This window comes from Astatotilapia calliptera, chromosome 16 (assembly GCF_964374335.1).
Source record: "Astatotilapia calliptera chromosome 16, fAstCal68.1, whole genome shotgun sequence".
Classification (NCBI taxonomy): domain Eukaryota; kingdom Metazoa; phylum Chordata; class Actinopteri; order Cichliformes; family Cichlidae; genus Astatotilapia; species Astatotilapia calliptera.
The window spans coordinates 2,009,065-2,253,964 of NC_137437.1; the positions used below are offsets into that span (position 1 = coordinate 2,009,065).

General features: G+C 42.9%; 3 protein-coding genes and 1 long non-coding RNA gene across 4 annotated transcripts; 2 read left to right on the top strand and 2 right to left on the bottom strand.

The window, feature by feature from the left end:
- Positions 1 to 1,635: 1,635 nt before the first annotated feature.
- Positions 1,636 to 2,575, top strand: LOC145421028 (uncharacterized). Its single transcript, XR_013902293.1, has 2 exons — positions 1,636 to 1,773; positions 2,329 to 2,575. It is a non-coding gene; the product is annotated as an uncharacterized LOC145421028 (long non-coding RNA).
- Positions 2,576 to 11,611: 9,036 nt separating this feature from the next.
- ttn.2 (titin, tandem duplicate 2) lies at positions 11,612 to 239,758 on the bottom strand. The gene is made up of 248 exons (XM_080290745.1): positions 239,519 to 239,758; positions 233,786 to 233,889; positions 233,510 to 233,713; positions 232,262 to 232,549; positions 232,012 to 232,091; positions 231,553 to 231,764; positions 231,393 to 231,468; positions 218,087 to 218,242; positions 215,235 to 215,294; positions 214,244 to 214,502; positions 213,947 to 214,013; positions 213,656 to 213,853; positions 212,861 to 213,000; positions 212,607 to 212,755; positions 212,297 to 212,524; positions 211,770 to 212,011; positions 211,244 to 211,476; positions 210,981 to 211,145; positions 210,727 to 210,895; positions 208,944 to 210,640; positions 208,572 to 208,853; positions 208,222 to 208,488; positions 207,794 to 208,066; positions 207,435 to 207,698; positions 205,609 to 205,869; positions 204,224 to 204,484; positions 202,089 to 202,352; positions 201,728 to 201,988; positions 201,208 to 201,468; positions 200,696 to 200,956; positions 200,471 to 200,615; positions 200,174 to 200,342; positions 199,217 to 199,448; positions 197,766 to 198,050; positions 196,966 to 197,091; positions 196,428 to 196,616; positions 194,479 to 194,529; positions 178,002 to 178,280; positions 177,154 to 177,717; positions 176,637 to 176,918; positions 176,267 to 176,545; positions 175,903 to 176,184; positions 175,530 to 175,808; positions 175,022 to 175,309; positions 174,640 to 174,918; positions 174,242 to 174,523; positions 173,875 to 174,153; positions 173,427 to 173,705; positions 171,539 to 171,817; positions 171,165 to 171,452; positions 170,788 to 171,066; positions 170,216 to 170,497; positions 169,702 to 169,980; positions 169,339 to 169,617; positions 168,980 to 169,258; positions 168,605 to 168,892; positions 168,237 to 168,515; positions 167,638 to 167,919; positions 165,650 to 165,928; positions 165,253 to 165,534; positions 164,873 to 165,151; positions 164,358 to 164,645; positions 160,577 to 160,855; positions 160,011 to 160,292; positions 159,139 to 159,417; positions 158,758 to 159,045; positions 158,094 to 158,381; positions 157,669 to 157,959; positions 157,018 to 157,305; positions 156,765 to 156,875; positions 156,390 to 156,675; positions 156,087 to 156,270; positions 155,925 to 156,008; positions 152,841 to 153,108; positions 152,339 to 152,599; positions 151,765 to 151,974; positions 151,574 to 151,651; positions 151,442 to 151,468; positions 148,082 to 148,138; positions 147,873 to 147,911; positions 146,309 to 146,383; positions 146,092 to 146,139; positions 145,849 to 145,926; positions 145,684 to 145,755; positions 145,199 to 145,450; positions 144,770 to 145,042; positions 144,362 to 144,487; positions 144,019 to 144,117; positions 143,198 to 143,674; positions 142,558 to 142,635; positions 141,138 to 142,370; positions 140,801 to 140,887; positions 139,046 to 139,117; positions 138,699 to 138,806; positions 138,520 to 138,615; positions 138,054 to 138,098; positions 134,655 to 136,298; positions 134,107 to 134,157; positions 132,205 to 132,600; positions 131,828 to 132,106; positions 131,222 to 131,491; positions 130,960 to 131,099; positions 130,736 to 130,862; positions 129,521 to 129,787; positions 129,125 to 129,391; positions 128,606 to 128,869; positions 127,917 to 128,056; positions 127,629 to 127,755; positions 127,265 to 127,531; positions 126,863 to 127,129; positions 126,377 to 126,643; positions 125,766 to 125,905; positions 125,526 to 125,652; positions 123,488 to 123,630; positions 121,272 to 121,395; positions 119,461 to 119,727; positions 118,500 to 118,597; positions 118,226 to 118,394; positions 117,442 to 117,711; positions 116,784 to 117,050; positions 116,081 to 116,359; positions 115,328 to 115,736; positions 113,782 to 113,906; positions 113,413 to 113,679; positions 112,970 to 113,239; positions 112,032 to 112,331; positions 111,057 to 111,359; positions 110,612 to 110,799; positions 109,794 to 110,304; positions 109,542 to 109,693; positions 109,036 to 109,183; positions 108,555 to 108,854; positions 108,061 to 108,348; positions 107,684 to 107,980; positions 106,862 to 107,048; positions 104,986 to 105,101; positions 104,605 to 104,904; positions 103,357 to 103,656; positions 103,143 to 103,248; positions 102,711 to 102,907; positions 102,159 to 102,464; positions 101,921 to 102,074; positions 100,401 to 100,525; positions 100,187 to 100,305; positions 99,903 to 100,083; positions 95,197 to 95,499; positions 94,571 to 95,095; positions 94,159 to 94,461; positions 93,734 to 93,890; positions 93,465 to 93,607; positions 92,089 to 92,207; positions 91,799 to 91,976; positions 91,349 to 91,633; positions 90,971 to 91,264; positions 90,563 to 90,862; positions 90,096 to 90,404; positions 89,733 to 89,959; positions 89,318 to 89,632; positions 89,090 to 89,204; positions 88,647 to 88,955; positions 88,376 to 88,557; positions 88,056 to 88,185; positions 87,794 to 87,945; positions 87,404 to 87,551; positions 87,089 to 87,309; positions 85,525 to 85,621; positions 85,021 to 85,317; positions 84,237 to 84,536; positions 83,557 to 83,871; positions 83,096 to 83,319; positions 80,819 to 80,969; positions 80,450 to 80,731; positions 80,009 to 80,311; positions 79,218 to 79,523; positions 77,962 to 78,243; positions 76,362 to 76,549; positions 76,030 to 76,141; positions 75,785 to 75,923; positions 74,821 to 74,984; positions 74,583 to 74,734; positions 74,265 to 74,421; positions 73,870 to 74,151; positions 73,335 to 73,634; positions 72,780 to 73,073; positions 70,462 to 72,466; positions 69,641 to 70,328; positions 69,251 to 69,515; positions 68,742 to 69,068; positions 68,345 to 68,629; positions 67,921 to 68,220; positions 67,539 to 67,841; positions 67,123 to 67,398; positions 66,720 to 67,019; positions 66,333 to 66,635; positions 65,084 to 65,383; positions 64,711 to 64,998; positions 64,309 to 64,611; positions 63,724 to 64,026; positions 63,337 to 63,642; positions 61,793 to 62,080; positions 61,052 to 61,342; positions 60,627 to 60,914; positions 59,955 to 60,542; positions 59,525 to 59,629; positions 59,239 to 59,436; positions 58,799 to 59,095; positions 58,008 to 58,595; positions 57,322 to 57,624; positions 40,068 to 57,161; positions 39,678 to 39,974; positions 38,986 to 39,573; positions 38,564 to 38,866; positions 38,173 to 38,469; positions 37,755 to 38,042; positions 37,366 to 37,665; positions 37,032 to 37,183; positions 36,780 to 36,930; positions 36,392 to 36,691; positions 34,511 to 36,277; positions 34,069 to 34,362; positions 33,668 to 33,955; positions 33,236 to 33,535; positions 32,745 to 33,079; positions 30,863 to 32,594; positions 30,428 to 30,730; positions 29,728 to 30,039; positions 29,170 to 29,460; positions 28,786 to 29,085; positions 28,503 to 28,644; positions 28,237 to 28,400; positions 26,827 to 27,129; positions 26,451 to 26,732; positions 25,729 to 26,322; positions 25,341 to 25,631; positions 24,889 to 25,188; positions 24,262 to 24,564; positions 23,851 to 24,153; positions 23,461 to 23,729; positions 23,024 to 23,339; positions 22,569 to 22,874; positions 21,787 to 22,086; positions 20,918 to 21,493; positions 20,450 to 20,755; positions 19,840 to 20,222; positions 19,502 to 19,712; positions 13,597 to 19,374; positions 13,181 to 13,471; positions 11,612 to 12,940 (listed from the first exon to the last, which is right to left on the bottom strand). Exons 2-248 carry the CDS (start codon positions 233,874 to 233,876, stop codon positions 12,648 to 12,650), a joined length of 90,966 nt encoding a protein of 30,321 aa, XP_080146871.1. The 5' UTR covers positions 233,877 to 233,889; positions 239,519 to 239,758; the 3' UTR covers positions 11,612 to 12,647.
- On the bottom strand, positions 185,212 to 194,279 carry LOC145421157 (uncharacterized). Its single transcript, XM_080291011.1, has 2 exons — positions 194,255 to 194,279; positions 185,212 to 193,327 (listed from the first exon to the last, which is right to left on the bottom strand). The coding sequence occupies exons 1-2, from the start codon at positions 194,277 to 194,279 to the stop codon at positions 185,241 to 185,243; spliced, it is 8,112 nt and encodes a 2,703-aa protein (XP_080147137.1). The 3' UTR covers positions 185,212 to 185,240.
- Positions 226,857 to 229,084, top strand: LOC145421029 (uncharacterized). Its single transcript, XM_080290744.1, has 2 exons — positions 226,857 to 227,980; positions 228,437 to 229,084. The coding sequence occupies exons 1-2, from the start codon at positions 226,990 to 226,992 to the stop codon at positions 228,949 to 228,951; spliced, it is 1,506 nt and encodes a 501-aa protein (XP_080146870.1). The 5' UTR covers positions 226,857 to 226,989; the 3' UTR covers positions 228,952 to 229,084.
- Positions 239,759 to 244,900: the final 5,142 nt, after the last annotated feature.

Sequence of the window (244,900 nt, forward strand, 5' to 3'; positions counted from 1 at the left end):
AACGCGCTCCATTGGGGCTCCTACCCGGACAGTTCCCATCGGAGCTTGCGGTGTCTTCTGGGGTCGGGCCCTGGATGCACAGCTGGTACAAGTACGGCACCAAAGAGCGACGTCTTCCCTCATGTGATACCAATAGAATCGGGTTCGTAGTCTGGCCATAGTCCGCTCGACACCAAAATGTCCACCCACTGGCCCTTCATGCATCTGGCCCATCACTTCTGGTTGTAGCTTGCGTGGCAGTACGATTTGGGGATAGAACTGGGTCTCGTCAAGGCAGTAGAAGCGACGGACCAGAACTCCATCTCTGAGGTAGAGCCGTTTCCATTGAGCCCAGTATGTCTTAGTGGCTGGGCTGCATGGTGAAACGATAGTCCATGGGGGGCGCTCACTGCTGGCCTCCATCCAGGCGCGTATGGGTGCAATGTCTGCATCAGCGTCCTGGGCTTGGCTCAGCTTCCCCATGGTCCAGCCATGAAACAGAGAAGCAGTATCTTATCTTATCTTATCTTATCTTATCTTATCTTATCATATTATATACATTTGTACTTATGTAAATATGTATATTTTTTATAGTTTTTTCCTTTCTCTTAGTTTAGGTAAAAGTTTTTCTAGTATGTTTCTCACAGTCGGGGGGAGTATTTTTTAGCCAGGAAAAACATTTCACTGTATGTTGTACTAGCTATAACTACATGTGACAAATAAATAAAGAATGAATGAATGAATCTTCAGTATCAAGGGTTTTAGCCACATATACTTTCTCGGTCAGCTTTACAGTGTGTGTATTAGTGGACATGTTCTGGTGTGATATGTCTGTTCTAGTGTGAATTGTCTGTTCTGAGATGTCTGTGTTGATAGGAGTGTTTTGACATGAAATGTCTGACTTTGTAAGAGCAGTTTGGTCTAAAGTCTTTTTTTCTGGTGTGGTGGTGTTATGACTTACCCCCACTAGACACACCGCTGTAGTAGCCGGTTGTCCCTCCACCCTCACCGGACTCAGCAACAGGGAGCTGGTGTCAGAGTCCAACTCGCATTGAACTGCCTGATGACTGGTCCCCCCAAGATGCTTGGGGGGGTCCTGCACTCTGCATGGACAGGACTGGCGACAGGGTCTTCTGGAGAGGCTATCAGCATTGGTGTGCACTCGACCTGGACGGTGGATGATCTCAAAGTTGTACTCGGCAAGCTTCTCGAGCCATCGAGCTAATTGTCCCTCTGGCTTTTGTTAGCCACCGTAGACTGCTGTGGTCTGTGCGCACTTTGAAAGGCCGTCCAAGGAGGTACTGGCGAAAATGTATGGGCAGAAATCTGTGCCATCAGAAACTGAATTTGAATAAGTTAAATGTTAATTTGAATTGCTTAGATTGAATCTGAATTGTAACTTGAATAAATGCTTTTGAAAACTGAATTTGAATTAGTCTAATTTGAAATTGAATTTATGGTTTGAAAATGATCATCACTAAATTGAAATTGAATTTTATATTTTGAAAATGAATTGATTTGCTTTGAAACTGCATTTTATCCTTTAAAAATTCAGCTCTCGAATAATTTCAGTTTCACTTTTCACCATTCAATTTCAGTTCTACAATTCAATTTCAGTTCCAAAATTCAGTTTTTTTGGAACTTACATCCGGTTCCGGTTCAAGCGCAGATTAATAGAACTACGTTTTACTAGCTGACCGAAAGTGTTACTGACGGGAATCTACAGCGTCTTGAGCTGAATTAAGACTTCAGAAGTCATTCGTCATGTCGAATGACCAGCGGATAAACTCTCAGGTTGGTAATAAATGTATTACATGTATAAGAACAAGCGTCATGTTAACAAATGATAGCCGTAAGGTAACTTTTATGCTTATTGTAGCTGTTAGCTAAAAACGCTAATTTAGCATAGTTTGCCCTGGATTCAGCTTTGACAACAAATATGATCGACTGTTTCTAGTAGATTTCCTAAGTTGTCATCTTAGACCCTCTCAGAGTACCCCCTCTGTATGCTTGCAGAGACCCCTACAGTAGGGAAACATGCAAAACGGTGTCCAAACTTTTGTGTTTTAGCTTTATTTATGTCTTACAAAGCATCCCAACTCTTTAGCTAACTTAATAACTTTAGCTAAAGTGAATAGTTAGTCTAATTCATTAGTGCAGCATTACTGGGTCACCTCTGTTTGAAGTGATATAATATGATATACAACTATCAGTGTTTAACTACCATAATAATTCTTAGGGTACTGAGTGCATGCTTAATTAGATTTTTTTTTAAAGCATACTGCTCCATTACTATGTTTGACAGGCTGAAGTTGTCGGGTCACCTCCTAAATCGACCATCTTTTACAGGTGTTTTGTGCCAGAAATGGAGTGTCCACTGAAGACTGAAGATACTGAATCTCTACGCCTTGCCATTGATCCCTCTTGTGCCTTCATCTAGACAAGAGACATTAACTTAACCACTCTCATATGCTCTGTACCTACATCACCTTCCCTGACAGTCGTAGCTTGGCTCATCTGAGGGTGAAATTATAAGAATGTGTTATTTTGCAAAGTGCTCTCTAGGGTTCCTAAATAAAATATGGCATTGAGGTCATTTCTTTTTAATTAATCCCTTCTTCTGAAATATAAGAACCTCTCCTGGTTTTAATGGCACTTTGGATTTCCTTACTTTCTGTTCCACTTCCAAACCCAAATAGATGCTGACAAGCTGACACAGTAACATGGAAGAGGGAAAGAAGTTGGAAAGGACTAGTACAAATAAACCCAATGCCTAACAATGAAAAATGTAAAATAAGAACAATAATAATAATAAAGATAAAAGATGAAGTAACAAGTTTTTAGTTTTGTTTATTCCAAATGATCATCCAGATGTCTGTGACATGTGATGACAAACACCGTAATGGAAGGCCTTAGTCATCACATGCACTCATCATATATTTTTGCATATGCTGAACAGGCAGTCAGACATGCTGTAACTGTGGGGTGGAAAACAGCATGAACACCATACGGCAGGTGTCTCAAACTCCAGTCCTCGAGGGCATGGAAAAGTTGCATGACACTTTGACCCTTGAGGACTGGAGTTTGAGACCCCTGTCATATGGAATATGACAGGTGTGGTTGAACTGCATGAAGACTCTGAAGTTTCTCTTCTCTTCTGGCAGGACAGGAATGTGGCCTTGTCCTGTGAGCCACTGTAAGGATGTACTTAGAGTAGAACTGGACTGTCACCGGCCTCAGGCTCTTCACCCTTTTCAAAGACAAAGCAGTCATTTAGATAAAATATTAGATATTGTTTACCTGTAAATGCACAAAGAGAATTTAGAAATGTAATTATTGTCAAGAGTGAACAAGTACTGATAGTGTAATCTACAGCTGTGGCCAAACGTTTAGAGAATGAGAAGTGTTGTTTGCTTATTTACAAAGTTTGCTGTTTCAGTGATATTTGTATATCACATTATACCACTTCAAACAGAGGTGATCCAGTAATGCTGCACTAATGAATTAGACTAACTATTCACTTTAGCTAAAGTTATTAAGTTAGCTAAAGAGTTGGGATGCTGTGTAAGACATAAATAAAGCTAAAACACAAAGGTTTGGACACCGTTTTGCATGTTTCCCTACTGTAGGGGTCTCTGCAAGCATACAGAGGGGCACTCTGAGAGGGTCTAAGATGACAACTTAGGAATGCTACTAGAAACAGTCGATCATATTTGTTGTCAAAGCTGAATCCAGGGCAAACTATGCTAAATTAGCGTTTTTAGCTAACAGCTAAAATAAGCATAAAAGTTACCTTACGGCTATCATTTGTTAACATGACGCTTGTTCTTATACATGTAATACATTTATTACCAACCTGAGAGTTTATCCGCTGGTCATTCGACATGACGAATGACTTCTGAAGTCTTAATTCAGCTCAAGACGCTGTAGATTCCCGTCGGTAACACTTTCGGTCAGCTAGTAAAACGTAGTTCTATTAATCTGCGCTTGAACCGGAACCGGATGTAAGTTCCAAAAAACTGAATTTTGGAACTGAAATTGAATGGTGAGAAGTGAAACCGAAATTATTCGAGAGCTGAATTTTTAAAGGACAAAATGCAGTTTCAAAGCAAATCAATTCATTTTCAAAATATAAAATTCAATTTCAATTTAGTGATGATCATTTTCAAACCATAAATTCAATTTCAAATTAGACTAATTCAAATTCAGTTTTCAAAAGCATTTATTCAAGTTACAATTCAGATTCAATCTAAGCAATTCAATTTCAAATTTAACTTATTCAAATTCAGTTTCTGATGGCACAGACTTCTGCCCATAAAAATGGGACGTGAAATCCACGACGGCTAGTAGTTCACGTCGTGTGGTGCAGTAGTTTTGTTCAGTTCTTGATAGCTTACGACTGCCATATCCCAGCACACGTTCCACGCCCTGTTGCACCTGTGACAGCACCGCGCCGATGCCAGTGTCGCTGGCATCAGTGTCTAGTGTCATTTCTCCATGGTCAAGTGGATAGCCAAGAACAGGGGCAGAGGTGAGTCGACACTTCAGCTTGTCGAAAGCTGCTTGGTGCTCAGCATGCCACTGAAAATGTGCATTCTTCTTGGTCAGGTTGTGCAGGGGTTCGGCTATAGAGGCAAAATCTTTCACAAACCGGCGGTAATATGAGGCCAGGCCGATGAAGTGTCTGACCTCCTGGATGGACGTAGGTGTGGGCCACATCTGAACCTTTTGAACTTTGCTGGGGTCGGTAGCCACACCATGCTCCGATACCACATGGCCAAGATAAGCAACTTCGCGGCGAAAGAGGCAGCATTTGGCAGGTTTCAGTTTCAAGTTAGCTTGTCGAAGTCTATAGAATACCTGGCCAAGCCGTTGCAGCATCCCCGACACGTCCTTAGCCAGCACGATGATGTCGTCTAAGTAGACCAGGCAGGTCTCCCACTGCATACCAGCCGCTGGAACGTTGCCGGGGCATTGCATAGTCCAAATGGCATGACGTTCCACTCAAAGAGGCCTGTCCTAGTGCAGAAAGTGGCGGCCCTGCGTGCTCTAGGCGTCAGCTCAACCTGCCAGTAGCCAGATGCGAGGTCTAATGTGCTGAACCATCTGGCAGTTGAGAGTGTGTCCAGCGTGTCCTGGATGCGGGGCAGCGGGTAGGCGTCTGTTATGGTGCGGTCGTTGAGAGCCCTGTAGTCAATGCAGAGACGGTATGTCCCATCTTTCTTACGCACCATAACGATGGGCAAGGCCCAGCTGCTGCAGCTGCGTTGGGCGAGACCGCTCTGTAGACTGTTGTAGATCTGCTGATCAGCATTTTGCTGCTTTTCCCCTGCCATTCTTCGCGGATTTTGTTTGACTGGGGCACCAGGACGGGTTATGATGTCATGCTGCACCAGGCTGGTTCGGCCCAGGTCAGCAGGCCCTGTAGAAAACACATGTCCATAAGTGCAAAGCAAGCGTTTCAGTTGGAGCTGTTCATAGTCATTGAGGTCTGTGGAGCTCTGGGCATAGAGCTCCTGCAGGTGCAGAGGAACCACAGGAGGGCTGGTCAGAGAGTCTGCAGCTGGAGAGACCATGGAGGGTTCCACGGCGTCAGCTGGCTGGAGGAGCCCGGCAATGGATCCCGCCTTAATTGTTACTGCTTTATTGCCAAGGTTAAAAAGGCGAAGTGGGACAGCTTTAGAAGGCTGTGCGTTGACTAGGACTCTGGCGATAAGTACTTTGTGCTTCTCAACAAAACCTTTGGTGGGACTAAGCATCATGTCACCTCGAGCTGCTGCACCAGGATGCACGTTTCCTTTCACCATATACTCTTGCCCCGGTTCCACCACCACAGTTCTAGCTATTCTCACTGCGTGTGACTTTGTACTGGCTTCGGTTTGGTAGTAGAGCACCTCTTCACTGAAAAGGATGATGCGGCATTTGCCGAAATCAAGACGTGCTTCAGCTTGAGTGAGGAAGGGATGCCCAAGCAGCACCTCATTTCCTGCTATATCTGCCACCAAGAAATCAACATCCACCTGTCGATTGTTGATATTGACAGGTATCTGGGCTTCACCGACACCGGCACGTCCCCAGGTCCCACACCAAGCAAGGTCTCAACAACTGAGGGCTGTAGTGGTGGTCTCACGTCTGGGTGGATGGAGTTGTAGTAGGGCAGCGGCAGCACGCTCCTCCGGGCTCCACTGTCCAAAACAGCACATACCTCCACTTCGTAGATCCGCATGGGGATACTCATTTCTTGGCTTTGGCACTTAAGGTGGAGTACAGTGGATTTTGGGCTGTCCCAAGGGCTACTGTTCAGTGTTAAGGCCTTGGTGGTTTTGTGAGGGGAAGGGCACTGCTTTTGGACATGGCCCCAACCTTGACAGTTATGGCAGCGAACCCCACTCCTTTTAAAGTTTCTGTGATTGTTCGGTGTTGTCGAGGGTGTGTGTGGGGCAAAACGATTCGGTGAGGGGCTAGCTGCAGGTGCATGCTCATGCTCAGCAACAGTCTCATCTTTGTCTTTTTCTCTGACGACGGCAGCTCGGGGCCGGCGTTCAGCTGCGTTACGGGCTCCTTGCTGCATGGCACTGGTTACATAAGATGCAGCCCTTTTAGTGGTTTCGTGTCGGTGGGCTATTTCGTATGCACAGGCGAGTGTGGCTGGGTGCCTCTCTAGCAACTTCTGTACTATTTCTGCATCACCCAGCCCATTGGTGAAAACTTCAACAGCTATAGAGTCTTGTTCAATCTTTGCTCTATTACCATATGCAACAGCCACTTTCCCATAAATGTCATCTCTGAAAACATGCAGGGCCTCACCAGGTTTACGCACTCGCTGCCTCAGTTCTACAGCAACAGCAGCTGCATGGTCAGAAGAAGCGCCATATGCAGTTTCCAGTTCGTCCACCAGGCGGCGGTAATCCCATTTGGATGAGCGGGGATTTCTGTGGCTAATGGCCCCTGCTGCTCCAACTAGGCAGAATTTAAGCTGAGTTGTCATTGTTTTTTCTGACCAATAGTTAGCTTCAGCGCAGCTCTCAAACCTGTGCAGAAATTCCTTCCACGGTGTGGTGCCGTCATATTGGCCCGGACGTAGGGTGGGGACTCTCTCTCTAGGATCACTGTCCTCTTCACTGTCAGATGGGGGCTGACGGGGCACACAGCGGGTCTTGCCTGGTTTCGAGCGGGGTTTATGCTGTGCAGTGGTTTGCCCATAGCTAATGGCTTCATTAAGGCTACTGGAAGGCATACATTGCATGGGTGTATTTAACATTGCGTTAAATTGAGCCGGTGTGCTGTGTACAAAACTGTCCATGTGAGCGGAGGAAAATGGGTTTGAGTCTGGAAAGTGGATTTTCATTTGGGGAGTAGGGACTGGATAATAGTTCATGCTGCTGCCAGTGTTTCTCTCACGGCCGTAGCTGCGGCATTCAGCATCAACGAAGGGATTAGTACGGGAAAACTGCGGCTGGGCAGGACCATCGGGCGGCGCGAATACACCCTCTCCATTAGCATGCGTGTTAGCACAACTTTCGGCACACAGGAATGGGTTCATATATTCACATTTAGTCACAGCTCTGTCTCTGTTAGCTTCCCTAATGCTCGCGGCACCCTCGGAGACACTGGTCAGCGACATGAACGGGTTGGAGTAATTGGTCTCAAGTCCGAATGGCGAGCAGCGGCCATCGCGAATTAGCTTAGCTGCGGGCTAATACACTTGTAATTACAGTCACTCGGCTTTATCGTTAGTCGCTTTAGCCTGTCGGTTTTTCTCTGTGCTCACCACTTCTTTAACAACGTGAGAGGGTCCCTTCGTGGTCGCCAGTGTTAACCATTCCTCGCCGTCACTCCCCTGACTGTGGTCGGGAGACACGAGGGGAGATGCTTCCTCCAGGGCCGAAGTTTGTCCTCCTTCGGGGTTAACTCCCTTCACTTTTGTGGAGTAGTGAGGCAGACAGAAATCAGCCGAGGCACCGGAGAGTACTGAAGAGATGAGGCTTTAATAACAGTACTGCACAGTTCGGAAACACACTGCATAGCCTGTAGCCCGTTAGAACGCTGCTCCCGGTCGCCCTCTACCCATGACACACTCTCTCACTCTCTTTTCCCTCTTTCGCTCCCCGCGTTTCCTTCACGCGCATGCTCACACACACATTACATACACTCCTTACTGCACCCAGTCACACACAAGACAGCAATTCCCGCAACACATAGTTTAAAAAGGTTCAAGTTAATCCCACTAAATGGGACAATAGCACCACCTACTGTCACAAATGTCACCCTACATTGACTAAGAAGGGCAAAGAATTGTGGGTAATCCTCAGAGTAGTGGAGGATTCATGCTGGTTGTCCACGAAAATTAACCATTCTATGTTGTTGCCTTATAAAAGGGGTTGTTGGTACAAAAGAAATTTAAAAACTGGATTATAGATCGCAGACAGTTGGTGTCATAAGCCCCGCCCTCTGTTCAAAGATGGTCGCCCACAGTGGACATAGATGCTTCTTTCACTCCTCTTTCAAACCATCTGTCCTCTCTGTCCAAAATGTGAACATTGGATTGGCATCCTCGAAAGAGTGTCCTTTATCCTTAAGATGCAGATGGACTGCTGAGTCTTGTCCTGTGGAGGTGGCTCTTCTGTGTTGTGCCATGCGCTTGTGAAGTGGCTGTTTGGTCTCTCCAATGTAGAGGTCTGAGCATTCCTCGCTGCACTGTACAGCAAACACCACATTGTTAAGTTTGTGTTTTGGAGTTTTGTCTTTGGGATGAACCAGGTTGTGTCTGAGCGTGTTGCTGGGTCTGAAGTAAACTGGGATGTCGTGCTTGGAGAAAACTCTCCTGAGTTTTTCTGAACACCGGCTACATAGGGGATGACAATGTTGTTGCGTTTGTCTTTCTTTTCCTCCCTCGCTGGTGTCTGATCTTCTTTTCTGTGCCTCTTTGCTGACTTGATGAAAGCCCAATTAAGATAACCGTTAAGATAAGCGTTTCCTTTACATGTGTGTGTTCCTTCTTTTTTCCTTCAGGCTTAGAGGGAACATTTTCTGCCCAGTGATGCAAGGTGGTGGGAGTAAAAGAGGTGGTACTGGTCCATGTGTGTGGGCTTCTGGTAAACTTCAGTGTTGACGTTTCCATTCTCCTCAATGTGCACAGCACAGTCCAGGAATAGCAAACAGTTATCCTTTGTGTCTTCCGTGGTGAACTTTGTTTTTATCCACAGCATTGATGTGAGCAGTGAGGGATTCCACTTCTTGTGTCTTGATTTTGACCCAGGTGTCGTCTACATATCTGTACCAGTAGCTGGGTACTCTCCCTTTGAAAGAGCCAAGAGCCATTCTTTCCACTTCCTCCAATGGCATGTCCTTTCTTGGCCTTGTTGGTGATAGAATGAGGAGTGTTCCCCACAAGGGGCGCTAGGATGGTGGCAAGGTGTTTGGAAATGTTGTAGGTGGCTGAGTTTATACTGCTATCAATGGGTCTGAGTGGGACTGTGGATCTTTGGAAGATTTTACAAAATACAGCGTATAGATGATGGTATGTTGAGCAGTCAATGACTTTATCCTTTTTAAGTTCTTGTAGGCAACTGATAACTTTCTTTTTGTTGATATGGTGATGTTATAGTCTTTGCTCAGGGATGTAACGGCCTTCTTTTCTTGTATTGTGATGTTAGACGGGGGAACTTCAAGAAACTTAAAGAAGTCCAGATGCTTTTCTTTCCAAGCTCAGACTACAATGACCTGGATGACTGAGAACCTTCACAGATGCTGAAGAGTTACCTCAACAGTATGTTGGCCTAATAGTCACAGTTTTGGTTCGGCTTTCAAAATTCTAGGACTAGAAATTTTTTTTAAATGCCACCCGATGATTGTACAGTGTTAAAATATTTGTTGGGAGGTTCCATTTGGTTGTTAGGACATTAGGATTAATCTTTTATCACAAAAGTGCTTCTGCTCCTAAGAAAATAGGTGGATGGGTGGACAGATGGGTATTAAAATATAGGCAAAAAAATCATAGGTAAGTCGTGAGGACTAAGGGACATGGTTAACTGTCAACAGGGGGATTAAAAATATTAATGAAAAATGAATACATGATATATTAGCAAAACAGCTGGTTGAACTTTGCACATTTGGTCAGATTTCAAAGAGAAGTGGTAGTGGTTGAGCCTGCAACTGATCCACATGTATTTATTTAAAGATTGGATTTGACATTCCTCTACATCATCAATGCTTTCTGTGTCAAAGGTGTTATTGAAAACTCTTCCACACTGCAGGAGAAAACTTATCTGTTATAATGACACAGGCATGTCTGTTTTGCCCTGTTTCCACATAAAGTGCATCTCCTAACTGATTAGTTAAAAGCATAACCAGTGTTAGCTTATCCAGCTAATCTCCCATCATTCTCTCATCAAAAGAGTGGAGGTTTATCCACATTCCACAGGCTGGAAGCTTTATGACAGAACACTGTTTGATATGAAAAGAGAGATCACTTTCACTTTGGTACAGTTTAAATTAGATATGAAAAGTAGACACCTATTAATGCTAATTTACACCATGGAGCCCCACTGTAAAACAAAACTGTCATAGATTTAACACTTATGAAGCTGGATTTAAGAAGTGTTTAAAGTTTTTAGACACAACTTTGTTCCAGTACAGAATGTGGAACTCTCTAGACTGGCTGGTTGGTGGTTGCAGTTAATAGACTTACATTAGTCTATGTTAGCCAGCTAGTGACGGAACTAGTAACTCAGTGAATATGGAAACTAAAACTAAAGAGCAGAACATTTTAAAATACCTTAAATGATACCATGAAAGATCAAATGGCAACCTGTGATGAACCTAAAAGCTTGGAGGAAATTATAACTTTGGCCATTTTGGCCAATACATAGGGAAAGACACTACAAGTCCCGACCAACTTCCAGTTATAGCCCCATTTCTGCTTCCAGTGGTTGATTCTTCTCATCTTTTTGTTGTTGTTGTTTTTTTACAGTCCCCCAGCTGCTAACACTGAAGAGCCAAAGCAGTTGGGGAGAGCTAACTTAAAATCAGAGGAACTGATTATATTTGCGTATATTGTGGTTAGCCACCAGCCTGCATCCCAATAATTAAAGATGGGGAAACTGGCAGGCAGGGTCAAAACTTCCCCACATTCAACATTCTGTCAACATAGGGCATGATAATTTGAGGCCTGAACAAAACTGTCTGGACAAACAACTAATTCACCAGCTTAGAATTGCCCTCGAACCTCTGGATTTACCCATGGTTGTCACAGCACATAATGGTCAATATTTTACCACCAGAACTCACCAGAGAGTGCCAGCTCAGCTGATTCCTTCACCTAACCACTATAAAGTGATCAGATTCTTTGTGTTCTTTGTTCTACCCACAATCCCAATTTTCTGTGGCTCTCATGGTTAGAAAAATCCTCACATAAACTGAGCAAAAAGTCACAATTACAGATGGAGTCACTTCTGTTTCTCACATTGCGTGCAGCCTACCTCGCCACCTACTCAGTGTGCTGTTGAGCCACATGTCATATAACTCAGACACTTGCCCCTGAATAACAGGTTAATTCCTGAAAATAGAAATCTAAATGTGTTAAACGATGTGTTTTAATGTGACGAATAACCACAGCAGAAACATACTGTAGTGCTGATAATCATGCTTTATTAAAGAAATAACTGGAGGAAAGACTCAAGGAGGGTGCGAAAATAGTCAAAACTACAACTCAAACTTCAATCAAACCCTTAAACTGCAGGGCGACATGTGGGACTTGTTGTTGAACGCAGCAGTAGGTGGTTTCATACATCTGCTTTGCCGCACCCACCTTGACTGACAGGTGAACTTCTAAAAACTAGCACACAAACACACTGCATACCTCCGAGAGACAGCTCTGTTTCTGCAAACAAGCACAGGAGGGACTCTTATTTAAAGTGATTGGCCAGGTTGGTGGTACAAGTGAAAAGTCTCATCAGTGGTTGTTTGCCAGATGCAGAGCACAAAATATAAAAGAAACACTTGTGCTCAGGGAGTGCAGGCCGCTTGCACTCTGAGCACGTCAGTGAAATAGCAGTACGACAGAATCAGTCGGAGTGCGAGGTCCAGTCATCCTGCTTACATGAGGGTAAATGCAAACAGCATTCAGGATCTCACACTGCTTTCACAATGCTAATGCACTGCTCTCTAAAGCAGTGTATTCATAGTTTTGTCTCTGATTGAGTTAACATCAACAGGGAGCCTCTCTACCTGTTGAGGCAATCTTAAGACTTCAACTTATCGTTGAGGCACAAAGTTTAGTTTCTTAGTTTAACAGAGTATTCGTTCCTGTTGGAACTTTCTCCTGTTAAACCATATACAGTTTCATTTTGTTTTAGTTAATATTATTGTCATAAATAACAATGCATACACTTCCCATAACCGGTAAATTCGGCTATATACATTATGTACATGTCACAGAATAATGGATCAAAAATCCTAAGTCACAGTTATCCAATATGGTACATTTTATAACACCTTTAGACTTTAGTCTAGTTTGGCAAAAATTAATGTCAAGATAGTTACAAAAATAGTTCATATTTACAAGAACAGAAATCCAGATCTTTATCAAGTAGATTCTTTTGCTTGATTAAATAAAAACGCATGAGAAAAGGAAAAAGGGGAAGTTTTGAAGAGTTGTTTTTTTTTCCTTACACCGATCGAATACTAATGTGAACAGTTGCTGTATCAGATCCCAGCTCATTTGACAGTTTGAGGGTGTAGCTTCCAGCATCCTCCTTCTTCACCCCAGTGATAATGAGCGTGGTCAAGTCCTCAGTGGTCTCAATATGGAAGCGTCCGGCAGCAGTCAACTCAATCCTTTTGCCGTCGTGCGACCACTCAATGTGTCTGGCATCACCAGAGAAGGCACAGGCGACTGTCAGGACTTTGCCAGGCTCAATGCTGATGTCCTCTGGCAGAGCTTCAATCCTTGGAGCAGAACCTGGAACCCATGATATATGCACAGAACAAGAACCTTTTTTTCATTTAGAGTAAGGCAGGCACACAATTTCACAACAGACACAAACAAAAAAATGTTATGACAAAAAAGCATGTTTTGCTAATTGAGCTTAATTCAGCATCTTTATGAGGTTTCATTTCAAAAGAAGGATAATTGTGTTGCTGGTGGATGCAAGGAAGCTAAGTACAGTTTTACAGATTACCAAGAGTCTTATGATCTTACCAAGAGCTCTAAGTGATCCCTCCATGTGGGAGGCCATCTCCATGAGGCTACTGGAGCTCATGGCATATGCCTCAGATGACACGGAGGACATGCTGGACATGGACATGGTCTCAAACTTCATTTCAGCTGCCATGCTGCTGAAGGAGCGGGAATCCGTCATGGATGACATCACTGCCTGCTGGGAAGTAGAAGAAAAGGCAGACGACTCCTCCATTGTATGGATTTCTTTCTTCATCATCACCGATGAACTCAAGGATGACGATGACTCCTTTTGACTCATCAATACTGATTCTGGCAGAAGAAACGATAACACACATGTCATTGTTAAGAATGACTTCAATGTTAGGGCTCTGTTATAATTTCTTTAAAGCATTAAACTGGATCAGATTTTCTGGATGGTGATAGAAAAAGCCTACCTTGAAGTCCCAGCTGCTGTTCACAATAAGCTGTAATCTTCTTGCGAATTGACTGAAACACTTGTCCAGTGAAGTTGAAAGAAGACTTGGATACTCCTCCTTCTGATTTCATCTCACAGATGTACTCTCCCTGATCACTGTCTGTTAAATTATGGATCAAAAGGCTGCAAGAACCCTCAGAATAGTGCATCTCTAGGCGACTGCTTTGTGAAAGCCTCCTCCCATTCACATACCATACCACCTCTCTGACGGAGCTCTCACAAACACAGGACATCCTCACTGACCCCTCACAGGCTTCTGCTGTTAGCTGACTCATGACCTTGGGGGGTTTTGGGATTGGGGATTTTACGGTGGGTGGAGATACAACTCTCTTGGGGGACATGGTGGGAGGAGGAGACTTCATTCTAGGAGGTGATTTGATCCCTTCAGGTTCAGGGGACTTCAGTGCCCTTGGTGATTTGATGCCTGCTGGTTCTGGGGACTTGATGCCTTTTGGTGTTTTGAGTCCAGGAGGTTCTGGGGACTTGACACCTCTTGGCATTTTGATTCCTGTAGGTTCTGGAGATTTGATACCCCGGGGTGATTTTACTTCCTCAGATTCCAGTGACTTTCCAGTCCCCAGGGTCTTAGTTGGCGGTGGTGACTTGAGTCGTGGCTCAGGAGATTTTAGACCTCGTGGTGACTTAGGTCCCTCAGGCTCAGGAGATTTGACACCTGGAGTCGGTGATTTTAAGCTCGGTGCAGGAGAAGGTGCAGTTGGTTCAGGAGACTTTATGGTCTTAGGAGACTTAATCCCCTCGGGTTCAGGAGACTTCACACTTGGTGTTGGGGACTTCACACTTGGAGCAGGAGATGTTGCACTTGGTTCAGGAGATTTTATACTTGAAGCTGGTGATGTAACTGAAGGCTCGATGGATTTGGTGCTAGGTTCTGGTGACTTCACACTGGGAACAGCAGAGGTTGTGGAGGGAATAGGGGATGTGGCTGAAGGTGCAGGTGACTTTACACTGGGAGTGGGTGACTTCACGGATGGCTCAGGGGGTTTGACTATTTTAACTTCCTGCTTGGGGGTTGCTCTATGGATGGTTAAAGTAAAATGAGCTTCCTGTCTGCCTTCTGAATTCTCTACCACTACTGTGTAACTGCCCTCATGGGAGGCTGTCACAGAGGAGATTTCCAAACTGGATTTATACTGAGTTGTGGTGACCTGAATGTGGTGGGATGAGACAATGGTTCTGCTCTCATGTATCCATGTCACAGTGGGTGCAGGCTCACCATCAATATCACAGGTAAATCTGACAGTCTCTCCCTCCTCAACTGTCACAGACTGAGGCTTAGTGAGGATTCTAGCTGGAAGAGAAAGTTTTGCCTTCTGGACAGAAACTTCCTCATCACCAGCAGTGGTAGAGGATTTCAGTTTAGCTTCAGATATGGTGTGTTTCCCACTCAGAGAAAATTTGTCAGATGAATAAGAGGAACTAGATGACAGGTATTCAGCAGAAGCATACTTGATAGATGAGTCATACCTCTCAGCAGAGGAGTACCTTTCAGAGGAGGCGCCATATCTCTCATGTGTGAATACCTCATGTGTTTCGGTTAACTTAGATTTGGTTTCTTCTACCTCAAAGTGGGTCTGTGAAGCATAGCCAGCTTTGAAGTGGGAGATGTGGTAGTGGTCTGTTCGAGTGACTTCAGGGACATATGCTTTGGGAGCTTCCTCATCCTTGCGGCGAGAAGAGAAAGTTGTGTAGCTACCACCTGACACCTCCAGGGTAGCATAGTCTGAAGCCTCTCCCTTAGAGTTGGAACATACACAGCGATACGTGCCACTATCCTCTTCCTGACAGTCCAGAATAGTGATGGTCAAGACACCAGTCATGTTGGTAAAGATGAATTTCTCACTGGATTCAGAGATCGCAGTTCCATTGTGGAACCACGTGACCTCAGCCTCTGGTTTAGCTTGTACATTTAGGGTGAATTTTGTATCTTGACCAACTGGGATACGATGAGAACGCATCCTAACAGTGACACGCGGGGCATGGTCCAAACTGAAAGGTGTCTGACTGACCAACTGATACTTCCTTTCAGATTTCAGAGCAGCCTTTCTGGCCTCGTAACGGGACATGATATCAAAACGGGCAGACCGCTCAAACCTCGAGGAGGAGCGTGAAGACCTTTCAACTGACTTGATGGGGCTGGGGGAACGTGGTCGGGTCCTCTCTGGGGTAGGGGACCTCCTCCCCACAATCTCTCCCTCTACTTCCACAGGATGCCTAGCATGTGGTTGTCTTATCAGTTCTGAAACTGGACGCATTAGCTCAATGTAAGTGGGTGACAGTGACCTTCTCCTCCTCATATACTGAGAGATGGTACGTTTCTTCTTTGTCTCAGCAACCTCAACGGTTTCATGTCTACCTTCCTGCCTTCTTTCCTCATGCTCCATGGCACGTCGCTCAATGCGTACAGGGCTGCCAGCAGGTGAGGCAGAAAAGCCAAGCTCCAGTTCATCCTCCAACATCATTCCTTCTTCTTCCTCTGTTCTCATCAGCTCCTCATCGCTAAGGTCTCCCAGAGATCTCCTCCTAGATCTGAACAACGCCTCTGACACAGGACTGGGAGAGCGGCGTGCAGGTCTGACAGTCTCCAGATCATCTAGAGTGAGTTTTGGAATACGCCATCTTGGCCTATACTGGTCAGTGATTCTAGGAAGGGGCATGACGTAGAACTGTTCCCATCTGGACAAACGAATACGTTTCTGTCTCTTCTGCACAATCCTCTCCATCCTCTCTGAAATCTCATATTGATCTTTTAGCTTTCTGTACCACTTCATATCTGACAGAGGTACAAACAGTTTGATACCTTTGTTCTCATCAAGAACTCTGGGATCATGAACCACAGGCTCAGGAATTTCATAGGGCATGAAGATCCTCCTCTCCTCCTCCAACTTCTTGGTCTCTGACTTCTCCTCTTTGATGTCAAACTCACCCTCGACATTCTTCGTGCTCACTGCTGGCTTGTAAATCTCTGCAGCATATTTGAGAGCTTCTTGAGCAGTGGGATTAAGCGGTACAAGCTCCTCAGTAGCAACGATTTTCTGAGCCATCTTGTTGGTCTTTTCAATTTGTTTCTGTATGTGCATGTATTTCTCTTCCTCACTCCTATATTCTCTCCTTGTATAGGTAAGGCGGTCCACCTTCAATGTTGCCTGACAGCTGGCGGTGCCAGCAGAGTTGGTTGCAGTAACTTTGTAAACACCAGAGTCCTCAAGTAGAGTCTCTCTAATGTGAAGGACATGAGAGTCAACGTCCTCCTGTATGACAACCACCTTGGGACCAAACTGTAGTGGATGACCATCCTTTTGCCATTTAAGAGTAGGAGGTGGTACACCTGAGACTCTGAGCTCAAAATGGACACTCTGTCCCTCCATGCACTCAACATTAGCCAGCAGGCGTTTGAACATGGGCTTCATAGTTTCTTCTGTCACAGGATGTGGTGCCACAGTGAGACGGGCCTTGCAGCTGTCTTCTCCAAACTTGTTGTGGGCCATAACGGTGTATTCAGCATCATCAGTCATGTCCAGGTTATGGATCATGAGCTGGTATAGACCCTTATCACTGGTGAACGTGTACTTGCTGTCATTATCACCTGGCTTGATTTTTTCACCATTCTTAAGCCAAATTATGCAAGGCTCTGGATGCACAGTAACAGTAACACCAAAACGCACATCTTCGCCAATGAAAGCGGTGCGGTTGTAGAGAGGCAAAGTGAACTCTGGTGGTCTCTGCAGAAGCTTAGTCTTGTCAACTCTCCTCCTTAATTTCTTGATGGAGCGGCTAAGATAGTACTCTTTGATACTCCTCACTGTCTCGACAAAAAGCTCTCCATAAGCACTGTCTTCTCCATCATCACTCAGCACTTTGCATCTGTACACACCATCATCACTTTCTTCAATGTCCTTTACGTAGATACTGGCAAAGCCATTACTATAAGTAATCTCATACTTGTGGCTTGTGTGTAGCTGGCAGTTACCAAAGTACCATGACACCTGTGTACTCTTGTCATGCTTGGCAATGCTGCAAGTGAATCTTGCATAACCACCTTCTTCAGCTGAGGCATGCATGACTGGGCCAGCACGGAAGCCATGGCACTCAGTTCCAATCTTCACTTTACCAACAGCCAATCCCCTCTGGTTCTTGAAAGCACCACCATAGGCCACACGAGCTGCTGATACAATAGTATCAACCCTCTTTACCAGAGTCTGATAGTACCTTCTGTGTCTCAGTGTCCTGATAGCCTTGTTGCTAATATGCTCTATTTTCATCTTGAGCCATGGGTGCTCCAGAGCCTCATGGGCTGTCATACGAAGCTTCCTGTCCTTGACAAGAAGTCTGTCAACAAAGTCCATAGCCTCCAGGCTGATATCCTTAAATGCTTCACTGTCGAAGACATACTCACAGTTGGTGATAGTCTCAATCATCTTTGTGGTAGACTCTGCTGCAAATGGATTAAGGCCACTGAGTAGAACATAGGCCATAACACCAACAGACCACATATCTGTGGCCGTTGTGACCAAATCATGGCGGTGGACCTCTGGGGCGCAGTACTCCGGTGCTGAAAAGAGCATTCTGATGTTTTCTCCCGGCACCAGAAGCCTAGCCTGGCCCATCTCAATGATCTTTATGTTGGTACTTTTCCTTGTAGTGTACACAATGTTGTCTGGGCGGATATCAAAGTGGCCAAAGTTGTGGGAATGCAGGAACTTGAGAGCAGAGCAGACTTGTCTAAGGTACTTGACAATCTCCTGCTCTGTAAGCTCAAAGTTGCTGGTGCCAAGCCGCTCAAAGATGTCAACTCCAGAAATGAATTCAAAGATAAGGATGATCTCCTCCATGCTTTCAAAGTATTCATGCAAGTAGATGATATTCTTATGCCTTCCCACATTAAGAGCTTCAATTTCCCTCAAAACCAACTCACGATCAGTTCCTTTGACTTTGATAAACTTGGCCATGTAGGTTTTCTTTGTGGCAATCTCAATACAACGGTGAACCACACCAAACTGGCAGTGAGCAAGCTCCTCAGAGATAATGTACTTTGAGGACAGCTCCTTCACCTTGTAGAAAAGAGCCTCCTCTTTAGTAATTTCTCTTGTTTCGTCCACTTCCTCATCATAGTTCCTAATTACAGACTTGTCTTCCTTTGTGGTGATAGGCTCAGTTGGTTCAGATGGTGGGCTCAGACCAAACTGGTTCTCTGCAATAACACGGAACTGGTATTTGGCCTTTCCAAATATGTTGATGATAGTGATACTACAGTCAGTCGTTTGTCCAGCACGAATCCACCTATCACTGGTGGTGGGGCACTTCTCCACAATGTAGTTAATAATGTTGCTTCCACCATCACTGACAGGGGGCTCCCAGACAAGAGTGATAGAATCCCTTGCAATTTCACTAACCACAAGGCCTTTTGGAGCTTCAGGAATGTCGGCCACATTCACCTCGATGGTTTGCTTGTCCATTCCAAACCTGTTCTTTGCAGTAATAATGTAGTAGCCAGTATCTTTCCTCTGGACTCCCTTCTGGAATACCAGGGATGTGAAAGACCTTGTGGTGATGACTTGGTGATAAGGAGAGTTGGAGAGGATCTCCTGACCTTTCTGCCAAGTGATTGTTGGCTCAGGTTTGCCAGAGATGGGGATCTTGATGGTGATGTGATCACCACGGACAGCATGGACTGCGCCCATTCCTTGGAGCTCTTGAGGCAGATAGATCTTAGCAGGAACTACAATAAAAATGACCAAAATCATGACTTATTCTCATGAATGTGGGCTTTTTTAAAATCAGGAATTGGAAAGAAGATATCATGCATTTAGTGCATTCTAGAAAATATTTGGAAATTATGATATTACCTTCCACCTCCAAGTTGGCTGTGGTAGAGATGGATCCTGAGGAATTAGTTGCTCTGACTTGGTAAACTGTGGCATCATTCTCATCAGCAGAAGTGATGACAAGCTGATAGTAGCCTCCCTTGAACTCCAGCGCTTTGATCTTAGTTCCATCTGCCAGGATCTCCTTTCCACTACGGTACCATTTCACAACAGGCTTTGGATAGCCCAACACCTTGTTGGAGGAAAAAGAGACAAAATAAATAACTGGTGTCCACTGAACAATGATGTTATGATTGTATTTTTGACTTAAAAACTGAGAGATTTTAAAGGAATAAGCAATGTAGTTTTAAAAAAGGTACCTTAGTGACAAATGTTGCACTGGCATGGTATTTGACAGTCATGTCTCTGATCTCCTCCCTGAATGTGGGAGTGCGAGGAGGCTGGTCAGACTTGGGGATGATGGGTTCAGAAATCTCACTCCATTCGCTCTCACCGCCCATGTTCTCACATTTGACACGGAACTCATACTCGAAGCCTTCAATCAAGCCTGTGACCTCATAGTTGGTCTCTGCAATCTTCTTGGTAGTTACTGACATCCACTTGTTCTGTTTCTTCTCACGTTTCTCCAGGTAGTAGTTTGTGATTTTAGCTCCACCATCGCTGCTTGGAGGCTTCCAACAGACAACACAAGAGTCCTTTGTGGAGCTGATAATGAAAGGCTGCTGTGGGATGCCAGGTTTTTCTGAAAAACAAATAGGAAAGTTACTATAGTGCAGAAGTCCCATATTCTATGCAGTGGCAGATCTTGAAAACTAAATACGCTCCTTACAAAATGAACACATTTAAGTTTCTAGATGGTACTCTATAACTTATGCAAATAGGAGACGGTCGAGTAGAAGCTGTGGTTGATTTGAGACAGAATAAGCCATCTGTGAAGAGGACACCAAAATAAAATATAAATAAACTTACCAAATGGACTCTTGATTATAACCACTGATGGGATCTCTAGAGGCTCGCTGACTCCATATTGATTCTGAGCTGAAACCCTGAAGTAGTAGCCAGCATTCTCCGTCAGATTGAGGACACGGCAGGTGGTTCCAGACAAAGAGGAGGACACCAGGTACCACTGTTCCCCTTCTTTGGCCTCCCGTTTCTCCACAATGTAGTTGGTAATCATTGATCCTCCATCATCCTTGGGAGCCTTCCAGCTGATGACAACTGAGCTCTTAAGCAGGGCTTCAACAATTAGGGGCCCCTCAGGCATGCATGGCTTGTCTAGAAACACACACACACGCGCATATATATATGAAAGATTTGTAGACTGAAACTGAAAACTCATGCAAAGGGCTTTCATTTGTAACTTTGATTTTAAATTTATGGATAGATGGATGGATGGATGTGGAGCCCTTAAGCAATTTGTTTATAGTTTGATCTCACCTTGGATTTCTACACGAAGCACAGTGTCAATAGTTCCAAAGAAATTGCTGAGCTGCACCTTATAGCGACCAGCGTTGGTCTTTCTCTGAACATTCCTCACCACGAGGTGGGTGTAGCTCTCTGTGTTTTCAATGATCACATTTTCAGATGGATTCAGAGGCTTCTTGCCATAGAACCACATGATCTGTGGGATGGGACGGCCAATGTATACGACATGAAGGCGGAGACTGGTGCCAGCCCCAGCAAAGTATTTTTCCTTCAGGGGAAAGCCAGGGTGAAACTGGGGAGCTGCCTGTAAACGCAGTTTACCACTGCTCTCGATCTCTCCAGCCTCATTGATTGCCCTGCAGGTGTACAGGCCCTCATCTTCCTGTTCATCTGTTAGAATGCTGAGGGAGTGGTTTCGACCATCTGAGCTCATTTTGTACTTGCGGCTCTGGATCAGTTCCTTGCCAAAGCGGTACCACTTAATCTCAGGCAGAGGTCTGCCAATAATGCCACAGGTCAGAGTGCCAGACTCGCCAAGTTTAGTTGTTACATCTTGGATGTCTTCTGTCAAAGCTGGAGCCTCACCAACTGCAGAAAGACAGCAATGTTTAATCACACTAAATGTATTTAATTTTTACTTTTTGTTGTAAATTGAAAGGAATTACAAATAAATTGGTTGTCTTTCCCTTTAAACATTAGATTTTACACGATTTTGACTTTAACATTAAATCTTGGTCAAAATTTGGTTCTAAGATATATTTTTCTGTTGTCAGTTAAACAACATTTGTATTGAACTTGCCAGATATGTTATACATTGAATGTCAAATTCTACTGCAACGAGGTCATTTGTTTTGATAGACCTCAATCCTGCAACAGCTTACCACTCAATTTGGTCTTGATGCCCATAGGTGTGCGACGAGGTCGGCTGAGTCCAGTCTCGTTCTCAGCAAAGACTCTAAACTCATACTCAGTGGCTTCCATTAAGCCACCCATGGTGAACTGACGATCCTTCGAGCGCTCCTTATTGCATTTTTTCCAGGCACTCTCTCCAGCCTGCCTGAACTCAATCCAGTAACCTAGGATCTCCTTGCCACCATCATGCTCAGGCCTGAGCCAGTGGATGGTGATACAGTCTTTAGTGACAGAGACAATGTCAATCTCTCCTGGTTGGTTAGGTTTGTCTACAGGAAAACAGAAAGGAAAAGGGTCAATAATCTTGGATAAATTCATTCTAACATCAATACATTCTAAAAGTATTTTAGAATGTATTGATCTCATACGTTTCCCTTATCAGCACAGACTGATTTAGATTGATTGCAATGAGTTGGCAATCTGTCTGCATTTATAAATTAGATAGCAGTTATTTGCAAAATTTCATCAGTATCTCTTAAAGTAATTGCAGTCACTCTGAGTTGGACTGTGACTGTTTGGAGGTGGTGTCACCTCCTGCCAGGCGACCTGTGCAATCACCTTGCAGTCAAAAGTGGTGACACAGAGGTTGAGGGTGTTACACGTTCAATCTCTGGGTGACTAGTAACCGTTACTACATGCAAATGGTTGACAAATGCCAGTAACTTAAAAATTAACAGTCACTAAGTAAAGGAAGAGTTGCAAGGAGGTTGTTGCCCTATTTGTACTCTAGTGTGACTGAGCCATAACTCACCAAATGGATCTTTGCAGACTACAGATTCAGAAGCAGGACCAGGTTCGCTCTGTCCAATGTCATTTTGTGCGACAACTCTGAACATGTACTCTGCATCAGGGATGAGACCAGTGGCATTGAACATGGTGGTGGTGATGTGGGTCTTGTTGTGGCGGACCCACTTCTCTGTTGAAACCTCCCTTCTCTCAACATAATATCCAGTGACACGAGAGCCTCCATCGTCGCGGGGCCTGGCCCAGGAGAGAGAAACTGTGGACTTGGTAACATCCATGATCTCTGGTGGGTTGCTGGGAGGTTCAGGTGGGCCTGTGATAAAGGATGGTTTTACAAATTAAATTATCAGAGTTACAGTATGTTCAGAGTGTATGATTATCACAACAATAGGTTTATTAAATACAAAATTTTCCCAGTTCGACTGAGAAAGTTGGACTAATAACAAATATATCACTACTCACAAAGTGGAGTCTTTGGTGTGACAGACTCTTCAGATTTTAAAGCTCTGCTGACACCAAACTGATTCTCAGCAGCAACCCTGAAGTGGTACTCCACATTCTCCTTTAGGCCCTTCACCACTAGAGAGTTCCCAATTACTCGAGCATCCACTGTATACCAGGCAGCCTTGGGTACCTCCCGCCTTTCCACTATGTATCCCAGGATGTCTGCTCCACCGTCATCTGATGGTGGCCTCCAACTGACTCTTACTGATCGGGCCTGAATGTCGTCAAATTCCAGAGGCCCTTCTGGGACATCTGGGCGACCAATCACTTTCACCTACAGAGAGGAGGTACAGAGAGTTCGTTTTTAAGGCTGCAAATATTATTAGATTTTATACAATATATGTTTTCATTTCATTAGCCATTCTTTAATAAAGTCTTTCAGACACGCTCCCCACCTTGATATAAACAGCCTTCCTGCCACATTTGTTTTCCAGCACCAAGTCGTAGGTACCAGTGTCATCTTTATGCGCCTCTTTGATGACCAGCTCAGTGATGTCATCATGCGTAGCAATCATGGCCCGATGGGAGATGTCACGACCATCCTTGGTCCACTTGCATGTAGGGATGGGTTTACCCTTAATGGGTACAGACAGGTGGATGACACCACCTTGTCTGACCACATAGCCCTCTTCATATTTAGGATCCAGCTCATAGTCAGGATAATCTGAAGAAGACAGAGGTTTGATTTTTTTTTTAACTAAAGCTAAAAATGCCAGGATGCTATATGCCATGCCACCAAAAAACTGAAGTAAAGGATTTATAAATATTTCAAATTCTTTCTTTACCAAGCATCTCCTGGACTTTAACCACTCCAGGAATCTCAGCAGCTTCTCCACAACCACCAGCATTGCAGGCGATGATCCTAAATTTGTATTCAGCCCCCTGTGGCATGTGGGTGATGATGTACTCGCACATCTTCGTGGGAGTTGTGTTACACAGTGTCCATTCCAGCTGGTCTACCTTCTGCATTTCAATAAAGTAGCCAGTAATGACAGAACCACCCTCCTCTTCTGGTGGAAGCCAAGCTAGAGAAACAGAAGTCCTGGTAGTGTCTGTGACTCTGGCCTGAACTGGAGGACCTGGAGGTTCTGTTTAATAACATAGAGAATAGGTAAAGATAGTGACCCCACAGTGGTATGGCTAATTTAAAACAGAAAAGCAGTACAACTGTTACAGTGATCTTTTGCGGGACATACCAATGGGGTCTAAAGCGATGGTAATGACAGAACTCTCGCTGGGTTTCCCAGCCCCTCTAGAGTTAATGGCTGTGATACGGTGTTCATACTCCAGGCCCTCAATCAGTCCGGAGGAACGGTACCTGGTCATAGTAACAGGGTTTTTGTTGATCCTCAACCACCTGTCAGAATGGGCCTCTTTCCGTTCTATGATATAGCCCGCAATAGTGGAGCCACCATTGTCCTCAGGTGGTTTCCAGGTCAGGGTCATGCCCTCATGGGTGACATCAAGCACTTCTGGTCTGCTTGGGGGTCCGGGGATGGCTACATAGAAAAGAAAAACAATCAGAGATGAATAACAAACAAGACATAGTACCATATAGTTCAGTGAGAATAAACAATCCACAGTTTAATAGGATTTTTAAGTTTATATATCAAATCAGAACCTGTCTACTTGTAATTGTATACAGTGACCACCAATAACAGTGTGAAACTGAAACTGTAAAAAAATGCTTCAGAAAGAAGTTGGACTTGTGGGCTTGAAAAGAACAAGAAGAAGGTTTTCAAAGCAACAGTGCAAGTTATCAAAGGCAGCACAATTCTCATTGAAGGTGCATATGAAGAACATCTTATGGAAAGAGAACTTACTCTTGGCGCTCTTGCATTCCACCACATCAGACTGCAGGAAGCCACCAATGCCAAAACGATTCATGGCTGCAACACGGAACACGTACTCAGTTCCTTCAGAGAGCCTAGTGAATTTAAAGCAAGGCCTTGTCACAGACTCGGAGATGGTGGTCCAGCCAGGCCGGTGGGCATCACGCTGCTCAACAACATATCCGCTGACATTGGCACCACCATCATTCTCTGGAGGTAGCCAACTAACTGTCACTGAAACACCGTCGACTTCCTCGATCTTTACTGGACCCATAGGAATACTCGGTTTGTCTGAACAGAAACAACAAGGCAGCTATTTAGGAAGACAGTTTTTGTCTTTTTTATTTCTTTGTCTTTTGATTTTTCTCTGAAGGAAAAATACACCTTACTAAATAAAAACTGAAAATATAAAACATTCAGTTTAGTAAAGAATGTCTGCTTACCCAGGATGATAACCTTGATAACTTCAGTTGCCATGCCTATGGTATTCTTCACCTCTAGTGTGTAGTCTCCTGTGTCAGAGATGGTCGTCTCACGGATGACGAGATGGGTATATTTGCTGGTGCTGTCAATCTTGATGCGGTCCAGGGTGTCCTTCAGCTTCACACCACCAAAGTACCACGAGCAGACTGGCTGTGGTCTGCCCCTTATTGGGATGTTGAGGTCAATGGGTTTGCCGCAATTCACATGAACTATCTTCTGAGGGATACTTGTCATGTCAATCTTGGGCATAACTGCAGTAAACACAAAATTTTTCATATGACTTATGAAAGCTTTTCACAGCTTAGTAAAAACAGAAATGATGTGATGATTTGTGTTTTGATATCTTACCCTTGATCTCTTGGATGATCACTGGAGTGACAATGTCAGTGGATTCACTGGCTCCCCTGCTGTTCGTGGCGCGGATTCTGAACAGATACTGGTCATTTTCTGTCAGAGACTGGATGGTGTGCTGGGATACTGAGGCCTTAACTGTCGCCACAGCACTCCATCTGTCGGAGCCTACTTTGCAGGCCTCAATAATGTAGCCTGTCAATCTGCTGCCACCATCATGCAAAGGCTTCTCCCAGTGCAGGGTGACAGAAGATTTGGAAACATCAACAATCTCAAGCTTCACAGGCACTGAGGGCACTTCACACACCAGCACAGCCTCCGCTGTCTCACAGGGCTCACCGACACCATAGATATTCTCTGGCAGGACTCTGAAAAAGTAGTACACACCCTCCTCCAGTCCACTGATTCTGTACAGTGTTTTCCTACACTCAGTGGTAACAGTCTTATAGGACTTCATGTTGGCCTCACGCTTCTCTATAATATAGTTGCTGACATGAGCACCACCATCAATGCTTGGGACATCCCAGGTGATCACAACAGATTCCTTGGTGTAGTCCTTCACTTTCACTGAACCTGGAGGACCAGGAGTGTCTGACAAAGAGAGGCAAGTAAAAAGATCATATTTCGAAACTATATTACTTTACTAACTGTATGGTGACTGTACATATTTGATATCCAAAATCTTTTAACAAACTCTGTGGAAACTTTGGTTGACATACCATAGACTTTAACAAGGATGATGACAGTCTTTTTTCCAGATGGGTTCTCTGCCTCTACAATGTATTTTCCAGAGTCGTAGCGATCAACCTTCTCTACTACCAGTGATGTGTACTTGTCAGTAGTCTCAATATAACCACGGCTCTGTAGTTCCACCCCCGTCTTCCTCCAGGCCACTACTGGCGTCGGACGACCAGTGACAGACACAAATAGGCGCAGAGTACCTCCAGCGCGGAGGCACACTGTTTTCTTTAGGTCATCAGCCAGCTCCAAATCGGGTATTTCTGAGTGGATGGAGCATAGTTTACATAGAACATTAAAAAGTTCAGATGTAGTTCAAATATTGATTTTTTTCAACAGAAATCTACACCTACTTACCAATTTTCTCAAGTGGTTCGATTTCAGCACTTGGTTCACTGAACTCTCCAGTCCCATTGCTGTTAATGGCAGCAACCCTGAATCTGTACTTCTTATTGGCAGCCAAACCAGCAGCCACATACTCATTAGTCTTGAGGGCTTTGGCAGTGGCACGGTACCACTGCTCAGAACCCTCCTCTAGGATCTCCACAATGTAGCCGGTGACATCTGATCCACCATCATACATGGGCCTGGTCCAAGTCATGGTGATGCTGTGTTTCGTTGTGTCTGTGATGCGAGGCACTGATGGAGGAGCTGGGGTGTCTGTAGATGAAATGGAATTTTTGAAAATGTATTTTATCTAAACAAATATGTTGTAAAATATGTTTGGGGTGGTGCTTTCAGCATTGGTATCACTTCCTCATCCTGTTGCAAAGCACAGTGTGTGCCACTTGATTAACAACAAACATAGTGACTTCATCTGTTCACCTGTTAAATCCAGAATTCAAAATTCTGCTCCTCACATACAAGGTCTTAAATAATCAGGCCCATCTTATCTTAATACACTCTAAAGCCAGGATTTAGAGTGTATCACAATATAAATATATCACTAGTGAAGGTTACAGATGATCAAATGGCCTCTGTCAGTACTTATCTTGCTGTGCAACTACACCACAATGTGGGGTTCAATAGCACTGTGCTATGTGCATGTAAATGGGGAGTTTTCTTCGCACAAAAAGGTTAATTATGAAGTTCCACAACTAGTTAAACCAAAGGCATGTCTTAAAGACACGAGACCTGAAATACCTCTAATTTACTACTTTGTTCATTTACTAATTTCAGAGAAAACAGGGCTTGATGTACTCAGGCCTAAAACAACATGGTGGAGACATCGAAACATGGTGTCTAACCAGATACTTACCTTGGCCTCCAATAACACTGAAGAATCTTGGAGTCTTTTTTAATCAGCATATGTCCACATTAACACTGTATGTTGGACAGCCTTCATTGCCTACTGTATTAAATCTTTAGTAAATATTAAACTCTGCCTATCCTTTAGTTTGCCTTTTTCCGGTATCTTTCTCCTCTCTTTCCCCTTACTCCCAGCTGATCGTGGGGATTGCTGCTCTTCCCCTGAACCTGGTTCTGATGGAGGTTTCTTCCTGTTAAAAGTTTCCTTCCCATTGTTGCCAAGTGCTTGCTATTAGTGGTTAGTATGATTGTTGTGTTTCTTTCCATCATTTTAGCATTTTTACCTTACAATATAAAACACCTTATGGTGACTTCTGCTGTGAATTGGTGCTATATAAATAAAAGTGAACTGAATGGAACTGAAAAATATTAAATAATATCACTTTTCTCTTGGCATTAAAAGGACAATGTCTACAGTTTTCTTTCTTTCTTTCTTTTTTTTAAGTAAAAATGTCTTACATGTGGGGTCTTTACAGAGGATGTATACTGAGGTGTCACTTGGCTGGCTGTATCCAGCAGAGTTGACTGCTGTAACTCTGAACTGGTACTCGCTTCCCTCCAGTAGGCCTGTGATCTTCAGGCGGGTGTCATAGATGGTGTAGGTCTTATTCACTCGAGTCCACCTGGTCCAAACAACAAAACAACATCATGAAAGAGAAGGATAAGTATCTTTATTTAAGAAATGATGTCTCAACATCTTCAGTGAATCCAGAATTTGTTCTGACCTGCTACTGTTCTTCTCTCGTTTTTCAACGATGTAGTTTTTGAGCTCGCTTCCTCCATCACTCTCAGGCTTCAGCCACTCGATGATAACGTGCTCCTTACCCACTGCAGTCGCCTCTGGTGTGCCTGGCTGGGAGGGGATTGCTGTGGAAGAGTGGGAACAGGTCAGAGTCACGCAAACACATCTACATTACGTTTTCCCTTTCATAAGATGTAATATAATCCATAACACCTAAATCCAAAATTGAAATTGTAAGTAAGACTTGGAAAAATGCTGCAGCTTACTGTAAGCGTTTCTGGCGATGATGGGATCAGATTCCAAAGGAACTCCAGCCCCATACTTATTGACACCTCTAACCCTAAAGATGTACTCATTGTTCTTGATCAACCTAGTGCTGACACATGACAGGGTCTTGCACTCAGTCTCCATGATGACCCAGTTGAGGCGGCTGGTCTCACGACGTTCCACAATGTAATGGGTGACAGAGTCTCCACCATCCTCCAGAGGTATCTTCCAAGACACTGTACATTTTTCCTCTGTGACTCTGCTGATTACAATCCTATCAGCTGGAGCTCCAGGAGTGTCTAACAGACAGAAAGCAACATTTCAATCAGAAAGTTCAAACTATTACGACACACTAATTAATTAGTGTCCTTTTGGCTGCTCACCTAGAACTTTAACGCTGACAGCTGCCGTCTTAATTCCACTGGCATTCTTGACAGTTAGAATGTATCTACCTGTGTCGTATCTGTCACAGCTCTTGATGACAGCCATGGCTCTAGTGGCAGTGTAGGTCAGTGAATATTTTTCTCCAAGTTCTAAAATCTTGTCACCCTTTGACCAGTACACTGTAGGCTCTGGTTTACCACCCACAGCACCGTCCAAGACAAGGTCAGAACCAGCAGTAACAGTGACAGTCTCACCTATCAGTTTGCTGTCAAGTTCAGCTTTGGGAGGAGCTGCAAAAAGTAAGGGATGATTAGTGTTACATTAAAAAATAACAACATATACCAGTATAATGAACTGAACCCTGAAAACAATCTTTGTTTTAGTCATTTTTATTGATATTCTGCCTGGTACACCAAGCAGGGGAGCTTTTTTTTCTTTAAAGTTACATTCATTCATAGTTATTTATTGTTTCTAAAATAACAGGAAATGTAGATTAACTTATTTAAATACTATCAAGGTAAAAAAAAAAAAAACCCAAACAAAACCCTTGAACTTACAATATTCATCCTTGCATGTGACTGGTCCAGTGGTCTCTGAAGGGACACTTTGAACACCTGCAGCATTCTTGGCAACGACACGGTATTCATAGGTCTCTCCTTCACCTAGGTTTGTGATGGTGAAGTAGTTCTCTGTGATTGTGGTATAGTTGCACTTGAGCCAGCGGTTGTCATCCCACTCATCTGTGCTGTAGACTTTTCTCTCCACCACATAACCAATGATCTTACTGCCACCATCATTGAAGGGCACTGTCCAGCACAATGACACAGAAGAGCGGGTGATGTCTGTCACCTCGGGTTTGCCAGGAGGATCTGGAGGGTAGAAATGATCATAAAAAATTTATATAAGTTTATTCACACAACGTCAGATATTGTTAAAATTTGTGTAGGTTCTCAGTCATTCAGGTCAGAGTAGTCCTAAGGGCTTGAGTTGAAAAGAAGTTCTTGAAGATGTTTTATCTATCATCCAAAAGTGTTCTCTAGCTTCAGAAGTTCAGAAAAAAGAAGTACAATTGACTTCAACTCAAACACTTCCGACTATGCTCTTAAAGTCTCCATTATGCATTTTAGTTGGGCAATATCAACAGTAATAACAATAGATCTGTTTTTAGGACCTTAAGCAAAATTGAGTATTGACCATCTGTCATTTCATAATACATCTTCATAGTTAGGATGAATGTGAATGTGAATATTTTCTTACCAACAGGATTGAGTGCCACTACAGGTCTGGAGGCTTCGCTGGCTTTGCTGAGCCCAGCAAGGTTCATGGCATACACCCTGAACTGATACTCTAGCCCCTCAATCAGGTTCGAGACCTTGTATTGGCAATCCAGGCAGGGTAGCTTGTTCTCCCTCACCCACAGGATCGTGTTCCTCTCCTTTTTCTCAATCCAGTAGCCTGTCACCTTGCTGCCACCATCAGCATATGGAACATCCCATTTGATGCTAATGGCATTGGCAGATATAGATATCACATCTGGGCGAGTTGGAGGACTTGGTGGAACTATGAAAATCAAGTGGAGATGAGAATATGGTTTGTTTAGAAGAAATCCAAAGCATTAAAAAACAAAACCAATGTTGGCACACACATATATAAAATCAGGATCAGATATTTAAACTGTTGGACAGCACCTACCAAATGGATGCTCAATGACAACAGGGGCAGACTCAACGGACTTGCTGACTCCAAACTTGTTCTCAGCACAGACTCTAAATGTGTACTCCATGTATTTGGTGAGATGTGTGACTTTGATGGTGGTTCTCTTCACACTGGAGTTCACCACTTGCCAAGAAGCAGAGCCAGATTCCCGTTTTTCTACAATGTAGTTGCTGATGTCAGTACCACCATCATCAGCTGGCTCAGACCAAGAAAGGGTGCAGGACTCTGAAGAGATTCCAGAAATTTCTACTGGTCCTGTGGGTGGACTTGGTCTGCCAACTATGACCACAGTCACTGTGAATGTCTTCACACCAGCAGCATTCTCCAGTGTCAGGTAGTACTTGCCACTGTCGCTTCTCTTGCTGTCTTTCACTACCAAAATGGTTCTTTCCTTTGAGGTCTTAATGGAGACTCTGTCAGTCTCCTTCAGCTTCATCTCTTCCAGTTTCCAGGTAACTTTAGGTGCAGGTCTGCCACTGATAGGGACATCAATTGTGAAGGTGTTGGAAGTCTTGCAAGTGATGAGCTGGTTGGTGATGCTGCTGAGATCAGCAGTTGGTTCTATGCAAGGCTCCTTTATGACCACAGAGCTAAAGGTGCCCTGAGGTTCGCTAATTCCAGCATCATTCTTGGCTTTAACTCTAAAGTCATATTCTGTGTTCTCAATCAGACCCTCTACCAACATCTTCTGAGACTTAGTCTCTCCACTAACAACCCAGTGGTCAGTGCCCTTAGCCCTGAATTCAACAATATAGCCTCTAATGCGGCTGCCTCCATCATGCTCGGGTTTTAGCCATACCAGTGAGGCTGTGGAATTGGTTGTGTCAACAACATCCAATCTCTTGGGTGGCGCAGGTTCTTCTGTGGCAATTATAGGCTCAGTCATCTCTTTTGGTTCTCCCTGGCCATAATGGTTAACGGCAATCACTCTGAACAAATACGGTACACCAATTTCCAGACCAGTTACTCTGATCATCTGCCGTGAGCACTTGGTGCTGACTTCTTGCCAGGCAAGGCGGCTTGCTTCACGCTTATCCACAATGTAGTGGTGGATTCGGGATCCACCGTCAGTGGCAGGAGCGTCCCACATCACTGTCAAGGCTCCGCGAGTAATATCTTTGAAGGTTATGGCTCCTGGAGGTCCAGGAGTATCCAGTACTTTAACAGTGAATGTGATGGATTTGCGCCCACTGTTGTTCTCCAGGGACAGGGTGTATTTGCCTGCCTCATACCTGGTGCAGTTCTCTATGGTCAGAGTGGAAAATGAATCTGTGGTGTTGATATCAGCCATTATCGGAAGCTCACTGTCTAATTTAGACCACGTGGCTAGAGGAGCTGGCTTTCCTCGGAAAGCAATATGTAGGGTTATAGTGCCTCCATTCTTCACAATATGAGTTTGCTTGAAGTCAGGACCAAGATCAATTTCAGGAGATGTAAGTCTGTCCAAAGACTGAACAGGGTTTGGCATCACTGATGCTTCGCCCTCTCCTGATCCATTTACAGCACTGACTCTGAACTTGTAGAGTTCTCCAGGTACTAGACCTGTGACAGTATACCTGGTGTGAATACAAATCTGTCTGTTGACTCTGTGCCACTCCTCCAGACTGGCCTTACACATATCTATATTGTAGCCAATTATTTCCATGCCACCATCAAAGACTGGCTTGGTCCATTCCAGGGTGACAGAGGACTTAGTGGAGTCAATGACCTGATGAACAAAAAGCATAGTTACAATTTTTTTAATGCGTTTTGTTTCTACAATCTAATATTGAGTTGAACACCTGTTTTGTATCCAAATTGCCTCTTGTGTATGAATATGAAACATGTATAATTCAATGTGTGTTACCACAAGATCTACCTTGATTACAGTGGGAGCACTGGGAGCACTTGTTGGTTCTCTGCATCTGAAGAGCCTGGAGGTGCTGCTGGCTGGTCCAACACCAGCACCATTTTCAGCCATAACACGGAACTCATACTCATTGCCCTCAGTAAGTTTGGTCACACGGTGCCTTAACTCTGTAATGGGCCTCTTGGAGGAGACCTTAACCCAGCGCAAGCTCTTCTTCTCTCTCCTCTCTAGGATGTAGCATTTAATCTCATTGCCTCCGTCTGACCGTGGCCTGGTCCAACACAGCGTTATGCTGTCTCCAGTAACATGGGTGGCATCTGGTGTACCAGGGGCATCAGGAACAGCTGAGTAACAGAACAAAAATATAATTTTTTTAAAGTAATATCTTTGAATGGTGGAAAGCATTTCTTCCATTAGTGCTTATGTTCAATAGAAAATTCAGATTACTTTTAAGAGTTTCCCAACAAGTCAGACAGACAGCACTGAGTAACTTTACTTACTGTATTGCATCTTCGCAATTATAGGATCAGAGTCCAGTGGTTTTCCGACACCAAACTTGTTGACAGCAGAGATTCTGAACTGGTACTCATTGCCTTTGATGAGGTTGGTGGCATTATAAGAGCAAGCTTCACACTTGGAGGTGACCAAGGCCCAAGTGATCCTGGATGTCTCCCTTTTCTCCACCACATAGTGAGAAATGGCAGCACAGCCATCGTTCTCTGGTGGGCTCCACCACACAGTGCACTTCTCAGCTGTGATGCCTGTGAAACGGATTGGGCCCTCGACGGGTCCAGGGGTATCTGCAAGGAAACAGTTGATTGAGGAGACTTGTTACGGTAAAAACATTTGTATCACTTGTGTCAACAGAAACAGATTTGTCTAAAACAGTGTTTTTTAACAGATATTATAACAAATTGCACACATTTACAAACCTTGGACTCTAACGTTAATGTCAGCTTTCCTGGTTCCAGAGCTATTTTTGGCCTCTACAGTGTAAATTCCACGGTGGTTCCTGTTAGAATCGCGAATAAACAGACTACTGGTGCCAATGCCAGTAGTAATCTCAATGTCAATCATAGTCCTCTTGTCGATCTCTTTACCCTCCTTGTACCAAAGAACCTGTGGGACTGGACGTCCGGTGATTTTGCAGCTGAGACTGACGTTATCTCCAGCCCTCAGGGTGAGCACCTGGTCTGGAGACCACTCAATCTCAGGAGCAACTGGAGATGCAGACAAAAAAAATTATGAATCAGCATCAAGTAAGATGTGATTAATTAAAAAACAATCAACGATTTGCGTTCTTCTAACATGTTTTTATATTAAAAATACTTACTGCTCTCATCCTTGGTCATTATGTATCCAGAGGAGTTGGATGGTGGGCTGACTGTGCCAACAGCATTCCTGGCAATCACTCTGAACTCAATTCTTTCTCCAGGTGAGAGACCAGTTACAGTGAACTGGGTCTCACTGATATCAGTGAAGTTGCACCGTAGCCATTTGCCTCTGCCTTGACGCCTCTCCACACTATAGGCTACAATTTTGCTTCCACCATCCCTCTTGGGAATGTCCCATTGGAGGGTGACTGAGTCTCTGGTTACATCAATGCAGACTGGGGTACCAGGTGGATCTAATTGAGGGAAGAAAGCAATTAATCCATAATAATTTAGATGTAAAGAGTAACTAAATAGGACAAAATGAAAGAATCATAATGTCTAAACAGTAAATACAAAACAACTCCTAAATATAGACCGATGTACTGAGCAACGTCTACTTACCAACAGGGGAGATAGCGAGTGCATGTTTGCTCTGCTCACTGCAAGGGCTGAGTCCGGCATTGTTCTCTGCATAGACTCTAAAGGAGTACTCCAGACCCTCCACAAGACCAATTATCCTGTACTCTCTGTTAGAGATGGTTGTGGAATTCACTTTCTGCCATAAGAGGCTGTTCCTGTCCTTCTTCTCGACATGATAACCTAAGACTGGGGAACCCCCGTCAAAATCTGGGGCATCCCATTTTATTGACATACCATCACTGGTGATGTTGTAGGCAACTGGTTTTCCTGGAGGACCTGGAGGTTTGTACTGGTGCTGGGCAACAACATCTGAAGAGATGAGTGGCTCACTGACCCCATACTTATTTTCTGCACGGACTCTGAACTGGTACTGAGTTCCTTTGACCAGGTTAGGAATCTTAAAGGTAGTCCTGACAACACTGGAGCAGACCATCTTCCAGTTGGCCTGGGAGGTTTCACGTTTCTCCACACTGTAGCAGGTGATCTCGCCACCTCCATCTTCCTTCGGCTCATCCCAGGAGATAATAATACTCTGAGCTTTTATCTCGTCAAAACGGATGGAGCCAGTAGGGACTGAAGGGGGTCCCAGAGTGATCACATTGATGTCAAAGTAGTTCTTAATGACTCTGTTATCCAGAACCAAGGTGTATTGTCCAGCATGTTCTTTCTTAACCCCTCTGACTGTAACTGAAGTCTTGTTGTCAGTGGTCCTAAAGCGAATCTTCTCACTTTCCTTTAGTGGGAAATTATCCTTTAGCCAGCTGATTGTAGGTCTTGGTTTTCCCTTGAATGGTAACTCAATATGGATGTTTTGACCTATACGAACAGCAAGCTCTCCATTGGGATAATCATTCAGTTTGGCTTCAGGTGGAATGATGAGGTCCATCACTGTGATTGGACCAATTTGGGAGAAGTCACTGTTGCCTTTCTCATTCTTTGCAAACACTCTGAAATCCAGGATAGCATTTTCCTTGAGTCCCGTCACTTCACAGCTGCACCGCTTGCATTTAGCAGCTAAAGTCCATTTGACTTCATCCTGGGCTCTCTTCTCAATGATGTAGTCAGTGATGTGGCTGCCACCATCGTGGTCAGGTCTGCTCCACTGAAGGGTGACAGAGTTCTTTGTGGAGTCCACCATTATTAGGTCTTTAACAGCTCCTGGAGTTTCAGTTGCTCGGACAGCATCAGTGGTTTCACAAGGGTCACCCACACCAAACTCATTTTGAGCAGACACACGGAAGAAGTAAGCTATATCTTCCTCCAGCCCTGACACCTTGTAACTTGTATTTAAACACTCATCAGTAATCACTTGATAAGCTTTCATAGTGGAGGCCTTCTTTTCGACAATGTAATTAGTCACAGGGGAGCCACCATCTATGAGCGGAGGCTCCCAGCTTAGTGTCAGCTTTCCTCTTGTGACATTCTTTATCATCAGTTTCTGGCAGGTGGATGGACTGTCCAGAACCTTGAGGGAAACAGTAACTATCTTAGGTTCTCCAACACCATTCTCAATTTCCAGCACATACTTTCCACAGTCATCACGGGTGACCTTGGGGATGAGGAGTGTGGTAGCTCTTTCAGTGCTTGTGACTGTGTAGCGGTTATCACCAGCCATGTTACGGTCACCACGGCGCCAGGTGACATTTGGTGTAGGACGACCCTTCAGGGGGATAAAGACTTCCACATCACGGCCAGCCTTTGCTGTGTATTGAGTTGTCATAGCAACATCCAAGTCCAGATCAGCCTCCTCTGTTGGACACAAATGTCATACAAAGATGGAAAAGAATATTAATTTTGATTTTATTATTGATTCGTCTCAAGACTAATATCTTGTACTATAAAGGGAACTATATCAATACTAACCTAAAATATCTTTGGCTTGCACAGGCTGGTACATTTTGATGTCTTCTCCTTTGCCTTTACAGTTGACAGCAGATACTCTGAAGAAGTAGTAGATGCCAGGTTTGAGGTGGGACACGACATACTCACATGTCTTGACTTGTGGGTTGGTAATCACCCATTCTTTGTCCTCTGTATTCATCTGCTCTAAAATATAGTGTGTAATTTCGCTGCCACCATCATAGACGGGCTTCTCCCATCCAAGTGTGATAGATGTCTTTGTAGAGTCAACCACACGCAGCTTAGTGGGTTCACCTGGTAGATCTGGAGAAGAAAAAAGGAAAATGTAAACAATAAAGGAATTCCTCAAATGCTGACGAGATGAGGATAACTGCAAATTAAAGTCATATACCTATTGGGTCATAGGCTTTATAGAGCTCAGAAGGTTCAGAGTAGTTCCCTGCTCCAGCCTTGTTGACAGCACACACTCTGTACTGGTACTCATTGTTCTCCACCAGGTTAGCCACTTTCTGCCTGGTGTCTCTGATAGTGCCCTTCACCACCTTGATAAAAAAAAAAATGGATGTATTAAAGCTAACATCTCCTATTCATTGGTAGATTTTCTTTATGCTTGAACTTTTTAGATTTGGGGCAGCAAACAAACCTTGAACCATTGCAGACTCCTCTTCTCCCTTTTCTCTAGATAGTAGCCATCAATATCACTGCCTCCGTCCAACGCTGGTCTTTCCCAGATCACTGTCATGGTAGACTTAGTGATCATAGTAACTTTAGGCTTAGATGGCTCGCTGGGAGGTACTGTGCAAAATAAAAACGATAAGGTTAAAGCTTTTAAGTTTACCATTGTAATTTACCACTGTCTATAATGAAAGTTGATATATTTTCAAACATGAGAGCAAGAGAGAGAGAGAGAGGGAGAGATACACCTCATCAGTCACATATGGGGTGACTGATGAGGTGACTTTATTCTATTTGCTTACCAAATGCATTCTTGGCAATAATGGGCTCAGACTCCAGTGGCTCTCCAATGCCATACTTGTTGACTCCACGGACTCTAAAGATGTACTCATTGCCCATTATGAGTCTGGGCACATTCACAATGCAGTCAACCAGTTTCTCTGAGACAATCGACCACATTACCCTGCTGGTCTCCCGCTTTTCTACAATGTAATGTGTCACCATGGCACCACCTTCATCAGCAGGTGGTGACCACATGATGGTGATGTTGTCAGCTGTCACCTTCTTAAACTGAATCTCTCCAGCAGGTGGGCCTGGCTTATCTGATTAGACAAGGAAAACATTTGACTCAGGGTGTATACTGCATATATGATACATGTTATACAATGAAAAATAAATATTAAATAAATACCTTGAATGAGCAGCCTGACAATGGCACATGAAGATCCGAGGGAGTTCTTCACCTTGACTTCATAGGTTCCAGAGTTAAGACGAGTTGTTTCCTTCACGAACACACTTGTGGACTCGAAAGTGTGTTTAAAAGAGAGCTGAGAAGTAGGCTTAAGCTCTCTGCCATCTTTAAACCACTCAATACTGGGAGCAGGTTTGGCTCTTATATTAAATTTGAGTTCCACATTAGAGCCAGCCTTGTGCTTGACCTCATTAAGATACTCCTGAGGTATTTCAATCTCTGGGGCACCTGGACCAGAGATGGTAAAACAAGTCAGGATGTAGAATATGTAGGGTGTGGAATAAATATCTTAGAATACAAGACAATGCATAATTGCAGAAAAAAATACACAAATATAACCCAACATGAAAAGACCTACCATAAGTGTCCACACATGTGGCTGGCCCCACAGTGATAGACGGATTGCTCACTGAACCAACTGCATTCTTTGCCATGACTCGGAACTCATATGTTTCATCCTGGGTGAGGCCAGTAACAATGAAGCGGGTGTCTGTGATATTGGTGAGGTTAGCTTTAGACCATTTGGGGCTAACACCCTCTCTCTTCTCAATGATGTAACCAGTTATTGGGGATCCACCATCATAGTCAGGCTTCTGCCAGGCCAGACTAATGGAGTTCTTAGTGATGTCAGTTATACGCAAGTATAGGGGTGGCTCTATAGGAAGATACAGTGAGGATGATTTTAATAAATATTGCAGAAAATCTTAAGTCAAAGAATTTTTCATGCATTTTATCGACTATAAACTCACCGCAGGCATCAATAGCCAATACAGCATCAGAAATCTTGCTGAAGGCACTAATTCCAGCAGAGTTTTCTGCTGCTACCTTGAACTCATAAATAAGTCCAGCATTTATGTTGGTGACTTTAAAGTGTGTGGCACGGATCACTGTTTTGTTGACTCGCTGCCAAAGGATGCTGTTTTTGTCTTTCATTTGGAGATGGTAACCAAACACATGGCTGCCTCCATCTGACTTTGGCTCCTTCCATGCAACGGTAATGCTTTCCCTGGTTACAGCAGTAATTTCTGGAGTTGATGGCACATCTGGTATAGCTGGAGGACAAGAGGCAGAGTTTGAGAATTTTGGCATGCTCACATAGTGAAGGTGTAAAGAATGAGTAGCAAAATTATTATGTTTATGTATAATAATAAGAAAAGCAAAAACTTCTTACTGTAAGGAAGACTGACAGCGACAGCTGGGGAGTCAATATGTTCACTGATTCCATATCTGTTCTCTGCCCTAATTCTGAATTGGTACTCCAGGCCAGTGGTCAGCTTCATAATTTTCATGGTGCAACGGGCCACAGCTGAAGACACGTCCATCCAGTTGGCTGTAGTTGTCTCTCGCTTCTGGATGATGTAGTTGGTGATGGGACTGCCACCATCATATGCTGGTGGGAGCCACTTTAAGCTTACACTGTCTTCTGTGACATCATACAGCTCCACTGGTCCAAGTGGGACACTGGGGCGGTCAAGAACCACAATATTTACAAAGGACTTGGTGGTTCCACTGGAGTTGGAGGCAATAATATCATAGCGGCCTGAGTCTCCTGCAATGCTCTCACGCACACTAATCTTGATACTGTCAGGAGTGACTTCTGAGTTAAACCTCATTGTTGATTTGAGCAGCACATTATCCTTGGACAGAGTCACTTTAGGTAAAGGCCGGCCTGTCAATGGAATCTCACATTTTAGGGTAGATCCAGCTCTAACATATACTGTATTGTGGGGGAAGTCCTTCATGTTGATCTCAGGAGATTCTAGAACAGAAAAGTACCAAAAAGAGTTACAACAGGAGAAATTAGGTGTAGTCTCTACTAATTGCATGGCATGTTCTGATTATTATAACAAGCTTGTAGTTTACCAAGCTGGTCTTTGACCACTACAGGAGTAATCATTTCCTTAGCATCACTGAATCCAGCATAGTTCTCAGCTCTGATTCTGAAGAAGTACTCCGCATTCTCCCTCAGACCAGACACTGTGAAGTGGATGGACTTTGTTGTACCACATTTAACCCACTTCTCTTGTCCATTCTCCAGTGCTTCTACTAGGTAGCTAGTAATTCTGCTGCCTCCATCATGTTCTGGCTTGGCCCATGCCAAGGACACACTTTCCTTGGTCACATCCGTTACACCCAGTTTTGGTGGTGGACTTGGTTTTTCTGGAGAAAGAAAATATGTCTTTCAATTAAAACAAATTTTGATATATATTTTCTGTAAAAATTAAAAAAAAATACCAACTCGGGATTTAATACCTGTGATCTTGGTCCCCTCTTTGGTCTCAGCAGGAACACCAATACCATATTCATTCTCGCCTGTCACTCTGAAGTAGTAGACTTCTCCCTCCTGCAGGTCTGCCACCTTGTATGTCAGTCTGTGGCATGTGTCAGTCAATCTAGTCCAGCCTTTCTTGCTAGCCTCACGGTAATCAATAAGGTAATTCTTGACTGGTCCTCCTCCCTCAATCTCAGGAGTATCCCAGGTTATAGTAGCAGAGGTCTTTGTGACTTCCTTGACCTCTATATGACTAGGAGGCCCAGGTGAGTCCAAAACACGGACAGTGAGCGTCAAGGAGGAGGTACCAGCTACATTGGATAGAGTGACAGTGTATTTTCCAGAGTCATTTCGAGTTGCTTTTTCTAAGGTGATGGAAGTAAAGGTATCTGTGGTGTCAATTACAGCACGAACTCTAAGGTCTACATCAGGCTTAGCCCAAGTAACACTAGGGATGGGTTTGCCTTTGAAAGGAACTTTCATTGTGAAAGAGCTTCCATCCTTTACAATAAGAGTCTTTCTCATTTCATTGCTAACATCAAAGGTTGGCTCCTCCTCTCTTTCTTTGGCAACTTGTTTGTCTGACTCAGGACTGGGCTCACTCACTCCAATCTTGTTAATGGATTTGACAACAAACACATATTCAGTTCCAGGTGATAATCCCACCACTGTAAATTCTGTGTTTTTGGTGTTCTGTACTCCAACAATCCATTCATCATCTAATGTCTTCCTGTATTCTACTCTGTAACCAGTCACAGGTGCTCCACCATCAAAAAGTGGCTTATTCCATGACAGGGTGACTGTAGTCTTTGTGGAGTCAATTATCCTAGGCTTAGCTGGAGGTGAGGGTAAAAACTGTGGGTCTTCTGCCCTGGTGAGTGGGCAAGGAGTGCTAGGAGCACTGAGGCCAGCAGTATTCTCTGCAAAAACTCTATATTCGTACTCACAGCCCTCGCGAAGGTGTGAAGCTTTCACTCTAAGGTCATAAACAGGTTTCTTGTTGACACGGCACCAGCGGAGGCCAGTCTTCTCTCGCTTCTCAATTACATAGCCAGCAATACTGCTGCCACCATCAGAAACAGGTCTTTCCCAGCAAATGGTCATTGCCTCACTTGTAACAGAGGTGACCTGGACATTAGTGGGAGCTGAAGGGACAGTGAATGGATCAGTGGCCTTTGTTGGCTCACTCTCCAGGCTTTCACCATCTCCATATTTGTTGACTCCCCTAACTCGGAAGATGTACTCATTTCCTTTGAGCAGTTTAGTCACTTTGCAGGTAGTTGCCTTCATGTCACCATAGACAAGAGTCCAGGCAAGACGACTGGTCTCACGTTTCTCAACAATGTAGTGCATAATTTCAGCACCACCATTTTCCTGAGGTGGTCCCCATGACAGGGTGCATTTCTCTGCTGTGAGACCAGAAACTGTTAAAGGTCCTGATGCAGGTCCAGGTCTGTCCAGAACCTTACAGTTGATAGCCACAGATCTGGTTCCAGCTACATTGTGCAGAGTAAGAACATACTGTCCAGAGTCCCTTCTGATAGCATCTTTGACAATGAGCGTGGTTGTGAAGTTAGTGGATGTGATTTCACATCTAGCCTTGGCCTCAATCTCCTTACCATCCTTAGACCATGAAACAACTGGGAGTGGACGCCCAGTAATTTCGGCATCAATTCTAATGATTTCTCCAGCCTTAATGACAACCAACTGTCTGAATTTATCTTCCAGTATAATGGTGGGAGGATCTACATCATCTTTGACAGTGACGGGTCCAGTGCTTTCTGAAGGAGCACTCAATTGCTCTGCAGAATTTTTAGCAATAACACGGAAATCATACCGGACATCTTCTGTGAGACCAGTGACATCGAAGTAAGTGTCTTGAACATTGGTGAAGTTGCATTTCAGCCAGCGACCATTGGGAAGCTCTTGACGCTCAACAATGTAGCCAGTAATTTTTGCACTACCATCATATTCAGGTCTTTCCCAAAAAAGAGAAACTGAATTTCTAGTGATGTTTGTGACTCTAAGGTTATGTGGAGATTCACATGGATCCCTGGCTGCCACAGGGTCACTTGCCCTAGTGCATGGACCAATTCCAGCAATATTCTCAGCATACACTCTGAACTGATACAACAGACCTTCTTCCATTCCTGTCATCTTAAACTGGTTCTCAGTCACCAGACCTCTGTTGACCTTGGTCCACAAGATGCTGCTTTGGTCTTTGCTTTCAATGTGATAACCAATAACAGGACTTCCACCATCACTTGCAGGTCTGCCCCATACCACGAGCATCCCAGTTTTGGTGGCATGGACAACATGAAGTTGGGTTGGAGGGCCAGGAGGCTCAAATGGATACTGAGCAACAACAGGAGCAGAATCTATGGCAGGACTCTTCCCATAACGGTTCTCAGCTGCAATGCGGAACTGGTACTCTGTCCCCTGAGTAAGTCGAGAAACCTTTATTGATGTTCTGGCCACTGTGGCTGACACGATTTGCCATGTTGTAGTAGTAGTGTCTCTCTTCTCAACTACATAGTTGTTAATCTGACAACCACCATCATAGGTTGGAGGATCCCAAGACAGAGAAATAAAGTCAGCGCTCACCTCATCAACCTTAATGTTACTAGGTGGTCCAGGTTTATCCAGGATTATAACAGAGATTTCAGCTGACTTGGTACCAACTGAGTTAGTCAGGGTAATCACATACTTCCCTACATCCTCCTTCGTGGCATCCTTGATGACAATCTTAGATGAGGTTTTTGAATTGAGAACATTTACCCTGGTTGTCTGCTTAAGCACTTGGCCATCCTTCTTCCAGCACACCTCAGGCTGTGGTCTGCTTTTGAAGGGAACGTCAATCTTCAAATCATCTCCTGCTTTTACACTGTATGTGGTGAATAACAGGTTGATGATGGGCTCCATCGTGATGTCCCTTACCACCACAGGAGTAGCCAGAGGCTTAGCATCGCTTCTACCCTTATCATTCACAGCAGTTACCCTGAAGGAGTATTCCTCTCCAGTTGTGAGTCCATCAATGGTAGCTTCAAGTGCTTTGACTTCACTGCACACCGTCCATTTGTCATCTCCCTTGGGCTGCATCTCCACAATATAGTTTGTAATCTTACTGCCTCCATCATGATCAGGTTTCTCCCAAGAGAGTGTAACAGCATGACGAGTAATGTCAACAACCACAATCTTACCAGGAGGCAGAGGAGGCTCAGACACCTTAACTTGATCTGTGGATGCAGGCAGACCTACTCCGAGTTCATTCACAGCTAACACACGGAAATAGTATCGGCCTCCTTCCTGCAGGTCTGAAATAATGTAGGAGTTTCTGACGCAGTTAGTGCAAACACTGGTGAAAGCCATTCTCTTCTGTTCTCTCTTCTCCACTATATAATGTGATATCTTAGCCCCACCATCAATTAGAGGAGGCTCCCAGGAGAGAGAGACAGAATTTCTTTTAACATCCTTAACTCCGAGGTTAGTAGGAGCACTAGGAGAATCCAGAACTCTGACGTTGATAAAGGCTGATTTAGAGCCACTGAGGTTTTCAAGGGTCAGCACATATTTGCCAGTGTCAAATCTGTCAACATTCTCAATCACCAGCATTGTGTAAGAGCTTGTGACTTCTATCTGGGCACGTTCATTTAGAGTGCCATCAGCCTTTGACCATCTGACTTCAGGCTCAGGCTTCCCTCTGGTTGTCACAAACAGACGCAAGGTAGCAGAGGCACGGACGTTGACCATCTTTCTTAGGTCACAATCTAGTTCAATTTCAGGAGCCTCCAGCTTCTCTGCAGCAATCACAGAACAAGGCAAATCTACATGTTCTCCTACTCCCTCACAATTAACAGCACTTATGCGGAAGTTGTATTCCGCATTCTCCTTAAGTTTCTTTACTGTGTAGTTAGTGGCTTGGACGCCAGTGTGTGGTGTGCTAATGATCCATTCATCATCTGTTGCCTCTTTCATTTCAATAATATACCCAGTGATCTGTGCACCACCATCATATATAGGCCTGGACCATGAAAGGGAAACTGTGGTACTTGAATGGTCAGTGACCTTTGGATTATTTGGGGGTCCAGGTGGATAAGTGGCATCACAGGCCTTGATGTACGGAGTTGGTGCACTAGGCTTTCCTACACCAGCAGCATTTTCAGCCGAAACCCTGAATTCATATGAGTGGCCCTCTGTGAGACCAGTGCATCTGAATCGCAGGTCATTCAGCCTCTTCTTGTTGCATTTACTCCATCTGATACCATCTTTATCACGTTTTTCAAGGACATATCCCTCAATCTCTGCACCTCCATTATCATTGGGCCTCTCCCAGGAAAGCACCATGGAGTCCCTAGTGATGGCACCGACCTCAAGGTTTGAGGGGGCACTGGGAGTGGTGAAAGGGTTACGAGCAACAACAGCTTCTGATTCTAAAGGCTCGCCAACACCATATTTATTTACAGCAGTAACTCGAAAGATATATTCATTGCCAGGCAATAGTTTTGTGATTTTGTGGCTGATTGCCTGAATCTTGGGCTCAACCATAGTCCATGACAAACGACTAGTCTCTCTCTTCTCAATGATATAGTGAGAGATGCCAGCTCCTCCGTCATGTGAGGGATGATTCCAATGCAGATAACATTTCTCAGCTGTGACCCCTTTGACTTCTAGAGGTCCATCTGGAGGCCCAGGTCTATCCAGAACTTTGACATTAACTGGGATCATCTTGACTCCTCCCACATTAATAAGCTTGAGGACAAAGTGGCCACCATCCACTCTGATGCAATCCTTGACTGTCAGGATGGTACGTGTAAGGGTAGTCTTGATTTCCATTCTTGGTGTGGCTTTGTCAATCTCTTTTCCATCCTTTAACCAAATGACCTCAGGCAAAGGTTTTCCAGTATAGTCAGCATCAATGACAAATGTCTCACCTGCGTGAACAATAGTCATATCCTTGAATTTCGAATCCATGGTGGCTGCTGGAGCCTCAATTTCATCTTTGGCAGTAATTTCCCCTGTGCTCTGAGAGGGTTGGCTCAAAATCCCAGCACCATTTCTGGCAATGACCCTGAACTCATACACACAGTCTTCAGTCAGACCAGTAAGTGTAAATTGTGTATCAATGATGTTAGTGAAGCTGGCCTTCATCCAGCGGGTGTCTGGGTGCTTCCTTCTCTCAATCACATAGCCAGTAATTGCACTCCCTCCATCATACTGGGGCTTGGTCCACTGGAGTGTCACATGGTTTCTGGTGATTTCAATAGGCTCAGGAGTTCCTGGTGAGTCACAAGGGTCCCTTGCTACTGTGCTCTCAGACAGCTTGCTAGCTGGGCTGAGACCAGCAACGTTTTCAGCATAAACCCTGAATTCATACTCAATACCTTCTTCAAGTTCTGTAGTTCTGAAACGTGTGTCTGGGATTAGAAGCTTGTTTAATTTAGTCCACAAGAGGCTATTCTTTTCTTTTCTCTCAAGGTGATAGCCAAGAATTGGACTGCCCCCATTGTTGGTAGGAGGTTTCCACTCAACGACCATGCTATCCTTGGTTACAGAAGAAATGACTGGTGTTCCTGGGGCCACAGGCTCACTAAATGGATACTGAGCAATAACAGCAGGAGAGACAATTGCAGAACTCTTCCCGTATCTATTTTCAGCTGACACTCTGAATTGATATTCAACACCAGTCTTCAACTTGGTGACTTTGATGGTTGTCCTGGCAATAGTAGCAGAAACAATCTGCCATGCTGTGGTGGTAGTATCTCTCTTCTCCACGATGTAATTATTGATGGGACAGCCTCCGGTATACTCTGGTGGCTCCCAAGAGAGAGTGACATAATTAGAGCTCACCTCTTCTATCTTTACAGGGCCCGTGGGTGGCCCAGGCTTATCAAGAATAATAACAGTAATCTCCTCTGTAGCTGTTCCAATGCTACTGGTGGCTGTGACAGTGTATTTGCCAGAGTCGTCCTTATTTGCATCTTTGATGTACAGCTTAGTGCATGACAATGTGCTGGAAACATTAATTCTTGTTGTCTCTTTAAGAGCTTGTCCATCCTTCTTCCATTCAACCTTGGGAACAGGTCGTCCAATCACTGGAATCTCAATCTTCAAATCCTCACCGTGCTGTAAACTATAAGTGTTAAATTGAATCTTGAATTTGGGTTCAATGGTTATATCTTTAGCAGTGACTGGCGCAGCCAAAGGTCTAGGGTCACTCTTGCCCTTCTCATTGAAGGCTAAGATTCGAAATAGGTACTCATGTCCTGCACTGAGGCCTGTGACAGTGCCTTCACAAGTTTTGCATGTGGCAGCTACCACCCATTCCTCTGAGCCAACAGGCTGCATCTCAATGTAGTAACCAATTATTCTGCTACCTCCATCATGATCTGGCTTCTCCCAGGAGAGTGAAGCAGTTGTTTTTGTCACTTCGGTCAATGTGACCTTACCCACAGGCAGGGGGGGCTCAGATGTTTTTACTGATTCTTCTGTCTCAGCTGGCTGTCCCACACCAAACTCATTCTCTGCTAAGACTCTGAAATAATATATAGTTCCCTCTGTCAGGCCAGTTATACGATAGCTTGTCTTTGTGCACTTGTTGTCCACATTAGAGTAAACCTTCCTTGTGGACTCCCTCTTTTCAACAAGGTAATTCTTGATTCTTGCACCACCATCAATAAGAGGAGGCTCCCAGGTCAGAGTCACACTTTCCCTCTTGATGTCTGTTACTGTTAGGTTTAAAGGAGCCCCTGGAGTGTCTAGCACCTTAACGGAAACAAAAGCTGATTTGGTGCCAGCACTGTTTTCTAAATTGAGCACGTACTTTCCAGCATCATATTTGTCACAGATTTCAATTGAGAGCTGTGTGTAATCTTCACCAGTCTCAACCTGAACTTTACTGGGTAACTCTCCATCCTCTTTGGCCCAGTTTATCTCAGGAGTAGGACGGCCTTTGAATGGAATGCAGACTCTCATCGAGCCTCCTGCACGGACAACTATTCCCTTCCTGAGCTCTGAATCCAGAATCACTTCTGGAGGGTCAATTTTATCCATAGGTTTGACGACTCCCTGAATCTCAGTGGGCTCACCAACACCCACCTTGTTGATGGCACAAATGCGGACTTTGTATTCTTGGTGTTCAATCAACTTTTTGATAGTAAACTTGGTAGCATTGACTCCACAAGGTGGGGTGCATATGGCCCATTCCTCCTCATCAGCCTTGGTTATTTCCACAGCGTAGCCTTGAATCTCACAGCCACCATCATAGATAGGTCTGTGCCAAGCCAGACAAATGGAGTCTCTAGTAGTGTCTACCACATGGACATTGGTGGGACAGCCTGGCTCGAAGGTGGGGTCACATGCTTTAAGATAGGTTGTCGATGGACTTGGCTGGCCCACTCCAGCTGCATTCTCAGCAGATATCCTGAATTCATATTCATGGTCCTCAGTCAGTCCTGTTACTCTGAAACGCAAGTCTGTCACTCTGCGTTTGTTGCACTTGGTCCACCTCACTCCTGCTCTGTCTCTCTTCTCAACAATGTAGCCAACAATGTCACTGCCTCCTGTTGTCTCAGGACGGTTCCAACATACAGTCATAGAATCCCTGGTGATATTTGTGATCTCAAGATCCTGAGGTGCTCCAGGTGGAACAAATGGATTTCTCATGATAACTGGTGCTGATTCAAGCGGCTCACCTGTGCCATATTTGTTGACAGCCATGACTCTGAAGATGTACTCATTTCCCTTCAGTAGTTTTGTAACTTTAAACATGGTAGCTTTACAATCACTGCAGACCACAGTCCATGCCAAGCGGCTAGTTTCTCTTTTCTGAATGATGTAGTGAGAAATGCTGGCGCCTCCGTCATGCCTGGGTGGCAGCCACGACAGTGAGCATTTTTCCTCAGTAACATTGCTGATAGTAAGAGGTCCTTCTGAAGGCCCTGGTCTGTCCAGAACCTTCACACTGAAGGGGATAGTCTTACTTCCTGCCACATTTGTGAGAACCAGAGTATACTGTCCACCATCAACTCTGATAGCATCCTTTACAACAAGCAAAGCTTTAAAATCTGTGTTTCTGATCTCCGCTCTTGCTGAGTTTTCAACTTCAAGATTCCCCTTGAACCACTGAGCAGTTGGAATAGGCTTTCCTTCCACACTGGCCTCAAGATTGAATGTCTCTCCTGCATTTATAACAATGGTCTGGTTGTACATAGGATCTGTCTCACTCTTAGGTGGTACAACTTCATCCTTAGCAGTTATGGATCCTGTGCTCTCAGAGGGCTTGCTAACGGCACCTGCAGCATTCTTTGCAATTACTCTGAAGTCATATTTGCTATCTTCTGTGAGGCCAGTAACTGTGAATTCGTGTTCAATGATGTTTGTGAAGCTAGCCTTCATCCATTTTCCTTCAGGAAGATCACGTTTCTCTACTAGATAACCTGTAACTAAACTCCCACCATCGTACGCCGGGGGGTTCCACTTGAGTTTCACTGAGTGCCTGGTCACAATCACAGCCTCAGGACGGCTAGGAGGATCACATGGATCACGGGCAACATAAACCTCAGACACTTTGCTACATTCACCAATGCCAACAATGTTCTCTGCATAGACTCTATACTCATACTCAATGCCTTCCTCGAGTGGAGTAGATTTGAATCTACAATCTTGGATGAGCATTTTGTTTATCTTTGTCCAGAGGATACTGTTCCTTTCTTTTCTTTCCAGATGGTAGCCCAAGATGGCACTGCCACCATCACTTGGGGGTTTATGCCACTCAACTACCATGTAGTCTTTAGTGTATGAAGAAACAAATGGTGTTCCTGGTGGTCCTGGCTCCTGGAATGGATACTGTGCCACAACAGGCTGTGAATCAATTGCATAGCTCTTTCCATATCTATTTTCAGCATAGATTCTGAACTGGTACTCAGTGCCTGTCTTCAGATTGCTGACTTTTAGAGTGGTTCTAGCCACAGTGGCAGACACAACCGACCAGTTTGTTGTGGTTGTGTCTTTCTTCTCCACCACATAGTTTGAGATTGGACAACCACCTGTGTATGTAGGAGGTTCCCAGCTGAGGGTGATGCTCTCAGCACTGATATCCTCCAACTTTACAGGGCCTGTGGGTGGGCCTGGTTTGTCCAAGGTGATCACCTCTACAGTGGCATCCTTTGAACCAAGGTCATTGGAGACACCGATAGTGTACATACCTCCATCTTCTCTGGTAGCATCCTTTATGGTAAGAGTGGTAGTTTGTCCTGAGTCGGTGACATTGACTCTGGTAGTCTGCTTAAGGGCTACGCCATCTTTGGTCCAGGTGATAATTGGTTTAGGGTGACCAGCGACCGGGACCTCTAACTTGAGGTCATACCCCACCTGGACACTGTAAGAACTTGCCTTGGGTCTAACAGCAGGTTCAATAACAAGGTCCTTTGCTACAACAGAATGAGCCAACTGTCGTGGGTCACTTTTGCCCTTGTCATTTACAGCAACAACTCTGAACTGGTACTCCTCTCCCTTGAGAAGGTTTGTCACTAATGTTTCCAGTGCTTTCACACTAGCACATATAGACCAAGCTTCACTGTCCTTGGGAGCTAGTTCAACTTCATAGTGGGTGATTCTACTACCACCGTCATGCAGAGGCTTTTCCCAAGTTAAAGTTACAGTGCTGTGAGTAACATCAACAACACTGACCTTGCCAGGTGGCTGAGGTTTCTCAGATATCTTAACTGGTTCTATAGTTTTAGCAGGGAGACCCACACCATATTCATTCTCAGCCAATACTCTAAAGAAAAAGATTCCACCCTCTGGAAGAGGTTCAACTTTCCATGACATCTTGTTGCATGTCGTGATGGGAGAGTACACTTTCCTGGTGCTCTCACGCTTTTCAACAATATAGTGCTTAATCTTTGAGCCACCATCCAGATGTGGAGGCTCCCATGTGAGAGTGACAGAATTCTTGGTAATCTCTTTCACCACGAAGTTAGTTGGTGGACTAGGGGAGTCCAGCACTCTGACACTTATGAAGACTGATTTTACTCCACTAGCATTCTCAGCAGTCAGGGTGTACTTGCCACTATCAAATCTGTCAACATTCTCAATGACAAGTGATGCATAGTTGCCTGTATTGTCAATCTGAGCAGTCTCCTTAATCTCACCATCAGCCTTGCCCCATTTCACCTCTGGAGCTGGACGACCCCTTACAGGAACAAACAATCTGAGCGTACTTGCTGCTCTGATGTTGATCATCTTTCTCATATCTGCATCAAGATCAAGATCAGGTGCTTCAAGTTTCTCCTCCAAAAGAATTTTTCCAGGAACATCAGCATGCTCACCAACACCAACCTTGTTGATTGCACACACTCTAAATTGGTACTCATGCTTTTCCAGAAGTTTTTTCACAGTATATTTTGTGTCCATGATTCCAGTTGGTGGAGTACACATAAACCACTCATCAGATGCACCATTACATGCCTCTACAATGTAAGACTGAACCTCGCAGCCACCGTCATAGATGGGTTTGCCCCATGTTAGAGAAACAGTGGATCTAGATGTGTCTACCACCTTGGGGTTGTTTGGTGGGCCTGGTTTGAAGACAGGATCCAGTGCTTTGTAGTACACTGTTGGTGCACTAGGCATGCCAACACCTGCAGCATTCTCAGCAGCAACTCTGAATTCATAGCTATGGTTTTCAAGAAGCCCGGTAACTCTAAAGCGCAGCTCACTAATATTGCGCTTGTTGCATCTAGTCCATCGCACACCATCCTTGTCACGTTTCTCAACAATGTATCCCTGGATTGGGCTGCCACCATCATTAGTTGGTCTCTCCCAGGTCACCACCATAGAGTCTTTGGTGATTGTGGAAACTTCCACATTTGTTGGTGGGTTGGGAGTGACAAATGGATTCCTGGCAACCATTGGCTCAGATTCCAGTGGCTCTCCAACTCCATATTTGTTAACAGGAATCACTCTGAAAATATATTCATTACCAGGAAGTAATTTGGTGATCTTCAAGTTCAGTGTCTGAACTTTTGGTTCAACTACAGTCCAAACCAATCTGCTGGTTTCCCTCCTCTCAACAATATAATGGGAAACATCACTTCCTCCGTCTTGCAAGGGAGGTTTCCAGGAAATTGAGCATTTTTCATTAGTGACACCATAAATGGATATAGGGCCTTCGGGTGCACCAGGTCTATCTAAAACCTTAACATTAATGTTAACAGATTTCTCTCCTCCAACATTCTTTACTAGAAGTATGTACTGACCTCCATCAACACGGATGGCTTCTTTAACAACAAGACAAGCTGTAAAATCTGTGTTCTTAAGCTCTAAGCGAGCTGCTTCGGTGATCTCCTGGCCCTCTTTCAGCCAATGAATTGTGGGTACAGGTTTACCGTAAACAGCAGCCTCAAGTTTAAATGTCTCTCCAGCATTAACTACCACAGTTTGGGAGTATTTAACTTCCAAGTCAATTTTGGGTGGATCCACCTCATCCTTGGCAGTGATGGCTCCAGTAGAATCAGATGGCTGGCTAAAAACACCTGCTGCATTTTTGGCAATGACACGGAATTCATAAGTCTGATTCTCAATAAGTCCTGTGACAACAAATTCTGTTTCAGTGATGTTAGTGAAACTGGCCTTCATCCAGCGACCAGCTCCCTCCTTCTTCTCAATAACATAACCTGTGATCTTGATTCCACCATCATATTGGGGTTTTGTCCATCTTAGTGTCACTTGGTTCCGTGTTACAATGACAGCTTCTGGTTTTCCTGGTCTGTCACAAGGATCTCGGGCAACTTGTATTTCACTCACTTTGCTGGCTTTGCTGAGGCCAACAATGTTCTCAGCATAAACTCTGAACTCATATTCAATACCCTCCTCCAGGCCAATAACCTTGAATCTAGTTTCTGGGACAAGTTGTTTGTTCTGTTTCACCCACAATATATTGTTTCTCTCTTTTAGCTCTAAATGGTATCCCAAAATCTTGCTTCCACCATCATTGCTGGGTTTTTCCCATACAACCACCATACTTTCCTTGGTGGTTGACTGAACGGTAACAGAACGTGGTGAACTAGGAACCTCAAAAGGATACTGAGCAACAATAGTATCAGATAACAGGGCTGAAGATTTGCCATATCTGTTCTCTGCAGCAATCCTGAATTGGTACTCAGATCCAGTTTTCAGACGTGCTGCCTTGATAGTGGTTCTGGCTACTGTAGCTGACACAATCTGCCAGTTAGTGGTAGATGTGTCTCTCTTCTCAACGATGTAATTATTGATGGCACAACCGCCATCATACTGAGGTGGATCCCAGGACAGGATCACGCTATCAGCAGTGACCTCATCTAGCTTAATTGGGCCAGTTGGAGGGCCAGGCTTATCTAAAACAATAACACTGATATCTGTAGATGCCTCTCCAGCTGTGTTAGTAAGTTTGACAGTATATGTTCCCACATCATCTCTGCAAGCCTCCTTAATAACCAGGAGAAGATTTTTGTCTGTGGCATCTGCATTCACTCTTGTCGTCTCTTTGAGAGCAACACCATCTTTGAGCCAAGTTGCTGTAGCCTTGGGATGGGCAGCATATGGTACATCTATTTTCAGATCATCCCCTGCTAGCACACTAAATGTGCTGAAAAGAAGTTTGAAGGTTGGTGAGATGACCAGATCCTTGGCAACCACAGGCACATTGAGAGGGCGGGGGTCACTGACTCCCTTTTCATTAATGGATGAAATACGGAATGTATACTCCTCTCCCTGTGTAAGGCCAGTAACATGAGCTTCATTGCTTTTTACAACCATAACCTGGGTCCACTTCTCACTGCCTTTTCCCTGCATCTCAACTATATAGCCAGTGATTCTGCTTCCACCGTCATGGTCAGGCTTTTCCCAACTTAATGTGACACTTTTGCTGGTAACTTCACGGAGAGACACTTTGCCTGGGGGAAGAGGCCTCTCTGATGCTTTAATTGGTTCAAGAGTCTCTACTGGGAGGCCAATGCCATATTCATTCTCAGCCAAAATTCTAAAGAAGTACATCTTTCCCTCCTCTAGGTCTCCAACTTTCCAACTTGACTTATGGCAGCTGGCACACACAGTTGAATAAGCCTTTCTGGTTGATTCACGCTTCTCCACGATGTAATTGCGGACTCTGGAACCACCATCAATGACAGGAGCATCCCAAGCAAGAGAAACTGAATCTCTAGTGACCTCCCTGACAATCAGATTCTGAGGTGCTCCAGGACTGTCTAGCACTCTGACATTAACAAAGGCTGTCTTACTTCCTGAGGCATTCTCTACAGTCACAATGTATTTACCCCCATCAAATCTGTCAACATTCTCTACCTGAAGAGTGGTGAATGATGAGGTGATTTCAATGTTAGCTTTATCTAGAGATTCCCCATGCTCTCTAGACCATTTTATTTCAGGTGCTGGTCTTCCCTTGATAGGGACAAAAAGTCTGAGTGTGCTGCAGGCTCTGATGCAGACCACCTTACGTAGTTCTGCTCCAAGTTCAATTTCTGGAGGAACTAGTCTGTCTTCAGACTTGGGTGTTCCAGGAACAGCTGCAGGCTCTCCCACTCCTTCACAATTAGTTGCAGAAATATTGATTTTATACTCTTGGTTTTCCCTCAAATTGGTGATGGTGAAAGAAGTGGCAGTCCAACCATTCTTGGGAGTGTGAATTGTCCATTCATCCTCCTCAGGCAGGCAGGTCTCCACTATGTAACCAGTGATTTCTGAACCACCATCATAGACAGGCTTGTTCCATGCAAGTGTGATAGAAGACTTGGTTGTGTCCAGCACTCTGGGGTTCCCTGGGGGTCCAGGTTGGAAGATGGTGTCAATGGCTTTGTAGAATGGACTGGAAGGACTGGGCTGACTTAGCCCAGCATTATTCTCAGCAAGAACTCTGAATTCATATTCATGCCCTGGTGTGAGGCCTGAGACTTTGAATCGCAAGTCAGTTACAGTCCTCTTGTTGCACTTCACCCAGCGCAGGCCAGTTTTGTCCCGTCTTTCAATTATGTATGTGTTTATTCTACTGCCACCATCATGTTCAGGGCGATCCCAGCAGACAACCATAGAGTCCTTGGTGATTATGGTGACTTCAGGTTGCTGTGGTGGGTCACTGGGTACATAGGGGTTGGCACAGATGACAGGTTCCGACTCCACAGGTTCACCCACACCATACTTGTTAACAGCCATAACTCTGAAAATGTATTCATTGCCCTTTAGAAGCTTGGTGACCTTGAACCTATTAGCTTGAAGGTCTGTGGCCACATTTGTCCAAGCCAACCTGCTGGTCTCTCGTCTCTGAATGATAAAGTACTCAATCTTGGCACCACCATCATGTGTTGGATGGAGCCAATTAAGGACACATTTCTCAGCAGTGACATCTGTTACAGTGAGGGAGTTGGGAGGTCCTGGTCTATCTAACACCTTGACATTGTATATGAACTTAGCAAAACCACCAGGATTGCTGGCAATCAAAGTGAAAGCACCACCATCCCTCCTGAGCGAATCTTTGTTTGTTAAAGTTGTGTGGAACTCGGATGTTTTTATCTCAATTTTGGCTGTATCCTCAAGCTCCTTTCCTTCTTTGGTCCATACCAGAGATGGGATTGGCCTTCCAGTTACACTGGCTTCCAGCTTGAATACCTCTCCTGCCATGACAACAACAGTGCTGCTATATGATGCATCTACATCAAGCCGGGGCTCTTCAATGTCATCTCTGCACAAGATTGCTTCAGATGACTGGGATGGAGCACTAACAGCACCAGCTGAGTTCCTAGCAAACACACGGAATTCATAGGTTGCATCTTCAGTTAGACCACTGACTGTGTAGATAGTTTCCAGAATGTTGTTGAAGTTTGCTTTGAGCCAACGTCCATTGGGCATCTCCCTCCTCTCTACGGTGTATCCAGTAATAGAAAATCCTCCATCTCCCTCTGGCTTGGTCCATGACAAGGTCACTTCATGCCTAGTAATATTTAGTGCTACTGGCCTGCCTGGTGGATCAACTGGGTCCAAAGCATACATGGGCTCAGAGGGTTTGCTGGCTTTGCTGAGACCAGCCATATTTTCAGCAATAACACGGTGTTCATATGCAATTCCATCAATAAGGCCCGTTGATTTAAACAGATTTCCAACAACAAGGGCTTTGCTGATCCTCTGCCACAGAATACTGTTTTTCTCTTTCCTTTCCACATGATAGCCCAGAATGGCACTACCTCCATCAGAGGATGGCTCATTCCAACTAAGGGTCATAGCATCCTTGTTGAAAGAGGTGACCACGGGAGTGCCAGGCTGGCTTGGTACATCAAATGGATAGACAGCTACCACTGGTTCAGAGATAATGCTTGGTCCAATCCCATATCTGTTCTGGGCCTTGATGCGGAACTGATACTGAGTTCCTGTAGTGAGTCTGGCTGCCTTAAATGTGGTGCGGATGACTGTAGCTGCCAGCTCTACCCATGAAGTACCAGTGGTCTCCCGCATCTCAACAATATAGTTGTTAATAGGAACACCTCCATCATTTTCTGGTGGGTCCCAGGACATCAGCACATAATCACATGAAATTTCTTCCAGCTTAATAGGACCAGTTGGAGGTCCAGGAATGTCATGAACCAGGATTGTGATTGTCTCTGTCATTGCCCCCAGCATGTTTTTACCAGTCATAGAATACTGGCCTCCATCTTTCTTTTTTATCTCATTGATGTTGAGAATAGTTGATGTTGGTGTGGTTTCAATGTTGAGTCTTTGTGTCTCCTTGAGCACTGTATCTCCTTTCTTCCATGAAACCACAGGCCTTGGTTTGCCCAACACTGGAATCTCCACCTTCAACCGATCTCCTGCCTTAGCAATGATCGTTTTCTGGTAGACCCCACGCAGGTCAAATGAAGGAGCAGAAGTCTGCTCTTTGATAACAGCTGGTCTGCTCTCACGGGGATCACTCCTGCCTGATGCATTGACTGCCATTATACGGAAGGTATATTCAGCACCCTCAATTAGATCTGTAACAGTATAATCCAGAGCCTTAATGGTGGCCACATGGACCCACTGATCAGTGTCCTTCTTTTGAGCCTCAATGACATACCCAGTGATCAAGCTGCCACCATCATGCAAAGGCTTGGTCCATGCAAGGCTGGCACTATCAGAGGTAACATCGGTGACATACAAATTTTCTGGGGCAGAGGGGGCCTGGGATACCCTGATTGGCTCTGGGGTTTCAGCTGGCTCACCCACACCCAGGTCATTCTCAGCTGAGACACGGAAATAGTAGTAAGCTCCCTCCTCGAGGTCTGGAATCTTGAAGGAACACTTCTGCCATGTGGTGCTAAGCACTGTGTAGGCCTTCTTCGTGGCTGCTCTTTTCTCAATAATGTAGTTACGAATCTTAGAACCACCGTCAATAATGGGAATTTCCCACTGTAGGGTGATGCTGTTCTTCGTGATCTCTCTAGGTTTGAGATTGACTGGTGGTCCCGGTGTATCCAGAACTTTCACATTAACAAACCCAGTCTTCTTTCCAGCAACATTCTCTAGAGAAAGGTGGTATTTTCCAGCATCATATCTTGTGCAGTCAGGAATAACCAGAAGAGTGTACGACTCTGTGTTGTCAATATGTGCACGTGTTTTCAGGTTAGCATCATCTTTACTCCATGTGACTTCAGGGACAGGACGACCCTTGATAGGAACAAACATACGGATTGAAGCACGAACTCTAACTACCAGAGTTCTTCTGAGTTCAGCATCCAGCTCAAAGTCTGGCAACATCTCCTGGTCCACCAATTCAGTCACTTTCTCAACCTCTGCAGGCTCGCCTATTCCCTCAGAGTTTACAGCACTAACCCTGAAGTGGTATTTGCCTCCTTTTTGTAGTTTACCAATCACGTATTCTGAAGCTTTCAGTGGGTACTGTGTCTCTGTCTCCCAATCATCATGTCCTTCCTTTTTATATTCAACAATGTAGCCCTCTACTTCAAGACCACCATCATAGTGGGGTCGGCCCCAGGTGAATGTGGCTGAGGTTTTGGTGGTTTCTGTAATTCTAGGGTTGGATGGGGGACCGGGTGGATCTAATAAACACAAAAACAAAATATGGTAACAAAGTTAATATAGGTAATTATGTATTTGACAAAGCTTGATTTGTATTTTCTAACTCTCCTGCATTGCAGTTTTACAGTTTTAAAATACAATTCACATTGCCGTGAGAACATTGCTGTGAGTTTTACTTACACACAATATCTTTTGTCATGACAGGGCGCGATGGTTCACTTGGCTCCCCAAATCCAGCCTTGTTCTCAGCAGTGACTCTAAACTCGTACTCTACTCCCTCACTCAGGCCTTGCACCTTAAACCGCAGGTCAGGGATAGTCCGCTTACAGGCTCTGACCCATCTCAGTCCTTTTCTCTCTTTCCTCTCAACACAGTATCCCCTAATGTCACTTCCCCCATCTCGTACTGGTCTCTTCCATGAAATGGTGACAGCATTCCTACTAACATTATCAATCTCTGGGGTTGAGGGCGGACCTGGTGGTGCTGGGGAAACAGAAACAGGAAGGACAAATCAAATCAAATCAAATCAAATCACTTTGACTGTCACATCACATGTGCAGGTACATTGGTACAGCACATGCGAGTGAAATTCTTGTGTGCGAGCTTCACAAGCAACAGAGTTGTGGAAAATACAATAACATAAACAGGCAAAATATATGAATGGCTAAATCTGAAACTAATAAATATGTGTACAATATATAATAGTATATGTAAAAAAAAATTTTCTGGATGTGTACACTACTATTAGACATGTCTATTAGCTATATTTTTATTTTAAAGGATCTGCAAGATCCTATAGCTAAGTTGCTTTTATTGTTTAATTATTAATACACAGATATAAACCACATAAAAAAATATAAACTTACAGAAACTATCAACCATTTTGACTGGAGCAGACTGGGTTGAATCTCCTGTGCCATACTGGTTCACAGCAGACACTCTGAAAATGTATTCATTGCCTTTAATCAGTTTGCTGACTACGTGTCTGCAATCCATGACATTTTCAGCAAGCTTGGTCCACTGTAGTCGGCTGGTTTCTCTCTTCTCAAGGATGTAGGATTTGATAGTAGAGCCTCCATCCTCCTCTGGTGGAAGCCAGGTCAGGGTACACTTTTCGGCTGAAATGTTACTGGCTTCAACTGGGCCTGGAGGTCCAGGAACATCTAAGACCTTCACCTTAACATGTTCTTCCTTAATGCCAAAGGGGTTGCTGGCAGTGATAGTGTACTCCCCTGTGTTCTTCCGACTTGCGTACTTAATAGCCAGAGTAGAGGAGGTTGGGGTACTGGTGATGGTGACAATGTCAGAAGTCTTCAACTCACGTCCTCCCTTGGACCACGCTGCAGTAGGTGGAGGTTTGCCCACAATTTTAGAAGCTGAGATTACAATTGTGTCTCCTGCTCTGATGGCTATACCATCTTTCATTTCTGGGTCAATAGTGATGGTTGGGGGCTCTGTAGAGATGACAAAAAAAAGTTGTATTTTGCATTGTAGACAGTTGTTGACATTTTAAACGTTCAACAACTCAAAATTTCAAACTTTTGACAAATATTTTTAAGTCCTAACTGTACATATATACATAAAGGGGGGGGGGGGGGGGAATCAATAATCTACAGTCAACTCCAAAACGAGTCAAACTGTTTACTACTTAGCTCACCATATTCATCCTTGCAGGTCAAAAGCGGAGTAGGCTCTGAAGGAATACTGATGGCACCTGCAGCATTCCTAGCTCTGACTCTAAATTCATACTGGGATCCTTCAGTCAGGTCAGTGACGGTAAAAGCACAGCCCTGAATGTTGACATGATTTGCTTTCATCCAGGCCTTACCACTGGCCTCAAGTTTCTCTATGATATAACCAGTAAGCTTGTAGCCACCGTCATATTTGGGAGCTGTCCACATCAGAGTGACTGTGCTCCTGGTGACACTGATTACTTCAGGCTTGCCAGGAGGATCTGACATGACACAAAAGAGAAGACGGTTGTAAAACATTTCAAAAAGAGACATGGTTGCCATAGCTCAGGTAACAAGTACTGTAAACAGTACATAGTTGAATAAGATTAGAGCAAAAAAAAGATTCCAATAACAGTGGACTCACCAATAGGATCCAGAGCAACCACGGCCTCAGTTACTTTGCTAGCCTTTCCCAGGCCAGCCATGTTCATGGCCATTACCCTGAACTCATATTCTAATCCTTCTGTCAGTCCAGTGACTCTACATTCTTTTACTCTCAGAGGAGTCTTACTCGCCCGTTTCCACATCAGACTGTTCTTTTCCTTATACTCTATGTGATATCCTAGGGAAAACACAAAATTACTTGATCAGACTGATTGTTATTTGCTGTTTGCTCATACTTAGCATGTACATTGATCACTGTTTGTTACCAGTAACTGGGGCACCACCAGTGTCCTTTGGATCAACCCAAGTCAGGATGGCTGATTCATGCCTGATGCTCACAATTTCTGGTGGAGCAGGTGCCCCGGGAACATCTGGAGGAAGAAGAGAAAGCGAGAGGAAGACATTAATATGTGTAATAAAATCAGTTCAGTATAATGCAGATGATGTCATTACACGAGAAAGACTGATTTAAAAAATCCCTAAACAAAGCTATAGTTTCATTTCATTTACTAGTATTTTAAAAGTACATTTGTAAAACAAATACATCAGGTCTTATAATGAGCACTAAATGTTATTACTAGAGATAATTTTGCCCTTTTTCAAAAAAAATTAGAGACAATGTCTTGTCAAGACAAAAAGATCTGAAGTATAATCAGTTATAAATTAACAGTGGTAGTAGACAATGGCCATACTTACTGAAAGGATGCTGGGCAACGACTGGGTCAGACCTCAGATGTTCTCCAACCCCATACTTGTTCTCAGCAAACACTCTAAAGATGTATTCTATCCCGTCATGGAGTCTGATCACTCTCATGGTGGTCTTCTGGATGGCAGAAGCCACTGTAGTCCACTTGTTATCTGTTGTTCTCCTCTTCTCCACAATGTAATTAGACACCTCTGCACCACCATCATCTTTGGGTGGTCCCCACTCTAGTGTGATGGCATCGGCAGTTATCTCATCAAACGTAATGGGTCCAGTGCAAATACCGGGTTTGCCAACCACCTTCAGCTGGAACTTGCAGTCCTTTGAGCCAGCACTGTTCCTGACATTTATAGTGTAGGTGTCAGCATCTCCTCTCTGGGAGTCTCTAATCAGTAAGGTGGTGATGCCCTGAGATGCTTCAACACACATCCGGCCAGTATCACCCACTCCCATATCGCCCTTCTTCCAGGTAGCAGTGGGGTTTGGAACTCCAGTGATGGGGATGTTAATGCGTGTTGTGCTGCCCTCCTTAACCACACAGCAGCCATCGTGCAGATCACTTAAGTTGCAGTCGGGTAGCACTGAAGTTCAAAAGGATAATCATCATTAAAAAGTTCAACATTATAATTTTAGTATAACTAAGAATAGCATGAAGGCATTTTTACCAAATTGGTCCTTTGCAACAGCAGTGAGCTCAGTGGGTGGTCCCTCTCCAGACTCGTTGAGTGCCTTGACCCTGAAAGAATACTCCTTGCCTTCTGTCAGTTCTCCAATAGTGTGTGAGGTATTCTTGCCTTTCAGGATCTGCTTCCACTTCTCCTCGCCTTCACCCTGCTCCAAGATGTATGCAGTAATAAAACTCCCACCATCATTGATGGGCTTCTTCCAGGACAGGGTGATAGAGTTCTTTGTAGTCTTCTGAGCTTTGAAGTCTGTCACTGGACCAGGTTGCTCTGCACAGGAAGGACAAATGGACGAAGGTTGAACGTTTGTGTTTTTTTAGCTACATATATAGTGTCTGAGCTCATGAATGCAGTGGCTATACAGCATGAGTATATTTAAATTTAAGTATCAAATATCTTGTAACTACCAGAGGCCCTGATGCTGCCTGGGGTCTCACAGCCTTCTCCAATGCCGTATGCATTTTCAGCTAGAACTCTGAAGCAGTAGGCCTGTCCTGCCTCCAGGTTGGTGATCCTGAAGGAAATCTTAGGACAATCTGCTGACACACAGGTCCAGGCTTTCCTCTCAGCCAAACGTTTCTCTACGATGTAGTTCTTAACTGGACTACCACCATCAATCAGTGGGGCATCCCAGGTGATGCAGGCATGGGTTCTGGAGGTTTCCTTCACAGTCAGGTTTAAGGGTGGGCCCGGAGAATCTAAGTGGGCAAGAGAAGCAATTTCTTTGCCTTATAGCTTTCAGAAAGTTATACAAGCACGAGTACAAATGCATGTCTGAAGTGAAAGCACACATTAGGCCTATGTGTGCACTCTATATTTATTTAAAAAAAAACATTTTCTTTCTTCATGCTGATATTTCTGATATATCTTATATAATCATATATATGTTCTACTTTTTTACACATTTTAAGGTGAAAACTAGGTTCGACTCCATTTAATACATTTAATGTTTAATTTTTAAAACCACCATTTCAAGAATTGTATTTCAGCTCGATGCAGGTTAAGAAAAACCTCTTGATAGATTTGAACTATAAATCAGTGAAAAGGTTTTTCACTTACTTGGTTTCATTTACATGTCTACATTGCATGTGACAGTACAACTCACTGGAGTGTGTGTACTCAACATTTTATATGCCAGAAATTCTTACCAAGGACCTTTACTACGATGGTGTAGCTCTTAGAGCCGCTGCTGTTCTCCAGTGACAGAACATATTTGCCAGAATCACATCTGTTAACATCCTCAATCATCAGTAGGGTGTCCCAGTCCGATGTCTTGATCAGTAGTCCTTGCCTTTCCTTCAAATTAGCATCAACTTTAGTCCATGTCACCTTCGGTGCTGGGCGTCCTCTCAGTGGTACATAGAGCCTCATGGTTACTCCAGCTCGCAGAACCAAAGCTTTTCTCAGGTCAGCGTCAAGCTCAGCATCAGGAGCAACTGGAGGAAACAAAGGGTGGGTCATTAACAGTGTTGGATAAGTTACTTTGAAAAGGTAATTAATTATAGTTACTAGTTACTTCTTCAAAAAAGTAATTGAGTTAGTAACTGAGTTACAAGATTCTAAAAGTAATAATTACTTGAAAAGTAACTATTGTGTTACTTTAAAAAAAATCCAGGGTATAATTGGCCATTTTAACTACTTTTGATGTTTCCTCCACATTTCACCTTTAAAAACTATTTACTTTGTTTGGTCTCATCCTTTTCAGCACAACCTCACATGTCTGAATTTACAGTCATGTTTTCATTTTGACAAACTGTATTAACACAATTGATCTAAAATCAGACAAAAAACATAAAATCAGAGTAGAAAAAGTTATATTTTTACTGTAACAACCACAAACATGTTTAATGAATCATATTTCATAACTTTAAATGCAAATATAAATTGTCAATGTTTAAATCATATGCACATGTTTTACAAATAACAAAGTTATTTGCATCCATTTACCTTTTACCCTTTTTTAATAACCATTTCAAACTATTTACAGAACAATCAGCTGTTCTTCAATAAGATGCCACAAATTATTTGTGCCACTGCAAAAACAACATTTCTGTCTACTATAAAGGAAACATCACAGCCTGATACCTGCAGGTCTGACAGCAGCAGGTGTATCACTCCTGTTTTACCTGGAGACAGCAGTCGCCTCATTGTTCTGACACACAACACAAAACTACACACTAACTACACAAGACAACACATTAACTACACACTCCAAACACGCTAAACGTCATAAATCTCTCACATCTCAAAACTCTCTCTCTCTCTCTCTCTCTCGCCGTCACTCCTGAAACTTCCGCCTCTTCCTAAACAACCAAATGTCATGTTGCCATATCATTTTTTCATTGGTCCACATGGTGCATTTTCCCACCAACACAAACGGGCAGTTTTTGTTTTGTTTTTCTTATTGTTTGCTCATAAGCAGAGAGTGTTCGCTGTGCTGTCCTTAGACAGTAAACGTGACGAAAGTATTGAGGAAAAAACGCTGCGTATATATAGTTTATCATGACTCTGGTTTTACGTGGCCTTGTCACCTTGTTGCTTTGTCTTTAAGTGGTCATGTGATTGACCACGACTACTTTATTCTTCCTCAGTCAAACAGTAAACCATTAAATTAAACCAGTAAACTAAACAATTTTCCTTTTGGAAATTATTTATCTAAATAGTGTTGAATCAGAGACAGCTGGGAACATACTTAGAATATCCTTAGGCATGTAGTTTCCAGGCACCTCGCTGGGCTCACTGTAGCCAATCTTGTTAACAGCCGTGACTCTGAACTGGTACTCAGTGTTGTCCATCAGGCCTGTCAGCAGGAATTTCGTGGCCTGGAGTTTCTTCGGCACATTGCATCTTGTCCAGCTCTCTGCATCAACTCGCTTGCACTCAACCAAGTATCCAATGATCTCACAGCCACCATCGTATGCTGGTTTGGTCCAGCTAAGGCTAACTGACGTCTTGGTAGAGTCCACCACCTTGGGGAAGGCAGGTGGCCCGGGAGGATCTAAATAATTATTTATGAATAATTAGTTGTCTGAAGCGTTTTACTTTCATTTAGAAAGTGTGTTTTAAAGCAGATACTCACAGACAGGGTCAACAGCCAGGGCACCATTTGAAGCGTCACTGGGTTTCCCAAGACCAGCCTTGTTTATAGCAATTACTCTGAACTCATACTCAGAGCCCTCAGTCAGTTGAATGGCCTTGATGGTCCTATCAATGACTGGTCGGCGGTTAACCTTAGCCCAGCTCAGCTCAGTGGCCTCACGTTTCTCCACCATGTAGCCAAGGATGGGAGACTTGCCATCATTGGCTGGGGCCTTCCAGCTGACTGTCATGGAGTTCTGTGTGATGTTGGTGATGACAGGTGGCTCACATGGACCAGGAACATCTGACAAGAGATAATGTTTTAATTCTCTGATGGGCTACACCAACTTTGATCAACATGGTGTTATAAAGGAATAAAAAACTTACACATTAGCCATGTCACACAATTCACAATTTGAAAAATTGAATTTAAGCAAAAAAATGTCAAGCTATATATCAAATCACAGTAATTTTAATGATTTAAACATGGTCAAGCTAATATGAGACTTTATGCAGTCAGTAAAACATGCATGCTTTCATTTTTTCATTTCATTCTCCTCAAGTAGAATACAGTGAGTTTTCTTACCATACGGATTCTTGACCGTGACGGCATCAGTCATAATGGGATCTCCCACACCATACTGGTTCTCAGCACTGACTCGGAACTGATATTCGTGTCCTTCAATAAGTTTCTCCACTGAACAGTCAGTGATGTGTCCATGGATGTTTGAGGTGACCAATGCCCAGTTGGCCCTGCTAGTCTCACGCTTCTCAATGATGTAGTTAGTGATTTCAGAACCGCCATCTGCAAGTGGTGGCACCCATCGCAGCTTAACACGGTCAGCAAACACCTTAGAAATTTTCACTGAGGCTGGAGGGCCTGGTTTGTCTGTGGTAGAAAAAACACAAGGATAAGCTTTTTTCTCTCAAAACATGAAACGCTAGCTTAAGCACTACAATAAAATGAACTAACATAACTTTAGCTTACCGAGTACTTTGACCTTTATGGTGGCGTACTTGGTGCCATTGACATTTTCAGCTGTGATAGTGTAGTCCCCAGTCTCTTTCCTGGTGACAGAGTATAGCTCCAGCAGATGAAGATGTTTCTTTTGGGACATCTTCATTCCCTCAGCAAGGACCAGAGGTACTCCATCCTTCTTCCAGCTCACTTTGGGAAGTGGTTTGCCAAAGACCTCAGCATCCAGGAAGACATTTTCTCCAGCTTTCACCACAATCAGGTTCTTCATGTTAACACCTAATTCCACACGAGGAGCAACTGCATAGAAGAGGAAAAAAACCCTCATGATTATTTGTATATGACTGTATTTGTGTATCACTTTCGTTACTATGCAGAGTTGTACCATTCTCTGCGATGACAGGAATAGGGTCAGACAGCTCAGATGGAAGGCTGCTGTTAATTGCGGTCTTGGCGATGACTCTAAACTGGTATTGTTGACCCTCCTGTAGGTTAGTCACCACATAGTTCTCTGTCTGGATGTTCATGCAGTTGGCATTGCAGCGAGTCCACTTCTCTTCTGGAAGCTTTGTATATTCCACGTAGTAGCCAATCAACTTGCTGCCACCGTCATGCTTTGGACGGCCCCACACTAATGATACAGTGCTCTTGGTCACATCCATGGGCTCGGGTTTTCCTGGTGGGTCTTGATAGAAACAAAAAACCCCACAAATGAACAGTTGTAGACGATACAGTTTAAATAACAAAGAATGAACTTGAATGCAAAAGAGTGCAAATATATATAGCAATATATCCTGAAATTAAAAAGAAAATATATTAACCAGAAAAAGTAGAATTTGAATCATTCTGATATGAGTCAAAGACGATTGTGGGTGGGGAGTATTGTGTAGGTGATTTTGACATGGAATAATTAAACTACTGATTTTATCATTGAATTGCAGCATCTGTAATCATTTAATTGCTTTCTCCTCAGTTTCTGTGGGTATTAAATCAACTACAGCATGTTTATTTAAAGGAAGGGTTCCCTAGCTTTACTGTTATATACTTTACTATATTACTGTTGAGTTGACATTGATTGATTGATAATTAAAAAAAAATGTAACTGATTGATCAACTGATAGACAGAAAAATAGAATTCACCACTTTAATGTTAGGGCTAAAATGGGCTTCTGTATTTCAGATGTGTTTGGTTAGTTAACTTGTAACGGAAGTAGGTATTTTAAAAATAAATTTCCTTATCTTTTTGTTTGACATGTATTAAAGGGCCTGGGGCTGCTGAACTGAATCACTATTAAATATTTAGCCTTGGTACATGGAGCACGTTATCTAAAAGGGGAGATACATTTTTATTCCGTGGTTAAAAATAATTTTTAAAAAATCAAATGTTTGCTAGCTTCAACAAACTGATCGGGAAATGTTAAAAACAACAGAGGGCATACATAAAATGATGTATATGATATTTTTTCCAGTTAATAAAAACATGAATGACATAAAAGTGCAGTTGTGTTGTGAAGAGCTCTTTGAATTTAAAGTTGTCATTTTTGTGCTATTGGTTTTAACTGAAATTTACCAACAATATGGTGAAATGGTGAGAAAAATTATGATGTTTTTCTAGTTATAAGAAGTGTTCATACCGACAGCAGTCCTGGCAGTGATGAAGTCTGTCTGTTTACAAGGTTTGCCCTGTCCGGCCTGGTTTTGTGCTGACACCCTGAAGGTGTACTCCAGGCCATCGATCAGGCCTGTGCAGGTGTACTGAGTGGCTTTGACCAGAGTCTCATTAGCCTTCACCCACAGAAGGCTATTCCTCTCCTTCTTTTCAATGCAATATCCACTGATGGGGCTCCCACCATCAGAGCTGGGACGCTCCCATGATAGGATGACGAAATCCTTGTTGATCTTGTTTATCTGCAGGTTTCTGGGTTCACTCGGAGGATCTTTGGGGAAAAAAGCCATTAACACATAATGTTATTCTTGTAATGTTGGGAAGCTATGATACATATTAGAATACAAATGCTCACCAAATGGATATCTGGCAATCATCTTCTCAGAGTAGGTAGGCCCAGAGACGCCAAACCTGTTTTCAGCACGAACACGGAAGCTGTACTCTTTGCCAGGTGTCAGTTTGGTCATTCTGAAGCTCGTCTTTGTGCAAGATGTAGAAACGGTGATCCAATCACCCTGGCTAACATCACACTTCTCTACAATGTAGTTGGTGATGTTGCTACCACCATCCTCCTGTGGCGAGTTCCAGAGCAGTGTGCACGCATCCATGTCCAGTTCAGTGATCTCCAAAGGAGCTTCAGGGGGTCCAGGGATGTCTGAGACACAGACAGCACACATGTTGATAATGGAAGGCAGGGCAAAGCACTGCTGATGTGTTTACAAGAACCAGCGGTGTAAAAAGTCTCCGTTCTAACTTACCCATGACAATGACTTTGAGGATCTGATTAATCTTGGCAGTACTGTTCTCAGCTGACAGGCTGTAGTAACCACTATCCTTTCTTGTTACATTCTTTATAATAAGTGAGGTAGTTGTCAGCGTCTTTACAATGGACAGGCGATCAGAGGTTAGCACATCCTCATTGCCCTGCTTCCACTTGCAGACAGGAGCAGGTTTACCTGCCACAATAGCCTCAATCGTCATCTTGGATCCAGCTCTGACTGTCACAATGTCAGGCATGATTATCTTCGGAGCCACTGAGAGGAAGACAAAATATCAATAGTTACTTCTGTATTTCATGATGATTTAAACTTTTTGATTGACCTACATAAATGACAGTGTCTCAGTTACTATTATCCATACTAGTATGAGGAAATTTTTAAACTTGTCTACTCACTGAGCTGCTCCTTAACTTCAAACATTCCCTCAGCCTCTCGAGCCAAACTGACTCCCACTGAGTTCCTAGCAGCCACTCTGAACTTATACTTCTTTCCTTCTTTCAGACCAACTACCACGATAGTCAGGTCTTTGACCACAGAATATGGTGTCCATTTGTCCTCAGGTGCACCCTCCTCCTGGTAATCCACCACATAACCATTGATTTTGGCACCTCCATCCCTGAGTGGTTTTAGCCAGCCCAGTGTAGCACTATTCTTGGTGATCTCTAACACGTCCATCTTCTTTGGAGGGTCTGGCTCACCTGAATCCAAAACAAAGCAGGGATTAGGAACAATTAACAAAACAGACTAAATTCAGAGTCAGAAGAACACGGAACTTACTGATTGGGTCAACAGCCAAGTAGGACCTGGGTGAGTCCTGAGGAACTCCAATGCCATACTTGTTGCAGGCCATGACTCTGAAGTAATACTCAATGCCAGGTGTAAGGTTGGTGACCTTAAAGCTAGTCTTCTTCAGGTCCTCTGTGCACTTGGTCCAGGTCTTCCTATCAACCTCTCGTTTCTCCACAACGTAATTGAGGATGGGGCAGCCTCCGTCATTCTCTGGTGGCAACCAGGAGAGTTGAGCTGTTGTTTTGGTGATGTCAGTGGCATCCAGGCTGCCAACCGGACCAGGTGTGTCTGTGGACAAAATTTTTTAAATCAAAGACATGACAGCCTCCTCATTAGTGACCAGTCTTTTTAAACGGGTTTAAAAGTTATTAAAAGAAAATACACCATTTGACATTCGTTTTTTGTTTCTCACCAAGGACTTTGACACGGACAAATATTGCTTTCTCTCCAGCTGAGTTGGACAGAGTGAGTGAATATTTTCCAGAATCCTCTCTGGTGCTCTCAGGGATAACAAGGAAGGACATGGTGTCAACCTGGTCCACGTGACCTCGGCGGATTACATTGTCCACACCCAACCGCTTCCACGTAACCTTGGGGGCAGGCCTTCCTCTGATCACGGCGAAAAGCCTTATAGGACAACCAGCCCTCACAGAAAGGCCTTTCCTCAGACTGGCATCCAGCTCAATTTCTGGAGCCTCTGTTTTACATGAAAAACAAATGAATGTTTAGTGTCATCAGCTTTTGGAAAATTTACAAGACTACTGTACTATAAAACATTTATTGAGGCACAGAATCTGATGACTTCTTACCCAGGATCTCCTTGGGAGACACTGCCTCCTTCAAATAAGCATGGCGTCCCCAGCCCACCTGGTTTTGGGCTGACACCTTGAACTCATACTCCTGCTTTTCATCAAGCTGGCCAATAGTAAATTCTGTGAGCACCAGTGGTCCATGAGTATCAATTCTCTTCCAGCCCACTGTGGGATTCTCAGGGTCCGCCTCACTTTTCAGCCTCATGTCCAAGCTATAGCCAATAATGGGGGCGCCACCGTCATAGACAGGTTTAGACCAGGACAGAGTGATAGAGGTTTTTGTGCTGTCGGCCACCTTCAGGGCTGCAGGGGGACCAGGTGGCTCTGTAGGTGGAGACAGTGAAACAAAACTTATTATGAATGCAGAAATAAAAGACGAAGCTTGTCAAATCTTAAACCCCATTGTCTGGCATTTTACATGTTCTTCAGCTCTACCACAAAAAAACAAAACAAAACAACCCCCCCACTTGAACTTCTTAATAGTAAAGTTGTGACAGCAAACTCACCAATAGGATCTTTGGCTGCAACTGGTCTGCAGGGTTTACTGGGATCTCCCAGACCGACATCATTCTCAGCTCTCACTCTGAACTGGTACTCATGGTTTGGAATCAGGTTGGTTACTTTCATGCGTCTCTCAGAGATTGGGCTCTTAGTGCAGGGCACCCAGCGCACTGCCCTCTTCTCCTTCCTTTCAAGGATGTAACCAGTGATTGACTTTCCTCCATCATTCTCAGGAGGAGCCCAGACCACAGTCATCTCATCTTTGCTCACCTTTAATCACAACCAATTATTATAGCTATGTTAATTACTATGTTATAAAAGCTTGAAGATGTTGAAATGTTTTCCACGAGACACAATTTGAAATAAAACCGAGTAGAGAGTATACAAAAATTTACCTTGGTGACTTCAGGGGCATCAGGGGGTCCAGGTTTGTTGAACTGAGTCTTGACAGTTATAGGCTTACTGTCCATGGCAGGGCCAGTTCCCATCTTGTTTTCTGCCCGCACTCTGAATATGTATTCATTGCCCTCCACCAAACGAGTGACGTTGCAGTATGGTGTGACCACAGAGGCTGAATATGTGGACCAAACCATCCTCCTGGTTTCACATTTCTCTAGAATGTAGCTGTCCACCTCACAACCTCCATCATCCTCTGGAGCATCCCAAACCACTCTGCACTTGTCAGCTCCAATGCCAGTAATCCTCAGGTCTCTCACTGGGCCGGGAACGTCCAGGACATTAACATTGGCATATGCTGTGAAAGTCCCACCCGAGTTGGTGGCAGTGATAATGTATTTTCCTGTGTCACTACGCTTGGACTTAGTCATCAGAAATTTTGAGTAGTCTGGGCCAGTTTCATAGCTTATTCTGGGATTGTCTCCAGTAGCCTTATCTTTCATCCATTTAACCTCAGGCTGGGGCTTTCCTCTCAGAGCAGCCTCCATCCTGACTGACTCTCCAGCTTTTACTGTCAGTGTTCCAGCCAACTTCAGGTCAATGACAGGCTTCTGGATCTCCTCCCTCACCAGAATATCTGCAAGTTTTACCCAGGCACTCTCACCTCCTTCACTGACAGTCTGCACTCTGGATAACAAATTGTAAAAATAAAGGTAAATAAAGGTAGATAGCTGGATAACCCTTACAGAACACAATTTCTGATCAGATAAACACCCAACAAAACAATCAGTAATTACAAATTAGAAATGAAGTAACCTACCTGAAGGTGTACGTCTGATTTTCCACACATTTATCAGCCAAAAAGAAGGTGTCTGTGAGAGTAGTGGTGTTGAGTTTTTCCCACTCCTCCGCATCTTTAGTTTTACACTCCAGGTTGTAGGAGAGATGGGGGCTTCCACCATCATAGTCAGGCTTCCGCCACCTCAAATTGACATAGTTCTTACCAATGTCAATTGCTCTGAAGTTCTCAGGCTCGCCGGGCTTGTCAATAGGGTCCATGGCCAATGTAGGAGTTTTGATCTCCACGGAGGGTCCTGGTCCTATTTTGTTCTCAGCACAGACACGGAACAGGTACTCATGGCCTTCCATCAGCTTTGCCTTGATCTTACGATTAGTGCAGTGGGAAGAGATCATAGACCACATGCTAATACTAGGCTCTCTGCACTCCACAATGTAGTTGGTGATCTCGGATCCACCATTGTCCTTAGGGCTCTCCCAGTTGATCATGCATGAGCCCTTAGTGACATAGGTCACATTCAGATTCTGGCAGTGGCTGGGTCGGTCTAGAACATTAACTGTGATTGTGCGGGAAGCCTCACCACCTTCATTTGAAGCTTTCAGAATATATTTGCCATGGTCATTCCTTGTAGCTTCCTTGATCTTTAGGTGGACTAAAGGAAGATTCTGCAGGATGGTAACACGTTTGCTGTTCTCTAGAATAGTCTCTTCTTTTGACCAAAAAACTTCAGGATCAGGGCGAGCCTTGATGTAACCAATGATGTTGATGTTGTGTCCAACACGCACAGTAACACAATCTCGACAAGTGGCCTCCATCTCAATCTCTGGAGGTATAAGAATATCCTGAGCAGTGACTGATTCTGGGATTTCTCTTGGCTCCCCGTCTCCAATCATGTTTGAAGCAAAGACTCTGAATCTATAGGTCACACCCTCTTCCAGACCCTTCACCCTGTAGGCACACTGCTTGATCAAGTCATCCAGGTTGACTTTTTTCCATTCTTCAGCGCTAGCTTTCTTCATCTCCACAGTGTAACCAAGGATTGGGCTGCCTCCATCTTTGGTAGGTTTGGTCCACACCAGGTCAGCAGTGGCCATGCTGTAATCTTTAACTTTAGGATTGACAGGGGGACTCGGGACAGTGATGGGCCTGCAGGGCTTGCAGGGGTCGGAGACTGGGGAGGGGCCACTAAATCCAGCAATATTTTCAGCAAACACTCTGAACTCATACTCGCTGCCCTCGTAGAGGCCCAGGACTCGGTACCTCAGGTCCTTGCAAGGTGTCTTGTTGACACGGATCCACTTTCCTCCCTTGTGTCTGCGCTCAATGATGTAGCCAGTGATCTGACTGCCACCATCAGTTAGGGGCATAGTCCAGCCAAGTGTAACAGCATCCTCTGAGGTATCATAGGATTGTGGCTTACCAGGTGCACTAGGGGGCATGAATGAGTGCTCAGCAACAGTGGGCTTGCTCTCCAGAGGAGCACCAATGCCCATCTTGTTCTCAGCACGAATGCGGACTACATATTCTACTCCTTTCTGAAGGCGAGCGATCCGGAGCTGCGTTGCAAGACTACCAGAACTCACACCTCCCCATGTCTCTTTGTTGGACTCTCTTTTCTCCACAATGTAATTGGTTATAGGGCTCCCACCATCATCTTTAGGAGGACGCCATTCAATTGTCATGGAATCTGGCATGACCTCCAATATGTTGACAGGTCCAATCGGAGCAGCTGGAACATCGAGTACAGTGACATTTAAGGCCACCGTCTTGGTTCCTGCTGGGTTGGACACAGTGAGCAGGTAGGTTCCAGTGTGGTTTCTGGTGCACTCATTAATGCTGAGAATAGTGGAGAAATTATCAGTGTCAATCTTAATGTTGCCCTGGCTGGTGATCTCCTCTCCTTCGATGGACCACTTGGCAGTTGGGACAGGGATTCCTCTCATTATAGCTGGCAGTCTGATGGTAGTCCCGGCCTTCACAATGATGCCTTCAGTGAGTTTAACATCAACTTCAACAATTGGGGGCACTGTGCAAAAAGAGGTCACCTCACATTACTAGACTCATATGAAACAAATATGAAACAAAGTTAAATTATTCAAACTTTACCAGTTTACCAGCCTTATCAACAGTTTCTTTTTTTCATTAAGATCATCTGCCTCCTCTAATTCTAAGTACTCACTCGAGACACTATCATGGAACACACATCTGCACCACAATTCCTACACTATTAAGTAAATATCTAATTTCAGGTGAAAACAAACAACTGGAACACTAATTTCATGCTATTAGTTATATGTGAAATCCAATAGGGGTCATGCAAATACTGTCTTCTGCCCTACCTAGTTTCTCCTGGCAGAGGATAGGCACTGTGGTATCAGGTCTGCTGAGGCCAATGGCATTCTCAGCCCTCACTCTGAAGCGGTAGGTTTTTCCTTCCTCCAGACCAGTCACATGACTCTCAGGGATGCTGACAGTTTTCCATTCATACCACTCTTTCTCTCCCTCTTCCTGGTACTCAACCAGAAAGCCTATGATTTCACTTCCTCCATTGCGATCAGGCCAGTTCCATGCTAACCATACCTCAGTCTTGTCCACATCAACATGATGCAGGTCTTTGGGAGGACCAGGAGGGACTGGAGGGATGAAAGCAAAATGAGAGCGATTCAGGCTTCAACTACTCACTCTTTGTGCAACACAGTTTTCTTTGGTGCTTAAGGAAATTTATTTTTAGTATCCCAGAAAGTTGATTCTGTTCATAATCTGGGAATAGCATCGCCAGAAAACCCTACGCCAGGTAAGATTTTGGATGATTAAACAAGCATCTGTGGAATTTTCCAACACCAAAATAATATAGATGAATTTGAAGGATAAATAGTCACTGTGTTGTTACTCACAGAGTGGGTTCATTGCCTTGATGGCCTTTGGTGTCTCGACATATTCGCTGCGGCCGAACTGGTTTTCAGCGGCAACTCTAAACGAGTAGGACGTGCCCTCCATCAGGTGCTTCAACATCATACTGCGTTTCTTTGATGTAGAGCAGACAGGGACCCACTGAGTGGAAGCTGTGTCTTTCTTCTCTACCACAAAGTTAGTGATGCGAGTACCACCATTATCCTCTGGATCTTTCCAGGACAGGTAGGCAGAGTCACTCCTGACATCAGACACACGGAGGTGCTGTACAGGACCAGGTTTGTCTGAAGAAACATACAAAGAACATCACTAAAGTCTGATCCTTCATTAGGGGAAGACACAAAAATGAAACTGACTTTGTATCACAGGGGTGATGGCTCACAAAAATAAAATGTGCTTAATCACAGTCACTTTTTCAAAATTAAAAACCACACAGACGATTCAGCTCCAGATGTGTCCCTTCAAACCACCACTGAATTTTAGTTAATAATCCAATTCTACAAATAATTCCGTACTTACCAAGAACTAGCACAGTGCAGGTGACAGTCTTGGTTCCTGCTGGATTCTCCACAGTTAGGGTGTAATCTCCACAGTCACCACGATGGCAGAACCTCATCTCCAGCTTGGTGCCTGTCTGGTTGGTTTCGATATCTGCCCGAGGGGGAACTTCTGCGTCATTCTTCTTCCAGGTGACAGTGGGAAATGGGACACCTTTGATGCCGGCTATCAGAGCAATATGAGTGCCAGCCATGGCTTTAATTTCTCGGGTCATTCCGGCATCCAGAATCAACTCTGGAGGCTCTGAAAGATGTAGAAGAAGGAAGTGAGAGAATTAATGACTACAAACACTATAGTACCTCAACACACATATGTAGCATTATGTAGCATTCTATGATACTGAAATAACAACTCACCAAGTCTGTCCTGTACTCTAATCGGCTCAGTAAGGTTGGCTGGGTTGGACTCCCCAGCAGCGTTGACAGCCATGACTCTGAAGCGGTACAAAACACCATCTTCCAAGTTGATAACCTTAAACTTGGTTTCTTTGCAGGAGTCTGGAGTCTGGTTCACCTGTTGTCCAAATTGACAAAATTCAGTGAAATAAAAAAGAAAGAAAGAAAGAAAGAAAGAACATTAGAATTGAAATGAAGAAATTAAAAGGTTAAATGTAGTTGTAGGGGTGGTCTACATGTTATATCTCTCGCCTCAATGGCTCAAGGTAACTTCCTCACCTTGAGCCATTCCTCCTTTCCAGCTGCCTGGAACTCCAGCAAGTATCCAAAGATTTTTCCTCTGCCAGTGTCGGTGGGTGGCTCCCATGACAGGGTAACTGACTCTTTGGTAAAGTCGATAGCCTTTAGATTCACTGGCGGACTAGGTTTCACTAGGGAAAAGAAGAAGGAATATTCTTGTGCTGCATTTACATCCACTAATAATAACATGGAGTGTAATTGTAAGAGAACAACTCACCAATGGGATCTTTGGCAAAGACCGGTTTAGATGGTGGGCTTGGGTCTCCAGCTCCCACTTCATTCTCAGCACTGACCCTGAACTCATACTCGCAGCCTTTCAGGAGGTCGGTCACCCAATACTCCACCTTAGGATGGATTCTTTCTGTGTTGCAGCGAACCCACCTGAGAAGAGAAACATAAAGGCTGATGTCTTGATGCATGTCAGCTAAGTAAATTCCAGAAAGTTGATTTTGTTCATCTTGACGATGCGTTTTCAGTTGGAGAAATATTTCCTTGCTCATCAACGTGACTTCTTGGATGAGTTTCTCCCACTGAAAACGCTGAAATCGAATGGAATGAAATGAAAATTCAGATGAAGTCTAACAATTTGTTTGTAAGAATGCATTTATATAAATATAAATAACATAAATTTTTTTAACTTGAGGAATAAAGGAAGCCAGAGTACTCAGAAAAAAACAACAACACATGGTTTGCATGAGAACATGCAAACTCCACATAGAAAGACAAGGCAGGCAAATAAACTCAAACCTGGGTCCTTCTTGCTCTGGGGTGACAGAGCTAACTACCACACTGCTGTGTTGCAACAGGTTTAATCTCAGTTTTCTAAAAAAGTTTGATTTATTAGGCATTGGGCTGACTGTGGCATCAGAGTTTGTGAGGCCACACACACACTGGAAGAAAGAGTTTGACATAGCTCCCACAGACTGGTGCCCACCACACAAGACCAGTGGTAAAACATTACACACTCACAGAGCAGTAGTTACATTATCAGCAACTAAAACAAATAACTTTAACAACTAGCTGAAATGTGCTGTTAATAATTCATAAGCGTGTTACAAGTCTGGATTGTGTACTTTGACATGCCAGTCATGGCTGTGTAAGTACACGAAAAAGCAATTAGAAGAAAAGCCTACAAACATTGCCTGGGCCCTAAATTATTAGTGTTATATGTATTTATGAACCTGTTGGCCATGGTCTCCTTCCTCTCCACAATGTAGCCTGTGATTGGTTTCCCTCCATCAGCAGGTGGCTCCCAGCTGATTAGGGCAGAGTCATGGTAAACTTCCTTCACCAGAGGCTGCTTGGGAGCATCTGGTGTCTCTGTAATAGACACAATGAAATGCAATTACATGCTGTTTTTACTTTATAAACACAAAAGCGGATTGCTTGCTGGCTTTGTGTGTCGTTCTCTGTGAATATCACTTACTGAAAATGTCTCTAGCTTTAGTCTCTGTAGACAGAAGAGGGTCACTGATGCCATAGATGTTTTGAGCCATTATACGAATGATGTACTCCCGGCCCTCGATTAGCTTTGGCACCTGAAAGGATATTAGTAATCAAAGCCTTTGTACTATTGTCTTGATAACAAAAGAATAAAAAAACAGAATGGTAAAAATTCAGGCATTTCAAACAAACTTTTTTATCAAAGATTTTCACAGGATCTTCTTACATATAAGGTGCATACTAAAAGTCTGGCCCAGATTTGCACTTCTCGTCACTGTTTCCAACATTTTCTGTGCTTAAAATATCTCTACTCACTCTGCAGGTGGTTCTGGTACAGGATGAGGTGACAGGCATCCATAGGTCTCTGTTGGTATCTCTCTTCTCAATGATGTAGTTGGAGACAGCACAGCCTCCGTCATCCAGAGGCGGCTTCCAGGTGATTACCATGTAATTCCTGTAGACTTCGTTGAACTCTACGGGTCCCTCTGGTGGCTGAGGACGGTCTGACAGGAAAATAATTTACAGCGATCAGCAACATGAAAATCTTCATTTATTTTCACGCCTTGGCTTATAAAAGGTTATAATACTGGGATACTCAAATGTAACATTTATTACACATTTAAACAGTTACTTGTTCAACATGCTAAGTAAAGGAAAATATCTAAAGTCTAAAGCATTAGTATTTCTGCAGTATAGAAACATTCTGTTTCAGAGTAATTCTAAAAAACAAGTTCAAGCCTTTTTTACTTCTAGGCTCAGTTACTGTAGTTATCAGGTTGTTCTAAGTTCCCCCAAAAGCCTTCGCTTGATCCAAAATAATGCAGCAAAAGAAACGAGAAAAGAAAACTAGAAAAAGAGGCTATAATGTTCTCATATTAGCTTCTCATCAGTGGCTCCCTGTTAACCCCAGAATCAAATAAAAAACTTTCCTCCTTATATACAAGTTCTCGAAAAAACCAGGCCTCTTCTTATCTTGAATATGTTGCACATTGCCCAAACAGTACGTCACCCTCAGATTGCTTATTTTTGTTTCCTATAGTATTTAAAAAGAGAGAGCCTTTCAGGCCCCTCATATGTGGATCTGTCACTCATTTTTCCTGATAATATACCATAAATCTCTCTTATGGTCCATATTGCAGCTCCAGTATACTTACTACTCTAATTTTCTGTCTGATTTTGATGTGTTGTGTATCCAAGTAGTCTAAAAAATCTTGACTTTTTCCAGACTACACGCGGCCATTCGGTCTTAAATGCTAAGACCAGAGCGTTCTCACTCCCGAGGCGTAACATGTCGACGTTTTGTCACGTCCCGCGGCGTTCCTGAGGAACGCGAAAGGAGACCTTCGGCGTTCTTATGGTACGCGGCGGGTTATGGCTGGAATCCGGTGCAATGACGCTCGCCCGGTAGTAGACGTTCCAGCCCTGTATTCCAGCCCTAAACCTAACCTTATCCCTAGCCCTGACCATAACCTTATTCCTGACCTTAACCAGGACTTTAATGATGTTAAATAGCGTGTTTCTAAGCGATTTGAAGAAAAAGAGCGAACATGTGTAGGTTCAGTCCAGACGGTTCTCATATTTCCTCTTTTTCCGAGGTCGTCATTTAGGAACGTGGTGGGTAGCCGAAAACGTAATATGGTGACGATTTGTCACCTAGCGTAAAATGTTACGCTTTGGGAGTGAGAACGGGTTGCTCAGACAGACAGAGGCACTGTTTTAAGTGCCTTTTCTGAATTTTAGTTTTTAAACCTCTGATTTGATTTTGAGTCATGTACAAGCAGCTGATCACTCATCTCGATACATCCATTAACATATCCTTCATTTCTGGTGTTAGGTGTTGGTTCGGATCAATGCTACTTTTGTGTTGTGTTAGTTCCACAGCTGGTCAGGTCATTAGCTCTTTGCTGCGACTCACCGACCACAGTGATGGTGCAGATTCCCGAGCGAGTGCCAGCAGCATTCTCCACGCTGACACAATAGCGGCCGCTGTGTTCTCTCTTGGCCTTGCTGATGTTGAGGCTGAGGTGGTGGGTGGTGCTGTGGAGGCTGATTTCCTCATCTGCCTTCAGGTCCTCATCATTCTTTGCCCAGGTGATAGCAGGGGCCGGTTTGCCACTGTAGCGTCCCGACAGCATGCAGGTGTCTCCCACCTTTACCATGAGCTTTTCCCTGAAGTCCAGGTCCAGAGTCGGTGGCTCTGCAGGGGTAACAGTTCAGCTAGTTATTATATCAGCTGAAAATCTTCCCCTAGATCATTTTCTCTGATTTAAAAGACCATTTCCACACCTACAACAGTTATAATGGCACATTTTGTCACATTTTCTTACTTCATATCAAATTATTTAATCCTGTTTATTGTATTTCCACAACAACCACGAAGATCAAGTTCCAGTCCATGTGTGTTGAAAATCATACAACAGATGCATTGAAGCCTTTAAAAATAACTTAAAATAAAAATATATTTACAGTTATTCTGTATGAACAAACATAGGCAACAGGAATGTTCACACATACTGTAGCTTAAACCCCACAATCTGTACACATGAAGGTGGGGTTCAAAAATGAGTGAATGTCATCAGTTCAGTATCTAACCATATTTGGACTTCCCTTCTTTTGCTCAAATACGACCTAGAAGAACCTGACCTAAAAATGTATTTTTACACATGAATATGACCTTTTGAATAAAATGTCATAATTTTGTCTTTTCACATTATTTGGAGAAGCAGGGTTAACACAAGACTTCCACACACACTATGGTGAGACTCTGCCATTTAGATATTTGTATTAAATTTTCTCATAATTAGCAAATAACATATTGGCCAAAAGTATGTTTAGTGAGATTAAGGTAACCGTGATCTTTGACAATCAGAATCTAATCAGTTTATCCGTGAGACCAGGAAAACTCAAGTTATCTCCATTATCAGAATAGAACGGCTGAATAAAAACATACAAGCTCTGGCCTTTGCTGACAACTGAAGCATTAAAACATCTCTTTATGCCATTACATGGCAAAACACTGACAAACCTCGAATTACATCCCAAAACCAACTTGCTGAAACAACTGTTATACCTCATAAGCAATGTTGAATCATAGTTACCATCCTTGGTTTTCACATTGGTGAGTCACTAGTTTTTATGATAAAATTAATGTTGTCATGTTGTGTCACTTACCAAGTTCATCCTTGCACTGCACAGGTTTGGTGGCAAAAGATGGTTTGCCTTGTCCCACCTGGTTGACAGCTGAGACTCTGAACTCATGGCTTGAGCCTTCCTTCAGCCCAGTTAGTGTGAACCGTCTGTCCATCAGCTTGTCCTCTCCGCCTACTCTCACAAAGCTGTCATGGCCTATCATTCGGGACTCAAGGACATAGCTGGTCACATCTGCACCACCATCATATTTGGGTGGTCTCCAGGTGACGGAGATGGAGTCTTTGGTAATAGCTGTGATGATTAGATCCTCAGGACGCTCTGGGACAGCTGCAGAAGATACAAACACAGAGTGACAGCAGTTTTTTTTTGTTCTACCCAAATGACTGTCAAAGGGTTTCGTGCCTCACAAGCGGTTGTTGTTGTTTTCCTGTAGATATTCTGCACAAATTGTGAGGAGTTGACTTGTAAAAAAGATTTACTTCCAGGTTATAATTAACATTCAAATTATTGAAAGTATATAATTGAAAAACTATTTTTGCGCTTCCATAGATTTAAAACAAATTTGTAATAATTAATTGATGAATTAATTAATTTTTAAAACGACATAAAATCAGCGTCTTCTAGATTTCATGCCTAATAGTTGCAACTTTGAAATGAGGATTTAAGAAAAAACTTTGTATATAACAATTCAGTAATAACTCCTATTATGTTTTTTCTAGTTTGGTGATTACCCTTAAAATTGTAAAGAAGTTACAACTAAAATGTTAAATAAGGGACTCTTTTCCTTTCAGGTTACTACATGTTGGACTTACAGATGGGATCTTTGATGAGAACCATCTTGTCGGTCTCAACGAAAGGTCCCATGCCTATGATGTTCTCAGCTGCAATCCTGAAGAAGTAGCCCTTGCCATCGATGAGTCCTTGTACTACAGCATTGTTTCTTGTCACTGTGTAAGATACAGAGGTCCAACCCATGCGGTCTGACTCTCTCTTCTCAATAATATAGTTGGTAATGGCTGAGCCGCCATCATCCTCAGGGGAGTACCAGGTCAGCTTGCAGGAGTCATTGGTCAGGTTCTCTCCAGCGAAGGGAAGACCAACTGGTCCAGGAACGTCTGTAGAGATAAGGACGGAGTCAGACTCTGCACATAAAGCTTCCATATTCTACTTGGATACGCGGTTAAGAAAGTGGATGGGACAGCTCTTTATGCATCAGCATGTTCAAATTGTTTGAGGTGAATGTGATTACCCACCCAGGACCTCAACAATGACCGCCTTCTTCCTCTCTCCGCCCTCGTTCTTTGCACTTAGTGTATAAATGCCCTGGTGTTGGCGTCTGCAGTTCTTAATGACCAGTGAATTAGAGATGCCTGTCGTCTCCACCACGGCCTCTTTGGGCACCTCACTGTCATCCCGGCACCAAGTGATCTGTGGGGCAGGTTTGCCGGACACGTAGGCGATAATGCGGATGGTGCCACCGGCATGGACTACGATTTTCTCCTTCACTGAGGCGTCAAGATCCATCTCAGGAGGAACTGCACGAGACGGGGACAATTTTTACGTTTGTGTTATTAACAAAAAATATTGCTTTGCCAGATGTTAAAGTTGGATCTGTATCTTACTTGTTCTGTCTTTGACCTCAATTAGCTCAGACACTAATCCAGGGTCTCCTACTCCAGCAGCATTCACAGCTCGGACTCTGAAGCGGTACAGACCACCTTCCTTAAGGCCAGCCACCACAAATTTAGTTCCTCTGATCTCAGTGTCCTTTGCCTGGGCAGAGGCGAAATGCAAATTAACGTTCATTTAATCATGTTAAAAACACTACATACTGGATCTTCATTGGCTTTGTGGAGATGTCTCAAATCCTGAAGTCAACATTACAACATTAAAGATGAGTTCAGAGCAACTGATGTCACTCTGTAAAGTAAAGATGTGGGTGGCTGTAGCTCAGGTGGCAGAGCAGGTCAGCCACTAATCAGAAGGTCGGTGGTTCGATCCCAGGCTGCATCCTGGCTGCATGCCAAATATCCTTGGGCAAGATACTAACCCCATGTTTGCCTACTGGTGGTGGTCAGAGGGCCCGGTGGCGCCTGTGTCCGGCAGCCTCGCCTCTGTCAGTGTGCCCCAGGGCAGCTGTGGCTACAATGTAGCTTGCCATCGCCAGTGTGTGAATGAATGGGTGAATGACTGAATGTAGTGTAAAGCGCTTTGGGGTCCTATGGACTAGAAAAGCGCTATACAAATGCAGGCCATTTACCATTTACATATATACACAGATTACATTATTTTACTGCATCATTACAACCATAGTGCTCTATCTCTTCATAGATTTAATGCATTGGTGTCTTATGTTAGTCTTTTCCTCTTTCTCTCTCGCTCTACCGCCCTCGCTCTCTCCTGCGCAACTAGGTTAATTGGGAACCCTCCTGCATATTGATTGCAGGGTGCCGTCAGCCCGTATAAAGCTAAGCCGGTGTTTTTCTGGATCGTTCCTCCCGTGCGTTTGGCGCAAAGCAGCAGTAAATGCTGGCACACCGCGACGGATTGATCAGCAAGCGAGTAGATCATATGACAGCTACAGGTAGTGATGGTGAGATGAACTGAAGCTTCCATCCAACCGGTCGACTCATGGTTCGAAGCATTGTGATGCTTCATTTGCTCTACTGCGCCATCAAGTGGACGATTCAAGTGAAACGGGCTCTGTGATTATAATGATGTGATGTGTAAACCTCTAAACTGAATAAATTGTTTTCATGGTTATTTATCCTGAATATTGTCTCAGTATCTCTGATACAAAAGAGAAAGTGGAAACTATCAGGACAGAGTCTTGGTATGACTGTGTAACTGTTAGCCTCAGACACTCAGTCAATAGTATAATTCAGATCATAGATCAGTACATTTACATATTTTTATAACCATAAAAAGGAAGCTGACACTTTCGAGACTTTATCTAAGGTGTGAGCATCACAGCAGATGCCTTTGTGTCAACGTAGCTGAGGCTAAAACAGAAAAACGATTTTACAAAAATATTCTGCAGTAGATCAAAAAAGAAGGAATAAAACTATTAATCAATAAATGAACATTACCTGATGCTGCTGAACTGAAGCAGAGCAAATTACAGAGGTTTTATTAGAGACACAGCTGAGCGTTTTGCAATTTTGCATAATGTTAAAAAGTTTACATTTGTTCAGAAGCCTATTGAACGGCAGAAATTAGGTTTTCTTTTCGGAAGTAAGTAGTAGTAAGTGGGAAATCAGCTGTGTTTTGCTGCCCATTTTATTTTGAACCTGGACAATTACCACCAGCACGAGTTGTAGTTTGACTCGTGGGGCGCAAGCCTTCCAGTTTGGTGTGTGTGTGTCTTTTATTAAAGTAATCACAGTTGGTTTTAGTTTTTATGATCTGTAGCGAGCCTGACGCTCAGTGTCCTTTTATTCTTTTAACGTATTGCTCTGTGTTGTATTTCAGTGGACGGAGGACGTGCCAGTGGCCCTGGGACCTCAGGTGGGGGGTCGTTTTCACACTTTCTTTTGTACAGCACCGGGTGGGCTGTAGTGATTTTCTTTTTGTGTGATTTTCTTTTGGGTCCACGGCTGCTGGTAAGTCCAAGTTCCATGATTGTTTTATTTTTAACTTGAGGACACTGTCAACAACGACGCTACCTTTTGCTTTCTAATATTTTATTTATTTTAACCGTAAATAAAACTGTATTAATATTGGAGCCAACCTGCCTCGGTGTGCATCCTCGAATCTGTGCGGCCTCTTTTTATTCCTTTTATCTATTTTTCTTAAATGTATATTTCCTGGGGGTGAAATTCCCCTAGGTGGCGTTGTCATTTTTCGATTTCTTTTATAACCCCGCCGAACACCTGGTCACAATCTGTTTCTCTTTTTACCTTCTCCCAGGCCTCTTCAGTTTCTGTTTCCTTCTCCTCTTCAGCTACACTCAGGAGTAGCCTCCTCTGAGCTTTCTTCTCCTCTTCCTCCTTGTTCACCTCCTTGAACTCCACAATGTAGCCTGTGACTTTTGACCCTCCGTCCACCAGAGGCGGTATCCACTCGAGCTCAACTGTAGACTTTGTCCAGTCTGTTACCTTTGGAGTGGGCGGTCCAGGAGGCTCTGCATGCACAAATTGAAATACTGTAAAGCTCCAGTTTCTGCTAAATCACAAATGTGATTAGAAGCATACACAATGGTAAAACATGTTTCAGCACCAACACAATTTGCTGTCTGGAGTTTGACATTTCATTTGGGATCATTTATTTTAGTTTTGCTCGAGAATCATTTAACAGGATCTAATCTCTGTTGCAATGTTGCTGCTAACATGCTTTAACACAATAATAACTTCTGTCTTACTGATGGGGTCTCTGCAGAGTATGGGGTCAGAAGGTATACTGGGCAGTCCACAGCCAGCAGCATTGACAGCAATGACCCTGAACTGGTATAGGGCCCCTTCCAGTAGCCCAGTGACATCCCAGTTGTTGCCCAGTGGCAGTGCCCTAATGGGCTCACGGTTGACACGGATCCAGCGCTTGGCAGTGGTCTCCTTCTTCTCAATGATGTAGCCAGTGACGGGGGACCCGCCATCGTACTTGGGTTCTTCCCAGTTGACAGTCATTGACTCCAGACAGACTTCGGTCACAGTGGGCTTCTCACACTGACCGGGGACAGCTGCAAGAGGACAGGGCTGTTATCCACGATCCACCCATAATCAATACATCATTTGTCTATGAATTACCAGACAGACAGATCAGAATCCTCTAGAGCTGTGGGTGTTAGTGACACAGTGTAATATGTAATATTGTCTATGTTTGGCCTGTTAAAGGCCAATTTCTTTTTTTAATATATCCTGATATATAAAACCATAGAACTGACAGTAGTTTTTTTAATATTAGAAAATGATGACGGTAAGTTATGCAGTAAGTGGACCGTAAATAAATAATTTAACATGTAATAGATAATATTAACAAAGTGTAATACAAGTTATTTGTCCTCATTTGTGTAATGAGGGTGAAGACGTGATGGTCTAAACTCACTGAAGAGATTTCTGGCCTTCTCTGGATCACTGACCAGTGGTGGGCCTACTCCAAACTTGTTTTGAGCCATGACTCTGAACTCATACTCATGGTTCTCGGTCAGCCGGGTTACCACATAGGTACACTCTTTGGGATCATTGGAGACATGGACCCACGATTTCCTGTTCTCCTCACGCTTCTCAACCACGTAGTTGGTGATCTTAGATCCACCGTCATCGATGGGAGGGTTCCAGGCGAGGCCTATTCTTTCTGCAAACACCTCCGTGAACTTGACTGGTCCGACTGGGGGACCGGGAGGCCCTACATAGGGAGGGAGGCTGAGTCATATATGTATATCTGAAGAGACCTGGAAATCACTTCAACCAGTGATCAAACCTGCTATCACCTGATAATTAAACTGCTACGAGACTTTTAACCTTGATTTGAGAACATCACACAATTTGAATAAACTGAGTCTCTGTTTCAAAATACAAGTGGACAAAATGACATTCTCATTCTCTCTGAAGATTGCTGTTTTTAATTGAACATTACAAACTTTTTTAGACAAAGAACTTTGGATACTGCAAAGGCTTTGAGTCGGGCATAGCGCTGTTGATTTGAAGGTGACACAGCGCTCTGCCAGGCCAAGCGTCTGGTAATGAAACTTGTACTGCTGTTGCCTTTAAATTAAATTATCCGATGAGAAATATGGTTTGCTGTGATTCAGCTTTGTTGAGAAATAAAATCCAAATATTTTTTAAGATTTGAAAAGACACATGTAACATCTTTAGGTTGAATTTCTTACCAAACACTGAGAGCTTGATGCCCTTGCAAACAGTGCCCAGACTATTAGTGGCGGTCAGGCTGTAGAGTGAGCTGTCATGCCTGCTGGCTTGCTGTATTAGAAGGGTGCACTTATCCTGGGTTACTAGTTTGTTGATGTGTTGGTCATACTGAATGGCAGACTTCTCCTCAGGTTTGTCCAGACTGGCTTTGTGCCAAACGAGGCTGGGGAACGGACAGCCGCTAACTTTTGCGACAATGCTGATGTCACAGCCCTCCTCTCCCTCCATAGCCTCACGTAGTTCAATAGTGGGCGGACCTGCAGAGAGATGATCCGTTTGTTATGATCGACAAAACAAACTGTTTGTTAATCACCATCATAAAGTTAACTGAATGCAACATTCTCAGGCACCCACAGATGTTCGTGAAACAGCCCCTATGAATATTTGACTGAAAAAACAAACGTGCTGGTCAAATAGAGTGGAATATGAGTAGCCTGTCATTGGCTGAAGAGGCTGTTGCTCACATGTCTGATCCTTGATGACCATGGGTCCAATGGTGGCAGAGGGTCGGCTGGGTCCAGCAGCATTTACAGCTTTTACTCTGAACTCATATTCTCCTCCCTGTAGATTAACAAGACAGTCAACACAAAGTTTGGGTAAAATTCCAGTAGAAATTCCCAAATCACTGTGGAAAGTGGGCTGAAAGCTCAGGTTTTATCCTCTCCTGTTATTTTTTGTTGTTAGTTTTTTTTGTAAAAAATATAGATGTCCTTCAGAAGCAACTCTCTCTGCAGGATACATTTTGGCTTAATTCTCAAATTTTGTGTTGGAGAAATACAAGTTAAAATGACAGTAACATCGCAAAGAGATAGAGTGGGTTAAAGATTATGCACTAAATATTAATCATCTTAAAAAACTTTAAAGTAAAAGAAGCAATCTTTATTGCATTATATCTTAATGCATCCTTGATCATCCAGCTAAGGAAATCCCAAAAAGCTGATTCTGTTCATCTGGAGGTAACGTTTTCAGTGGGAGAAGAGTTTTGCCAAAAATTGGTCCACCCCAAGGATCGGGTCCCCCGACACAAACAGAGTAACATAGTGTACGCTGTTACGTGCCAGGAGGAATGCCAGGATTTATACATCAGGGAAAACAAACAACCTCTGGCTAAGACAGGGGTGGGCAATTCCAGGCCGGTGTCCCTGGAGGTTTTAGATGTGTCCTTGAACCAACACAGCTGATTTAAATGGCTAAATTAGCTCTTCAACATGTCCTGAAGTTCTCCAGAGGCCTGGTAACGAGCTAATCATGTGATTCAGGTGTGTTGACCCAAGGTGAGATCTAAAACCTGCAGGACACCGGCCCTTGGGGCCTGGAATTGCCCACCCCTGGGCTAAGTGGATGGCACAACACAGAAGAGCCACCTCGTCAGGCCAGGACTCTGCAGTCTATTTACACCTACAGGCCAGTGGACACTCTTTCAAGGATGAGGATGTAACATCCTGGACAGGGAGGGACGCTGGTTTGAGGGCGGAGTCAAGGAGGCCATTTACGTGAAAAGGGAAAGACCATCTCTGAATCGAGGAGGGGGCCTAAGGGTACATCTGTCACCATCTTACAATGCTGTGATTGCAGCCATTCCCCAACTCTCTGTGAATGGGACTCATGGCCATTGATCAGTGGTCATGAGAATTTGCATATTAATGATCTTGAAACTGACCATTTTTCACTGGTGGTGCTTGTTTCAGTTATTGGGCAAATTTCCTGTTTATAAGGTGGGAAACCTGCAGTCAGCTGAGACTGAAGACGTCAGCTGGATGAGTGACGAAACGTTTCTCCCACTGAAAACGCTACACCCCGATGAACAGAATCAACTTTTATTGCATTACATTTTCATCAGTTATCAGTTTGAGTTTTCTAGAAATCATCTTAAATAACTTCCAGAAAGAAAATGATCAATCTTAAAACTAGGACAAAAAGTGACATTTAAAATATGCCTTTCTCCAGCCATGTATTCATAAATGTGATTCTAATTAATACAGGAAACAAGCAGTACATGGAGGAATACTTTGAAGAGGAAAGCCTGACCTCTTTGAGATCCTCCACCACGAAGGTGAGCTCTTCCACATCTCTCTTGTTGCACTGTTTCCAGGTCTCTTTCTCCTTGCCGGTGGTGTCCCAGCTCAATCGTTCAATGATGTAATGCTTCACAGGAGAGCCACCATTATTTTTGGGAGCCTCCCAGCTCAAGGTGACAGTGTTCTTTGTCACCAGGTTAACCTTCAGCTTGGTGGGGGGGTCAGGTGGGTCTGAGAAAGAGGATGGTTAATGTTAGGGCAATTCATATAAACTTTGGAAGTATGTGCTGCATATCTGGAGCTGAAATTCCAAACAAGTCCTCACAGATGGGGTCTCTGGCCCGGACAGGTTCAGTGGTGACAGTGAACGGGCCGAATCCCAATCGGTTCTCTGCTCGCACTCTGAACAGGTAGTCCTGACCCTCTAGCAGTCCTGGCACCACGTAGGCCTGGCTAGCACAGGCTACATTAACCTGATAACAAAGCAAAAAACGCAGCTAATCAATCACAAACAGCAGAATCTTAAAGTTAAACTTAGCTGTTATATCTAGTGCTTCTGAGTCATGGACATATTAGAATCATAGAAGCAGCTTACTATTTAGCCTGGGAGTCTCTATCCATTCCTGCAACATCTAATCAAAGGGACTATTTCCATACATTACTTTTGAAACTTAGCAAAATAGAATAGAGAAACTGACAACAAGGTGATGTTTACCTTGGTCCAGGCCTTGTCGGTCACAGATTTCTTCTCAATAAAGTAACTCTTGATTCGCTCTCCTCCATCTGTATTGGGGAGCTTCCAGATCAGCCTCATGGTTGATCGGGTGATGTCAGTAATCTTTAAGTCCTTTGGAGGTCCGGGAACATCTGCAGGCACAAGCACAGTAAAACATTTAGGACACAGGAAAAAGATGCCACTCTGCCATTGCTAGTCATCTATAAGTATGCTTCTCTTAAAAAAAAAGTCACAAACATACCGAGGACAATGACCCTGATGTTGAGGTGTTTCTGTCCAGACTTGTTCTTGGCTGTGATGGTGTAACGTCCAGAGTGAGTCCTCAGACTGACAGGTATAGTCACAACAGAAGTGGTGTCTGTGGACTCCACCTGAACAAGCAAAACAAAAAAATATTTAAAGAATTGTCTTATGTATTTTGTAAGATATACAAACACAAACATAATAATGCAATGGTTTCATAAAATTGTAACAGACAAGTGAAAAATAAGGGAAAGAAGGGCAAGAACTCTTCAGAAAGGTGATTTTTTTTTTCCTGAAAATGTGGTATTAAGGTCTCACCTCAGAGTCCACAGGCAGTGTGTGGAGTTTGTTTTTCTTGTGCGACTTGGCTTTGCCGTCAAAGTCCCAGGTTACCTTAGGAGTGGGCCGGCCTTTGATGGTGGTGGGGATTCTAATGGGATCTCCAGCACGGATGGAAACCAGGTCATCTGCCATCACATCAAGTGTGATTGAAGGTGGAACTGTTGAGTAGGAATTGATAAACACATCAGTGGATGAAATACACAGTATCTACTTATTGTAGGGAAAATTACTTTAAATTCAGACATACGTTGGACATCCTCAATAAGAACTTCACTAGTGCGGGGGCTGGGATCAGACTCTCCAATGTCATTGACAGCAATGATCCTGAACCGGTAGCGCTTCAGCTCGCGGAGGCTTGGCACTGTAAACTCAGTAGTGGGGTGCAGGGTTTCAGGATCATTTACTCTCACCCACTCTGATGTCCCCTCATCCTGTATCTGGATAATGTAGCCCTTGATGGGACTGCCACCATCACTCTCTGGTGGTTTCCAGGAGAGTGTGACATTGTGTTTTGTCTTATCGGCCACCTCGGGAGCAGCAGGCATGCTTGGAGGAGCTGCAGGGAAAAGCAACAGAATGTGAAAAAAGTATCCAAATTCTATCATTCATCATCCCCCTGAATCTGGTGGCCAACACCAGACTTAAGTAAGCTGGTGGGTTTTAAAAAGACATGCATTGTCCTTTACTTACTGAGAGGGTCAACAGCAAAGGCAGAGTCAGATGGTCCACTGAAAGGTCCGGTTCCTGCTGAATTACAGGCTGCGACCCTAAACTCGTACTCTGTTCCTTCAAACAGACGTGTCACCTGAGAGACACATAATGCAACAGTATTCAATTTCTAAACAAGGAGTTGTACACACCGAGGCAGTGCTTTCCTTAAAATAAATGCTAAAATTACTAGAAAGCCCCACAGCTCACCTGGTACTCCCAGCCTTTCATGCCCCTCTTTGTGATGGGCATCTTATTGACTTTAGCCCAGTAAGCAGTACCTTTCTCTCTTTTTTCCAGCCAGTAACCAATAATCGTGGAGCCTCCATTATCTCTGGGAGGTTCCCAGGTTAGAGTCATGGAGGTCTTGCAGTACTCTGCAATTGTTGGTTTCTCTGGAGGGCCAGGAAGGCCGAAGGGGTCTATAATTTGAACTTCCTCAGTTGTGCAGGGATCAGATTTACCGTAGCGGTTCTCAGCCCGTACCCGGAAAAGGTAGGTCTTTTTGTCTTCCAGGTTCCAGACCTTCAAAAGATGTAGGTGATGTTACCATTGGAAACCAATTGGACTACATTTATTATTATTAATATAACTTGTAGTTGGTGCTACTATTATAAAGACATACCCCATATTTTCTCTCAATTATACTATTTGTAACCTCCTCCCACTGCGGTTCAGGTGGAGCTTCCTGTCCCTCTTCCACCTCAGGCACCTCTGTTACCACTTCCTTCTTCTCAATGATGTAGTTGGTCAGTTCACTTCCGCCATTATCAAGTGGTGCGTCCCAGTTGAGGTAGCAGGACTCACCTCTGATATTGGTTACTGTCACTTTCCTTGGTGGAGTTGGTCGGTCTGAAGAGAAGAGCATGAGTTCAGTCAGGACACTGTCAGCTGGTTACTCTGATACAAACAGAACTAGCATAACTAATAACATAACACCATATTTTATGTTATAAAGTACCACCACAGTGACATGATTTCAACTCACCAAGCACCATGACATAGACCGTGTGCGTGGCTGAACCCATGTTGTTGGAGGCAGCCACAGTGTAACTGCCACGGTCCCTCCTGTTGGCTGCTGGGATAGACAGCATGGTCTTGCAATTCATTCTGCCAGTCACATTTGTCTCCATCAGTAGAGTCTCAGTAGGTTTCTCGATCACTACGTCATCCTTAGACCACTCAATCTTAGGGATGGGGAGTCCCAGGACATCAGCTGGGATCTCGATGGATTCACCCTTCTTCACAGTAATGGTGTCCCCTTTGAACTGCTTCAGCATGTGAATCTCAGGAGACACTGAGAAAGGCAAGACAGAAATCAACCAAATCAGAATGCATGAGCCATGAGCCAAGTTATTAGCGTCCACCAGGGTTGACCTCTTTATTTTATATACATTTCTCTGGAGAAAACTCTTCCATCCATTACTTGAACAAGTAGAAGTTTTCAGGCTTTACCTTCATCATCTTGGATAACCACAGTCAGTGGGATGGATGGCTCACTCTCTCCAATAAGGTTGGCACACTTGATTCTGAACTCGTACATCCAGGCATCATCCAGGCCCTCCACAGTCATAGTCATGTTGGGACAGATCTCAGTGTTGCAGGGCTCAAAGGCCTGCTGGTCCTGCCTCTTTTTCTCAACAAAGTAACCAATGATAGGGCTGCCGCCATCATTACGTGGTGGTTTCCAGGCGAACGTGATGGAGTTCTTTGTGCGTTCAGTGTAGTGGAACTTCTCAGGATATGATGGCGGGCCTGCAAAACCACACAAGAAACTTGTTTCAAATACACTTCCACATTTCACACTGCTTCTAAACACAAAATCCCCAACATCCATAGAATGAAAATAAACGTAGCACTCACCCTGTGGGTCTACAGCCTTGATGGGTCCTAGCTCAACAGGTGGGCCCAGGCCGTATTTGTTCTTGGCGATGACACGGAACAGGTATTCTTGTCCCTCCATAATGCCCACACACTCACACTTGGACGAGGCGGTTTCAACAGGTTGCCTCCATGTGTGCATCTTGGGATCTCTTCGCTCCACGAGGAAGCCGGTCAAGTCACTGCCTCCATCGTCTTCAGGGTCATCCCAGTTCAGAAAGATCATCTTACGAGTGACAACAACAGGCTTCAGGTCTGTGACAGGTCCCGGGACATCTGAAAATAAAACAATATTATCCTGTTTGATCATTTGTTCAACTAATTACAAGTTCAGACTGAATTCTAACGTCCTGGACTCACCCATGACCTCCACTCTGGTCCATGCAGACTTGATGCCACTGGGGTTGCAAGCGGAGATTTGATATTTTCCGCAGTCTTTCCTCTGGACATTCTTGACTGAAAAGATGCTGTTGTTGTCCTCAGTGAGGATCTCCGCACGGTCTTTGTCGGGTTTGCCATCATCCTTGGTCCAGGTGATGGCTGGGTAGGGTTTACCTGTGACTGTAGCAGGTATAAGGAGGTTTTCTCCAGCTCTGATCACGACGCCATTCTTGACAGACAGATCCAATTCAATTACTGGGATCTCTGTTAGTGATGACCAGCAAAGAAGCAAAGAATGAAAAACAAACAAATAAAATACAAGAAGAAGAAGATATACATCAATACGAAATTAAACAAGATTTGATCTAATTGAACACTGGTTCAAATTTCTACATTTTTAAAAAAAAAATTCTGAGTTTTTCAGCTAACCTGCAGGATTTCTGACGAATACAGACTCTGTGAATCCTGGTGTTCCCTCTCCAGCAGCATTACAGGCAATGACTCTGACCGTGTACTTTGCTCCCTCTCTGACTCCATAAACAGTGAAGTTCCGAGTCTTCCACGGACGTTCCGTAGATCTTGACCAGTCCTTGGTACCAGCCATAGCCTGAATAACACCACAAAACAAACAAGAACATCCATCAGGACTGAAATCAACTTCTAACATGACAGAATCTCAAAAACAAAGTTAAAAACCTATGAGAAGTAACTTTTTTCACCTTATCCACATGATATCCCAGGATTTCCCCACCTCCATTGTCAGCAGGCGGGTCCCACTCAACTTCGATGGAGTGGTCAGTAGTTGCTGCCACTCGGGCAACTGGAGGACCTGGAGGCACTGTAGGGTCAAAGTAAACACAGATGAATCTCACCCTACGATTGACTATATTTCAGTGAGAATAACTATACCCAGATGAGGTAGGAAGTAATTCAGTTCGAATATTATACTAAAACAAAAAAACACTTGGAAATCATCTAATCTAATGTTTTAGATCATCAAACAAATTGTATTTAACAAAGACAACATAAGTAAATAGAAAATGCTGTTTTTTTCATGATGATTTCATTTAGTACAAGAATCCAAACCTACCTGGCCCTATATGAAAAAGAGAACCTAACAGCTGGTTCTACCACCTCTCGCAGCAAGAACTGCAATCAGGTGTTTGCAATAACTGGCAATGAATCTTTTATATTGGTGTGGAAGAATTTTGGTCTACTCTTCTTTGCAGATATGTTTGAATTCAGCCATATTGCCCTGTTTGAAGTCATGTCAATCCATTTCTATATGTTTTAAGTCTGGAGTTACTCTTGGCTACTCCTAAACCTTCAGTTGGGCTTTTTAGGCCATCCAAACGTGAACTTGCTGGTGTGTTTTGTATCATCGTACTGCTCCATAACCTGGGTGCGCTTGAGCTTCAGGGCACAAAGTGATGGCTGAATATTCTCTTTCAGGATTTTCTAGTAGAGAAGAGAATTCATGGTTCCATTCATTTGCTCATTTTATGCCAGATGCAACAGGACTCTTCAAAATGTTAAACTGTAACCCTTTCCCTCCACGGCGGCGATGTCTCATTCGAATGCTTGCCATATTAACTTTCGATGGCACTTTATCTGCCTGCCATGTTTGACCACAGATAATGGGGAATCAGGGTTCGAGAGAACCTGACAAACGACTACCACATCCAAGGAAGGCAGCACACGCACAAATGATCCCCTCCCGACTCAGGGAGGTAGTGATGAAAAATAACAATACAGGACTCTTTCGAGGCCCTGTAATGTGAATGTGAATGAAATAATCTTTTAAAAAATATTTTCTATTTACTCAGGTTACCAATTTCTAATATTAAAATTTGTTTGAAATTTTATCTGAAACATATAAATGTGACAAGTATTAAAAAAACCCAAAAGAAAATCTTAAAAGGAGCAAATAATTTTACCATAACTTTTTCTTCTTCATACTTCTAAATTCTAAAAATTGCCAGTTGCTCATTTTTCAAATATTAAATAAATGTTATAGATGGATATAACTAAGAATAAAACATTTAATGACAACTCACAGTTCTGTCGAACAAAGGATTTAGAACAGTTTACGTACAAATTGCTGGCTGGGCAGTCTTGGGTTCAGAGGGAACACTGAACTTTCCAGGGCCGGCCTGGTTTTCGGCAGCAACTCTAAAGATGTAAGTCAGCCCCTCGATCAGACCTTCAACATTTAGCTCAGGGACAGGGATGATGTTCCTGAAGACCAAAGGTACCATGAAGGCTTTGTTATTACCCTCACACAAGCCAATATGCACTTTCATGTGTCTTGTTGCAAATTGGAAAAGAAAGAAAGAAAATGGTTACATTGTATGGTTTTCTCACCTATTTACACGTGCCCAGTGTGAGCTGTTGATCTCACGGCGCTCCACCCAGTATCCCAAGATGGGGCTGCCATTATCATTTGGTTCATTCCATGTGACCAGCATGCTATTGGCTGTGATGTCATCAACTTGTGGTTTATCAGGTGCTTCGGGAGGTTCTAAGGACATACCGAGATGAAATAGCAGAACAAAAATAAGTGGTATGTTACTATTGTTTATATACCTTTAAGTTCATTAATAGCACAGTTATCTGTTAATTAATCTACATAATGACATATATTTAATTTCAGCTGACCTTTAATCAGTTACAAACATTTTTGTGCTTTAAAACTTTACAAACCAAGCTGAAAAAAACAACAAACAAATAAAACAAAACCAAAAACTAGCTTACAGCATAGACCAGAATAATAATAAATGCACCCATACCAAAAGGATTCTTGGCAATGACCGGTTTGGAGACACAGGGTGGGCCTGCACCATACTTGTTCTCAGCCACGACCCTAAAGATGTACTCCTTCTTTTCAATGAGTTTGGGCACCAAGTAACGACATCCTTTCAATATTGCAGTAACGGTGCTCCAACCAATCTCCAGCTTGGAGTTGTCTTTCTGTTCCAGGGTGTAGTTGAGAATCTCGCTGCCACCATCATCCAGAGGGGGATCCCACTTGCAGATCACAGAGTTCTTCCTCACCTCCTCGAATCTAAAGTTTACGGGAGGCCCGGGAGTATCTGTAGACAGAATAAATGTTCAGATTTGAACTTTTTGTATCTTTTTTTAACACATGATTAGCTTTAAAGTATAAAGCTTTGGTTATAGAAAACACAAAAGAACTCGCACCGAGTATGTTGACCTCGCAGGTTGCCGAGGCAATGCCATGGTCGTTCTCCACCTTCACCATGTAGACACCATGATCAGGGCGAATCGAGTCCCTGATAACGATAGAGGATACACCCTTGTGGCTATTGTCGATGGCCAGGCGTTCATTTATGGTGGGGTAGTCTGGCTCCTCGACCTCTGGTTGTGGAACTTCCTCCTCCTTTTTCACCTCGCCTTCTTTTTTCACCTCGCCTTCTTTTTCCTCAGGTTCTTTCACCTCTCCCTCCTTCTCCTCTTTCTTCTCAGCTGTCCCCTCTTCTTTCTCCTTTTCCTCCTTCTTTTCCTCTTCCTTCTTTTCCACCTTCTTCTTCAGGGGTTTTTCAGGTCTCTTCCGGAGTGGCTCAGGCTGAATTGATTGGTTGTTCCAGTACCAGGTGATCTGAGGGTACGGAGATCCTGAAATGTTGGCATCCAGGCAGATCTCGTAGCCTCGCTTCACGGCGAGACCAGACTGCAAGCTGCCACTCAGGAAAACCTTTGGAGGATCTAAGAGAGAAATAAAATCAGACAAACCGAAATGCGTACCTAGAAATAAAGAAAGTGAGAGATAGATCGAGAGAGAACGAGACCACACAGCTGATACATACCAATGGTATCAGCGGCCTTGATAAATGGCGTGTTGCGTGATGGCTCACTGATCCCAGCAGCATTTTCAGCTCTGACTCTAAAGGTGAAGTTCTTTCCTTCAATCAATCCTCTGACGGTGTAGGATAGTACAGGCACCAGGAAGTCATTGCACCTCTCCCACTTGTCCTCTCCTTTCTGCTGCTTCTCTAGGATGTAGCCCATGATTTTGGAGCCACCATCATACATGGGAGGCTTCCAGGTTAGAGTAACAGTACTGGATGTTGGGTTGTGGGTTTCCACATCCACTGGTGGGTCAGGAGCATCTGGAACAAGATTTTGCATTCAGTTAGATTTCTCTTGGAAGCAAAATGTCAAACATTGAAAACTTAGGAAAACTAAATATTCATTTTCATACCAACACCAACTAGAATCTTGATATAAATGAGTAACAGTAGGTGGACATTAGGTAAGGCTGCACTTTTTGCAGCGATCTCGTATAGAAAACTATTCTGCGCATATATAAAACAGGTCCGTGGCTCCGAACTGTAGTACAGGGACCTCTGGCTGATACGTCGGGTTCGTGTCGGGCTCGTAGCTGAAAACGAGCTTTACTTTGTTGTCTGGGTCAAGTTTCAGACAGAGAGGCGTTGAAAGGCTGCTCCAACAGAACTTATTGTTTCAGAGGAAAACAGGAACACGGTGTACAGTCGAGTCTTAATAGCTTACTTACAGCTGGGCTCGTCAGGCTGCAGTGGTTATTATTATTATTAACGGGCGACCGTGGCTCAGGGGGTTGGGAATCGCATCTGTAACCGGAAGGTCGCCGGTTCGATCCCTGGGCTCTCTGTCCGGGTCGTTGTGTCCTTGGGCAAGACACTTTACCCTACTTGCCTACTGGTGTTGGCCAGAGGGGCCGATGGCGCGATATGGCAGCCTTGCTTCTGTCAGTCTGCCCCAGGGCAGCTGTGGCTCCAACTGTAGCTTGCCTCCACCAGTGTGTGAATGTGAGAGTGAATGAATAGTGGAATTGTAAAGCGCTTTGAGGTTCTCGAAAAAGCGCTATATAAATGCAATCCATTATTATTATTATTATTATTATTATTATATTTACATGCTTCCAGCTTCCGTTTCTGCTCGGTGACAAGCTGAAGAGGAGACATGGGCCCATCCTCCCGCAGGCCCACCACCCGCAGGAGGCGCCATAGGGGTCGGGTGCATTGTGTGCCGGGTGGCGGCCAGGAGCGGAGGCCCTGGCGGACTGACCTCCGGCTGCCAAGACTGGCAATAGGGACATGGAATGTCACCTCTCTGGTGGGGAAGGAGCCTGAGTTAGTGCGTGAGGTTGAGAGGTACCGGCTAGATATAGTCGGGCTCACCTCTACACATGGCTTGGGCTCTGGAACCAGTCTCCTGGAGAGGGGCTGGACTCTGTCTCAGTCTGGAGTTGCCCCTGGTGAGAGGCGGCGGGCTGGGGTGGGTATTCTAATATCTCCTCGGCTTGCTGCCGGTACTTTGGGGTTTTTCCCGGTGGACGAGAGGGTTTGTTCCCTGCGCCTTAGGGTCGGGGAACGGGTCCCGACTGTCATCTGCGCTTATGCGCCGAGTGGCAGTTCGGAGGAGGGGGGGGGGGGGGTGCTGGAAGGTGCTCCATCTGGAGACTCTGTTGTCCTGCTGGGACACTTCAATGCTCACGTGGGTAACGACAGCGAGACCTGGAGAGGCGTGATTGGGAGGAACGGCCTCCCTGATCTGAACCCGAGCGGTGCTCTGTTATTGGACTTCTGTGCTAATCACAGTTTGGCCATAACGAACACCCTGTTCGAACATAAGAGTGTCCATAAGTGCACGTGGCACCAGGACGCTCTAGGCCGTAGGTCGATGATCAATTTTGTAATCGTATCACCAGACCTGCGACCATATGTTCTGGACACTCGGGTAAAGAGAGGGGCTGAGCTGTCAACTGATCACCACCTGGTGGTGAGTTGGATCAGGTGGCGGGGGAGGACGCTGGACAGACCTGGTGCACCTAAACGCGTAGTGAGGGTGTGCTGGGAACGTCTAGCAGAGGCCCCAGTCCACGAGGTCTTCAACGCACACCTCCGGCAGAGCTTCAACAGCATTCCGAGGGAGACTGGGGAAATTGAGTCCGAATGGACCATGTTCAGCGTCTCCATTGCCGAAGCTGCTGCATTGAGCTGCGGCCGCAAGGTGGTTGGTGCCTGCCGTGGTGGTAATCCCCGAACCAAATGGTGGACACCTGAGGTGAAGGGAGCCACCAGGCTGAAGAAGGAGTCCTATCGGGCTTGGTTAGCCTGTGGGACTCCGGAGGCAGCTGACAGGTATCGACAGGCCAAGCGAAATGCGGCTCGGGCAGTGGCTGAAGCAAAAACTCGGGTGTGGGAGGAGTTCGGAGAGGCCATGGAAAAAGACTTTCGGACTGTCTCGAAGAGATTCTGGCAAACCGTCAGGCGTCTCAGGAGGGGAAAGCGGTGCTCTACCTGCACTGTGTATAGTGCTGGCGGAGCGCTGCTGACGTTGGCTGAGAAAATTGTCAGGTGGTGGAAGGAATACTTTGAGGACCTCCTTAATCCCACTGACATGTCTTCCGAGGAGGAAGCAGAGTCTGGGGATGAGGGGAATGACCCGCCAATTTCCGGGGGCGAGGTCACTGAGGCAGTTAAACAACTCCTTGGTGGCAGAGCCCCTGGTGTTGATGAGGTCCGCCCCGAGTTCCTGAAGGCTCTGGATGTTGTAGGGCTGTCCTGGTTGACACACCTCTGCAATGTTGCGTGGAGATCAGGGGCAGTACCTGTGGACTGGCAGACTGGGGTGGTGGTCCCCATCTTTAAGAAGGGGGACCGGAGGGTGTGTTCCAACTACAGGGGGATCACACTCCTCAGCCTCCCTGGGAAAGTCTATGCCAGGGTGCTGGAAAGGAGAGTTCGTCCGCTAGTCGAACCTCGGATACAGGAGGAACAATGCGGTTTTCGTCCTGGTCGCAGAACACTGGACCAGCTCTTTATCCTCTCGAGGATACTTGAGGGTGCATGGGAGTTTTCCCAACCAGTCTACATGTGTTTTGTGGACTTGGAGAAGGCATTCGACCGTGTCCCTCGGGGTGTCCTGTGGGAGGTGTTGCGGGAGTATGGGGTGTCTGGCCCATTGCTACGGGCCATTCGATCCCTATACAACCGTTGCAAGAGCTTGGTTCGCATTGCCGGCAATAAGTCGGACTCGTTCCCGGTGGGTGATGGGCTCCGCCAGGGCTGCCCTTTGTCTCCGGTTCTGTTCATAATTTTTATTGACAGGATTTATAGGCGCAGCCAAGTGGTGGAGGGCTTTCGCTTTGGTGGCCTCAGAATCTCATCTCGGATTTTTGCAGATGATGTGGTTCTGTTGGCTTCATCGGGGGCGGGCCTCCAGCTCGCACTGGAACGGTTCGCAGCCAAGTGTGAAGCAGCGGGAGTGAGGATCAGCACCTCCAAATCTGAGGCCATGGTTCTCAGCCGGAAAAGGGTGGAGTGCCCACTCCGGGTCGGGGATGAGTTCCTGCCCCAAGTGGAGGAGTTCAAGTATCTCGGGGTCTTGTTCGCGAGTGATGGGAGAAGGGAGCTAGAGATCAACAGACGGATTGGGGCTGCAGCTGCAGTAATGCAGACGCTGCACCGGTCCGTCGTGGTGAAGAGGGAGCTGAGTGTAAAAGCGAAGCTCTCAATTTACCGGTCGATCTACGTCCCTACCCTCACCTATGGCCACGAGCTGTGGGTAGTGACCGAAAGAACGAGATCGTGGATACAAGCGGCAGAAATGAGCTTCCTCCGAAGGGTGGCTGGCCTCTCCCTTAGAGATAGGGTGAGAAGTTCGGCCATCCGGGAGGGGCTCAGAGTAGAGCAGCTGCTGCTCCACATCAAAAGGAGCCAGCTGAGGTGGTTCGGGCATCTGACAAGGATGCCCCCTGGGCGCCTCCTGGGTGAGGTGTTCCAGGCATGTCCCATCGGGAGGAGGCCCCGGGGCAGACCCAGGACACGCTGGAGAGATTATATCTCTCGGCTGGCCTGGGAACGCCTTGGTATTCCCCCGGATAAGCTGGAGGAGGTGGCTGGGGAGAGGGAGGTCTGTGCCTCTTTGCTTAGTCTGCTGCCCCCGCGACCCGGCCTCGAATAAAGCGGATGAAGATGGATGGATGGTAATAATTTAAAAAAATATTTCTTCATGTCATTATGCAACTAGGGGTGACATGGGCCGCGAGATTGAGACAAAGACATTAGAGCCTCCTAATGCGTGTTTTGTTTGGGTTTCCATCGGCGTGGAATCACCAAAATAGAGAGGGCATAGCCTAACATATGAAACAGGAAAAAAACGCTGTGTAATCCCTTTACTTCAACAAAGTAACTGTATTCTAAATACCACCTTTTTAAACAGTAACTGTAATGGAATACAGTTACTCATATTTTGTATTTTAAATACGTAACGCTGGTACATGTACTCCGTTACTCCCCAACACTGAGTACAAGTGCTATAAAACTTTAAGAAATAATAATCAATCTTAAACTGGGAAAATCACACAGTATCATCTGTGCTGACTCCTGCTGCTATCCCTCGAATGGTTAAGGGTGAATGCTTTAGCTAATCTCCATCTCCATCCCAAGTGATCATATTCTCTACTGGCATTCTCACAGCAGGAAGTATAATCCTTGTATGACATCACCAGATTCGATTTCCTTACGTTTCTGGTCCTCGGCGATGACTGGGTTGCGGAGCTCGATGAACTCTCCTCCTCCAATCTTGTTAACGGCCTGGACCCTGAAGTAGTACTCTCCATTGTGGATGAGATCTTTGACCACCCAGCTCACCTTGCACTCTCCTGACATTATGTTGACGTATGTCCTCCTGCCGGCCTCACGCCGCTGTGCGGCACCACAAAAGGAACAAATGAAAAAACACATGAGCATTTTATTTTCACTGTCAGATTTCTAACGTGATCAGTAAAAACACGCTGCCATCTCAGACCTGCAAGACATAGTGAAGAATTGGACTACCACCATCATAATCTGGTGGATCCCATGAAACTTTACAGGAGCTCTTTGTGATCTCAGAAGCCACAATTTCCTTGCAAGGACCAGGAAGCCCTGAACACAAAGACATAGAGACATGAAAAAACATCGGCTCCAGGTTCAGTGTGTCTCTCCAGTGATGTACAAACTGGCCATGTGTGTTTAAATACCGATGACTTTGACATTGATGGTGGCACTGGCACTTCCCAGCTTGTTTTCTAGTGTCACTTTGTACACTCCAGCATCGGCATGAAGACTGCTGTCAATCTCCAGGTGACAGGAGGTATACTCCTTCCTGTTGAGCACCAACCAAGAAAGAAAAGACACAAAGCCATTTTAATGGAGCTCATGTTGGGCTTTTTCCCAGCAAAAAAAGATCAGTTTTCTACTGTTTGTTTGAAGAGTAATTTCAATATAGTATTCTTTAAAGAATATGTTCTTCTATTATATCAGTCATTCCATCTCAAATCAGTACATCCATGAGGGTCTGAAAGGCGTCTATAAATAAAATGTATTATTATTATTATTTTATTACATGTTTGGTAACATTTCTACTTAAACAACTCCAATTTTCTTAAATGTTTTATGGTCCAAAGTTTACCCATATATAGTGAGTGCTGTGAAATTTTAGTTTTATACATTAGAATTAGTGCTGTCAGAGTTACTCTCGTTATAATGACGTTAACGTCATAACTGCATTCACGCGGCAGATCTCTGTTAGCACGGATTGGCCCATGTTAGGGGCTGCACGGCACTAACGCGCTAACAGGCTAACCGTGCTAACACTTTGACGCTGTGCAACCCTAAAACATGAAATTTTAGTTTTTGACATTAAAATTAAAAAAGAAATATTTTTTAAATGGTCACTTTCAGACCATTGTTTTGCTAACTGAAATATAAATATATGTGTCAAAAACTAATAAAAACTGGTCTTTCTAACAGCTGAAATAAATCAATTTGGGACAGATACGCACATAAAAAAATTGCCTACTAACCCCTCTGACCCTAAATCCCTAATCTATCCCTAACCCAACCCTAAACCTGGCATGACTTCTACAGGTAAGCAGAGATCAGGCATGTAAATACATATAAATTCCCCATTCTTTATATTCCCAGATCGGGTGCTAGTAGAGGCTGGGAGTTTGAGGGTCCTGCTCAGTTTCTTGGACAGCACTCTTCTACCTCTTAGTATATTTTAAACTTAATTTTAAATATCAGACTGAATGCATTAAGTCTCAAACTGTTGGGTAGAGCAAGTGTCAAAAATGAAAACTATGAATATGTTTTAACAACATTATTTTTCAGTTATCACAAAAAGCAATACCTGGATACGCTAGAATTTTTTTCTATATTTTTCTTACCTTAACTTGCCACTACTCAGACATTTACACATCGGTCCCAAATTAAGGATCTTGATGCATTTTGATGGTAAGAAAAATGAAAATTTTAGACTCAAATATTCATGTTCAAACTTTTCCTCACATTTAAATGTGTGAAAAATGGCTTGAAAGTGGGTGGATTGTAGATTTTTATTTATTTTTTTGTTTGTTATATTAGGATTAAATTTCACAGCAAGCATAAAGTTTTTATGCAAATCAGAGATGGATGAGTGTAAGGCCTGTGCTGGTGTGAAATGAAATAACCGATATGACAAAAGTTCTAGATGAAAGGATTCGCACAGAACACTCACCTAAAGCCAAGGCGTTCATCCGCCTTCAGCTCTTTGCCATCTTTGTGCCAGGTGATTTTAGGTAAGGGGACTGCTCTAAAGGGAACTGGGATGTGCAGCTTTTCTGTTTCCACAACAACTAGATCCAGAGTCTGGAATTCCAGAGTTGGGTTGCCTGAAAACACAGAAAAACAAAATCTTTCTCAGCCACAAATGAAGGGCACCGGTGACTCTCAGAAACAAATATGATGATTCTTACAGTCAGAGTCTTTGGCAAAGACATTTTCAGAGATGTCCGACGGTTCGCTCTCTCCGATAGCATTAACGGCCCTCACTCTCAGAATGTACTCCTTTTCAGGGGTCACACCCTCCTCTACACGGTACTTGAGCTCCTTCACTGGACGGGAGTTCACCCTCATCCACTTCTCAGTTCCAGCCTCGCACATCTCAATGTGGTATCCTCTGACAGGGGCACCGCCATCTGTTTGTGGAGGTTTCCAGGCAATTGCCAGGAAGTCTCGGCTGGCTCCAGTCACGTGTAATTCAATGGGTGGTGATGGGATGCCTGGAGGGGAGAATATAAACTCAGACTCTCCGCACTTTAAATTGTTTTTACTGTTACAATATAATTATTAATGAATTGAAAGCCTTTATTGTCATTATACATAGTATAACGAGATTAGAAACAGCTCTATAAACGTGCACACATGCTTATAGCATTTTATAAAAACTATACAATAATTTAACTATACACTTACTGTAAATATATGAAGCTTATTTATTTATTTTTTTATCTATTTCCTGAGCTGACCTGTTGGATCTTCTATGGTGAGAATCTCGGTGGGTTCACTTGGGTGTCCACTGCCAGCCTCGTTCTCAGCTCGGACCTGGAACTGAACCTCTGTTCCCTCAATGACGTCTGTTACCCTGTACTTACAGTCTGGACCCGAGGTCTTCCCACATTTCACCCAGCGAGTTCCAAGCTTCTCTTTTTTCTCAATGGAATACCTGAACAGCCAATGGAATACAAGGGAAATTGACCTTTATACATACTAGGTCGAGGAAACAAATCTGCTGCTTCTGCTGCAGGTGCCATTTACATGGTGATCTACTAAGTGCCTATCCTGCATGAGAAACGTAAGGAAATCAGTTTTGCAGAAATGTTTAAGTTGCACGGGACTTAAGTTGTGCAATGTCACATACAGGGTACAAGATAAAATGTGATAAAATGGTAAAATGTAACCTGAGGATGGGTCTTCCACCATCGTTTTTCGGTGCCTCCCACTGCAAGTCCACATATCTTTTGGTCACAGCACTGACAGCGAGAGCGTAGGGTGGGCCAGGAGTACCTGGAAATGAGGAAACATTATCGTCGTTCTTTGACAGATCAGCAGTGAGGATTTTCATTGCCTTCAAATTGAAATGATTTGTGCGACTGCGCATCCTTTCTAACTTACTGAAAGTGTCTTTTGCCAGCACAGAGTCCTCCATCTCACAGAAGGGTCCGACACCCACAGCGTTCTCAGCAGCAACACGGAACACATAAAGCGACCCTTCATTGAGCGGTTTCACGTCGCACTTCAGCTCTTTGACTGTGGTGTCCACAGTCTGCCAACCTTTACGCCTCACATCACGTTTCTCCACAATGTAGTTGGTGATGGCTGAACCTCCATTGCGCTCAGGAACCGCCCATTTCAGCTCAGCACTGTTCCTGCTGATGTTGACAACCTCTAACCAGCGTGGAGCTGAGGGAGGGTCTGGGGAAAGGAAGACAAACCACAGTTTTAATCTGTCGGTGTGACCTGGCCAGCTTCAGAGCACCAGCTGTCGGATGTGTCGCCCATATACCATAGTGTACCACGCTTATTCTCTACCAGTTTGTCTTACAGGGAAATGTTTTGACTGTTTAAAACTTCAAATATTCCAACAATTAAAACTAAATTTAAACAATTAAACTCAATTTAAGAAAATGTGAAACTGTGCTTTACATGTCACATCATTCGTCTTTTCCAGATGAAAAACACATTTCATCTAAAAAACCTGTTTAATTCAGGGTGAACGTACTCAGAGTTTGAACACTGATCAGCTGTCCTACAACAGTAAATGCTGAGCTGCCAGTCTGAGAGGTCAGCTGTTGAACAGCCCTCCTGTCTTGTACTCCCCACATAGACGTTTTCCCGAGGGCGTTCCATTTTTACCAATTATCCAAGCGTGCATTTAAGTTTTGGTTTTCAGTTTTGGTACTGAAGCAATGATATATCCCACTGTACTGATGCTCATGATTGGACATAGATTTAAAAAACAAAAAAACCCACCCTGAATAAATGCAAAATTTTAACCTTATTTTGAACATAAAAAATAATAATCAACCCACCTCTGTGTATTTTTATGGCAGTTTTATTAGCACTCTGAGAGGCTTATGTGGGAACCTTTCTCAGAGAACCCCACGTATGCTTATTGTACAGTTAACCGTTTGTGTTCTGGACATTTGTTTTTATTTCATGTTTGTCTAAATTGTCTGACAGCACCTGTGTTATAGAACCACACACACTAAATATCTATGTTTATTTGTGTGTGTGTTATAAATTGCACATTTTTTTAAGCTCACTCCTCTTGTATTATGTGGCAGTCAGTGCAGAACAGATCATTGATCTATGTTTTACTCCAGTATGTTTTTCTGTTTTTAGATCATGAGTTATTCTTACTGAGTCTCTCTTTGCAGAGCACTGGGTCACTGGGTTCACTGGGTTCGCTCTCTCCAGCCACGTTAACAGCTCGCACTCTGAACGAGTACTCCTGCTTCTCCATCAGGCCCTTTAGGAAATATTCCAGCATGGGGATGTTCTCTGCCACACGGATCCAGTCCGTGGTGCCGGTCTTTAGCATCTCAATGACATAGCTATCAATCTTTGCTCCGCCATCATGCTCTGGTTTGGTCCACATTAGGAAGCATGACGTCTTAGCTACGTCCTTCACTGTGGGTTTGCCAGGGGGCCATGGAGGGTCTGGTAGGAAAAACAACCGTGACATATTTATCTATTCTAAACAGATTTAAAGTGCTTATAGAAGTAAGGGAAATTTAGTACCAATAGGATCTTTAACAAGGATTGGATCTGTCTCCTTGCTGGGTTTCCCAGTTCCGGCCAGATTCTCAGCAAGGACTCGGAACTTATACTTCTTCCTGGTTGGAAGACCTTTGACCCTAATGAAGAAAAGTACACTGTAATCTACCAAAGAAGCTTAATGCAAGAGTCAGTTTTGAAATTCGACAGCAGAGTAGCTAGGCTACCCTTTTTTGTGTCTTTGACTGGTCAAAAAAGTTATAGCATATGAAAGTTCTCTTTTTACCTGCATTTTAATGCAAATATAAAAAACTTCAATAACGTTTTGTTTTTCAGTTTATACTGTTGCCTCATTTCCATTGTCAGATGTTGAATAATAGAGATGATGCATAATCTTAGTTTCCCATATGCTTTTACACAAATCAATTGTTTTTAACTTTGGGAACCATCACAAGGTGCAGTGCATTTCGGATGAAGACTCAGTGGCCAGTATCAACACTGCTGTGTTGCTGCTGTAGTGTTGCAAATGTGAACGATGGAGATTGTTGTGGAAGTTTTCCATTAAGTAAAGCCTGCAGACGAGCCGTGAGCGGTAGCTAACATTCTTTAAAAAAAAAAAAGCTAACATTCTTTAAAAAAAAAAAAGCTAACATTCTTTAATCACAAACAAAGAACAGAAAACCAAGCTTGGTGGAGCCTGCATGATCGTGGGGCAGACTCAGCTAAATACCGTCTCCAGGAACTAAAGGCAGTACACAGCTGTTTCACAGCTTAAGGTTCGCACTCCCTTGCTACCTCCCAGAGTCCTCGAAGAGACAAAAGACTCTTCCTGTGGAGTTGTCTGCTTGTCTGCTTCCCCCCAACTTCCTTACCAGACCCCCACCATTTGTCTAAGTAAGTAAGTAAAATTTATTTATATAGCACATTTCACAGATAAAAATCACAAAGTGCTTTACAATAAGATCAGACATACAAGTTTAAATTAATTAAAAGCCCGTTTGTATAAAAATGTCTTCAGCTGCTTTTTAAAGGAGTCAGTAGAGTGTAGACAGCGTAAAGACAACGGCAGAGAGTTCCACAGCCTCGGTGCCTGAAAAGCCCGATCCCCACGTGTTTTAAACCTAGTACGTGGGACCACCAGTAGCCTCTGACTTGAAGACCTAAGTGCTCGGGATGAAACATGAGGTTTCAACAGGTCAGAGATATACTGGGGAGCTTCACCGTGCAGAGCTCTAAAAGTTACACCTAAAATTTTAAAATGAACCCTAAACTGCATGCTAAAGAGACATGCTAAAATCCAGGGATTTAATTCATCAGACCTATTTGCCAGACAATTTTTCAGCTCGGTGTAAGAGACTGAAGCACAGCTGTGACGGCTGTATGAATTGATTGCTTCAGTCAGCCTTTGTCTGTTGGAATCAAAATCACTGAATTAACTTTTTTTCTAATAGGTTAACTTATGGGACAGGTGCTTTGTGAAAACAACAAAAGTAACCAGATCAGTTCAGTCAGTTTCAGTCTGGTGTTACTAAACCACACATTTGTCCGTGTACAGGGGTCGCTCATAAATTAAGTCTAAAGTTCTTATCTCCAAAAATGGATTTGATCCAGAGAGTCCTGGATAGAAGGTGAACCTGGTAACAGTGAAAACCTTTTAGATGCTATAACTTGTTTTGACCAGCCACCTATCCCACGTAGTTGTACTGTGTTTTTATAGTTTTATAGAACACATTTCATTTCAGTGAAGTATCAGAGAAAACAGAAAACATCAGGAGCACCAGTACTTTTTCTAATATTCCTGAGTTTAAACTTTTCTGTTGGAAATGTACATCAGCACACTAATCTACCAAAGAAGCTCAATGTGTAAACATCAGTTCTGAAATGTGACAGCTAGGCTCACCTGTAGTTTGTGTCTTTGACTGGCAGCTTGTTGCATCTTATCCACTTGTCATGGTCAGCTTCGTATCTCTCCACCCAGTATCCAGTAATTGGGCTTCCTCCATCCTCATCGGGCTCATACCAGTTCAGATTCAGAGAGTCCTTTGCAATATCTGAAGCCTCCAGCTTGTAAGGAGCCCCGGGAGTATCTGAGGACAAGATCAGATGCATCAGGTTAGTCCAAGTCATGAAGACTTGATGTACTTGACCAACTAGGGACCTGAAAGTAAAAAAGCCTGATTATGATAAATGTTCCACACTAAACTCTTCAGTTAGCTGAGAATCAACAAGAACAAGAATCTCTCACAGGATCTTATAAAAAAAAACCTGTACGATTAAGCTGTTTTTCCATCTTAACCTCCTAAGACCCGAACTCTTCCACGGCAGCATTTTTAATTTCTCTTTGATATTTGGGCTGATTGGGACCTGATGAATGTAAAAACAAAGAATTACCAGATTATTTTTTTACCTGATTTTTGTTTCTAAGAAAAATGAGAGCCACAAATGAGGATATTCGTTTAAAATTTCATTAGAACAGTAGCAGGATAATGTCCTCGTAAGTGGATATCAGGCCCTTGTAGAGCAAAATTGAAATAACCCAAAATGTGATGTCCACATATGTGGACGCAGGTCCTAGGAGGTTAATGCTGCATCAGACATTTCAATCCAAACAAACAGAAAAAATACTACTGTATATGAATCTATACATAAAAGAAAACTGGAAATGGACTCATCTACAAATGGAAATTTCTGTTTCTAAGATATTAGATGTAAGGTAGCCTACCAAAGGGGTATTTAGCAGTGATTGATGGGTGTTCAGCAGCTGGACCAACACCAAACTGGTTTTCAGCAAATACTCTGAAGATATAGTCTTTGAACTTGATCAGACTGGTAGCTTTGTATGTGGTCAGCTTCACAGTGGAGGACAGTCTGTGCCAGATCTCACTATCAGCAGCTCGCCGTTCAACAATATAGTTGGTAACTTTGGAGCCACCATCATCACGTGGAGGGTTCCAAGCCAGAAAGCAGGACTCATTGGTGATTTCAGAAATGTCAAAAGCAGCAGGGGGACCAGGCTTATCTGTTTTGAAGAGCAGATTTAAAATTGTAATCAGCAGAAACGGAGAATCTGTACCTTTCTCGGTCGTTAATTGATCTTACCAAGGATGTTGACATCCACAGTGGCAGTGGCACGACCGCTGCTGTTGGTGGCTTCGATGATATAAGTGGAACTGTCATCTCTCTTTGTCTTGGCGATGGTAACCATGGAGTGTCCTGGCTTGGTGTCGATGGACACCCTGTCGTCTGGTTTGAGGACCAGGTCGGCTTTGGTCCACTTGACTCGTGGCTCAGGCTTACCTGTCACATCAGCAGGAAGTTCAATCTTGCTGCCAGCCTTAGCAGTCAGACCAGCCAGAAGCTTGGCATCCAGCTGGATCTCTGGAGGCTCTGCATAGAAATTAAGGACAAGAAGTCAGTCAGTAGGTGGGCATTGAGATGCCATAGTCACAATAGAGTAAAGAGGACAGCAAGCTCAGTGTGACCACATAAAACTAATGGCTTGCTTATACGGAGTTTATACGAGGGAATAACTTGTAACGTTGGATTACACCATATGAAATTTCATGGTCCTAAGAGGACTACATCACAAGTACCTTTAGGATCAACAGCCTGGATCTCATCAGTGGCTTTGCAGGGCCGGCTGGCTCCAAGTCGGTTCAGGGCTCTGATTCTGTAAGAGTACCACTGACCCTCAATAAGATTCGTCACCTGGCACTTCAGCTCAGTTACCAAGTCCCCACAGGGCTCCCACTTATCCGTTCCTCTCTGACAGCGTTCAACATTGTAGCCCCGGATGCCGCTTCCGCCATCATACTTTGGCGGCTCCCAGGTCAGGAAGATGCCACTGGCTGACTTGTCCCTCCACCTCAGGTTTTCTGGAGGGTCGGGGACAGCTGGAGAAAAAAAACAGTTGGAGCGCTTAGAAAGTTTCTCAGAAGCAGTTTAATCGAAAGGAAGTCTCGTGTTGTTCTGACTCTACGTGTACGAAGAATGTGTTTAAGTATTTTGATTAATAGAGACAGCCAGTATTGTCATTAACATCAATGTTACACATTGAACACTGCCTTTACTCACTTGCAGGAGAGGAGACGTTAACTGGCTCGTCAATATACGCTGGCTCTCCCGGTCCACATTTGTTGCAGGCGGTGACTCTGAACAAATACTCCTTCCCTTCAACCACGTCAGTAACGGTGAACTCCAGATCCTGGATCCCTGTGGTCACCTTAGAGAAAGAAGAATTAACATCAGGCTTAACTGGTCCTTCATCACCATGTGCAGTCCAGCTAAACATTTCTTCATGACAGGCTGGGGCCATGGAAATAGTATGAGGGGAGATATTATTGAGTGGGTGATAATACTGGAAATGCACTATACGAGTGCCAGTCAGCAGGTGTTGTTACGATTCGACTGTTACTTGTTCATGAATACCCAGAGCCAGCTAATTACAGAGCACTCTCTCTCTTACACGTGTGTGTGTTTTAAAATATAAAATTACACTTTTTTAATTTAAATATTAGATGACACATTATGTAGTGATCAGCTGGTTCAGCACACTCTGAAAGCCGATGTCACTGTTGTACCTTGACCCAGGTCTTGCGGGACACGTCTCGTTTCTCCACCTGGTAGCCAATCAGAGGACTTCCTCCATCATGCTCTGGAGCCTCCCAGCTCAGGTGGACATGCTGCCGAGTCACCTCAAGGACCTTGAAGTCCTTTGGAGCACTGGGTGCAGCTGGAGACACAAACAGAAATCCGATGACACAATTTTAACAAAAATGTAACATTTGTCAAGGCTCTGCTCAGTTTTTTTAGGGAAGATTTTTAAGGTGTACCAATAACATTGACTTCAATCTCTCCAGAGACCGATGTGACATCATTCTCCAGATGTAGCGTGTAGATGCCTTTGTCTGGACGGACACTCGGAGTGACCATTAGTTCTGTAAATGTTGACTTTGTCATGAGGAAAACCCGCTCATCATGCACGCTGGATAGCTCCTTCTCTCCGAAGGTCCACTTAGCAACAGGTATTGGATATCCAGTTATGGGGACTCTGATGGTGAGAGGCTGGGGAACAATCACTTCCAGGCCATCTTTAAAAGCACTCAGGTCAAAGCTTGGACCAACTGGAGAAGAGACAGAGGTTTTAACGTGCCTGCCTTTGCCAAGGATTTTACTATGAAGGAATAGCATATGAATAAAATAACTATGAACTAATTCATTAATCTCACCATGTGGGTCGTCAGCTAGCAGAGGTCCGATGATGTTTGAAGGCTCAGAGACTCCGGCAGCGTTTTCAGCAAACACTCTGTAGTTGTACTTAGTCCCATATTTCAGACCTGACACCTGAGGCAAACGTCAGTGAGGGATTACAACAAAGAAATGTCAAACTTTTAAAAAACCTTTTATTTAAAAGACTTTAAAAGACAGTTTTGGGAGGTTTTTACTTTGAAATAACTGGTATGCCTTTTTTAAATGACAGGTTTTTTTAAACCCTCGCTGGAAGGCTTGTTTTGTCAATTATCTAATGACACGCTTTTAGCCCGAAGCAGCTGATAAAGGGCTTTTACTCAAAGGTTGTTTTTGGTCACAAGACACTGAACATCAACGAAACAGCTACTCAGGTTTGCAGATGATTTTCTTTGATTTGTACCTTGTAGAAGAGGTCAGGGCAGAGACGGGCGTTGCAGCGGAGCCACTTGTCAGAACCGTCCTCACAGCGTTCAATGATGTATCCGGTGATCATGCTGCCTCCGTTCTTCAGTGGAGTCTCCCAGGTGAGCTGCACTGAGCTCTTGTTCTGGTCCTGCCAGGACAGGTTCAGAGGGGGGCTGGGACGCTCTGCAGGTGATCAGAAAACACCAATTTTAAACCTGTTAAGTTAGAAGTATCCTAGGGTAAACCAGTGTGTGTGTTACGTTTTACCAGGCAAGAAAGGTTGACACTGAACTAGTTAAGTTGCTTTGGAGTGCTAGCTTCTTTCTGTTCAATATTGATTTTCCCTGATTTTGAGGGACAGACTAACCTTATCTAACCATTAGATAATCATTTTCTTACTTGAAAGGGTAACCAATCATCTTTCCATGAGCCAAACTCACCGATTGGATCCATGATTTTGACGGGCTGTGAGGCAGCACTGGGTTTGCCGACACCGGCTCTGTTCTCAGCTTTCACTCTAAAAATGTACTCTTTATTCTCAATGACATCATTAATGATGGCACTGAGGTCATCAGGTTTGGCCACCAGGACAGGAGACCACTTCACTGACGTCCTGTCGCGGAGCTCAATGATATAAGAGGTAATGGGAGAGCCTCCATCTGATGTGGGAGGCTCCCAAGACAGAGTGCAGCCAAACTTGGTGACGTTTCCCACGATCACATTCAGAGGAGCTTCAGGAACATCTACAGAGATAAACAAAATATATTTTAGTGAACATGTGTTCAAGCATCCAAGTATTAAAGTATATATCAAGTTAAATTTGCACCTCAAAGATCTTGAACTTGGAAGTTTGGGCTACTTTTGTCCACTTAACTAGACTGTTTAATTTCCTTTCATCAAAATATCAATGCTTCTGTTTAATCTGAAACATCCTGTGGCTCATAAAGAAGCTAAGAGAAAGTTGGTGGCTGTGTAAAGGAACAGTTTAAAATAAAATATCATGGGTTATTTTGAACTCTAACAGAGTAAAGATTTTAAAGAAGAAACAAGGATATGAGCAGAACAGGTCAACTTAACTTCAAAGATTTGGCATGTTTGTTATATTAACACCATACTCACCATATTCAGATAATTTGATTTAGCCTCCGTCTAATTCAGTTACGAGAACAATAAGCTAACATTACCAAGATATCAGTTCATGCACTACAAATTTTTATCAGTATTTTGCAATATAAAGTCTCTATATTTATAAAGTTAAACTATTGTTTGTTTTTATTTTACCTAAAAAAGTAACATCTCTTCAACTTAGTTTTATATCTTTTTTGTTACCTTAAAGTGAAGCTTACTGTCTAACATCAGAACTACTTTACATCATTATTTAAATGTGTGCAAAAGATAAATACAGTAAATCTCACCAAACTTGTTCTTAGCTTGCACAGCTTCGTCAGTCTCCACAGTGGGTCCGCTGCCAACCCGGTTTCGGGCACAGACTCTGAATAGGTACTTGGACTCCTTCTGGAGGCCGGTCACTGTGTACTCAGGACTTTCGGCATGGTCGGTGGCCAGTGTCCAGGTCTTACGTTTCTCATCACGTCTCTCCACTATGTAGCCGATGACTTTACTGCCGCCATCGCTCTCAGGCTCCTCCCATGCGAGGCTGATCTCACCATCTGCAGTGTCAGTCACCTGGAGGTTCTTCACAGGTCCTGGGACATCTGGAAAAAGAAAATCACATTATAGGATAAGATAAGCAGCCTATGGACATCTACACTACAGTATCAGCTCTGAATGAAGAGAAACCCGTTCTAAAGTTTATTCTTAATCACAGAAACAGCAGATGTGAAAATACCACACGACACCCATTATTTTGTTGTTTTAAGTATGACTGGTGCTTTTAAAGTTCACTCGTTATTATGGGATTTGAGAATTTTTATGCTTTTCTTTTTGACAATTAAAAATAATGTTTTGCACCTTTTCATGCTGCTTCAGCTACTTTTGAAGGAAACAACCTGCAGATTTAAGTAACATTCATTATGTATGGGGTGAGAAATACTGAGGCACTATGTATCATCTGAATTAGATTAATATAGCAGAACACAGCTTTTGACGACGTGTTGTCCAGATTTGGCTTCACATTTAACATTAATGATCCCAATAGTGGTCAGACTATTTAAAAAAACTAGCTTGTACTAGTAACTATTTTATCTCTAATATCACACGTAATTACTATAAAATCCTTGTGGAAGCTGCAGTTCAGTGTAATTTTAATTGTAAACTGTCTTAACACTAATTTAGTATAATTTTGTTTACTTGTAGTTAACCAGCTGCTTCTACATAACAAAGGAGACCTTACCAATGACATTCAGGTTGATGAAAGCTTCTCCCGCTCCATGTTTGTTTTTGATGATGATCTTGTAGGAGCCCTCGTCGACCTTCTTGGGGTTCTTTAATCGGTACTCTGTGTGCTCAGCTGAGGTGTAGATGTTGTCTTTTTGCAGACTCAGGTTGTTGTACAGCCAGTCAGCTTCAGCTTGTGGATAGGCACTGTAGGGGACGACCATGATAACAGGCTTTCCAACATCTGTGACGTAGTTCTGGTCAGTGGTCTTTATCTGAGGCACAGCTGCAAGAGGTGAGGAATATCATCAGTAGCACATGTAGCAGGTACAATAACTACTGAACACAACACTGATTTTTCTAAGTAACCCATGGCTCACTGGACAATGCCTTGGACTTGGACTGCAGTAGCAGTGACTGCAGTGACAGTTATTGTATTTTTTGTGTCTGCACTCTCACCTGCCAGTTCCAGCCTGGCCTTTGCATCTTTATCCTTGGCAATGACTCTGTACTCTCCCTGGTCCCGAGGTCTGATCTCACAGACCTGCAATCTGTGGACTTTACCCTCGCTCATCATCTGGTATTTGTCTCCCTGGACAACGGTCATATTGTTCCTCAACCACTTCACCTCCACTCTGTCTTTGTTGAGCTCCACCTCAAATACAACGTCCGAGCCTGGAGGTTCAAACACGTTCTGCGGGGGTCTGATGATTTCCACTGGGGTCTCTGCAGGACAAAATAACATTTTTAAAGCGGTCACACCAAGCAGGAACAGAAGAGGAACTACATTCTACTGAAAACTCTTGGAGGCAACGCTGAGGATTTCACCTTCAACAAAAAGCCTGGCCCTGGATTTCTTCTCCTCCACACCACAGGCATATTCACATTCATCATCAGGTCTGCATTCCTTGATGCGCAAAGTGCAAATCTTTCCATCTCGTTCAAATATGTATCTGAGACAAAATAGTGAATTGTTTAAAAGTAAAGAAGGAGACAGATTCCAAAACAGTAAAGTGTAAAAACGGAGGACACTGTTCATCAGGAAGAATTCTGTGTGGATACAAAAATAAACTTTTGTTTTTTCTCCTTTGTAAATGTGTAAAGTCATTAAGTCTGGGAGTTACTGCAGTTTGTGATTTGGGGGTGCAGTGTAGCTGGCCATGCTAATTTGTCCTGCTCCGATTACGGCTGCTAACTGAGAGTAATTGTGCAGGAACGTGTGTTCAAAAACAGTGAAATTACTGAGGGCAACTTCTCCCTTTGTTTTTGTTGATTAATTTGTATTTATACAGTACCATGCAAAAGACTCAGCCACCCCTCATTTCTTTATCTTTTGTTATGACAGTGGGAAACAGGTGTGGTGATTTATTAAAACACGTGCACACATGTATGGATTACAGTATGAGGAAAAAAGCTTCCCTAAGGACTGGAGGTCCCTACATATGTATGTCTAAAAGTTCACTGAACTTGGATCTGCACAGAACGTTTTCCTTCATTGTGTGGTTGAACCTGGCATAGCTGTAGGCTTCATTTCTATTGGCTGAGCAAAGGCAAGTCACAGGGTGCAGCGGTCAACTGGTTTGAACTGGGTTTTTTTGGCCTTTTTATTGGCTAGACTGTAAAGGGCGGCAGGTTGGACTCAAACCCGGGCCAGCCACACAGCATATGGTTGCCTGCTCATCCCAGTGAGCTAAACCAGCGTCCAACTTGCTTAAACTTTGGCCGTGGCATGCAGGAGTACTCCTTGATGGCGTGCATGTGCTTTGCCTTTCTCTGCAAAGTGGTAAACCGTTATTGTGTGGTGCAAGTAATAGAAATGATTGCAGCACTAAATGGGACGTGCTGTAAAGGATGCCCCCCTGGGTGAAGTGTTTCGGGCATGTCCGACTAGAACGAGGCCTGGTGAAGACCCAGCACACGCCAGAGAGGTGACATCTCTGTGAACTCCTTGACATTCCACTTATTCAGGGTTTACCCGGCCCCGGATAAGCAGAAGAAAATGGATAGATGGACAGATGGAAAATGGACTGGGCTGAAAGTGAGTAAAAAAAAGCAGCCAGTGCTCAAACACAAACAATAAAAAACCTTCAGAAGGCCTGGAGATCTATTGCTCAGGACTACTTCGAACAATAGGACATAGTATGGCTCCTTGGAACCAAAGTATGAAGAAATAAGGGGCGGCTCGAGACCTTTGCACAGTACAGTATATATTTAGTACTCTGTATTTACTTATAATATAAATATAATAAGGTTCTATAATGAAATATATTAACAGTGAAATCAGTTTGGTCTTTGTTGTGTTGGTCACAGTTTAAAATTAAATGAACAGAGTGTGTTCACATCATTCACAGAGAAAAAGAAACGTTTCACACACCTGGGTCCTTCTCTGATCTCTCGGCCATTTCTGTACCACTTGACTTCAGCTTTCTCTTTGGTCAACTTGCATGTAAATTCTGCGTCCTCGAACTCGGTGATTGTTTGGTCTTTTAGGTGCACGTTGAAATCCGTCGGTGCCTCGCTGATGATGAGCTCTGCTGTGGCTTTGTCATCTCCGGCTACAGCTGTGTATTCACCCTCATCGGCCAGGGTGCAGTCTTTGATGGTAAGAGTATGCTTGTCTTTGTCAACTCTGTAGACAATGCGTTTGCTGAGGGTAATCTCCTCACCGGCCTTCATCCACTTCAGAGTAGCATTGGGCCTGTTGACCTTACAAGAGAAGCTGATGGTCTTCTTCTCCTGAGTGTCAATGTCCTCCGGGGGAACCACTATTCTTAGACTCTCCTCTGAAAAACACAAAGTACAGTCATATTTCAGACATTAATACTGTAGGTACTTTGGTACTTTGCATTTATATACTTTGCTAATAATACATTGGACATCCTACAATTCTCCTTCTCATGCCAAAGGTGATCTACTGGACCAAGTCTGAGGACTGTTGTTTGGTGAACCCATCATCATGTTAGAGATGATGTGAGTCTTATAATGTGATACATTAAGTGCTCAAAGTAGAAATCATCAAGTGATGTACATGTTCAGCAACAATACTCGGTGATGTTTCACTTTATGTGACAGTGGGACTGCAAACACAACAAAACATGCAGCCATGCTGCTGCCAGGAACCACTCACCCCTGATGGTCAGGCTGCAGTTGCTCTTGGCATGCTCTCCTCTCTGATTGGTCAAGTTGATGCTGTAGTTGGATTCGTCTCCCTTCTGGACATCTTTGATTCTCAGGGAGAAGACATTGTCTCTCTGGGTTATTACGTACTTGCTGCTCTCAAATATGGTGTCGTCGTTCTTCAGCCACTTGGCCTTTGCTCCCTCTGTGTTGACCTCACAGTTCAGGACGACCTCCTGACCTTCTTTGCCCTCTGTGTCTTTTAGAGGAGTGATGATTTTCAGTCTCTCTGCAGAAAATAATAGAGCAGACACCAATGAGAATATTTCTGGGTCATCTGGACAAAAGACTTTAATTTCAAACGGCTGAACTCCTTGAGCCGGGGAAGAAACAAAACCCAAAAATGACACCTTCCTGCACTGCAAGTACTTCTAGCTAATATTACGTTTCAGAATGTGTTGCCAAAAATATTATTAATAAAAAAAGATATACATTCAATATGAAAAAGAAATTTTACTTCAATAAATTCCTATATTTTGCTTCATGCTGCCAATGTTGAACAAGACTGATCTCGAATGTAAATTGTTAAATACAGATTCAGGGAAAATGCTTAGTGTACTTGAAAAACAAACTAATTTAAAACTTCATTTGGTCTCCCGGGAGCAGGTTTTCTTCCCATTAACTGAGATAAACTTAAAGTGGGCAGGGCTTACCGAGCACAGTAAGGTCGGCGCTGGCTCTAGTTGGTCCAATCATAACTATGTATCCACCCTCATCTTTAAGTTCACAGTCCTTGATTTCAAGGATTCGTTTCTTGCCATCGGTGACTATCTGGTATTTCTCTCCGGCCTCGAGCTCCACGTCATCCTTCATCCATTTGACTTCATAGGTCTCCTTGGATACGGAGCACGTGAACGCTGCCTTCTCTCCTTCCACCACTTCTAGGCTTTGTGGCCTTGAGATGAATTCAGCAGCTAATTCTGCAACACAGGAAGCATTTCAGAGCTTAGAGATCGGTTTATTTCAGTGAGACTAAGGCTTAGAATCGGGTTTCTTTTAGCCACATGCTAAAAACGAACATTTCCTAGAGGCTGTCACATTTCAAATCAAGTCAAATCAATCAAGTTATCTGAGAAAAGGTTTGTATTTAGGTGCTTTAAATTGTAAAATATCCTATAACAATGGCCTGAAATTAACCAAAACCTAACCTTTACCCAAGATGGGTTGCAAATGGAGTGATAGATGTTGAAAGGTAAGGGTTTAAAATAATAAATCCTGATTTTAGATTTATTTCTCTGCATTTTCTTTGTTGTGTGTGTTACTGCTCTCGCTGTTACTTTGTTCCAAGTGCCTTTAACATTTTTTGCGTACCATTAATCTTGAGGTTTCCTGAAGTTTTGTTGCTGGAACTTAGCCTGCAGTTGTACTCTCCAGCATCAGACATGTTCAGATCCTTGATCAGGAGTATCCTTCTCTTCCCATCTACAATTTGCTCATAGCGGCCACCCTCTGGCAGCTCCGTGTCTCCTTTGTACCAGATAACGTCTGCGCTGGGTTTGGAGACTTCACAAATAAGTTTTACACTGTCAGTCTCAGTTCCCTCCACATTGAACAGGTTCTTGGTGAACCTTGTCTCCTCCTCTGCAATGAAAGGAATCCTCCATTAGTTGCTTAAAACCTTTTAATACATTTTTAACAACATATATTTTAGCAGTAAACTGCCATAACTGCTATCATGCTCACATCATTTATATCTAATTCATAAAACTCATTCAGCTTCAGCAAAATTATGTTAAATTATCAAATCAATCTGTCCACTTCTGCTTATCCAACTCATATTCTAATTTCACTGACTGATCTCCAAATCACAAACATTTATTGGTCACACAAATGTAAAATGTGCTGTTTTCCTTGATTTATTTAATTTAATCCAACTAAACCAAACTGAAGAAAATTGTAATTTTCTGTTCTTGTGATGGTTCAAATATCTGAGAAAAACTTTACTTTGAGCATCAGAAATTGTCTAATATTATCTTTAGCTTTGAAGAACTGAACAATTACATCTAACGTTAAATAATAAAATCAAGTAACCAAACACATTAATGCGTGTATGAAGAAAGAGGCTGTGATCGAAGAAGAACTTCTTGATTCTTACCAACGACAGTGAGCATGCCAGAGGACTTTGAGGTCTTTGCATCACATTCGTATTCAGCCTCATCGTCAAACACAGACTTGTGGATGATGAGGATGTGCTGGCGACCTTGTGCAATAATTTCGTATTTCTTTCCCTTTCTGATTTCATTTCCATCCTTAAACCAGCGGACCTGTGAGATGTGAAGGAAGAGGTCACTGAGAGCAAGATCAGTCCAAAGAAAACATGAAATGTAACCTTTACTGTAAGCTCATCTGGCAAAAGCGTGTGTTCTCACTTTGACGTCTTCTCTGGACACTTCACATTCAAACCTGGCTGATTCCTTCTCTACAACCTCGACGTCGTGGAGTGGCTTTGAGAACTCAATGTGTGGAGCTATTCAGACAAAGAGAAGAGACTCGTTAATACACTCAGTTTACCACCTCCTGGAGGGGAGGTTACCTTAATAGAAGAGCAAGGCCAATGTATCCTCTGGGCTTCATGTGGAAGTTTCTTTACTGTTTTAAAAGGCACTTTAACTTTTGTGGGGAGTTTGTGATTTGTGATTTGACAAATGAGTATGTATACAGGCATGTTAAAAGTAATTTGATTTTAATTTGGAGCTTAAAATCACAAATCTCAGAGTGCCATCTATCTCTTAAAAAGGGTTCCTTAACAAAAACAGAGACTGTTTCCTTAATGACCAACACTACTGGGCCACACCTCTTAATCTTTGAAATCCGGTGCTTTCAGTCCCATTGCCACAGCTGTATAAAATCAAGGACCCACCTTTACCAACATTTGTGAAACAATGGGTTGTTTTGACGCACCCACAGATTTCAAGTCAAAGGCTCTCACTGACTGAAACTATAAATGGTATTTTTGCAAAGTGGAAGAAACACTGCAACTCAGCCATAAAGTGACAGAATGGGGCTGCTCAGTGCTGAGATTCAAATTTATGAGCATTCAGCTCAAAACCTGCGGCTTTCCAAATCTCTGCCAGGATTGATATCAGCACAGATCTGGAGAGTCATAGGATGGGTTTTTATGACGAAACAGTTCCTTGAAGGCATAGAGACAGTCGGCAGCTGGCCCAGTACTTCTGTCCCATTTTGGGCCCATTAGTTACCGTGGGGACCCCTTCTCATTGAGAGGGTTGTTTTAGGCCAATAAGGGGTGAGTCACAGTCTAATTGGGGTTCCTTTTCATGCCTAATAACTTCTAACTTAATTTTCTTCCCATTTCACAACTATACTTACGTTCAACATTGAGGAAGCATGAGGTTTTGAAGTCTTTAGCATCACAAGCATATGTTTTTGAGTCGTCCAAAGTGCAGTCGTGGATGACCAGCGCTCGCTTGCAGCCGTCAACGATCATCTCATATTTCTTTGTCTTGCGGATCTCCTGTCCATCCCTGAACCATCGCACTTCTGCATTTTCCCTGGAAACTTCACATTCGAGTGTGGCCGTGGCCTCCTCTTCCACTGTCTGGTCCTCCAGAGGCTTAGTGAACTCCACTGGTGGTTCTGGATGAACAAAGAAACAGAGAAGACAGCAGTTTGAATTTCAGTGAAGTAGAAACTGAACACTAAAGATCAGTTTATTTTTCGTGGGATTTCATCCTGGCCAATAAAATAAGGCTGCAGTGATAGTCACATATTGTGGTTGATTTATCCGTGCAACGTTTCACCTCTTCTAGTCTTAAAATGCCCACAGAAAAATGTAAGTTAACAATGTAAAGTCTCAGTAAGCTGCAGTAAGAGAGTAGCTGCGGTCCAAGCCAATTGTGTTTTTTGGCGTTAGATGGGTAAGTGCAAAATAATCTTGGGGATTTGATAATACACCTGTGCAGCCTCCACAAGTAAAGTTTATACATTCATAATGACCTTTTTAAATAACCTTTTTTTTCATATCTCACAGTATAAAGTTTTCTTTTTTCTGTGAGATATGTACCTACCCAAATTACAGACCTAAGTAAAACAATCAGCAATACAAATGATAAGGACCTGTGCCAGTGAGCTGTCTGTGATCCTGAGTCATGTTTACAATCTGAAACAGAAAACTTACCATTGTAGTGGAAACTACTTGGACCATGCACTGACAAAGTCCCTCCCTGAGCCTGGTTCTGCCGGAGGTTTCTTCCTGTTAAAAGGGAGTTTTTCCTTCCCACTGTCGCCAAACTGCTTGCTCGTAGGATCATAGGGTCATATGATTGTTGGGTTTTTCTCTCTATATATCATTGTAGGGTCTACCCTACAATATAAAGCACCTTGAGGTGACTGTTGTTGTGATTTTGCGCTATATGAATTAAATTGAATTGAATATCTTAAGTGCATTTAACAGTATCCATCCACATTGACAAACAAACAAATTGAACTGGAAGACCAACCAACACAACCACTGCATGCTCGATTTTATAAAGACACCAAGATATATCAACTTGCAGAGTAAAATGCTGGAGATTTTCTATCAGTCAGCTGTGGCAAGTGCAGTGTTCATTGCTGTTGTCTTCTAGAAGGACACTAAAAAAGCTGGTGACATCAATTCAATTTAATTCAATTCCATTTTGTTTATATAGCGCCAAATCACAACAACAGTCGTCTCAAGCGGCTTAACATTGTGAGGTAAAGAGCCAACCATAATACAGAGAATCCCCAACAATCATATGACCCCTGTGAGCAAGCACTTTGGCAACAGTGGGAAGGAAAACCTCCCTTTTAGCGACGAGGAACCAGCAGAACCAGGCTCAGGGAGGGGCGGGGCCATCTGCTGCCACCAGTTGGAGGTGAGGGGAGGGAAACAAGATAAAAGACATGCTGTGGAAGTGAGCCAGAGATTAATAATAACTCATAATTAAATCTGGAGTGGCCTATGAACACAAAAGGGATGAGAGGAGAAACAGTCAGTGCATCAATGGAAGGCACCAGCAGCCTAAGTCTATTGCAGCATAACCAGGGTGGATTCAGGGTCACCTGATCCAGTCCTGACTATAAGTTTTAAGCCTAATCTTAAAAGTAGAGAGGGTGTCTGGAATTAAGTTAAAAATCCTGAAATAGTGTTGTTGGGTTACCTTTGACAGTAAGACTGGCCTCAGTCTGGAAGTCTTTGGCTGCGAGTTTGATTTGTCCGGCTTCGTTTTGCTCGACATTGCGTAGAGTCAGGGTGTGGACTTTACCCTCCGCCTTCAACACCACCTGCAACAGAGTCGATAATCACAGGGTTTAATCTGTCCTGTATACTTCCTGTCAGGTTGATAGATTCATTCATATTTAGTATTTTCCTGCCCTGAATGTCACAACATGTCACAGGTTTTAACTTCTCTGAAGATCTTATATCAAGTTTAGAGATTCAGTTTTTGTCTGTATAAATCTTATCTCACTAAACCAACTCACTAATTTCCAATCTAATTTGGATTTTTCTGTTTTTTTTCCCAGACTATGAATGAATATATGACATTAAACCTCATTGCTGCAAGGATTAGGTATTGCAGTGTCACTGAACATTGCCCGTGAGGTTCAAACCCTGGTCCTCCTCCTCCTGTTAGCAAAGCAATAATTGCTAATGGTAAGACAGGTTTATATGTGATCAACAGTCTTTGTTCTTTGGAGGTTCCTTTGTTTCTCCACATCTACAGAATGTGAAGCACAGAGATTTTCTCGGTTAAGCCTGGACGGCCAAAATGAATATAGGCACCCCTCCCCCTCCACCCCTCCCCATTTTCCCAATTTAAACTACACGACCTATAACACCCAACAGCTGCTTTTACCACTGTGTCCTGCATGTGACAGAGCTGCCTCACAACACACTCACAAATGAAACGTGCAGCATTTCTTTATCAGACTAACAAAATAAGCACAACTGAAATTTATGTGACATCAAATGAACTTGGTTCGATTTTTCATTCCTAACAATGATATTTGTCAGAACCGTTTAAGATGAAGGTACAATGATATTTTTCTGTGCTGTGTGCATGAAAAGACACATCAGCTGTCAACAAGTAGACAGTACATTCATGTGTGGAGGATAAAGTGGCCTATTAGTGTCATAGTTAAAATGCTGCTTGATCAGAAAAACACTTTTGCTGATAAGCAGAAATGTGACAGAAAAAGTAAAAACAAGACAAACTGATAATAAAGTTTATTTAGCTCTATAAAAAAAACTTTATTTGTAACATCTTCAGCTGAAAACCTGCATATTTTTTCTTCAACATAAAAGATAAGATTAGATTAATTGGGTTGTCATGTGAGGCCTGAAGCACTTTTCTATAAGAAGAAAGACAAACTGCTGCTTTTTTATCAATTTTACTTTAAACTCTTTGTGAGTTTATATCTGCCATAACGCTGTAACATTTGCTTTGACCAACTCTAAACCTAGATTTTTTTGGGGGTGTTTCTTCCTTTGGTTTTAATTTAGAAAGTTACATGTTTGCCCTTCATACTGACACTTTTATGAATCTTAACTGAACTTGAGGAAGTGCAGTTCTTCATAATCTGCTATAGGTGCAACCACATGTACCAACGACACTCTTCTGTTTGTTTGTATTTAAATGCGCTGCTGAACAAATCAGCCACTTTTGGTATTACCCAAGAAAAACACGCGCTAAGATGGAAAGGCTATTCATTGAGCCCAAGGAAACATTCAGCTTTACATTCTTCTGTGCTTCAGCTACTACTGTGGCTGAAACCTCCACCTATGCTAAACATGCAACATGCAGTGCAACCGAGAAGGAGGGAACGATTCATAAGGACCACGCCGTTCTCGGGTTACTTCAAACTTTAAACACTTGGATCTGGATATGACTCGATTTCATTTCAGGGCCTGGACTATTCACTGTTCAACTCTGAATTACAATGTGGAAACAGCAAGTGCATCAGCTCAAGCAAAACACTTATAGCAGTCCATGTGTTTTGTAGCTGTAGCTGTCATAGCTCTGCTGCCACTTGCCCTGCACCTCAGCCTCCTTCAGCTGTTAAAAATAACCCTGCAGAAACGCTTGTGGGGCAGAAAAGCCTTCCTGCCTATGTTATCTCAAAACCAGGAATCCCAAACCCACACCAGCAGAGCCTTATATGAAGCCAGAGCAGTTCATTGGACACAAAAAACGAACATTGTGTACAAATGGAAAGGGAAATTCTGGCTGTGGGACACAATCATGAGGCCTGGACTTCTGTAGTGGTTTGTAACTGAATGTTAATGGGTCTTGTGTTTCAGGAAGCGAATCTCCTAGTGATCCTGTCCGCAGTAAAGAAACATTGCGTGGGCTCAGTCAGATGTGTTGAGACTTACTCTATCGCTTGGCTCCAGCTTTGTACCCCCCAGGAACCACTCGACAGCGATGCCTTCGTATGACAGCTCGCACTCAAAGGTGGCAGTCTCCCCAGCAGTCACGGTGACATCCTTCAGAGGCCTCTGGAGGCCAATCACTCGGGCTTTAGATTGGGAAGAAAACATGGTTAGCGCCCCTGACCGAAAAACAGGTCAATGAAAACCAAAAAACGCCCAGAGAGACATGGCTAATCCTCAGTGTCTATTCCTCATGGTGTTTTGAGCTGAAGGCTGCTGGTGCAAGACCTTGGACAACTGAAACAAGCTGCCCTGAGACTTGGCATTAGGTGTCCAAGCTCATTAGCATGAATCCTACTGTCAGATGTAAACGGCAGGCAGAGCCAGTGAGAGTTGGGGTTCTACCCTTCCCCCCTGCCAATCACTGCAACCCTTCTCTAGATAAGGAATGTGGCTTCAAAAATAACTAAGGAGCCTGATAGGCTGAGAGCCCACATCTGCCAAATCCATTGAGGGAAGCCGGTCTGCTCCTGTCAATCACAAGATTGCAATTTCCCAGGAAAAGGAGAATGTGAATGTCCTCACAGGAGTTACCCAACGTCACACTACTGGGGAGTTTGGTAACACGGGACATACAGAGCACTAGGAAGTCAGTGTGGATTAACAAGCCACATCAATTATTTATAACAGGCTTCTTCACATGCCTGAATTAAGGCCCCTTTACAGCCTGTTGAAATGCACTCTGGCAGCATGACAGCTCATGCAATCAGAAAGCTGTCAGTCTGAAGAGTTTGCAGTCTCACCATCAAAATGACTCATCTATTAAAGTTAATTCACATTTAAATCCCTACACTCTGAACAAGAATGACTGTTTATGATTGTGTAGCTGGACTGCTGAACTTTCTTTTATTTCTGAACATTTACTGATTTGATAAATCTAAAAGTGAGAGAGAAGCAAAATATGAAATAGTTTTTAATTCTAGAAACTTGTAAGCCTGCGCCATTATAGGAGCTTTCAATCAGTCGCTGAGTTATTTAAATATTGCACTGAATTAAATTCTAGTTCAGAGACAAGTTGGAACAAGATCAATCAAAATGAATCATGTGAAGGGAAATATTATTAAAACAACTGCATCACTAACTTTTAATTATTTATTGAATTATTAAAAACAACAAATTATCATCTGATCAAATAGTGCTCCTTGTGTTAATTCTATTACTGAAGAGGATCACGGGATGGGTTGATAACTCAAATCAAGAGGAGGAATTTCAGGAAATTTTAGGCTACGTTCACACTGCAGGCGAACGCGCATCAAATCCGACTTTTCTGACCCTATGCGACCATCTATCTGATCATGGCGTGACAGTGTGAACGGCACAAATCCGATATTTTCAAATCCGATCTGGGTCACTTTCGTATGTGGTGCTGAATCTGATACATATCTGATGTTTCAGAAAGCGACTGCTGTTTGATGGTCAGGTCGCATTAAATCCGCCTTTTACGTCACTGACACAAGACAGACGCCAATTATCAGCGCCGCAGAAGACATCGCGAACACTTCCTGACCATCCAGTGTAGATGTCAGTGAAACTGTTGGGAAGACAACGTGAACATTTTATTTGTCCTGTATAATCTGCAGATTCTGACAGAAATCTGCTGCTATCCTCTAAAACAGCAATAAGGATCATTATTACATTATTATGTAAATAAGAAATAACAAAATAACTTAAAGCAAAAATTGGGAAACGTAAAGTCTGAAGTCTTTATATTAAGGGCCATCAGTCAAACAATAGTTTGGTCTGGGTCTAAACAGAGCGCGTTGTGTCTGACATCTTCTTTTGCGCATGCGGGCCGATTTGAGCGTTCACACTAGAGCGCGTTTGCTGTCGCATTTTATTTGTAGTGTGAACGAGCAGACAAAAAAATCGGAATTGAGCATCAAGACCTGCAGTGTGAACGTAGCCTTAGTTTCATACTAGCAAATGTTATCACAGACATTTCAAAAATCGCTGTGATTGACTTCAGACTTGTTTCAGTCACCTTTGACCCTGAGCTGAGCTGAGGATTTGGCATTCGCTGCTGCAAAGTCAACACTTCCAGCCATGTCCATTTTGCAGTTATAGAGGATCAATAAGTGCCGGGTTCCTTCCTCCTTGATCTCCACATTCTGAGAACAAACAATGTGCAAACCAACAAGAGATGAATGTGCCAGTTCAAAACATTTTCATGGAATTTCCAACAAATGTGTTGAAATTATATTTTATAGGTGTAAAATCTTACAGCAGACGGATGAAGTGTCTCGCCCTTCAGTTTCCAGGTGGCATGAAGGTCCTCCTCAGAAATCTCTGTCTCAAACTTCGCCGTCTCGGTCTCTGTAACTTCCACGCTGTACAGTGGGCGGACGACCTTGATGTCACGTTCTGTAAAGTTTGTTAAAATATGTTAGCGAGACTTACAAGTGAAGGGAAGCGAACGGAAACGTATTAGACGACATCTGTGAAAAGAGTTTCCCATTGTCAGATACAGTGTAACAGATGAACTAAACATAGGACAAGACGGGAGAGTTAAAATCAGAAGACAAGCTTACAATTTGTGTAAAAACAGAAGTTGAGGAACGCTTGAGAATAATTAACCCCATAAAACATTTCAAAGTATATCCACATCTACACATCTACAGATCCATAATACCATGCACTGTAAGATGTGCAAGGTTGAATTATTCTCAAGTATTATAATGATAACTTTTACAAGCATTTAGAAATAAAGTGGAAGCTGCAGTAGTGCAGGACAAATGGAGATAACAGGAGGCGGGGTTTGGTGAATGCTGGTGGGCGGGGCCTGTCTCTGCAGTCCCGGTGGAGTCTGAGGGGCTGGATCACCACAGGTATTACCTTCGATGTTAAGGTCAGCGGTAGTTTTGTCAGTTCCACAGTCGCAGCTGTAAGCGCCCATGTTGCTCTTTGCTGCCTTCTTGATGACCAGCATATGTTTCTTGCCATCAGATTTGAAGGAAATGTTCTTGGAGGGAAAGATTTCTTCGCCATCTTTGAACCATTTGACCTCAGCAGCGGCCTTACTCAACTCGCAGGACAAAATCACCTCATCTTTCTCAACAGCGGTGTAATTCTGGAGCTTCACTGTGAAGTACAGGTCGCCCTCTGTGGGCAGACACCAGGATTATATCAGCTGAAAACATTCACTGGCTAAAGTCATGGCAAGTGCAGCGTATACATTCACCCAAAAATGTCACACGTTAATTCCATTTTAATACAGTAAGGGGAAGATGCAGTTTTTTCATGGCAACAAGTACACGAGTCCTGCACTCAGTACATTCTTTATGGAAATCTGGATGCATCCCTCTGCGGGACGATACTAACCGAGAACGGTGAGCATGGCCTCTGAAGTCTTGGCCATCGCCTCCACTTTGATCATAGACGTGTCATCAATTGTGACCTCCTTGAAGGCCAGCGTGTGCACTTTTCCTTCCTCGGACATGTGCACCACTTTGCTGGGGTGCAAACGGACGTCATTTTTGTACCAGACGACTGGGATTTTTTCATGAGAGAGTTCAACGCTGAACTCTGCAGTTTCACGTTCCTTTACAGTCACATCTCTTATTGGCTTGATAAATGCAAGGCGAATACCTGACAAGAAATGTGGCGTTTGTCGTTAAAAGGCTTTTGGCATACAAAGTTTAGCGAGCACGCAAAAGAAGAATTCAGCCACGTACCCAAACAAATCTTCTCCTAAAAACACTAAAGAGATCCAACTTTGTTTACCTTTGATAATCAACTTTCCGGATGTCCTCTTATCTTCAGCCTCGAACATGTATTTACCTTCATCTTCATATCTGGCAGATTTTACAAAAAGACTGTGTCTCTTTCCTTCCACGTGGAGTTCAAACTTGTCATCTGTTGACAACTCTTGAGATCCCTTCAGCCAACGGAAGCTTTTGGGCTCCCGGGAAATTTCTAGTTCAAATTTCGCTTCATCCTTTTCATACACATGTACATCAGCCAGAGGTGTAATGAATGACACTGGGACCTCTGTTGATTCAGACAGATAGTTAATAAAAAAATCAAAATATCTGAGTGGGCAGAGACTTTCCACGCTGACTCAAAAAAAGGAAGGTGGAAAGCTCACCCTTCACTTTCAGGTTAGCAGAACATTTGGCATTAGCAGCAGTGAACATGACCTCGCCGGTCTGAGGTACTCTGCAGTTGTACAAGACCAGAGTATGTTTGGCACCGTCCTCCACGATTTCAACATCCTGCAGATGGCCAACAAACGTTTTCAGCAAAATTGTGAGAGTGAAAGAAACGTGATGAGGACACAACTACGGTTTATCTCTACTAGTGTATCGACATCTAGATTTAAGTAAAAGAATGAAACCACAGATAAATGAATATCTGCTGAGATGCAGTGACATACAGTGGATGGACTGAGGAGTTCCCCATTCAGTTTCCACTGGCCATGGACATCGTCTTCACTGAGCTCAACCTCAAATCGAGCTGTCTCTCCGTCAAACACCTCAGCGCCATACATCGGCCGAACCACCTTTATGTGACGAGCTGACGTTTTGAAGAGGGGACAAAGAAATCATAAACATATAAACATATACAAACATGTACACACAATGTACACACAAAAACAAGTCAACATCAGACAGACACACATACAGAAACCAGTGCCTCGTGGTCCCGGTAATAAAATGTTGTGATGATTTGATCCAGTTTGAAACTGTGTGATTACTAAAGTGACAAAGTGCTTCAAAAGACAATAAGTGATGTGTTTTGAAAAGGAAATCTCATAACCAGAAGTCAGCGACATGACAACGACACCACAGGACTGACACATAGATTCGAATACAGTTTAGCTCCTTGGAAACTTTAAATCTTCTAGTTTTTAGTCTTCCAGTTTCTGCTGTTAATGGAGAGAGACGGAAAAAAAACCAGTAAACGCTGATTGGAAAGTGAAGTGCTTCAAGTAAAAAATTGCAAAAAAGAGTGAGCGATAGGACGCGATGCAAGGGCTGTGCAAGTGAAGACGAGTATCAAGAAGGGAAGGAAGCTGCCTCAAAATGACCGAATATCAAAATCAAGAGATTTCTGGGTCTTTACCTTCAATGTGAAGAGTCGCTGTCGTCTTGTCTGTTCCACAGTCACATAGGTACTGTCCTTTGTCTTTGTCCCCAACTCTCTTGATTATGAGGACTCTGCGTTTGCCTTCAGCTTTAATGTTCACCGTCTTAGAAGCTTTGATCTCGGCCTCATTGTGGTACCACATGACATCGACATCTTTGCTGAGCTCGCAATCTAGAACCACCTCATCTTTCTCCACTGCAGTATAGTCCTGCAGCTTAACTGTGAAGTACGGATCTCCCTCTAGAATGGGAATATTTTTGGGTAATTCCACAATACACCACAAATATACAGTGCACAAAACACGACAGTGAAGACACACGAGAAACACAAATGAAAACCACAAAAAATGATTTCGTATATATCACAGAGACAAGGATACAGTACTTTTGTAGACCCAGACAGACACAACAATGGACAAAGTGTACACAAAGCTGTGGGAAGGACGACACACTTGACAATAAGGACAGAAAGGACAGGTCGTTATTCTTGGATTACCTATAACTGTCAGGTTGGCCATGGAAAGAATTCCTTTGGCCTCAGCCTTAATTTGGCAGATATCATCTAGAGTCACTTCTCTCATTTCTAGTGCATGCTTCTTTCCATCCACGTGAATGACAACAGTTCTGCTCGGATGAATTTTGTTGTCGTTCTTGTACCAGGTGATGGGGATGTTCTCGTGAGAAAGCTCCAGCTCAAAGCGAGCTGTTTTGCCTTCCTTTACAGTTTGATCCTTTATTGGTGAGATAAATTTCAGCCTGATACCTACAATTACATTAATAAAACAGGGTCATATGAGTTAGCTCATATGATGGTGGGGTAACCAAGACAATGAATGCAGTGAAAACAATCGTGTTCTGGCCTTTTTTCCAGTAAACGTGGACCATTACTTACCCTCCACTGTGAGTCTAGCTTTTGAGGTTTTGCCTAAAACTTCAATCATGTATTCGTCCTCGTCATCAAACTCACAGCAGTTTATAATCAGCATGTGCTTCTTTCCGTCGTCGATGATGTCATATTTTTGGTCTTGGGTGATGATGTCAGCCCCTTTATACCACATGACTTTAAAAACATCTTTTGTGATGGTGCATTCAAACTTAGCTTGTTTCTTTTCTGGCACAGAAACATCCTTCAGCGGGACAACAAAGTCCATTTCGACTTCTGAGATAAAAAGTGACATAGGCACAATATGTCAACAACAGAACACAACAACAGGACTGGAGTCTACAGCCTGAGGTCGCTGTACCTTCTGTATCTCTTTAAATGTCCCTCTAGCTGTATAATTACCCCGAATCAGGAAGCACGTAGTATCAGGGACTATTAAAACACTAAGTTACTTCTTGCTATTGACTAAACTGAAGATCACTCCAAAGTGCTTAAAATGGTCAGTAAGACAACAAAGGTGCTGTTGCCAGCTCACAGTGTTCTTCCCATCTTGAACTACATCAGTCCTCTTTCTCACAAGGTGTTGAAGGACCTCCTATATTGAAGTTATTATTAAGGAACACCATGTTGTTAGTAACAAGAATTCAAAATATTCACATTCAAGTTTTGCCACAGGGTAGAAAAAACATCTTCTGAACATAGTTCCCAGAGAAGGCAAATAAGAGGTGTCTTCTGTCCACTTCTTAAAGTCTGCACTCCAGCAGATGTTTGCCAGGGAAAATCAATGATTTGTTGCAGAACTCCACTGCTGTTGTTAAAACCAAGTCCCTTTCAAATTGAGTCCCGTAACACATTCACTAACATGTGCTAACTAATAAACTGTCCATGTCCACAGATTTAACATAGAACATTTAACCATAAAAGATACAAATAAACTTTAGAGGGAGACAAAATCTGACACATTTATACTTTATATTTTCCAGTACAAGACTTTACAACAACAACAGATACAGCACACCAATTCAACCAGTGAAAATAGCTAAGATCCCACACCAGACTGATATAGTGGCACAAATGATCAAGTTGAGTTGTCGATCCTTTTCAGTAAAGGTGTAAGGTCCACTCTCACAGGACGCCTCGGTTAAGACCTCACACCTTTATTTTTACAGGACACTTTTACAGCACACAGAATTTGCAGTTCTTGGTTACAGGAGTTCCCCTTACCTTTGACATTAAGCATGGCGCTGGTTATGGCGTTCAGAGCCGTGTAGGTCACTTCTCCCGCCTGGTCCAGCTGGCAGTTTTTTAGCTTGAGTCTACGCACTGTACCCTCCATTTGGATGTCGCATGTCTGGTGAAAACATTACAATATACTCGCGAATAAAGAGTGAACATACAAATTAAAGACTACATGTGCAGCAATATAAGACAAGCCCTTTGTGCCTCACCGGGGATCTGGTCAAAACCTCTCCTTTGAGCTTCCATTCCCCAGGAATGTCGTCCTCAGAAATCTCAGTCTCAAACATGGCATCTTCCTTCTCAACCACCTCGACGCTGACCAAAGGCTTTAGGATCTCAGCCTCCCGCTCTGTGAACACATTATTAGAAATTAGTACTCAATATTAAATCTTATGCATCAGCAACAGAAAACTATTGCAATGATTTAAATGATTACAGTTACTATGGATATAAGTAAGTAAATGGATGAACCTCCAAGTGTTAGCTTGGCAGTGTAGATGCGTCCTTCCACCTCCAGCGCATATTCTGCTACGTCATCAGGCTGGCAGTTCTTAATGACGAGCGTCAGCTCCTTTCCTTCCTTCTTGATCTCAATCTTGTCAGATGGCTGGACTTCATTCTCTCCTTTGAGCCACTTCCAGTTGGGAGTTTCCTTGAAAAGCTCGCATTTAAATGTTGCAGCAGCCTTTGGTTTTACATGCTGATCTCTCAGTGGTTTCACTATCCAGTCTTTGACAATTTCTGTTGAATTTTGAGAGTCAATGACAATCATATGTTTCAGAATTTGCACAAATAAAACATTGCATGACAAAATCAGCTCAGTCTTAACGTGGTTAAAATTTTAAGCGATACTCAGTTTGAAAATTCCAAGGATCTCTATTTAATGTCCAAGCTGTGGAAATAAATCACATTTAGCTGCAGGACACTTTGCGGCAATCTTTTTCAATAGGATATAAAGATGCATAATAATGTTATGATATTTATGTTTGTTTAGGCAAACTACAAACAAGCCACAAAATTTGATAAAAATGTGTACTGAGACATGTAGGAGCGTGCAGCACGTCTCATTCTGCTTACCAATCACTTTGACGTTTGTTGTAGTCTTAACGTCTTCCTGTCCAGCCACTTCACATGAGAAAACACCGGCGTCCTCCTCCGTGGAGTTCTGGATGGTCACCGCGTGCTGCATACCAATGATATTGATCTGAATCTTGCCCTCCTTTTTCTTGAGGACCTCACCATTCTTCTTCCATATCACATCCCTCTCTTTGTTCAGCTCGCAGGTCATATACAGAGGCTGACCCTTGATTGCTGATGTCTCCTCTCCCAGTTCTTTGATCCATTTCACAGGTAGCTCTTTAACATGACAAAATAGCAGAGACATCACACATTATTTGAGGGGATTCCAATGGTTACATTTTGTGCATCTCAGGACTGCCAAAACATTATTATACCTTCAACGATAAGCTTGGCGGTGCAAGATATCTCTTTGCCAGCGTTCTTGGCCACGCACGTATATTCCCCAGTGTCAGACAGCTGGACATCAATGATGTTCAATTTGCGATCTTTGCCATCCGAAGTGAACTTGTGCTTGGGGCTCTCACGGAGATTGCTACCATCTTTCATCCAAGAAGTAACAGCAGTGGAAGGTGAGACCTCACATTCAAAGACAGCAGATGAGCCGATAGACTCGGCTTCCTGCAGAACAATGTTCTGAAGCTTTTTGATAAACTTCAGCGGGACAGCTTTGAGCTTGAACCCTGCAAAAGGTTCCTCTGGTGGTGGTGGTCCTTTCCCACCAGGCCTCAGCCCCCGACCCCTGCCCTCTCCAGGAGATGGGGTCTGCTTAGCTGAATAAACAAATTGAAGACCATCAATTCACATTTCATTTGAAAATAGAATGGCATGCTCACGTCATCATATCTGTATCTGCATCAGTAAAGTATTCACAGCGCTTTACTTGTCCCACATTTTGTGATGTTACAGCAAAATGGATCCATTTTTTTTTTCACCTCAAGGTTTGACACAGAATAACCCACAAAACTGGCAAACTGACAAAAGCTAGAAACTTTTCTCAAGTTTCTTAAAAGCCCCCAACAATTTACATCAAAGTATTTATGCTCAATACTTTGTTGAAGCTCCTTTAACAGCAAATACAGGCTCAAGGTTTTTTGAGTATGATGCTACAAGCTTGGTACACCGATTTTTGGGCAGTTTCTCCCATTCTTCAGGTTACTTGGGTGGTTCACAGCCATTTTCAGATCTCTCCAGGTGTGTTGTCCTGTTGGAACATGAACCTTTGCTGCAGAGGTCCGGAGCGCTCTGCAGCAAACTGTCATCAAGGATGTCTCTGTACTGTCTTTCCTGACTAGGCTCCTGCTGCTGAAAAACATCCCCCAGCATGATGCTACCACCACCATGCTTTACTGTAGTGATGGCATTGGCCAGGTGATGAGGGATACCTAGCTTCCTCTAGACATGACACTTGGCATTCAGGCCAAATAGTTTAAAGTCTGGTTCACCAGACCAGAGAATTTTGTTTCTCGTGGTCTGACAGCACTTCAGGTGGCTTTTAGCAAACTCCAGGTGGGCTGTCATGTGCTACCATCTACCATGCAGGCCCAGTTGTTCTTCTGGAAGTGGTAAGAAACATCTGGGAGGTGGTCAGGATGCACCTAAGCTCAAGTCTGAGTGCCATGGCAAAGGCTCTGAATACTTATGTACATGTTTTTGTTTTTCAATCTGAATCAAATGGGAATAATTCAAAGCAACCTTTTTTACTTTGTCACTATTGGGTACTATGTGTCAAATTTTAAGGTAACAAATTAATTTAATTTATTTTGACAAAGGCAAAACAAGAGCACAAAGACATTCTTCTCAAAGAAAACACTGAAAATGTAACAGTGCATTTAGCAGGGCTAAATACCGATTATTTATGCACAACTCATTAAGTTTAGCTTCACGAATTGAATCAATTTCTCTTTCAAAAAGTTTGCTGTGCATACAGATGTCTAAAACGACACATAACGTCTCACGTGCTCACTTACCAAACCTTAACTTTGAGTGCATGAATAGCCTGATGCACACAGATTACGTTGCATGTCCACGTGAGGTTTTGAGACAAATTGCAGGCTGCCAGCAGTGTTTCAATGTCCCAGTGTAAAGCTGGGACATCTGGGCTTTGTCATTAAAGTGTACTGGGTTCAGATTTTTAAGTGAACAATGAATTTAATCCATTTTTGAATAATGCTGTCATGTGACAAATTGTGAACAAATGAAGCGCTGTGAATCCTTTCTGGATAAACAATAACATTGGTTTTGCTGGAACACCATTGTTTTATCAAGGTAAAACTTACGTTTCAGCCCTCTACCTCTACCTCTTCCTGCTTCCTCTGTTGGTTGTCCCTCTGTTCAGGAAGAATATAAATTATTTTATGCTCACAGGCTAATCATACATACTTATCATGCTAAACATGCCAGGGTAAGGAAATCCAGTGTAGTGAATGGACTGGGGATTATGAAATGGTTCTGATGGTAAGTTTATGAAGTATTGACACTCACATGGGGGTCGACAAAAACACGATGAGGAAGACGATACATTAAAATTAAAATAAATGGAAGAACAAAGACGAATGCAATGAGTGGGGACAATACATAATGGAGAATGGTCAAATAGCAGAAACATAAACGACATAACAAAAATGAAACAAAGCGGTAAACGTGACCGGCAGTCGGACACGGAATGATTACACAAGTCTAAGGAAAAGATGAAGAAATCGCATCACACTTAAAATACGATGGAGGGAAAATGAGGTTATGGAAGCGAAGATGAGTGGATATTATTGATGGCAGGGAGGCAGGGTTTTTTCTTTTTTGGTTGTCACCGAAGATGCCACCATCTCACCTCTCCTGGCCACCCCTGGAACCTTCACAGCACCTTCCTCTGCTTCACCTTCCCAGTCCTCTAGCTCGTAACTCTCCTCTGGAACCAGCTCCCAGCCCCATGCCTCCTCTCCCTCTGGCACAGCCTCATTCTCAGCTTCAAACTCCTCTTCAAATACTTCCTCCTCTGCCTGAGTGGCAACCTTCTTCATCTCCACGGCTCCAGGAGAGACTTCCTTTACCAAGGGAAGCTTTCCTTCATCAGGCTTTGCCGGTTCCTTAACCTTGGCTTCCTCTTGCAAAGGCTTCTTTGGGACTTTTTTTAGAATCACATCCTCAATAGATTCTTTGGGTGAAACAGTTTTAGGAAGCTTTTTGAGTTTGTCAAGACTTGGCCTTCTCTCAGCTGCAACTGTCTCTGCTTCTTTAAGTTTCTCAACTTTCGGGGAGGGAGTCTTTTTGAGCTCTACCTTCTTGAGCTGCTCTACAGGTTTTAGAGATACTTCCTCTTTTTCCTTTGATAACACTTTTTTCTTCACTTGCAGAGGTTTTTTCTCCTCGAGAACCTTTTCAGGTTTCTCAGCGGGGGCTGGAACAGGAAGTATGGTCTTTTCCAACGGAGCTACATCTACCTTCTCCGGTTTCACCGGCTTCTTCTCTGGAGCTTCTGGGATCTCAGGTTTCTTTGGTTTAGCCTGTTGTTTCCGTTCTTCAGGGGTCTCAGCTGGACTTGTGTGACGTTTTGGCAGATCATCAGTTGGCCTCCTTTCTTTCTCCTCTGCGGGTTTCTTCTCAGGCTCTGTAGCCTGTTTGGCCAGCCTGTCAAAGGGCTTCAACTTGACTGTTTCTATCTCTGGTTCCACTGTTGGAATCTTCTTCACCTTTTTTGGCCTTTTGTCCTCTTCAGGCTCCTTCTCTGGAGATTTCTTTTGGTCTCCTGGTTTTGGCACCTTGGCTGGTGGCTCTTTTACTTCAACAGGTTCTTTCTCAGATTGCTTTGGAGGTTCTGTGGTTTCCACCTGTCTGGGAAGCCTTTCCCCCTTCTGAAAAGGTGACGTGTCCTTCTCTGGCCTCTCCTTCTTGTCTTTCTCTGGATCCTCTGCTGGTTTAAGAGGCTTCTCGAAGGGTTTCAGTTTGACTACTTCTGGTTCCACTTCATCCAAAGGCAATTTTTTAACTTTCTTTAGGGCTGTACTGGGTGGGGCACTTTCCTCCTCCTTAGGTGTCTTGGGAGTTTTCTTCAGAGAAATGGTATCTTTGGGTTTCTCATCTTTTGGGCCAGGCTTCTGCCGGGTCCACGCATCTTTAGGAGTCTCTTTTTGTTCCTTTGCTTCTTTAGGTTGAATAACTTTTGGCTTTTTCACCACATCTGCTTTCTCTTTTAGCTTCTTCTCCTCCTCATATCTCGTGGTGACAAACATAATCTCAGCAGCTTCTTCTTTATGTACCATCTCCTCAACATTAACAACTGTGGTCTTGGTGACCAGAGGTAATTCCTCTTGTTCAGGCTCTTTTTGTGGAACTGATGGGATCTTCTTCAATATGATAATCTCTTGTTCTTCTTCCACCTCTCTCATGACCCTGGTTGTCTTTCTCAACGTGGGGATCTCAAACGTCACATCCTCTTCCAATTTGACCTTTTGACCTTTTTTGTGTAGAAGTGTTTCTGAGGCATCAAACGTTTCATATTACTTGGTTAAACATCGGCTGTATGTATAATACAGTTTAGTGTCAGTAAACTAAACTCATATCACAATTTGTACAAACAAAGAAAATAGCAACTCGTGAAAAAGAGTATAAATAAATAAATATTAATATACAAGGGATAAAAATGTAATCAGGGATTTTAGGAAGATAACTTTGAATGATTTAAGAACAACAAACAAAAGATGACAGGGACATTTCCAGTTTCTCCAACAAAGGACAGAAAGTTTAATGTTGCATTTAGTAGAGCTAATAGGAAATTTGCAAATTAGTGATCAGCTTAATTAAAAAAAACAGTGTTGGACTGATGACTGAAAAGTTACAGATATAGGAGGTATACATGCATGGTTATATACGTGCATTTGGAGACAGGTTTCAAAAAAGGCTACAAATGCTAACTTTTGAGACCTCATGCGAGCATGCTTCAATCCACAAAGACAAAGCAATTTGACCACACCTCCAACTATTTTACAAATGCCTGCACCCAAACCTGAATAAATACTGATCATTTACGTTGTGATTACGTTTTGCTTCACAAATTGGATCATTTTCTCTTTCAAAAGCTCTCTGTGCACACAAACATCTAAAACTAGACATATCCTCTCACTTGCGCACTTACCAAACCTTAAATTTGAGTGCATGAATCGCCTGATACGCAAAGATCATGTTGCATGCCCACGTGAGGTTTTGAGATAAATTTCAGGCTGCCAGCTTCTCACAGATCGTTCAGACGTCCCAGTGCAAAACTGGGACGTCTGGGTTTCCTCTGTATTACTTGAAGTGGGTGTTTCTTTTCTAAATAAACAGAACAACTCATCACTAATTACAGACACAACGCAGTAACCTATAAAAGGTAATATATCACTTAAATAAGCTGCTGCTACATCCTGAAAAGTTAAGAATTAGTCATTAAGCTAACATTAATGTTAACCTACTGTTATTAGAGAATGGTAGGATTAACATGAAAGTGTTATTCCACATTACCTGGATTATATGATTATTTAAAATATACAGAGATTATTTAGCACATACTCACTCCAGAGAATGATCCACAGTGATGTACAACCATGATGTCCCCCCATCTGCAGCTGAGCACTGAATGAGTCTTCCCAGCAGATTGTCCAGCATGTAGCAGCAGCTTATTTAAACTATTAATATTTACAGGCTACGCTGTGTTATCTGTAATCTATGTTTGCTAGCAGAGGGGTGACAAGTTGTTCTGTTTATTTAGAAGAACAATGACCACTCCATTTGAAAAAAAGAACAAAAAGGACTATAGAGGATGTCCCTGTTTTACACCAGCACGTTGACAGCGCTTGTGTTTGTGGATCCATGTGAAGCTGGCAGCCCACATAGGCATGCGGCGTGATCTGTGCATATCAGGTGATTCGTGCACTCCTACTTAAGGTTTTGTACGAGTGGGAGCTTTATGAAAGACAAACGTATCCAATTTATGAAGCTGAACTTAATAAACTGCATGCAGATCATTACATTTATCCAGGCTTGTGTATTTGAATTTGTGTTTTTGATGTGTGTTCAAATTGTTTTGTACGTGTGTGGACTGAAGCACACGCTTGTGAGTCCTAAAGAGTTACACACAAATAATTGTACACATTTATACATTTAAGTGTAAGCTTGTGGATCACACCATTTGTAACCCTTTTGAGACATGTTTACTCCATACATGCTAGTAGCTCTATACTGAGTGTACTCCCACCTTTCTTGACTCCTCCTGGTGCTTGGACTGGCCCCTTGGATTCATCTAATATAAAAACATAGTTCAAAAAGTTGTAACTTAATGTGGAGGAGACACAAACACAGATGTGACTCACGTGCAGAGCAAAGAATTCACTGTGCTATCATTTAGATGAAGAGCAACAGAAAAGAAATAACACCGTAAATAAACACAAAGAATGAAATGAAGTTAGGCTGAGTACAAGGACACAGTAGCTTATGTTGAATTCAATCACCAACAGACACAAACACTGCAACAACAGACAGAGAGGCTTTACTTTGGCTAAGGGTCCTATCCTCCAACATAAGAAAGACTCATAGCAACACCAGTACACATACACAGTGGAGTATAAATAAAATTGCTGTTATCAAACAAGAAGTTTAAAAAAAGAAACTGGAACAGACTAGAGACCTTAAACAAAGAGAACATTTCCATCTCAGTCCTCTACCTGTTCCAGGTGATATCTTTTTTGTTAGTGGTTTTTCCTCCTCTGCAATCATCTTAGTTGGTTCTTCAGCCGCCATAACGGGCTTTGTCACGACCACTTTAAGTATAAAAAAGAAAGAATTGATGTATAATCACCAAAGCACGTAATATTTCTCAAAGCTGGAATCACTGTCTGAATACCTGGCTTTTCTTCTGGTGGAGTAATTGTCTTTTTCAACTTGGCATTATCAGTGACTTCAGGCTTTTTGGCAGCTTCTTGATCTTTAACAGCAGCTTGTGGTTTGCTCACTTAAAGTAAAAAGTATACAGGAATTTCAGCAACAGTGCTCTATCTAATCTACATCATCCTACACAAAGAGAACCAGAAGTTCATGTTGCATTTTTTCTATAAACACCTTGTTTTTGTCTATTTTGTTTCAAGACACAGTCAAAGATTTATATCTGCATAAGAGTGGCATTCTTTTCTGAATGCCTTAATAAACCCTCCACAGAAACACAGAAAGAGCTTTAAAGAAGTGGCTGGGTACCTTTTTGTGGAGCAGCTGGCTTTACCAGTGATTCTTTGATTTCTGGCACCAACTCCTTCTCCTTTACAAGTACTTGAAAATGAAATCACAAGACAATTAGCGCCTCACAAAGACAGATGTGGGAAGCATGAGACCATTTAAAGACTAAAACCACGTGACACTGCATAGAAAGCTGGATGACTGAGTTTCAACTCCATATGACAGCTGGACATTTGACCTCACCGTCCAAAACTATTGATAAAGAAATATTCACTTCAAATACAGAACTAGAAGTAACTGAAACAGCATTCAGTAGAAACCTTTTGTGATTTAACTGTAGTGATAAGAAAGCAAACAGCATGACGAGCAGTTTGTGCCCAGATGAAATGGCTAATATGATGAAGACGAGGAGTTATGAGTTCAAAGTCTTTTAAGAATCAAAACAATGACTGGCTCTCATATCAAGAGTGTTTCTTTTTGCCTCGATACCTCTGGAAATTTCCTGAAGGAAGAGTTTCTTTTCTCTCTTCTATTTCCAGTGTCAAATCCATTTGTCTGTAATGGAGTGAATCATTCGAGCTTCTCCCTTCTTTCTGGTGATGGCTTGAAGTTCATGAGGAGACATGCGTCTAGCAAGCGGGACTTCCTGCTTACATTCTGCTTACATCTTCTTCACGTCTTTTTTAGCTGACATACTTGTTTGCAATGACTTTTTCTTTGAGTGATTCCATTTTCACATATTTTCCAGGCCTGTCATCTGCTACATGTGATTGCTAAGACAACACCGGCTTTGCTTTCAGTGTCTTCTTCACTTTGACTGAATTTCTCCTATTATTACCTTTGATTTATCATTTTCACCAGATTTCTGCTGTTCATCTTCTGTAGATTTGCCTTTCATATAAAACTCACTTTTACAGTATCATCTGGGAAAATATATTTTACTAGAGGCTCTAATAAAAACTCGTGCTCCTCTGCAGTTAATTGTTTTGCAGATCCATTGCAGGGATCATTGAACCCTTTCTTTCCGTTTGTTGCTGCTTTGTATTAATGGTGATAAAATTGTCTTTTCACATTCAGTTTAGACTGGATGTCTTTGCTGTCCTCGGTCTTTCAAAGAATCTGGTTTCTTTGAAGATGTATTGAACTTCATTCTTAGACTTTGTCTTCCATTAAAGGCCTAAACATGAGGTTTCTCTCAGTGTGTTTCTTTGTTGAACTGGTCTTCTTCAAGTTTAATTCCTCTAATTCTGTCCTGTTTTTCATTGAAAACATAGAAAAAATATCTTCTGTTGTTTCAGTTTATTGAGATTTTGCAGATGTTTCACTAATTCCAGCCTGTAACGTTTTCTCTCCTTGGTCATGTGATCTTTTCTGGAGATGGACTTTTTATTAACTGACAATTTTCTTGTATTTTTCACCTTTTCCTTAGTTTTAAGAATAACTTAATTTGTCTTCAAACCATTAGTGACAGAAATGTTACCATGACATTTATTTTATTACCCTGACACTTTGTTGGGTTCTTGTATAGTTCTTAAAATCTCCTCTTGCCGTACAGAAACAATATCCTTGCCTACAGTGTCGTCATTATCTTTGTGGTTTGTTGCTTCCTCTTCTCTTCTTTGTAGAAGATGTTTTCTCGCATTGACATTGAGAAATTTAAATGGCGTGAAGTGTAGTGGTGCAAAGAGATCACAGTAAAAAATACAGACACAAACATTTTTAGTTAAGTAAGACAGACGCTGCTGTAAAAAGATGTGAAATGTGCTGCGACTTTACCTCTCTCTATTCTTTCTGTTTTAGCTGCAACTTGTGTTTCAGGCGACAAAGCATCAGGAGCAGCAGTGAGAATCGTGTCTTCTGTTTCTTTAAAAAAGAATCAGTTCTTATTCAAAGGAAGGCACGAGTAGATTTTAGTAGAATAACAGAGGGCAGGAAAAAAGATTTTAAGAGGAATGAAAAAGACCAACTATGAACATGTGACATGAAGAGAGGTTTACAAACTGAGGTTGATGATGGACTCAGTCTGAACACACACCAGAACAAAGACTGCAAACATGGAGTCGAATGACACAGGTACAGATTAACAATGCAATAAGAACGGTACGTTTGGTACCTCTGGAAGACTTTTTTGAAGGAATCCTTTTCTCGTCTGGCTTTAATGGCACTGAAGGAACTGTCTGAAGAGGATCCTCGGATAAAGATTCTTTTGTTTCCTTTGTCGTCTTGTATTTGAGTTCAGTTTTTGCAGAAACAGATTCAAATTCCAACCCCTGTTTGATCATTTTTGTCACGTCAGTATCTGTTACTGAGGGTTTTACTGCAACAATCTCTGTTTCTGCATAAAACATTTCCTCAGATTTCATCTTTTTCTCCGTTTTCTTTTCAAACACTTTGTGTGCACTTTGCTCACGTTCAGGGGTGACAAGTGCTTCCTGTTTTCTCTTTTCTTCCATTTTCACTGCAGTGGGAACGATTGTTGCTTCTTTACCTTTAACTGTGTCTTCCCTCAGCGCTGTTGTCATCTCTGAAACTTCATTGCTGTGTTTTTCATGTGGAGTCACTGATATGTCACGATCAACTGCTTCCTTAAAGGTGACTTCAGCTAAAGCCTTTGTTTCAGCTTCCAGGTTTTCAGTCAGTTTTCTTGCTTCTGTGGTGATCACAACCGAGGAAGGTTTGGTTTCATCTGCCTTTGTCACCACCGTGACATCTTTCAGTGTTTCCTTCTCTTTGAATGAAGTAGGCTCCTCGGATTTTTCTTTCGCGCGTCTCTCTTTGCTTTCTGTTTCAGTGCTCTTCGCTCTCTTTTTAGGTTCAAAGCTGGCTTCGTGTATGGCGATAGCTTTTTTGTCTTGTTGGTGGCTAACTGATGCACTGTCTTTCCTTTCATCTGTAATTTCTTTGCTTGGTGACTCAACTGCCTTGACAAAATACTCTGTTTTTTCTTTTGAAGGTTTATCTTGTAGTATTGTGAGCTTCGATTCAGAGTCCTGGGCTAAAACTACAGCTTGGGGTTTTTTCGGGCTGATTCTTTGTTTAGCCACGCTGCTTTCCTTCCTCGTTGAAGTATCAGTAGCAGATAGCTCACCTCTCACTTCAGACCTGTTATCTTGTTGGCTCTGTGTTTCTGTTGTACTTAAGACATCTGTTTCTACCAATACCACCACTGCCCTGTCCAGTGGAGCCACATCTTCATACCAGACTTCAGCATGTTCTTCTACTACTTGTTCACGCTCCCAGACAGCTTCTGTAAAAGGTACTTGTTCTGTCACATAATACATTTCCTGTATCTCCTGAGCTCCTTTCCTTTCCCATTGTTCTTCTTCAGTCTTCTCAAAACTTGCAGCTGTGAGATGATTTAAGAGGTGTAGAAGAAGAGGCGTCATGTGGCGGCGCCAAGATTTGACAGCAAAACACAAAGACAATCATCAGTGTTAGGAGACAACACAGAAATGAAGAACCACATGCTTTAGGTGACAATCCACTTGTTTCAAGCATTAAAGAATAAGATGTGTTTAAGATCCATGTAGTACCTTTTTTAGTAGCATAAATTTTTATATCCTCTTCAATCTCTGTGTGCAGAATCCTCTCAATCTTCTTAGCTTCGGTTTCTTTTAAGCAATGAATCAAAATTGATTCCAAGATGGTGTGTGGTGAAGAAAACAATTTGGAAAGAGAAAAATGTAGACAGTCAACAAACACATGTCAAATAACACAAACAAGCCAAGAGATGGAAGATGTTGACAAAACCTTGTGGCAGCAGTTCAGTCTGAACTCAATGCACACATTTAGTCAGCTGGAATTTCTTACCACCAATATTTGATGACACATCGATAGATGTCACATTTACTGATTCTCCTCACCACTGAGGCCAAATGAATTCAGCTCTGATAGCATTTTGTTATCTTGTTGCATTAAAGACGGAAATGTAACAAAGAAAAAATAATTTCTTTGCACTGAAAACTTTAAGTGATAATTAAGAACAATAAAGAGATTTCTTTTTACGTGATCAAAAGTTTTTGAATATTAAACACTCAAATAAAAGAGCATCATTTGATAACATTTAAGTGATTGTTGAGATTCTGGTTTCAGTTCAAATCTTGGCAGTCCTCATGCTCAAACATGCATGATGAAGATACAAAGAAAGACAAAAACAGCTGAAGTCTGCTGTACCTTTAGGAAGAATTTCTTCTACCTCTTGTTTAGGCTTGGCCTTAGATACAATATCAGGTATTGCATCAGGGGCCTTTACGTGAACTGTTTTCTCTACAGAGATCTTCTCTGTTTGCTTCTTTGAAATGAGCTCAACTTTGATTTCCTCAGTGCTTACAGATGTCTGCTTCTCAGTAATCAAAGCTTCTTCAACCACCTTCTGAGGAACCTTTACAGGCTTCCTCTTAGGAAGAGCCTCCTCTGGGACTTTTTCCTCACGTGGTTTTTCTGGTACTTTCTCAGGTAATTTTTCTGGCTCCAGCTTTGGAATTTCCTTCATGGCTTTCTCGGGTTTCAGCACTTTCTCCAAGCGTCTCTCGGGTACTGATTCAGATATTTTCTCAGGAAGCTTCACAGGTTCAGGCTCCAACACAGCAACCTCATCAAACACCTTCTGATAGCTTTTTTCAGGTACAGGTTTAGGTTCGAGCTTCAAAGCTTTAAGAGGGTGTGACACAAGAACATGCAAAAGACATGACAATAAAGAACACAAATGTGCTTTCACACAAGAAACAAATCCTTTATAAGTTCATGAAGTCATTTAGACACAAAAGGGTCACCCTGTGGAGAATAATATATGACTATGTGTTAAAAAGGAAATCTCATAGAGTAAAGACATTGAAAGGCACCTCTAAATGTACATTTTGGATATAAAATGAATAATTTGAGCTGGGTATGAGTATATATCATCATAGCATTTCTTTACTTAAAGAGACTCAAAAGACAATGAATGAAGTCTGCCCCTGTATTAAAGAAACTTCATATGTGAAATAGAAATGTACCTTTCTCTTTCCTTGTTGGTTCTTCCTTTGGTGGAACGACAGCAGGCTCTGCTTTCTTGGCTGCTTTTGGAAGCTCAGTTATTTTTTCCTCCACAGGAACTTTAAAGAGTATTATTGGCATATATTAAAAGTCTTTTAGCAAATTCAAGTTGAAGAGTTTCATTAGAGAACAATGAAACACTCTATCGAGTGCAAGACAAGAACAATCACAACATGCAGCAACAAAATGAGAGAGGTTAGCCATTATAAAATAATATGCCACAGAACCTGAAGAGTTTAGGGTTAGTATGAGAGTTTTGGTTTTAGTTAGAAGTTTCCGGATGACTGAATTAGCTTCAGGTACCTTTAACTGCCACAGGTTTCTTCTGTGGCGCTTGTTCCTCTGTCTCAAACTTTTCTGGTTGTGCAAGTGAAGGTTGGGGTGGTTGGATTGGAGCTGAAACCTCCTTCTTTGCTGGTTCTTCTGATGCTTCAAAATAAAATTCCGTTTACTATCATTATTATAATAATAATAATAATTATTATTATTATAGTTAGGTAAATATGCAGTCGGCAGATATCAACATCAAAATGTACTCACAGATAAATCCCTGAAAAGAATCTGTGGTACTCAAAGGTTAATACGAGATTTGTTCGCACTACCATCAAAAACACTAATGTGAAGACACCTCAGATGAGTTAAGGTTGGACAGTGGAGTTAAGAAGATTAAAGAAAAAACACCACATTAAGAAAAACTCCACAGCCATTTACCTTTTTTTGCAGGTTCCTTTGGTGCAGGAGTTGGTTCTGGTTTGGTCACTGGGGGTTCCGGTTTTGGCACCACAGGCTTTGGTGCTGTTATTTCTGCTGATTTTTTCACCACAGGTTCAGGCTTGGGAACCACTGCAGGTTCTTTTGGTTCTGGTTTTGTTAGAGAAGGCTCGGGTTTATGAGCTTCTGGTTTAGGTTTGTCTGGTTCTAGCCTGGTTTCAGCTGGCTTGCGCCTGGTCTTTGATGGATCTGGTTTTGCAGCTTCTTCAGGGACTAGCAACATTTAGATTTGTTTAGATAAACAAAGACAAAGACTTCGCTTCCACTCTTGAAGCTAAATGAACAGTTTGAAGATCTTAATACTAAAGACAGAAGCATACACAGTAGACTACAAACTCAACACAAACATCCAAACAAAACAGGAAATACCTTTGGATGGTGGCGTCACCATTTTCTTTACTGGTACTGGTTTAGCTTCAGGCTCCTGCTCGGGGATTTGTTCAGGTTTAACCTTGGGTTCTGCTTTGGGTGTAGGCACTGGCTTTGCTTCTGGTTCCGCTTTGGGTGTAGGCACTGGCTTTGCTTCTGGTTCTGCTTTGGGTTTGGGCTTGGGCTCAGCTTCAGGCTTAGCTTCAGGGGCCACTACTTTGGAGTCTGCTGGCACCTGAGGCTTGGGTTCATCTTTAAATGGGTAAAAACATTCTTTGTTAGGATTACGCAGCAGGAGAATCTATAATTTTGCAAGAAGTGCTTCAGAGAATGAGAAAATCACCAGAATCGTATATAGAAACAGCATGACATATAAAACAGATAAAGGTTTCAATGAAGCCAGACTGACTCAGCGTGGTGGGAAACTGTATAGTGTGGCACACAGTTGATAAGACATCAAAGAAACATTAAGCAACATGAAGTACCTTTCTTTGGCACTCCAGGCTTCTCAGTAGGTGGAGGTGGGGAAGCAGTCGGCCTTTTAACTTCCTCTGTTTCTTTTAAGGAAATATTCAAACATATAATAATCAAATGAGACAACAGATTGCCCTTAGCAAAGATGTTCTAAAGACATTTGTAGGAATCCCTACCTCTGGGAACAGGAACATCCTTTTCTGGGACTGAAACCACAGCAATCTTTTCCTCCACTTGCTTTCTGGCTTCAGGCTCTTCAAATGTGCAGTTAAATTAAGTGAAGGTCAAGCAACATTAAAGAGGTTTAGGAAGTAAAAGATCAAACAAACACAAAGTATAGTTGAGATAACAGTAAAAACAAAAGAAGCTAGAAATGTAATTAATAAATTTACGTGTCAACATCAACAGTTTGTCAGTACCTCTCTGTGGTGATGCTGGTGTTGGTTTCTCTTCAGGCCTTTCCTCAACTTTGGGAAATTAAAAAAAAACACAATTAGGTGAAGAAGAGAAGTGCAGCAGAATACACGGCGCCATTTTAAAAACTGAAAACGCCACTACAGTAGATAATGTAATAAAAGAACAAAAAGACACAGTTGTAGGATGAGGGAAAGCAGAATATGCTCAGCTCTGCTGTACCTTTTGTTGGGATTTCCTCTCTCATTTGAACTTGTTTGGTCTCCATTGTCTCCTCAATGGCAACTCTTACAACTGCTGGAAAAACACATGCACAAAGGAACACATCCAAGATCGAAGGTAAGTGTCATAAAACATAAACATTCTTAAGTCTTCATAAGTCAAACATGGAATCCAACACTTTTAATTATTTTTTTTTCTTTTAAGCTCAGAATTTCTAGATAAGCTTTTTAAGCATTTGGACATAAGTCAGTACAATCTAAAGCATTTGGTCATTAGTGTGTGGTGTGTTTTAGACGGGACAAGAGAGGTCAAAAGATCAGTGCAAACCTAAACTGTGCAAAGCACTCTGATAGGAGCCAGAATGATAATGCAGAACAATGTATTTGTGATAAGAAACTAAAAGATTCAGAAGCTCGACAGTAAGCAAAACCAGATCATCAGATATTAGGCTGTTACTGAACCAAAAGTGGTTATTAAAAAAACAAGCACACAAAGGCTGGTAGTGAAATGAGGGATAAAAAAGAGAGACGTATGCAAGCACAAATATATAAGATAAGAAAAAACATACATTTAAAAAAAGACAAATGTCAAGATAGACATGAGTAATGTGGCTCAAACGCACACAGGTATTGCTGTGCATGCTCTCGACATTGTGCTGACAAGAGCATGATGAGCACATCATACAAAACTGCTGGCCAGTCAAAGGCCTCAAGCCCGGGCCAATCAATACCCTAACACCTGTACAGTCTGATGTTAAAGAAAAAAAGAGATAAAGCCGCACATCTTTGAGATGCAGGACAAAAATCTACATTTTATTTGTCCTCGTTTAAAAACAGAAGTTGAACTTCTTAAAATCTTCAAACTGGAACGGCTTTTTTAAAAAGCTCTATTCTTAGTGATCCATTACACACCAAACACCATTTACAGGCATAGAAAAAGCTAATACAAATGTGTGTGTGGAGAGGGTCCATATATACTTGTTGTTGTTCAGCTGGTGGAGATAGAACTCTTACCTAATATTGTACTTTTCTTACTAAGCCTAGCCAAAATCCAAAAAGTGTAAAAGCAAGAGTGCAAAATGTATTTTAGTGTGCTTAAACCTAATGGAACAGAACTGAACACAACGTATTTTATGTAATAAATCTCATCCCTAAAACCAGACTCACACACTTTTAATGTTAAATGTTGGTCAGAGGGCCCGGACACTGGCCCGGTGGCGCCAGTGTCCGGCAGCCTCGCCTCTGTCAGTGCGCCCCAGGGTGGCTGTGGCTACAATGTAGCTGCCATCACCAGTGTGTGAATGGGTGGATGACTGGATATGTAAAGCGCTTTGGGGTCCTTAGGGACTAGTAAAGCGCTATATAAATACAGGCCATTTACCATTAAATGGCAAAACATAAGTAAAAGTTAGTGAGTGTGGCATCAAGATGGAAAACTGGATTAAAGTTACAAAATGACAACAAAACACATTCAGAACATTAGGCACAAAGAAAGAAAGAAGAACAGATACAAATTAACAGGAAAAAAGACAAAACGCAGGAGCATAAAAACAAATAGTAAATACCTTCAATCTCTTCTTCATAATGATAGAATTCATAAGATTCTTTAAAAGACAAAAAACATTTTTATTCCATTTCATTGTTAAATTCAGGTAAACATTGTCTTAATTCTATGTGGGCCACAAAACTACTATGAAATTTCTATAACAGAAACTGCTCTGTAAATTCCCTGATGTAATAAATGGAACAAAGTGAGCTGCTTATGATGCCTTACCTTGAATTGCAACTGACGTAGGCACTTCAGGCCTCTGAACAGAGGAATCTGGCATATCTACAGAGTATGGTACCAAAAGTTCTGTTTTGGTTAAGTGGTTAACTATTGGTTAACTATTAAAAACAAAACAAAACCACTGTGTGAGTAGAAGTGTAGGACATTTTGGAAAATCCTCTTGCTTGGTAGCATTTGCCAGTTACAAGATAAAAAGTATAGATAGGCACATTTCAACCATAACATCAATTAAGTACAACCAGCTAGCGTAGTCCTGTAGTAACACAGGCTAGTGGGTACCATACCTAACCACCTAACTTGAAACTAGTAACTCCATATCCGGCCCTTTAGGCCTGGAGCTTAAGTTCAACATTTTAACAGCTTCCCAAAAATAAGCTAATTGGTTTCACTTTTATAAAATCATAGATAATAGTGTTATAGGTAATGGAAAAATGCATCTGGTCCTAGAAGGTCTTAAATTTGGTCAAATACAACCTCAGATGAACAACAATATACATTGTGTCATTACATATTTAACAAACACTGAGCAAAAAGGCAGACACAGTATGAAATACCCCTACTTCCTTTATAGGAATAAAGCATGTAAGTAACAGAAAGTTGCTGCTGCTCACATTCAATAGATTAAATGATGATCGACACAAGTGTGTCTACAACTGTAAAAGCAGAAGTGTTAGCAGTTTGCTAATCTGATGCATTGAGGTGGAATTGGAAAGCAAGTGGAAAATCCCATGAGTGGACATCAAATTCCCCTCAAGGACAAATGACAAATGGCAATGACATCCACCCACTGATCCATCCATGCCCAGACAAGCCCAGAGACTCCTTAGCCACCACCTCCAACTCTTCGGGTGGGTGACTAAGGCGTCTTAAAGACAGGCAATTTGTCCTTGGTCTTCCCCAAGGTCTCCTTCCTGTGGTAAATGGCCAGGAGACCTAATATAGCAGGCAGGAGGTATCCTACTCACATGCCTGAGCCACCTCGCCTGGTTCCTGTGTGCAGAAGTTGCCACAGCTTCTCTGAGCAGAGCTGCTCTTTTGAGTCCCTCACCCTGTCTCTAAAGAAGGGCCGAGCTACCCTTTGAAGAAAGCTCATTACCATCATTCGTTATTTAAGTCACTACTCAGAACTGCAATAGGTGAGGGCAGTAACATAAATTACTAGTCAACACCTTCAGCTCTCAGTTCACCACAACAAATTGGTAATGACTCCTAATAACTGCTGCCACGCCACTCGTTTCTCGGTTACTGTAGGAACACGACCCTGAGACAGACCCTTTCTACTTGGGACAGGAACTCACAGTTTTCCAGATAAGAAAAACCTGTAGGTTGTAATTCTCATTCCCACATCTTCAGACTCTCCTGTAAAACAGCTCAGTGCAGGCTGGAAACGACCATGTGATGAAGCCAAGAGAATCTCATCATGCAGAGAAACATAGATGAGTCCCTGAGGCCACTGAAGTCAAAATTTGCTTCTTAGCTATGTCTACAAATTTTGTCCACAAACATTATGTACAAAATCACTGAAAAACCACTAACAGAGTCCAACAGCCAGTGGGGACAGGTCTGACTCATTACTGACAATACAGACCTTATGTCATGGTCCCCGTGTCTCGCCGGCTGACTCCGTGTCAGGGGACATGTTTATTTTTGTTTTGCTCTCTCTCCCTCTTCCCTCCGCCGGGGTGGTGCTCACTGCAGGCTCCCGCCCTGGGCCCACGCACCTGCACTTGTCATCACACCTGCTGCCGATTCCAGTGGATTAAAGCAGTACTTAAGATGGCGGACCTTTGCTATTCTTGGTTCGTTGGGCTATCGGCATCATCCCTGAACCCGTTTGTGACTGTGTTTGGACGAGTGAGATAGAGGAGCGGCGAAAGAGAGGTGTTGGACTTTCTGGAGAGAGAGAGGAGCGTTTTTGACTCATCCTCTGTGTCCCTGTGGACCCTGGAGCCCCGGACTCCTTTCCCCTGGCACTCTGTATATATATATTCACCTGGTGTTTCCTTCACTGTAAATAAACGCACTGTTTTCTTGCCAAAGAAATCCCTGGTCTGCGCCTGAGTCCGTTTAAGGAACCTTGCTCAGGGAACCATCGCTCTAGTCTTCTAATCTAGAGGCATCACCCCACAGTGCCATGCAAAGTTGCAGAAGCGTGTCAATCAGTGTAGTCCCACAACATCCAAAGCCTTAAGGAACAAGGCAAATCTCCACCCTGGGGGTCTTACCACTTACAAGAAGCTGTCTTATCCCAGTAAACTCACCTCTAGTGATTGCAAATCATCCACCTCATCCCCAGACTCTGCTTCCTCTATGAGGAGTATTTGTGACGCCACAGGCTAACCAAGTCCACTAGGAGTCCCTCTAACAGCTCTCTTTAGCTCCAGTGTCCACCATCTGCTATGCTTGCCCCAATGGCTCAATGCCCTCAGTCTCTCTCGGAATGTATTCAAAGTTATGCCAGAAGTGGAAATTGACCAGGGCTTCGGCTAGATGCTCCCAATGCACCTTCCCCATATATCTGGGCGTGCATGGCCAGCATCCTTTGCTCTCACCTCATCCAACTCACTACCAGGTGGTGATCAGTTGACAGCTAAACTCATGACACAGATATGAAATTAATCACCAACCTGCAACCTAGCGTGTCCTGGTGTCACCTCCACCTAGGAACACCCTTATACTTGAACATGTGTTCGTTATGGACACACTGTGATTATCATAGAAGTCCAATAACAGAACACCACTTTAGATTGGGCAGCCTTTTCCTCCTAGTCAAACCACACCCGGTCTACCAAATCAAAGCCAAACACATCATATCAGAAGCCGTGATCATTGTTTGGCGCTAACAGGACTTGGGCACCTGGCAGCCATGTGAGTTTAACATAGACTCCATGATTAATGGTGGCTCAAATGAACACAGGCATTGCACACAGATATTGTCAAATGTAAAGCCATTTGGCTAAAATTGGGTCATGCAACAGGAGATTCACCCAGAACAATGTGAGAAAATAGTTCAAAAAAGTGGTTCTACACGCTAGTGAATCACAGTGTGGGCTTATTTTTTCACACATTGGTCCTAAATTTTGCCTTAAATCTTTTAAATACATTATGACATGATGTAATATGTCATGTGATGCTATTCCTCTGAGGTTGCATTTGCCTAGTTTTAGAACCTGGTAAGATTCAGATCATTTTTGATTGTGTCTGAATTCGTAAAAACCTGCAGTGGTGAACTAGAGTGGTGGACTGTGTCCATATCTGACTGTGATAAAGAGGGCAGAAAGAGGTTTTCCAAAGATGTTCCTGAATGATTAAAGTCATCGAGGGTCTTGAAAATAAAATACCTACCAATGGGGACCATTGCTAATTCAATTTCTGTAAAAAAAAAAAAGAAAAAGAAAATATAGAATAAACAGAGTGTTAAACACTTCGATAAAAGGTGAGCAGAAGCATAAAAAGTGTTGCCTGACTGAACTGTACCTTTGCCAGACAAATAAAGCTCAGCTGTGCTCTTAGCCTCTCCCCTGGGTTCCAACCTCACAATTACTGAGTACACGCCTATAAGGAATTAGTAATGAAGATCTTTTACACTCAGGTCTCAACAAACAACGAGGAAAAAAATCTACAGGACTTTGTGACGAGCCTTTGTAGCTTGATGGCACACTACACACCTTCGTCTTCAACGGTCACGTTTTGAATGACCATGAAATGTCTTCGGCCCTCGCTTCTGAAGTTGTACTTAGGGCTCTCTTTCAGTTCCCAGGTGTCTTTGTACCATGAAACAATGGCATTGTCAAAGGACACTTCACACTCAAAGGTGGCTGACTGTCGCTCATTGACTTCGATGTTGTGGATGCGTTTGGTGAAATGAATTTGTTCAGCTAAAAAAAAGATAAAGACGGGAATGGGTAAATGGCATCACAATTGGGAGTGTATGACAATAGCTAAATGGTCATTTTTCATCAAAATATCATCTAGATGGTTAAAAATGATGATCATCGTTTATGGGACAGTTATCAAAATGCATGTAAAAATACAACAAGTGGGACAATGGGGCATGCTTTTGGAACACGATCATGAAGAAAGTTACGAAAGAGAAGGACAAAATCAAAGAGGAAAAAAGAGGGCAATCTTCAAATTGCCAACATTATTTTAAGAGTTTGATAATGGAAGTCAAAGAGGTTAGTAACTGGGAACTACGTAAAACATGTCTATAAGTTTGCAGGATGGGTTCCAGGTACAAACCTTCCACCCAGAGGTCTGCTGAAGACTCCAGCTGTTGGTACTTGCAGGTGTATCTTCCTTGGTCTTCAGGCTTCAGGTCTCTGATCAGTAGCTTCTGAACCTTGTGTTTCACCTCAGATGTGTACCTGTCCTTCATTTCTAACTGCTTTCCATTTTTAAACCACTGAGCCTCTACATTAGGGATGGACATCTGACAAGACATAGTACATGACTGGCCTTCCTTACCCATTGTGTCCTGTAGATGTTTCTCAACCTCCACCTCTAAAGGACAAAACACATAAAAACAAAAATGAAGTCAAAAGAAAATAGTTTATTTAAGATAATCGAGTTTTTACTGTAAGGAGGCTTTGTTCTCAATCAGCCAAGAAGACAGAACATTTACAACCACTTAAAAGCTAAAGCCTCTAAGCTAAACTAGACAACTGCCGAGGTGAAATGCTAATTACCCTTTATCAAACAACAGATACTTTTTAACAGATGCAGTAAAGCTGTCAGTACTGACCCATGACACTGAGCTTGGCACTGGATATGTGGGGCCCGCACACCACCCTGTAGTTGCCCTGGTCAGATGACTGGCAGTTCTTGATCCTGAGCAGATGGCGGTCGCCGCTGATGGTGATATTGTACTTGTCGCTAGTATCAAGTTTCTGTGTGCCTTTGTACCAGGACAGCGTGATCTCTAGGTAGTTGATCTTGATCTCACACTCGAACACTGCTTCTTCATTAATGAAGACAGATTGATTGGAAATGTCCTTCACCACAGTGACAGGCTGCAATAATGACAAAGAGCATTATGAAGTACATGCCAGACAAACAGTTTTTCATCCTTGTGATTATTTCTATTAAGTGTACACTGCAGTAAAGGAAAGATTCTCTGATGGCTCAACAGCTTTTTCTAATAATGTTTATGTGCACAACATATGTTAAGGACCAAAGAAAATAAACTGGGTCTATGGCTACAACGTAATTGATCACTTGCAATGTTGACCCTGTACCAACATTAGTTTTGTTAATTCAGCAAAAAAGACCATTGCAACGATTTCAGAATAAAGTTGGACTGATATAAATGCTAATGCATCCTATAACTGTTGACTGACAAAAACACATCAACGGCACATCAACCACTGGTCTTATCATTAATAACAAAGCCAATTATCCTTTAAATATGCTTTGAGGATTTTTAGCCTTCAGCTGTAAAAGGCTTATAAGGTATTGTCGCCTCACCCGCACACCCTGCCGGGCATGTGGGTGTGTCACGTGGATACCCAAGTTTGTCAATGCAAAACCTGAGAACAAAACAAGGCGTAGGATTTACAAATTAATACCACAGGTGTATCTACTATCGCTGATGAGTTCAAAACTCAGTGACCTTGACCTCAAGGTCTGAGGTCATAGGTGAAGTTTTCTAAAAATCTTGTGCTTGTGATAATTCTAGAAGGAAGTCCATTGATTTTCTTCCGCTTATCTAGGACTGGGTTGCTGGGGCTTCAGCCTAAGCAGAAAAGCCCAGACCTCCCTCACCCTAGCCAGCCAAGATATATAATGTCCTTAGCTTGTCCTGGGTCTGTCCCGGGGCTTCTTCCTGGTGGGACTTGTCTAGAACACTTCACCCGGATGGCTGAACTCCTTCCGTCGCTTGTATCCATGATTTCAGCCACTACCCAGAGGTCATGACCGTTGGTAAGGGTAAGGGTGTACATTGGCCGGTAAATTAAGAGTTTTGCTTTTACGCTTAGCTCTCTCTTTACCACAATGGACTGGTACAGCGACGAGATTCTGAGACCATCAAAGTGGAAACCTTCCACCACTTGGTTACTCCTAGAAATCCTTGGTGGCAAGTCCTCTAGGGCAGCGGTCCCCAACCCCCGGGCCTCGGACCGGTACCGGTCCGTGAGTCGTTTGGTACCGGGCCGCGAGAGTTGAGGCTCAGGTATGAAATGTATGGTTTTCAGAGTTTTTATCGGTTTTCAGCGTTATTTTGTTATCGTTTTTATCGTTAACTCGGTTTTCCTGGGTCTTTTCACGTGTGTTATGAATAAATCTTCTCTTTTTCGGTACCGGTACTAGTTTTATTTTGTTCTATTTATCCGCAACACCTTAAAGGCCGGTCCATGAAAATATTGTCAGGCATAAACCGGTCCGAGGCGCAAAAAAGGTTGGAGACCTCTGCTCTAGGGTGTGTGAGGTTCACCATGAGTTCTTGAAGGCTCTGGAAGCTGTAGGGCTGTCTTGGTTGACCTGAACGTCAGAGGTCAGGTTTTCTGAAAATTGTGTGGCTGTAATAACTTGAGATGGAAGTCACCTTTGAAATTGGTGAATATGCTAAAAATATCAGATGAGTTCAAATGGGGCGTTCGTGGCTCAAGAGTTGGGCGTTCGTCTTGTAATCGGAAGGTTGCCGGTTCGAGCCCCGGCTCCGACAGTCTCGGTCGTTGTGTCCTTGGGCAAGACACCTCACCCGTTGCCTACTGGTGGTGGTCAGAGGGCCCAGTGGCGCCAGTGTCCGGCAGCCTCGCCTCTGTCAGTGCGCCCCAGGGTGGCTGTGGCTACAATGTAGCTGCCATCACCTGTGTGTGAATGTGTGTGTGTGAATGGGTGGATGATTGTGTATAGTGTAAAGCGCTTTGGGGTACTTAGGACCAAGTAAAGCGCTATACAAATACAGACCATTTATCAAATCTCAGTGACCTTGACCTCAAGGTCAAAGGTCAGAAGTCAAGTTTTCTGAAAAACTTGTAAATGTGATCATTTGAGAACAAGGCAACGTAGGATTTTGAAATCGATACCATAGGTGTATCTACTAAAAGGCTCAGGGGAGTAAAAAGAAGTTAGCTGACTAACAAAGAAATCAGTGAGAGATTTCTAATTGCTGCTGGAAAACACTTTAGAGAGCTGTAGACACCCAGTTCACGATCACGATTAAATAAGCAACTCTTTCCGACCGTTGCAAGTAAAAGCTTTACTCAATAAAGTTAAATATTAATTGTACTGTGATTCAACTAAAACAAAATGTAAAACTTTGGATTCTACTGTGGGCCTAAGAGTATTACGGTGGCCCAAGGAGGGCAAACGGATTTAAGAAAACACCAGCAAATAGGAAAACGCTGCAAAAGCACACAATACACAATGGAAACAGAAAAAAGACAACGGGAATGAAAGAAACATGACAAAAACTACAAAAACAAAATCAGAAAGGAAAACAGAAGTGTTTCAGGGGACACAATAACTTGACGGAAACATTTCCGTTTTCTTTCTGATTGTTTTCTGTATTTTCTTTATTGTCTTTTTGTCTGTTTGTGTTTTGTGTGTGCTTTTGCAGATGCTTTCAGTCCGTTTGGCCTCTCAGGGCCACCGTAAGATTCAGCTTCAGAAAGATTTTGTAAATTGATGTTATTGGTGAATAAATCTCCTTTATTTTTATTTTTATACTGATGACCTGCACAAACAAAAGTTATATTTACCTTACTGCATCTTCCTCTCTGAAATCCATTTCTAAATTCTTTACAAACATTATGAAACGATGAATTTCAAGTTGCATTAACAGTAAAGCTTTGGTTTTCAAAACGGACTTTGCACATGTCCTGACCTCAGTCCGTTCCATCCTCTTCTGCAGGTCAGCCACCAGCCTGGCCATGTCCTCATCAGACTCTCTGTCTCCACGGTCTACCTCCTGTCAGCAACACAAACAAGTGCATTAGACATCCACAGATTCAAAATCATTGGACCAAGTGATTGTGGAGACCCTTACTTGTCTTCCACTTTCTTCAGCTCTCTCTTTTTTGAGCTGCTCAATTGCATGCAGTAGGCCTCGGTAGTCAGTGATACCGTACATCCGGGCGTATTTCTCATACTCTTTCGGGTCCACGTTTCTCAACAGCTCAACTATGTCAATGTCTTTTTCCTCCTGTGGGCTCTTTTGCTTTGATGGAGTTCTGAGAACAAGGAGATGTCATACATTTTTAAAGATAAACAAAATGACAATGACAAATTGAACGACATTTAAACGACATTTCATTCTGAATGATTCTGTGTTTTCAGATTCTAAACTCACTTCTTCAGTTTAGCGCGGAGGTCTCCCTCAAGCATCACTACGTCCTTCTTTTCCTCTACGTGCATGTCAGTACTGCACTCGATCTCGCCATGTTTGTTGGAGGCGACACACCTGTACTGACCAGAGTCCGATTTCGTCACTTCTTTGATCTCCAGTTTGGCCTCTTGGCCCTTCTGTTCAATGGAGATCCGGCCACCATGGGTCACTTGCCTCCACTTCCCTTTCATCCACTTCACACTGGGAATGGGGTCACCACCCACCTTTGCGATGAAGGTGGCGGTTCCCTCTGTGAGCAACAGGTAGAGGAGTTAGATCAGAAATGCCTACGTTTTTACACATTTGGATTGTGCATTGTGCAAATGTTGAGACCCTCACTCTCGGTAACGTGTGCAGTTTTAGGCTCTTCAATGAAGAACAGATTGTCCAGTTTTTTGGATGGAGAAGCTGCTGGAGCTTCAGCAGGAGACAGAGCTGCTCCAGGTTTCTCTGCAAGATGACAAACTACAAATGAAAGATTCTCAAAAGCAACAAAAATCTGAATTTTTCAACTTTTGAGAAATAAAAACAATTACAAATAAATAAAATCTTAGAGTACAGATCTGAGGGGATTTAACCTTTTTTTTTTTACCTTTGACAGTGACTTTGGCTTTGCAGAATTCGCTGCCAGCCTCATTGGTAGCCTTGCAGAGGTAGTCACCAGCATTGAGTTTAGAGACTGTGCTGATCTCCAGACATGCTGTGCCATCAGAAAAGCTGATTCTAGTGCTGCTGGATGGTGTCAACTCCTTCCTGTCCTTCATCCACTGGATCTTCAGAGGGGAAGATCCACAGACATGGCACCTGAGAATTAGCTTTTCGCCGTCATCCACAGTTGCTGGTTTGAGAGGTACGTCAAACACTGGGGGCTTCTTGGCCTCTGAAAGAGAGATAAGCCAGTCTGATTTATCTGACTGTACTGCTGTCAGTGCTCAGATTCAGATTCATAAACACATCTGAAGACCTTTAAACAAAGACTTCAAAGTAAATTCGAATAACAGGGTTAAAAAGCAAATATACATGAGGAGAAAAAGTCTGACTTGAAGCCTTCATTAGTTAACAATTTCAGCAAGATGTTTAACCAACAGTCCAAATCATCAAAGATTATAACAATGGAATAAAGAAAACCAGAGACTTCGATAAACATACCAAACCACTAAATAAGCTCTGTCATTTTTTAATCATTCCTGCTAGCTGTCATTCTGTGAGCATCAATTATGCTTCGACTTTAAATCAAACATACCTGAGATGCCAACAGTGACATCACAGGAGGCTTTCCCAGCTTCATTAGAGGCCTGGCACGAGTACCTTCCGCTGTCAATCACTTGGCTGTTTTTAATGCACAGCACTGCCACATTACTCTTAAAGCTGATGTCATACTTGTCAGAACTCTGTATCTCCATGTCATCTTTGAACCAGCTGACTGAAATGGGCTGCGACCCGGAGACTCGGCCCTCAATCTTCACCAGTTTGCCCTCCATGTCCTCGATGTGCTCTGAGGGCTTTTTGGTGAACACTGGAGGATTTTTGCGCTCTGAAATCAAGACAAGAAAGTAAGAATGATGAGAAGGGGAGCAGCTTTCAAAGACAAAACAATGTCCTTCGAGAGACGTGAATGCTTTAGAAGAGAGAGCCGAGATGGCATGAGTGTGCCCCAGGTTCAAATACCTTTGACAGTGATATCAGAGGAACAAGAGTCCTTCCCCATGTCATTAGAGGCGTGGCAGAAGTACCTCCCTGTATCTGATTTATCTGCCTTCAGAATGGTCAGGTGAGGTGTATTATCCACACAGCTAATCTTATAATTCCCCCCAGAGCGAATATCTTTGTGGTCTTTGGACCAAGTGACTTTAATGGGGGTAGAACCAGTCATGTGACATTCCAGCTCAATGCTGTCACCCACTGTCACCTCCTGTAGTGACAATTTCCTGTCAAATACCGGAGGGTATCTGGGTTCTGCAGAGTGGGGAATGAATGAAAGGAAGATAAAAGAACAAATCTTTAGATGGACACGATTAAACAGTTTGGGGCCTTAAACAGCCCAGCACCATCTGACCAAAGTGCTGTCAAAAATAATAAACAAAAGACATTTAGAACGTCTAGAACGTGAAAGAGAAAGGTGGTTAAGTACAACAGAGTGGGGCATTTTCAGAAACGTGAGGAGCAGTGATCAGAAGTCATGAGGTCTCCTAACACAGTTTCACAATAAATAGAAGACTCGTTTTTGTCTAGTCAGAATCAGTAGGTGACGGTGAGATATCTAAACGTTACACTGTTTGCTTCATAAGCATCCAGTATTAATGAATCAACCATCCAATCATGCGTCACACACCTTGCAGAGTGAGCTTGGCTCTGCATGAAGCTGAGCCCACACTGTTGGTGGCCACGCAAGTGTACTCCCCAGAGTGCCTCATCTCACTGTTGTTGATCTGCAGAACAGCTGTGTTATCATCGTACAGCATGGAAAACTCCTCCCCCTGACTCAGAGGTTTGCCGTCTTTCAGCCAGGACACCTCGATGGGCAATGAGCCAGCCACGCGGCACTCAAAGCGCACTGGCTGGCCCTCAGTTTGCTGCAGGCTGGTGATCTTCTTTGGGAATGATGGTGGCGTTTTAGCTTCTGTAAAAGATAAACACATGGCAGACATTAGTCTGAAAAGCCAGTGATTTTTACAAAGGTATAAATTCAGTAATCTGGAAAACTAGGTTTTACCTTGCACATTGAGTCTGCAGCTGGAGGAAGCAGAGCCAATCCTGTTCTCTGCCTTGCAGGTGTACTCTCCAATATCGGACTTGGTGGCTTTACTTAGCTTCAAACAGGCAACACCCTTTGTGTACTCCAGCTTGCAGGTGGGGCTAGACCTGACTTTGCCATCAGCCTTGAACCAGGACACCTTGATCTCAGGTGTGCCTGCAACCTGACATTTCAGACAGACAGCATCTCCAGCTGTCACCTCCATGGGCTCCAGTGACTCAGTAAAATATGGTGGCTCTGTGTGTGCAAATGCCAGAAAACATAGGGACACACTGTAAATTAAATCAGATCTGCAGGCTTTGGGACAGCTACACATATAATAAGTCTTGCTTTGAGTGTGGTTGTATGTATTATTGCTTATAGATTAACCTATCAGGCTTTTCCTCATCATATAGTCTTATATGCAATTTTACTGAATAAAAGTGGGCGACTGTAACATCCATAATGCAAAACCTCTGGCTTCTGTATGTTTGAGGTTTCCATATTTTTATACCTTTGCAATGTGCTGATATCAGTTTGTTACTTATTACTGCAGGTTTACAACCACTGCACACTGCTTCTAAGTAGAGTCTCCTGATTTGCCTAATCAGAAGGAAAGACTTTGTTGAGGTGGTCGGCTCTGAAGAGAGTATAAAGTTTGACTCTCGATTATTACCTAATAAGGGGCATTTTTCATTCTTTTAACTATTCAGTTTGTGTTGCTCTTTCTATCTAACATTCACACACATTTGTACTCTGGTGGATGCATCGGACGCTTGCCCAAGAATATTTTGCAGGAACAAATCAACAAATGAACCCAAACAGAGTGGGTTCAGTGATCTTGTACTAACCGAGGATAGAAACCACTGCCTCACACGTGTCTTTCCCAGCATCGTTGCACACTTGGCAGCAGTATTTTCCTGCAGCCTCCTTGTCATCAGTGCTGAGACACTCTAAGATACAGGAGCTTTCTGTTGTGGTAATGTTGTATTTGTATGAAGCAAAGATCTGCTGGCCATCTTTGTACCAGCTCACAGTGATCATGGGGGTGCCCGTGTATGTACACTCCAGGGTTAATTGTTTGCCCTTCTCAACTGATATGTCCTTCAGCTTCTTTGAGAAAGTTGCTGGCTCTGAAAAACACAATATGTTATTAAAATGATTGCGTTAGAAGAAATTTATAGACAAGAAAAACCTAAAGTCGATTGCATTTAACTAATTAATGTTGCTAGCAGAAAGGTGTGTGGTGCCACTGAAAAGATATTTGCCCCTTTCCTGATCTTAAATTATCTGTCACATGTACGTGTTTTAATATTAACCAAAGGTAACAAAGTTACCCAAACCTTACCTGGGATTAACCACATTTTAAAAATATATATTTTTTAGTGAAATAAGAAATAAGTTCTTTCTGGCCAACCTTTGACAGTGAGATTCACTGGATAGCTTTCTTTTCCTGCGTCATTAATGATCTGACAGGTGTACTCTCCAGCATGAGATTTGTCCACGTTGTAAAGCTCTAATAGAACTTTGTTATCATCCAGGGAGAAATCGTAGCCATGTCCAGCTACGATCTCTTTCGTCCCTCTGAACCACTTGAGTTTGAGAGGGGCGCTGCCTTTCACCATGGCTGAGAACGTCACATTAGAGCCTGGCATGGCCTGCACTGGCTGCGGTGGCACCACAAACGTTGGAGGTTCTGGGTCCAAACAGAAATATCAAACATTTCTATCAGACATAGAATTGTCAGGGCAATAACAGAACGGGCTAAAACGATAAGATGACTGCATTACAATCTGAATTGTTGCCAAAAACTGTGATTTTTGCCTCAGTGAATAATAAAGGATTCTGATTCTACTTCTATCTTAACTGTTTAATAAAGGTATTGGGGGGCAGGAGGTGGGGCCCGTCACATGTGTGGGCACCACAGAGGACAGGTGGTCTCCTGTGGGGTGCTTGTATCTTTTCCCAACCTGGTTGGTACAGTGGTCCAGACAAGTCAAACACCTTGCAACCAAAGAAAACATCAACAAGTAGAAAACTGCAAATTAATGTTCACAGTGGAATAAAACAAAACCTCACAAAAACAATATTGATTTAAAGGAGACAATAATGTGACGGAACAGCTGAGAAGGTGACTGATAGCAAATGTGTATCTACAGGATTGCATGAATCATGTGTTGAGCACACACATTACTCCAACACTTCTTTCAATCCACAGCTCTTGTCTCGCCTAAATAATTTTTAATGTAATTATATTTCCGTTTGTTTTGTGTGCTTTTGCTGCAATTGTCTATTTGCTGGTGTTTTCTTAGGTTGCAGTGCATTTGAACCTGCAGAGCCACTGGGAGTGGGGTCTGCCAGTAGTGAACACTATATTTTAGGGTCTTTACCTTACAATATAAAGCACCTTGAGGCAACTGTTGTTATAATTTGGTGCTTTATGAATAAATAAAATTTTATTGAATTCTGTTATTGTGAATTTTGATATAAAACTCCACCTGTTACGCCTGAAACCGTTTTCTAACATTCTAACAACAGTCAAAATCCAAGAATATATCAGATACATTCTGCATAAATATTGATTTTTACAAGTTTATCAGTTCACTATTTTTAACACATTTTTTATGATTAGTTGTCATAAGTACAAAGACAGTAATCAAAGAACATTGTCACTTTAGATTTGATTTGTGATGTTGCAGAGCTCTGTGTGCATACTCTGATGAGAACAGACACAGATGGTTTTGTGCATGGACTGTAGGATTTATTTGTCACAGAACTGTTTTTCATTGTAAATGGTAAATGGCCTGTATTTGTATAGTGCTTTATTTAGTCCCTGTGGACCCCAAAGCGCTTTACAGTCAGTCATTCACACACTGGTGATGGCAGCTACATTGTAGCCACAGCTGCCCAGGGGCGCACTGACAGAGGCGAGGCTGCCGGAAACTGGCGCCACTGGGCCCTCTGACCCGTAGGTAACGGGTGAAGTGTCTTGCCCAGGGACACAACGACCGAGACTGTCGGTAAAGTGTGTTGGAGATAACCTCACAGGTGACACACTTGGCATTTTTTTTGCTGGCTTGTCGGTAGCAGCTCCTGAAACGCAAGTGTGGCACACATCTGTTCGACCAAATCCAGTTAATCTAAGCGCCAGTTAACCTGGAACAGCGGCCGCCGGTCCGAGTGTCAGGTGAACTGAACTTCAGGTAAGAAGTTATGACCTGCAGTCTATCTGGGTCAGATATCAACCAAGTTTAGGTGGAGTTCATTTTCCTTGTGCTGACTCTTTACAGTCAGTTACAATAACTCGTACTGCGTGCTAGCTAGCATGACAAACTTTTTATACAGCTGGGTGGGTGCTATGATGTTACTGATAGTGAACTTTATAAGGTTAGTTAGTAGAGTTGCCAACCGTCCCGTAAAAATGAAATAGTCCCGCATTCAGAGAAAATGTTACGCGTTTCGTATTGAGCTAAGAAGAGACGCAGTTTTTTTCAGCTATAATGAAAAAAAGACACAAAGCTGGAGTTATTCTGTCGTAACGCTGCACAGCTGCCTCTTCTTCTCTCATTCTCTCCCCCTGCCTCTCCTGTTCCTACTTCAATCATGAAACTGATCAATGATCAGCTGATCGGCTTTTCTCTCTTGTTTGTTTATCACTCACTTTGCGCCAGAAAGAGGAAACCAGCGGATGTCGCGCTAAACAACAGCAGCATGTTTAAGCTTGATCAGCTGTTGTTAGAATGTGTTTAATATTAATTTCTAGTATCAGCTGATGTTTGCTGGAGCCACAGCTGTAAAAGCTGCTGGTCATGATGTCGGTTTGGATATCCTAAATGGTCCGTATTTGTAAAGCACTTTACTAGTCCCTAAGGACCCCAAAGCGCTTTACACATCCAGTCATCCACCCATTCACACACACATTCACACACTGGTGATGGCAGCTACATTGTAGCCACAGCCACCCTAATGAGAGGGAAACATGAAGGTGAAACCAGGAGATGTCCTTACTGAATCATCAGAGCTGAGCAGGTGATGGTTTACCTTTTAGGTGACAGGAATGAGTTGAAGGGAAGTTATGAACTGTTTCTGAGAGACAAATAACACCAGGATCCTTTTCTAAGCAGCTGACAGCTGGTAACTGCGCAGGGGCGGGTCTAGGAAAGTTTTGCCAGGGGGGCAGGTAGGGCATTAACAGGGAGAGGGGGGCACAAAGAAATACTTTTCTTTCTTATTCTCATTTAAAATGTCTGGCTGTTATTAAATAATTATCTAAATCTTGTGAACAAAGTTTTTATCTGACGTAAAATGTATAGAAATCATACATATACCAAAAAGATATCAAGTGTACATCACTGTCACAACAGCGTTTGTTTTCATTCAAAGTCTTTATGGCTTTACTACCTGGTGGGTCGGTCTTTAGTCAAAATGCCCGATTTTCTGTCCCAGTCCAGCCCTGCAGGTTATACTGGCAGTGTCACCATGCCAGCTGACTGTATTTCATCATCAGCCAGTGTTGTTCTTTATCAATATTACCAAAGTTTACCATAAGGCAGCATAGAAAGTATTTACTTGCTTTCAGGTTTTATTCAAATGTTAGTCTTTTCATTTGTTTCCACACTTTTTTCCTGTTTCAAAATCAAACATGAGTTTGTGAGAAGATTATCTTCTGTTTCTAATAAGCAGATAAAGTTTTGCATTGGCTAATATGCCAATTGTTTGTTACAAATGTTCGTATTTTAATATTCAAAAATGTTTTTGCCCAAAACATATGTGCACTATATGTCAGTAAAACTACTATGCAAATATTGCTGTCCTTGACTGCTGAGTAAACACTGACAAAGCACTGATTGTATCTCTTGTACTTTATCAACGCAGTATCTAAAAACTTTGCACCGTAGTGGTTAAAATCTCATTCTAATAACAGTTAAAAGCACATTCGGATTTTTAGGTTTACAGGGTTATTGAATTATGGTTAATGGTTGGTAGAAATTTTTTTAACATTATCTGCCAATTACATCTGCCACCCTTCTCCAAATATGTGCCCCTTCTTGGCCCCCCCAACAAAAATTTTCTAGACACGCCACTGCTTTTCACTGAATTAATTGGAGGCAGCTCAGAGAAACTGGTGCTGAAACATTCAACAGACAGCAGCAACATAAAGACTTCTTTGACTGGGATACTGGGATTGGGATACTGACCTCGAACAACCAGGAAGGCTGTAGTTTCTGTGGTTCCCGCCTTGTTGACAGCCTTACATTTGTATGCTCCAGAGTCAGCCAGCTTCAGCGTGAGCACCCTTAGTGTACAGTTGTTGTCACTGAATGAAATCTCATAATTTGGCCCACTCTTTATCTCCTCGTCATTGTGGTACCATGAAATGGTAAAAGGAGATGAGCCTGACACTTTGCACTCTATTTCTAAAGGTTTTCCAACAACAGTGGTACAGTCTTTCAGTTTCCGTGAGAATGTTGGAGGAATCGTCTTATCTGTTTCAGAGGGAAACAAACAATGCTGTTAAAGAGTATCCATTTGTCAAGAAAAGTACCGTAATTTTTGGACTATAAGGCACAATCGACAGTGCGCCTTATAGTCCGAAAAATACGATACTAGGGTAAAAGTACTTTCAATGAATCCTCTTCCCTCATGTCAATGGGGTAATGAGTGAACACACTGATCAGGATATTCCAGCTCATGGTACGAAGACGTTACCTACCTAAAACAGTGAGATTGATTTTACTCAGGTCCTTCCCAACTTCATTCATAATCTCAAATGTGTATTCTCCAGAGTCAACTTTCTCAGCAGACAGCACATTCAGGCTCGAAATCATCCGGGAAAATGAGATTTTGTATTTTCTCCCAGAAGCCAGCTCAGCACCATCTTTGAACCACTTGGGTATGAGCTCTGGGGTTCCACACACTTTGACCTCCAGGGCAGCCATATCACCTGCCGTCACACTCAGAGCATCCGGCTTGTCCACTATTTTAGCAGGCTCTGGAGTCAACAGAGAGGGAGCAGAAAATACTTAAAATCACACATTCAGGCTCCAGGTAGAAAAACAAAACAGAAAGAGAGAGAATTATATGATTACAAACCTAGAACAGTCAAGTTAGCGAAACACTCCACACTCCCAGCATCGTTTCTGAGTTGGCAGGTATATTTGCCTGCCGTAGTTGCATCAGCGTTAAAGATTTTAACTGCCACCTGGTTGTTTTCATAGGTGATTTTCCTGTTGTCACTGTCCCTGAGAATGTGATCCTTGTCTTGAACCCAGGACACAGTAATGGGTTCAGAGCCTTTAACAGTGGCCACAAGGGTCACCTCCCCTCCCAGTATCACTGTAATGTTTGACAGTCTCTTCACAAATGATGGTGGCTCTGAAGAGAGGAGAAAAACAGCGCAAAGGCAAAGTCAGCAAGGTGACAAAGTCATTTGAAAATCTAATTTTATTTTATATTATTTTAATTTAATGCTATCGCGATTTCTACTGACCTCTGAGTTTAATTGATGTCTGGCAGGTATCGCTTCCTACACTGTTTGACACTTTGCACTCGTATTCGCCGGCGTCTGAGGGCTCTATTCCAATGACATGCAGTGTGGCTGAGCTGCCCTCGCTCACCAGCTTAAACTTCCTGCTCTCCATGAGAGGTTTTCTGTCTTTAAACCAGGTGATCTGGAATGGAGCTGTACCACTGATCTCGCAGTACAAACTTACGTCCTTACCCTTCAGCCCTTCAACAGGCTGGGGTATTTTGACAAAAGATGGGGGGTCTATAGAAAGATGATGGAACCGTTAAAGAGGAATACACGAGGGAAACAATTCATGTCTAGATCTTAAAACTGGAATCCATAACTGTTGAATGAAGCTCAAAGCTGGCAGTGTTGAAAACGTTACTAGAGATTAACGGGTGGAATTTTTGTATGAACATGAAGTCTTAGAAAAGATTGTATATTTAATGTGGAAATTTTAATGGAACAATTTGTCATGGTCCGTCAGTCCTCGCTGGTCGAACTGCTTTTAATGTTATGTCATTTGAGTGGTTTGTTTTTAGTCCCCTGTTTCCCTCTGTGTGCGTTTGTGTGTGTGGCCAGTGTGCCGGTTCTCGGGCAACACCAGGCTGGTGGCGTTCCCGGGCTAAGAACAGCCACACCTGCTCTTCAATCAGGATCCATCTGCTGCCAGTGATCCTCATCAACTGTCTGCTATTTAACAGTGTGGCTGGGCTTCGATCAACGCTCTATCGCTGAGTGGCAAAGTTAGCACAAGCCCGGCTCGCGGAAACTGAAAGCTGTCTCAGGCCATCGTCTGGTGAAAACGTTTACTAAATCGTTACGTCTTGTTTTGTCAGGTAATCACGGGAATTTTGGAAATCCCACTGTTTTGAACACTTTTTGCTTCTCACTGTTTATTCTAATACTGTAAATAAATTCACAGTCGCTACCAGGAAAGTCCTGAGTTTGGGTCATGTTCCTAACACAAAATTGGAATGTGGAATTTTGCTGGGGTCTTAGAATTTGTTGGAACTGCAATTAGAATAGCAGATCTCTAAGAAATGTGGAAAATGAAGTTGGAAGTTGTAGTGACAGCAAATCCGTAATTTAAGTGTGGTTTAAGTTCAGTGAAAATTTTGGAATTGTTGAAATTTGTTACGGAACTTGGAATTTTTCTAAACTGGTGTGGAATTTTGGGGAAAGTGAATTTGAACTATGATGCAGATGAGCTGTTAGAGTTGTAAACACATATTTGGTATGCTGCTGCGCAATCTGCTGCAAATACATCTGAGACTGTGTCATTTTTGTTCTATCGTTAATTAAAATAAGGGCTTGTACGAACTACTGCATTCTGTTTTTATTGATATTTTACACAGTGTCTTATCTTTGATGGAACTGGGGTCGGAGTTTAGAAATGTACCTTCAATATGTTTTTATACCAAAACGGTTGCTCTAAGTACAAATGGACACAGTTGTAAGACTATTGAGAAGTGTAGAGATGTTATGTTATCTTGCACTGCAGCTAAGATCATGGAATGATAGAAATGTATCAGAAACTGCAACAAGCCAGCACGTTTGTGGAAAAAAACCTATTTGTTGTACTGCAGACAGGATGGTGAATTCCTTTAGCGTTGTAGAAGTTCAAACATATGTTGCTGGAGCTACAGGTAGAATGGCTTGGATTTTAACAAAGAGCATTACAGTTAACTTAAACGGTTCCATCTCGGTAAGCGTGAAGCGTTATGTAAAATGTATTGGCTCAAGTGAAATGATCTGTTTTGACTTGCAGATTAACATTTTCAGCGGTACAAGAAAGGGAAAAGCCTCAGATGACCCTCGACCATACTGGATTGTTAAATAAAGTAGTGCAATCAGTTATGGATACCAGCTTTAAGCAGTGGAACACAGCTATATAACCCACCAATACACTGAACAGCCACTGTGATCAGAATAATAAAATATATTTCAGAAGTCCACGGGATGCTAACCTTTAATGGTAAGTGTAGTGCTGCAGCTCACACTGCCAGCATCATTCTGAGCCTCACAGGTGTAAACTCCATCATCCTCAAAACTAGTGGAGACCAGTTCTAGCACTGCTACTGAGTCAACAAACGACGTCCTGTAGTTGCCACCGTCTGTAACTTTGGTGTCGTTTTTGAACCAGGTAATTTTCAGAGGGACTGTGCCACTGACTTTGCACTCCAGGCGGAGTGACTCACCCTGCTTCAAAAACTTATTGGCAGGGAGTTTCAGTAGAAATTCAGGTGGTTCTGGAAAGCCAAAACACAGATATGTTATCAGCTGAGGAAACACTCACCATTTAACATGGTTAAGATGGGCAGGAGGTGAGCAGATGAGATAAGCCAAGAATGACGGGTTAGAAGGAAAAGCAAAATGGCTGCGTGAATGCCATACAAATGCTAAATATATTGCTTCATAGAAAACGCAGCAGTGGAAAAGCTGTACATAATAAACAAAATGCTGCAAAGCTACACAAAATGTAACTGAAGGATTGGGTTTTGCCAGCGATGAAGAAATGAGATAAATACATCTCTGCAAGGATTGATTTAAAACATGTAAATCCAACCTTTTACTGTCAGGTTTGCACTACAGTGTACGGAGCCAGCATCATTGCTGACTTGGCAAGAGTAGACTCCACTCTGTGTGACGCCCACTGAATAGAGCTCTAAGAAACAGGACAGCCCATCAAGCCCTATTAAACAAGTAGGCCCAGTCATAAGCTCTGTGTCGTCCTTAAACCATTTGACTGTGAAGGGAGGAGTTCCCTTAAAAGTGCCTTTGAAGCGTGCAGTGGCTTTGGGTAGAGCTGTCTGCGACTCGGGCACTGTCACAAAGCTTGGAGGTTCTGAACACAAGATGAACAAGGTTAAAGATGTACTCACCTTTGGTTTAGGATCATATGACCAATCATGTTAAAAAAAAGCAGTGTCTGACCTTTGACCACGATGGACCCACTGCATTCACAGCTTCCTGCTGCGTTAGTCAGTTTGCAAGAGTATAACCCTGCGTCAGCTCTCTCTAGCTGTTCAATTTCAATGGACACAGAGTTGTCCTGCTGAATGAGCTTGTGCTTTAGACCACTAGAGATTTTGGTTCCATCTTTCTTCCATTCCACAGAGATGGGGAGAGAACCAGATATTTTGCAACATATCTGAACAAAGGACCCCAATATCTCGTGCATGTCTACCAGGGGTTTGATGAAGCTTGGGGCAATTACTTGCTCTGTTGCCAAGAGAACACCAAGACACAAGTTAGACTTTGTGAACATATTATTATGTCTAGCAGCAGCGGCGTGTTTTAGAAACTAACCTAATACAATTAGCTTGACTTTGCAGGTACAGCTACTGATGTAGTTTACCACCTCAAAGACATACTCTCCTTCATCCTCTGTCTGCGCAGCCTGAATCTTTAAGCTGCTGATATTGTTCTCAAAGATCAGCTTGTGCTGCCTGATGGACTTGAGCTCCCTGCCATCTTTCATCCATTTCACCCTGAGTTCAGGGGAGCCTGTAACCTTACAGTCCAGACTGACTGGATCTCCAACTGTAACCTTTACCACCTCAGGTTTCTCTGTGATCTGCGGAGGCACTAAAATCCCAAGCAAAGTCAACAATTCAGAACGTTTCTGAGCCAGAGTGTAAAAAGATTTTATAGCTGCAACTAGTTACCTTGCACTGTGAGGGCGGCAAAACACTTATCCTGCCCAGCCTCATTTACCACCTGGCAGGTGTATTTGCCACTGTGTATCGCCTCACAGGCAGGGATCCGGAGTGTAGCCACATTGCTTTCAAATGTTCTCTGAATCTTTGGATCCTCCAATATCCAATTCTCATCTTTTTTCCACTGTACAGAGGTGATGGGAGAGCCTTTCACAATGCACTGAAACTCTGCCATTTTACCCAGAACAGTAGCAGTGTTCTCAATTGTCTTGATGAATGTTGGTGGTTCTATTAGGAAAGAATGAAATATTAAAGTTTAAAGACCTCACCTCAAATGAAAATATGCAGAATTATTCTTCTGCTTAGACCAACCTTTGAGGCTTAGTGTAGTCTTACAAGTACAGCTTTCCACCTCGTTAGCAACAGTGCATTGATATTCACCAATATCTACAGCATCACATTTGTGCACTTCAAGACACACAGTGTCATTTAACTGAGAGAAGGCATGTTTAGCACTGGGTTTGAGCTCCTTTCCATCTTTGTGCCATGTTATCTCAAAGGGACCCGTCCCAGCAACTTGACACTCTAACATGGCAGTGGAGCCCTTCACAACATCAGCTCGAGCCAGTTCTCTAATAAATGATGGCGGTTCTGAAATGAGGGAGAGCAAACGGTCATGAACCTATTCTACTCCAGCAGGTCCATACTTGCTGGTCCAGAGGTTTACAGTTCATATAGGTAAAAATATTGGATAGCCCTGTTGTTTATTTTATGTTTAACTTAAATCAGATCAGTCTAGCTCTTTGTTTGAGGGAAACCACTGCTTTGAATTCAATGCTGTTGTAATTCTAGCACAATGAACATCGTGTACTTTGATTCAACACACCTTTGACCTTCAACTCCATGCTGCAGCTCTCGCTGCCAGCTTCATTACGAGCTTCGCAGTAGTAAAGCCCACTATGTTTAACTTCAGCCCCACAGACTTCCAGTGTTGCCACAGAGTTGACAAAGGCCATCTTATAGTGATCAGTGGGGCTGATTTCAGAGCCTTCTTTGAACCAGTAGATGTCAATCTCAGGTGTGCCGGTCACCTGGCACTCAAAAACCTTACTCTGACCAGGACAAACTACAGACACACGGGCTGGGATCTGTGTAAACTTTGGAGGCACTAAGGAATAAAAGAGAGTGACTGATAAACCATCAGATGAACAACATGGGGGACACATTCACAAAGTGCATGTTTCCATCCAAGTGTTGATAACATTTTAAGCAAACTCATAGCAAGTTTTGGGAACTTGCAAGGGGGGTGTTTTGGAAAATTTAGGTACGAATTATCAGTCGAAAGTGGAGATTTAATGTGAATCAAAGGGAAAAGGTCAAATATAATGTGAGAAAAATGTCTCCAACAGATGGCTGGAGGCATACTTGGCAACTCAGTTTCACATAAAGATTAATAACCTTTGACAAAGAGTGTTGCTTGGCATGAAGCGGAGCCAACATCGTTCTGTATTTGGCAGACATAGTCTCCAGAATCTGTGGTTTTTGCGAAGAAGAGTTCCAGTGTGCTCGAGGTGTTATCTTTGATCACTGACCAGTCAGCACTGGACAGGATCTCTTTACTGCTTTTAAACCATTTGGTGGTGAGTGGTGGTGTGCCAGAGAACAGTACACTAAATTGGACTTTTGAGCCAGGCAAAACATTTATGGATTCAGGTTTTTCAAGAATGCACGGGGATTCTGAAAGACAGAGACAAAGCAATTCTGGGTAAAAGTGCGTCTAACTATATTTCTTTGTACACATCCATCTGCTCAATGGTACAAAAATGTGTTCAGACCTTTCACAAATAAGACTCCAGAGCACTGGACCGTTCCTGCTTTATTTGTAGCAATGCAGGTATAATTGCCACTGTCTTTAGTGTTAAGATTGGAGATTTCTAGAAACGGAACATTTTCAAAGAATGTGCATTTGTGTTTGTCATCGGTCTGGATCTCTTTCTCATCTTTGTACCACTGTATGGTTATTGGAAGAGAACCAGACACGAGACACTCCAGATGCGCAAATGATCCTTTGACACCCTCTGTCTGTTTCAGTTTTCTTGTAAAAGACGGAGGAATTATTTGATCTAACATGGACAAAAGAAAAAGGCGAGTGAGAAACAAAGCAAGATTAAATTAAACAAAACTAAGGTGACAGACATTAAGAACAGACCGAGAATGGTGAGTGTGGCATCACACGAACTTTGTCCAACATCGTTTGAAACCTCAAAGACATATTCACCACCATCACTTTTCTGAGTTTTAATAATCTTCAACACAGAACTGGTATCTTTGCTCTGTACTTTATATCTCTGGCCTGAGGTCAGCTCCTTGCCAGCCTTTAGCCATCTGACCTTCAGGGGTTTTGTGCCTGAGAACCTGGCTTCCAGAGTAGCCGGATCCCCCTGAGTCACACTGATAGACTTTACCTCTTCTGTGATTTTTGCTGGTTCTGGGGTGTCCCAAAAAAAGAAAAACAGTCAGCAAAGATCTTAAAGCTTCCTATATTACAACACATCAATTACAAACCTCAACCTGAGCCTCCAGAACACTAAAGATTCTACACTTTGGTTCTTGTCAGCTTACAAGGTCACATTCATGTAATTTCAAGCATGAATGAGTATAAAAGTCATCAATGTTTCAGTCAAATCTCATTGTCTTGAGTGAAACTTCCTGCTAATATATTCAGATTTTAGAAAGCCATGTGAAAAAAAGTACACCTTCATTCTAAGGTTCCACATATCAGGACATTCTCGCTTAACTCAGTTTACTGATGTTTGCCAGCATTCGTTTATGCATAACTTTCTTAATGTCCCACCAAACTATTTATATCAGATTCCTGTTTCTGCTTTACAGTAGAATCTGTGTGACAATCACTTTGAAGTCTCTGTGTGCCGAGTTTCTTTTTTGCTTTTATTGTCAGCGTTGTGTGTTCATTTCTGAAGGAAAGAGCGTATGTTTGCTCTCATTAGGACAGAAATGTGTGTTGGTGTGTGGAACTTTAGCCCGATTTTTATATTCTTAACTGGCATTAATGAGACATTTCAGGGCATTTTACGAGGCAACAAGAAAGTAATGGAAAGAGTTGTGTAACGAATGACTTTCTCCGGTGAGTAATTAAGTAATGTGATGTCTCTGATATGCTATTTAGTGACGAGAGCCAATGAGAGCGAAGCAAGAATCGAAGAGAATCAAATTGAAATGTGAAGAAGATTGATAAGTGATATCACTAAATTCTTATCTTCTGATTTCTGGACTTTGACTAAGCCTTTGCAATACCTTTATTTTCTTTTTCGGCCATGATGTTGTAGTTTTGCTGGTGTACTTGGGAATACTGACCCTTATTTACTAATATGTGCATGGAAATGTTCCTACTTTGTGCAAAAAGTCTACATGCAAAATCACAGATGATGATATAAGTAATTTTTAATTTAAGACCATTTAAAATAAGGAATACTGTTATATGTTTAGATTAAAAGGTAAAAGCCTGCATCCTTACCTTGAATATTTTATATGCTTTACATGTATTTTTTTTAATCTAATTGTAATTCTGAGCACTTTGTGTCTTATGGTGTTTGAAAAAAACTGACTGATGACAAATAATTACATTATAATCATTATAATAATAATTAATATTATTCAAAGTGTGACATGGACACTCTTGCAAAAGTTGCAATATGTTGCAGTAAGCTGCCATGCCAGCAGAGGGAGACATTTTTTGCAAGCCAACATAATGATCACAGGAACACGTTTACATTTAAATATATATTTGCTGCTTAAATTAATAATTTCTGCCAATTAGGGACCCTGTAATGCATTCATACCTTCCTTCCTGACTGCTATTTACCCCGGTAATTCCTATGGTAATTCCTAATTTTAAGACCTACTAAGGGCCAGTTACATTTTTATTATGTCCAAATATGTGGACTCTTAGAATTGAAGGAGGGTGCACTTCCCATTTCACAGGACTGCAAGAAAACAGTCAAGTTTATCAACCTGTGAAGGCATACAAAGATTTTAATAAGGGTGCAAACAAAGTTGAGTTTAATATCTTAACCAACCTTTGACTGTCAGCACAGCAGAGCATGTCTGGCTGCCAGCCTGATTCTGCACCTGGCAAGAGTATTTACCACAGTGACTGCTCTGTAAGTTGGTGATCTGCAGTAGAGCAGTCTTGTTCTCATATGTAATCTGAATGTTTTCAGCCTCTTTGAGCTCATGGTTGTCTTTTAGCCAGGCCACAGTTATGGGCTCAGAACCTTTCAGACTGCAAATCAGAGAAACCTCGCTGCCAGCCAATGAGCTGAGGTTCTCCAGCTTTCGAACAAATGATGGTGGTTCTGCAAAGAAAAATGTAAAAAGCTGAGCAATCTCAAGTAAATTCCTTCTGAACAAAAAGAGAACTGTGCTTGCTAAGATTTCAAAAATATGATACAGATTAAAATGCAGCCTTTTGAAATGTAAGGAGAAGAGCTTACGGCAGCTAACAACAAAAGCACCTAAACTAACCTTTTAGCGTTACGTGACAATCACAGGAGGCCCTTCCCACTTCATTCTCAACACTACACTGGTACAAACCAACATCTCCTGTTTCTACTACCAGAACCTGAAGTGCTAGCAGGTCATCTTTCACAGTAATCCTGTGTCTTTTGTCGTTCCGAATCAATTTGGAGTTTTTATGAAATGACACAGTAAAAGGAGCAGAACCAGAGACTTGGCACTCTAGCATCAGCTCAGAACCTTTCACCACGTCCCTGTGCTCCAAGCTACGCAGAAACAATGGCGGTTCTACAACAAAACAACAGACATGTAATATAAATAGTTACATCACCAAGAAAAGAAGAAGTAAAATCGTTAAAACTAACACTAAACCAACCTTTGACTATAACTGTGCAGGTGCAACGGTCACTTCCAGCCTCACTTGATGCCACACACACATAATCTCCAGTGTCCTCTACTGTACAATTAGCTATTTCTAGAGTTGCCATCAAGTCGATCAAGCTCATTGTGTATTTAGTACTGGCACTGATCTCCATTTCATCCTTGAACCATTTGAAACCGATGACTGGGCTGCCAGTTACTTTGCACTCCAGCCTGGCAGAGTCACCACTGGTGATGAGCTTGGTTGCCTCGGGTTTCCTCACAAACACGGGAGGTTCTGATAGAAGAGGTTAATATTCAGTATGAGACAGAAGAGATTTATGGTTAATATCATATCAGTGGCATAATCTGAAGTCAGGTTTATGAAGTTGCACATGATACTAAAGACTGCACCTTTCACAAAGAGGACTACCGTGCAGTCTACCTTCCCAGCATCGTTGGATACTTCGCACGTGTATTTCGAGGTATCAGTGGGCTTTACAGAGTGAAGCTCCAAAGAGCTTGAAGAGGCATCTTTTTTAATGAAATAAGTGCCTCCTGTAATTATGTCTTTTTCTTCCCTGAACCACTTTACAGTTAAAGGAGCTGTTCCAGTGAATGCTGTTCTTAAGGAAACTGTAGTTCCTGGAATAACATCCTGGTCGTGTGGTTTCACTGTGAACGCTGGCGGTTCTGGAGGCCAATAACACAAATTTACATTTTACGTTAGTATGAAATGATTCAGAGATTACACGTAAAAAAACCAAATGCATAAGATAAGCCAAGCCTTCGTGACCTTTCACATAGAGCGTGCCACTGGTTTCTTTAAAGCCAGCTGAGTTGGTGGCTCTGCATTTGTAAACACCAGAGTCAGCCTTTTCTAGCCACATGATTCTCAGTATAGCAGAGCTGTCTTTAAATTCAGGCTGGAATTTGTCTCCAGAAACAATCTCCTGGTCGTCTTTGAACCAAGTCACGGTCATGGGCTGTGACCCAGACACCTTGCAATCCATGGAGACAGGATTATCAATGTTACCGTCAACTCTTTTCAGCGACTTGGTGAAAGCTGGAGGCATTATCCGATCTGGACGTTAAAGAAGAAAAATCATTTATTTGCAGTTTCACACTGACAGGAACCACTGAGCAAAATCCAAAAGCAAATAACATTGTACACACAACATTTTAGGGCTATAGCATAATGCATTTCCCAAAATGTATGAATACAATGTGTTTTCCGTGTAAACACACACAGCTAAAACAAAGGTTTTAAGAAATTTCAGAAGTAGCTGAAACCAGCAGCCAACCTAAGACAGTGACTGAGCATGTGCACTGGTCTTTCCCGACTTTATTTGCCACTTCCATTTTATACTCTGAAGTATCTCCTTTTTCTGCAGTAAGAATTTTCAGGGTGGCAATATTATCCTTCAGAGTCATCTTATATTTACGGCCACTAATGATCTCCTTCCCATCTTTAAACCATTTCACTTTGAGATCTGGGCTTCCAGAGACCGTGCACTCCAATGCGGCTGAGTCCCCTGCCGTCACACTAATGGACTCTGCAGGTTCTACAATCCTGGCAGGTTCTGGGATAAGACAGTTTTTAAGACAAAGAGTTTAGACATAAAAACCTGTATTACACTATGTAAAGGCATCGCTGCATCAAAGATGCTATCTGACCTTGCACAGTCAAGATCGCTTCACACTTTTGTTGCCCAGCCTCGTTCTCCGCTTGGCATGAATACTTGCCACCATGGCTGATGGCAACTGTTGTTATCGACAAACTCACAACACCGTTCTCAAAAACCATCTTGATATTTGGATCATCATCTCTTAGCATCTTGGAGTCTTTCATCCATTTCACAGTGATGGGAGTTGAACCTTTAATCATTCCTTGTAGTTTTACTGTATTTCCCAAGACTGCTGTAACACTCTCAACCCTTTTTGAGAAAGTTGGTGGATCTACAGAAACACATTACAAGTTAAAAATGGACAGAATTAAATCTGATTCCGCAACTGCTGTGATGGGCTTGAGTTTACTAACCTTTAAGTTTAGCCACAGCCTTAGTGGTGACTTTTCCCACATCATTTGATATGACACACTGATAATCTCCAATATCTGTAGTGTCAAATGTTTGAATCTCCAGCCTTGCTATTGAGTCTTGGGAAATCAATTTATATTTCTGATCACTGGTGATGGGTTTCTTATTTTTTACCCAAGTGATTTCAAAAGGAGCTGTTCCTGTGACCTCGCACTCCAGGTGAGCAGCTGCTCCCTTCACTGCCTCTACTGTCTGCAGGTCTTTTCTAATGCACGGTGGCTCTATGCATCATAGGTAAAGTAAATGCAGTTAATGCCAAAGTTTGTTTTTTGTCTGAACTGAAGTAAATGTAAAGTAAATCCTTGGACAAACCTTTAACAGCTAAAAGAGTACTGCAGCTTTCACTCCCAGCATTATTTGACACCTCACAGGTGTATCTGCCACTGTCTGTGACCAGAAGGTTCATGATCTCCACAGTAGCAACTCCACTCTTGAAAGATATTTTATATTTGTCTCCATTATTCAGCTCTCTTTCATTCCAGAACCAGTGGATGTGAAGTTCAGGCGATCCTTTGATTGTGCACTGTAAGCGTGCAGCTATGCCCTGTTTCCACGTGAGCTTAGATTCCATTTTCTTCACAAAGGCAGGGGGCTCTGAAAGAGTGTTTTGTTCAAAAACACTAAGACTTTTTATACATTGGTGAAATATAGAAAAAAGTCAACCAAGACATAAGAAAGCAAAAAAGAATGCAAAAAAGGCATAAGACGGCAGCACAGTATTAGTATCAGCTTGGAGCTAGCTAAAAACTCTTGTCAACATTGACCTCACTTCAGGTAAATGCATAGGTTTTCATCACAGTAAATGGAAAGATCACCGTTACGATCTTACCTTGAACTGCTACCACAGCCTCACAGGAGGAGCTGCCAGCCTCGTTTGCAGCTGTGCACACATATTTCCCAGAGTCCTTTAGTTTGGACTTGGGGATCTCCAGAACAGCGACCTTGTCCTCAAAGGACAGTTTACACTCCATACTCTGGTGGACTTTTTTGCCATCCCTGGTCCAGGTGACAGCCACACCAGTGTCCTCATTCACGTGGCACTCCAGCCTCAGTGGGTCATTAACAGCTGCAGATACTGGCTCAATGACCGTAACAAACCGGGGCTTGTCAATAACCTTGAGCTCTACTGAAAAAGTAGCTACACCAACACTGTTGGAAGCCTTGCACAGGTACACTCCCTGATCAGTCAGTTCAAGACTTTTAATGTGAAGGGAATACTTGTTCTTTTCACATTTCATGACATAGTTCCCTTCAGAGGAAATTGTTATGTTGTCCTTGTGCCAGACAACTTCCATAGGCGAGGATCCAGTAAGTGAGCACTGGAACACAGCTTGTTTTCCCACATATAAAGTCATTGGGTCTGGTTTTGATACAAATACTGGTGGGTACATCTCTATGGAGAGCAGGCAGAGCACACAAAAAGTTCAACAGGTTTAAAAAACCACCATTAAAAATAAACCTGTGCAACTCAGTGATCAATATGACATGGCAACATTTTGCTTCTTAATAGTGATATACTGCCAAATAATACAGCAGCTTAGCGCTATAAACTAAGCATACCTTCCACACTTGACCTTGATAATTCACAGTACAACACAGTGTTTGTATATAATTCTCTCTCTCTCAAACACATATATGCATAGCAATAATTTAAATGAGGTCCTTTTGGGATCTTACCGGTGACAATGAGCGAGGCAGTGCAGCTGTCTGTGCCGTGTTGATTTGAAGCTTTGCAGGTGTATTCTCCACTATCAGCTTTGACAGGGTTCAGGAGCTCTAAAGAGGAACTAGTGTGGTGGCTGACGATCCGATACTTTTCACTCTGTCTGATTTCGGTGCCAGATTTGTACCATTTGAACGCCACGTCCGGAGCTTCTTCAATCTCACATTCAAACTTGGTGTGACTGCCGACATTTATCTCCAGAGGTGTGATTTTCTGCCTAAAGACAGGGGGCACTGTTGCAGACACAGACAAAAAAAGCACATTTTAGTAATGAAATTTACTGCTACTCTTTAGGTAAAAACAAACAAACAAAAGATTAGGAAAAGGAATGGTGGAATGTACAATAATGGTGGATGGCAAGCCAAGGTGACTGTGGAGAAAAACAAAACCAAAAAAATGCCAGAACATTAGCCCCATGGTTTTACCAAAAGCAGCCTGAAAGAAGATGATATCAGTGTACGTGATTTTCTTGGTTTGTGAAAGATGAGGCAATCTGAAGCCCTTAAAACATGCAGAGAGACATTGTGGACGTGGAGAATGGCGACAGATCATGGGAAAACACGTTTAAAACAAAGCAGTCTGGTGCCACTTGCATGCCAATGTAAACATCCTAATGGCCAGATCATGACAAACATTATAGCAAGAAGCTTATGCACTTCAGAAATAAAATTACATTACGACTGCGATGGTTCTGGCCTTTAAGGAAATACTGACCAAGATGATGTGGAAAAAAGAAGAGAGTGAGTTAGTACCATCCAGTGCCCTGCTTAGACTGCTCATGCCAAGCTATGAAATGAATAGAGGAACCAAGGTGACAAATGCATATATTCATGTGAAGACAAAGGTTTGGAATGATCCACTGAATGATTAGTTGCTGTCAAAGAAAATGAATTGGATGAATGAGTGAATGATACATAGATTTGTCCTGTTATCAAACCTCTTGAGACCACAGTGAGCCTTGAAGATGTTGTTGTCCTGCCGGCTTCATTCTCAGCCTCACAAACATATTCTCCTTGATGCCTCTCCTTGACAACTTTGTTGATAACCATTGTGTACGTGTCATGGTCTTTGGAACACTTGAACTCTTTGCCAGATTGCACCAATTGCCCATTGAAAAACCAGTTAACCTTTGTGACGTACTTAATGGTAGTGCTGAAGGTTACTCTACTATCTTCTTCTATCAGTATGTCATTGAGAGAATTAACAATTACAGGATATTCTCTCGGTTCTGGTCTGGATACTTCGATGCCCTCTTTGGAAATGCTGACATCCACTGCCTGCTCAGTGGTAGTAGAAGTGGTAATGATAGACACTTCTACATCTTTTTCTTGACTTGTAATGATTGTTGACCTCACCTCCTGTCTTGAAACTTGCTCTGACTGCTCAGAAGCTATGTGAGCTTCAGTTTGAATTTTGATATGGGATGACCGTTTTACCTTTGTGTCCATGGATTCCTGCACTACAACCTGTTCCTCCAATGTAGCATGCTCAACTGCCATTTTAGACTCAGTTTGAAGTGATGCAGAATGAGATTTAACAGCAGTAAAATCCGCTGTGCTCTCTGTCACGCTCACAGTCTTTACCATGGATGACACTGTTTCGCTAGAGCGAGCTGAGGTGGCTTGTGCCCTCTGAGGTTTGTCTAGTTGCATAGTACCTTGCTGTTCTGAAGTAAGAACATGGGCCTCCTGATACACCATGGAGTGAAATGCTGCCTGAACCTCAGTCCTGAGGTCAGCTGTCTGAGGGTATTCACCCTCAAAAGCTAGAGTGATCTCCACAGGGGCACCTGTTGTTGTGATCAGATATGTGAACATGGCCCACTTGGGCTCTCTTTGAACCTTGACTTCCTGTACTTCTACAGCGTTTAGGTATCCTACAACTTCAGCCAGTAACACTGGCTGTTCACTGGCTACAGCAGACTGAAGAGCATCTCTGAGCTGATGCTGTATATTTGAAGTGGATGATTTAGGGATCTGGATCACAAATGTCATCTCTTTAGGCAGAGCTGTAATATCTTTAGATTCTGGTGCCAAAAGGGACAACTTTTGCTGTGCATTAACAGCAACTTTGGTGGTCTCAGACTTGGTGATCTCTTGAGAGAATTCACCTGTCAGCACTCGCTTCTCGTCCATCATTACTGACTGCCTGACTGACTGACCCTCTTGGATCTGAACAGCAAAGTCCTGTTCTGCTGCCTTTAGAAAGACGCTACTCTCAGTGGAGATCTCTTTCTCCTCAATCTGGATTGGCTCAGTGGGTACTTTTGGCTCTACTGTTGTCTGACATGTGAATCTGTCTATAGCTGTTAAATGATCTGTGTGGCCCTCCTCCAAAGCCTGTTCATCTGTCACAGAAGTGACATGCATCACGTTCCAGCGATCCTCCTTCTGTAGTAGAGCTCGCTGATGCTTGCACTCTGTGCTAACTGGTGTCTCTTTTGACAACTGCACAGGCTGGTAGCACAGGTGGAGGATACTTTGTGGCTTGGGCTCAGTTCGAGACTGAGACTGAACTCCAGACAAGGACAAATCCAGTTCTGAGTAAAAATCAGCTGTGAGCTCTGGTTTCTCTTCTGAAAGAGCTGCATGGCTTCTTGCCTTTTCTTGTTTCTGCATTGCCACCAGCTGGTCAGGCTTCTCAACTGTGAGAATGCCCTCTTTGGGTAGGACCTCCACAGGCTGGGTTGACTGGAGATGCAGCAGGGTAGGGGCCTCTTTCTGGTGCTCTATGGTTATAGTGTCTGCCTTGGAGTCAAACTCTGATGTAGCCTCACAAACTACTGTTCTCTGCTCATCCTGACTAACAGTATGTAGCAAAGTGGGACTCTTTCTGGTCCCTGCGTGCTCTGGTGTTGGTTTTTCATATGTTAGTCTTTTCTCAGATGGAAGGAGGTCCTGTTCTGTTATAACCTGCAGGTGTAACAACTGCTTTCCTTCTATCTGGGACTTAATGGACATGGCACTGTCTAGATTAGGAAGCAACTGTGTGGACTCACCCTGCAGCATTCGTGTCTCTTCAGCAGTTAGAGCTGCTTTCATCATCGTATCTTTACAGGTATGGGCTGCTTCCTCAGCAGGCCTCTGAATAGAGAATTCTGACTCCTTGCAAAGAGTTTGCTTAGACTCGTTCACTAAAGCTGTGACAGGTGGCTTATGTTCTTTTCTAATTGCAGACTTAACAGCAGATTCTGCTGTTGCTAACTCAGTTGTGTGACCCTCTGCAAGCACCTGCTTTTCTGTGGACTGGGCCGAATATAAAATCTTAATACCTTCCTTAACCTTATAACCCATCTCTTCCTGTGGTTTGGGGATCTCTTGAGACTCCTCCTTCAGGATTGACAGTTGTGTTTTCACTTGATGACCACTGACTAGATGTTTAGGTTCTGAAGTGATTTTAACAGTAGCAGACTTCCTGTCACCCAGTGGCTCTGTGCTAACAGCAGAAAGTGGTGTGAGCTCCTCGACAACTGCTAACTTCTGTTTTGACTTTTTTTCACTGACTGCCTGAAGCTCAATGAGATCTGGCCTTTGAATGTCATCACAGTGCTGCTCTGTGAGGTCCTGACTCTCTTCAACAGACGATGTGAATGCTGCCATGTGAAGCTGTTTCGCAGGAACAGCTGACACTTGGTCTGGGTGAGTAGGAACCACAGACACCCGTTCCTCTGTCTCATGTGCCTGAAGTATTGCTGCCTGGTGGGTAACCCTCTCACAGTACACGGTGGCAGTGGAGACATCTACTTCTCTAAGGGAACTCACTTGCTCGCTGGGAATGATCTGCCGATCTTCTGTGCCGATGGTGTAAACCATCTGATCTGACTTAGCTTTATCCTGGCCTGGGAGGCTGACCTGGTACAAGCGTGACTCTGTTGCTTGTTCTGTCACTGAAACCTTGTAACTTTTCTTCTGAACGGCTGTCTCCTGTTTGTGAGAAGCAGAGACTGATTCTTTGAATACAACAAGCTCTGCACTACAAGCGGTCTCACCAAATTGGTTGGAGGCTTTACATGTGTATAAGCCACTGTCCTGTTGTTTGACATTCTTAATAATGATGAAACCAGATCCATCTGAATTGGTTCTAATGGTACAGTTTCTACTGGGCTGGATCTGGAAAGGCCCCTTGAACCACTTTATATCAGGGACCGGATCACCACTGACTTTGTAATTAAAAGAAGCCTCTGTTCCTTCTGAGCACCTCACGGGTTGTATCTGAAGTGTGAAACTAGCAGGCTGACCTGTGAGCTTAAACATCTTCTCAACCCATTTCTCTGCCTGGCTGGCTTCAGGCTTTTTCACCTCCAGGTATTTGGTGCATGTCGTCTGGCCAAATCTATTCGTGGCAGTGCACGAGTACTTGCCCTCATATTCAGACGTGACTTGGGTGATAACCAGTGTGTACTCATCCTTCTCCTCTATCAGCTTGTATACAGAAGAGCTCTTTACAACCTTTCCATTGTGAGACCATTGCACAGTTGGCTTTGGAAAGCCAGATACTCTAACTGTAAACCTGGCGGTTTCCCCCGTGTTTACAGCTGCTCCGGAGAGCTGAGTAAGGAAAACGGGCTTTTCTTTTTTTTTCTCTAAAGTGGAAGAGTAAAGTTTAGAATCTGGCTTGAGTTCAAGTGTTTTAGCTTTTTGTGGTAACTGGACACCAGTGTAGTAGGTTTCCTCTTGTTCTTCCACAGTGGTGATGGTGGTTTCCTCTGTCAGGAAATATTGAGCAGGACATTGGATAATAATATCCAAAGACAGCAGCTATGGTTTTAGCACTTCATTCACAAAATCAGATATTAGGACTGTCCTCATGTAAAACAAATCTCAGCAGAGAGGACTTTTGCAGTCAGTTGTTGAGTTCAATCCGTATTTTGCTTTGTAAAAGTGAAAGCAAACATATCTTTATATTTAAATTACAATAATGAAAAGTCTTATAATAATGTCTCAGTTTAAAAACATTTTGCTTTAGCTGCTGAAGTAATTATGAGGACAATCCTAGGACATGTGACAAAACTACAATAAGCACATTAACTATTAACAATTACATGAAACACAAACGCTCTGACCATTCTGGTTTGTTTTTGACTTCCGACCCATTTACAGTGTTAATTTATCAGATCACCACCTAGTGCAAGAATTGTGTCACAGCTGCCCTTAATTAGCAGAACTAGTATCAATTTTTTATAATTCTGAAATTTGTTTTATGTCTAAAATTTCTTCTACGTATATTCCGTATATATTTTATTTTCTTTGATAATTGATATTCTTTTTCTCTTTTAGCTTTTGTTTTTTAACCACTTATTCCACACTAAATTCTGCTCTGCATGGTGTGCACACAGTGAAGGTTGGGGAGGGCCTGGTTGCATTAAGAGATTTGATTGGGCAATGCAGTATCAGTAATGAAAATAAATGAATGGTCAAGTCAGTACTTGTACGGCTGGTTAGTAGCGGCCCTTTAATTGACCCATCGGCTCAAAAGTGCACGGCCCATTGGGAAAATACCCAATATTTCAGATTACCAGTTAAGCCCCAGTAATGCTTGATTAATGTCTGATTTCTCACGTAAGTCCAGTGTGCAGCTTGAATTTGGGAATAAAAATATTAACTCAGTGCATTGAATTCAGTAAGTTTTTTAAATACTGGCAACTGTATTTCATGCATTTATATTTTCTTGAATATTTTTGTCTTTCATTCTGGAATGTTGCACAGAATAAAGACTGTTTGGTATGACTCCCAGAATCAGGAATTTTCAGCAAACCTTTCTACAAAACATCACTTTTAATGACTTAATTTTCTCTTTTAATGTTCATAGTGATAAATCATCCATTTGAAAGCTGGTTTAAAAAAGCAAGCTCAGACTGCATCAGAAATTTTATTATATAAACTGAGACAAACCAAGATGACAGCTGTACATATAAATGAAAGATTTCAACCTTAATATCAGAATCTTGCATTTTACTGGGTAAACATTCATACACCCCTAAAATTACACATATTTACAAGATGCCAAACTTATATTTTGTTTTTAAAAGGTTTTTCACAGTATTATCTATTTTTAAAATAAGTTATCAAGTTGCTCTTCTGTGACATTTAAAAATGCTTCAAAAAGCCATAAATTTCATTTAGAAACAGCAAGAACTTAGAATCACACAAAATCCACAAAAAGAAAAACTCTGCTAGAAAAACTTCTGTCTCATCCAAACTAAAGAGCTTCAAGTTTCCAAATTGATTTGTGATAAGATCACTGCTTAAAATGTGTTGTCTTAGCGTTGTTAGGGCTGGGACGAACTCACCGATGCACATCAGTAATATTTAGAAGATGATGTTTTATTTGTTAGTTATTCATAGGTGCTGCCTTTGAGCAAACACACAGGTTTTTGTATTTGTGATATTTGCCTGATAAAAAGAATTTGCCTAATACAAATAATAGTGTTGTTGCTATCATCTCCATTAGTGCAAATTTCTCTTAACACCAAAATAACAAAAAAAACCAGGCTGCTAACATTTTTAGATTTTGGATGCAACACTTTGTCACTGAATTGTAAAGACATTATGGCAATAATGTTGCTTTCAAAGAGTTACCGGAAAATAGAGAAACACATAAAGCCATGTTTTTTGAACAAAAGTGTAAAGTATCACATTACCGTCACTGACACGCTAAAAGAAACATTTACTACATACATACTCAGTTATTTGAGCGCTAGCTTTGTTCTTAGACATGTCCTATATGTACGACAGGTAACCATATTATTGTTAGCCACAATCCTAAACCAGTAAGAAAATTTTAAGAAACTAGTTAGTATGAAAACATTCTCTTTTCAGAGAAATATGACATTTTTATGCTCTCTATAAAAGCTCTCTATAAAAATAATGTTTCTCCTTCATCCAACCTCTATCCAGTCTTATCTGCAAACTTCTAGAAAACTTACGCCTCATGTACTATATATATATATATATATATATATATATATATATATATATATATATATATATATATATATATATATATATATATATATATATATAGTATAGATAAATTGCACAGACGGTCTCTTTGAATATAAGCTTTTCCTTCACACTCTGTTTTTCATTCATTCATCTTTTTCCTCCCCAAATCAAAATCTAATTCTACTGTGAAAGCAAAATTTAGATACAACACAAAATATGAATATATGACCTGTCCCAGCACCTTTACCCCTAAAACACCTTCAGCAGTGCTGCAGTTTCAATGCAGCCAGCTGTGTTTTGGATTATGCACTTGTATTCACCAGCATCACTCTGGGTCACGTTAGTAATGAGCAGATTGAAGTGGCCTGCAGTTTTCACCTGGATTATATACCTGCTATCTGTGATACGGTCTCCGTCTTTGTACCATTCAGCAGTGGGGTTTGGCTTACCATTAACCAGACACTGGAGAATGACAGGTGTCCCTACTGCTGCCGTTACATCAGTCAATGGTATGATACATTTCGGGGGTGTCTCAGTCACCTGAAACTGGAAGCTACACATATCACTGGACTTACCTTTAAATTCTATCTTTTCATCTTTTGCTGTGTCAGCAAATACATCAAAGTCAATGCTGACATATTTCTCTCCCTCTTCACTTGTTTTATTGTCAGTGTTGGCCACCAACCTGACTGCCCGCTGTGACTCATCAGCTTCTTGTTCAAAATCAAACTCCAGCTCAATTTCTGACACCTGTTCACCATCAAATGATGTGTTGCCAACCATCAAGTCAAACCTCTGGGGCTGGACTTTGGCACTGCCGAGGGACACAGCGGTCAGCTCCCTGCCCCTGGTCTTTCCCGAGAAATCCTTGGCACTTAACACCACTAGGGAAGCCCTACATAGAGTCTCTCCGACAATGTTGATTGCCCTGCAGGTATACACGCCACTATCCTGTGTTGTGACTTTGCAAATCTTCAGGAAATGATTGTCACTATCAGAAAAGTGCAAGTATTTTTTGTTATTTTGAGGAATTTTTCTATCACCTTTGAACCAGGATACGATGGGAGATGGAATTCCCATAAGTGAGCACTCAAACATTACAGTGGTGCCTTCTGGGTTTTCCATGTCACAGATTGGATTGATGAACCGTGGGGGCATCTCGGTGACCTCAAATGCTATTTTCAAGTCATCGTGCTCCTGGGTGACAAAGTCCACAGCACCCTCCTCATAAATACTTGGTAACACATTCAGAGATATGATCATACTCTTATTGTCAGCTGTGTATTCAGGTATGGTGATGATCTTCACCTGTTTCTCAAATTCTTTGACTTCATTTTCATCCAGCTCTACTTCAAGCAGAATCTCTTGAGGAGATGGTGAACGAGAAGAGTCATCTTCCTCCACATCAAATTTCATGACGTGCTGATGGGAGACAGCAGGTGGGACGGGTGTAAACCTTACTTCCTGTGATACAACGATCACTACAGCAACACTTCTGGCTTCGCCAACATAATTCACAGCTTCGCAAATATACTCCCCCTGATCAGCTCTAGTGACATTTTGAATTGTTAGTGAGATGCTGTCACCATCCCGCTCTATAGTAACTCTGTCATCCGCTACCAGCTGGGTTTTGTTGCGGAACCAATTCACCTGGGGGGAAGGTAGGCCAAACACCTCAGCATAAAATGTTAATGTGTCGTTCTCAAACACGTTTTTCTTCATGAGAGGTTTTAGGAAGGCCGGAGGGATCCCCTGCACTTTCTCCTGCAGGGTTGACAACCCCAAAGACCCTCTGGCCTGGCTGAGGATTTGATTTTCTTCCACATTCATTCCAGATAGAGTTTTTTCGATGCCCTCATCAGTAGGAGAGGTTAGGAATTGAACAGGTGAGAAGAACCTCTCACTTGAGTCTTCTGTTGATGGTCTTTTGTATTCTACAGGGGAGAATGGATATTCCTGAGGGGTCTTAAACCCACCAGATTCATCAGAACTTGGAGTATGAAAGAACACGGGAGACTTCGGAGTGTGAAAGGACTGTGCAATTGGTTGTGAGACTTCAGTAGAGGAGCCTGGGGTGTAGAACCTCTCAGCTACCTCAACTATGTCTTCACTCACAGTGCTGCCAATCTCTATGGACATCTCAGACTCAGGGGACAGCGGCCTCCCCCAGTCTGGAGGAGGACTATAGTAGTTGTACACTGCACCAAAAGTGACCTCCTCTTCCTCTATGGAGCCAGCTGCTGCTGCTCCCCCAGCTTGATCTGCTGAGTCTCTTTCCATACTATCTCCTTCCTTTCCACGGTCAGCAGCAGCTCTAGACCGACCAAGTGGGTTTGCTGTTGTGAGTACTTTAGGCTTGACAATAAATGTTTCTGGTTCTGACTTCAAGCGAACCTCAATTTTCTCATATTCACCCTTAATTTGTGTAGGAGACTCAATTAGATCATCAGCCACTGTGTTTTCTGATACTTCTCTCTTGTCATCCTGGGATTCTAGCATACTACCAAAAACACCGCTGTCAATAGATACTTCTGGGAACGAAATCAGCTCCTCATTATGAGCTTTGTCCTTAGTGGGCTCCTGTATGGAAATAAGCTTATCGCCAGAAAGTTCACCCTCCTTATGCACATACTCTAACATTAAATCAAATTCCTCTTCTAATCCTTTCACATCACGCTTCACATGTTTTTCTACTTCTTCTAAAACCCCCCCAACACTAGTATGGTCAGAATAATTTGCCGTACGTGAGATTTTAGCCTCACTTTCTACAGAGCAAACCCTTGGAACTGCACTTTGGCTTGCTGGTTTTAGAGATTTAGAAATTTGTTTGGGCTTAACAGTTCCTTCAGGTTGAGAAGAAAGTGTGGGAAGGCAGCTTCCTGCAGGTACTTTCTCAGACTCGAAAGCAATGTGGCTGCCAGTTTTGTCAAATGTTTCCCATCTAAATCTCTCCGCTTCACCCGCCTCAGTGTGTTGAGGGAGTAGGCCAAGTTCCTGTGACCCTGGTCTCACCACCTCTGGAGACTCCCGCATTTCCTCAAGAAACTGTTTAACTGCACCACAACTTACTCCTGAAATAACTTCCTTACTGACATCAGTGACCTGGGAGGTTTCAAAAGAGACGGGCTTGTTGGATTCTACTGGAGCATGAGAGGCTTTGTAAGAACTTTCACTTCTGGTTGTAGGTGAAGCAAGCTGAACACAGCTCTCTGTATGCATAGTATCAGGTTTATGTGGCATTACCTCTTCCTGCTGGTTAAGAGACATGGTAACAGACGGTATAAACTCCTCTGGGAACAGTGTTTTCTTTCTTTCCTCTTCCAGAGAAAGATTTTCCGTTAATCTAATTGGTGATGTTGATTCGAAAGTCTGTTTAATCTGAGAAACTTTAATTACAGCAGCAGAACCTTGCAGACCACAGCCGGATATAACCTGAGGCTCTCTAGAGAGACTGGGTCTGGATACAGTAGTTTTGACAGGCACGTCTGTTGGAGCTTGTGAACTCGGAGGTTTAACTTTTGGCAGCACAACACTATCCTGAGCTTTTTGGAAGATGTCAGGTTTCTTGAAATCCTCAGTTAAGCCATAAGGAGACTTCCTCTCTGTCTGCAATGGGGTGAAATCAACACCTGAAAACTTCTTAGGTTTTTCAACTTGATAGGAGACTTCAGAGATACTGGTTACCTCTCCCAACTTATTTCTAGCAACACATTTGTACAGTCCAGCATCAGGGTATGTAAAATTGCTGATATACAGCATGTACATTTTATCATGTATCTCAGTACTATATTTTCCAACAGTGGCTTCAAGGCAAATATGGTCATGATACCATGTGACGTCTGGAGCAGGTTCACCAGTTATAACACACTTCAAGACAGCTGTTTCACCCTCGGAACAGGTTATATTCTCTAATTCAGTGACCACACAGGGAGCTTCACCAACCACATCAAATGAGAAAGTAAATTTGTGTCTGACGGTCTGGGATGCTGCTTCACTACTCGGTCCAGATGACATTCCCTCTGTAAAAACCTGAGGTTTGTCCACACGAATATCCTCAGCCATCTCAGGGATGGGGGTGGCAGCTGTAATTCGAATTTCCACGGGTGAGGTGCTAAAAGATTCGTCTGAGCTGCGGCGTTTAATGATCTCCATCCGAGGCACCTTTAACGTTACCTTTCCTGAATCAGTGTAGGTCTGAAACTGCTCCTCAATCAGACTCTCCTGGTTTTCCTCCTTCATTGGTGCTTGTATTTTTACCACATCCGGTGTGACTCCTGACACTTTTGGCACCTTTTTGTTAGAGATTTCAAGAGTAGCACTGCAGATGGATTTGCCATGTTTATTGGTTATGATACAGTCATATGTGCCCTCGTGATCTGTTGTTGGATAGAATATGGTGAGCTTTGAGTTGTTAGATTTCTGTATGATATCATAGTCAGGATTGTGGTCGAGTGGATGGCCGTCTTTGAGCCAGTTCACAGTAGGTGGAGGATCACCTTGGAACTGGCAGATAAACTCAGACATCTCGCCAACTTTTACTTTAAGTGAAGATATTTCTTTAACAAATACTGGATGTGAGCCTCCCAGACTTCCAAGATCTTTTATGTTTAACTCCACATTTTCAACTCTTCTCTCTTCCTTCTTTATAGCACCTATTTCAGTACTCATCTCCTTACCCTGTGTAGATCTCAGATTTCTCAAATCTCCACTTCTTTCATCCCTCTGTTGTTTCCATTCAGTGTTTTCTCTTGCAGTTCCCATCTCCTTTTCCATAGCTCTCTCTTCTCTTACTTCTGACTGGAAGTGTTGCCTGCTGGATTTATCAACATGCATAGCATGCTTCTCCCTTCTAAACCTCACCACTCCCTCTCTTTCTGAATCATCCTGTCGACTAAGGGATGGGGAGCTTCTCCTGACTGGGGAAGGCTCACGATGGCTTTCATAAGAGGCAGAGGTAAGTTCATATTCCTCATAAGGACGCCCAGTGAGCTGGGTTGGAGAGTATTTCTGGACTGATGAAGCCTGAGAGTCCTTTTGATATCTTACAGGGGCATCAGGTGCACCCACATGGTGTAGCAAACTAGCATCTGCAGCAGGGTGCCTGGCCATAGAAGCCTCAAAAGGAGGTGACAGGTCACACTTTGCAATGGGCTGAAAAACTGACGGTTTTTCTGTTGAAAATAAATGTGGAGGCGGGGGTTCACTGGGGTGGGCTTCATGAGACATGCCACTATGATGGGGCTCACAATAAGTCAGGGGCAGTTGGGGCCACTCAGACTCAAGCTCAGCTGTATCCTCTTGTTCTACTGCATCCTGTTGCCATTTTAATATGCGCTGAGCCAGTGCTTCTTCCTCACTTACAAAGTACTCACTGTCCCTCTGCAGCCTTGTCACACGGCCCTCTGTTGGCAGTTCACCAGCCAGAGGCCACTGCAGAGTTTCACCCTCCTGGTCTTGGAAACCAGCAGGAGCAGACTCACTAGAAACACATTTCTCTCTGACTGTGTTTGCCAATTCTAAAGCAGAGGCCTCTGCGAGATTTGTTCCTGCCTCAGTGGTCTTCCCTGCCTGGAAAGGTGAGTAACCTTGAAGTTCTGCAGTCTGCTCTTGTTCCATTAAAACATCCTGTTGCCACTTTCTTATTCGCTGAGTCAAAGCCTCCTCTTCACTAATAAACTTCTCACTCTCACTCTTCAGGTCTGAGATGTTTTCCCTCGACAGCTGGAGCTCCTTTTCTGCTCTCGTCTTCTCAAACAGCATCTTCTCTGCTCTAGCTTTTCTTTCAGATCTAGACTCATATTCAGCTTCTGCTGCTTTAGCTTTAAATCTCTGCAATTTTTGTTTCTCATGTTCCAGTTCTTCTACTTTTGTTTTCATTTGTCCTTTGACCAACTGGGCAGATGTTTCAAGCTGCTCTGCTACACCTTTGACTTTAGGTGCCATAGGCATTGGCACAGGAGCTATCTTTTTCTCCATTACTTCTTGTGGGGTGTGAATGTGCTTCTCACTCTCCTTGTACTGTGTGCCTGCTGGAATAGGCAGATCGGTTTCTGAGTTAAATGTCTCCTCTTCTGATATTCTCATGCCTTCCTGCCTGATCCCTAAGGGAAGGCGTTTCTCTTCGCATTCAGTTCCTCCAGTTTCTAGCTTCTTCTCATACGGAGCTCTAAAAAACTTGCCTGCAAACTGATCACATGGCTCAACCTGTTTTTCCCCTTTGCTGTCTGGTGTTTGTTTTTCACTAATAAATCTCTCTGAAATTCTGAATCTGTCCTCTGGCCTTGGTCTTGTTCTTGGTGACTTTTGGGACTTTTGCATCAGCGTCTGTGGTGCTGTGTCTTCTTCTAGCCCAATTGTCACTGTGGAAGCTTTTGTACCCACAGAGGCAGACCTTTCCACCTCTCTGCTTCTCATCTTTATTGTAGATGTGGGTGTTGATTGAGCCATTCCTTCAGGATTATCTTCCCATGCCTCTTTTTTGAGTGATTCATGAAAAGAGGAGTGCATGGCCTCAGTTTCCACAGTTGCTCTTTTCTCCTGCTGGTTGTAAATGTGCCCTGTGGGCTCTGTGGACTTTGCCTCAGGGACAATGGGCAGATCAGTTTCAGGATCATATGTCTCCTCTCCTGGCATCCTACTCCCTTGCTGCCATTTCCTGATCCTCAGGGCAAGGAGTTTCTCCTCACAAGCTATTCGTTCAGCTTCCAGGCTCTTCTCGTAACGAGCCCTCAAATCCTCCCCAGCAAATGCTTCTTTACACAGATCAGCTGTTTCTGTTGCTGCTGTGTCTTCTCTAAGAAACCTCTCTCTGGTAGATGTGACTGACTTTGGCATGGTTGACTGTATGAGTAATGTTGCTTCTTGAGAAGGCAGACTTTTAACACGTTCCCCACTTTCAGTGTACATTGTAGTTTCTGGGTAAACCGCTTTCTCACCGAGCGGTCCTTCAAGGTTGCATGCTGTCATCCCAACATTTGTAACCTGCACCTTATGGTCATCAACCACATCTGCTTGTATTTCAACAAAACCCTTGACTTTTTTATCCTCTAGTTTCTCTGAATGTTTGTCGTCTGATGTCTTTTCTGTTTCTGACACACTTGTACTGACCAGCTCACCTCTCATTAATTGGATGGCCCTGGTTCTCGACTGAGGCTCGAATGAATGTCTAACACAAGGCTCAGCGGGATCCCTGCTAGAGGTTTTACCTTGAAACTCCCTGTACGTCTCACCCAAATCAAAGGGTCGATTGAAATGCTGAACATCAGGCAGAGAAGCAGGCTTGACCCTAAGTCTCTCGACATAATCTGCATAGCTTGACTCGCTGGCGACAGATTCTAACTCAAACTCAGAGGAAGACATGGTGGAAATAGAAAGCCTCTTTTTCTGTTTGACAGCTTTTTGGAGTGTAGTAAGTTTTGTTCTTACCTCATTGTGGAGACTCTCAGTGTCACTGAACCTCTCACTGTATCTGTCACTGCACCTGTCACTGAACTTATCACTGAACCTGGTGCCAGTGCGTCGGTCACAGTAGATGTCACTGAATCTGTCGTTGAAGCGCTCAGATCTGTCAAACATCGGGGTAGGAGACAGGGCACGCTCAGAGGCAGTTTCTAACCGCTTAGACTCCTTTTCTGGTTCCTTGTCTTCTGAATGGGAACCAGGCATGAAGTACACAGTACGCACAAGAGCACTCTTAGATCGAGATCTACCCTGATGGACCTTGGACATTTTGTCAAAAGGAGACCCGACATATCTGAGGTCAACCCTAAACTTCCTCTCTTTCCTCTGCTCTGCCATGGTATCGATGCTCTCGTGGGCTTTAGCAGTGCGTCTAATAAAGCCAAGATAGTTAGCAGACTGCTCTTCCCTCAGTGACACCAGAAGTGATGCTGTGGATTCTGCAGAACCCTCTATGTTTATTGCCATTACCTTATAACTGCCCGAGTCCTTTTCTTTGACACCATGAATAACTAGACTGGTAGTGTGAACATGCATTTTGCTGTCAGTGTAGATCCTGCGTCTATGCTCTTTAGGTATAGATCTGTTATTATGAAACCAGAGGATAGTAGGAGGAGGGCAGGCAATCAGTTTACATTTGAACTCTGCTGCCTCCCCTTCTAAGATGGACTGAAACTTAAGTTTCTTTGTGAAAGATGGTTTCATGTTTTCTGTCCATGAGCTGATGGATGAAGTCCTGCTGGAGCAACGATTGGCTGACACCAGGCCATGATCTATGAAATCCTCAGTGTCGGAGAAGGCTCCTCTAAGCTGCCAAGTGGCAGTGAGTTCTGTGCTGCAATGCACAGTTTCTTCTTTTCTTTGAGGACAGAACAGTTCTGCAAACAGAAATGGACAACTGTCAGACCAACACAGCTTCCAGGGATAAAAACTGAAAAAAGGACTTGAATGAATCATTAATGGAAATATTAAATGCATGCAAGGACTCACAATGCCATAAGAAAATTCACTCACCATATTTGTTCGAATAAACGCAAGACTTGATTCTTTTTATTAGAAACCTGCAGGAAGTTTTGATCCTTCGTCTGTGGAAATTTCTTCAAAACATATATTATTTTGTTGTGATTAAAGAAGCATATTTTCAAGATGGACTGCTACCGTTTGCGTGTTTTAGTTCTTGAAACTTGTTTTATGCTAGAATATTTCTTACCTGACTTGCAGACAGAAGAATAAACGCCCTTTCTAATCCTTAAACTTAAACAGGGAATGAAAGATGCACACGTATGAGATGCAGAACTCTCTAAAAACAAATATTATATTCCAAAATTAACCAATGAAGCAGCAGAATTTGGTGAGACGGCGTTTATTCGAACTAATATAGGTTTACTGGGGTTATTTAGAAAGCAAACCACAGGAATCACATTCCACTATCTGCAAGCCAGGCTAAGAAATATTTTGCAGGAGGAAGGTATCAGTTCCAGATTCGGCAATCCTCCATGTCTTTAAAAAATACAGACCCGCGTTTTTCTGGGAAGAAAATCAGATGAACTTTCATGCCAAAGATAAATAAACTTTTGAATGCAAACTGCTCAAGTTCAACAAATTCTCACCTGAGGGAAACCACACAACATTATCAAAGTAAGACCAGATGGAATATGAAAGATAATTTAGAAAGTGTTTATACATATATATATATATATATATACATATATATATATATATAAAGATGTCATGCAACTGTGGAGGGTCAAAGTTCATCCTGAAATATAGAAATGATGATAAAAGCATGGACGCATGACAAGTACGATCCAACACAAAGCATCCACTCATGTAGCGGTTATCACTTTGCTCTCACAAACAATTTATCTGTTTCAGTGAGCCACAGCTTGGAGTTATCCAGTGACAGACTACTTTCAAATCAAAATTCAGTTGAGAGAAATCTGCTCCAGCTGTAGTTTTTCCACTCCAGCCATGATGGAGCAATGCTCTCGCTCTAATATGTGGTGAAAAGTTAACTTTATGACCTTACCTTTGACTTCCAGCTCAGTCTTGGTTTCAGCCTGCTCTCTCACGTGAGTCACTGTGAAGAAAGCCATGACATTTATTCCCTTTTCATCAACACACTGATCCCAACATGGGCAGATGTAGACACACATTTCTTTCACATATAATGTACATTTACATGTGTACTGACAGTTTTCTACCCCTCTTAATGTCTTTCCCTACAGAAAGTATTGCTTCCATATCTTTATTCTGAGCAGGTCTCAGAGTGTTTGGATAATTTTCTATTTTTTTCTTTTCTGTTTTTAATACTGCAGTGCGCTCAAACACACTCAAATAAATGTAAGTCTTACTGTAGCTGCCTTGAAGCAAATTCACATTCTGTATCTGAAAATGAGTCAGGTTACTAACTTCTGTCAGTTCCTGTTTTGAGGCTTTTTTGTTAAATTTTTCTGATTGAAAAATAATTTCAGAGAATCAAACCCACTAGTAACTAATGTGACAGTGAATGTTGCACCTCAGTTCAGGACATCCTCTCAAGCTTTGCTTGGAGCTAATTAGGACGGGTTACCTTCTTCGTTTATGGTGAGTGTGGCTGAGCACCTGGCCTGTTCAGCAGTATTAGCAGTCTTACAGGAGTACTGGCCAAATCATCCACTACGACGAGAGTGTTTTCATCAGACAGTGTTTTCATTCTTGTTAGGCTAAACCGAGTGTTGGTTGTGGAACCAGCTTATTTCTGATTTTGGCATGCTAGCTACACACAGATAAAAGTGGGCCTCCCCCCATGTGGCACTGTACAGCTTGTGATTGGTTGGATGAAATTGGCTTTTGGCAAATTGAAGGTATCTTTAGGTGAGTGATGTTGGTGGTGGCTGATCTGTCCCACGTTTGCTTTTTCCCTGAAATAACGCATGTTCATTGGCTCAGTGTACTTTGTTCTATTTACATCCCAGTAAGCACCATTTGTGTGATCTGTCAGGAGCTGGGAATAAGGGAATATCTTCTGTCCTTTCACAGCATAACAAAAACTACAAACTAAACTAACTAACTACAAAAATACTCAAAACAACCAAAACTACTTGGACCAGAGCAAATGATCCCTCACTATCATGGCTGAGCGTCCCCACTAGCATTTCAAATCACTAAACTGAAAGTGACTGAGGGCTCATGAGGTCATATTTCAGTAAAGAAAGCGTGGATAAAAACTTTGACACAGAACTCAGGTGAAAAAGGAAAAGGTATACACAATGATATTTACTTGTTTGTATTTTTATGAAAGATTGTTCCCTGAGCCTTGGTCACCTTTCATTGCATTCCTATATAACTATAAAACACATTGCAATGGGAGTAATTTTACAAAGTTAATTCTACATGGTTAATAAACACTTCCAACACAAAAGCCCACATTTTTCTCATTTTTATTATTATTCATTTTATGATCCTCCAATGCCACCATAGGCAGTACGATGGGTTCTTTCCGGGTACTCCAGCTTCCTCCCACAGTCCAAAGTGATGCAATTAGTAGTGATAGGTTAATTGGTAACTCTAAATTGTGAACACCTCTAAAGGTATGAATGTGAGTGTGGATGGTTGTCTGTCTCTATGTGCTAGCCCTGCAACAGACTCGCGATCTGTCCAGGGTGTGCCCTTCCTTAGACAGCTGGGATGGGCTCCAGCCGATGGATGGATGAATGCCATCATTACACAGGCAGATTTTTCCCTTTTTCCTTTGCCCACTGTTGTTGCTGTTGAGATTCACTTTAATGTATAACTTAATCCTAACCTCAAAGAACAAGTTCTGAAAACTGAATGTGCAGGATTTGTTATCGCCAGACAGCACAACACCAAATCATAATCTACAGATTCAGTGAGAGTGTGTTGATCTGAAACCAGCACTGCTGTGAGCTTCTGTTAGTGACACTTCAATTGTCTCAGAGTAAGAAAAGCAGCCTTTCTTTTTAGTAATAAACTCACCGTCTAATGTAAGAGTTGCAGAGCAGGACACCGTCCCTCCATTGTTTGTGGCCATGCAGGTATACTCGCCCTCGTCCTCTGGATAAACCCTGGAGATCTCCAGCTGACAGCTGTCATCAAACTGAGATATCCTGAAGAATTCGGACTGTTTGATTTCCTTTTTCTTGTGGAACCAGCTTATCTTCACATCTTGATGGTTGACAAAGGAAAAAGCACGGCTTGTGTAAATATACTGCAGTAAATTTGCACTGTGGGTCAACAGCAAGAGTAAATAAGTCAGAAGGTGGTTAATTAGTCGCGTGCCATAATCAAGTTTCAGTGAAGTCCCAATGGCTTCAAGAGAAGACCAAAGGACACACTACTACTGAAACTTATGCGTAGGTAGGAAATTCCATTCACAGGAAGTGGCCACAGGTTTGAATAAAGTTTCAACTTAAAATTCTGTGCAGCGTAACTACCAGGAACTGAGCAATACCATCACTTTGTTTCAGTATTAAAAAAATCACAGCATCACTCAATAAGAAATTGTATTTTTTACCATCTCCACGGACTTTGCACTGGAAGCAAGCTGGTGCGCCCTCGCAGGCTGAAGTGCTGGCCATGGGTGAGATGATGACAGGGGGAGCAACAGTGGCGGGGGAGTCTGGAGAAACCACCTCTGAAACTGCAACACAAGAACCTGAATCAGTACAGATACAGCCACTTACAATGTCTGCCTGGACCCTGGCAGGGCAATGGTGGGTCCTCGGCCAATCCTTGACTGGTCTCCTTGACGGTTGCTATATTGCCGCCTGTGACGTGGACGACACAACTATGAGTAGTAACGCCCTTAATGAGCAATCAGTGGTAAAAGCATGTGTATCCACCAGGGGGAGCAGTGTGGAGGCTCCCTGCAGGCTTGCACTGCATATTCATACACTTTCTAATTAGCTGGTTGGTTAGCGATGCAAAAACTCCACACGCTGTCAGGTAAGAACACTCTTATACAAATAGTCTTCTTCTTTATCTTTTCCAAAACTTTAGGAAAACTTTTTTCTTTTCGTATTTTAGTGCTTGTTGTTCTGCTGCCCTACATCATTTGCATTATATTGAAGCTATCATCACCTCTTAATGATCACGTTGAATTAATAATAAAGTGCAACTTAAAAATATGCAGAAGTCATTTCCACCTTCTGGTACGATCTGACCTATTTCTGGTGGAGAGTTGTGTCCATGAAAACTGTGATGTTGGGCTAATGGCGAGAGCATGCACTCTACTCAGGAAAAAATGCCGATTTCAGCAGAAACCAACAATCTGTTTTATACAAAACTGACTATCAAGTCACATCCATGTCTCACCTTCAACATTGAGTGTTGCAGTGCTTGTGGCAGTGCCATACTCGTTCTTGGCCTCACAGGTGTAGACAGCAGCGTCTTCAGGAAAGACCTCGATGAGCAGCAGTGTGTGCTCGTTGCCATCGTGCAGGAACTTGCACTTGAAGCCAGCGGAGAGAGCCTGGGAGTTTTTGTACCAGAAGACCTGAGGCTGGGGAACACCGCTCACCTGGACTGAGAAGCGAGCTGGTTTTCCAGCCTCCACCGACTGGGGCTCCATGTGGCGAAGGATCTGAGGAGGCTCGGGGACTGAACGAGGCAGAATATTTTAGAGGTAAAGTTTAACTGGAATATACGGATATTCTTGCTCCATCCTCTCATGTCACTTCCCCTGTATTAAGTTCATGTGTGTCTATGTATTTGGTCACCATATTTCACTTCCTGTGTTATTTGGATTCTTTGTCCTCTGTGCCTTGCTTTTAGTTTTCTCATCATCCATTTCTTTTCAGCTGTGTTTTGCTTTCATCACATCTCCACTTTCCTGATTGCTGTTCTCTGTGGGTGGATTTAATTTTCCCTTTTGTGCTTCATGTTTTGTTTCCTGGACCTTTTGTGATGTAATATGAATTGCTTTCTTGTGTCCATCCTTCCGTGTCTGCATTTAGGCCTGCTAGAACCTTCAGCTGCATGTACAGCGGTCCCTCGTTTATCGCGGGAGTTACGTTCTAAAAATAACCTGCGATAGGCGAAAGTAGCCAACTTTATTTTTTACAATTAACATAGATGTTTTAAGGCTGTCAAACCCCTCACTACACACTTAATACACTTTTCTCTCTTATTTAAATATTCTCAAAGTTCAGGCCTTGTAGAAAAATAAGTCCAGTATTACAGAATGAAACCAAAGGGACCTGCAGGTGACGACGTTTTCAGCGTTGTTGTGTTTGTTGGGGAGAAAACTTCACGTCAGAGTCACGCTGCTAGCAATCGAAGATTTATGTAAATTTGACAAGCTGAACGCATTCTGTACTGTACAGGAGACACAGCACGAGATTAATTGACAATGCGCTGTAAAAAACCCAAAAAACTAAATTGCACCAAAAAAAATCTGCGAAACCGCGAAAGGCGAACCACGTTATAGCGAGGGAGCGCTGTATATACTTGAGCTTGTACATATACGTTTAACCCTGTGATTAGAGAAAAGTCCTAAAAAAATTCAAACCCAGTTCTAATTTTATTTAAATCATTAAAGATATAAGCCGAACAGACATTTTACCCTTAAAAATAGCAGCTCAAAGAAATAATTATAAAGCCAAAATGGTGAGAATGATGAGTGTATGTAACCTTCAAAGCACAATTGTATCACTGATGAGAAAGTTTGAAATAAATGGCCTTTTTAGAAACAAACAAGAAACAACCAGTTTTTATGTGTTCATACTGTACATCATTCTTTCTGTGTGACGTCACGCTGGACTTACTGTTTATTCGAAGCTGCATGGTGCTTCTATTTTTGCCAGCGATGAAGGTGTACTCCCCAGCATCACTCCTGTAGGTCTCTGAGATGGTGAGGCGATGCAGCTTCCTGATGGTCACGTAGTTAAATCGTTCTTCCATCGAGAACTGGATCTCCACACCGTTCTTCAGCCAGTGACCCTCCACATCTTCTTCATTCACTTCAAACTCAAAGGTTGCACGGTGTTTCTCCAGAACCTAGGAGGGGATAGTGAAATATTTACATTTCTATCTCTGTTCAATTCAATTCAGTTTTATTTATATAGCGCCAAATCACAACAACTGTCGCCTCAAGGTGCTTTATATTGTAAAGTAGACCCTACAATAATAGAGTTAAGGCCCTATTTTCTGTTGAAAATGTCAGTAAATACAATCACCAAGCACCCAAAATTCTACTATTTAAGTTGCTTTTTAAAATGTGAGTGCAGTAAAACATGCTGTGGGGGACTGACAAACCTGAGCAGGTCATATGTAAACATTAATAGTTATTTTTTATTTTTATGGCCAATCGTCACTGCTTCCACAGAGAGAACAGAATAATATCTAAATATTTACACACTGTTTCTAGTGTATCTTTATGCCTTATTACTTTAAGGCATATTTCTAAATAAGAAATAAAAGAGAAATAAAAATGTTAATGTCAGGTTCAGTATCTGTAAACTTCGCCCGTGTCTTTCCAAGCTAAAACATATAGATGCACCAAACTGACACTAACTTCTCTGCGTAACGCCTGTGGTTGTGAAACAGAGCAGCTTTGGTTGCAAAAGTTAACTTAGGATTAAAATAAGATGAAACTCATTGCAATTAAATAAATGAACAGTCTTAAAAAACAGCGAATCACCTTTAATCCTCAAACTGTGATTACCTGAAAGACAGAAGTTTTATTCTGAAACATCAGTAAATGAACTTTAAAACCACTTCACCGTAATTTCCCGCTCAGGAGGTTCCGAGATCCGAATGTCGCGACCCTCCACTGTGAGCCGGGCCTTGGAGACGCTTGATCCAGCTACCACTGAATATTCCCCAGCATCAGACATTCGAACCGTCTGGATCACGAGGCGGTGAACATACTTCTCTGCTGTCACAATATACCTTTGGATTCAAGGCAGAAGATATCCAACTCACAATTAACCTCTAAAAGCTTTCATTGTCCAAAGGAGACGCTGGGAATAGTGATTTTCAGATTAAGTGTGGCCAAACTTTGACGAGCACTGACAGACCTTTCCTCAGACATGTCCATCTCCTGACCGTCCTTCATCCACATCACCTGGATGTTTGGCTCAGAAACCTCACACTCAAAAATCGCCTTCTTCTTCTCTGTGATCTTTATGTCCTTGATCTTCTTGGTGAATTCAATCACACGAGCTGAAAGAACAACATTTTCAGAGACGTTTCGTAGCATTTCTCACCTCTACAGACTGTAAACGTGCTCAGCACCAGGTTACCTTCGACAAAGAGATTAGCAGTGGTGGCAGCAGAGCCGGCCACAAACTTGTACTCTCCTCCGTCTCCAAAGTGAACGTTTCGGATGGTGAGGGAGTGCGTAAGCTGCCGACTGCGGACCTGGCACCTGTCCGACGACTTCATTTCCACGCCGTTCTTCAGCCATTTGTACGTGATGCCTTCATAGTTGACGGTGACCTCAAAGGTGATAGTGTCTCTCTCTTGGGCATTCAGGTCCTTCAGCATGGAGGTGATCAGAACCGCTGGAGGACGAAATTTGAGGGAAATACAAAAAGACACATTCACTGTGTTTGCTTTTGAAGAATTTCAGCTATTACTGTATGCAGTTATTCAGATATGCAGCTCAAATATATAGCGAGAATTCTGAAACTTTAAAGCTTAAAATATGTTAAATTAGGTGATTATATAATTTAGAAATTATTTTAACCCCCCTTTTGAGTCTCATTCTGATACAGTATTTTCATATCACGTTGTGGGAGGTCAGAATTCTTACGGTTGACGGTGAGTGTTGCAGACACTTGGTCGTTGCCACAAATGAAGGTGTACTCTGCAGAGTCGTCCCTGCTGGTGTTCATGATCTTCAGCTGATGGAGTTTTCCCTGAACCACAATCCTGAACTTGTCACTCATCTCAATCTCCACTCCGTTCTTCAGCCAGGTGGACGGCACATTGAAGTGGGAGACTTCACACTCGAATGTGGCCACTTGAGTCTCTGGTACCTCCACACTTTTCATGGGTTTAGTGACCAGCAGAGCTGCATGTAGTAAATCAGGTCACAAGACATGGATAACAAAAGATTAGACAAATATTCTTCTCGTCTCAAACACCATAAACATTCTTTATATTCTTCAGTAAGTGGATGGACTGCTTTTCACTCTACCTGCAATCTGTGCTTAAGTGTTTTTGATCTAACATTCATACTCTGATGGATGTGTCAGAGAGCAGCTTGGAGTTACTATCTTGCGATCTAAATGCAAGACTTCACATGCAGTTTGTCTTATAGTGCTACATACCCTCCACGGTGAGTACAGCACTGCACTGCAAGTGTCCAACCACAGCCACGTACTCTCCTGCATCGCTGCTGTCCAGATTCTTCAGGATCAGTTTGTGTGCTTTCCTCTCAGACAGAATCTTGCACTTCTCACTTGACTTCAGCTCCAAACCTTTAAACATCCACCTAACAGGGATGTTGTCATGTGAGAGGCTCATCTCAAAGGAGGCTGTGCCATCCAACAGAGACGTCGCATCTTTTATCTTCTTCACAATTTTGATTTCTGCAGGAAAAAAGTAGCAGATAAACCACTCATGTGATATGATGATACCTGACAACATTGTGCACAATTCTTGGTTATGCTGATAAAATCTGACACTTACTCTCTACGTTGAGTCTGGCATTGGCAGAAAGTTTTCCAAGTTTGAAGGAGTAAACAGACTCGTCCTGTATGTTGCAGTCCTTGACCTTCAGCGTTTGGACCACGCCACTGGAGACGATCTCGTACTTTTCGCTGTTTTGCAGTTCCACCCCGTTCTTAATCCACTGGGATCCTTTCACATCGGGGTGTGTGAGCTCCAGTGTGAACACTGCTTCCTGGGTCTCCGTCACGGTCTGGTTCCTCAGAGTTTTCTTGATCTTCACTCCTGCATATAAATATAAAGCTCTGCTAACTTTAATGTATACACACGGAGGTGATTCGTTAGTTTTGGAAGCATTTTAGTTCTGTCAGGAGAGGTGGGACAGACAGAGACTGAAGTCCCCCCGGCTTACCTCTCATCACATCTGAGAGTACAAGTTCTTAACATCCAGCCTCTTATGTTAAAGGTGATGCAGAGCGCTAAATGGAGTCTATCTGTATGTGCTTTTACTCATAAATCATCTTTTTTTTTAATCAAACATACAATAGAGATATAAGTCTAATTAATATGAGGAATGAAACTTATTCTAATGTGCAGATATTATCCAGCTTCATCCTTGGCACATTGGTGTCACACATGATTGTATGATACATAAAGTATGTTGCAAGTGTTAAACACAGATTAACATGAGGGGATTTTGCTGGTGGTTAATCGTGTTTCGCTTCCTAATAGTGATCAGAATATAATCAGGTATAAATTTAACCAACATACAAATAAGAAAATATAATCTATAATAATGATTCTAGGTGCAGGCCTCTCACTGAGTGTGTGTGTGGAGATGACCTCAGAGGCTGTGGGTGTGTGTGGGTGTGGAGGATGGGAGGGGGAAGTGAGCCACTAATCTAAAAGAACGTCTGATTTTAATGTGCAGGATTTAATAAAAGAAATCATATTGAGTATAATGGGACAAATGAACAGAGTTATGAAGAGAAAAAGTGAGAAAATGAATGTGTTAGGACAGATGAGGTGGCAGTAATGGTGGATGGATGTCACAGCCACTGTTATTGAGGTGAAATTATAGCAAGTAACACCAGAGGAACAACCAATGCCGACACTGTGGGCTCACTAATTGGATTTAGGATTTTTGACTTTTTCTCTACTTATTTTTGCCGTTTGAGATTATAAATCCAAGAGGATTGAGATTTCCATTGTTTCTGAATGGGATGCAACTTCCATGAACTTGGCTCTATTTCTATTGGACAATATCCACACAGAGATGAGTGTGTCTGTGGCCATTCTCTCCTCAGACCATCTCCTCTCAAAGATTCTAATAAAATCAGCATTAACTCAGAATCAGTTAATTAGGTAAGAATAATTCAAGTAATTTGATTCTGTAATAATTATTCTAATTTACTTTGGCTTTTGCTTTAATAAAATACGTTGTATTCAAAAAGTTTCATTTGTGAACCTTTTTAAACTTTCGTGAAACAGTAAATGTAAAAACCTGAGGATGAATCCATATTAGTATAAATAGCTCCTATTATTCTTAGATTTACAAGCTGCTAAGTTACTGAGGGCTCCCATTTTTTTTTGTTTGTTTGTTTTAAATGAGAGGAGCCATGGTAGTTAGTACTTATAGAGGGATAGTTATTACTGGATGAATCCCCTCACCCATACGCTCCATCTAAGATCTGCTCCGCCTTCTGGGTAAAACTCATAGGATCAGAGATTAGGATTAATCCCGACTTCCAGTACTGGTCCCATGGATCGACCGTACAAATATAACACTTATTATAGTTACTAGAGCTATAATATGTATAATAACTACTGCAAATATTGTGATAGTGAGTCTGTCTGAAACTATCATAAAAGTTTAAACAAACATTTACCAAGTCATTATTTTTTGCGACAAATGAACAGGACATTCCCAGATAACCTTTAGAGCTGTATATAACAGACAAAATCTTTCAGTTTTCAGCACTCACTTTGCATTTTTCCCACAAAATGTTAATTTTTAAATTTTCTTTCAATAACTACTTTTATTTTGATTGTCGTATTTAATTTACCTCAGTATGTTCCCGGTAAATGTCCTGTTTTATTTATCTTGGTTATGTGAACACCATGTGTGTGTGTGGTAGTGGGAAGCTAGTACTTACCCTCCACCCTGAGATTAGCTGTAGTTTTGGAGTTGGCCACCTGGTAGGTATACTCTCCGACATCCTGTGGCCTGGTAATGTTGATGATGAGGCGCCTGATGGCTCCGTTCACCTCACTCACCACATTCTCATTGAAGTCAATGGGCTGGCCCTCCTTAAGCCACTTGCCCTCAGCATTGGCATTTGCAACTTCACACTCAAGCTCAGCAGTCTGAGACTCCGCCACTGTCACATCCTGCAGGGGCCGTGTAATGGCTCCACCTAATGGCAGCAGAAAGTAACATTTCTGTTTCACTTCTGACCACATGTCCTAATCACAGAAACAGCAAATGCCAACACACACAATCTTCTGTCATAATAAAAAAACAGCTGCTTTAAAATAATCCACGTTTTTGTCAAAGATGGGTATGGGTAGGTATAAATGTCAGCAAAATGTGAAATGTGTACCAACAATTAAGTAACAAATTATCATCTAGTGTGTGGATTTCCCTTATCTGAAGTGGCAGGTCAAGGAGCAGCAGTCTGAGAAGAGACCAAACCTTCTTCTTCCCACCCACTTCCTCCATCCAAGGTTGCACCAAGTAATTCCCAGGCCAGCCAAGAGACATAATCCCTCCAGCATGTCTCGTGTCTACCCTTCCTCACCCAGGAAACATCAGATGCACGAACCACCTTACCTGGCTCCATTCTATGTGGAATGAATCCCTCTCAGATAACTGAGCTCCTATATCTAAGCCTGAGCACAGCGATCCTTCAGAGAAAACTAATTTCTGTGCCTTGTTGTTAAGATCTCATTCTTTTGATCATTACCCAGAGCGTGTGACCATAGAACAGAGTAGGGACGTAGATCAACCAGTTTATCAACATCTTTGCTTTTACACCCACCTCTCTCTTCATCACAATGGAGGGTTACAGTGTCCAAATCGCTGTAGTCGCTGCACTAATCCATCAATCCCCTACTTCCCTCTCCTCTCACTCTGAACAAGCCCAGGATTCTTAAATTCCTCCACAAAAACTCATCTCTGGCCCAGAAGCAAGCAAGCAATGGATACCCCATGTTCTCGAATGCCTTCTCCTAATCCACAAAACACTTGTAGAATATGCTTGAATATTCTTGAGAGGATAGAAAACTTGTCCAGCTCTTTACGTTGAGGAATACAACCACGTTGTTCATCTTCAATCTGAGGTTCAACTAACTGATGTATTCCCTTCTCCAGTAATCTGGCATTGATCCTCCCAGGGAGGCTGAGGAGTGCGATCTTTCTTGAAGATGGGCACTACCACCCCAATGTGCCAGTGAGTCTTTTTTAAAATCAGTGATTGTGTAAATGATTTCATCTGAGTAAAACACACAATATCCATAATATCTTAAAAGTTAGACATACCAGAGACAGTAAGCTTGGCACTAGATGTCTTTTCACCAGCATGAAACATGTACTGGCCCTCCTCATCTTTCATGGCGTCAATGACTGTCAGAGAGTGAGCCTTTCCCTTTGACTCAATCTTGGATTTGGGTCCAGGTTTGATTTGCTGGTTCCTGAATGTCCAGACTGAGTCAATTCCAGGGTGAGAGACTTCAACATTAAACGTCACATTCTGGGACTCTGAACACACTTTGTCCTCCATGTGTTTCACAATGTGTACCTCTGTAAAAATGAAATGGTTAGAGTATGAAAGTGAGACTGGAACCTAAAAACAGTATCACGCTGAAAGTACAATGCTGTGAAAAAGTATTTGCCCCCTCCATGATTTTTTTGTATATATTTTTCTCACACTAATATTTTCAGTCAGCAAAATTTACACTAAGTTTAGACCAAATGATAATTTAATTCTTTAAGGAAAAAAGGTGCCTGAACTAACATGGCTTTATGTGAAAAAGTAATTGCCCCGCTTGTTAAATCATTAATTAACTGATTAGCCACATATTTTGGAAAGCCGAGTTCAATAGTCACACCCAGAGCTAATTACCAACAGACCTGTTGACTAGGGATGGGTACCGGTATCCGGTGCCATTATGGCACTGGTTCTGACATAAACGGTAGTAACCAGACCGAAAAGCACACATTTCGGTGCTTTATTTTTCCTGAGATGTGATACACTTTAGATTCTAGCCAATCATTTTACGTTTCCGAGGATAGTAGGCGGGCCCAGGTACGTACGTTCTTTTAGAGCAGAGCTACAGATTAAAAATGCCCAAGGCGAAGCGGTCAAAAGTCTGGCTGTACTTCACAGCAAAAGATGCAAACTCAGCAGCAACAAGTGCTTTAAGCTGATACTGTGATACTGTCAAAGGAGGTAACACCAAGAATCTGACGACGAACCTGGCGACGTATAGCATTTTGTTAAAAGCCGAGAAATGCGCCGTATTTGATAGCTTGCTAAACATGAGAGGTTTTTGGACAAAGTGTGTGTTCTCCATTCTTTAAGCACCGGTTCAAGCACCGTTTCAAAAGTACCGGTTTGGTACTGGTATCGTATAAAACCTAAACGATACCCATCCCTACTGTTTACAGACTCCAAAAAGGCACTGATTACTCTTCCAGGAGGTCACAAAAGAACCCAAAACAACCTCTAAAGAACTTCAACCTTTTACAGCCACAGTTAAAGTCAGTGTTCATGATTTAACAATAAGAAACATAAGTGCAAATATGGCATCCAAGGGAGACGTTGACTACAAAAGACACAGTTGACCAAAAGGCAAAAAACATTACAATGATTATACACCCACACGGTGATCTGAAGCACTTTAGCATATCCACCTTTAAACTGGTCAAAAAACAAAATAAAGGTTCAGGAGTCAGTCAAATCCAGTTAAAATCTGGACTGGGATCCTGTTGTGATGCTTTGGCGTGACTTTAAACAGACCGTTTATGTTCAAAAACCCTCCAATGTGGCAGAGTTAAAACAATTCTACAAAGACGGCAGACAACATTCATACACAGTGATGTGGAAGATTCAATGTTTCATTGCAGTTCTTCCTGCCAAGAGTGGCCTTACCAGTTATTTGGTTAGGATAGGCCAGATGGGTTTGGATAGCTTTTTGCCTTAACAGATAAAATCGTCATTTAAAAACTTTAAAAATTTTTGCCTTTACTTGGGTTATAATATTAAAATGTGTTTAATGATCTGAAATATTTAAATATGAGATATATGAAAAACAAAATCCAGAAGGTGACATATACTTTTTCACTGCACTAAAAATCTTTCTTACCTTCAACCGTCAGGCTACAGCTGGTGTCAACCTTGCCAACAACTAGTTTATAGTGACCCTGATCAGATGCAAAGGTTCTGGTGAAGACCAGCCGCTGCTTTGCTCCCTTTGCCACCATTTGGATTCGGTCACTGGGTGTCAACAGTTTGTCATTATGGTACCATTTGACAGAGCTGATGTCCTGGGCAGAGATCTTAGCCTCCAGGACAGCCTTTGTGCCTTCAATAGAGGATACATCCTTCAGTGGCACTACAATGTCAATAGCTGTAAGAAAGAGCAACAAGATGACAGTCAAAAGTCACAATTTTTTTTAACAAAATATTTTTAAGTTTATATTCAAACCCAATTCTAACTCTTACTTTGAACACTGAGTTTGCCTGAGGTGGAGATGTCCTGGGCAGGAACCACAAAAGAGTACAAGGCAGCATCTTCTGTGCTGATATTCTCCACCAGCAGCTTGTGAACCATCTTGTCAATGACAATGTGGATACGTTCCGAGGCAGAAATGGCCTGGCCGTTCTTCATCCAGGTTCCCTCAACATTCTCTTGGGAAAACCTGACCTCCAGCTGAGCAATATCACCCTCACAGACTATCAGATCAGTCAGGGGCTGCATCAGTGTCACTGGACGCACTGAAGGCAGAGGTAAAAACATGCAATCAGACAATTACCCACAATGTTTTTCAACAGGTTAAAGTTGTGAAACAACAGAACGCTGTTGAAATACACTGATGAAAATTCTCTTGTTTGCCAGCAGCAGTAACATGCACTTCACATTTTAAGCTTACGTTTCATTTTTAGTGAGGCACTGGTCTTCAGATCACCGCATATAAAGGTGTATTTTCCCTGGTCCTCTTTCCTGACATCCTTGACAGACAAAGTGTGTCTTCCTCGACGTGACGATATGATGTATTTATTGCTGGGTGAGAGAACTTTGTCTCCAAAGAGCCAGCTGCCCTCAGCATCTTCACGAGATAACTCGACCTCAAACTCGCCAGCATAGGATTCTGGTACCTCAATGTTCTCCATTTGTTTGATGAGCTCGAGAGCAGCACCTGGATACAGAACAACATACCGAACCATTTTTATGTAATTTACAGGAACAGGACAGTTCCGGTGGATATTCTAGATAAATTACCTTCCACGTGAAGCCTTGCACTCGTTCTTATGTTCTCATCATCTGCAATCACACAGGTGTATTCTGCGTCATCCCTCATTTCAATCATTAGCACAGATAGGAAGTGGACTTTTCTGTCAGAGTGCATTCTGTATTTGTCTCCTGAGAAGATCTCCGTGTTGTTCTTAAACCATTTGACTCTGACGAAGGGTTCATTGGTTTCACACTCAAAGGTCACCATGGTATCCTTCTCCTTGGCACTCGTATCCTCCAAGTTTTGGGTAAAGGTAACTGCTGTCTTGGCTGCAACAGCGAAATGAAGAAGACAAAAACAAATCAAGACAAAGAAAATTTAGCATGGCGCAGAAATGATTTTAGATGAACTTGCTTTACCTTGTACAAGCAGGAAGGCATGACTTGAGGACTCCCCAGCAATATTAATGGCCTTAACCATGATGCTAGCAGAATCTTGTGTTTCGACATCTCTTATGACCAATTCACATACATTGTCCTCAGGCCAGTACCAGTAAATACGGTCAGACTTTTCCAGCTGAATGCCATTCTTGAACCACTGACACTCAGGTTCTGGTCTACCAACTACTCTGACTCTGAAACGAACCTCATCCATTGGAGCAACAGTCTTGCTTGCAATGCGTTCCAGGATCTTGGGTGCTTCCATGCTGGGAGAGAGCAGGACCCGTTCAGGTTTTATTGTGGGGATAGTGAGTTTACCCTCTTCCTCCATCCTCTTCCTTTCAGCTTCTTCTTTCTCTTTCATATGATGGAGCAGCTCCTCTTTAGTCTTCTTCAATAGGTCTTCATAAGAGTCATCCCTCTTGCGAGACTTAAGCTCTACAGCCGAGATAGACTCATAGAAACCCTCCTCTGTTCTGCGCTTGAACTTGCTCTTCAGTTCTTCAGACTCCTCTGAAGTTTTCTCATGAAGAATTCTCTGTGTCTTACGCAGCTTAACCACTTCCCTGTCTTGTGAAGCCTCACTAGGTCGGTCCATCTTCACAATATCAAATCCAATCTTGCCAGGCTCGTGTGTAGCCTCTGCAAGTTTTGGTTCTGGTGCACGACGCAGGACAGTTCTAAAGTCTTCCCTCTGCTGGATCTCTAGCTTTACTGTGTGCTCAGCTGTTCCTAAAGGATTGTCAGCAACCACCCTAACCTCTCCTGAGTCATAGGACTTGATGTCAACAATCTCTAAATAGTAAATACCATCATAACGGAGTCTATATCTCTTGCTTTTGCGGATAAGTTGTCCGTTGAGGTACCAATTAACCTTTGGTGCTGGATAACCAGTTACTCTGCAGCGGAATCGTGCAATGTTGCCTTCCAGCACTCTTGCTGGTTCAGGAAGCAAGACAATATCAGGTTTTGTCTTTTCAGATTCTTCATCAGCGCCGACTCCTGCAGGTCCTCCCTCATGAGCCATGCGCTCAATCTCATCCATCCTATATGCTCCCTTCCTGCCTTCAGGAAGTTGTGTTTCCTCAACAAGTCCCTTCTCATCCTTGACAATCAGGGTGGCTGAGGTCTGGTCAACTCCACATTTGTTTGTGGCTCTGCAAGTAATAACACCACTGTCCCTAGCATAAGCAACTTCATAATCAAGGCTGCAGTATCCAAATTCATTGACCATATGCAACCTATTAGCAGCAGCCAGAGGTTTGCCATCATGCAGCCACTCCACTACCATATTGGGGTCACCAATAGGAGTGAGTCTACACTCAAAATGGGCTGGTCCAAAACACTTCATTCTGATAGATGTCAACTTCTTCTTGAATTGTGGTTTCTGTTGCTTCTCCTTGTCATAAAGATCACCCTCCTCCCACTGCTCTTGGCCGTATCGCAAATGAAGCGGCTCCAACTCGGGTGCTGCAATCTCTTTAGCTTTGTAGGTTCCTCTAGGAATAATGAGCTTCCTCTCGGTTTGAGGGGCAGCAAAGTCCACCTCAACATTGACTCTGCAACGAGTGGTGTCTCTACCAGCCTTGTTGATGGCTGTAGCAGTGTACCAGGCGCTGTCTGAGCCTGAAGCAGATGGAATCTGGAATTTGGCTTCTCCTTTGGTGCCATCAATCCTGAAAAAGTAAAAGGTCACATATACTGAAGAAAGCACTTTTATACTGCACTGAAAACAAAATATAAAATACTAGATATTACATACTTTATCTGTGGATGCTTGTGTGGGGTGATGATGTCACTGTTTTTCAGCCACACAATGTCTGGCAGGGGGTTTCCAATGGCTTTGACAGCCAACTCAACCAGAGTGCCCTGCTTTACAGTGATGTTTTTCAGCTTTTCAACAAATTGAGGACGTGCCAGGGTTTCTTGAGCTATAGATAGCAAAAAACAACACAATGTCTAACAATATGATCTTTTGGTTAACTAAAAAGTTCAAGAGTGCTATATATCACTCACCATCAACAGTAAGAGTTACATTGAGAGATGCCCGTCCAGCTCTATTCTGAGCAACAACCGTCCACTCTCCAGAGTCTTGTGGTAGGGCTGGGACAATGATCAGGGACTGAGTACCATCCTCTTTAATCACTATCTTGTGTGTGTTATCATTGATCACTTGTTGTCCTGGGAAAAGAAGGGCAAAATGAGTTGACTGAGAGGCTGAATCAGAAAACAAAGGTAGACATCAAGAAATTTTTCTCTGCTACCTTTTCTGTTCTTACCATTGTGGAACCAGTATGTGTCAGGCATTGGCCTGCCAACAACTTTCAAATCAAATCGGGCAGTTTGCCCCTCAGAACATTTTATTGAGGAGGGCTTCATGACAAATACAGGTTTGTATAGTCTTTCAAGCTGAGCCTCATCTGTTTCGTCAAATCGACGGGCAGGAGACTGGCGAGGAGATCGGCTGGAAGAACGCCCTGGGGAGCGGCTCAGAGAACGAGGAGATGTCGATCTGAGAAAAAAGCAGTGTCGTCATTTGACATGGCTGCAGTTAAACAAAACAAATTTTAATGTAAAACATGCAGTGGATAGAAGCTTTGAAAGCTTTCAACCTGATATTGTGTGCTTATTAAAAGTGTGTGTATTATTAGTGTATTATTAAAGCACCACTATTATTCTGCTAGTCACCAATATTGTCTGCCTTTTTTAAAAGCTAAGCTATAAGCCAAAACATCCAACGTCCAGTTCTCATGGCGATATGTGATTTTCTTAATTTCTTTTTTAATTGTGCCATCATTAGATTACCTTATCCTCTGTACTGCTGGCTGTGGTGTGTATCTCTGCGGCGTTACAGCTTCGGATGGCTCCACATAAAGCTTTCCAGAGCTGACTGCATTTCCCTTCATGTTTGTGGCAAAAGCAGTGTACACGCCTTCATCCTCTGGCAGCACCACAGGCAGACGAAGACTGGCTCGCCCATCTTGAAGAACTTCAATTTGGTAACGCGCACTGGGCCTGATGCGCTGGCCATCTTTGTACCAGGCAATCTGGCACAAGATGACAGTAGATCAACAAAGCTGGCTAAACGCTATAAAGCTGTGAGAGTGCGATGACTCGACAGAAAGCATGAAACATAGCTGTTTGTTGTACTGTCAGATTTAAATGTTTCTCTTTACAGCAACGCTGGAATGGTATTTACAAAATAATAAATAAAGGCCAAAAACCTATATTTCTTGGCAAACCAAATTATTTATTATAAAGCATCACTCTGATATACCCAACTTTGGTTGGATGAGTGAAAGTTGTTTCACTATATGAATGTGTCTCAATACCTTTGGCAGTGGTTTTCCAACCATCTTGCAGTGGAAAGTGACTCCCACTCCCTCCATGATCCTGTAGTTTTTCACTGGTGTGTCAAAGGCTGGCTGCACTGCCTCCTCATCTGCTATAGTCACTACCAGCTCTCCGTCCTCTGCCACAAGCTCTCTGTAAGTAATTGTCATGATACACAGTTCGATCTTCTGTATTATCCTCTCCTCAAAGGCTGAAATGAGGAATTCCTGCAAAAATGATGGACATTAATTATGAACCGTAGATTGAGATCTGTTATCACAGCACTGCAAATGTTTATAGCACAAGTACCGTTTCTGAGACAAAGCTCATCGGGGTTATTGTCCTCCTCTGTTCCAATTCATACTGACTCACGACCACGGAGGGTTCCTGAACCACTGACGTAGTCACTTCAGTTTTATATGTTACATCGTGCTGCTTCATATGTGCTTCATATTCCTCTGTAAACACAGATACGGATACGCAGATAAAGCCAGACACATCTTTTCAAAGTGATTTTTAAAGAAAGTTTAAAACTGCAAAAAACAAAAAAAGGATGCTAGTACCTTCCTCCAACAGGCTGGTGGAAGCTGAAGCTTCTCCGTGGGGATTTTTAGCAAAGATGGAGTATTCTCCGGCATCGTCAGCAAAGGTCATCGAGATCTCCAGTTTACATTCTCCAGTTTCCTTGTAGGCAACTTTGTATCTGATAAGAAAACCAAAACAAGCTAGTGCTTCATCGTCACAGCATGATTTCAAGGCTCAATAACAAATTGTTCTACCTTAATATTTGGTTTGTCACTGCCATTACTTACAAAGTAAAGTGGATTTTTATTTAAAAAAAATAAAAAAACGATATGTTAGAGAGTGTACAACGTACAAAAGACAATGATAGCTAGCTCCAGTTAAGCAAATCCACAAAAAACATTGGCCGGTGATGTAAATATGTCTTTTCAAAGACACTAACCTGCTTTGCAATGACATGGTCATCAGAGGACCACTGTTAAAAGGACCTCATAAAGAAAATATCTGAACTGCTAAACACACGTAAGTTACCTACATGTTAATAAAGATCATTATCACAGTTGTGGTAATTTTTAAGGTCTGATCTAAAACATTAAAAATATTGCAAACATTACAAAACAGCTGACTCATAACGGAGCAGGACTATAACTGTTCCTGTTTGTTCCACAGATAGGAGATGAAATCAAAGAGATCAAATACTTATTTCACTCAGTGACATGCAAATCAATAGATTTCTGGTTGATATCTGTCTCTGTTCATTTCTTTGCAAGTCAGCAAACTCAGATATTCAGCAGGGGATCCATTTTTTCCTGTATGTATTTTATAATCTGTATCACCTGTATCCAGTGGTAAGCAGCACGCCATTCTTCTTCCAGATAATGTGAGGTCTTGGATTTCCTCCAACCTGGCATTCAAACACAACACTTCCTCCCTCCACTAGCTTCTGCACAGTGGGTTTCTTGATGAAGAACGGAGCTGCAGGTTCTCCTGCGCTCAACTCTGTCACTGTCTGCAGCTTTGTTTCAGCTGCAACACTGAAGAGGAGCAATAGCTTTATCAATTCTGCAGCTTTGGATTCTTACATGACAATAAATCTGCAAAGAATGAATCTGACTTTTACAACTCACGTTTTTTCTTGTGTGATTGCAATTTCTGTGACAGCTGTTTCCTCTCTGCTTTCGATTTCTTCTGAAACTACAAGAGAAAGTGAAAGTCAAATTAGTTTGTATAAAACTTGATGATCTGTAGTTTAACATGTTTTAGCATGTCCACAACTTGGACATTTGACTCTGTTGTGTTCATCAATTTTGTACCAGGTGACCGCAGGCTCGTGCAAAAATCCAGTTGTTTTTCTCCTCTACAGTAAATTCATTTCCATACAAGCTTGTCAGCTTTACTTTGGCTTATCATTCCAGTATAGATACCTTTCACAAGCAGGTAGCAGGAGGTGCTCACAGTTCCTGCTTCATTGGTGGCAGTGCAGGTAAACCGGCCACTGTCTTCAGCAAATGCCTCACGAATAATCAGCCTGGCAAATCCGTGCTCGTAGCTGATCTGGAAGTCAATGGAGCTCTCGATCTTGTAGTCCTCCCTGAACCAGATTATGACCGGGGAAGGGTGACTGCTGATTTTGCACTCCAAGGTCACTGACTCACCTTCGGTCACAGTCAGGTTCTTCAGTCCCTGAAATAGTCATAAAGAAGTTTATAGGATGTACGGCGATTTTACATCACATTTATATTCTGAAGACAAAAAGGCCTACTAGGAGTAAATAGTGATCAGAATACGCTCTTTAACTCACACGTTAAAATGTCCTCGTCTTGTAATATTGTCAAAATTAAACACATGCTGGAAACTAGTTCATGCATTTGTTACTTCTTGGCCAGACTAATGTAATTCCTTATCAGGCTGTTGTATAAGCTCTGTTAAATGGTTAAAAATCGATCCTACATGCTGTAGCGAGAGTACTAAGGGAGAGAAAGAACGATCATATTTCTATAATATTATGTTGTGAATTGTTTTCATGTTCTCGTACATTATTGGGTTCACTTAGCAAAAAATGTAAAAATATATTATTCCTTACATTGAATGTAAAATAGATACATTTGAATCACAAACTGCAATTATGTAGTATTATTATGAAAACTGATGACAGGAAGAGCTTTAAATGTTGCTACCTTCAGTGGCTGTTATGAAGTCAGATGCAGCACTTTGTGAAAGGATCAGTTATCTTTTAAAGTTTTCACTACAAAACATGTTACCTTACATTCATTGGGTCTTTCCTTTTGATAAAGTGTATGTTTAGGGCTGGATCAGGTTTTCTCTCTGATATTTAAGGTACATTCTTGCCAACTAGCTCTTTATAAATAAGCTGAATTTAATTGGAAACAGGAAGCAGATAGGAAAAGTACTCACAGCAATAAGAGTGGGTGGAACAACAGGCTCCTGGGATCTTGTGGGCACTGCAGCCACCTCCTGCAGAAACCAACAAGACAACTTAAAAAATTGTCCCCCAAAAAACAAAGTATGGGGTTCTGTTAGAATAAAGGGAGAAAACAGGTTAGAGTAGACAAAAAACCATATAAAGAGGACAGAGGGATGAAGGTGAAGCAGCAAAGACAGGAATAAGAGGAGGAGGATTCTTCATGAGGCAGGTGAAAGGCAGCATATCAGTTGCTGCTGCGTTAAGATAGGTAGAAGAACTCAGGTGAACATCCACACAGGATTAAGTTGAGGAACGATAGGAATGATAGCAGTGAGGACATCAGACCAACCTGAGGCTCCCATTCCTCAAATTCTTCCTCACTAAACGCATAAGCGCCTCTGCTGTCAAGTTGAGTCTTATATCGCACATCTCTGAACGGTGGTGGGAAGGGCTCAGGTATCACATGAACCTCCACCGCCGCCTGTCGAGACGGACTGGGAGATTTGACTGGCTTGATGATCTTTCTGGGGGTTGAAGGGGAGGATAGCTCTTTGTGCAGTGTAGCGATGGCAGAGCCAGCAAGGGACACCTGATCAGCCAATGAGAACAGCATTAACCATCACACACAGATAGTGAGTCCAAATTCTGCTGGGGATTAGTGAGCAAGAGACACTGAAGCTAAACAGGAAATCTAAACCAGCTAAAAACGGACTAAAACTGAAACAGGTTGAGAAACAGCAACTGTTTCTTTGCTGTGACTGATTTAATCCGTGAGGTGGGATTATCTGATGATAGCTGATTTAGATGGTTTTTCCACGAGGTGACTGCTTCATCTATTCTACAGACTACTACTCTGAACCAAAACACAAAGTCATATCTAAGAAAAAAAAACAGTGTTACTATTGCTGTTATATAATAACCACAAGCTATAGCTAGTGGATGTTATGATGGGGTAGTCCTCAAAAGAAACAAATGCTGTGGTAGGATGGATGATACTGTGAGGACGGGATCAACGGGGATTAGACTGAAGGAAAACTGTATGTTAAGATGTTCACATTCAAATGAAGGTTTTGGGACGACGATGGCCTCAAGCTGTTCTTCTTACCTCATGTCTAGGTTCATGTTTAGGAACAGAAACTTTAGAAACTGTGAAATGTGGAACTGGGGGCTGGACGACACCAGTGTCCACACAGGAGAAGATTTCTGTTGTTCTCTGAATCTGGAGTAATCAACAGAGTGTGTTAGGATAGTTGATGCTCCATATCATTAAAATGAGACGTAAGTAACTGAATTCAGGGAACTCGTCCAACCTGAGAGACCTGGACTCTGTGCTGCTCTGCAGACACAGCAGGCTCAGTAGGAAGTGTTTTTGTTGCAATAACTTGTTTCTCTGCAGTTGCTGCCGCCTGTTGCTTTATCCTCAACTCCACATCCTCCTCTTCCTCTTTCCGAACACCCTCCCCATGCACAGGCTTGAGGACACGAGCAAGGTCAACAGCGGCCACCACTGTAGCCACTGCCTCAGCCTTTTTTTCTCCCTCATCCTGAAGACACAACAAGCAGCACACACATCTCAGAGAAGACAATGCTCCACCAAAAGCCTTAAGGACTGAAAAAAACACGACAAATAAAGCATCCATAAAGTCACGCAACACAGAAGTGAAATATCACGCAGTCTTCTATCCAAGATTCACAACTTGAGGTTCAGTATCTTGTCCAAGGATACTTGGCATGCAGCTCGGAGCAGCCATGGATCAACTCATCATCCTTCCAGTTATTAGATGAGCTGCTCTACCATCCTGATCTGCAGTCACCTGATGAATTAAATGCATAAGGTGGCTGTGGGAAGACACAAACCCAGGGCACTGTCGCAGGAACTCGAGCCCTCAGTATGTGGGTCATTTTCTCAACAATGTGACCAAACACTCTCTCTTTATCCTGAGCCAAAAACTTCTTATCTAAATGATGCAGTGCTGGCTATTTTAATAATTGTGATTTGTACAGCACTTTGTGATTTTTTTGCCTGTAAAAAGTGCTCTATAAATAAACTTTTCTTATTTACTAGAATGTCAATAAACCTGCTGTGTATGGTTAAAATGGGACCTTCCTTTTTTCTCTTATCATTGCTGACTAGTGCAGCGCACTAGTGCAGTATATATGTGTGTGAATGTGTGGATGACTGAATGTGGTGTAAAGCACTTTGGGGTCCTTAGGGACTAAGTAAAGCACAAATACAGGCCATTTACCATTTATGCCTACAAACTCAATTCTAAAAGATCTCACAGAAACGTCTTGTTTGCAAACTGATTTAGAATTTTTCAGCCACACCTTCTTAAAAAGAGCTTTGTTTTTTCTTTGGATTGAACATACATTTTTCAAAACTGACCCTTTTGCTGCCCAGAGCTTGATTGTTACTGATATTATCTCTATGATGAGTTCAATTCGATAAATATGATTTTAAGGTTATGAGTGAATTCAAAACAGTAACAATGTCCTGAAGGAAGACTGGGTCAAAATGACAAAGAGTCACACTCTGGCAAACAGGATAATCACATTAGAAGCCACAGCTAATAACCAAGAAAGGACAACGTTGCATTAAAAGAAAAGAAAAGAAGAAGACAGAAAGAACAGAAAATAAATGCATGTTCACTTTACATCCAATACATCGGCACAGCTGGGCCAACATGTTCACAACATAAAAGTTAGTGATGTCAGTTTAAAAAGCAAAATTAAAAACAGAGTATTTGTCCGTGTTCATTCTGCAGTCACAAACAAAACGCATGTCAGGTTGGATGTACTGATTGAGTTGAGTTAACCAGCATGCAGGCTGTACCACTCTCACCTCTCTGGTGGCAGCCACCTGCTGCTCCCAGTGCTTCTCCATGTGAAGCTGAGTGGTGCTGCTGACAGCGGTCATGCTTGCCATGCTGGTATAGCTCGCCTCAGTCGCGTAGTCTCCCTGTTTCCAGGGCGGCAGAACCTCTGCAGAGGTAGATACCTGCAAGTAGTCGATTGAGGTTACGCTTTATCTAACACACGTTCAAAAAATGAAGGTCTGCAGATTTTAACAGCAGTTGTTGTGTGTGTGCTTCGAGAGACAGATCAAAGCCACTTTATGAACCAGTTTTCAAACTTTATTCATTGTGTTTTATTTTTCCTCTGTATCCTGATGTTACATGTGATCTCCTGCAGATTTTCATGTTGCCTCTAAAAATTGTTATTACTATTGCCAAATGCTGTAATTTCAGTTACATCATATATACATATATACTTTTGTAGAATAAGGAGGGGATGTTTTTCTCATTATCATTTAATATTTTAATATGTCATTATTAGTTCCTTAGAAGTATATAACCAGCTTTGCATTAAGCATAAATTGAAGTTTTTGATCTTACATTATTCTTTGCATTACAGTGATGGTGATAACTTTAATTTGATCTTTCTTACAGGTACCAGAATAATAACATGATTTTCCATTGCAGATGTAACCATGATCATTCCATACACATTGCAGTTTGTTGCTCATTTTAGAGTTGTGCTCAAGGTAATTAAAGGTTAAAAGCTACAGCCAGCGCGAGTCTGGCTGATCTATGGAGGGCAAAGGCTTTGAGCTTGGAAGGCCGCACGCGCTTACACAGCACTTATAAGATGTCATTCTTGGTGATTTTGTGCTTAGTCATGTTTTAATATGTTTTAAGTAGAAGTAGCTGATCCAGCAATATTCATTTAATATTATATACTTGATTTAGAGCAATACACACTAATGGTCTTAATAAATGAAAGAGTCCTTGTAGTTGCCATGTTGTGTCTCAGCAGGGTACAGACGGTTCCAGGAGAAGGGGGGCAGTTAGCGTCTGCCCTCGGGAAGGAGACAATGTTATTCTTTGTGTTAAATAAAATTGTCAACATTGATTGTATTACACCTGTCACTACGCATGAGGGGGCGTTCTAATACCCTGATTTCATAAAACTATGGAAATGTGTTTTTTGAGATGAGATCTGAGACTGTCTGCATACAGTGTCCATCTCCCACGTGTGTGATCATTAAATCATCGTTTGACTCAACCCGACCGGACCAGTGTTGTTATTGTGGGTTTTTCCTCTGGTGTCCATCTCCAATATTTTTGAACCATAACATTTTGGGGGCTCGTCCTGTGGTATTGGGGTGGACGTGCGAGGTGTGGACGGTCTGAGGTTGTCGAGCGGACAGGCACGGACCAGGGATCTGATGTGAGTGAGCTTCCCGGGTGCATCTAAAAGGTAAGGCACTGCCTGTTGAGTTGATTCCCAAATTGTGCCAAATTGGGCTGCATTAAATTAAAAGTTTGCTCACTGACGTTGCTGGTGGGTGTCTGTTTTGATTTTGATGAGAATCACCGTGTGTTATGCAGTTAAAGTTGTTTAAGAGTATTTAATGAAGTTGAAGAAATATGAAACTGTTCCCAGAAGTAACAGAGAATGTTGGGTTTGAGTCCCTGGATATTGAGCTGAAGGCTCAGGTAGTTTGGTAGGGAAATTAGGACAGAAACTGTTCCCAGAAGTAACAGAGACTGGTTAATAGTTTTACAAATTAGGACAGAAACTGTTCCCAGAAGTAACAGAGACTGTTTAATTGGTCGTAAAAAAGTTATCTTTCTTCGGTGAGACCCGTTATGGTAAAATTTTTCAAAATCGGTTAGGTTAAAATTATTATAGGACGGCAGCCCAGAAGTCTGCTAAGAAGCACATAGCCCGGGGGTTACGCCCCCTCCTGGCCGTGGACGCGCGGTCTTGACCTGTCGGCGAACAGGGGTAGTTCAGTTTTGGTTTAACTGTGGGGTACAGGGCATCCCGAAATAAGCTAGGAGTTACCGAGACTCCTCATCGTTTGAAACGGTGTCATGTGCTTGTTTGGACAAAGTTAAATTGAGTTAGGGATTTAGAAGTTAGGTCAGAAACTGTTCCCAGAAGTAACAGATACTGTTTGATTGATTACAAAAAAGTGAAACTTTCTTCGGTTGGACCCGTTAATTTAAATTTGTCGAAATTTGTTAGGTGCTGAATCTGTCAGGCCTGTCAGTGGTTGTAAATATAAGACGTCTTTTGTGAATAGAATTCTATCTGAGCTTTGTGTGACCCTGTGTGTGATGAGAGCGCAGCTGCAGCGCTGAGAGCTATTTTTAGACGGTGTGAACATGCAAATGAGTGTGTGGCTGGGAGGAGAACAGAGCTTTTCACTTCCTGCCCAGAGTGTGTGTGAGCCTTAGAAGCAGAAGGCCTTTTATTGCTGAAAGTTTGTAAATATGCTGCTGGTTTTGATGTTAAAGATGTCAATAGTTTCTGATTTAAAGAGAGTGGTTTAAATAATTTTCAGACATACCTTGCAAATGTGCTTATAATGAGTTGGCACTCGGCCTTTGAAGGTCAGAAGCTTCGTTCGGCGTGACTGTCCGGATTGATAAAGTGTAGTAAATGCCTTGAGTGCAGAGGGTTAAATGCAAACAAGCTTACAAACACATAGGTTATGATCAGAATAGATCCCTAGAAGGCTTTTGAATGTTTTAAACCAAGTGGGAATCACTAGAAGGTTATTTGTTAATCACAGTTGATTTATGTAATGTAAAAAGCATTTAAGACTGAGTAACTTCAGTTTTTGAGGAGCATAAGAGAGTGTTCCTAGATCAGAGTAAGCTGCTGTAAGTCAATTGAAAACAATTTAATTAAATCTTAAATATTTTATACTGATAATACAACTGATTTTAAGTCATATCTTTAAATAAGTAAAGTTCATGAAGTTTTCTGAGCTGCCATGACACAGAGAAAGTGGAGTGTTTCACCCTGAAAGGATGAAATGATGCTCTGCCTTTGTTGTCAAGTTCAAACATAGGCCTTAAATAAATATGAGCCACTAATAAGCGTGACATAATTAATAATTTCAAACAATAAAGCACATTGGGTGAGTGACCCAGATAACAATAATTTATGAGCACGCAATAAAGTGGACCTGTTAGAACCCCTTTTGACATTTGTCCCTTCAACAATAAATGATTATATTGTGTCCCATGCACTAAACAGTCCCATTTAATACTGTTAAATCGTTGTTTAAATAGAATAAGCAAACATGCCTGTGCTTTATTTTGCAACCTGTAACATACAAATAGCAGAGGAAGACGGTCAATTGGAGGTGACCTGCAAATGTCACATAGTGACTGAGGAAGGTGTTTCACCTTATGAGATGACAGTGTGGTCCGAGATTGAGCTGCATGAGCTAAATGCCTATATACAACGTTGCCTATTTTTATTTCAAGGCTTAAAGGAGATGACTGAGCATGAAAATGATCCAAATTGGGAGCCCACAGAGGCCGCCCACTTTGCTCAGGCTAAGATAGAGTCGGTACTAGACGGTTTTGATTTTGATATGCTTGCTTGGGAAATAATGTAATTATCTGTGGAGATGTCTCCAAGCGATTAGTAGATTTAAAGGAGACAAATGTGTGCTTGAGAGTGCGTGGTTGAAATTGTGGGTGTGGGTGTGTGTTTGAAAGGCTTTGAAACATATATTTGATTTGAATAAAGCTAATCACAGTACTATGGTTTGGCATTGAAGTAGAGCGAGCTATACAGCTAATTATTGAGGAGTTTGGATTTAATTGGTCCATTGCTCCCTCGCTCGGTAAACAACACAGTGAATTTGTTAGTTTGTGAGCAAACATGATATTGCTTTGGAGCAATTTTCTGTGAAAAATTTAAGGCTGTGTGAATGCATTTGAGCTGTGTTATTGTTTTGTGCCCCAAAGTTAACATGCAGTGTGTATGAGTTTATAACATTTATGTTCCAGAGTGAAAAGTAGTTATTAAAAGTGAATAATAAAAGAGGCTTGGTTAAGTCTTGACACACTGCGTTGGCTGTGTGTCTTACCAAGCAGATTACAAGGAGACAGTGACCCTGGGAGGAGCGAAAGTATTTCTGAAAGCTAACAGGCAGACATTGCGGAGTGATCCAGAAGGAGGAGCCGTAAAACGTCACAAAAAAGGGAGGTAAGCTTGTGTTCTAGGATAATGGCTGACGGCCCGAACACGACACCTACTGGGCACAGAGGCTATAAGCCTCTAAAGGAGCAGCAGCAACAGTTAAAAAAAGCTATTCGCTTAGCTTCCCCTGGATCAACAAAGTTAGCTGAGAAGGAAGCCAAAGCAATGGAAGCTGAGCTAAACAAGTTTATTGCTTCCCAACAGAGAGGGCTGGATGACAAAATAGCCCTAAGTCTTGTGCTCAAAATAGAAGGAGAGAGATGTGAGCAGCAATTGGAACAACTGCAAGCCGAGGCAGAGAAACGTTCAATTAACTGGAAGATTAAACAACAAATCAAGAAACTACAGCAAACTCATGCAAAGTGTTGCAAGTGGATGTTCTTGTGGAATGGAGCATCTTCCTGGATGGAGGAGGATGACACACCTGAAACAGAAGATATGGAAAGCATAATGGAGGCTTTGAAACAACTGAAAGACCAAAATAAGAAGCTGGAAAACCAAATGAAGAACTGGATTCCAAAACCAGGAGATGCTAACAAGTATCACACAGCAGAGATTCTTCCTTGGGCCACATTAACATCTAATGCCGTAGGACGACAATATGTCATGCCTGTAATGACCCTCAGAGGAGGACAAGTTCAAGGCCCCGATGGACAGACGGCAGTGGTTGTAGGAGGAGTAGCTGATGTTGAATACACCAGAGCACCACGGGTGTTTCATAATAAAGGGCCTATGACAGTTAAATGTCAGTCCCTGAATGGGGAAGGGAAAGAGATAACATCAGCTGCAGAGGAAGGCTTGCCTTTGCCTTCTAGTTCACATGAGAGAGGAGACAGGCCAAAAGCCGAAGCATCAAGAGAGAGCCTGCCAGACCAGACTGGAGAAGCGGATTGGACCCCAACAAACGAGGAAATGATTTCACCGGTGGAAAGGATGGCACAACCGGCTTTCATCGGACTGCCAACACCAGCAAGAGAAGAGCAGGCCCAAACCAGGTCAAAACACTCCAAAGCAATGGCCAAGTCAGACACATGGACAGGAGAAGTATTCGGACGAATGCTTGAAGCCCCGCAAGGGCTATTGGAAGTATTAAATACACTGAAGACCGTAAAGGACAAAATGACCAAAAGCATGGCAGAAGAGGAGAGCGACAAAGATTCATCTACCACAGAGGAGGAAGAAGATGACGAAGATAACGACAGAGGAGGAGTCGCGTCAGAACCAAGTATAGCCAGGAATCTTAGGTCAAGACAGGTGAAGAAAGAGCAGGGACAGAGGAGGCCTATTTTTAAGAGTTCAAAAGGCAAGGGAAAATTGGGACAGTGTAAAACTGTGACCAAAGCAGAAAAAGCTGCGGGTACTCATTATAATTTGCCTTTAGTGGCTGGTGCAAAAAATGAACCAGTGTACCGCGCATACAAAGTAAGAGATTTGGAGGCATTGGTTAAACAGCTTCCACCTATAACTGGGGGAGGAGCAAGGTGGTTGCGTGAATTAGGCAGACTAACAGAAGGAGAGGAGCTTGCGATTGGCGATTTTCGCGCCATTTCTGCGCGGTGTATGCTCGGTGGTGGGCTAGCAGATGTAGAGGCTATAGCTCGCACAACTCGCCATGCAAATGATTTGCCTTACCATGAAGTGCAATGTGCTTTGTCTGACGCAGTCCGTGAAAAGTACCCAACCCCTAATACAGGAGCCATACCTAAAATAATTTGGGACCCCCAAAACACACCTAGAGAGTTTTTAGAAAAAGCCAGAGATCAGTGGTTGTTAGAAACAGGTACCCATCCGGGTAGAGAAGGTGAACATCGGGCATGGTTTCGCTCAGCGGTGCTGGCAGGGCTGCCAAACCAGGTCACAGAAGATCTACAGAAAAACCCAGATTTTGCCGTAGCAGATTCGGTGCAGTGGGAAAGACACGTCTCACATCGTTTGCAGCTGGAGCAGGACAGGGCGAACAAGCAGAAAAAAGAGTTGGAGGAGGCACAAGCGTCTCTACTCAAACTACAGTTGGTGGAGGCCAGAAACAAAGCCAGCGAAAAGAAAAAAGAGGAAAAAGAAAAAACAGAAAAAATTATGATAGTTGCGACCCAGCCTGGTCCTGGGCCTGAATGGCCAGATAGTGGCCCGGGTCCCTGCACTAATGACGGATGGCCCGCCAATGCACCAAGGCAGAACCAACCCACAGGGAATTGGGGAACCGGTGGATCGTACAGAGGGCGTGGTGGCTCAGCGGGGGGAGTACAAAGAGCTCGTGACACGGGGAATCTCAGCAGTGTGCCTTGGAATGTCTGTTGGAGGTGTGGAGCAGAGGGTCATTGGAACAGAAATTGCCCAGAACGTCGTCAGAACAATGAAAGAAGAGGCTACCAATCCCAGGCACGTGGAGCTCCGAGAGCAAGAGATGGCTCTAGGGGAGCATATCAGGCCCCAAACCCGAGTGCAGCACCAGCCACGCAGTATCCAGTGGCTGACTGGAGGGAGGACCAGTACTGAAGGGACCCGGAGGGACCAAACAGTAGGGTGCTGGCAGATCCCATGCTGTTAATGACTATAGAAGGGACAGAATTGCCCTTCTTGGTAGACACTGGAGCAACATATTCAACCTTGAGAGCAGCACCAGACAGTGCAACGTTGTCCTGCCACACAGTGAACGTGGTGGGTTTTTCCGGGATCCCGACAACTCTGCCAGTGACTGACCCAGCTTTGACAAAGCTGGGCAAGCAGACTTTGAAACACAACTATGTGGTGTCATCGCAAGCGCCAGTAAATCTTATGGGCAGGGACCTGCTCGTGAAGTTGGGCGCCACAATCACATGTACAGCAGATGGATTATCTGTGACTCTGCCAGGGGGCCAGCATTTTCCGTGCCTGGGAACAAGTTCAAAGACTCAATATCTGCTTCAAGACTGTGAAAGAGCAAAAGTCAATATCTACTGGGGGAGACTAGTGAAAGAGGATGTTCTGAGGCAATTTCAGCTGTGGAGACCCTGGATAATGAGCTTGGCAGTTTACTCCCCTCCGCGCGACCCTTACCACGTTACCCTGTTTTATGATAAAGAGAATGACGACACCTATCGTGAATTATTTCAATCTGATCTTGAAGGTCAGACGTGGAATGTGCAAACACATGACATCTACATCGGACCAGAAGGTGTAGCCGCGGCTGTGAAATTAACTGATGAACAACTGCTTTGGTACAATGTGGAAGAAAATTCAACCCCTCACATTACATTGGCGGTCCACCAAGGTCATGGTGCAGGTGATCTAGGTCCAATGGTCAGGCGAGCACTGGACGACACAGGGTGGCAAAGAACCCAAATTCCTAACTTATCTTATGCTCCAAATTGTAAAACCTATCGCATAACTTGTGCCTGTGAGGATATAGTGATCTTGGAACATAAAGAAATTTCAAAAACACATGGTGAGGAGTGTGTAGATCATCCTCACGCAGTTGCTGGACTGTCGAATCTGCCTGACAGTCTATGGTCAAAAGGGCCCACGGATGTTGGCCTAGCTAAGTGTCCTCCTGTCTTGTTCCAGCTCAAGTCACACACACCAATTAATAGACCACAGTATAAACACAAGCCTGAAGCAGAGGCAGGAATTACAGAAACAATAGAAGGCCTGCTAAGGGCCGGGGTGTTAGAGCCCTCTCACTCACTGTGGAACACACCAATTCTACCAGTGGAGAAACATGGAACAGGAAAATACCGTATGGCACATGATTTGAGAGCCATTAATGAAATATTGCTCTCTACTACTGCACCGGTACCAAATCCGTACACAGCTTTATCAGCTATCACATGTGACCAAAAGTGGTTCACATGCATTGACCTGGCAAATGCATTCTTTTGTCTTCCTCTGCATGAGTCACTCAGAGACATTTTTTCATTCACATACAGAGGCCAACAACTCAGATACACACGTTTGCCACAAGGCTTTGCACTTTCTCCAGGCATTTTCAATCAGGTGCTTAAAGAAGCCCTGTCGTCATGTAATTTGCCTAATGATTGTACATTAATACAATATGTTGATGATCTTCTCATTGCAGCCCCGTCAGCAGCGGATTGTACAGCGGCATCGTTCGTTGTGTTGAATAGGTTGGCGGAATGTGGCTTTAAAGTAAGTAAAGACAAGCTGCAGTTGGTTCGCCCTGAAGTGACCTTTTTGGGCCGGGTAATCGCACACAAATCAGTGGGTTTGATGAACACACACAGAGACCAAATTTTGACACACCCAAAACCGCGAACTGTGAGAGAAATGCTTTCTTTTCTTGGTTTAACAGGTTACAGCAGGCAGTTCATTCCGGATTATGCAGGAAAAACTGCCCCTTTAAGGGGCCTAATGAAGCAAGTTGGTGTTCGAAACTTTAAGGCTGAGTTGCCTTGGACGCCTGAAGCTGAAGCCGCATTTATTAGGGTAAAACAGGATTTGTCAAGGGCCTCAGATTTAGCCACACCCAATTATGACGAGCCATTCTATTTAGATGTTTCTGAAACAAACTCAATTGTAAATGGAGTGTTGTTTCAGAAAAAAGGGGGGGGTAGAGAGGTGCTCATGTATGTTAGTGTAAAACTACATCCAACAGAAGCAAAGCATCCTACATGCACACAACATGCAGCAGGGGTTGCTAGAATTATCCAAAAAACAGCACATGTAGTGAGAGAACACCCACTAAAAATACTCACTACACATAGCATAGTGGCATACGTAAATTCACAAGCATTTTGTATGTCACCACGGGCACAACAGAGACTGAGCAAAGTCTTAGAGGCCCCAAATTTGACATTCACACATGAAGGAATTAACATGGCAGATTTAATGGGTGTAGGGGAACCACATGACTGCGCCAAAAGAGCACAGATCGAGGAAAAGATTAGAGAGGACCTGAAGGCCGAACCCATACCGGGAGCTGAGGACTGGTTCACCGATGGATGTTGCCACCGAGACGAAGGAGGACTGAAAGCAGGGTATGCGGTGGTCTGCAGAGTAGAAGGAGATTATCAGGTCAGAGAGTCAGGAAGGATTGAGGGAAAGCAGTCGGCCCAGAGAGCTGAAGTGATAGCCTTAGCTCGAGCTTTGAGACTAGCCAAGAACAGGAGAGTGAACATCTACACCGATTCGGCATATGCGTTTGGAGCAGCGCATGTGGAGCTGCCTCAGTGGAAAAGAGCAGGATTCAGAACAGCAACCAATGCACCTATCTCCCACAAACATGAAATGGAGGAACTGGAAAAGGCCTTGGCTGACCCAGAGGAGGTGAGCATTATAAAATGCAAAGCTCACTCCCAAGGAACCAGTATGGTGGAAAAAGGAAACCAGAGAGCAGACGAAGCCGCAAAGGAGGCCGCAGGCTACAAAGGACAGAGACAAATGATACAGGTAACATCAGAAGAAGAGATACCTGTTGACCTGATTGAGGAAGTTAAACGGGCCCAGGAGGAGGCATCCCCAGAGGAAAAGGGGGTGTGGAAAAACAAAGGAGCCTGGCAGGATGGACATTTGTGGAGGGGGCCAGACGGGCGCCCCGTGCTGACAGCCAAAATGGCAGAACAGAAGGTGGATGAAGCCCACGGACTTGCCCACGTGGGGAGAGCCCAGATGGAAAGAAATTTGTGTCATTGGTGGCATCCTGAGCTGCGAGGAATGATAAGGGAGAAGGCCAGGATGTGCTTAATCTGTGGGGCACACAATCCTAAGCCAGCAGTAAAACCGGAAGTGGGTAAGTTTCGGCCCCCTGAGAGGCCGGGAGAGGAGATTGTTATTGATTTCACTGATATGATTGATTCCGGGCCGGGCGGTGTAAGATATTTGCTAGTGTGTGTTGACGCTTTGACCGGCTGGCCAGAGGCCTGGGCTACAAAAAAGGAGGATGCTAAGACTGTCATTAAGTGTTTAATCAATTATTACATTCCCCGTCATGGGTTCCCGAAAAGAATTAGATCAGATAATGGAACCCATTTTAAAAATCAAGATTTGGAAAAAGTAGAAAAAATGTTGGGCGTCCAGCATAAATTTGGAACGGTCTATCATCCTTAGTCTCAGGGGAAAGTAGAAAGAATGAACCTAAATTTGAAAAACAAATTGGCAAAAATCTGCGCGCAAACAGGGCTAAATTGGGTCGCAGCCCTGCCGGTTGCGTTGATGACCATAAGATGTTCTGTTAATCAATCCACAGGTTTTACACCATACGAGCTGCAAACCGGGAGACAGTTTCCGGCACCTTGGACGGTGGGCTCGGGTGAACGGGACAAAAAGGGGAACCGGTCCCACGCAGACTACTGGAACGAGCTAAAGGCGCTAGTGTCCAGTTTCACGAAACAGGCGGCTTGTAAGGGGCCCACAGGAGAAGGAGAGGTCCCGGACGCGAAAACAGTGTGGCTGAGAGTCATCAAACGAAAGTGGAAGGAGCCCCGCTGGACTGGTCCATATGAGGTATCGGCTCGGACGGCGACAGCGGTCCAACTGAAGGGGAAAGGCGACACCTGGTATCATTGGACGCAGTGCGCAGCTGCGCACGAGGGCTTGGTGGGGAAGGATCAATCTCAACCCGACGCAGGTGAAATTGAGCGGCACAATAATCCCTCACACCTGTGCAACGGACCGACCGGTAGTCTACCCGGAAGGTCAAAGAAAGAGGAGCAGCCAAGGAGGAGATCGCCGCGCCAACGAAAAGGAGCGGTATCACACTGAACACCTAAAACAAGAGAGAGGCTCTGATAAAGGGCTTTGAACTTTTTACTACACCATAACATTCACATACCACCATGCCATCACAACAATTAGACACTGGTGATGAAAAAAGAGTCTCAAAAGCCATCACAATGTTCAAAATTATTATGAGTTTGATGTTAACTATGTTGCTAATCATGGCGATTTGTTTTTTGATTTGTTTGTTGCAGACCGACCCGGGAAACCAGTCTGAGCACGGAGGCCATGCCAGTCCGGCGTTGTTTCATACACCAAGTACATCACGCGTGGTCCATAGTGATTTAAGGTTGCGGGCAAGAGTGAAGCGCGAGGTCTCTGGTAAAAAGGATGAGTGTCTCAGCACATATGGTGGTTTAGAATTAGATTATGTTATTGGCTCCACAACTTCCTTTACGTTTGATCTGTGTGATGTTGTTAATTGCAGGGACGTCGGCAGTGCTTGGAGGGGATACAATGTGTGGGTCTGTTGGGATTATTCAGTGAGTACGCACTGTGAGAGGGGAAATCGTCCTTATGACAGCTGGTGCCGTAAGTGGGACCAGGTAAGGGGTTACACTGGGCAAAATTGGGAACCGTTAGAATCAGGATCAGAAAACGGGCTTAAACTACAGAGGGATTTTAGCCCCTCTGGAAACGCGTTAACTTTATCATTGGGGAATTGGCATCGCAAACAATCTATGTATTTAATTTTGGGGGTGGAAATAGCGGGGGTTGATCCAAAAGGGTTAATTAAAGTTAATTTCCTAGAAAAAACTAATCGTTCTGCTTTCTTTCCAGTGACTCCAAATAAGAATGTAGATAGGATTAATTATGTTCATTACAATGTACTGAGGCTCTCTAACCTGACCAGAGACGGATTGGAGGGGCTAGCGAAGCAGATGGGTCGGTAACCAAGGCTCTGGAGGGCCTAAAGAGCCTTTCTGAAACTATGCATGATCACTCCGGTGTTGGTAATCCGTTAGAAGGCTGGCTGACCTCAGTGTTCGGACGGTGGAAGGGGGTCATCGCTTCGGTCATGTTTTCTTTGTCTATTGTGGTGGGTATTATGGTTATTTGTTGTTGTCTCATCCCTTGTGCCAGACGAATGTTCAAAAGTATGTCTGTGAGGGCAGTGGACCCTGGAGTCATTACTCCAATGTCCATGATGCCAATGATGCATGTGGAGCTGAATGTGTAGGCCAAGGAGGGACACAACTGTTTGTGACCTCTGGATTCTCCAGAGGTCAACAGAGGGAATTGTAGAATAAGGAGGGGATGTTTTTCTCATTATCATTTAATATTTTAATATGTCATTATTAGTTCCTTAGAAGTATATAACCAGCTTTGCATTAAGCATAAATTGAAGTTTTTGATCTTACATTATTCTTTGCATTACAGTGATGGTGATAACTTTAATTTGATCTTTCTTACAGGTACCAGAATAATAACATGATTTTCCATTGCAGATGTAACCATGATCATTCCATACACATTGCAGTTTGTTGCTCATTTTAGAGTTGTGCTCAAGGTAATTAAAGGTTAAAAGCTACAGCCAGCGCGAGTCTGGCTGATCTATGGAGGGCAAAGGCTTTGAGCTTGGAAGGCCGCACGCGCTTACACAGCACTTATAAGATGTCATTCTTGGTGATTTTGTGCTTAGTCATGTTTTAATATGTTTTAAGTAGAAGTAGCTGATCCAGCAATATTCATTTAATATTATATACTTGATTTAGAGCAATACACACTAATGGTCTTAATAAATGAAAGAGTCCTTGTAGTTGCCATGTTGTGTCTCAGCAGGGTACAGACGGTTCCAGGAGAAGGGGGGCAGTTAGCGTCTGCCCTCGGGAAGGAGACAATGTTATTCTTTGTGTTAAATAAAATTGTCAACATTGATTGTATTACACCTGTCACTACGCATGAGGGGGCGTTCTAATACCCTGATTTCATAAAACTATGGAAATGTGTTTTTTGAGATGAGATCTGAGACTGTCTGCATACAGTGTCCATCTCCCACGTGTGTGATCATTAAATCATCGTTTGACTCAACCCGACCGGACCAGTGTTGTTATTGTGGGTTTTTCCTCTGGTGTCCATCTCCAATATTTTTGAACCATAACACTTTCTAACAGTAACTTACACCCTGCATCTCTGCAGGAAGACAAGAACAACAATACCAGAGAAAACAGGACTGTTCCATCAGTGATCAATAATATTTGTACAAAAACTAGCTGGTATTCAAAATCAGAGTCACTAATTGTGTTGCTACCCCACACCTGAAGATGGCACTAATACAGTTAAATACATGGAATATGCAGCGTTTCATGTTTTTTTTGGTATTTGCTGATGAGCAAACTGAAAAGCCAAACAAACCGAGGCATGTACACTAAGTCACTGTTACAGCATCTTGACAGTGAAAGTGGACTCCAGATAGATGCTCTGACCTGTTTCCTGGTCATGATGGGAGACTTGACTGGTCGGATGGGAGAAACAGACAGTTTGGTGGATGGAGACACTGGTCTGTAGACGACAACACGTAGATCAGTCAGTTCATGTAGTCAATTTAGATGACCACCTGCCTTCACTGAGATCACATTTGCATACCTGACAGGTGTCGGTGTTGGCCCTTTCACATGTCTGACAGGCGAAGGGGACTGCTGACGTCCTGCCGTCACCTTGGAAACATAGGACGGCGGGGACTTGGAGGTCGGCTTTGGAGGAACCCGTGGGGGGGTTTTGTGAGCCAAATGCTGAGTGATCATTCCTTCTCCTACATGGATCTCCCTCTTAGTGGAGGCCTGGAAACTAGTCTCCACCTTCAAAAGGGGAACATTTTATATTTACTAAGAAATGAGATATGAACATGACCTTTAAACATTAATTCCACACTCTGTTTCTTTTTCATGCATTTTTTTTAGCAGTACTGTCACCATAACATGACAGTCAGGCAGAAGTACCTGAATAATACTGGGAAAAGAAATATTTACTATTTAAGAACTATGCTTTCTACTTTAATCAACTTAAACTCAGATAATTGTTCCCTAGAACACTTGGTTATCTCACCCTCTGTACTCTGCTCTGGGAAGCCGATATTTGGGATGTGGAAACAGTCTTCAGTTTCTTAGCTGGCACAGCTTCCTCACCTGCAACAACAATAAAAATGAAAGTTTAGGTTGATTAATTATGGTAAATTATCATTTAACACATATTAAAAACTGGAGTATTCAATTATTATGAGGATTATGCGTGTCCACATAAAATATTTTGACCAAACTTGACATATTTGAAGAATTAATTAAACTGTGGTGCTTACCCTGAACTAGCAATTCGGCAGTGGAGGTGGCCCGTCCGCTGTTGTTGGTGGCAGTCACAGAATATGTCCCAGAGTCCTCTGGGAAGGCTTCAGCGATCAACAAAGTATACAGGTCTCCATCTTGGAGGATCCTGAAGTCGGCCGAGCTCTGAATCTCGGCCCCTTCTCTGTAGAACTTCACAGCTGGTGTTGGGATTCCTGTCACTCGCACATCCAGCCTCACCTGGCTGCCTTGTCTCACTGTTAAACTCTGAAGTCTTTGAAGGAAATTTGGAGGCGCCGTCTCCACTGCAGAGATAGAAGATTAGCTTGATTTTAATGCTGACCTGCCCTTACCAAGCAGTAACCTAACTAAAAGCACCAAAGACTAATAAACAAAAATGAAGAGTTGTAATCTGGTAACTGCAGTTTACATCCATTTCTGTGCAGATAACAAATCTGCTATAACGACGTGATGCTGTCGTGTCAGTGTGGACCAAAAACACCTGCTATCTCATGAAAAACTGAAAAATGGAAAGAAATTGAACCAGCCTGGTACCAGAAGTGTCTCTGTGTACATAATAAAATGAGTCCTGATGTCTTTTATATTATCGTTAATAAATTAAAATCAACGATTCAGACCTCAGTGGGTTTAAGTTTGTTAATAACTTTATGCAATGATGTGCTGCAACAGCTGCATCTATGCTGAGTTTATCACTGGATTAAGTTACACGACCCCCCCCCCCCCCCCCCCCTGTTAAAGACCGGCAGGATACATTTAGACTGGCACTAACCCACAGAGAGTTTGAGGATCTCATCTAAGATTCACTTTACTGTAGCGTATAGCAACATTAATGATTTGTTTTTGGATGTATTTGTGCCTCTGTTGCTTTTGATGGTATTCCTTTATAATACTGCCATGCTGATACAGCAACGAGCAAGCAGGCAAACTGCAAACTGATAATGGAGATGATGGAGATTTGTACTAGAAAGGTAACGTATAAGAAATGAATGACTTAAATCACGTTGTTCTTGGGCTTTTGCATTTCCACGGTTTTAGAAAACTTGGCCTGTCGGACCTTGAGGTTGAGGTCTGAGAGCAAACCATTCTTTCACGAATGTTTGTAGAAGCAGCCTGAATGCTATAGGAGCCAGTGACTATGTAAGTGATTGGAACGCCTGAATTCAGTGATTTGAATGGGAAAATACTTCAGTGTATTTTTCCTGTGTTTTCCCAGGTCACCGGTGTCCCAGCCTCCCTGCTCTCACCTGTAACGAGGAGTTCAGCGGTGCTTGTGGCTTGTCCAGCTCCGTTCGTGGCTCTAACAGAAAACCTTCCGCTGTGTGCAGCCGTCACAGCAGGAATCCTCAGAACAGCGCGGCCATCGCTGAACAAGATCTGTATACCTGGCAGAGTGGTGGTGGAAAGAACCTGGCCATCGCGGAACCAGCTCACCTCGGGAACTGGAGAACCTGTGGACGACAGAACAGTCACAAATGGTCGGGTTCAACATGTGAGTCGGTTCAGTCTGGAAGCTGTCTTACCACTAATTTGAGCCTCAAACGTCGCGGCACTACCCTCAAGTGCCACGACGCTCTGTAGCGGCTGTGTGAATGTCGGTGCTTGTGTTGACATGTTGGCTGGCACCCTACACACAAATAAGACAAAGACACAGTCAGTGGACACGTCAAACAACATCAACAAATTAGTGCAGCATAAAATGAAACGTCCTTTCAAAGAATTGTTGGCATTACCCGGCAGCACATATCAGTATCACTCCACATCATGCTCAGAAGTGGACATCAGGAGTCAGTCCAGAGAGATAATAAGGTCTACTCTATAAGACTGCTCCAGTTCAGCTCAGCAGTTTTCAGCTTCTAACTATTGTTGTGAGATCTTTGTTTTTAGCTTTTTACAGTTTGGGAGAAAATTAAGGAGTCGTCTTTAACCCTGTAAGACCCAACCCATCAAAAAATAGCCAGCCATGTTTATTAACCCTCATAAACAAAATCCACAAGTGTATTTATTTTTTGCCAAATCATGTTGTGTATGATATATTTTGTTCTATATTTATTATATATTTTTATCGCATGTCATATATTGGGTGTTTTTGGCAACTTTTTGGTAACAACAATGTTAGACAAAAAAAAGAGTTTTGTCCGTAACATTTTGAAATTATGGCAAGTATTGATCATGCTGATGAGATCGAGGTCTCAGAAACTCATTATAGGGTTAAGACTTGAGATTTTCTTAGTTTAACTCACGAGTCCAGATGATTTTTAGAAATAGGCTCTAACTATTTTTGTTTATAGACATAATTCATGGTTTTTACCTTTTTATTGAATTGTCCACAGAGACAGGGCTGTAAAGCACAAATCTAAAGCTAACTTTACCTTTACATTGGAAACATGCTGTCAGTCAAACCAGCACGACTTCAGACAAGCTGTCTCTTCCAAAGTTAGTAAGATGGCTTTTACTTCAGTTTGGACATCTCAAAGGGAATCACCACTGCAGCAGAGTTTTACCCAATAATGCAGTGACAGGAGTAATACTGTAACCTTCACATATGAGTCCTATGAGTTTAAGGTGCATTGTGGGTAATATAGGTGATATGAAGAAAGACACATTTGGATGTGCAGAACAACGTTACAAGCATTACGTTCATCTATAACAGTGGTTCTCAACCCGGGGTCGATCGAACCCTAGGGGTTCGGTGAGTCGATCCCAGGGGTTCGGCAGAGCCTCCACCGTGACATGCACGGCTCATTTTGTGCACCAATAAAAAACATATCTATGTCTTGAATTTGAAAAAAATCACATTTTATTTTTCACAAAAGAGGGGTTCAGTGAATGCGCACATGAAACTGGTGGGGTTCGTTACCTCCAACAAGGTTAAAAACCACTGGTCTATAATCTGAGTGAAAAATATATTTCAGGATGAACCTTTGCATATTCTGTACCAAATACATGTCTTTATATTTCTTATCTGCAAAAATGAAGACATCTTCCTGTGTTTAGGTAACGACCACAGATGAATTAGATCATCTCCACTCAGAATGTCATACAGAGTTTGCCCACAGATACACAGCATCAGTTTTTAAATATTCAGATGTGACCACAACAAATATCTTTCAGCACTCTATGAAACTACACTATCTTTGTCTTCATTAAACTGCATCAAATATCCCACTGCTGCTCACTCCAGTAAATAAAACATATGTAAAAACACAAACAGCTGCATCTGAGGCTCTGTAGATGTTGTGTCCACAGCTTCTCTTTGATGGTTAGTGTGCTGACAGGAACTCTGCTGAGTTTATTTTAGGAGCGACATCCCCAGATGTAGTCCAGGCTCCTCAGAGTCTGGCTGATAAACCACTAGCTGATCAGGCAGATCAGAACACCAGCTTAAAACTGGGAAACTGCTCTCAGGTTTCAGTTCGTTCAGTAGACTGGGCTGTGATTTTATGATAGTTTGCTTTTCCTCAGGGTTTTTATCTAATAATTGAACTTTTTTGTAAAAAATGAAATTGTAAAATTTTACATGTTTACTTTACATATTCTTAAAGGAAAGCCACAGCAGTCGCCTCAAGGTGTTATATAGTGTGAGGCAAAGACCCTTTAATAGCAGTAAAGGCTGTATTTTACAAATGTGACTCTAGCCATTGCTATCAGCCACTTGCATTAACAGGAAGTTTGAAATGAGAAGTTTCTTAGTGCCACTTTCAGATTAATAAAGGCATCTTCCAGCCCACAGTCACAGGCATTATGTCTGAGTTCATGTTTGTAAGGGTGGCTAGCTCACTTAGCATTGCTTCGTCTTGGATTCTCATTCACGAGTGGTGGGAGAGTGGAAGCAAAACAGCTGCTGGTAGTCACCAAACGAATACTGTTGCTGATGCCTGCATTGGAAATGAACTTCTAAACTTCCCGGGCTCAAAAGGAGCCAAATTAGGCAGCTGTTACGTATGACTGCATCCTGCACGTTTCTCAGGTTTATGTCCAACCAGTGGGAAACCCAGCTGGGGGCACCAAGGGGGGCTGGTGCCAATCCCTGGACGGATCACTGCCAACAAAGAGACAAGCAGCAGTTCACACTCTTCCATGATCTTATACTTATTTCCTGAACACGTTTGCTCCAGTCTGAGAATCTTGAGCTGCTTCTGCTCAGCTGTGCTGAGAATCATTAAAGTGATGGTTGGGACCTTCAGTCAACCAATCAATTACCTATTTTAAGTGATATCGACTTTAATAGCAGGAAATTAACTAGGCAACCCCCCTCCCCCACACACACATATTTTTCAAGTAACCTATATTTGACAACAGCATAATAAAACTGAAAATTCTGTTTTTGCTGAGCCACCCCCCATGTGGCCACCCCTACGGAAAAACTCTGCAGGTGCCCCTGAACCAGGCTAGTCCCGGATCACGGCAGAAAGTTTAGGAAAAGCACTGAAACTACAGAAACTACAGAGAAAGTGTTTTTCACAGCACCACTCATCAGTCAAATATTACTCTGCTGCTTTAGGAGTGCCTCAGTATCCTTCTGAAGAAGCTAGTAGAAAGAAAAAGTCACACTTACACGAACAACATGGTAAGAATTACATTTGTTTGTCTAACCTGGCTGAATACATTTCCTATTTGAGCTTAATTTTCTTCACATTAATTATAATTAATTCTGTTTCAGGCAACATCAGAAGATGAACGTCAACGATGTGCTTTATATTATTTAGAAACTGTTCACACTATTTAATGAACTGTCAATAAATCAGTAGACTGGAGTCAGCGAGGGCAGTGAAACTTGACCTAGTTTGATTGATCAGCGACATTCCCGTCACACAGGAATTTGTCCCACTGCCTGAAGGGAAAACTTATGGATTTTGTTTGTCTTTATCAGTGTTTCATTCGTTATCAGCAGCATTCACTGGCACTGCTAAGCTCTGCCGGGCGTCTTACTGGCCCTTTTTGGTGAAACTGGCTCTGACTGGTCTTGACTGGCACTGGAGTCCTCCTGGATCTGGTCCAGGCCACCTGAGAGTTTTGTCAACTTTACAATGCACAAAGACTGACAGCTGTTGCTGTTGGAGGCATGAAATAACTCCCACTCTGGTTATTAAGGTAATTCAGCTTCAACTTAGCAACTTCAACAGTTGCTGAACTGCAGAGCTGCTTCAGTGACAGACTGCTGCATCCTCGATGCATGAAGGAGCGTTTCTGCAGGTCCTTCCTCCCTGCAGCTGTCAGACTGCACGATCAGAACTGCTCCCAACAAACACAGATGTTTACGTCAGCGCTGTAACTGCACTATCTTATCAACCGGTTCACATTATAACCTGGTTTGCCTCTTATCTGTATTTAATTTTATTTAATTTAATAACGGTACAGCAATCTGTTTTTGGTAACCACTGTCCTCGATGTAAATATGTAAGAAAAACTGTGTATGTTTCTGTCCTGTGTACTGTTTGTTGTATATGTGTCTTTCTGGCTGCTGTTACACCCAAATTTCCCCTTGTGGGAAAATTAAAGGATTATTCTATTCTATTCTATTCTATTCTAACTAGTCGAAAATCTCAAGAAAACAAAAAATGGTGAGCTTCAAATCAGAAAATAAAGAATCATTTCAACATAAAGACATCAATAATTTTATTTGAGATGTTATGATGTGTGGAATTATCTTATTGCCGTAACCATGGAGCTAAAATTCTTAATCTCACTTTGTAAGGAGAATGGGCCATTAATAGAATTAATTTTTAAATGTTTATCTATTTATTTTTTATTTAATTTCATTTCCAATTGTAAAGTTTCATTTGTTTCCTTCACGCTAAAGATGAACATTCGAATATCTGACAGTTCATTCTAATTAATCTGATCTTTTGAATACCATAAAATTTACTCTCCATCCAGAGAATCACAATGTTAATATTTATTATTTTAATAACCACATTAATAATATTATATATAAAATCATATATGTCATCATCATAAAACAGTATATATATTTTATTATTTTAATTTTTTTATTTAAAATTAGTAAATAATTAACAATTTATATTAATCATTGTGTAATAAATAACAAAAAGGACTATCATAAGCCCCTAAAAACATTATGTGAATACAAACATAAAGACATATATTTTTTACTTTTAAATGATTAACATGAGTTTTTCAACATTTTTAAACCTCTTAAGAAACATGTTCTCATCTTTATATCATGTGGAGTAATAATATCATAACAGTTATGATGTGGGACCTACTGAACAATAACAGCATGATATAGCTAAACAGATGAAATGAAACACTGAACATGCACATGATGCACATGATGTCACAGTTCAGAAACTGAGCCCGAGGCAAAGCAAGGGGAGCGTTTATAACACATTAGTTACACTCTCACCCCTCCAGAGTTCAGACTGAAACGTTCGTTTGCTGCTCAATTATAATAAGCATAAAAGCAATAATAATGTAAACAATGAATTATTATTATTTTGCAATCATTTCAGCTTTAGAAGCAGAAATAAGATGACTTGCTAATAATTCTTAGGATTATTACGTTTTCTGTGAAACCTGAGTCCTGCTTTCTATTTAACTTTCTTCATTTGTATTCATATTATATGCTTTTTATAAACAGTTAAAATAAATTACTTTCCAAAGTAAATATATTTAATGCAACAACAAAACACTTAACTCAGATTTTATGTACTTTTTAAGATTGCAAATCAATGTTCTTGGGCTGTTTCGTTATAGGACACGTCTGGAAACATCTTAAAAGCAATGACAGCGTAAATGAGCCAAATGCAAGAACCTCCACTTGAAAAATAAAACACAAGCTCAAAACATTATATTAACTAAATGATATTAAATTTATTGTAAATACATTTAATAAAACTAAAATACAAACTCGGCTCAGCTGTTGACTATTCTCAAATCTAAAATAAAAGCTTCCTTGAAGTGTTGCTGCAGTCAGTCACCACCACCCCGTGCCCGGGGGTTGGGCGCTAAAGCCAACGACTAAAAATATCACCACCTCCAACCCAACACATCTCAGTTTGATTGACAGGCACCATGTGGCACATATCTGGAGGGGCAACTGATAGCCCTGCTGCTGATTCCCTTAAAAAGCCATCAGCCACTCAGCTGGGATCCAATCTGATGTTCTCAGCGGCTATTCTGGGATGCCCTGCTCTAACCTTCAGCTAAAAAAATATAAAAAGATCACTTTGTCTGGTTCTCCGTTGGAGCTCATTATTCACAACAGTTTAAAAAACTTTAAAGACACTTACTTGTCTGGACAAGGATGCCTGGGAAGCCCAGATTTGGGCGCTCAGCAGGAAATCTAAAATCTTTATCCAGAAAACGGAGTCAGAAAATCCAAAAGGGGAACAGTTGAGCCTCAAAGGAACCCCAAAGAAAAAAACAAAACTACAGGCCTACGCCGCCGTGTAGTTTTGTAGTTTTCCTCGTAACAGCAGTCCCTCCAGCCGAGGCGTCCAGGCTGGGAACGCTGACTCTGCTCAGGGCAGCTGGTCGGCCGAGTGAGGCCTTTATACTGCTGTGACATCACACAGGGCACCACATGACATTGGTCAGCTCTGTACAGCAATGCAGGGGATTGTGGGAGGAAAGGCAGACATTTTGTGCAACTCGTCACACCTGTCAGCTGCTTTACTCAAGGCAGCCTCTTCCTCACTGTATGTGCTTCAAAGAATCAGGAGATTTGTTTGAAAGTTGAGGTGTTACCAAAGTCATCGATAAACTCAATCTGATCATCTGATCAATGCCAACCTTCCACGTTTCTCTGCAGATAGGGTGGGGGCTCATCTGATGGTGACTCAGTAGTATAATACAACGTTTGCTCTTTTATCTCTCGCTAACAAACACCTGGATGTTGATTTTTCTTATCACTATGTGAATGTATTAATGTACTCCACAATCAGTTGAAGAGGCTTTTCAAATGTATTGTATTGATTTTATCTTTGATGTTAAGAATCTCCACCTGCCTAATAGAGTTATTAACCTGGTGTTAAAACTGAGTCTAAAACCTGCTAACGACTAGGATCACAGAGTGAATTTCTTCTTTTTTGTTTCTCATAAGTGAAAGTGAAAATGGTCCGAGTGCGAAGATGCAGATTAGGCTGAAGGGACAGACGACTTTACAAACTAAGAAAAAACTGACTTAAGTAAGTTAGTTGTACAAGTAAACTTGCCAGGTTACTATTGGCAATATTGGCGATTGTTGAGACTTGTGTATTGATTGTTAGCTGTCTGAAAATAATATTTAGTACATGTAGATCAGCGGTCCCCAACCTTTTTTGCACCACGGACCGGTTTATGCCCGACGATATTTTTTGCACGACGGATAAATACAACAAAATAAAACTAGTACCGGTACCGAAAAAAGTAGATTTATTCATAACACACGTGAAAAGACCCAGGAAAACCGAGTTAACGATAAAAACGATAACAAAATAACACTAAAAACCGATAAAAACCCTGAAAACCATACATTTCACACCCGAGCCTCAACTCTCGCGGCCCGGTACCAAACGACTCACTGACCGGTACCGGTCTGTGGCCCGGGGGTTGGGGACCGCTGATGTAGATGATTCCTCCTCTAAAAAAACCTCAAACAAAAAAATAAGTCATTTGTAAAAAATAGCAAACATGCAAACCACAAAGTCAGTCCTATCCACTCTCAGGTCTAGAGTAAATAACTGATTTATTGTCATTTTTAATGTGGATCCAGAGCCTCCTTTGTTGAATCTGGTAGAGCTTCGGACTACGTCCAACATTTTACTGAAAGTTCTGCAAGTAAGAAACAAGAGTTAGAATCAAAATACTGTTGACAAGTTGTAACACTGTTTTGTATCTTTTATTTAGTACTGTGCAATTTTCATCCAGTATCAAACACACTCTTGACATTCTATCACTACACGGCAAGTTCTTGTTACATTTCTCTATAGCTCACCACTTTATATACAGGGAGTGCAGAATTATTAGGCAAATGAGTATTTTGTCCACATCATCCTCTTCATGCATGTTGTCTTACTCCAAGCTGTATAGGCTCGAAAGCCTACTACCAATTAAGCATATTAGGTGATGATACAAAATGGCGCCGGTGAGGTCGGCTGCCGTGCTGGATGCTCTGCCCTAACTTCTCCACTTTTTGCAGTTTTTCGTCACTTTTTGCTATATCTGCGATAATCTTGCATGGGCATCATGCAAAACACACAAATCCGCTACAGTAGAGACACTTTGGTTTCTATTGGTCTGCAGTACACGAACATTTCACCATGTTTAACTCCGGACCCAACCTGGCCAAAGGAGATCCTGAGAGAGAACAAAGGACGCGACCCTAAGCGACGGCCTCGAGGTAAAAGAGCCGGCATCAGGAACAGGCTACGGGCTCGCGCACACCGCGCACCCATGCCCAGTATCCTGCTAGCCAATGTTCAATCCATCGAGAACAAGCTTGATGACCTCAAAGCCAGAATCAAGTTCCTGAGAGACATTCGGGACTGCAACCTCCTCTGCTTCACTGAGACTTGGCTGAACCCAGCGATACCAGACCACGCCGTGCAGCCGACGGGGTTCTTTTCGGTTTACCGCATGGACAGGACAATGGAGTAGGGGAAGAAAAGAGGTGGTGGAGTGTGTTTGATGGTGAACAACAGATGGTGCGACAGCACAAACATCTCCCCACTCACACGCTCTTGCTCGCCCAATCTGGAGCTTTTGATCGTTAAGTGTCGCCCTTTCTATCTCCCTCGGGAATTCACTGCGGTCATTGCCTGCACTGTTTACATTCCGCCTCACGCGGTCTCGGACACTGCCTTATGTGAGCTACATGAGGCTCTCACACATCAACAAACACTTCACCGAGATGCCGCACTCATTGTTATGGGAGATTTTAACAGAGTGAATCTCAAACGGACATTTCACAACCTTCACCAGCACATCAACTGCCCCACCCGGGGCACGAGGACATTAGACCACTGCTACACCCCGATCAAGAACTGTTACAAGGCTCAGCCCCTGCCGGCATTTGGAAAATCGGACCATTCCGCCATCTTCCTCATGCCTGCTTACAAACAAAGGCTAAAGCAGCAACCACCAATCAGGAGGGAGGTCGCTCGCTGGACGGACCAATCGGTGGCCGCGCTGCAGGACGCACTGGATGACGCAGACTGGGACATGTTTCGGCGCAGCTCTGATGACATCAACATGTTTACGGAAGCGGTTGTGGGATTTATCGGGAAACTAGCGGACGACACAGCAGAAAGAACTATCATCCGAACGTTTCCCAACCAGAAGCCGTGGGTGGATAAAAACATCCGCGACGCTCTGAGATCACGCACCGCTGCCTACAATGAAGGGCTCGTCTCCGGTAATATGGACCTATACAAGGCTGCGTCCTACAACGTGCGCAGCGCGGTCCGAAAGGCAAAGCGGAGCTACGGGGAAAAACTAGAGTCACAGCTACGACAGTGCGACTCTAGGAGCCTGTGGAAAGGACTGCGGACTATAACGGACTATAAACGACCAGCTTCTTCAATGATGAATGCCGATGCTTCACTGGCTGATGAGCTGAACACGTTTTATGCTCGCTTCGACGCCGCAGCAATTAAAACAACAAACGGCTGCGCGCGCTCGGAGTGCACCAGTGAAGAAAATGCATTCGTCATCACAGAGCATGCCGTGAGGAACACCTTCAGGAGGGTGAACACCAGGAAGGCAGCAGGACCAGATGCAATCCCTGGCCGGGTCCTTAGAGCCTGCGCTGATCAACTAGCACCGGTGTTCACGGAGATCTTCAACCTCTCCCTGGCCCAAGCTGTGGTTCCCACGTGCTTCAAACGGTCCATTATTGTCCCTGTTCCAAAGAAACAACAGCCCGCTTGCCACAATGACTACCGTCCAGTAGCACTGACTTCAATTGTGATGAAGTGTTTTGAAAGACTGATGAGAGATCACATCACTTCTTCACTTCCTGCCACCATCGACTCACTTCAGTTTGCTTACCGGACTAATCGTTCCACAGACGATGCCATATCTCACCTGCTCCACACATCCCTGAGTCACCTGGACACTGGCAGAGGGAATTATGTTAGGATGCTGTTCGTGGACTACAGTTCAGCATTCAACACAATAATTCCCTCTAAGCTTTTCACCAAGTTGACGGATCTAGGACTCAGCTCATCACTGTGTCAGTGGATCCTCAACTTCCTCACAGACAGACCCCAATCAGTGAGGGTAGGAAAACAAGTCTCCCCCTCCATCTCACTCAGCACTGGAGTGCCTCAGGGCTGTGTTTTAAGCCCCCTGCTGTACTCACTGTACACTTATGACTGTGTAGCCACATCAGACACCACCTCCATTGTCAAGTTTGCTGACGACACTGCTGTTGTGGGCCTGATCTCCGACAACATCGAGACGGCCTACCTGGAGGAGATTAGGAACCTGGAGACCTGGTGCCAGGAGAATAACCTCCTCCTAAACATCAGCAAGACTAAGGAGCTGATCGTGGACTTCACTACAAAGCAGGCGAGGAATTACAAACCCCTCATCATCAGTGGCACGCCAGTGGAGAGAGTGGACAGTTTCCGATACCTGGGTGTCCACATCACTCAGGACCTGTCATGGTCCTGTCACATCAACTCCCTGGTTAAGAAAGCCCGTCAGCGTCTCTTCTTCCTCAGAAGACTTAGAGACTTCCATCTGCCACTGAAGGTGCTCAAGAACTTCTACTCCTGCACCATCGAGAGCGTCCTGACGGCAAACATCTGCACCTGGTTTGGGAACAGCACCAAGCAGGACAGACGAGACCTGCAAAGGGTGGTGCGCTCGGCAGAACGCATCATTCAATCAGAGCTCCCTGACCTGCTGTCCATCTACACCAAGCGGTGCAAGTCCAAAGCTAGGAAGATTATGATGGACCTCTCCCATCCCAACAATGGACTCTTCTCACTGTTGAGGTCTGGGAAGCGCTTCCGCTCCCTTAAGGCCAAAACAGAGAGAATGAGGAGGAGCTTCTTCCCCCAGGCTATTCGGGGCCTGAACCAGGTGTAGGACTGGACTCTCCCACACACGTCACCACACGCACCACCACACATTTCCTATAATCCTATAATTCCTATAATTTATAATCCTTATCTTTATAATCTCTTCTGCTATTTGCACATTCTTTACTGTAAATTCCTAAGTTAATTTGTAAATTTTTGTAGTAAATTGTAAATATTGTAAAACTTTTCTTCTGTCATTTAATGGTCGGGCATTGTACAGCTACAAGCATTTCACCCCCATGTCATACTGTGTATGGTTGTGTGTGTGTGACAAATAAAATTTGAATTTGAATTTGAATTTGATGTGCATCTCTGTAATGAGAAGGGGTGTGGTCTAATGACATCAACACCCTATATCAGGTGTGCATAATTATTAGGCAACATCCTTTCCTTTGGCAAAATGGGTCAAAAGAAGGACTTGACAGGCTCAGAAAAGTCAAAAATAGTGCGATATCTTGCAGAGGGATGCAGCAGTCTCAAAATTGCAAAGCTTCTGAAGCGTGATCATCGAACAATCAAGCGTTTCATTCAAAATAGTCAACAGGGTCGCAAGAAGCGTGTGGAAAAACCAAGGCGCAAAATAACTGCCCATGAACTGAGAAA

What these genes read in the sequence shown, in the direction of transcription:
- ttn.2 (XM_080290745.1), bottom strand. Translation starts at nt 233,876, where the DNA reads ATGTCAACACAAGCACCGACATTCACACAGCCGCTACAGAGCGTCGTG. An exon ending in GGATGTTCCTGTTCCCAGAG is followed by an intron (nt 145,756 to 145,848) that starts GTAGGGATTCCT and finishes TTTCCTTAAAAG; the next exon opens with AAACAGAGGAAGTTAAAAGG. An exon ending in CATCAAGCTCTCAGTGTTTG is followed by an intron (nt 84,537 to 85,020) that starts GTAAGAAATTCA and finishes CTCCCTATGTAG; the next exon opens with GGCCTCCCGGTCCCCCAGTC.
- LOC145421029 (XM_080290744.1), top strand. Translation starts at nt 226,990, where the DNA reads ATGTCACCACGGGCACAACAGAGACTGAGCAAAGTCTTAGAGGCCCCA. An exon ending in AGCAGTAAAACCGGAAGTGG is followed by an intron (nt 227,981 to 228,436) that starts GTAAGTTTCGGC and finishes ATCAATCCACAG; the next exon opens with GTTTTACACCATACGAGCTG.
- LOC145421157 (XM_080291011.1), bottom strand. Translation starts at nt 194,279, where the DNA reads ATGAGTGGATGCTTTGTGTTGGATC. An exon ending in TGGATGCTTTGTGTTGGATC is followed by an intron (nt 193,328 to 194,254) that starts GTACTTGTCATG and finishes TTCTGTTTGCAG; the next exon opens with AACTGTTCTGTCCTCAAAGA.